Raw genomic sequence first — 282,611 nt, forward strand, 5'->3', positions numbered from 1 at the left:
TGTCTTCTAAAATGTTTGGTGAACCAATTTCTCACTCTGTGTCTCAGATAAAGTGAACATGACTGGCTACTTTATTTGGTACACCTGCATCGGGTACACCTGTGGCCATTTTAGCAAGTAAACCTGTGTATGCATCAGTGGCCACTCTATTAGGTACACCTTTGGACTCTTTCTTAGGTATACTATGTACCTTTTAAAATGGCCATCCACTTTATTAGATACACCTCTGGCCATTTTATTAGGTATATCTGTGGGCATAAAAAAGCAGCACCACTTTATTATGTATACCTATTATGTATACCTGTTGTCACTTCATCAGGTGCACCTATATATGTAGCCACTCTATGCCTTAAAAAAAAGTTGCAGCACTTTAGGTACATCTGTGTGTCTTTTAAAAATGGCTGGACACTTTATTACGTACACCTCTGACCACAATATTAGGCATAAATTAGGCCATTTGATTAGGTACACAATTACCAAAATTTTTAGGGACACCTGTGTACTGAATAAAGTTGCTGGCCATTATATTAAGTACAAATGGCCACTTTATTAGGTACATCTGTGGTCTAGTAAAGTGGCTGAGCACTTTTTCAAATTCCAACCTTTTTATCCAACCTGTTAACCTGCACCTTTTAAGCAGCAAGGCCTAGGCCAGGTCTGTCAGAATAATCCTACCACAGTTTCTTCAGAAATTGTACTGTCTAGTAAGGAGTAAAATCCACAACTATGTAACTCTGTAAATGCAGAAGCACTAAACTGCTTCTGCAGTTGTTTGCATAGTTTCAACTCTGGAAAAGTAACTGTGGAAATCTGTAATTTAGTTCATTGTAAAGTTTCATAGTCACTAACAATCTACAGGTTGCTATTTTCTCCCCGGAGATTTCACAGTTGTTTAAATGCATATTTCTATGTATGTGAGAAAGTAAACACATGTCCATCCAAATGCACTTCTGTATAAGTGTAGGGGAGGGCATTAGTGAAGGCCCTGCTCCAGCTACTTTGGTGCCCCAGGTGGGATTAGGATTTGGTGCCAGTAGTGTGGGCAAACAAACGGCAGAGTCTGAAAGGCTGTAAAAAAAAAGTTTATGTGAAAGTCAGCTCCTCCTAGAGTCTCTATGTATTTTCCTCTCAGTACCAGCTGTTTATTGCACTGTGAGCAGTGTTTTTCGCAATGTATGAACCACACTGGATAATACTGACAGGCTTTTAAAGATCGGATGTAATGAAAAAAATAGATCTTCCTCTTCCTTGGTGATGTTCCAGCTTGTGCCCTGTATGACTTTCTTGAAGTCAGTTGTCTGTTTCTACTCCAAGCTGTACAAGTACTGTTCATAAGTAATATAGCTCAGCAGACCATTTTCATACTCTGCTTTGACAGACGTGTAATCAGATTATGATGTATAATTGTTTGACTTGAGTTCCTTCAATGATGTGCAACAGACAGATTTTATGAACGTTGGTATTATTGTAGGATTATTATGTTAGACTGGTCACTATGTACCGTGTCACAGTGCAGCACCTGTCGATCTCCTACAGCCCAGCAAAATGTGATAAAGCTACTGTAGCTCTGTGAACAGATATTTTCATTGCATGGGTCAGTGCGCTGGTCTCCATGCTGCAGCAGCATGGGTGAATGCGTGTGTGGTCTGTTGGATGGCAGCATGTTTTATAGCCAGCAGAAGGCATGACTCAGTGGTACCGAGGCATTAGATAAAGCAGGACCATAAAATGTATTTAGATTATGCTCTAGTTTTTCACTGACAAAAAGTGAGAAAGTGTTTTTCCTCAATACAGAGAATACATAAATTGTGTTTTGTGAGTAACATTTGGCCAGTGAAACTCTTCCTCAAGCTCTCGGAGGAGGGTCTGTGTTTGTTTTGTGTGTGCAAGTGTGTGTCTGTGTGTGTTTTAAGCAGAGATTATACTGCTGGGATGCCAGTTCTTCACAGTCCCCACATCACCCAGAGTTTCCAAGCTGTGAAAACATACTGGGCGTTTGTTGGTTCTTAGTGGCTAATAAGGTGTCATTGTCCGGTTGAGCTGTCTGATATCCCACAGAGTCATTAGGATCACATGACCAGATTTAAAAGAACATCCATTACACTCAAACTCATGCCTCTACACATCTGCACTTCTTTGTGCACAACATGAGCCTTTCGCTTCACAAAAAATGATATTTTTATTAGATAAGGAATGGGCAGAGATGGGCTCGGCTTTGCTGCATTTCTCAAAGTTAATTTGTATTCTGCTCCGTGAAATCTGGCTTGAGCCACGATTAGAACCTGTAACATCAAAGCGCCGAGGCTTTCAAAGGCTTTCTTTTACAGCTAACTTCAGCAGTCTTGGCTCCTATGTGTCCAGACAGCTTATAAAGGGCTGTTTTCATCATCACTTCCCAATTCAACACCCCAAATCTCGCCATCCCCCGCTATCAGAAAGAACCCTGATTACGATGTCTGGTTTCTCCACAGACTGGGACATTTTGAGAGTATTTCAGAGGAAAAAATGTGGTCATCTAACTCTGCTGCTTGACCTTGTTAGTCCCGAGGGCTGATTAGACGCTATCTGGAGCTGCTCTTTGAAGAGCGGCCTCTGTCTTTCCTCATTCCGTGCAGTTGATCCGTCTTGGCGAGCTGGCATTGGACTCATTGCGGTTACACTTTAATGGAGTGAACATGAATATCACTGTCAATAGCGGGAGACTCATACATGTGGAGGGCTGTGGTTTGTTATTTCAATAGATATGAGAAGGTTGATAGAGAAACACGGCCTTCCAAGACCTGAGCAGAGAAAATAGACAGGTCTCTGTGGATCTTGCTCTCACTCAGTGCTTCGAGAGTGAGAGCTTGAGTTGCGTCTGCCTTGATGTGACCTCAGGGAGGGGTGGTTAATGACGCTCTGGGGTCACACATGACCGGCGTGTCAAGTTGCATGAATCAGTAATATGCATTTGACTTTATCACAACAGCCACTCATTTCTCATTGATAAGGGAAAAGGCTTTCTTCATCTGTCATGTGCCACTACTCCAGGCTGAGCAGAAAGTCACATCAGAAAGCAGTCGGTGCTGCTTATCTCCTCTTCATGCACTTCAAGCCCTGACGGTCTGTAACTGACCGATGAAGGTTTTGTCCTTATTGAAGATCAACACTGGAGGAGTTGTCCTGTGATGACATCATATTCTCGAGAAGCAGCTGTGTTTTCTCAGAGTTACTTCAGCAGCAAAGAGCTGAACTCTGGAGAAAGATCTGCCAAGAAATGTAAATGTAGCGTGGGTCTCAATCCCAGTTTTTGCATTACTGCTTTTTAAAATGAGGAAAGATGTGGACTCCTCGTGAACTAAGGGTGCACTCACTTTGAAATCACAACTCCTCTGCCACAATTGTGGCTGCAGAAGTTACAAAGCTTAGTTCACGTGTGCAGACGCAGGAAGGCGGCCGACTGGCTTCCACAAACTCCTCAGTGATACAATACGGTGTAGTCATAAATATCTGAGATGTAAAAGAAGATAACAAATAGCAACGAAGCACTGCACTACACTTCCTTTGCAAGCTGTAACTTATTTTTAAAGGTGCGATAGTGGAAGTGTTGAGTATCATAATTTATATATTTATCATGGGTTTTATCTAAGAGAGAGATCTGCAGCACTTAATTATTCAAGTAAGTTTTTTTCCAGCACTTGGATAAATGTGCTTTGCAACAGTTTCAATACAAGACACGTGGATTGAAATTAAAAAGATGAACACTTCATTCATTTGAACTCTTTATTTCATTAAAGTTTAAAGGAAACAGCTCAAGAAACTGTAAATATAAAACTGGATTGACTCTTTTTTACAGCAGAGATGATGGTGCAAAGTTTTACACCAGAGATTTATTATACCAGACAGGTACGCTCACCTTGATGAGGCCTTAGCTATTCTAATTTATGGGGTTTTTTTAAGTTGTACAAATCTCTGAAAGTCACAATCTTTAATTAAACATTTCACATGTACTTTTTAAACAAAGGAAAAGGAATGAATGAGCATTCATGTCTTGCAATAACAAATTTCAAACACAGTTTATTGTCTCTTTAGTTAAAATGTAAAAGTTATGATACAAGGAGGAAACCGCTCACTTAAACAAGCCTGTGTTTCCCTCGGAACAATACGTCTACTAAGTCTCAGGCCTCCACGAAGATGTAAATGGATGTTTGGTGGTGTTGTGACCTTCGACCCTGGCTGACCCCCCCCCTGTTTCCTGAACCAGATGCTGCTCCTGTGGACCACAGTCTTCCCAACCTAAACAAAGTAATCCTCCACTAAACAAGATGGATATTGTATCACCAACCTAGTAAATACCAGAGAGCCAAACACACAAAGCTGCCTCTTTTCATCTCTCTGACTGGAAACAACAGGCAAAAAATCATTTCCTTTAGTTTTGTCCAGAGTGAGCAAGCACATAAAAATTTGAATCTAACACTGTTTTACATGAATTTTTTCCCCTATATTACAACTAAAATAGCCCTCTTGGTTCTTAAAAATGAACCTTTACACTATATGGTAAAATGTGAGATGGGATCACTTATTCCCTGCAAATCTATATGGCTCATATCTACAGATGTACCCCCACAGTTTACTATAGTTGATTCTTAAAAAGAGAACAATTAGTGGAGATTATAGCACATACAGTGATGTGAGTTGGATGATGGATGAGCAGTTGGCTTGTTTAAATGATGGATTGGTGAATGGAAAGAAAGACCTCGTCCTGGATCATTATTGCTGTGTTTTCTCATTTTGAAGACCTTTTTAGCACAAACAGTATCAACACCAGGATCTTAGCAAAGTCTTCCTTTTGCACTCCCCAGCCCTGTGGAGGCATGTTATGCTTAAGTGGGTGATTTAAATCTCTTTCGTTAAGGAACTTTTGCCTGATACACACCGATTCTTAGGAATAAACAAGACATGACACCTGCACACATGCCAGTGTTATATCTGTTGTGTGCGCCCGTTTCTACTACTTATTTATTTAGTCTGGGGTTTTTTTTTTATTCCAGTCTCAGTTTGATTTTCTCTTCTGTTCAACTACAAAATTATATGCCTTTGTTTTTACTTCTCATGTCTTGTGTGTCACTTTGCTATGTGAACTTCTTCATGTGTCTTTTTTTCCCGGTTTTGCTTGGAAAGGAAAACGGGGAAAATGCCTTGATCAGCCTTTGACTTTTCGATTCCTCCCTCACTGCTAGGAGCCTAATTAAATTCAGCTCTTCCTTCGTGTTGTGCTTTTCACTTTATATTATATTTTGATGTCTGTTTTGCAATCATAATAATCAGGCAATCACGAGAAATAGCACCTTAAGCTGCCTTTCCCAGCTCTGGCTTTGCATTGAGGGCTTTGCTGATAGTTGCAAGAGATACTCCCGCCCCTCGACTCACGTAATTCATCTTGTTGACCAATCCCGTCGTTCCCCCCAAAAAGTTTACGCCATGCAGCCTATAAGAACTGCTTAAGTATCTCAAGTAACAGAAAAGACTTGTCTTTCCCGTAACCCATTTATGGATTCTTTGGTGCCTTCAAAGCCTGGTAGAGCCACAGGTGGACTAACTCTTTGACTTCATGAGAGGGAAATAATTTTTGGGGGACACTTTCTGGCCGCCATCGACCCAGGTGGAGATGTCTGAGGAAAATCTGGGGGAAGAATCGGGCAGCTCCCCAGTCTCTCCTGTGGACAGCCTGAGCAACAGCGAGGGGGAGCTGGACAGACAGCCGAAGAGATGTGGGAGGAAGAGGAGACCGAGCAGGAAAAATGGGGAGGACTCAGATAGCCCGACCCCTGGGAAAAGAGGGAAGAAGTCCAGCAGCAGCAGCCCCCAGTCTTTCGAGGAGCTCCAATCGCAGCGGGTCATGGCCAACGTCCGGGAGCGACAGAGGACCCAGTCTCTGAACGAGGCTTTCGCGGCTCTTCGGAAAATTATCCCCACTTTACCCTCGGACAAACTCAGCAAAATACAGACCCTAAAACTTGCAGCCAGATACATCGACTTCCTCTGCCAGGTGCTGCAGAGCGACGAGCTGGACTCCAAAATGTCAAGCTGCAGTTATGTGGCTCACGAGAGGCTGAGCTACGCCTTCTCTGTGTGGAGGATGGAGGGCGCTTGGTCCATGTCAACATCTCACTAGCACCTGGAGAAATCATGCCCAAAATGGTACGCTTGGCTTTTTTCAACTAAAACTGCATGACTGGAAAATAAATAAATAAAACACGAGACTGTTTTATGGCTGTACAGTACAGTGGTGTCATTCAACCTAAGCAGCTTTACTTTGTACACTTTTCCTTGTGTCTTTTTGCAGAGTTTAGTGACTTAGCGAATGCCTTATTTTACCTACAGATGACTGCTGAATCTACTACTCACATTCTGAAAAGGGACAATCTGGAGTCCAATGCTGGATACATGGGATCGCCTAACGACATCAGAAGTTTTGTGCAGAGGCCCGAAAGGGACTCACAGCCGTGTGTTAGCTCCATACACCCCAATTCTGGTGTGTTTTCGTGCTGTTGACGACGAATGTTTAAAATATCGCCTTTTTTAAATGCATGCCTTTGGGCTTTATTTCTGTGGAGGTCAAAGTGCATTATTGTCTCAGTTTTTCAGTTTTTTATTTTTCTCGTTTTTGTGTGTGTGCGAGAGAGAGGGAGACTGTCAACTGGTGGTGTAGCTCACATTACAGGCTGACTTTGTGGATCTAACCTGTGCAAAAAAAATATTTTTCAGAATGCATTTATTTATTTATTGATGAAACGTGTTACATTGGAGAATAGATCCTGTGTCTGAAATAAATACGTTCCTATTTTTTATTATCGTTTTTTTCAGTTTTGTAAATGTTTGTATATATATTTTTTTTGCATTAAAGAAAGACGATGAAAGCTGCTTGCATTTGACTCCCCCCCCCCCCCCCCTCCCCCTTCTTTTTACCCAGCGTGCTTGCCAGTGAGGAGGGCGAAACTACTGCCAAGTAAAGCACGCTTACATTTGATAGTCAACATAAATTACATATGAAATAAATTAGCTTTCATACATCACGTGGAGGGTGATTGCATTTGCATATCCATCAATTTAATGGCAAAACCTCCCACTATTGCCAGCTAGGAAAAACAGATGGAGTTATTACTGGCATGGATAGAAGTGTTGGAGATATTTTTTTTTTTTAATTATTATTATTTGTTGCACATCCAAAAAGAAAATATTTTTTTTAAATCATGGTTTGGTACACTTCTCACATATAACTAAAACTTTTTAAGGAAAGGTTGAGGTCAACTCGTGATTTAAAAGACAGAAACGTTTTTATTGCAGCACAAAGTGCGCTGTTAAAAAAGCGCCAGTCAATATAAAATTGCGTTTTAATTAAAACATTTTTTTTTGAAAGCCCCGTGCAGTCTCCAGTTTCTCTCTCACTCTCTCTTTCTCTGGCTTTGTTTACAGTTGGATTAAGGCCTGTGCTTGAAACTCGCCATTATAAGTAAATGAGTTACACTGAGGTCAGATGAGCCCGCTGCTGGACCCATGCTACAGTCTCCTTTCTGCCAGCAGCTGAACTTCAGCAGAAGTTCAGCTACAGTCTCCTTTCTGCCAGCAGCTGAACTTCAGCAGAAGTTCACTTCAGTGGTTATAGGATTTCAGAAATTCTTTAGAAATCGTCGTCAGTTACAAAGGACGTGCCTTATGAGATCATAACTGAGAAAAAAATCGAATCACGTCTGGGATAATTGCACACATTACATCAGCGGTAATTTAGCGACTTCCCCACGTTGTGTAGCCTTGAAATGTATTCCTGCGCATTGTCACTAAATAAATCTTTCACAGTGCTATCGTGCTGTGATTGATCTCGGTGATCTGGGAAAGTCCTTCTCGCTGTCCAAATCAAAGTGCGTGCCCGTTTGAAGGTGTGTAATTGGCTTGGGAGGCATGTATGGAATTCCCAGATGTCTATGAAACTTAAGGAGGCCGTGAAGGTAGGCTGTGGGTCCCCGCGTGGAAGCACTGGACGTTCAGGGGAAATGCCTCCCAACTATGTATCAACAGCATTTCCACCCCCCCGAAATGTTTACTGTGAACCATTTCCACTACAGCATCAGATAAATAATCAGGGCCCACAGCAAATAGAAGCTGTGACCAATCCCCATATTTCAAAAAAGACCACATTCTCCTTTAAAAAAAAATAGTAATAATAATTTCCAATTCAGGCCTTAGAAGCTACCTTAAATAAGTTTCCTCTCCCTTTCTCGGAGGAGAGGAGTTGGCAATTGACACGGTGCAGAGGCACAGAATGAAACCTATTTAGAACAGATGTTAGTATTTTTTAAAAAAAGTCACGTGAAATGAGCAGATGTTCAGACTGTGCAGAGACTCGCCGTGCAGCGCAGTGCAGTGCTGTGCACAGAGAGCTCGGAGCAGCTCCTCTTAGCAGCCTGTGGCACTACATTCAGAACATCTAGTACAGGTTTGATTAACGTGGATCGATTAAAGGGAATAATATGGATGTGACTGACCGTGGAAAGACAAAGGTAGGCTGTCAGAAAGGTCGCTCTGCATTGCTCGTGGTTGTGTTGCCTAACGCGTTCACTTGCTGTTTATGTGTCTGTAAGAAAATGCAGGCAAATAAAACACAGAATGTTTTTTTTTTCAAAGCTTTCACCGCTAACAGGCCTACTGCAGTCAAAGTTTCAGACTTCACTGAAGCGATGTGCGCGTGCGTGTGTGTGTGTGTGTGTGTGTGTGTGGAGAAAGGAGGAGGCTTGAGGGGGGAGGGGGGTATCCGAGGAGAGGGCGAGAATTTATCATCCAGCCATTTTGGGGAAGAAAGAAAAAAAGAAAAGAAAAGAAAAGAAAAGAAAAGAAAAGAAAAGAAAAGAAAAGAAATGCATGGCACATATAAATCCCTGACAGAGGCTGTGGCATTACTGCCGTGGGATCATCGTCTGCCTTCATTGCCGATTCATTTTTGTTCCGGTCCCTCTTTCGCTTATAATTTGTATATAGAAACCTCACCAGTTACCAGTGAAGCTAGTGTAAGCTGTGTCAACGTGAAACGATGAAAACTTTTAATTACCGAAGTTTATGAAGTTATTATTATTATTATTATTATTATTATTATAGCCATAAATCTTTCAAACTTTTTTGTAGGGCTTTGATTGTTTTGTCGTTGTTGTTTAGTTTATTTGATGGCAGTTTGATACATCACGTTACTCATGTTACTCAGGTTACTGTTCTTAAATCAGACTACAATTAATATAATAATTATTTGTATTTATTTATTTATTCGTTTTAGCAAACCCATTTTAGCAAAGACTGATAATTTATTAAATATGAAGCTCAACAATTTGTCCACTTAACAATAATAATAATAATAATAATAATAATAATACTAATGATAACAATAGTTTTGCTTTATTTCGTGCCATACTATAAATATTTCTAATTCTGCCCCTAAAAAGAAGAAGCAGGTGTGGAGTTCACTGCTTCCTCGGCTATTAGGACCAAACCCCTGTTTCCTGAAGCTCGAAGAGCAAACGCTCCTTTCAGACCCACACAGACACCCTCAACAATGCCCCAGAACGCGAACATATTAAAGCCAGGAGTGGGTGAACTGCGTGGAGTCGGGATCAGATGTTAGGGTTGCACTTGAGGAAGGGAAACAGAGGAGAGGCTAAATACAGAAAGACAGCTACAGCGCATAATCCTGCGTCTGGAGTCTGATGATTACTGAATGCATTAACGTCTATAATAACTGAGAGGAGATTTTATGTAATGTTAAGTTGTTCACCACTAAATAAATAAATAAAGCAGCCATATTGTTCGCCGACATCTTCAAGGATACATGTGAGTAAGTTCTTAACATGTGACTACAACAAGATACGTTTTAAAGATGGAAAAACATCGTTTAGTGTCCAAGAAAGAAAGAAAAAAGTGAGAGAGAGAATCTGTATTCTATGGAGAGCTCTCAGCAGATGGCACCTTGCATTACCTGTTGGATCCTTTGACTTTCGCTATTGTAGAAAAAGAGCATTAATATATTTTTGTGAGACGTCATTAAAAATAAACAAACAAAAGAAACTTTTTTGATTTTAATTCTACACATTAAAATATATTCAAAGCTAAAATAGATATACAATAAGACAATTAATTAAATAAAATCATGGTTTGTGCTGGGAGAGTCTGAATTCCTTTGATTTTTGGTGCTGGTACTGAAAATGCGTCACGTGCTAAAAGAAGATGAATTTTTCTGTAGCGATTTTTTAGTTTTTTTAGTCAGTTTAAAATGTGAAAGTACCCTCAGCTCACAAGAATCTCCCCTCATGTAAAACGAATGAATCTGAAAAAAGTAGAAAATGCGCACTGGCACAAGTGGAGGCACACCCAACGTTTGAAAATATATTTACAATTTATGTCAGTGCATGTGAACCCAAACAGAACTATATGTGCCAAAAAATCTCCCTTTCTGGTTGTTGTGTCTGAAAGAAAGTCACGTTTCTGATTTTTGTAATAATCTCCTGAAAATACCTCAGACTGCACTTTAAAAATCTCCTTTTAGTTCTACAGAGATCTTCAGTTACAGTAACAAAGGGATAAGAACTGCTGTAGAACTACATCGAGATGAGGCTTTCAACATATATATTTTTACCCCTGGATTTAAAATAAATCACTTTGATCGAAGACAGGCACTAATGCTGTGTCTCCAACCTGCCAAAGAAACATGTGTTCAGACCATAACACATTGCTCTCCACCATTTGAAGTTTAAATAATGCAGACAGGCACCTGTGGTGCACTGACTTGATTTAAAGATATGAGATGAAAAAGTGAAAGGAAAGATTGTGAAGGGAAAAAAAAATGTTGACAGAAATGTTCTTTTTTAATTTTGCTGATTAATGCCTTTAAAAAATGCAGTCTTGTGATATGACAAATAGATTTTTTGTATGCAATTTTTAAAAAATGAATGTGGGAAAAAGTGGGAAAAGGAAGGTTAAAACTTTTTTGTGGGTTATTTGTTTCTTTTCTTCAAAATAAAAGTTAGTTTTGAATTTTTTAAGATTTCTTTTTCTTACTTTGCAGTCACACACAGTTTAAAAGTTTAAGTATTTTGTCTAAAACCATGACAGAACTTGTTGTGAATGATTTATGTCGTAGTTTGATCAAAATTTCTTGGAATTTTTGTGCACATTAGAAGAAACCATATGTGAGTGCTTCCCGGAAAAAGTTAAACTGATGCTTTTGCATTTGCTTGGACTCTTGTGGACACACACACACACACACACACACACACACACACACACTGTCTGAGCCAATTACAGATTTCAGCTTCAAATCTGAACCACAACAGGTCACCACAACAGGTCACCACTTTATAACAGCAAAAGGCACACTGATCCTGAGGAATGACATCACGATTTTGGCATTTGCCATTTGATTGTTTCCAGGATCAAAACTATCCAGAGGGCACAATGAAAACGTGTGCACCTTGTGTTTAACCTTCATTGCGTGTAATGCGTGCCACCCAGGCTGCAGACAAGACACGGATCAGTGTGTTTTAAGGGTATACACAATGATGTCACAGACAGGAAAAGGCTGGAAAAGGCTTGGCACCTTCAGGAACTGGCCAGATCCCCATTGGCTCAGCAGAATCGCTGTAATAATAAACAGGCAATCAGAAGGCAGCGTGAGCGTACACAAACGCATTGCAAAACTTTGCAGATAATAAAAGCAGATTTTTCACTTGAGGGGGATGATTATTTGTGCTCTTCAGTTGTCCATAAATAGAGGGCCCCTCACAGGAAGTATAAACATACCGATGGAGTGGAGGGCAGTCATAGTCCAGTGCAGTGATTTCAAACATTGCTGTTTATGTTCAATCAGGATGGAGCGTAACTGTAGCCTGAGTTTGTGCATGAAATACAAAGGATTATTCTGTTAGGGGGGGAAAAGCCTCCATGCAGAAGGTAGAGTTTTTGAAGAGTGCTTCACTCAATTAAGGTGCCACATCTAGTAAAAGTGATAAAGCCCTGAGTTTAATTAAATAAACACTGAAATGACTTTACATGATTTTACATAAAACCCTGTGTCATTCTAAATGATCACTGCAAACATACATGTATAAAATAATACAAAAGCTATTAACATCCTTTATCTATTTAAAGTAACCTCTTTCTGGATGTTAATTAGAGGAGAGCACAACTTGTCCCTTATTGACACTCAGAGTAAAACATGCAGTCCTTGTGTATTGCCCAGAGGTCAATAGGCCTCTAATGATGCAGCATCCCTGCTCTCGTCCCTAGGGCGCTCCACTCCCTGGGTATTAATCCCATTGCCTTCATTAACCTGCTGGCCCACCAGTGTCCCCCTCCCCTCAAATACTGAATCCCAGCACCACGCTGTCATGTTGATAATTGATCTGTTGTTACCTATTTACAATGATCTCCTTATTCCTCCCCAACCACCTTCAATACTTTATTCTTATCTGTGCTCTCAGCAGGAAGCAGCATTATGTCGAAGCAGGGAAAATCTAATTGACCATCACCACAAAACCTTGTTGAGCATACAGGACAAAGCAACTCTTCACAATTTATTATATGTTTGATAATAGACTGAAGGTGGAAAAAAGACGTATTTGTATCATCTGTAAAAGTGGAAGTGAAGACAGCCATGTCCAGAGCACCTTTTCTATAACCAAATCTCTCATCATTTTTTTTATTTATAGAAGAGACAGATATAACAAGTTTGCATCTACACATATTTAATCTACAAAAATGACGTAATACTTGAAAGAAATCTGTCTTTTGTTTTAATTCTTTAACATTTGAATGTCTTTAAGGGACTTTGGTTACACAGTGTATTAAGCATTAAAAAAATTTTTTATATAGGTTTCTCAGCTTTCATGTTCTCTTTAAACTATGACTCATAATATATTTCCTGCCATCCCAGCAGGGGTATTGGTGCAAAAGGCTGCCCCTTCAGTCCCACCGCCGGGATCCTTCAGCCTGTCGACAGAGGAGCCAACTGGCCAGAGGATCAAAAAAATGACATCAAGTACAGATAACAACAAAGAAAAGTTGTATGTGTTACTAGAAGTGTGGGATGTCCCTGACTCTCTGCACTGTAATTATGATGTATTACCATGCTGAGCGACTACTCATTAACAAAATGTTAATTTAGGTGTTTTGAAGCTGCTGTCATGCGGTTGTGTTCACTGACATAATTTTAAACACTTTAAAAAGTCTGAACTATAGATTATATAACAGATTATTATACGAATGGAGTGGAAACCCCGTCACAAAGTCACTGATGCTACGAGTGTAAGACAACATAAACCTCATCTTATCTCCTCTATCTCCATGTCATCAGGGGGAGGGGGCTGGGCACGTCCTCCGCAAGAGATGGCCGGCTGTTTTTGACCTTAGTGCTAAATCAAGTTCAAAGAGGACCACTGGTGTTTGGCAGATAGTTTTACATGAGGGCAGAGGGAGGACCATTTGTTTGGTCAACCTCTGGCTCCCCCTTTGATTCGCAGCTATCTTTGACCCCTGCCACAGTGACACCACTTAAGGCTCTTCATTTGGTCACAGTGGCCGGTCTGATGAAACATGGGAAATGACTGACTTTACTTTCTATTCAACTTAAGGAAATTATTTTTCTGAATTATATATATATATGTATATGTATGATTTCATGATTATAGGAAAAACCAGTCCAGTCTATTGCGAAACTAATTTTCATTAGATAAAAGGTGTGAAAGTGTAATGTAAACATTTTTAATGATTTTATGAATAAAAGCCCCAAAACTTGGGGTGTAATTAATATAAAATGATCTAATAACATTGGTTGGCTTAAGATCCATGTTAAGATGGAAAAGTACTGCTTCAAAACTCGTACAATGAATCATACTTGTTTACCAGCGGAAAGATTTTACACTTTTAAAATATATGAACAAGATGTCATAACTACATCTGTCGTGTCAAAGCGGTAGTTCGGTCTGGGTTACGTTCTGCTGTCTTGGTTCCAAAGAGTCTGGTACAAGTGAACGTTATCCAAGAGCAAAGAAATATATGTGGAACACTATTTTTCCACGGACAACGTCTGAACACAACTGGAAACCCATCAGGAAAAACAGTGCTGTGTTTATTTTGCATTACAAGTGTATTATCACATTATAAGAATGAATAATGTATCATGATCGGGCGCCTGTTATTTTAGGAGAAAAATCAGAGCATTAATAAAATGAGATTTTGAAGCAGGAGAATGGCTGATTTTTTGTGTTCTGTGCTCTTATTTTTTTATTAACTAAAGGAAATGTAGCGTTTAAAAGGAAGCGAGTTTTGATGTTTGGTGCAGAGAAGAGAAGAAGTACAAATGCAGCTTTAGTGTGCCGTTCAGAAAACGCAACTTCTCATAGTATGAAGCCTTTCTTTACTTAAACTGTGAAAATGCAATGCAGAAAGCTGGAGTTTCAACTGTCCTTGCAACCATGTGTTTCAGTGAGTAATTCAAGAGATGTTTAACAAAAAGAAATGCCTGCCAAAGTATCTGATGTGTTGCAGTGAGTCACCTTTTCTCACGCACGCACAAGTTTTCTCAGTTGTATTCTTATTTTGGTTCATTTCCCTGACCTTTAACACTTGCCCCAGAGAGATGCAAATGCCCAAAGAACATAATGGCTCCCTTCCTGTGTAAAAACTAGCCCGTAAAGAAAGATAATTAGGGTTGTCATGACAACAGAGTCCAGCGGGCTGATGGAGCAGGGTTCGCTTGCAGAACTTCAAACGGTATCAAAGCTCCGCGGGCTGGTACATGAGCTCTGGTTTGAATTAGGGCCTGACTTCCACATTCTCTCTTCGAATTCAAAATCTATATGAAACAGGGAGAAACGGGAGAAAAAGGGCCCGGCTAGTCCTGGTCCAGACAGACCAAGAGATCTGGATTTCATTAGAGACAATTATCTTATCTGTTTCATCTCAATGCTGCCCCAAGGGTTGGCAGGCAGACCAGTGGGCTCTTTGCAGTTTGAGAAAGCCTGCAGCCAGCCAGAGGCCTGTGGATCAGGTCATTAAAACACTCCTGCCCCTGCTGCTAGTGATAAAATATTTTCATGCTTTTGTAAATAGATTTTCTTCTTTTAACCCCACAGGACACAAGATACACAAAGTTTCTTCTCCGGATAGCTCGGGATAAAAGTGTCCTCAGTTTTAAGAGGAGTCAGCCAAAATGTTAGTTTTGCTCTCAGGTGAAGCTGAACTAGTTTGCCTGCACTTCACTTTCCAGCAAAGCTGCTATTCATCATCACCATGGAGCCTGGCTCCTCCAGTATCCAGTCAACCTGTTAAAGCCTGTGTCACACACCTGTTAACGCAGCATGGTGTTATTCATCACTGATGGTTTGCTCTAAAAATAAAATCCTGTTAGTCAAGTTTAATCAGTTCAAATTTTTTGGCCAGCTGACAATTAGTTAGATTACACCTCCACGTCTCTCTGTTTAATACAAATCTAAAGCCAGGACACAATTAGCTTAGCATAAAAAGTCAATATAAATATAAAAAGGTGCATTGGCTCTGTCAAAATGTAATACAACCACATGTACACCAAACTACTTTTCTGTCCAAATCAACAAAAAAATTTAGACTAGATATGTCATTGTTATGATACAGAAAAATCCAGTGACTTGAGACTCTGAACTTGGGTGGATGTCAAGCTCAGGTGTCTAGCACCCACCATCCACACCAGCTATCAATTTACAGCTTCACTGTCTGCACTGATAATTGTGGTCCCTCCACAACAATTTGCCTGAAAATATAAAACAGACCCATGAAATGAAATTTCTAGGACATATGGCTGGGGAAAAATACACACTTTAAGCTGTTTTAAAGCAATGTATGCAGCATGATTGTTTGTATCATTAAGTGACAATCAGTTTATAGCAGCTAAAGTTTTAAAATCTTTTCCGCTTTTTTTAACTCACTGCAATAGTTTAGGAAAGATTGTGCCTTTTATGGAATACTTAAAATGACTTATGGCATGGGGCACAACATCAGACCACTCACACATGGACTCTGCACTCAGACCAAGTCCAGATTAGATTTTTATTCCATGCACAGTTGGTGTGGAGCACCCACAATTTCTTTGTACATGTACAATAAAAAGGCTATTCTATTCTATTCTATTCTATTCTATTCTAAAACTACTTCAAATGAGACCCCAATCTCTGTAAAATGACACACTGTGGTTTTTGAATATCCTGGATCAACTGTTCATAGAGTTCATCATTTTTTGTGAAAGTTTAATGGTTGAAAAACATTATGTCATTCGTACAGTTTTATAAAGACTAAACAAGCAAACTATAGTAGGTTGATTACTGAATTTTACAAAGACACCATGATGGGTTCATTTGCTTACCTTTGGAAAGAGTAAAGCTAGGTCTTTCATCCTCGATCAGCTAAGCAAACTTGGTTAAATTTAACACAAGTCATGCTGACTTTCTCTAAGTCCAAACTACAAAGTTTCTAAAAGAAAAATAAGACAACTTATGACCTCAGTCAGTTTTTCAAAGAAAATGTCAGGCATGACTCAGGTTCTGGGGACCTGCACTTTTTTGACAAATTTAGGTAATCTTGTACAGTTTGGCTCAGAAAATAGCAGCTTATTTTTGGACAGGATGCCCTTGGTGGGGGCGGGATGGGGGTGGCAAAGGAGCAGAGAGGGATGTGAGGCCCTCGTAGAACCCGGAGCTGTAATTGAGAACCTTCCTCATCAGGGGTTAGGGATCATGGGCAGAGACTTTCCTTCATCACAGCCAAGCCGGGAAATGCAGAGGACAGCATGGGTCAGCTCAACATACCCGCTGTGTGCTGTTACCATGGCAAACATCCCAAGGGCCAAAGAAAATAGATGACAAGTACAATAAAATAAGGTGCAATCACGAAGGTCAGTTGCCTCCAATGCTTCTCAAAGCCCCTACGTTCTCCAAAAGTGAAAGAAAAGCCGGGTACTTAATTGCTCTGTAATGTGGTCATTTTCCCTCCTTCCATCTAGAAATCAGGAAGCCTTGAGGGACGTGCTCTAGAGACTCTCCGTGAGCAGCCACTGAGCAATTCCAGTCCACTTCAATTGCGAGATATTTACTTTCCTGTTCTTTGTACTGGGTGCCCTGCAGATGGAATCTAGCATCCTCTTCAAGGGGAAATTTTATGAGTTATTAACTGTCAACAGTTCATAACCCCCAAGGAGCTATTAAACTTTCTCCTGTGGTCACAGCAGAAATGCCAGTGTTTGATTTGGACTGGAAAGATATTTGAATGTTTTTGCTCTTCTCCACCCTGCGTGCAAGTGCAGCAAAATACTCACATCAGCTTCAACATCAGATCACTGTGTCAAGATAAAGATAATAATGTGTTTGCTTAGTTTTGAAAGTACAGAAGGCATCGTGTGGATTTAGTGTCCATGAGCACAGTTTATCACAACAGTCAAAACACAATATGGAGACAAATCAAGGCACAAAACCATTGGAAACAACACAAGTATTTCCTGGGCTGAATCATCTTTAATAAATAACAAGATACTAATTAGATTTTTAGAATTTCATTAATCGTGCAGCTGCAGGTGAAGTACTCCAGTATTCTCCTAATTTACGAGCCGAGATTGCTTTTCTTTTTCACTTTTTTGTTCTTCTTTTTGTACAATGCGCTATATAACAGTTATATTTGTACTCCAGAAATGGTGTCAGCGGTGTGACTAAATCATTTATCACCAGCCAAAAACAACGAGGATGAATAATTGAGTCCAGATGTAGCTGATTCAAGCGAGATACCAGGGTTCATTTCCTGTCTGTGCTTTGTAAGACAACCTATTACACCTCCCAGGCAGCTGCCGGCTACACTGGCCCAGCCCGAATGTCAACACTCCTCAGGTGTCAGTGTAAGAATCACACAACACGCAAGAATGCTAGTCTCCTCCATTTAGACCTTATTCTCTAACTCTGCCGTACGGTCAGGCAGAGGTGGAATAAATACATGTACTTAAATTTACTTGGGTAGTTCCATTTAATGTTACTTCTCCTTAGGTACATTTGCAGTTACACAATATAGCACAATGCAAAAATGCATAAGGAGCTGATGCTGGATTGATGCAGATTAGAAAAACCAGGAGTGAATATAGCAGGTAAAACTAGTTCCACGATCTAAACTGCTGTTGCTAGATTTACACCATCACACTGTGAGCCATGCTGTTGTGTAATGTTGACACTTCTGCTCTCTTTCTTGTGTAAAAATATGAATGCGGGACTTTTACATGTTACAGTGTTTACCCATTTTTCTCAAGGAACAGATCGCCACCACTGTTCTAAATAAATTCTGCATCAACAGACATAATGAAGATGTGAGCATGCATCTTACCAAACATGTGTAAAGCACTATTCAGACCACAGTATGATTAGGTATGCTGACAATTATTGCAAAGGGAAAATACAAAGGATACAAACAGCAACACACACACACACACACACACACACAAACTTGCCTGCAGTAGCAGTTCCCTTGTTTATTTTATATGCTAAAAGATCTGGGAGGTCATAATTCTCAGTCTGCCTTAAAAGCATTCTCTTCCGGCCCTTTTGGGCCCATGTGGTAATAATTATGCTCTCTGGCTTGGCCATGCAGGTGACTGACACTGAGTGACCACTCCTCAGCACCCATGCATGTGCTAATGAAGCACAGCTTCCTGGTTGTCCTTTTTTTTTTTTTTTTTTTTTTGTAAGGCGTAAGCTGTTCAACTTGCACTTTGTTGCTTCACTCTTCACTCAACCTTAAGCAATTTGAAAACCATTACGTCCTCCTTTTTCACAGAAAACCTGCTTATCCTCAGACGCTCGGTGAACTGAGGCTGCGTTTTGCAGGTGGGACCAAACGTGCTGTCTTTCAAACGGAGCTGTGTTATTCATGTTCTCACTGAAATCTGTATCCATCCATTTCAGCATGAATTGCGTGCCAGTTTCAAAACAAATAAACACCAGCAGAGGAGGTTTCTATGGACAAAATCAATCTGTGGGGGGATGTCAGGATTGTTTGGAAGAAAAGGTAAATAGTGAAGTGGAGTGGCCTACAGACTTTAATGCAGTGTTTACACTGTAATTAGTCTTTGCAGAATGAGATTCCTGACGGAGGGCCTGAGACGGCGTGGCATGATAAAATAAACTCCAAACAGTGCTGTTTCAAGACATCCTCCGTGGACCATAAACCAAGACAGTCTTTACAGGCTGGGCTACAACCACCACTCTCTAATTTGCAAAATGGGTGGTCTGATCTTTTTTTTTTTAACCATCTGACTGTCATCTTCTGTTCTCCTTATTTTAATGCAGCTTTTTCTCCTCATTTCTTTGCATTTTCCCTGAGTTTTTTGCTATTTTGTTTTTTTCTCAGTGTTTACCCCTCAACTTCCTGCTTCCCCCATCCAAAGTGAACTTCGCATGGAGCTTCAACTTCCAGCTTCTCTGCAGGCCCCTCCGGACTCTGAGCTGATGACACAGTCTTCAGCCGTGCATGCAGAAGGGGGTACGACTGGGGCTCATTCAGAACTGTGTCACCGTCCACCTGAGAAAACATACAGAGGGCAGGGGAGGGGGGCTAGTAAGGACACCAGGAACCAATAGTTGAGGGAGGGCTGGCAGAGTGACAGCCAATGTACAATAACATTAGTCTTCCGCTCTAGCCCAAGTGAGCGCTCCTTCTGGACACATCTCTGCCTCCTCTTACTTTTTTCTTTCTTCTGTCTTTTTTTTTCTGTCAAGAAGCTTCTTCCAATGGAAACAAATTCCTGTCATGCCTCAGTGCTGTTCCCTGTTTAGATTTCTCATTACAAACAGCATTACACGCATGGGCTGGAGCTGGCCAGAGCACAAGCAGGGAGAAGCCAGGGACCTTAGTCCTCAAAAGCATCCAGCAGAGAGATGAAGGAGCAAGGTCTGTCAGATGATGGCCAAATATATATACTGTATATATATATACATATACCCAAGAGAGAGAGAGAGAGTGAGGAAAAGAGAAGACATTTGTGATACACCAACATCACCAAAAGTTGTGTTTTTGTAAACACATCTTGTGTGGACATGTAGCTACCTTCCTTTGTACCAAATCTTCAAATAAAAGAAAAACACAAACCTTGGGAAATCTCAAAAAAAATTCTTTTGATATTAAACTGTCATGAGAGATGCCAGGCCATCTTTTGATTTTGAAACTTCCCTGTTATGTGGGGATTCGATGAACGCCCCCCTCCCCAATTTCCATCTAGACAATTTATGATTATGAAGTGAAGCTGCCTCACAGGATACCAGAACTTTATGGAAAGCAGACCTCCTTCTTTCTCCCCATGCTCTCTCATCTTAATCCAAGCACAGCACCAGAGGACTGGAGCTGCCATGATTCCCCGGGCTGTCTGGGAATTGTTGACTGACACCTGACTGTGTCCATTAGTGTGAAAAACCAGAGCTACACCACATACTAAGTACTACCTGTGCAAAAGTTCTGATTGTATCACTGCTGGTTTTTGTAATCATTTATTGATTTTTTGCATTTCTGAAGAGTTCTCTCATGTAGGTTTTTAACTAAACACAATCGGTTTCAGCTAATCTATAACTAAATAACATATAATTAGAAATGTTTATACCGAAAATCCTACACAACAGCCCATCATCTTCATATTATAACGGACGGAGTGAGATTTCTGATTTTTTTTCACCACTTTGTAGAGAAAACAGACAATTTTAGTGTGCCATGACATATCCTCTCATGCTAGAGACAGACTTGCAGACAATCTGCTATCAATTTCTTCAAATCCATGAAATTACACTCAATGCTGCCGCCAAGATTTAAGTGATAACAGTGAACAAGATCTTTTGAAGATATGATGGGCGTTCAAAGCAGACAGCCTGTTTTCTTTCATGTATATATGGCGTAATTTATATACTGTAAAACTTCTATTCTCTTTTGATGCATTACACATGCTATTTACACTATTTACTATTTTATTTACAGAGCTGTTGAAAATCTATTGTAATAGTGCATCTTTCAGTCAGTGCAATAGACGGGTAGCTTGTTTTAATCTCTAAATGCTGCTACATTCTCCCACAAGAGCATAAAGGTTTCAAACTTTAGGAAAGATAGTCTGCTTAACCCAAAGAAAGACTTATTTTTGGAAAGGCACTTATTACAAAATTCTTACAGAAGAACTGTTACTGCTAAATGTGTCCTAGGACTGAATATGCCAACTGCTAATTATGAAGCTTAATGCAAAGACAGGGAGAACAGGGAAGCCTGCTTCTGTCCAAAATTAACAAACTTCACTTAAATGCACATCTACACAGATTTAATTAACATTCCCTTTGCTGAGCTAACTGCCTGTTGCACTGAGGGATGTGTTTGTCTGTTTTTGCCTTTTTGTTCTGCCCTCTAAATGTGCACCTTTATTTAAGGAATAACGTTTAAAAAAATAACCCACAATAAGCGCTCAAAAAATTCTGACGTATTCAAAAGAGAATTCAAAGATAGTGAAAGAAGTATCTAACCTCTGGGGAAAAAAGTTTTTCACTTTAAAAAAAAATTCACAAATTTTATTTGTTTATTTCTATTAATGAGATTGTTCCGTGATTCAGTGCATCGGTTTTCATTGTCTGGTGACCATTTAAATCAAAGTTAGTTAAGATAATGCTTCAAAACTCCATTACTACATAAATCAGTGCCTGGACTCTAATATACAAGTGAAGGTTCTGAACCGGCAGTAAAATCCAGAGTTGGAAAATAAAGTGACAACAATTGCAGTTCCTTTAACAGCAACTTGGGGCTAGTGAGTGAAAGTTAGTAGCCTGCAGTTGAACATGTCCTCTAAATACTGGTCACTACTGGCTCTGAAAATAAATGAATAAATAAAAAACACGCTTTAAAATGTGGAGTATAAAAACCAAAGCATGATACCACAGTGGCTCAGTCCATCTTTTATATACAGTCTATGGTTCTGAGTAGCATGTACACACATCCACACTAACATCAGAGGGGAAACAGCCACTAAACAGTCACTAAATGCACTGCATATAGCAAGCTATATTAAATCAAATTGCACTTTTTATGGATCTGTAAGGCTAAAAAAGCATTCATCCATTTCTACACACGGCTGTTAGTTTGGTCAAATGTAACATGAAAGCTGTCATGATGGATTCAGAGCTTATGGCTGTTTCCCGTATTTTATATCAAAGCAGTAGAAACTTCTAGGTCATTACGGGCCTGCACTAATTGGTTATAAATTTCTGCTACAGTTGTACAGACACATATGAGGCTGTTTTTAATTTTCTCATCGAACTCACAACAAGAGAGCAAATAAACTCATTCCCCAAAATGTCAAACAGCTCCTTTCATCCCAGTGACTGAAAATGAAAATTCATGAATTGCACAAATGCACATATGTAAACACTTGTGTAATATTTGAGGTTTATTTTCACTTACTAATAAAGTGGCTTGGGAGCAATTTCCCTAAAAGACTACAAGCTGTCCAACTTCGTGTCCAGAAGCCTGCCTCAGACCAGGAATGAGAGAAAGCCGAGGCCACCTGTTTCCCACTCACTTCTACTACACTGCTGGCATAATGCAGGCTTGTTCATGGCGGATTAACACCAGACCATATGAGGTGGCAGTGCCAGCTGAGCTTCAAAACATGAGTCGAGCTGCCATTAACTTTACTGTACCATAATTTGTGGCATCCTATGCATCTAAATCACATGATCCCATCATGTCAAAGGCAATTTCCCACTTTGTCAAAAAGAAATGCTCTGTCACGACTCTGACGACCAGCGTGGGCACAGATTCCCGTCTGGTTGGATAACACGTTCTTATATTGCATTAGGAGCGTGTTATGTTCGCTCAACAACATCCCTACGCTGTGGTGTTCTGCTGAAACTGTGATGTAGCACCGCGGATGTGTCACAGTGCTGTTTCACAGTCTGGCTTCTACCCAGACCAGTCACACAACATGAAAATGTGTATTTCATTCCTCATTATGAATTATGTGTATACAGCGACTCTCCGGGGCACATTAAGAGCACGCCGACTTCTAAAACTTTTTAAAGCTCATATATTGTCCAGAAACATTTACTTCAAACTGCTCATGGTCCCCCAGGATACCACAGTGGTTTCACACAGCGAAGACAAACAACTTGTGCCAGACAGAAGCATAATTTAAATACAAGGCGGCCTCAGTTTGATTTTTCTTCGAGAAGAACGGAACCCAAATGAATGCCATGCATCAATCCATGCTTTCAGTAACAGACTCTAAAGCTAAAACAACAATGAGGTCATAAACAACCTAAAGAAGATTGAAAGACTTGTACAGTTTTTTTGTAAACACTACATTCAACTTGCTGTTTCTGCAGTTTTCTCCCACATCGTGTAGCCTTTGAGGATTGGTTATCGCTGGTGAAAGACATTTAAATGTGGCTGAAAACAAGCAAGTCGGATCCCGTGTTAACTTCCATAGCTCACTTCTGTGAGCACGGAATCTGCTATGGCAACGGGTATGGCAACGTGTTGTCATTCATAAACATTTGAAGGAGAACTTTTATTTTAATTGCTTCCACTACATCATTGTTTTTGTTTTAAATGTTATTTTTAAATTTACTAAAAGAAAAATATATATATATATATATAAAACCCATTTATATCTTAAGAAAGTATAACACATCACACCTATAAATCCACGGCACATACCAGGTAACAGGCATGTCTTCTTTTCAGTGTGTTTGAAGGATGACATTATTTGTGCACAGATGAGCGAACATGGCAGCAGGAACATTAATGGAGCTTGGGGCCCTGCTTTTCCCACTTTCTCCAAAGCTCAGTTGCACCAACACGTGCCTCGATTCATGCACAGATGTTTCCCTTGGAGATTAGTCTGTGATATAGTGTGCAGCGTGAAGGACAATCAACTCCCTCACACGCAGATGCCCCGCGGGACCTTTTCTGGGGCCCTCATTTTACTCTTTCAGTATATAGTGATAATGAGAGAGCCCTTAAACCCTGCTTGGAAAAAAAAAATCTTTAGCCAGAGCAGCTCGTGTTTGGCTTTGGAGTATGATGAAGCATAGAAATGAACCACAGGATTGGTCATGCCCTTCATTTGCTGAATGATTTGTTTACTAATTCTATAATTGTTATTTAGAATGTAACATTTTTATGTATTGTTTTCTTGAATCAAGAGCTTTTTTTAAAGTCTGACTTTTCATGTTATGTTTCACCCAGCTCATTATTACTTTGTTTTCCTGATTGTGTCTCTAGTTAATATATGTCCTTGCCATACTGTATGGATCATACGGAAAATCCCATTGCTTCATGGTCACAAGCCACAAATAGCAATATATTAGAAGGTCTGGGCTGGAACTGAAAGGGGTCTCTTGGCATACGCTTAGAGAAGAAATCTCAAGTTTACAAGTCCTCGGGGTGTCATTTTGCCTGGCGGTGCATTCAGGCAACACTTACAAACACGTCCCATCCAACTAGCTGGAGAACGGCAGGCTTGCTTTACAGTCTCTGGATTGTACAATGTGAGGGAGGAAGGCACGTAAAAGTGCCTGGTCGTGGAAATCAAAGAGAAGAGTCGGCATCCCGGGGACACCGAGCCCCACTGATGGGATTCTAAAAGACAGGAGAGCCTAGATTTGCCAGTCCCCCCCATCTCCTCAGTGGAGAGGCCACTTCCTTTGGCCACTGTGGTTCCTCAGTATCACCTATCAGAAAGGTCAATCAGTGGCTGAGATAAAGCAGTTACTAAAGCTGGATGGTCTTTGAACACAGCAGGGGGAAAACTCCCTCAGGTCTCTTATCTCATTAAACTTGAAAAGGATATTAATCCTTGAAAGGCTATGATAACAGTATGGATGACACCAGTCACGGCAACTAGCAATAATATAAATGCTATCTGCGTTGGGATGTCAGTGCTTTAACTCAGCAGACAGGAGAAGAAATTCTGTGGGATGTTTTTGGAAAACTTTTATTTAATGAGAAAACTCACAATTTTATCAAGATAGAATGAACGAATGAAGCTTTATTTTCCACTGAACTGCAGTTTAATATTAAACTGAAAGCTAAATGACAGCGTACATGCCACCAGAAAGAAATGAAGGCCTCACAGACATTACAAACCACAGATGATCCAACAGTAAAAGAGTGTACTGGGCACAAATCTGACATCTTACTTTTTGCGTCCTTTGTTTTTCACACCAGCGCACTTAACAGCCCCTTCATTTGCTGCCAAACTGCGCTGCCCTACACCTCGAACATGGTTAGCAGCACATGGAAAGGAAAACACCACTACTGCATGGCAGACTCGCACAAATCTTGACAGGCACAAAGGAAAGCTGGAAATTTCCCTCTTTGTGTTGTTTTAGCTCCCTTTCATCCTCAACTTTGGTGGGCAAGGCTTAAAGAATTACAAGTTTGTCCCACAAATGACTTCCTCATTTGTCTCAACTTAGGAGGCAAATGTCATGTCAAACTCTAACATAAGCAAAATGGTCACAGTTTAAACTGAATAAATTTGTTAGCATCAAACAAGTCCCTCATTACAGTTTTGTTGTATTTTAAATAGTGTAGCCATGTCTACATGAATCCACACATGGGGGGAAACTAGCCTATTAAATGTCTTATTGCAGGATACAAATACATAAAGAAATAAATTATGTGTGTTCTCTGACATTTGACTCTCAAAGGAGCCTAAAGGAACATATATTGATGCCAAATATCCGTCAGTGTGAGTTAGCTGATCCATACACACTTCAACTAAGAGTAAAATTATTCATTGAATTGTAAGGTGCTAAAAAAAAGTCAAATTTTTGGTCAAAATCAGCCTGTTTAATTCCTTATACCTTCAAGCGACATCACTGGATTTTCACAAAAACCCTGCTGTGGACACAGACTGTGAAGCACTTCATTTTAAGATTTGTGACCTGATGAAAAGGGTCTAGAAAGACTGGCTGGAGAAAACACAAATGCATGTTTCTCTTTCTTACTCTAGCCGAGAAACGCCATGCACAGAATCTGTTCAATCCTGATTGAATGAAGCCACAAAAAGTTTTCCACAGCTGTTCTGTGTTAAATGGGAAACTTTGGGTTTTGCTGGGTCAGAATGACCAGGGCTGGCAGGTGAATTTAGGGTCACTACTGAAGCAGTTTAACTCCATTACCATTAGTGTTTTCCTCTAAAAGTTCTTGTCATTACTCTTTGCATGTGAGGTAACCTAAATCTTCAATGCAGGAAAATCTGACTGTATCTTCAGCAGTACAAAGCAGTTACTTGAGAGCATGAGTGGGATGCCATGTCATCCACTTGGCTTTCTCAACAGCCTCCTGAAATACTGACAGTTATTTTTACTTTATTTTTTTTATCATCAGTACTGCTAAAGCAGACATTCAGTGGGTTCATTATATTCTTTATAATTCCATTATGTGTTTTTCAACCTCAAGCTGACTCCTGATTAGCAAGTCCATCTCTTTGAGTATCCCTTTGAGCACCTCGGCAAGATTACTTACATCCTGAAGTATAGCCATGTTTCTGGGCAACACTGGTTGTTATGTGAGTTTTGATTACACTGTGGAGTATTCTTATATATTCATAACCCTCTTTATAATGCTCCTGGATTGTCATAGAAGTCAAATCGCCCCACTCTCTGTTACATATCAGCTATAGGTGCCCTTATTTCACAGCCTCCCTCTCTCGTTTTATTTCACACACTGACCTTTCTGGTTTACATGATGAAAAGTGAATGTCACAGTCTTTGCATTCTGCGCCACGTCATCGGGTCTGAAAGTCTCACCTCAAAAAATCAGGAGACAGTTTAAATTCTAGAGATGCCTAATAAAAGTTCTCCGCAGGTACAGAGACACTGCGAGGGAACACATGATTACCAATAAGAAATATCTGGTTATTTTCTGGATAAGGCAGCTTTTTGATGAAAATCAGGGTCATTATGCAAGTGATGAATCAGAGGACTAAGAGATGAATCAGAAAATATCAAAGATTTGTCATTTGTAAGTTGTAGACATTTTGTCCTGTGGTGCTTACCACTTCTTTTTTTTTCCAAGCAGACTGTGAAGTGCTCAACACTGCATCTCTGCTGCTATTAAGATCCAAATTCTGCACTATTAAAAATCCTGCTGCTAGTAGACATGAAATATGTCAGATTATAGCATTGCACATTTAAGGGTGGAATGATTGTTCTCCATACATCTTTAATGACTTTGAAAAACAAGAGCTGGGTGCAAAGAATGGATTTTCTCCAATCAACCCCAAATTAGGCTCAAATATACACACACACACTCACTTAAATCTTTTAATAGGTGGTGCTAAAGGTTCGACAAATGTCTTTTAACTCAACAAGTCAACAAAATTTGTTCAACTTAACAGCTAGACGATTGGGTATTCCGACAGGACAATGATCCCAAACGCACATGAAAACTCCTTCTGGAATGGGTAAAGTAGGCTTCTGAAATGGGCTCCTCTAACTGAAAACCCCACTGAAAACCTGTATATTATGCTTAAAAGCTGTGTCTGTGCCAGGAAATGAACTCTACCAATTCTGCCAAGAAGAATAGTCAAACATCCAGCCCGAATTATACTAGAATCTACTGTATCTATCTATCTATCTATCTATCTATCTATCTATCTATCTATCTATCTATCTATCTATCTATCTATCTATCTATTTACAAGACAGCCTTGATGTGTTCAGTAGCTCTCTCAGCTATGAGTCAGAGCGTTACAGTTTCACAGGTTAACCCATCCAAATTCTATTTATGGTTCCGAGTTTTTTGGTTTTCTTCTAGTCTTTCATTTCATTCATTAGTTGTGTCCACTTTGTATTCTTGGTGTTAATCAGAAATCATTTTAACTTCAATATGTTTTACTTGTAAGGAGACACGTTTATTTTCTCAATAAGGAAACTTCTGCACAAAAAACCCCTCTGATTAATGTCGTTCCAGTTATGGCTTGCAGTCCTTGTATATAAACACTGGTTTTTGAGGGTTCTCAGCAGTTGAGTGTTTGGAGTGCTTTTTAGTCTCTGCCATTTTTACTCAAGTGCCTCTGAACAGTATTTCATGATTTGGCTGATTTTGGGGAGCTAAGAATGTGTTTTTCTGTTGCTTTTCTGCCTTAAAATTTATGACTCCACAAAGTCATCATTACCACCACTATCACACATTCTTATATGTATGTGCACACTCGATCCAAATATTTTTTTCTGAAATAGCACAGTCGGTGATAAAATACAGGGCTAACTTAGAGTTTATTCCATTTAGAGAAAATAGGTAGGCTTTTGTCGTTCTTACTTCCTTACACCTTTAAAAATGCTTGTTTGCTTTTACAACTGGCCCTGTGTGCAGCTGGGGAGGGGCAGCGCAGATGGATTTGGGCTTCGTTATTTTTTCTCCCTTTGTAACAGCTCATTTAAAATCACGAGAGCCTGAAGCCCAAGACAGATGGAATCTACTTAAGAAAGAGTCAGTGTCTAATTTAACTCAAATGCTTCCTAATTTGAAGTAACTCTACACCTTTGTGAAAATGCTCCAGGAGCTCTTATTAAAGTTTCATTTTAAAAGAAAAAGAAGAAAAGTTTGGGTAAAATTTGTTGTTTAATGTCATTCATTTTCTTAAATCTGTTATTTAGATGAAACCGCCAAAAACAGGCCTTCCTGCTTGGCCGCCATGAAAGTTCCCAGAGTAGCATTTTTGCAGAGAGCAACATTAGACTGCGAGTGAAGTTTTCTGGTCTCATCATTGCGTGTATAGCATATCAGGTCAGGCCCATGAACTAAGCCTGCTGTGAAATTGCTTAAGCTTGGTTTGAAAAGTATTCACGCAAGTCATATATCACCTGCTCAGAGCTCACCTTATCTTGACTGTTCTAATACCGCAACAAGAAGCCTCGCTTGCTCACATCAAAGAAATGTTTTGAAAGTCCCTTAAGCTCCCTTTAAAAGATCTCCTGGCAATATAAGGCTGGGCTATATGACCATAGTGTGGGAAAAGCAAGCTTGGCTAATGATTTAGGAAACCTGTTTGTGATGTTAATTTCAAAATGATTAAGAACCTTAAGTGTTTGTGGATATGCTTTGGGGGCTTTTTTTATGATGTGTTCTACTTTCACTTCATAATCAGAAAAACTACAAAAAAGTCAGAGGTAAATTAACTTTATTTAAAAAAAAAGAAAGAAAGGTTTATCACGCAAGGCAACAAAGAGAAGAAATGCAAACTGCTATGAACAGACCACAGGACCCCCGCACCTCCCCACCTCCACACCCACTGGCAGCAAAGGAGTTCTCATTACAACCAAATCAAAGGAGCAAGAGAACAAGACTCACATTGTTCTGATTGTGTTTACTTACACTAAAAACATTAAAACTGGACAATCTGAATGTACAGTATAAGACAGACAGTTTTGATTTCACATGAATCCAAACACAGAACCTTACACTACCTCTTTTAGTTTTTATTCATGTTTTTTTTTTTTTTTTACATTTAGCCGACAGTATAAATGAAACAGGAAGGTTCACGGCTATGCAATACAACTGATTGATCACCTTAAGACAGACTATACATGTCGCAATGGGCACTTCGGGGGAAAACGGGTTCACAAAAAATAACGGAGAAGCGAGGTCCCGTCCAGTATTTTTATTTTGTTTTTTTTAATTAGATTTTTTTTTTTTTTTTATTGAAGTAACATCAAACCTGCATGTTGAGGTAAGCATGCCACAGGGGAATACAGAGGAAGCGATTCCCTTTAAAAAGGACTCCCTTAACCATATCCCCACTCACTTTGTAATTCGCTTTGACAGTAAATCAATTCTTAAGCCTGGCCCCTTGGACTCCTCCAACCCTAGGTCCTCCTCTCTCAACATTCCTGCACACATGAATCACTCCAACTCCTGGCTTCTAGAAGGCATTTCCTGCCCGGCCCTCTCTCTTGCTCTCTCTCTCTCGTTCTCTCTGTCTGACTCCTCTGCTGAAAGCTGGGCAGGAACTGGGCCGAGCTTTGATTTGGACCCAGAGGAGAGATGGAGGGAGGAGAGCTCAGCTTAACACAGAACCCCGGCTCTGGGACTGCTAAGAGAGTAAGAGACATGGAGACTCGGGATGTGTCTGCACACCCAATAAGGGATACAGTGCTTTATCCTTCAAATTGCAATGTGAGCAGTGGCAATATCACTCTCAGCACAAAAGCCAACCCAAGGGAGCGTCCTCCTTAGGATTTAAGTGTACATTCTTTCTAAGACAGATGTTTATTATTTCAGGTCTGAGACCATTTAACATGGAACATCATCACAGATTTTCGAGAACAATGCGGTATGCACTGTGAGGACTTACTGACTTACACGATGATGGAGTGGATAGCAGAGAATTCGAATATTTTATCCAAAAAACAACAAAAAAATCAACAAAAAAATACACAATGGGAACAAAAGGTGGCTCTTTAAAGCTGTACACCTGCTCAAACTTCCCTCTAGAAATCATTTTTGATGCCGAATCCACAGGATATGTACACACAACGTTTTGCCGGCCGAGCAGACTCGAAAAGACCAAAGCGGCTCTTAAAAACAACGGTCTAAATTTTTTTTTTTCATATTTACACAAGTGAAACGTACATATTTTACAGAGATCACTGCACAAAAAAATCACAAATGGAGAGTTTTAAGAGTGTAGGACGAGTGAGGCTGCAGCTGAGTGAAAAAGGGGTCATATGTCATGACAGGGAGAGCTGGCCTACTGTGCAATAGCTGCTGTGTGCACGTGCGTGTGTGTGTCTGCGTATGTATGTGTGCATGTGTTGTCTGCAGATGTGCGTCTTTTTAAAGACTTCTTTATTTGCGAATGTTGCAAGTGTGTGATCTCATCCTCTTCCCCTCTCAGATCATGGCTCTTATCACCAGTCTCCCTTTGACCTGGTGGAGATAGGTGCTCTGCTCTGACTCTAAGCTCTGATTGGTCAGAGCCTCATCCTCACTATCAGCTGGCTCCTCTTTGACCTTGATGACCCCGCAGTGAGTGTCTGGGAGCTCGCTGCTCGAGCCACTGCTGCTACTGCTGAGCGTGTGCTTCCGGATAACACCTCCAGGGGGCAGCCTGTCCTCCTGCATGCTCTCTACTTCCTCTCTGTAGTGCTCCTCCTGCTCTTCCTCCGATTCCTGCAGGTGTGCGCTGGGCTGACGTAACTGCTCAATGGACTTGGACAACAGCTGCAAAACACATTGCCTTCATATTAATGATGCTATCCCACAGTCAACGGTGGCCAAAAATCAATCTTCAATGAGAGAAAAGCAAAAATAACTTGAACTCGAGGTTTCTGGATTTATAACCAGAATTGCACCTTTTAAAAACAAAGGTATTGTCCTCATAAGTCTATTTATAGTCATAATAATAATAAGACATGCAAAAAAAACAAACTCAGTCATTATTTGTTAATCAAATAAAGCAAACTCACAGTCCCTGTAACTACATCATTCCCAATTGAAAACTACAATAACTAAAATAAAACATACAATGTTTTTCAAGTATTTCATGGTTCTACATCATGTATTGCAACAAAAAGATGTTTTTCTTACACTGGATGAAAAAAGAAACACTTTAACTGGAAAGGACCCTGACATGTACATTATTTGGGATAATAGAAAACAAAATTCTGTATTTCTATTGACAAGCGCAAGCAAACACCAATATCTGTTTAAGGTAAGGCCACCTATGAATGAAATGTTTTTGACTGGTGCATTTAGGAGGGTTGCGGGTAGATTAGCCATTATTCCTGCCTTTTATGTGCATAAATAAATATTCTGTAACAGTGACTGGACCATTAAAGTGGATTAGTGTCACTTAGTTGCTTTATAAAATAAAGATTAACATGTAAAAAGGTCTTGCCAACTGCAAATAGATTATATTCTGCACAGTTCTGCTGCAGGGAGAAGAGAAAACATAACATTCTCCCTGCAGCATCCTCTCTACTGGCATCTGTGAGCACATCATATTACACTCTCAACCTGGATGATTTATTTAGCATTTCCTTCTTCTTTTTTTTACTTCTTTTTTTTCATACTCCCATTACAAATGTTCTTTCACCAATCGCAGCTACAATTCTCCATACTTGTGTCTTGTAGCTTTGCTCAATGGCAGCTAACAGTGCCATAATATGATTATTTGACCACAGGGGGGCTCCAGAAACAGACAGAAAAGTGTTTCCCTCTAAATGGCTGCTAACGAACAACATTACAGCCTACAGAATCCGTATATAAATACCCTTTCAGCTACAGGAATTAGCCTCCTTAGCTTGGCACTAGTAATCAGAGTTCATACCCCTTCCTAAGATCCCTAAGCGCTTCTAAATTTCCATTAGTGCCCCCTACTGTTGCTGGCACTAAAGGACGTTTCAAAGCAGCTGTAGACAAGCCTCTGCTAGGAAATTAATTAGGGCAATGTTTCAGAGATCCCTCTCAATAAACACTGAGGGCTCATCCCTGATTAGAGGCCATTTATAACCTCCACTTAAAGAGGCTTTATTTGCGATCTCATTGGCCTGAGTGATCAGAGCCAAACCTGTTCACGTGTTTCTACACAATATGTCCCTATTCTTCCAAACCTCCCAATAGAATCAGATTCACAGAATATTTAATAAGATGATAATATGGTTTTAAAACAAATTTTTGGCTTCCAGGCACGTGTTTTGTTACAAAAACTGTTAAAGTTGTGCGTCTGTTCTGTACAACCAAAATCCAGCTTGTGGAGCTTTGTGCTTTTTATTATTTCAAGGTTTAAGCTGTTCTATGGTTCCCATGGCTCTAGCAAGGCTGAGTGTTGGGACACATCAGTATGAGAGCTCACACAATGCAGCCTTTCACAGTGTCTGCCACCTCGCACACGTCCCTCAGCAGCATAATTAGACTCAGTGTATTGGGAGGTCACCTCGGCCAGCTCGCAGAAACACAAATATTGCCACAGAGGAACAAAGTGCATTCTGGGCACTTTTTTTTTCTTCATTTGATCTAAGATGAATTGAATTTCACAGAGTTAGCATGTGAACAGCACTGATGCCTTAAGTTATGATAACAAAATTAGTGCAGGGGAAGGATTTCTTCCCCATTTGAAGTCAGGGAGAAGGTCCTGGCCTTGCAGAAATAACACAAGGACTTCAGGGAAGAACAGACAACAGCCCAGGTCAGTAAACTTGAGCGGCCACGGATGCTTTTACAAAAGGCTAAAAATAGAGGAGCATTTGTGTGCTCAAAATGATTAAATCAGACTCCCTGCAGTAAAACAAGACCCTGTGAGGCCCAAACAGGAATACAAAATGCTGTGAAAAGATATTTGAAAGTCAAAATCCTCCCATGCGTATTAATATTGATGACTAGCACTGTACCTTATTTATATGGACCTGCTGCTGGTATTGTTTCTGTTTCTCCAGGAAGTGCTGGTGTTGCTGCTGGATGACAAGTTGAGCCAGTGTGTTCTGAGGCAGCGGTGCCGACTGGGTTCTGTTCAAGGGCCGGTGTTTTGGTAGTTTTGGCCGAGTGCTGGAGGGACGATCCTTCATGGCCAGGGGGGACTGAGAGTGTGATGACATGGAGCCTTGGCCTTGTCAAAAGAAAAACAAAATCTCTTATTAAGTTTCTCCCAAATTCATGACATATAAATGACGTAATAAAGTTGTACAATGTGTAAAATAATATACTTGGCACAATCTTACCAGAGGAGAGTATCTTCTGCTGCCTCATTTGCTCCTTCTGGAGGAGGTGTTGGAGGAGAGCCTGGTGACTGGGGCTCACCTTAGACTCCAGGCCTGTCTGAAGGGGCACAGGGCCCAGCAGGTGCCCGGGCAGCCCGTGCTTGATTTCTGTTGATCTGTCTTTCAACCCCATAGCAGCCTGATAGAAGAGTAAAGATAAAAAGTTGTAAATCTTAGGGAAACAGAAGTGAATCTCTAAAATCGGGAGTTAAAACCATTTCTTTAACATGTCTACTTCAATAATAGCTTTTTTTTATGAATGAAAATTGCTCTTGTTGCATATATGAGAAAACATAAGGGTTAAATTGGACCATTGATGGTTAGAAGAAGCTGATGCACAGACCGCTGTGGAATGTGCCAGAGAACTAAAAGATGATATATCACGTGTTATGCTATCAGGAGCTGCACTTGAGTGGACTTTTTTAAAAGCTGTGATAAATGAGGTAACAGGGGAGGATAAGAGCACGCCTGACACAAGACACTGCAGAACAATATTTATCTAAGGTCGATAAAATCATTTGGGGCCGCAGGTCAGTGACCTGTGCGCCCAGACGGTCACTGATGGCAGGTTTTACAACCTACAGAGCGAGTTGAAAAGCTGACGCTGACTAAATGGCTACACTGGTGTATGCAGAAAGATTTCCCGTACGAGTATGTGTGCAAAAGTGGTACTCACACTAATTGGCGAGGACGCAGTAGAAAGCCCCAAGGAGATGTTGGGTAAAGAGGGAGATGTGTATAAGCTCAGCATGGGGACAGAGCCCTCTGGTCGGAACAATCTTGGCTGGGAAGGCCATCTCTACATCAAACATGTGGAATAAAGCAAGAGAGAGAAAGAGACAAAATTTAACAGGAGGTTGCACATTTAGGAATCCAACTGAGCACAGTTTCACAAGCCAACATGAGCACAGCCATGACCATAATGACCTATGATAAATAACAGCCCTCCTCACCGCAAACAAAGAGGTATGAGTTTTTATGTTTGGCGTTTAGGAAAATAATGGCACCATTGAGGATGGTATGCTATTATAAAGCAATGCAAACCTCTAAATCTACCGCTTTATCCTCAGCTCCTCAGTCCCCAGCCAGCCCTCTGCTTATTCCTACTCCCCGGTCCCCACCCTCCAGCTACTCTCTCGGAGAACATCAGCAATGGGGCATACTTCCTGTACCCAGCTGAGCAGTGGACCAGCATGTGGTTTTGGAACAGCCATGTTTATCCTTCCAACCCCTACCAGTACTCAGTGACCTGTATGTGGATATCCGGCCCGTATTTGACCCGAGGGACCTGTTCCCTCTGAAAAAGGATACCTAATGTAACGGTGCACAAACACGCCTTGCTTTTGCAACAGGCATGAGGTCCACGAGCAGCCCCGCAGTCCACCGGTGACTTGCATGAGAGCCCCAGCTAGGGCCGATACAATAGCAATCCTGTATGTTTATGTTGTTAGCATCTGGGTGTCTTTGGCTACCAGTGCCTGGGATATCAATTAAAATCCACAGTTTGACTGTCTCCCTAAGCCCCAACCTTCAGCCCGATGTCAGGGCGTCTCTCCCTTCTCTGTGTCACTGGAGGTCCCAGGGAGAGTAAACAGTGATGGTTAAGCAAAACACAGCTGCTCTGTTAAGATTGTTCAGAGATGTGTCATATCTGCCACACTTTATAATGGCCTGCTTTGTGAACTCAGTCTGAGGGGAGCTCCGGTCAGTAACTCAGCCATGAATCTATTGGGAAACGCCTCAGAACAAGTCAGTATAGGAATGCAGCCAGGCCAGTGACAGGAACACAATGACAAGCCAACAGTCAAACTACAGATTTTCTTACTTTGCAAAGCATAAAACTAATTCTAAAGTACATCTGGAAAGAAAAAAAAAATGTTTGATAGAAAAAAAATGTAAATTTCTGCTTTTACACTTAGCATTTCAAGGCAGACTGAATTTATTTTCCTACATAGTGCCATCTTTATAAAAGAAAACATGGGCAATCAGCATGTGGGTCGAGCTGTGCCCATTTAATGTCAGTGTAGGGAGCCATTTTCACTGAAGTGTAACAGACGGAGGGACAACTGGCTGTTTTTATAGCTGCAAGCAGAAGGGCAGAGAGCCGTTTAGTGCCCTGACTTTAAATGATTATTTTTTGCTATTCAAATGATATGCCTGCAGAAAAGCTTAAGAATTTAGACCCTGCTGCTTTATTTTTTTGGCACAACAGTTGCAGTGCGTATGATTTATAAACATACCTCCGTTTTTGTGGTAGTAGGCAGAGAGGAGGGTCCATTTTCAGCCCCCAAGGCACTTGAAGCCCCTATGGGAGAGCTGGGGCCAGAGCCAGGGGCACTGTTAGTGGGCGTAGAATCTACAAAACATCAAGGAGTTAGACGCAGTATGCGCGCTCACACTCTGCACACAACACACATGCACCGAGGCTTATAAAACAGCTGTAAGCCTCACGACAGCTTAATGCGTACGGTCACGGCTGCCTGATTACAATGGTATTTTTTGCATCAAAGTGCAATAGCCGTCATGTAATTATAATACTAAAACATACGCTTGTGTTGCTTTTAGATAATATTTTAAGAACTGGTAATAAGCTATTGAAGACTGTAACAGAAAAAAAGGAATTCAACACGTAGTCGGTTATGTTACACACCCATTAGCTCCAAAGCCCTCTTTTTGTATGGAGCCATGATGTTTCCATCTCTCCTCTTTAGCATGGGACTGCTTCTCCTCTCCGCCACCTTCTGCTTCAGTCTGGATCGTACCTTTAGGTTGGGCTCGGAGGCTAAAAATAAAAGACATTTTTCAGTAAGTCTGGATCGTATGGAGATAAGTTATGCTATCATGTGAGTGTATTCAAACAAGATGTGTTTATACAGCCTAGGTAATGAAATGTATCAATGAAAGCAGTAAATAACAAGACTAACATAAAACAAAATATAAATATGTCCAAAAAAAAAGCATTGTTGTCATGCCCTGACATGTTACAACTTCAGTTTCGTAGAATTTCCGAGCAGGTTTCAGATAAATTAAATGAGTCAGGATTGGGCCCATTTCCACCTCATCTGGACTAAATTAGGTTGAGCAACACGCAGGCTCTAAGTGAAATAGTCCGCTACCTGCCGCCCTGGTGACCACAGTCTGATACAGTAGCAACAGTTAAACTAACACAAAAACATGGCAGATGTTTGAGGCTCTCCCCACACTCCCCTCTTCCTAATGCAAACCAGAGATACCCAAATACACAATCAGAGCACATTACCAAAAAGCCTCACTCGCACACAGCCTGGCCTCAAGTGATCCAGACTTATTATTAATGCACTTCCCCCTCGGCGCTGACCACCAGTATCCTTCATGACAGACAATGCTTTCAAACTTTCCCATTTTTCTTTATTGTGGATTAAATATGTTGATCAAATGTTGAAGTTATGGCTCATTTTATGTTATTTGAACACTTTTTAAGTGGGTCAAATTTACTCAGACTGCTATTCTAATAATGCTTCAATATAATCACCAAACTTTTTTAAGATCCCCTAAATGACTTTTTCTACAAATTTTTGCCAAAAATTGGCAACTGAGAATACATTTTAGCCATGCAAATCAATACCTATAGATAAACACATTGAAGTTAAATGTTAAGAATGGGAAGCAAAAAACAAATAGACCCTTTAATTAAGTACTGATGACATGATCATTAAGGTTGTTGGAAAAACTATATCTTTGACGTATTTGACGATGGGAGAGATAAACAAGGACCAGAGGCTGAATCATAGAAAGGAATTCATTTTGAATCACGTAACCATCACTTATATGGATGCAACACTTTTACGACCGCTGAACCGTGACTCTGTTAGTTATGTCTTGCAAGACTTCCCGTCAACCTTTTAGGAATGAAAAACCGCAGCTACCTTCACACATAAATAAATAAGCAGAATGGATAAGCTGATTTTTTGACTGAAAGCCAGAGCACAAAGCTGTGCTAAAGTTATGTAAACCCTCTGTTACACAATAGCCAACCTGTTTAAATCATTTAGCTGATCAATAATTAAACAGGCCTTCCGCCATGTACAATATACAGCTATACTTTACATAGGGAACACTGCAGGGAGGAGGAGAGGGAGAAGCGATGGGGGCAAAGCTAGGAGAGTGGGCCAAATGCTGCTATTTCTGGCTTTTGTCAAAAGCAGCAAAACCCTCTTCCCTAATACGTGGCACAGACCTCTAATCCTGTGGGTGTGAGGTAGAATGAAAGAGAGCGAGGGAGGAAGAAAGGAGGCAGGAGAGATAAATGGAGAGAAAACGCTGTTGGGAGTCTTATGAATTTGCTTCACGCCCTGCTGCCTTGATTGCTTTCTATTTTTACACGCTGCTGCCACCAAGCTACGCATCCCAATTGGTCGCCACGGGAACGCCAGACAGCAGCTTGTGAACAAACACTTTCTCACTGGTCTCTATGGAAAAAAAAAAAAAAAGCCCCGATGCGCAGTGCAACAGGAGGTAATGATGGCAGCGGAAAAGCATAAACTCTGAGCACCTGGGTCACTTCTGTTCCGACGTCTCAGTTAATGAAAACATACAGTAATGGCGGCAATACTGCGCGGTCGTAAATCAATCTCCTTACGTTATCGCCACTTAATCAGAACTTTAGCTCTGCTGTCACTGTGAGCACTTGTACCCATTAGAGTCTGGACCTGGACAGATGGCTGTGTGGAAAGCTGAGGTGTGTGTTCTCTACATAAGGAGGCCAGCTATGCATTGTTTTGGGCATCCTTGTTTTAATTAACGCCGAACAGAAAAAAAAAGATAATGCTCATTATTTCAGAAACATTTTTTTAGCCAAAGGTGCATTCCTTTTCACCTTAGACATTCAATCTTTTAGGATCAGCACCTTAATTTCTTTTAATAAATCTTTCAGATACAAAAATCCGATTATATTCTTAGCACAGAGAGGCTCCACACAAACCTCACTTTGTTTTACTTTGGGCTTTTTACAGTTTTACCTTTGCAGGATTATTTTTGAAAATCTTTCCTGCACCTGCTGAATGCACACATTTAGTAACTGGGTCAAGACTAGGGAGGGTGTTGCACTTCTTACTGCTAAGCTGCAACTATTCTTGCCACAGACTATCGCGTGCCCTCGGCCTGTTGCAGTACCAGGAATTGAAACAAAGAGGATATATACCGAGTAAACAAGTTAATCATGTAAAATTCTTTAAACTACTTGAGTGAGTAAAATAGCAACAATGACACTAACACTATTGTTTATTTTTAGGGAAGATTTACCAACTATTATCAGGACACCTATTAGCAGAAGTCATAACTAAAGACTAATAATCTAACAGGTTTGTGCTCGTTCACTGTTATTCATTTACTAAATTTCAGTTGGTTTCAAGGTTTTCCTAAAAAACACAACATTTGATTAGGGTAAGCACTTGGTTCCCTTTTTTAAGGTTGAGGAATTAAATGCAAAAAGCTTACTTGAATATGAGAAAAGACAGCTACTGATCACCAAGTTACAAGCTTGTGAAATAAACGCTGCACGTGCATCGCAAACCTCATCGTTAACCTCAGAGTCAAAGAGTAAAAGAGGATGCTGAGCCGCCTGGCTGACTGAAGCAGCGGGGAGTCTAAGGCGGCGCATTCGAGTCTTCTCCACTTTGTTTTGAGAGAGCTATCTTTGCTTAAACAAACAGTCCTGTCGAGGTTCATCCTGCCAGTGCCAGTTCTAAGTCGGCAACACCTGCCAATCAGCTATCAGTGACAGCCGGTGGTTCGGGGAACAACACTACCTTTGTGCATCCACCTCGCGTGCCAAGCTCTCAGAGGGCTTTAATGAAGACAGGCAGGAAGTGGGGGAGGAAGGCCTGAGCAGGAAATGACCACATATAGATCCAGGAATCCAAAGGGTTAGAAGTAGATTTATCAGTGCAAGCGACTGAACCATAAATGGATGCGCGAATGTGTCTGAGAAGCGGGGAGAACGAACTGTTATCCTTTCCCCTTTTATTTGTTTAAATGGGCCTTTCTGTACTCGCACTGAAATGCAAACAATGCCATAAACAGTCTCTCTGTTATGTTAGATAAATGATTTTCCACTTGTTGCACCCCTTACATCGTGTCTTTGTCTAAAGGTACGTCTCAAAAGTGTAAATAGATATTTAGAGGAGATATTCCTCATCCCGTTACACAAAACGGTAACGCACACAGAGATCAAGAAGCAAAATAAATACAATTTCCCACAGCTTTCATTTACCTTTCTAATATTTGCTCTTGACGTGAACTGGCTTTATTTTATAAGGTATAATTCTTCTTCCTGATCTCCAAATTGTGTACACGCACAACACAACAGGCCTGTAGTTAAATAACTCAACAAATAGAACTGTTTTCCAGTGTAATTTAAAGAGACACAGAAGGGAAAAGAAGACAATATAATTTGATGACCTCATTGCCAAATTATGAAGCTTTTAACTTGGCAAGTTTTTATGCTTTTGCAAAGCGAGAGCAGCAGGAACTCCTCAAATTTTAAACCAACAAACCTGAGCTGCTTTTTAGTGACAACCTGTGTTTTTTCAAAATAGTTTTTAAAGCCCATAAGTCAGGAGAAATTAATCTGCCATAATTCTTTCATTTACCGCTAATCAGCTTCAGAGAGGCTTTTGAACTGGGTTTATTATTATAACATAGGGATAAATGTGGGCCTTGTTAAGCTAATATTGGCAAGCTAATATTAGTACAAAAAACAGCAGATCTATGCTTGTGAAAAGAAAAACATGTGAAAATCACAGTGCCCGTGTCTGTCTATCATGTTTTAAAACGATCCAAAAAAAGAATCAAGAAGACAAAAAAGGAAAAAAACAACTTAACTTTCGCATGTTTTGTGTTGAGCCCTGGAGGAAAGATGGGGGTGGGCGCAATGAGCCTAATCTTTAGTAAGTAGTAAAATGACTAGCAGAAGAAAGCACACTCAAATAGTTAAACTAGATGGCTGTATATTTGTGTATGTACAGTATTCATATGTATTTCTATTTCAGTGGTGTCTGCATTTGCAAATTAGCAAACCTGTCTTCCTCAAGGGGAAGTCGTCCTTGCTCTCTACGGGCGATGGCAGAGTATACTGGCAAGTGGGCGATGTGCCGCCCAGAGGCGGAGAGCTTTGGTCCAGTGATGTGTGGTGAGAGGACCTGTTAATACAAGAATAAATCAAATATCTGTAATATATGTTTCTGTGTGACCCAAACATGGCATTTTATCGGGCTCTAAAGCAATGGAAAGCACTTACGTATACCAGAGTTTTGGGTGCTGAATGAAAGAATGATTAGCTCCATTGCTAGCAGAGTCTTTAGCTGATTTGCTCAACAGAAACTCTTGGAGTTTCTGCTTCACTTCCGTACTAGCCACTGCACCTGTGAGACCAACACACAGAACGGAGGGGATTGGTGTTAACCTAAGGCTATGATTAACAACATATAATCGCATACTTGTTGCTTTCAGATATCTGTTTCTATATCAGATTCACCATAAAACCGAGATTCAGATCTGTTCTCTTCTCTATAATCCTTTTTGAATATATTTACCAGACTCTCCTACAAAACTATGTAGGAAGATCTCCCCCTAGTGGTCTAAGAACACTATATTAGTCCTATAGAGTGATCCTGCACAGAGATGTTCTTTCAAATCAAGTGGTTACAGTTGCAGGGTACAGTCTCAAATGACCTGCCCTGACAAAGTCATAAATCTCATCTATTATTAGCTATAAGGTAAAAACAGAAATGAAATACTATATCCGGCTCTATTTTCATTGTGCTGTTCAAAGACATTTTCCCCTAAACACTAAGCTTAAATGTCACTTGCAAACTTTATGTCATTCACTGGTTAAGTACAGCTGCCATCGTTGCTTTATTGTTTTATTGTTTCGTTTTATCTGATGTTTAAAGCACATTTGAGCTGTCTGGTTTACCTTGTTGCCAGACGTCATCCAACAGTTTGAGCAAATACTGAGAAAAGCAATAGCCAGAGGGCAATTTATCCTCTAGTCACGCTCACCTGTGCAGTCTGAAAATTATACTTTCCATGATTTTTTATTTATTTATCTTTTTAAAATCGCCACTTTTATCGCATCTTGTATGACTGAGAACTGATTATCACCAACCTAAGCACAGAAATATCCAAAGCATCTGCCTGACTAAGATTAACAGGTAAAATGTGTTTATATTAACTTATCTTTGTTGTTTTGTATAGTACATCCATTAGTGTAGAGTAGTTATTACAGCAGATATCGGAAAAGATTTTGTGAAAGTGTTTATTACAATAAATATTTAGGTTCAAAGACAAATTATACATGATGCCTACAAAGGCGATGCTTTCCACATTTATAAAAGTTTTATAATAGTGGTGGCAGAAAAGGTTCTTGGTCCAAAGGGAATATTTTAAAGAGTGTAACACCACGCTACAGTAAAGTTTTCCTATCCAGCTGTTGTATGCATATTGTGCTTTAGCCGTTAAGCTAATGTGATGTGTTAAAAAAAGGATTGATGGGTGAAAACGTGTGGCTCCATGCTTGCTTTCATCTGTGTCCTTTAAAAAATATATTAAAAAACTATTGGTAGCGGTGACGGTGTCGAGCTCTTACTCTCTCTGGAGCGTTCCTTGCCCCTGAGGCTCAGGCTGGAAATGTGGTGTTCTCGTCGATGCTTCTCCTGCTCCTTCTCCTGCTGGCTTTGCTGCTGCTGCTGCTGCTCCAAACGGCGCTCCTTCTCTGCAAGTTCCTGCTGTTGTTTCATGGCCTGGAGCTCCTGCTGAAGCTGGGAAGCATGTAGGCATCACATCAGCATGAACACAGCACTTTTTTTTTTAAATCACAATGGCTTTGGCTAAATTTTGCACTTTCTATTTTGCAGTGATGGCTAACTTTGTGTTTAACTGTAAAAAACAAAAGTCATGCTGAGCTGTAATGTATTGCTCAACACTTTGCCCTGCTGCGCTGAGTTGTTTCCCCTTTTCTGCACTTTTTTTGATGTTTTCCTTAGTTATACAGTTTTCTAGTGATCTGCTATATGTCATGCTGTTTTGTGTTGTTTTGTGTTGTGTTGTGCTGTGCTGTGCTGTGTCTCCGTACAACTGTTCTAACCTTGAGGTGCTCCTGGAGCTGAGCCTGGTGCTGACGGGTCAACTTTTCATGCTGCTTCTGGAACTCGCTGATTAGCAGCTGCTTCTGGATTTGCTGCTGTTTCTGAATGAGGAGCAGCTCCTGCTGCAGCTGCCTCTCCCACAGCCCTGGGTCCGAGCCTGGCCCCAGCATCCTCAGATCTGTGCGGAGGTCCAAAGGAGACAAGGGCTCCACAGCCAATGGCACGTCTGGTTTAATATCCACTGTGGCACAGAAACGGCAGAGCAAAAAGAGATTTGTCAGTCCTAATTGTACCCTCGACAACTCAAGTCGTACAACCAGAGGTGGCTTTGTGCAATCCATAAGGAATCTTCAAAGTTACAGATGACAGAAGCAGATCAAAGGGAAGACTAAAGAGGAGAGGAAGACAAGGTTCGGAAAGGAAAAGCAAATCGTTCTATCCCATGATCCTCAGAAACCTGCAATTATAATAGTTTCTATAAACAAACACGGGATCACATCCGTCAGCGCAGAGTCTACTGGGAGTAGCTGCATATGGACATTTGGCACAAAATGTTGAAGTGGTTATTTAGAGTATTTATATAAGCCCTGTCTTCCCAGTTGATAAATAAATAAAGGGATTCTGTCAGGCAGATATCCCTTTTTAACATAAATAATTTAAGGTGAAGTAGATTGGGAATCTGCATGTTTGCAGATCCATGCTTCTGTGATCTCTCTTTTTCTGTTCTCGAGTGCAGATGCTGCAATGTGCGCATCGGTAAGAGCTGCCTCTATTATAAGTAATTGCCAGATACAAAGTGAGAGGGCATCCCTTTGGTCTCCAAGCTCTATATATAGCCTGTTCCACAGAGAAAATCGATTGCTGGTTAAGAACATAGGAGACAGGGCTACTTCATCTCTCTTCTCCATAGAGGATGTTTAGTGATTGTACAATATTTTCCTTATCATTGCTTTGCCTTTGCTTTAATCCACACTACACATCCACAAACTATCCAGTTTAAGTAACATTTTTTTTCTGAAGAATCACATCTCTGAACCAGTTTTAGATATTATAAAAGGTATTCGTGTGTACATTTGGCCAGAGAATAAAATAAAAATGTCCAATCGCTAGAAAAGTAGACATGTTAGTCATGCTGATCATGGTGTGACATTCAAGGGAAGATACGCATTGTCCAGACTGTATAATGCCTCTTCCATTTTTAAACCAGAGAAATATTCAAAGCTACTTAAAATTCCAGTGGAGCTGGAGGGGAGAGTTATTGAGTGCATTCACTGCCTTAATCTTCTCAAGGGTCACATCTGAGAGAACAAATACCACACCACCTGTTCTTTGAAAGCTGAGAGAAAACTGACACTTCATATAATAATAATCTTTTGTTGGGTTCTGTTACGCAATAATACTTTTTACACCAAAATGCCACAAAAAAGAGGTTTAAACCTGCCAAAAAGAGCCAGTAGCCAACAATTAGGAAGCAGAAACCCCCCACCCCGTTCACTGATGCTGTGAAGCTCACTGGCGTCCATTTGTTTTGCCGTGTAGCCTGTTTTTCATTGCCACCATTCCATGTGTATGCGGCGGTGATGATTATAAATAGAAACATAAAAGCAAGTGGCGCAATCCTGGTCTGTGACAAACCCCACACCCTAGTATCCACCACCGTAACTTGCCGCTGCCATGGCAACACTGGCGACGTAATTATGTCTCCCCATTCTGCAGTGATCGAGTCTCACTGCATGTCATCTTCTGCCTACATTGGCAATGTGACATGTTGACTATTATATCAGCTTTTTACCTCTTATATAAGAAAGGAGTCCCCACTAGAGAGAGAGAGAGAGAGCGAGAGACAGAGAGAAAGCATTACAAAACCCACCAACACAAACACTCTCACACACACAAATACACACACGCATATTTGGGAGAGAATCGTTGGTTAGGTGATAAGTTGTCTTAAAACATTTTCAAAAAAGTGAAGACAGCTCGAGGGGACTCCCGTGCTGTAAATTTCCTCTCTGTGTTCTAAAAACAGCTCCAATCAAAGACAGAAGAGGGCAACAGCTCGGCAGGCGCAGAGAACAGGCACCTGTAGAACAAACCCTTCCCGTCTGACAGGGAATATTAATCTTGGCTTGTAAGCACTTTACAAAGGACTCTTTTGTAGCGGACGCTGTTCCAGGAGCAGCCGTGACCCCGTGAACCGTCGAAGGGCTCGGAGAGTCAGACAACATTAGTGCTACTTTTTCCTAACGGACCTAAATATAGCAACAAAAAACACCTGCTGCCTGAGAGAATTCACCACTGTGATACCTAATTAATCTCATATTTCATTCCGTACCCTTACTGCGACTGGCATTAAGGACCTCCACTTTGATCTGCACGTCAAGCTGAGCTTCCATCACAAAATCTCAGACAGTGGTTTAACATGATGGGAAGGGGGAGGGAGGGAGGGAGGAAGGAGAGAGGAGGAGGAGGAGGACCATGAAAGCTTAAGCCACCTTTGATAACCAGGACTGTATGCGATGGCCCTTGAGGAAACCTCAACAGCCTCATGTGCCTGTTCTATTCTTGTCTGGTTTCTGTTGGCAAGAATAAAGCTGAATGGAAAGACAATGTTAAAGGAAAAAAGTAAAGCCCTAAAGCAAGGGTGGCACCGTTCCAACCACACTGAAGCATCTACCTTTATAAAGTACAATTTGCAACTAACAATTTTCATCATCAATATGATCGTCCATGAACAGCCCTGGATATTGTCTCCGCTACTGTAAATTTACAGTTATATAGATGCATTTAAATAAAATGCACCTCGAAACTACCCAAACCGAAATGTGCTGTTTCTGTATCAAAAAAATACGGAACCACCAGTAACTAGGTCTAAATATAAGTGCTTTTCTGAGCAGGGTCTTAATATAGACAACGTGCGAGAGGCTGTCACAGTTGTGAGGCCGCCAGCTCAATTTAACATGGGCAAAAATAAAAGAGCAGTGTCACATTTATGTAACTTTCAGGTCCTTTTTCTAAATGATCACTCACAAGGAAGAGCCTTCCACTTCTGGTTCAGTGGTCCGACTGGAGATCGTGGATAATTTTGATGAGTCTTGATTGGTACAAAGCGCACAGAAGTGTCTCTAGGCGGTGGTAAACATGAGATTTATGAATGACAGGTCCCAAATTTGTTTTTAGCACAAGGGAGCAACAAGCACCCTGCCCCGTGCCCAAATTCCTCCCTGTGGAGGGCCTGCCAAGGGGGGATTGGGTGACTCATGGCCTGTGACCACACTCCCAGTGCAGCGTCGCACCGCCAGTGTCCCCAAAGTGTTTATTTCTATAACCGATCTGCCTCTCATTAGCCTTGGTGGCGGTTAGGGTGACAATCACAGCCTTAATTTGAGATGTTGGATGGCTATCTTTTTTTGCCTCAGGCCACATTAGCAGGCTTCCCATCGTAGAGAGACACATCACCAGTGACACTACTATTACACATGAGGATACCAAAAGACATACGAAGCTGCACACTGCAAAATATTAACACAATAAATCAATAACGCAGGCTTTGTTTGACTTCCAGGCTAAAAGAATGCTTTAGCGTTTTTTGAGAGCTTCTAAACTGACTATTAAAATGAGGATGGAGTTATTAATATGGTAAACGGTGTCTTCTGACTATAAATACTGCAGGTATTCTTAACCAGCTGTTTGCACCTGGAGGTATATTACGGTGCCACTGCATGAGACCAAAGAAAAAGGGACATAAAGCTTCTGCAGACTCTGTTCAGTTTTGAAAAATGTCTGTTGGTAAACCAGTTAACAAGTATTAACATAAATGCTTATTTAGGGCTTATCTGGGGCTTAGTCTAGTTTCAGAGATGTGTTTAAATAACAACAGCACACGTGCGACATGTACTATGGAGTCTATTCAGAACACATTCAGTTATTCATTATAATACATGATATCTGTAAATATTACCACTTGGATTCTGAAAGTTAAGATCAATAAATTAACGTTAAAAAATTTTCAGCAAATAAAAAGTATGAAATTCATGTAAATGCAGCATTAGAGGTTATTGCTCTTATGTAACTCGACTTCCACCAGCTTTCCCAATAACTGCTTTTTTTGCTTGATGAAATTAAAACCCGTACAAGGCCAGAAACATTACTACAAGTGCAGTTGTAGTTGTGTTTTTCCACTGAACCACAGGAGTGTGCACAACAGGAAGGATACCATCTTCACTTTACTGATACTGCTCCTAGACCGTTACGTATAATTTGCATTTTATTAGTTATTTGCCCATTTGAGCATCAAAATAATGAAACACTATGAACTGCACTTTAACCGTGCATGTTGTGAATGTTTCGTGTGAAACAGAGAGGGTTGCTGATCTAAATTCCCTGTCTGACAGTATAAATAGAACCAGATACAGAAGATGTTTGAGGGCAAAAATAAGCTGATGCTTGGGACTGCAATGTGGTGCTGGATCTCTCATTAAGTGCCTTGTTATTTTGAGCAGCTGGCATGTCTAAACCAGGAAACAGGTCTTTATTTTTAAGACTCAGGCTCGTCCTTGCAGCTGAGCCAGAGCTGCGGTCTGCAGGCTATCTACTAACAAAGAGAACTGAGCTGAGCTACCACAGGCCTCTCACTGAGAGGAGCCAGGACTCCAGTTGTCTCCCGTCCTACCATCATATCAAATCGTCTTATAAAACAACATATATACAACACTGTTATCCAAGCACAAGAAAGCCCAGCAAAGGACAAGTAAAAACTGGGAAGTCCTTCTGTAACACGGGCAGCTGATCCTAGAGTCAATTCAATTCCAAATAAATCAATCAGCAAGAGTCAATTACCTTAACTCGCTGCACAACCGCAAACCCTCTAACCATCCATTAGCATAAACAACATGCATATCGAGATAAACAGTGAGAAATATGCATGATGTCCAATGTATTTCTAATTGTTGATGATCAAACTGTTACAACACTTCTACAACATTTCAGAAGCAGAATCAGTTCATTCTCATAACGAGTCATTTTCATGCAGTGAAACAAAATAAAATTCTTTGTATTATTTTGAACCATCTCTTTTGCAGTAAGCACTTCAAACACAGATGAATAGATCAAGGATATGGACAAGGGGACTTGAAATGTAGGCCACTGTTATTGTCTGAAAGGTTCCCATTAATATTTTACATGCAGGGGAAACTAATTATTTTTTTCCCTGTTTGTCAAGAGCCCATCTGAAGACTGTTTTAATCACAACTTTGATGGTGCTGTCACTGAGCAAAACAAAAATGCAATGGAGCCCTCTTTCTTTGCCGATCCGCTCGAAACGGCAGACAAGTACGGTATCGTATAAAAGGTCAAGGAGTTTTCTTTAGAAAACAGTTCACAACAAACCTATTCAGTCAGTGCAAGGATCGCGTCATCAACAATAATCCGCACAGATAGAGTGTCATGAAAATTAAACAGCCAATGATTGAGCTCTCCCCGTGTCTAAAGGCACTGTACCTGCTATGTCTACAACTCTGTCACGACACGCAGTAAACTCACGGAAAGACACCTCTGAGCAGCTTCTTTAGACAAATAATGTTAGTCACTGTGGACTGATTTGCTGTAAAGTGGAAAGAACAAATTAAACAGACAAATGACAGAATCCTCTATAAATATCTGTTCCAAACCGTAGTTATATCAGGACCTTGCTGAGATGGAATGATAACGCACAGACGCCTAATCTTAGCAGGCTAATGCCATAAGCTGAAAATAACTCACCTAAGAATAGCTGACCCACAGAATAAGCAAGGAGCCCGATTTCAGGCGCTCTGTATAGCTGTTGTTTGGCTCGTAAGCCGCTAAAGTCAAAGGAAGAAAGCTCTGCTCCTGTAGCCTGATAGTCAAATAACCTGCTCTATTGACAGACGTGGAATGTGTCATCTCTGTGTCATCCCCGGGACTTATTTTTAAATCTTTTCACGTTTACCCCACTGCCTCTTCGTGTTTTCAGTTTGCTTGCCTGAATCTTTTTGGTATTTTTAAAAGGTACATTTCACTCTGGGTTTTTGGTGGGTTTTGGGTTTTTTTGGATATGCTTAAAAAAATCTTACTGTACATGAAACTAAAATTATTCAACATCCTGTTCCTCACATCGTGGGCTTATTTCAGAAGTAGTAACAACTCAGTGGTCATAGCACATTAAATTAAGCGCTGGTATGACTTTGCCATTACTCATGCTTCCCAGCGATTCACACAAGTATGGAGTTTTTTTTAACTCTAAACTAATTTCGCCAAACATGTTTTGAATTTTATCAATAGCCGCTTTGAGAAAAAAAACAAAAACCCAATGCAAAAAAGGTGTGACTCATCTTTCGACAATACAGAGAATAGAGCTTACTCATACTGATGTCATGTACTCAATTCAATTCTCAGGTCAGAAATAGAAACAGTCGAGAGAGAAACCTTTCACATGTCCCCTCAGTATTTCTATCACAGTTCTTCCTGTTCCCTGAAAAGTGCATGCTGACATGGAAGCTTGAAAAACACAGCATCCCTGTCATGTTCACACTGACTCGTTTCAGACAAGCAGAGCATGGGAACAGCGTTAACACATTCTCTCATTTTAGCAGAGCACTTTTTAACTCAAAGCGTCCTCTGCGTCTAAATAGAGAAGCACAATATTTAAAGCGGCGCATGTTATCACAAGCTTAAATACCTCGATTCAGGAAGAAGTGCCTGGTCGTACCACGCTGCTGTGCTGAGAAGCTTTGAGTTCTCTTCTCGCACAGAAAGAGAGAGATCGGGCGAGCGCAAAGAGTTGAGAGTACGGGAGAGTGAGAGAGAGGGACAGAGCGAATGTGTGCACGAGAGGCACAGTGGATGTAAGACAGCAGGGAAGTAGGAAGAGATTTAAAGACAGAGGGGAGACAGAGATTGGGATGCAAAGACGGTGGAAAAAGAAGGATAAGGCATTCCTCAAGGGGAGTGGAAACGCCAGGCTGTGTGATCACCTGAGTTGTTCACGTTGTGCATCTTGCTCGGGTTGGGGAACTGCTGGTGTCCAACGCGCCCTTCTGTTGTGGAGAAACTTGACTCGCCCTCGTAAATCGTCTGCAGCATACTCCACTCAGCACTCAAGTCTCATTGCAAGCCTTGTGTTTCCTGACACCAAGAGCCAACCCTCAGCCACTCCAGGGGAGAGACCACGACAACAGGCAACTCTCTCCCTTCCTCTGTCTCCTCCTCTGAGAAACTACTCTCACTGAAGCGCAATAACACAAGCAGCATACACTCTCTCTGCAGGGCTGGTACTCTCCCGGGTGCCCTGCTTTAGTCTGTTCCAAACACTAACACTGTGTTTGGAGAAGAATCCAGCTTCTTTTCCTATTTGCCTCTCTCTCTCTCTCTCTCTCTCTCTGTGTCTCTCTGTGTGATTTTTCTTCTTCCTCTCTCTTCAGCAAACTGACTGATCAGAGACTGAGAAAAAATGTAAAGCTGAGTTGCTAGGAAAGCCGTGTAGTGTGTACTGAGCACCTCGCAGAGGCAGTAATGCAAGCCGGGGAGGGAGCAAGCTTCATTTGCATGTGAATCAACAACTGCGTGGCCCACAGGTGACAGAAATAGAACAATGGCCAGCCCTGGCTAAAAATAGGTCAGGCGAGGCGCAGGGATTGGAGCAGCATTGATGCGTTTAAAAATACCACACCAAACACAGCTGTCTTCTTCAGCTCCTGCCAGAAGGCATGTCTCCTGACTCCCTCTCTGCAGATGGAGGCTTGAATCCTCTCTCTCTCTCTCTTTTCTGATTTGTTGAACCTGTCTCTCTCTCTCTCTCTGACTCTATTTATGTCTTAATTTTGTCTTCTCAGGTATATGGATGGAATGATGCATTTTTGTTCTGATGTACCCGTGAGAGGGAAAGAAACTTTACATGTGCACTTGATAGCGGGGGTTTTGCAAAGCGACTGATTGCCTGTTATTATGAATCAAAAAACCAGTGAAATGGTGTATAAAATTTTTTTGCGATGGGGTATTTCGACAAATGCAACCAAACACCGGTGCTTTCAGGCGTAATCTGCATGTGTGACAAAAACGCAACAGGACGTGTTAAGACAAGCGAGACACCCAATGAACAGAGTGTTCATTTAAGATGATTTAACATGTGGAGTGTTACCTCATTGCATTAGCTCGGTATATGTGTGGGGTTCAGTGTGTATTCAGGGCAGTGATGCTACTCAGGAAGCATGCTTTCAGCTAACCAAGGAAGCCAACTGTAAGATGCCATAACAGCATGATCGTAATTACATAAACCTCTCAAACTGTGTCAAGAGCACTTTTCCAGGATTGCAAATCCCATTCCCTTGAAACACTCTTGATACTGTTTAATGGTGGATTTAAGAACAAACAAAACACTACACTCCCCATTTACAATCAATAGAACCTAAATTCTAAATTCAAGCACTAAGTGGCTATATATACTTGGATGTTTTTCATTAATATTACAAGACAAAGATCTATATATTCCCACTGTAGCCCATAAAAGCCAAGTCACATGTTTTAGCTGACCACTGATGCAGGGCTGGGTTTGTGGCCAAGCAGCCTGTGCCTTTAAATTTTTCATCTTCCTTCATAATTTGACCTGTCCCCCAGCCAGGGGCGTGGAGCCAGCATGGCTATTTTTAGGTCCCGAGCTCTGACGACTGGGCTACAGAGACACAGAGAAGGAGTTTTACTGTGTTGTTTCAGCTGGACAAACATTTAACCCCTCAATCCTTTTTATCAAAGCACAAACCAAGAAGCCAAGAAGGAAATGCACAGCTTGCAGGCTCACCCCAGACACAAAACACAACTCTGGGGCTAATGTTTGGGCATGTTGGCTGATTTGATTATTTATACACAGAGCCATCAGGAACTGTGTTTACAGTTTTTTTGGGGGGGGTTATTTTTTATAGAAAACATATAATGGAACTCAGATTCAAAGAAAAACATATCTTCATATAATTTGTACAATAGTAAGAAAATTGCTTCTACAAAAACAATACCAACAGCACAAAACAATCAACGAATGACTGGGTGAAAGTTTATAACGCGAGTGATACTTTACAGAATAAGTAAACTCCAGACTGTGGTGGAATTTATGTTGGATATGTGAGCGATAACAAGCCTTCAAGTTCAAGGTAAGGATGGCTAAAGACCCAGAGCTCCATCTGTCACAGTATCCGTCACACCGGGCAAGCTCTGACCCCGTAGGCTGGCCTTAGTCATAGGCTAAAGCATAATTAATCAAGAGAGGAAGTAAAGCTGTCACGTGAATGACACTTATTATGACAAAGGGATTTCTATTTTAATGTCCTATTTTATCATATCCTATTTCTTCATCAAATCCTAAAATTAAAAGGCCTCTGTGCATTTTGCAACGTTCGTGTCTGTTTTCCACTATTACGCAACAAAATACTATATTTAATATTTTTGCCATTGAGACGAATCATGTCTGGCTTAGTGTTATTTTTTGATTTAGTTCATTTTTTTATAGAAAGGACTACAAAAAAGTATACCCAGCTTTATGCTTCAGTTGTCCTACAAATGTAGGAAATACAAGCACATTTCTCTGCTCTATTACAGGGAGCAGACACACGTGATTAATTCCCGGTATCTTTTTGAAAAAAGTTCAGGTCAACCTGCCCTGGTGCACGTCAGAAAAACAAAACAGAAACGTTTCACTGGGACATGTTAGCGGAGATTAACCTACACTTTTTATTTATAACTAGCTTCCTGAGGCTGATGAGGGATTGTGGGATTGGAAATAGCTGTCCAATAGGCAGGGTCCAGTAAACCTGCAATGTGGCAAGCCCATTATAGCTCCTACTGCGTCACTGGCGGCCTTTGTCTACTTTAGTCCTATTAAAGCATTTAAGTGTGAACGTCAGCGTCCCTGCTGGAGAGCCACTCTACTCTGCTCTCGGGTGCCTGGGCTCGACTGTCTGTCACCTCCCTCATATCAAACACAAACTCTGTGTCTCTCTCCGTGTGTGTGTGTGTGTGTGTGTGCATGTTTTGTCACCAGAGCACTAATGTGGAGTGGGGAATTATTAGTGATGAGGGAACAAGTGGGCTAGATCAGTGAAGGGCTCATAGCGCTTTCCAAAATTAAATGAACGGCCATTATAAGCTGTTTTAAAGAACACCCTATACAAACATATAGCACCCATACACATTATCATTATGCTGTTGCCGTTTTTAGATTGACTCTAACTTTGTCAATTAAAGTGCAGCTTTCATGCTATGTGAAAAAAATAGAAATAACATGCTCTTAACCCGGTGATTTGTTTATTTCAAATGAGTCTACTCACATTACTACAATCACTGTGGCAGCTTCAAATCACCTCTTGAAGTTCTCTGGCATAATCACTATAGCACTGATGCCTTGTGACACACTGTGCATGATGAAACCCAGCAGGGAGGCAGAGTGAAGAAAGAAGGGAGCAGAAGTAAAGTGTTGCAACAGACATGGGAGGTGGACGAGGCTCACTCGTTCTAATTTGATCTGGCTAGGAAATGTCTTATTCTCCTTAACAGAGGATGACCTGCGTGTGGGAAGGAATGAGTCAGGTTTGCTTTGTTGTTCTCTGTTCTTTGAACTTCAAAGGCAACCATGCAGCTCAGTGGGGGTGGTAGCGGTGGGGGCGGGGGTCATCTACTGTTAAATAATCTGATTACACAGTGGATATCCAAGCACTCTTCCATGATCTTAATCGATAAACTCTAAAATTCATTTTACCCACCTCCCTGGCTTCCTGCCTGCAATGGTTCAGATTTCATCATGTCACCTTGGGAGGACTGTGGCGGATGTTATCATTGTCGAGTGCTTATTTCTCCATTCAGAGGGGGATGCTCCTCCCCAGAGAGGAGTTGCATAATAACAGCAACTTCTCATAAGTTACCATGCACCTCAATGGCACCACCCTCTCCCCTGAGCTTCGTCTCTCTAGTGGCCACCACGCAGCTCCAAGGGCACCCCTGGTATATGAGGGAAATTACCTCTCCACACCAATTACTTCACCACCCTCCATACGTCAGTCCCTGATGAGTCACCATTGCTAACTGTGGAAGAAATCCTAGATCAATTTATAGACTCATGCCAGTCTCCACATGAGCAGCGCAGCATACTCAGACCTCAGAAAATGTCCCAGCTGAAAGCCAGGGTTGAAGTTTTGTCACTTCAAAACAGCCCATTTTCCCTTTACCCTGTAGCCAGTCTCATAAAAGCACAAAGGCAATACAACTGCTGATTTGAAGGTAAAATCCAATTAGCCTGTACATCTGGGTGAGTTATGCGAGCATGTTTCCCCACTAATGATTCTGGGTGCTCTTGCTTTTATTGGGTTATTTTGTCTGGCTTCCTGTGGAATTTCCTGTTGGACTTTTCAGGGTGATATAGGTTGCACTTAACAGGTTGGATCGAATAACATGAAAAGCATTGAAAGGCGGTTATGTTTAGCAGTTAATGTTGAAACACTGCCGACAAAGTTTGGCAGTGCTGCTCCAAACACAAAAACAGACATGCAGTTTTTGCATTTCATGTGAAGACTCTGTACGATCCAGACAACTAAACTGCATTTTCAACTAGATTTTGAAGTAAACTTGTCTTCATCTGCACTGTGTTTGTAAAAAACATATTTTTTTGCAATCAGCATTTATGTTTATTGATTTTTCAAGCAGCCAATCATATATTAGACACGGTGGAATCCATCGCCAAACAACTATTTTCTTGATCTAACCAAACACAAAGCTAAAGCAAAACTCTTAACTCAAATATAATATAAATAATATAAACATATATGCAATATATATATATAGATAGATAGATAGATATAGATATATAGATATATATGTATAGTGTCAAAAAATCCTGCATATTATGCCTCCATCACTTCATCTACCTCCTTATGTGGACATAGTCGATCGTCTAAAATGTAAGTTGGGGGGTTTTTTTGACGAGAACACAGTTTAGATATATTGGAAGGTACTTCTGTGATGGAAGTGTAAGAAAACAGAGAGAAGTAAAAAAAAAAAAAAAGAGAGAAGAAGAAAGTCTGAGAAATGCGAACCCTCTATCTGAGATGTAAGAGCAGACTGAACGATAAAAGGCAAAAACACAATTTCAAAGCATCCGTTTATTGTGAGCTGACATTGAGGTCAGTTTACTTTCAAACTTTGAATAGGTCCTTGATGCCATGCCTTCATCTGCTGCCACAGGCTTTCTAAAAATAGACGTGTACCACAAAGGCACACTGGAAACAGAGGGCTGCTCTCAGTACTTTTACTGATCAATGTGCTCATCTCTGCTGGAAACCATTGATCCACTGTTTGTATCAAATTGACTATGTTGTTGTTGTACAGCTTCCATCCTACATGTACTCATGACAAGCCCGCTTTATGTTCTCCTTTGTTTCTTTTGCCAAGCACCATCCCTCATATTAACACAAACCATTGATCCTTTAAGAAAATTGTTACATCAACAGGCTTAGCATTGATTAGACCTTCTGAAAGACAACTCTTAATGTCAGCTGGCATTTTAGTGCACTGTTAACTAATAAATATGAAAGGGCACTTTTTTGCCTGGAACCATACTGGGTAGAATCATTGCATCAGAGGCTTTCAGACCTACATCACTGAAAAGCCTGCAGAAGTCAAATGTGGCATCTGTATCACACAAACACAAGGCCCAAGTGCACACATGTGACTCTGATGGAATACAGCCAAGTTTAGCTGACCTTAGAAAATCCCTCAGGGATTAATAAAAACAAAGGTTGTCTGTTCAGAGGCATCCTTCTAATCCACATCCTGCTAGTCAAGCCCATTTATGAGTGGATAATCATAGCATCATCCCCCAAGTTGCCTTGGAGCTATTATTCTTAATATGATAACAAAATATATATTTTTTTGCTATCGCCACTGCTTTTGAGAAAACACATTTTATCGGGCCTGCTTGTCCTTTGGCAAATTATCAGCAGAGTTATTTCAGTCACAGAAAAAGTACAGACGGTTTTCACTCGCAATTTTATTTTTAAGGGACAAATCTCACTTCTGAGACACGAGCATTATAAAAACACGCACATCGAGGAATATCTTGATAACACAGTAAAATGGATGTTGTTAAATAAAGCGCTCTGCGTGACTGGATTTGTCGATGACATTTAAAAGAATCCAACTAAACCTCATTCATGCATTTTAAAAGGTCCACCTGAAAAAAGTGCAACAGGAAATCCACTTTACTATGGGGAAGGGAGGGCTGACGCTTATTGTCCAAGCCACTTCCACCTACGCCATCACTTCTTTACTTGACCGCAGAACAGCTCCAGTACTCTCCTCCTGTGGTGTCTCAAAGGTCTCAGACACAACAATACCTCTGAAAAATAGCTCTTCCTCTGATTATAAAGGTAGAGCTCTGCATACCAGGAAATGCCCCACGGTGCATAAACCACCTCTGTTGCAATGTTAATGTCCGGGCTGCTTTATATGCATAAAGCTAGAGGGGCTCCACATGTATTTTTAAATGCTTTTGCTCAGGTGACCCTGCATTTCTGTGTTTGTGTATAACACATCATGTTGTACATCATATCATAGCGGTTTACACATTCGCATAACAAGCAAAAGATCTCTTGTTCGATCCCAGGGGAAGACACAAATCCCTTTGGGGTTGCTTCAGGAAGGGCGTCCGGCATTTGAAAACGCTCTGCTAAATCAAACATGCGGAGCTACCCGCTGTGGCGACCCCTTGTGAATAAGGGAGCAGTCGAAAGTAGCTTCTTCCTCTACTACAACATCATATTCATATACATTTATTTCACCATGGCAAAGTGCAATATTTGCATCCATTTATTTATGTATTTGCTCATTTCATGCAGCTAAAGATAAAGACTCATGTTCATAAGTACACTGTAAGAACAGTATTATACCTTGTGCTTCCTATGAGAATGTCCAAACGAGTCACACGGGTTTCTATTTCCTCTCTCCCCTGGGAGGCAAAGAAATAGTTCAGGGGTCATCTCACTTGTTTGTGCTACATTGGTGTGCATGTGTGTGTTGTGTAATATGAGTATTTACTCTCATTCTGTTTTAAATCTCCTCTCTATATTTTTTCGATTGTTTTTTTTTATCTTCGTGTATAACACAACGTGTTGTAGTCTGTGTAATTACATGGTTTGTAATAAAGATGATATTACAAATTTCTTATCCTTTCCTCTCTAAATCAGTTCTTCATATTTCATTGTTCTTTTGGGCTCATCAGTTTGGTTGTGACTGGAAAATCAAGCCGTAACTAAGGCTTGTGATTGTGGGACATTGTCCAAGTGGGGTAAAAACCTCCCGGTGGATCCTTCAGCAACAGTGCACCCTGCAGGTTGATTGAGAACAGAGACAAGAAATGTAGAAAGCAAGAATAGTCAGAGATGCTAGGTATATAACTGTGAACTTCCCAAAGCAATTTTCAAGGACAACAAAGACAAATACGCCAACACACAACCGAGAAAACAGGCAGAGTCACCACAGAGGTCCTCTACATACATACAAGTCAAGATCCAGTGCAAACAAACACTCATCTGCAGACAAACAGACAGCCCTGCATACCTGCATACACTCATCCACACTTCTCCACACTTCTCCATAGTGTTGCCATCCTGCTGGGAGTGACCGCATCACTCCCGACCTTTTCCTTTCATCTCAGATCCAATGACCAAAATGACTTTTCAACCCAGCCGCTTCAATAACACAGAGCCTAACAAGCTTTGGCTGCCTCTTTCATAAAATATGTTAAAAAAAAAAATCCCAGCACAAAACAAAAGCTGTTACAGCTATGCGACCTCTTTGAAGCTGTGTGTGTAACAAAAAAAAAAATTTAAATAAAAGATATAATGAAGTGAACATTGATGTTTTCTTCTGAACTACAAAGTGTGGAGATTCCTGCTATTAAAAGAGCAAAACAGACCCGGTAGAAAGAAAAAACTCCAGGCATTCATAGCATCATTTTGCTTTTTTTTGCTCCCCGTTCTAGTGCAATATGCTATTCATTGATGTTACTCTGTTCTTTTAAATGCATCTAAAGGGTGTGAATAAAACTCCCTTTTTCTGTTGCCTTTAAGCCTCCCTTTTTAGAGCAACTCTTCTGAGATAATACTACTTGATGCTAAAAGGGATCATTTAGAGGATGCTCTAAGGTTGTCAACTCAAAGGGGGTAAGAATTTTCTGTTTTGGAAACAGATGGGCTCTTAACCCTTTCACACCTATGTGACTACCAAGACCTTTATGTGGGCTTTACTTAGATATACAGCCAGTGTGTCCAATCTCTGTGTAATTCCTGGCTCCGTTTGTTCAGCACATTTCATGGGGAGGGGGTTGTGGCTATGAACTCTTGTAGACCTGTCACTAGCAGGATGGGTACCCGCACATGAAAGGAAACAACAAAGAGATGTTTAAATATGAGATATGGTAGGCCATTTTCACCTGCATAAGTTGATGCAATGGCAAGGATTGACAACTACCAGGCTTGTGAACTCTTGGTTTTGCCATCAAGGTAAACATCCTCACCCCTGTGACAGATTAGTGACAATCTGTCCGTGAGGCCGGGCACACATTGCATTCATCACATTTACTGATTTCACCTCAAAGCTCTCAAAGTCCTGTATCGTGTTAGGGCAGGGACACTGTCTATAGCACCTGTCATTGGCTGTACTGAGACGCAGACAAGTAAAGAGCAACAAAACAAGACCGGCAAAAGCCCTACTTAACGGACTTCAACCAAAGAATTAAAATGTCTGTAAGGAGAAAAAAGCAGGACACTGACAGAAAGCGCTGCATATTAATCTATCTTAAATACTCGAGGCAGGAGCCTTAAATTTCCCAATTTTTCATCCACACAAGAGGCCTCTCAGAGACATGAATGATTCATATCTCCAACTCCTTTTAGACAAGAAGTGAAAATAAATGGAAGTAGGATCCCCCAGAGAGCCTAGGGGTCTACAGTGGGGCTGGATGAACAACACTGAGAACAGCAGGCTAAACCCACCAAAGCTCTGTATCTCTGCTACAACAGGAGCTGTACTCTCCCTCTGGGTTAGAGCTCTCTTACTATAAAGAGAGAAAAATATTCCTCACACATACTCCACTACTTATTCAGTCCTGGCCCTAGATCGGCACTGTGAGACTTTTCCACACATATAAGAGAATCGGTATGTTTCTTTTGACTGAACAAGAGTTATATTTATAATTCTGTGTATGCAGATTAGGCTTTTGACTTGAAAGTGATTTAAATGTTTCCTGGGAATGTCATGCATTGACTGGAGTTGTTGTTAATGACCTGAAACAGCAAATTAAATAAATAATAGAAACAAGACCCTAAGAGTGCGAGTGAGGAAAAACGCACTTTGGAGATGGATTTTGTGGGCTACATTCAGTTTGTCTGCACAGCGTCCGGTCTTCTCAGGCACACACTGGAACAGCAGCCAAGAGCAGCAAAATAAATAAAGGTGTGAATAAGACTCTCCATTTCATTTTCATGACAACACACTAAGATAAAGCCCAGGACTGTCCTCCACATTATTCTGTTTAACCTCAAAACACATACAGCACAAAGCACAAAGAGAAGAGGCTAATGAAAAACAGAACTTTCGGCCAATAAAAACTATAATGTCACATCACTTGGGTTGTCGGGGGTGGGGGGGGGTCTGTTAGGTTTGTTCAATATTCAGATGATGAGACTCTTTACAGGCTTCAAGTAGGCTATAAAAACAATCTCATAAGGTGCGGCCACAGCTGCTCATTGTGATTCCTTGGCAGATCTTTTCTGACTGTCTTCTAACATTGCGAGCATTGTTCCTAATATAATGAGGCACAACTCCTGAGCAGCTGAAGGATATGCCTTGTACACTGACACCTTCCATTCATGATGCAATCTGTCTTAATCTTTTCAATAACCAAGAGAAATAGTCCTGTTTCAAGTGAAAATGTAAGAAAGAAGCTAATAAGCTATTGACCTTGATGCTCTTGTTCTTATATGTACCTTATGTAGATTCAAGCAATACTAATCCTCTGGCAAGCCCTCACAACCTTTTGTTTAATAAAGACTGTGCTGATTTTAACAATGAGCCGCTGCAGAACAGAGAGCGGCACCTTCCTCTGGGCATCAACAACACCCCTCCTCCCACGAAAACTCACTGACCCAAACCCATTTTTTCCAGTCTAAGAGAAATGTCAAGTCCAGGCCTAGAACTCGTCTCTTTGAAGGGAACATAGCAGCCAAATATAGCCCGCTCGCCTCTATGCCTCCTGACATACATCAGGCTCTACGGGTTCTGCTACCAGTGGTTAAATTTGGCACACTGTCATGTAGTCACTTACTATTAAACATCCTAACTATACAAAGAAAATTATAAGCGAGCAGTCGAGTGTACACTGTTGCCTGGTAACCTAATGCCATGTTGGGGATTCATCTTGTTATGGAACAGAAAGCACTTACAGCCAAAGCCAATAATAGATCCTGGACCACACAAAAATAGTTTAAGGGTGTCAACAGGCATGGCCATCATGAAGCTGAGAAACATATCATGAGAGGTGTATGGTTAAGAAACACATGTCACTTGGTGTGTGTTTTTAGGAATTGCTTAAGTGTTTCTGTAACTGCAGTCATTGGCGAAATTACATAATTATGGTTCATCTGTCATTATGAGTGGAATGATGGATGAAATGAGAGCTTATTTCCAAGTGTGAAATGCTGCTAAAGAAGACATTATGCTGACTGCCACTGGCGACTGGGTAAAAATTACTAATGCTGTTTTTAAGGCTTTTTGGATCCAGCAGAATTACATAAATGTCCCCCGACTTCTGAAATATGTAAATCATGACAAACTTGTGAGGCATGATTTACAGATTTTTTACACGTGACAGCCTCAAACAGACCTACAACAGTGCCTGTTTTTGATGTAGCTTTTAAGCATTCAACATAGGCTCATGACAATTAGACTACAAATCCTGCCTATCTTAAAAGAAAAACAGACACATATACATATATATATATGTCACTACACTCACTGGCCACTTTATTAGGTATGCCGACTCTAACGCTCATGAATGCAAACCTCTAATCAGCCTGTCACGTGCATTTAGGCACGCAGATATGTGATTAAAGGGAAGATGAGTATTTCAAAAAATGGCTTGTTCATGCCAAAGGTAATAAAAGAATGGACAGAATAGGATGTGAACAGTAACTCAAATAACCACCCATTACAACCAAAGGTATGCAGAAGAGCATCTCTAAAGCACTACACATTGCTGTAGCACTGTTTAAACATGACATCTTAACTGAGTGCTGTTGCTGACCGTGTCCATCCCTTTATGACCACAGTGTCCTCATCTTCTGACGGCTGCTTACAGCAGGATAATGCACCATATCACGAAGCTCAAATCATCTCAAACTGGTTTCCTGAACATGACAATGTGTTTGCTGTACTGGCCTCCACAGTCGCCAGAGCTCAAACCAACAAAGCACCATTGGGATGTTACTGGAACAGAAGATATGCATCATGTATGTGCAGCTGACAAATATGCAGAAACTGTCTGATGCTATCATGTCAACATGGACCAAAATCTCAGGGGAATGTTTCCAGCACCACAAGGAATCTATGACACAAAGAACTGAGGTAGTTCAAAAGGCAAAAAGAGGTCCAACCTGGTACTAGCCATTTTTTCTTTAGCTTGGCTTAGGAATTAAATATTTAACAGTTCTTAGGTTACACAAATATGTCAACATACTGTTTATAAATATTTATACTCTTACAAATGTTGAATATTGTAGCTCAGCAGCCTTTAACATTTCCAATCAATAAAATAAGTCTTATAAAACAAAAGATCCTGGCACTGATTAACATCCATGTGCTGTAGAGCTAAAGAGGACACATTGGTAACGCATACACATCCTCCTCATAATGATTGCTGCATTATTCCATACATTAAACTCTGTGTTTTCTAGTATCATCTTCTGAGGTAGTCATTTCTTGCTCTATGAAACTCAATGCTATCTGTACAGGAAGACCCTCCTTGTTTTATGTTTATGTGTTGTGGATGTTGGATTAAGTGTCTAAGGACCCTGGGAAGAATAGCTAAGGCCGACGCTGATGCTAATGGGGATCCTGATTAAACAAACAAACCTGTAATGACCATAATCTGGTCACAGAATACGAATGATATAGTGGCTAATATAATGAACGCGTTAAGGGCTTTTAATGTGTACTAAACAAATCAACATAAAATGCTCCCACTTTAATATTAAATTGGCAGCACCTGATTTGGAGGCCATTGTGGGCTATTAATGTATTCTGACATATGTGGACAAGAACGTTTGTTTTGGAGGAAATTGTTTCACATGACAGAGGTACAAAGAACGTACACCTGAATTTTATTTAACTGAGTGAATGTAAATGAGAAGCAAAACTCAAAAACTGTGACCTGAGTTTTGCTGGTGAGATAATCAGGTGCCTCCAACAGGCCATTTACCATAGACGTCATAAATAAATAGCTGTTTCACAAAGCAAATGGCTTACCTGAATTTCTTCCAACTCTTGCTATGCTCGAGATATTTTAAATGTATTGCTAGACTGGCACGACGGCACACACATACCCATGCACAAAGGTGCCCAATTGTGTTTTTCCTACAATGTCTTTGTGCGCAATTGAGGCAGAAGATTAGCTCTATCATTCTGTCATGTCATACTTTCATCCAGCACAAAACACCACCGCATTCTTTTTCTCTATTAGAACTGCAATTTATGCTGCGTGACATGAAGGCTGCCTTCACGCTGTCACGGTCAGTCGAGGATGGCACACAAACACAGGAAATAAATCCACGGTGACAAAGCGTAATTCATCACTTTCATCACTTCAGTTGTGGGAGAAAAAAAAAAAAACGGGAGAAAAAAAGGAAAAGGCATTGTATTCGCTCCACTTTGACAAACAAGCTCACTCCCACTTCTTATGTCATCGCTGGTAGCAGCTGACAGATTACTCTGCAGCATCAACAGAATATTTTTACTGATACAAATCTGGCAGACGTCAGCTATAGGACAATGATAATATTCTGCTATAGTTAACATGCATCGCACAGCGGGGAACTCGTGCAACACGCTGCTTCTGTGAATAGTTCTTGCCAAGAGAATAGCTGAACATGGTAACTTATCAAGTCCAGTGAATAATTCACAGATGCCTGCCAAAATTTGTTCTATCAAAAACATTTTGTCTCATTAACACATTCACTGGTACTATGAAATTATGTGTTAGGCTAAGTGTAAGGTGCTGTTAAAATGACTTTCTCTCCCTGACACAGCTCAGATGGTACCTGCCCCCTCAAGCCATCTGAGCAGTGTAGACATCTGTGAGCATTAACCTGCCAAGAACAAGTCTAATGTAAAAATATCATAAATATTCTGAGATGGAAAGACAGCTGAAGGGTCATTTTGACTGGCTGTGAAAGGCTTTTATGTCAACTTTGAGCCAAGTTTTTCTTGTCTAAGTGAAAATGTCATGTGTACACTGGAGGCTCTGTGCTTCTTGTGTTTTCCCTTTTACCTCGCTCTGAGAAGACTGAAACGCTGCTGTCAACACATGACACCTGGGGAAAGAGCACTGCTTACCAAAGCCATCTGCTCAAAGTTTCTGTTGGAGTGACAGGGTGTCCAGCAAAACAACTGAGAACCAAACAAACTTCATACACAGCACTGTCAGTTAACTTTCATTTAGTTACTGGCAGCTATTAAAATAAAATAGACTTTTGAGCCATCATGGTTGTTGCCATGTTTTTATCTGCCTGTCTTGCGGTTTTGGTTCTTCATTATCTGTAAAGACAATATGCAAAAAATAAGCTGTAGATTCATATCGGCATTTATCACATATGAAGTGCAGCAAGCTGAGAAATGTTTATCTTTGCAATCTTTTACTACTACACACTTTATTAGCTACACCTTACTAGTTCTAGGTTAGATTCCCTTTATGCCTTCTGAACTGCCTTAATTCTGCGTCGCATAGATTCAACAAAGTGCAATTTTGGTCCATATTGACATGACTGCATAACACGGTTGCTGCAGATTTATCAGCTGCACATCCAATAATGTGACTCTCACCTTCAACCACATCCCAAAGGTGCTCTGTTGGATTGAGATCTGGCGACTGTGGAGACTATTTGACTACAGTGAATTTTTTGTAATGTTCAAATATGGGATGATCTGAAATTTTGGACGATACATTATCCGCCTGTAAGGAGCCATCAGAAGATGGGTAAACTGTGTTTAATAAAGGGATTAACATGGTCAGCAACAACACTAAGGTTGGCTGTGGTGTTTAAACGATATTCAGGTCATCCTAAGAGGTTCACAAGGTGCCGACAAAATACTCCCCACACCATTACACCAACAGCAACAGTCTGAATTGTTGATTCAAACCAAGATGGATCCATGCTTTTATGTTGTTTACCCCAAATTCTAATTGTACCATCCAGCAAAAATCAAGACTCAGACCAGGCGACTTTTTTCTTCCAATTTTCTGTTGTTCTGTTTTGAGATTCAACGTGTGTATCCAGAGATGCTTTTCTCCACACTTTGTAACAAGTGGTTATTTAGGTTACAGTTGAGCGGTCTGGCCAGACTTCTCACTTAGGGAACTGCTGCTCACTGGATAATTTCTCTTTTTCAGACATTCCCTGTAGAGGTTGTTATGCAGCAAAATTTCAGTAGATCAGGAGTTTCTGAGATACTCAGACCAGCCTGTCTGGCACCAACAAACTCGGTACTTAAAAGACACTTAAGCCGCCATTCTGATGATCGGTTCAAACTTCAGTAGGTCATCTTGACCATGTCTACGTCCCTAAATGGAATGAGATGCTGCCATGTGATTGGCTGATTAGGTTTTCACATTAATGAGCAACTGAACCAGTGCAACTAATTAAATGGACAGCAAGTCTACACTCGGGTTTAGTGTATGCTAAAACTGAGAATACACAAGATTTTAATTGGAATTAAACTTTGTATAAAGACCCTTTTTGCAAAATATATAAAGAAAACCAAAGACGCAAACAAAGTGCAGTTCGACATGAACCTATGACGGCAATAAACGATATGAAATATTTAAAAATACTGCTTTCAATTTTGAACAAAATGTCCATATATAAAACACAAAAATTGAAGTGCTCAGATACACCATAAGATACTTTACTTGGCTATCTGATTTCTACCTATGAATCTATCTTACCAATTATATTATTAAAACACTGTTCACATGTTGAAGAACCAATAATACTGTTCTGATAATATTATAACAGTGTAATGAATCATTCTGCCTTGTGAGCATGTTCTGGGTAGACCTATGTACATTTTTTACGTCTTTTACTTGCAGTGGAGTATTTATTAGTGTCATTCGCTTGCTCCCTGCTCTGAATGCTTCTTTCACCTCTAATGTAAAGCAGCTCTGAGAATTAACCGGAGTTCTGTGTTGAGATTTTTCTTTTCACAAACAGACTACTTAAAGTTCTAATTACACTCATAGTTTCTGCTCTTAACCCCGTGAGTGTGTCATTCCGCTCCTTAGGTAAAAGCTATACATATATTAGCCCGTCTAAGTAATGAGTAGTCTACTTTGTGACAAGGAGTGATGCAGTCTGGTTGGCTGACGAGTTCTTTAATAATGACTTTAACGCTTCAACCGACTTCGATGAGATCATACATTCGTAAGCGAGTCTATTTATAGACGCCAGCCTGCACTACAATACCCCACATCTTGGAACTAATAACAGTCTGCGAAACCAGGGATGATGAGGTCACTTAGTAATTCAGGGGAAAAAAAAAAACATTTCCAGTATTGTGGTTGTGTGAAGAATGTCACGAATTGCTCTTACACTCACAGTTCCGGTCCAGTTTTACTGGCGGACTCACAATCGATTAGAGGACAACCACCTGTGACCGCAGAACAACGGTTAACCGTTCAAATATTAATGCGCTGACCTCGCTGTCTAGCATACTGTACAGCTCATTGCCGTTAACATACAGCGTATCATTCTTACACAGCTGGCCGCTAAAACCTAAATATTAGTTAATACTTTGTTTGTATCCGCTAAGCTATCTTATGAAAGCTCTCACATACTTTAAATATTTCACAGCAGCACTTGTATGAAACACACTACTTTTATACGTTTATTTTTTTGTCACTTAGAAAGGCTGAATGAACTCTTTCACTACCTCGGGCGCACGGTTGAGGGTTTGATGTGCAGGATGTGAAGATAGCTGTCTGTAGGGGGATGAGGATGCAACGGGATGAAGCTATAAATAGCCTTAGCTACTTCGTCGAAACAGGGCATAAAAATCCCAGCCAGGGTAGTGGCAGACTGAGCAGTCTGTCTGCTCCACTGTCCTCTGATAATCGCAGTTGACGGAGAAACGAGGGCAGCTCCGGTCGCTGACTGTCCTCAGCAGGTGCACCGCTAACTTCATAAATCAACTTCCTTTGTGGAAAAAAGATCTTTTAACTGATGTTATAATTTGAGCTTCACAGCTAGTGTGCTAATAATCTGTGTAACTTTTACTCTTTTATTATCATTAGTATTATTATTATTATCATCATTATTATTATTATGTTATCAGTGACTCTAATTAGAAATCAGAGCACTAGTAATGATAATAGGGCTTTGGGACACTAGCGCCTGTTGTGAAGGGGCTATTATTTTCTTGTTATAGCATAACATAAAATTCCAAATGTGAGTGTTTTGACAGCTGCATACACTTTGCAGTGATGCACCATCTAAAAATAGCACATACAGCGGCCAATAACAAGATCATTAAAATGGAAACAGCGCCATCTACTGGTAATTGCACTGGTTTAGTCCCAGTATCGTATATAACTTTGATAGGAATGCATTCAGCTATAAATTAAGAACATGTTGACAAATGTTGAGATGCCTGGTTGTCAGACAGGTTTGTATTGGCATTTATTTAAAAAAAAACACACACACACTCTCAGTCACTGTTACTGTGCTCCGTCTCTTGCTTCAAAGTCATGAAGGAACAATGAAGCTGCACTGGCTTTGCATTTCCCTCCCCTCTTCTGGTTATATGATTACCATTTGGTAAAAAGGAGATGCTTTTATCTCAGGCAGGAACAATGCCTCACTGATTATGTGATTAGCAGAAATTATATGCAGATTTGTCACCGTCATAAATCTGCAGCTGTCCGTGGACTCACATTTTTATTTGTCACTTCAAAGCATTCTTCAGTAGCTTGCCTTATTTTACTGTTCAGACCCATGGATAAATGTCCTCCTTTTAAGAGAAGAACAAAGCCCAGATCATCTGTTTTCACCTTTCTTCCCACATAACTGCTCAGATGTTTTTATATGTCTCCAGTTTGGTCTTGTTCATCAAATCAATGCTACTTTAATTAATTTGAGGTCTTGCTGAGCTCTCTTCTCTACAAACATTAAGGAGACGATGTATAACTTGTTGAAAATCTAATCTTTGGGTCTATATCAGCACTCCAAGAACAGTGGTGGGAAACAGAGAGATGAAATCTCTTCCGATCTTGTCACTGTCCTCAAGCAGCTGGGACTGGCCCAGTGGGTGACACCACTTTCATCCCAGAATCCCTACTGTCCAGCTGTGTGCTATCTCTCATCCTGACATCTGGAGAGGCAGGGGCACAGCCAAATATCAGTGCATCTGAGGCATGATCCTGCAGCCTGCCTGTGTCTCTGCACGGGACCCCAGAGCTCGCATCTGGCCTCTAAAGACCACGTCATTCGTCAGCAATAATATGTGAGCTTTGTCTTCACAGATATGTATATATTCAACCAATCAGAATTTCTGCATTTGAACTGCTTGGGGAAAAATGCAGTGCTGTGAAAAACTATTTGCACCTCTCCTAATTTATTTATTCATTTATTTTTGATATGTACACAATATGAACGTGTACGTGTACATGTTTCTGATATCCTGAGAAAATGCATTTTTAAAATGATGCTTTCAATTATTGAGGGAAAGAACCTATCCAAACCTACCTGGCCCTGTGTGAAAAAGGAATTGCCCACACTTGTTAAATCAGAAAGGAGCTGTGATTAACCAGATTTTTTGCAAAGCCCAATTACTGCCAGACATATTGAATCAAGAAAACACTTAAATAGGACCTGTCTGACAAAGTACCGATCAAAAAGATCTTAAAATGCAACACATCATGCCACAATCTAAAGAAACTGAAGAACAAATTAGAAACAAAGATACTGATATCTACCAGTCTGAAAAAACCAAGAGAGATATGTATACTTAAAAAGAATTTTTATAACAGTCTCATCTGACATAAGTGCTGAGAGGACTTATTCTACTGGTTCTCTCATATTACAGTTTTTCTCAGTTGCTTTGGTGCATTTCTCACAACAGAATTAAACTTTGCACAATAGTTAGTTCAACCTCCACAACATGTAGTCGTTTTGGCACAACCTTGTGGCGGTTTCATGTTCATTTCGTCCAAAGGCAAATGCCTTTGGACATGAAGCAGTTGAGTAAGTACAAATATCTAAAGAATGGTCACTTTTGACTTGCTATTCATCACTATCTCCTTGCTTTTATCATGAATGTCACAATTATTTATACTTGTACCGCCTGAATAGTCATTGTCCATACAACTAATAGTCTTCATTTCATTGCTTGTGTCAGTGCACTCAAAATTGTTGAACATCTTGTCAAACAATTTGTACACCCATTTTGAAAACCCTATTTTTAAGGAGTTTCCATGAAAATCTCCATAAATTACTTTTCTCAGGTGAACCTTATCTCACACTAATGAAAATTGGTGTGTGTTACTCTTACTTGCAACCAATGAAAAGCCTCTTCTACCCAGTCACAGGTGAATCGCGTTACAGTATCCCCTACTCTACAAGTATATATATATAATGTAAACCAACAGACAGGATTGGCATGAGGTGCATACTGAATCTACAAAACTGCAGAACATGGAACGTCAGCCTTGTGGAAGAGGGTGGAGGACGAGGACAAAACCGGGTAAGAAGAGGCCAACCACATAGACACGTTCCTGACGAAATCAGGGCAACACTTGTGGATCATGTGATAAACCATGGCCTCACAATGGCCGAGGCTGGTCGAAGGGTGCAGCCAAATGTTGGGAGAACTACTGTAAGTTCTATTATTCAGACATTTCGTCGGGAAAACAGGTGAGCATACTGTAATGTAGTTATTCAGCACAAACTAATTTGCTCTGCACTTTCATAGTCATACAGGAGACTTGCATTCGGACATGACCTTATAGATCTTTACATATAGACGTACTGTAACTGAAGCGCAGACTTGGCCCAGGTGTGCCATAGTGTGCTGTGGTACAATACAGTAATGCTGTAAAGAAAGGAGTTTTGAATGATAGTCCTGTAACAATTACTGTAAGCATGTTTGCGCTTATTTATGTTTGTGTTTTTTCATCTGCATCTCAAAAAGGACTGCCAGACAACCTAGAAGAGGTGGAAGAGGTCCACTTTTGACTCCGCAGCAAGAGGAAAGAATTTGTGCAATGGTGGCTGCAAACAACGCTTTGAGACTGAGAGAAATGCAAAGAACTGTCGTAGAAGATGACACCATCTTCGGAAATATTCAGTCAATATCAGTTTCCACCATAGACAGAGTCCTCAGACGGAATGAAATGTCCATGAAGCAAGTGTACAAAGTACCATTTGAACGGAACAGTGATCGAGTGAAGGAGCTCCGTCACCAGTATGTACAGGTAAAACATGTTTGCATATGTACATATGCAAACATGTTTTACCTGTTTACTGTAAAAGTTTAGGCCATGTACAGCACTTACATTTATGCATGTTACTGTAATCCCATTTACAATTCACACTGTACAATCTGTTGTGCCAAATACACCATTACAGACTTTTTTTATTCTCATCCTTCGTATAGCGTATCCTGGAATTGGAGGCCAGGGAACCCCTGCACACGTTTGTATATCTTGACGAAGCGGGATTCAATCTCGCAAAAGGCAGACGGCGTGGACGAAATCACATTGGAGAAAGAGCCACCATTGATGTCCCAGGCCAACGAGGAGGAAATATTACAATGTGTGCCGCAATCTCAGGAAATGGCGTTCACACCCATATTCCTCGTATTGGTGCATACAATACACAACACCTGTTGGCTTTTCTGGACGCTCTTTATAGGGACCTAATCCCACAAAATGAAAGGGATGATCCTGGTGACAATCGGACAATGTATGTAGTGGTTTGGGATAATGTTAGCTTCCATCACTCTGCTGTAGTCAGGCAGTGGTTTGCAGCACACGACAGGATGCTTATGGAGTTTCTTCCTCCTTACACTCATTCCTAAATCCAATTGAGGAGTTTTTCTCTTCCTGGAGGTGGAAGGTATATGACAGGCATCCACATACCCAAATGACCCTGCTAGCAGCTATGGATGCAGCTTGTGATGACATCACAGCAGAGTCCTGCAGAGGGTGGATTCGACACTCCAGAAGATACTTTCCCCGATGCATTGATAGAGCTGACATTCGCTGTGATGTTGATGCAAATATGTGGGCAGACAGACGGGAGCGTCTAGATATCAATGATTGATATGCAGCAGTGTCTGTTTTTTCAGTTGTTGTTTTGTTTTTGTTTCATAACTACTGCAGTAAGGTTTACTGTCTAAGTGAGTTTATGTTTGCTGTAAAATGTTTGATTTACTGTATTTCCCCAGTTGCACAATGCTGTGCACAGTTTCAATTGAATATTATCAAGAGTGCATATGAAGTGTCTTGAGTTTCCTTTACAATTTATGGTTTTCAACATGCCATGCATGCTGTCCAGACTTGACATGTCATTGGGAAGCACCTACAAAGAAATCAGTCACAATAAGAACATGTTCAAACCATTTGATTTTGTGACCAAAGGTGCTGGTGTACTGACTTGTAATTGTGACAGCCCAGACACTTTGATATAAGTACTGACTTTTGATGAATATATAATCTGTTTTGATTAAGGGACTTGCTTTGGAAGCATTGACTACTTATTTTGAGCAACTGACTTGCTTTTGAACAACTGACTTTTCTTTTTGATGAAGTGACTCACTTTTGCAAGTTATCCACCATGTTTTGCAGTTTGCACTAATTGTTTTGTGAAGAGCCTTAGTAGTGGTGCAGAGATCAATTCTGTTGTGAGAAATGCACCAAAGCAACTGAGAAAAACTGTAAATCAGAAAGGAGCTGTGATTAACCAGATTTTTTTGCAAAGCCCAATTACTGCCAGACATATTGAATCAAGAAAACACTTAAATAGGACCTGTCTGACAAAGCACCGATCAAAAAGATCTTAAAATGCAACACATGCCACAATCTAAAGAAACTGAAGAACAAATTAGAAACAAAGATACTGATATCTACCAGTCTGAAAAAACCAAGAGAGATATGTATACTTAAAAAGAATTTTTATAACAGTCTCATCTGACATAAGTGCTGAGAGGACTTATTCTACTGGTTCTTTCATATTAATGACAAAAAGGTATATGATGATATACGTTCGGTGGGTTTTAGTGAATAGAGTCATTTTGTAAAAATGGAAATCTAGCTCACAAAAAGAAACGTCTTCCTCAAAAATCTTAATTGAACCTTGAAAAAATTTACATTATACATATTGTCTCAAGCTATGGTTTAAAATATTCCTTCCAACCCTCAATGTTTCTACTGTTTATGTTGTGCATTTACTTTAATATAAGAACATAGTCAAGTTTTTTTTATTCCATATCAAAAGCTTCAGGTTATTAGGTTATTTTATATTTTTTGTAGTATATATTCTTCGTTCTCTGGCTGTCTCTTTTACAAGCACGTCCCCCACAAGGGGTCCTGTAAACAAGAAGAATGTAAATACAAGGTCAGGGGGCAGTTTTTAAAGCATGGTGGAAATTGGGGAGGTATGTGTGTAAGCATCTGTTTTCTTCATTTATGCTTTTACTGTGTTTCTTCTCCTAATTGAATTGGTGGGAACCTCCCCTCTGTCACAGCCCTGCCAGTGAGAAAGCACTCCTGCTGGGGTTACTTTGGCCTTTGGGAGGGCTTAGAGATAGATCCAGGAGGATTACCCCCAGCAAAGGTGACCAGTCTATATCCAAAATCATCCACATAGCTGCAACAGTTTTTTTCCATCTCCTCCAACCTGTAAATCCACTGCACTGAAATGTGAAACTACCCCCAAAAGTCAGTGAACATAGCCTCCATTCTTTCACCAAAGCCCTGCTACCTTCATCACTTACTGGCTGTGCCATGCTGCTTTTTTTTTTTTTTTTTTGAAGTCCTAATGGATTGGTTGGATAGTAAACACTATGAGCTCTCACACCTCTAGGAAAATGCCTGAATAGTGAAAGAGTTGCACTAAAAGCATATTAATGACACGATTTTCTCATGAAGAACAATTGCGCTTCATAATCAATACAAGTGTTTTTAATCTTTTACTGTTGTAGAATACTATGAATTAGAATGAGTATTTATTGTTATTATAAATACATGAAATATAATTAGATTAGGTGCCTTACTTGCAGTGACAGTCATTCACACAATACAACATTGCATGTAACACATAACACTATTGTATGAGAACACCACCACACGTGTTGCATTATTGCACATCATAACGACTATTACATATGGTGCCATCAGGGCATTTGATGCCCTGCTGGCTAGCAGATAGAAACTTCTCTTTATGCTGCTATTCTTGAAGTGTTATGTACTCTGTGAACTATTGACTCTACCAGAAATGCCTAGAGCCTAAAGCTATCCCCACCTCTATGACAGAACCACAGAGTCAGTAAGAACACCATAAAGAGACAACTTCTGCGTCCCTGCCCTTTTGCTTTGTGCTTCCTGTCATTCCTGTTAGTCCTGTCTGTGGAGTCCTCCCGGAAAAGAGGAAATGACTGCTCCACATCATCAGCTGTTGTAAACGTTGCATTCCACAAATGATTAAAATGTAAAAAACAAAAAAAGACAGCCTTGTCTACAGGATTAATGATGCAGAGACTTGTTTTGTGTAAAAGGATTTTGTTTTCTAATCCTGTCAAAGCTCTAGGATCAGTAACACTTGTACATGAATACAAGTGCTCTGAATAGTTTTAACTAATGCAAAAGAGGGGCAGCCGACAAAAAAATATTTAAATCACAAATCACTCCCCACCACCAAAACACATACATAAAATAAAATATTGTTTTAAATTGATTGCCATAAGCTAAAAGAGTTCCACTCCTTGTAGTTAAAAGGGAAGTCACTAGGTGGCCGTATTTCATCAAATTTCGGTGTTAGATCAGTAGACCTGAAACACATTTCGCATTTAAAGCCCGCCAGTAATTCAAAGTTTTAATATGTCCGCATTTCAGATCTAATTTACTGTTGACGGCGTAAAATAAATAGATAGTACTGTTTTGTGTGTGTTTTTTTTGTTTGTTTGTTTTATGTGTATGCTTACCCTTTTTTTAAATTTCCAGGAGACCCCGTCAGCCCGGAGAATTCATATTACTGCTGTCAGCACTTGACTCCCAGTGGCATCCATGGAGTTGCTCCAGCGGTTGCATGGTTGTCGCATTTGTGCAACTTCAGGATGAGTCACAGTTAATAAATAGAAAAACATTCAGCTGTTCTCAAAACCACGTTATTCAGAGCAGTGCACCATGGGTACACTACAATGTTAATAAATTTCACGTGGAATATAGAGTTTAAAATTGCTCTTTATAGAAAATATCTACACTTATAAGCGCTGAGGGCAGTGCAATATTCAACAAAGTGCGTCTGTGCTGTTACACAGAGTGCAGCTGGCAACAACCAATCAGCGATTCCCTTACTGACCTCTAGAGCGCTCTTAGCCTATCGGATTGCGTCTTTTCGGGGGGGTGAAATATGGTGGCGGCAATGTTATGGAGTTTCCGCTACTCCTCTCGCTTTCATGCCATCAGGTTAGGAAGCTAGCGAGCGAGCTAAGCTAGAGTGACGCTAGGCCTCCAGCAGAACCAGCGGCAGAAGCAACCGAGATCACACGCTGCTGTTCGGAAGGAGACAAGTATTCCTTTATGAACCTGCATGAGAGCTGTTAAAATACCACAAATATGGTGGTTCTCAAAATTCGAGACCAGGTAAGTAATGGCTGGTGTTAGAGGTTTGCCGTAAGTTTGAGCAAGTGGCCGGCTAATGTTAGCCTCGATTTCAGCGCTCGCCAGCGCAATGTAATTCGAGTCTTTCGAGCCCGACTCTGAAACGGAAGCATTTCCTTAATCTAGAATTTGAATTGTCCTCGATGAGGTGAAAGCTGGCTGAAGTACTGCGTGTAACATTCGGAGCCCCGTTGTTGTTCCTATCACGTTTGCACTCCGACACGCACATAAACGGCTGTTGAGTTGAAAAGCAGCTAATGATGTTGTGTTTATTTCCAGCAATTAGCCAGAGCCTGCGTGAAATGCATCCAGCTAGTCACTTGTGAAGTGACTAGTTAGCATAATGTGAGACAACAATGCTAAATTGTGTTCGTGCAGTCGCTTACGAGCAATTCTAGCCTTATTGATAAACAATAATTTCCTCTCTGTTGCTGTTACAGTGAGATTATTGCCATGACAGCCAAAGTGATCTGTTGATTGTGACATTACTGTGACAGCTAAACGTTTGTGGTTATAATTATGTTAGCAAAACCAACTAGTGATGTTTGTGGCAGCTGTAGGGTTTAGAAAACACTTAAATAACGATATAGTTTTTGTTCACTGATTCACCAAACTATGTTATTTGGTGTCACAGTGGGGCAGGATAATGGAGTGATTGGATTTGAGCAAAGCTTTGTGCTAGTTTGGTGACTTTATTGTTTTTAAGAGGATTTATAACACTGTTATAGTTAAGCTATGTCTATAATCAGACCTCTTTAGTGTGTGCCCTTATATAAAAACTCAAAAAAATATAAAACAAGACAGTTTCTATGAGCTATTATTCGCTTACGCTATACCCATGCGTACCGCGTTAATGGTATAAATGCAGGTAAACTGCTGTGTAATGCTTATATTTAATATATGAGGGCAATGGCAGTGTGACAGTATTAGACGTGTCATTTTAAACTCTGCAAAAAAAAACACTTGACACCTACTTCGTCAAAACCAGAATAGCTCAGTGTTATCATTTTAAGGGCTTTGTTTTGCACATGCCTGCTATTCTGTCACATATGTACGCGCATGTGTCTTTTATGGTCTCTGTGTGCTTGAATGATCTGGGCTCCTGTGAGCCGGTGGAAGTTGCCAAAGAGCTGTCTCCATGGTGATGGTATTAACTAGCTTGGCTTGTATGAGGAGAGGAGGCACACAGTCCAGCAGTGAGAGAGGAGCATAGAAAATCTCCTACACCACCACCACTCATGCAGGACACGGAGAACTGAAAACAACAAAATGCAGATCTGTCCTTCCTTTTTGTTTTTAACATGGCACAAATAGTGTTCGAACCACAAGAGTCTGCTTGTTGGCTGAATTTGTCCCCAGTAACTCTAACCTTCTTTGTGCCCTGCAGACATTCATGGGCATTATAATAACTAAACGAGTTCATTGTCCTTGTGTTTGAAAAAAAAAAAGCCACTGTATGCTGCTTGCTTGCTCGTTTTTGAGATTGCAGTGGTGGTTGTACAAGTTTGTAATGTCGTGATGGCTTCAATATATGTCGCAGGGAATAATCAACCCATGGCACCGCATATGTCTTGAATAGCTGTTGAGGGCTTATCCATAGCAGGGTGACCTTGATAGATTTTTAAAAAATTAAATAACAACAATGACCCTTACAATGTTTGACTTTTGGCTTATATGAAGTAAACTCAGCATGTTCCCTTACTTATTGCATATCCTTTCTGTCAGGTAAAGGTATAAATTCTTGGTTCCGTATTTAACTTCATGAAGCACTGAGTCACTAAAAGGCATCAGGAAGTAGTATACTGCAAAACCAGATGATTGCAAGTATATCTAGTTGTGCTTGATTCATTTTGTAAAGCAGGTTGCTGAAGATGCATTTTTATAAACCAAGTGTCTTTTGCACATGCAAACTGCATGCATGCACATTAGCTTAATTGACTAGCTGGGCAGCCAGCTAAGTTGAATGATTGAATACTAATGAATGCATGTACCCTGCATATTGCACCATTTTAACTGTACAATGGAAAAGATGTCATGGAAAGCAAAGAGAGGAGTCATTAAGTTCAGTGTTTTTGTTTTCTCTCAACTATTAGACTTATTTAATATGTTTTGAGTTATTTTAAGCCAAAATCTATTTCAGGCATGTAAAGGTCATGAGTAGATAATAGTGGTGTGAGGATCGATACTAAAGTATTGATTCTGTCAATACCAGATATTTATGTTCTAAAATCGATGCTCATATTAAAATATCAATATTTTATTAATTTGGGGTAAATTAGTAGTTTATGATTAACGGGAACACAGTGGAAAGTAGCTATATTATTAGGATTTTCTAAATGATTTGTAGGAACTACTCCTTCCGCTTTTCATAGTGATGCGAAATACAGCTGTATAAATGCATCGCTCGCTCAGGTGATGATCGTAAGCAGAGTCATGTGTGGAGCTGTTTCAGCTCCACAAACAGCCAAGACATGGTTTGTGACACATTTGGCAAGGCCGCAGACCTTGTCGAATATAAACAAAAGTAAATCATTACACAGAATATGATGATGAGTTTATGATGAGGCTAACTGAAGAGGAGGAAAGGGACAGGTGCTGCCTAAGAAGTCCTTTGGTGCTACAGGCAGATACTATCCGGGTACAAAGAGGGAAAATGTGGAGCTGTTGGTGATGTGTAACACTAAAAATACAACTCAAACATACATAAGATAGATAATAACATGTATCTAGGAAATGTTTCTCAGCTTTATTATTATTTTCAGTCACATTTGTTTTTAATTGGTAATTGGATGTTTTTAAAATGTAGATATTGAATTTTCAGGCTTTTTATTTTTTGTATGATAATTCTTCATAATTGAACGATAAGAACAAGAAGTCTGATGTCTTGTATCCATTATGAAGGTACAGTTTGAAAGACAATACTTTTGATTTTCTAAACACATGAAGTTTTTGTACAAAGTATCTGTATCAGATCACAATCACTGATACCAGTCTGAACCAGTCTTCTACTTGGTAGCTGATCAGAAAGGAAATCAGAGGCATCGCACATCACTAGTAGATAACGCAATGTTTCATCACGCAGGCAGCAGATTATTTTAAAAGCAGTTTCCTTCTGTCAGCCACTTTTCGTTCATGCATTTTGTTTTGGATATATGCTCTCTTACTCATTCAGGTTAAGATTTCTCACTTACAGTGTATTTCTTAGGAATATAGTTTGTAATAGTGGTTTCAGCTGTAACACTTTAAAATGTAAGGAATGCTCTGCCTGGAAGGGATCTCCTCCTCTCCACTGTTGTCCCTGTCCAACCCAGCCTGTTGCTACAGGGCATGCAGATGAAAACATCCTGATCAAAGACTCCAGTGTTTCCCAAATCTTTGCCCTGGTTTTAAAGTGATCCAGTGTTGCTATATATAAATGATATATTTTAATCACATTACTTACCTAGGATTTGTTTTTGTTTTTTGGGTTGTTGTTTTGTTTTGTTTTTTCAATTATTTCAGTTGAGCATTGCAAGCATTTCCTCTGTCTAAAATGACAGGAGGGGCTGACTCTTTCAAAAAAACAAAACAAAAACATAAAAAGACTGAAGCCAGCAGGGAAAAGTGTTATCCAACATGAAGGGAATATTGTAACGCTGCATTCAAGACGCAGTTCTGTCATTTATGGTGTGGCAAACTATAAATGCTGACCAACAAATGGCTTGCACTGAAGTCATAGAGAAATACACAACACTGCCAGTTCTTCAAGTCAAAGTCAACTTTCTTATTCATAACTTTATGATGTAGAAGACATAAAATATATTAAAGTATAAATTATATTAAAGCTTTTGTGCAATTATTAATATGTATAAAATGTGAAGGGTATAGCAGTTTTTTAAGTATAAGCATAAATGTTTTTTAAAGGCTATGTACATATAGCAACTGTTTATACATAACTGGACAAGTGAGGAGTCATCAGTATGAAACTGAGAAAATGAGCATAGCAGCAGTTTGTTTTTGTAGGGTGTTGCCAATTCAATGGCCAACATGTCTGTTAGGTTGAAGTTTACCTTGTTCACATGTTTTGTCACTTTTTAGAAACATCGCAAGTGTTATGATGGAGTCATTTAAAAAATGCCATTGTACACTCACATTGAAAAACACACTGCTGGCACTCTGTCTACACGATGATCAACAAGAGAGATTTCTCAAAGAACTTTGGTTCATTTTTATGCCAAAACTTGACCTTGTGATCATGTTGGATGTGGTGAGTAAGAGCAGCTGTGTACTTTTATTTTTTTCCTGTTTTTGATTCCTGGCAGTGTGAAAGTAAGCAGCACAGTTCTCATTTTGAATACAAGGTTCGGGTCTGTCTTTTTTAATGTCTTCATTCAAAAACTGCGTTGTTTATCTCTGCTAACATGGCATGTTTACTTACCAACAGACAGAAAGTGCAGAACGGTGTTTGAAAAGTGGCCTTGACAGTCTGTGAAATGCGGAGTCATCATTTCATTGTTTGTTCTCTTCCTCTCAAAGAATAATGCTCTTTTACATTGCTTTCATTTGTGCTTTGTTGAATGCCAATATTTGATCTTCAAATGAGTGTTGTGTATGTCCTGTGTTGCAAGCATGCTGAAGTTCTAAAGTTTCAGTTTGACTGATTACTGGTTTTCTCAGATTTCAACAATACCCATAAGACAGACAATATTGTTACTCGCAGTTCTTTGGGTTTGCTCTGTATGCAAATTGTAGTAATAGAAGCTGAGATGGTGTTACATGTCAACAAAGAAAAGTATCAAAATCGTGATAATTTTGACTTTTTTATTTATTTATTCTGTGCTTTCTTTCTTTTTTTTCTTTTACAGCCTCCTTTGCTGAAAGCTATTTTCAATGTAGATCCTGATGAAGTACGTTCCCTCATATTCAAAAAAGAAGATGTGAATGCACAGGTAAGCCCAACAGTTATAAACATCTGCATCTGTTTCCTCATATTATTGTTATATTTTGGGAATAAAAAAACGACAAATGCTGAATGTGCAGTTGTCCTTGAAAGGCCTTGTGCAGCTCTGCATTCCTCTCAATATTACATATTCAAGTGGTGGTGTTTGTTTCAAAATAAGGCTGTACTTGCTCATGCTTCACTGCAAGGCTTTTGTTTTCTTTTTTTTTCTTAATTTGTTAAAACCACAATGTGGTGTTTGTGTAAACATTTGTTCCTCTTAACACTTAAATGTTGCACATGTTAAGGAAAATGTGTTTTTGTATTGCTACAACAGACCACTGCACGTGTAATGAAGAGACAGATTGCAGTGTTTACTGCAAGTTGTTTTGTTTCTCTGTAATCTCAGCAGTGTCTTCCTGTTCACTTAATACAGGACAATGAGAAGCGAACTCCATTGCATGCCGCTGCCTATCTCGGAGATGCAGAAATTATAGAGCTGTTGATTCTATCTGGTATGTTTTCTTCTTGGTATTAATGCAATGATCACAAGAAAGTGCTTAAAGCCACGAATACTGGGTGAATTTTGGATTGTAGAAATGAGTGTTTCACAAATGCCTGGAGAGATTATCTATCAGTTTTTAATCAGAGAAAATAAATAAGTCATGCTCTTAAAATGTGAAATGTTAAAAATATTACAGATGTGCCTATAATTATCTTCCTAATGCTGGGAGCACATGACATACTGCTTTTTCTTTCTTTTCTTTTCTAAACTCAAGGTAGTGGTGAATGATTAATGCAAGTGTGTGTGTGTGTGTGTATAAGTACGTAATGGCACCTTTTAAAAGCAAAGTGGAATACAAGATGTCATGCCTCTGCATACAGTATGGTGAAATATTTGAAATGTCTCTACACCCCTTTCTGCCTTTTCTGAACTTTTCTAATTTAGTCTCTCCAAAAACTGTTGAATACCTTCTTGTCGAACCGTTGCACCATATGCAGCAAAACCATACGAGTTTAAATAGCCTTTGCTTCTTCACTTCTAGGTGCAAGAGTAAATGCCAAAGATAACAAGTGGCTCACTCCCCTGCACCGAGCTGTGGCCTCCTGCAGTGAGGTATGCGAATTTTCCCCTGGTTCTGTCATACACACTACAAGACACAGGTTTGCATATCCAAACAATGTAAACCTACATGCTGTTTTTTCCTCATAGGACGCTGTCCAGGTGTTGCTGAAACACTCGGCTGATGTAAATGCCCGAGACAAAAACTGGCAGACGCCACTTCACATCGCCGCCGCCAATAAGGCGGTCCGCTGCGCCGAAGCCCTCGTGCCACTACTCAGCAATGTGAATGTGTCAGACAGAGCAGGCCGCACCGCGCTGCACCATGCAGCCTTCAGCGGTCATCTGGAGGTAAATTTAAACCCCAAGGCATTGTTAGATTAAGCTGTGCTTAAGGAGGCACTTTAACATCTTTGGAATCGATGTGGTTGCACGTTAATGAATTGAAATGGCAGCTGAACGTTTGGTATCAGCTTTCTTAAGGAGCAGACTGTTAGTGTAGAGGGTTGGTGAGGTTTTGTGGTGGTACAGTGTCTTTGAGTATAACCTCTTCAGTAATCCTCATATTGATTGATTTGAATTGATAGTGGTAAATATGCTGTGTGCTACATAGATCGCTTTTGCTGGCAAACTGTCAGAGTATGCTAGCAGTGCTGGGTGTGTTTACCTGGCTGTTATTAGACGTTCCCGACCTTTTTCTAAGAAGAAGTGTTTCTGCTTGCCTCAAGAATGATTAAACACAGGTGGGCACTCTGCCATGCAGTGCAGAATAATGGCCACATTATTTGCCCATTTAACAAGTGTTAGTTGAGACAAGCAACATCCACATATAGGTCTGCTGAATTTTAGTAGCGCATGACTAACCGACCGTTTGATCCCGGATTCAGTTGCGCAAAATCTGGTCCAGTCATCCAAATGCTTCCTGACATCAGGGCACCCTCTTAAGTTAAAGAGGGCAGCTTTTCAATGTTTAATGAGCCAGCTACATTGAATTAAAGAACACAAACTACATTTTCAGACATGGCTTAAGACTGAGTGGGCTCTCTGCATGCAGTCATAAATTGTGGTCACATACTTAAGGGTGTTGGATGCACAGATAGTGCTTGACCAATCACGAGTCTGGATGCAAATTACCCATTGTAATCTTGGACTTGCATGCAAATTAGCTATCTGAAAAGTGGATTATCACAAATTCATGCAAATGAATGCAAGTGCATACAAACTATTTGGAGCACCTTTTAGGTATACAGTGGTATTCAAGTTAAGCATATAAATATGAAAAAGGTGAATCTGTGGAGGTCTGCTCCAAGAGAACAATGCCACACTACTGACTGTACAAGACAGGATATTTGGAAATGGATGTTTTCTTGTTTAATCTTAATTATATTTGTTCTGTTGGCATACCTGCACAGAATCTGTGCAAAAGGGTGACAAGGTTTCACCACTCATGTTTGCTCAGCAAGTTAAAAAATAACTTTAGAAACCCCTGCAGGTTCACCTAATTTCTATTATATTAAACTAAAGATATGCATGCATTGACAAGACAATTGATCCAAGAGCGCTAAGATAAAGTCACTGAACTCGTATATCTATTATTATTATTATTATTATTATTATTATCATTATTATTATTATTATTATTCGTTTTTTCTCATCCCCTGTTTGTTTGTTTGTTGTTGTTTTTTTTGGTTGTTTTTTTTTTTTGTTTGGGGTTTTTGCTACTTTTAGATGGTGAGACTCTTGCTCTCCAGAGGGGCCAACATCAATGCTTTTGACAAGAAGGACCGCCGTGCGATACACTGGGCCGCCTACATGGGTAAAAAATATGCAGCCATAGAGATTTTTACATTTTTGTATTTGTTCATTTTTATGCAACATTCCTTTCTTCTTGTGGTCAATATAAGCTTAAATGGCAGAACTTTATTTGAATAAAAACCATCTGTTAAGATGTTTTTAAATGTTTACATTAGAGTAGATGCCATATGAACAAAAACATGTCTAATATCTTTGTGTAAGCATTATGTAATTAAATCTCTTTTTATCTTCAGGACACATAGAAGTGGTGAAGCTGCTGGCGTCACATGGAGCTGAGGTGGCCTGCAAAGATAAGAAATCTTACACCCCCCTACATGCGGCAGCCTCTAGTGGAATGATCAGCGTTGTCAAATACCTCCTGGACTTGGGGGTGGATGTAGGTTCCACCCACAAGCTTTTTGCCATTGCACTGTAGACACTGCTATGCTGTATGAGCTCAACAGGAAAGATATTTTTCAGTGGTGGCTCTAAATTGTGTGTTACAACTGTTCTAACTGTAACTGTTCTTTTATTCTTTATTCTTCTTTATTCTAATTGTCTTAATTGCCCGTTGTTTTCCTGACTTTCTAGATCAATGAGCCCAATGCATATGGCAACACACCCCTCCATGTGGCCTGCTACAACGGGCAAGATGTGGTTGTGAACGAGCTCATAGACTGTGGAGCCAACGTCAACCAGGTGAACGAGAAGGGCTTTGCCCCTCTGCATTTCACCGCCGCCTCGCGTCACGGAGCGCTCTGCCTGGAGCTTCTGGTTTGCAATGGGGCAGATGTCAACATTAAAGTGAGTGAAAACAGGAAAAGCTTGTTATTAAACAACTAAGTATTTACCTGTTGTAGGGCTACATTATGTCAGTCTCGGGTGTTTTCAGCTGGTTGTCGTGTACCTGGAGTCGAGTGTTTTGACCGATTCATGAAACTATATATTTTTAGATATAAATTGTAACGTCCGCCATTTTCTTTGTGAGTATTTATTACATGGCATGCTGCGGGGAAAAGCCTGTTCTAACCTTTGAGTCTAAGGTTTGAGTACCTGACGGCTCTTTTTTGCTTCTCATCCATAAACTCTCTCCATACTCTTTCACGTGATTCTTGCGTAGGTGGTAGAAGAGGTTTGTCATGTGTGAGTCTGTGATGGGGACCAGTTTGCAGCATAATTTGCATAGTACAGTTTTCTGGTCTGTGCCAGTCTTTTCATAACCAAACCATTTCCATGGTACAGAGGTAGCCACTGGTTTAGGAATAAGGTCCTCGACTTGTTTTGACTGGTATTTCTGTTTGGAGCTACCTGGTTCTGCCTCATCTTCACTGACCATGCTGGTATTTTCTGTGCCTGCATTCACATGGTCAGTCATCCAAACGATGAAAAAAATATTGCATTTTGCGACACCACGAAATAAACGATCGGGTATAATATCACACAGCCCTCTTGCTTCCTTGTGTGTAAAAGTGTATTATTGTGCCTTCTTCCTACATGTGATAGATCTTCTCATTGTTTTAGGGAAGCTGATTGACTTGGGATTAAACTTTACTGTAAAAAGGCATAACTTGTCAGATAATAAGTTTTTGTTTCAATTCAGAGTAAAGATGGGAAGACTCCACTCCACATGACAGCGATCCATGGGAGGTTCTCAAGGTCTCAAGCAATCATTGAGAAAGGTGAGCTGTTTCTCATGCTGGACCCAGAAGCAGAAACTGCTTTTTAGTGTAACAGCGGCTAAATGCTTGCTTTGATTTTTTTATTTTTTTTTTCCCTAAAGGTGCAGAGATTGACTGTGAAGACAAGAACGGAAATACACCACTACACATTGCAGCTCGATATGGCCATGAACTCCTCATTAACACTCTCATCTCCAACAGAGCTGACACAGCTAAGTACGTGAGCCTTTCTGCTGATTTTTCAGTTAAGTCTTAGAACATATATTGAAGAGCCTTCCAAAAGCACACGTGTATTATCTGTTACGTTAGCAACATTGTTGTGTACTGTTTGTATGATACAAAGTTTTTTGTTTTGTTTTTTTCATTCAGACGAGGAATCCATGGCATGTTCCCACTGCATTTAGCTGCTCTCAGTGGCTTCTCTGACTGCTGCAGAAAGCTCCTGTCTTCAGGTGAACAGCACTCAACTTTACTCATGCCCTGTCACAGTCTTCAGTGCAACATGACACAAAGCTCAGGTTTAAGTAGTTTAGAAATTCCTGACAGGAAAAAAAGTTAAAAAAAAAAAAAAAAAAATCATCTGCAATGTAAAACATTTTATAATATATCCTTAATGTGTCTCCTTCATAATCTTTTACCCTGTGCAGGCTTTGATATTGATACTCCTGATGACTTTGGGAGGACCTGTTTACATGCTGCAGCAGCTGGAGGGTCAGTACAGGATGGCTGAATATCGCCTTTAGTATTAACTCTAATTGTGTAATTTTTAATCAAGTGATTTTCTGTCTGTCTAACCCCTCAGAAACCTGGAATGTCTCAATCTTCTCCTCAACACTGGGGCTGACTTCAACAGAAAGGACAGCTTTGGCAGGTTTGTAGTATTTATTGGTGGATTTGGATCAAGAGTCAAATTTGAACAGGGAACTGAGCTGTGTTTGCTTTTCCAGGACCCCTCTGCACTACGCTGCTGCCAATTGTAACTACCAGTGCCTGTTTGCTCTGGTGGGGTCTGGGGCCAGCGTCAATGACCTAGACGAGCGGGGCTGCACTCCTCTCCACTACGCCGCTGCGTCTGACACAGATGGAAAGTCAGTAAATTCTCTCTATTAAAAATGGTGGATGTTGTGTGGGAGGTGGTTCATGTTTGTAGGTTTTCACAGATAAAAGTAAAAATAACCACCTGCATTATCCATTATGCTGAGTAGTGGTTTAGGACTAGAAGCCAGCATGTTGTTTCCTTGACTACAGCGCTTTTGTTGTGTCTGCAGGTGCCTGGAATATTTACTGAGAAATGATGCAAATCCGGGGATCCGGGACAATCAGGGCTACAATGCTGTGCACTACGCCTCAGCGTATGGACATCGCCTTTGTCTGGAGCTGGTAAGAACTTCAATCCAGAGTACATGACACTTAACAGCCACCATGTCCCTGTTTACATGTTTGTGTTTTGTGGAATTCTGCTTAAAGCATTGCCTGTTTTGTTTTTTTTCCTGTGTTCTTTACCAGATTGCAAGTGAAACACCCCTAGATGTGGTAAGTTTATTTTTAGTTTTCTGTTCTGGACTTCTTTTCACCTCTCGTCCGAGAGGATTCTTCAGTTGTAAAAGTAAAGAATCCTCTCATGGGGAGTATGAGCTATTCAGCCCCTAGTGGTGCTTTCACCTTGGACTTAGTCCAGAGAGTTGTTGACCCAGTTCTTGTCATCATTATTACGTTATTGGGGTTGCACATTTCAAGATGTGAGTGAGTGAATCACCTGGGAGGGGATCTCAAGACTGTGTTATAGTTGGTGTTTTAGGCCACCACCTGTTCTGAAATGGTTGTTCCGTTTGGGCATAGATGGCTTCCTTTACTCATCCTTGAATCGTCTGTGTTCTCTGGATGACGTCTTGGTTCTCCCCTGGTGAATGTCTGACGTTCTGTCTCATGCCTCTTTGCTGATAACTAGAAGTTCTCTATTAATGTGTGTGTTCCTTTTCTTTTGCCTTGGAGGGAACGTTTTCTGTATGTTTGTGTAAGCTTCTGATAACCACAAGTCTGTGTTCCACTGGGTGGTGGGACTCAGAGTTGGTGGTGGGTTTCTGGTCATTTTCGGTGTTCAGGCTACTATCTCCCTCAGTTGAATGGCAACCTGTTTTTCTTGGTATCCTTGATGTTTTTATCCCTTTAGTTGATTTGCTTATTGTAAAAATAAATGGTAAATGGCCTGTATTTATATAGCGCTTTCTAGTCCCTAAGGACCCCAAAGCGCTTTACATATCCAGTCATCCACCCATTCACGCACACATTCACACACTGGTGATGGCAAGCTACGTTGTAGCCACAGCCACCCTGGGGCGCACTGACAGAGGCGAGGCTGCCGGACACTGGCGCCACCGGGCCCTCTGACCACCACCAGTAGGCAACTGGTGAAGTGTCTTGCCCAGGGACACAACGACCGAGACTGTCCGAGCCGGGGCTCGAACCGGTAACCTTCCGATTACAAGGCGAACTCCCAACTCTTGAGCCACGATCGCTATTATTGTAGACGAGAAGAAGCCTCTCAAATGAGGAGTCAAATCTCTTCATGAACCTAAAAAGAAGTACCATGAACTCTGAGGCCTTGATTATATTTTCTGGACCTGTGGGTCTGTTTAAGTTCAAGTGATGAAGATTTTTCATTTTTTTCATTAGTCAGTGAGCACAAGGGTCCCTACAGATGTTCATTTGTGGTCGCACAAACTCATCTGCAGAAACATTTTACTACAATACAAAAGCCGTATAACAGGAATGACTTTTCTGCTGTGATGTCTCCAACTACACTGACAGAGTCATGCAGTAAGAAAGTGCAAGTAGGAAAGGAAACATCTCAATCAGGTTGTAATGTGTGTCTTGGTTTATTCAGCTAATGGAAACCTCAGGGACAGACATCCTGAACGACGCCGATGTCAGAGCCCCCGTCAGTCCCCTGCATCTTGCTGTGAGTAATTTGAAACACTTGGTTTTATCCTTCTGGTGAGCACTACATGTCACCAGCGTCAGCGATAACTTTATAATGGGGGGATCCACCTTTCAGGCATACCATGGTCACCATCAAGCTATGGAGGTTCTGGTGCAGTCTCTGCTGGATCTGGATGTGAGAAACAGCCAAGGGCGCACACCCCTGGACCTGGCTGCCTTCAAAGGGCATGTGGAGTGTGTGGATGTCCTAATCAACCAGGGAGCCTCCATCTTGGTGAAAGATTACACCTTGAAGCGAACCCCTATACATGCTGCAGGTATGTTGGACACGGAGTTACAAATAAAATTTCCAAAATCTGAAAATTCAGACCCGAATACAACATGATAAGTAATAAGTTAATCTTTCCCGCAGCTACCAATGGTCACTCAGAATGTTTACGTTTGCTCATTGGAAATGCTGATCTTCAAAGTGCAGTAGACATTCAAGATGGGAATGGACAGTAAGTTCAATTAAAATCTTTTTATGTCTTTTTATTTTATTTCCATTCTTATTCTAAAGTCATTGCTAACATTATTGTCTCATATCTCCTAGAACCCCTCTCATGCTAGCGGTCCTGAGTGGACACACAGATTGTGTGTATTCTCTGCTGAATAAAGGAGCCAATGTAGAAGCCAAAGACAAATGGGGCAGGACAGCCCTGCACAGAGGGGTAAGTAAATGTCATTATTTTTACACATAGTGTCCTTTGCTGCGCATAACTTTATTCACAGTTTTCAGTATGGATACCTAAATCTTGCTACCACTATCAGACTTTACATGTATATTTCTTAGCCTTTGTGGAATGCAATAGTATGAGTGTGTCTCTTCAAATATCGCAACAACACAATAATCACAATTGTTTTTGTTTTGTTTTTTACTGTGTTGCAAGGCACATTTAACTTATTGCCAATCAACCAGCATGTCTCGCTTTTAGAAATTTTGTTTGTCAACATCCTCATTTTCTCCTGATTAGATAGTTGCAAGTCATTGCATACATGCCTAAATGATGCAGCAGTATCTACAGTTGGTACAAAACAGCAGTGGTGTATTCACACTAAACACAGGGAACACATCACTCACAGAATGACAGTAACTTCCCATTTGCCTCAGAATCCCATGATTTTGCTTTTAAATCACTACATGGCATGGTTCCACTTTATACGTTAGAGCTCCTAATACCTCATACCACCCCAGACCCTTCAGAATCAGTTGCTGTTACATATTCTACGGTTCAGACTTAAAACAAACAGCGAACTGTGTTTAGCCCAGTTCTGTGGAACAAACTTCCTCTCGCCATTCTATCAGCACAATCATTTCCCCATTTAGAAATTAATAAACGAACTTCAGGAAACTATGGATTGGCTTTTACATATTGTTTTCTTAAATGTTTACTTTTGCTTTCTTTGTCTATTGCTTGTATATCTTCTTTATTCATTAATTTTATGCTTTTTGGAATGTTTTTAGTACTAATATTTTTTTGTTATATAAAGGACCTTGTGTGTTTTTCCATAATGTATGGGTTTACACATTTAGTTGGCAAGCGAAAGGTCGATAGTTGAATTCCAGTCTGAGACGCACATTCCATGTCGGGTAGCATATAAAAGGGCATCTGACGTAAAACTCTCAAGACAAACATGCGGATCTACCCAGTATGACTTTACAACACTCCTACTGTACCAGCTTTCTGCACAAATATTCTCTATTTGGACAACAGACATGTCAGCATATATTGAAAAGAAAACATAGGCATCGTGTTAGGAATCGATGTGGAAATATTCTGCTTTGGGATGCCCAAAAGGCAGTAAAGATACTGAAAGTAAAAAGAGGCTGACTTCTGCTATAGTGCAGTGATCCAACGTAGACCCTCAAAATGTACCATGAACAACTTAAAGAAACAGAAGCAACACTAATGGAGGAAATATTGTGAAACTGGGTAGTGCTGCCAGTGTCTGAGAGGTTTCTCTGAAACCTTGTTATTTTTATACATAATGTATGTTGTCATTCCGGATGTAAGCCAGTCATTGGTAAAACCTGTTTTCTGTTCTCAGGCGGTGACTGGCCATGAGGAATGTGTGGAAGCTTTGCTTCAGCACAGCGCCAGCTTCCTGGTGCGAGACTGTAAAGGGCGCACACCGATCCACCTGGCAGCGGCGTGTGGACACATAGGGGTACTGGGAGGCCTTCTGCATGCTGCCCAATCAGTGGAAACACTCCCTGTCTTAACAGACAACCAAGGCTACACCCCACTGCACTGGGCCTGCTACAATGGTACAGAGAAGAGGGCTTTGATGACCCTCAGTGTAGATAAAGACATTTACATGTGATGGTTAGAACATGCAAGCCTGCCACTAAGTACAGTAGATTAGTATAATGAAGCACCCAAGTAAATGTGGTTGGAATATAGCCAAGCACATCTTTTCCATGTTTATTGCTTGTTCATCATACAGACGGCGACAGAATTATTTGTCCCTTCTTTAAAAATTAATTTTGTGTTTTCCAAGTGCTGTTAAACAAAGAAAGGAATTTTTCTTTTACAGTTTTTTCAAGCATCCAAGTTTTTTTTTGGGATGCCTACATTATTTTACTTTGCACACAGAGACAAAATTATTTCACCAAAACTAAGAGGGTTAAAATTATTAGCCTCCACAGTGCTTCTTTCCCCAAACATAAACAGTGTCTCTGTGGACAGAGAACTCTAGTTTAGTCTCATCTGACCAAAGTACACACTTCCAGTATGTATACTCTTTCTCCAAGTTGTCCTTAGCATACTTCAGTCTGGCTTTTCTTGGTGTGCAATCTCACAGTCCATTCCTTTGCATGGTTCTAGTGATTCTCTTCTGAGCGCATAATTCCCAACTTAGCTAAAACATTCACTCATGTTTTGGCAGTTGCTAAGGGGTCTTTAGACACATCTCTCACTAGTTTCCTTTCCAGAGATTTTGAAATCTTTTGCTTCCTACCTCTGCCAGACTTTTTCTGTCCTGTGTGGCTCTCTTTGAATTTCTTGATGATGCTTCTCACTCCAGTTCTCAGTACTTGGAAATGCTGTGATAACTTTGTATATCCTTCTCCTGCTTTGTGAGCATCAACAATTCTTTTCCTCAAGTCTAAACTGATTTGTTTTGTTTTTGGTGTTATGCTTTCTAAAGTGACAGCTCCAACTCTTGCTGAAGTTTTTTTTTTGTACTGTGCTCAAAGCTGCTCAAAGCTTGTAAATTAAAGGACATTATTCCATGGCAGTGATTCGTGCTATGACTCAGTTAAAAAAATTGTGAAATAATTATGGAGCACAAATAGAAATAATGTATGCTTTCTAAAGAAAACTAGTATGTTTAGAAATGCTATGTTGAAAATTCTGGCACTTGGGAAGCTTTTGACCCAAACTTTGCATTTCATAGGGAGGTTAATACAGTTCTCTTATGCACATCCTTAGGCTAGTTTTGACACATCCTGGTAATTATTGCTGTGTTAATGCTGTAACTAGCTAATGTTTTCATTCTTGCAGGTCACGATACGTGTGTGGAGGTTTTGCTGGAGCAAGAGGTTTTCCACAAGGCCGATGGCAATTCTTTCAGCCCCCTCCACTGTGCTGTGTAAGACCTAGAGCTGCCTTCTCTTGTTCAATGTGTGTAAGGACAGAGCATCTACCAGATTAAATAGTGCTGTTTTTTATTCCTTAGGATCCATGACAACGAAGGTGCTGCTGAGATGCTGATAGACACACTGGGCCCTGCAATTGTCAATTCCAAAGACAGTAAAAACAGGCATGTATGATGTTACAAGATAAATATTAATTCAAGCCTGAATAGAATTGTAAAGCACCTGATTCTGGGAACGAGCGTAAGGAAGTGAAGGTTCATATCACTGAATAAATACTGAGCCTTGCTTTGATGTTGCACGTGCAGGACCCCGCTGCACGCAGCAGCCTTCACTGACCATGTGGAGTGTCTCCAGCTGCTGCTGAGCCACAACGCTCAGGTCAACAGTGTCGACGCCGTGGGGAAGACACCGCTCATGATGGCTGCTGAGAACGGCCAGACCAACGCTGTCGGTACGAAGGCTTTAACTATTAGCCTGGCAAATATCACAGCGGGACATAATAATCAAGTGCAGGATTGAATTAATAAACTGTGCTTTATTGAATTAACTTCATTTTGTTTTTCCTGTGTTTAATCATGTCACCATTAGAGGTGCTGGTGAGCAGTGCAAAAGCAGATCTCACTCTACAAGATGCTGCAAAGAACACTGCACTACACCTGGCCTGCAGTAAGGTGTGTAGTACCATATGGTGGCACTGTGCTCTTAATCTGCACAGTGTCTTGCTAAAGTGTTTAAATATGAGAAAGGATGAGCATTTACCACTGTGTGGCTCTTTTTTATACCCATCCATAGGGACATGAAACCAGTGCCTTGTTGATATTGGAGAAGATTACAGACAGAAACCTCATAAATGCTACTAATGCCGCCTTACAGACGTACGTATCACTTATATTAGTACCTCGCCTGTTAGGCATTATTGTGGATAACTGAATTCTTAATGTCAAAATGCACAAAACAAATCAGTAAATATCAACTTGCTCGCCAGCACATCCAAAGATTTATCTTGTCCTTTAAGGCCTCTACACGTGGCTGCAAGAAATGGCCTGACTGTGGTGGTGCAAGAGCTGCTTGCAAAGGGAGCCAGTGTCCTTGCAGTTGATGAAAATGGTAATTTCACTGTATTGTTTCATTTTTTTACTTATGGGTTTTGGTGCGCATCCTTGGGCACGAGAAAAGCTGACTGTAAATGTTTTCTTTGCATTAATTTTATGGGGCATAAAATATCGTTGTGTTGTTATTTCCTCAGGTTACACGCCCGCCTTGGCTTGTGCCCCCAACAAAGATGTGGCAGACTGCCTAGCCCTCATCCTGGCCACCATGATGCCTGTGTCTCCCTGCACCCCGGCACCAACCCTCCCATTCAGTGCCATTAACCATTACACTACCAGCCCCTCCAAGAGCGTCACGTTCGACAGCCTGCCCGTGCTGCGTGGCGAGCACAGCTCATACTGCAGCTTCAACAACATCAGCCACCACGACGGCTTCTACAAAGACGAGGAGCTCAACGACTCTGATTCAGAGACGTACTGAAGGAAGGGAGAAAGTGATAAATGCATAAACACACACTGTGTCTTAAAAATCACCCACCATGACTTCGGGAAGGCAGAATGAGACACAAGCCCCCACAGGAGCCTTAAGAGTCCCCCCTACCCCTTCATCACCACCACCACCAGAGAGCGAGCAAGTGAGGGAGGAGGTGCAGCAGGCTGGCCAACGCTCATCACCACCTCATCCAGCACTAGGTGTCCTTTCAACTAATACTGGACCTCAGTGACCACTGCTTTACCCACACGGACTTCTTGAGTGCTAAAACCTGGACTTGTTGGGTAGACGGCAACCTTTCTAAGGCAATAACATGCTGTAGACGGGTGGTTGCACATCACAGAGAGCTAAACCAACAGGGACCAAGAGACATGGATACATTTTAACCCAGTTTTAACTGTGCAAATGAGACTGAGAAGGTTTGGGTTCATCAGCGGTTCGCTGTTTCTGTTAGTGTGTGTGTGTGCGTGCGTTTGTTTGGAGGGTTGGGGGTGGGGGGGTTCATGGGTTTATATCCGCACACTACACCCTTCAGAATGCACTTGTCCTTCAAGTCTGTAAAAGTCATACTGGGGGAAAAATCATTTATTTTTTGAGATCAAATTTTTATTAAACCCATTTTTCATGTCTTAAATTCCTTATCCTCTAGAGGAAAACAAAAAAAAAGTCAGGTTTTAATGATCTGAGTAATTTCAAAAAATTTGATATGTGCACCAGTTAATTATTAGGTCGAGCAACCTTAATTTTGTACATTGACTTGTCCATTGCGGTTTAGTCTTTGAAGAATAAATTATTTGTGTACTTCTGGTCCCTTTTTATGTGTTCATTTTGTGCCTTCATTAGTTACTGAGAAAGGATGGGTTTGTAGAGGCAGCTGTGAAAGTACAGTGGTGCACACTAGGTAAGTATTTAAACATTTGTAAGAAGCACTGATCCCTTACTGAGGTATTTAGGCTGAGCTTTGCGAGGAGAAACACTGTAAACCAATGATAGGACGGCATTTGATTTTTCTTCTGTCTGAATGATATTTTTGCTCTTATCTTAGTCAATGTATTGACTTTTGCTTGCTTTAACTTCAAAAAAAGAGAGAGAGAGAAACCACTCGATTGTACCCTGATTCAAGAATTTACAGTTTTGTTTGTTGAAAAATGCTTTTAACTGGAATTATGTAAAATACATTCGCTAGCTTCATTAGTATGGAAAAGTGTTTTTTTCTTTTCCTTGCTTTTTTTTCTTGAAGAGGAATGAAACTAGCATGTATATAGGGAAAATGACTGTGAATTCAAGTTCCAATGAATTCTTTCAGTACTGAGATTGCTGTATATTTTATGAGTAATAAAGAAATGAGTTATTTAATGATGAATTTGATTTATTTATTTTTTTGTTAAATGCTGTCTTTATTTCTAATGGCGACAATCTTGAGCCGCCCCTCATTTCTTTGTTTTGCTGGGAAAATGGGTGCAAGTGTACAAAAACATATGGAAATACAGTATATAAGGTAAAAACAGAGTTTGCATAATTCTAATGAGCTTGAAAGTCACTTTTCTGTGTTCATAATGTCATCAGTTTTGACAAGATCCCAAACACCGCTGTCAGAAATGCAGGACCAATCCATGACAGAGACACTGTGTTTTACAGGTGGCTGTAGACACTGTTGTACCATTCTCCTGACCTCTGTAAATACTGATGACGATTCATCACTCTATAAGACTTTTGCTACTGATTTACAGTCCAGTTCTTGTGTAATTTGGCATACTGCAGCCTATTCTAACTGTTTCTCTCTTTTAAGGATGACTTTTTGACAGCCACCTTTCCACTGAGACCATTTCTGATGAGGCAGTGAGCAGTTCAGGGGCCTGTTGGTGTACCATCATTCAGTTATTATTAGTTATACTTTTGTTTTTATTCTGTCATACAAATATATAAATCATGCAACTGCTGTTTTTATGGTGTAGAAATGTTACTGGCAAAAGAGCTGCACGATTATGTTCCGTCCATATTTATTAATTTATTTAAAATGTTGCATTAAACCAAAGACCGGCTACAAGGTCTATGTTTAAACTCTAGATTCTAATATTTATTAGAAATGACTAAATAAAAGAAAGTATCTAGTCTACACAACTGAATTTCTTTTTGCACCTCTCGGTAGGACGTGAGGTCACACGCATTGGCTCTCGTGATTGGCTCGTAACTCGGAAGTGGAAGTAAGGGGGCGGATGCAGTTCCAAAAACAAACCAAGCAGAGACCTTTGCTCAAGGGCTCTGATGCAAACTTGTTCAAGTTGCAGTCCAGCAGTAGCTTGTGGTTTGTGACAGTGCGGTTTGACATTGCGCTGCGTGCTGTCTCCTCACGGTCATGGACGAAGTGACAGGAGCTCAGCTCATCGCTGAGTCTCTAAAGGCTCAGGTAGGAATGACGTCGTCTGCAAACATGTAGCACTCCAACAGAAATATTCTCCCTGACAAGCGTTTGTGTCTTTGCTCAGATGTAACTGTTGAGCAGTGTGTCAAAGTCCAAGTGCGGTGTGGTCAAGATCACTAAACTTTTCATGAATGCATTTCCCCCCTCCAATTAATAATGCTACGTTTTTACAAAACTTGTTCAATCAATCTCCCTGCAGAAAGTGGACTACATGTTTGGGATAGTTGGAGTTCCGATAATCGAAGTGGCCATGGCTGCTCAGGCTGCAGGAATCAGATACGTAGGAATGCGCAACGAGCAAGCGGTAATTCGTTGTTTTGTACAACCTTTGTGATCCCTAACAAAAGCATTGCATTGCCAGGCTGACATCAAATAATTTCTGTCGCATAACAGGCGTGCTATGCAGCGTCTGCCATCGGATACATTACTGGGAGGTAAAATCTAATTCTGTACCGAATAAGGTGAACAGCTGGTGCCCAGCACTGTTATTCACATGTTGCTGTTTCCTGTGGTTATCTGAATCCAGACCAGGGGCCTGTCTTGTGGTTTCTGGACCTGGGCTCATCCATGCCCTGGGTGGAATGGCCAATGCCAACATGAACTGCTGGTATGACTCCATAACCACTGCTGTGTACTGTACAACTTGCAAGGTTTTTATGAAGTGATGCTGGCTTTGCACAGGCCGGTGGTTGTTATCGGAGGGTCTTCGGATCGAAATCAGGAAACTGCAGGAGCCTTTCAGGAGTTTCCTCAGGTAACACGTGTCTCGATGGGGATTTTTGCCTGACACCGCTTCTCTACGCTGATTCTGTTTCTCCATGTTGCCAGGTGGAAGCATGCCGCCTGTACAGCAAGTTTTCAGCGAGACCCAGCAGTCTAGAAGCCATCCCCTCAGTGATAGAGAAGGTTGTATAACAATGCCCTCACACTGTCTGTTTTGTTCTTTTGTTCTTGTAATGTATCAAATAGATCTGGATGAACTACTAATTATTATTTTTATTATGTCTGTGTAAAGTTTTCTGGTATTTGGTTGCTCACAGGCGGTCCGCACAAGCATCTATGGGCGTCCAGGTGCTTGTTATGTGGATATTGCAGGCGACATGGTTAATGCTAAAGTGGAGAGGAGCAAAGTTAGGTTTGTTGTCATTCTTGGATTAAAAAAAAAACATTTTTATGCACAGTGTCACTCGTTAAACATCAGGTGCACAGACTCTCAGAGAAGTGTGTCTCTCCCTCAGAGAAGTGTCCTGCTGTCCGCCTCCACCAGTGAGTTTGGCTGACCAGGGTTCAGTCACAGAAGCCATATCTGTCTTCAAAGCAGCCAAGACACCCTTGGTCATCATCGGCAAGGGTAACTGAAACAAAAGAAGCAATTGCCACCTCTTTTCAAATTAACTAAGCCTAACCAACCTGTGTTTTTCCACCCAATAGGAGCAGCCTATGGTAGAGCAGAGACTGTGCTGAGGGAGTTTATTGAAACGAGTGGCCTTCCCTTCCTGCCCACCCCGATGGGGAAAGGGGTTCTTCCTGATGACCATGCCAACTGTGTGGCTGCTGCACGCTCAAGGTAAGCCTCACACTGCACAATCACACCTGGTAGTAACCAGACAAAGTTGTAACAATCTGTAGAGCTCTCTTTAATAGAGAAGTCCAGCAGAACTCTGTAACTTTGGTGTGTTTTAATCTTCCTGAAGTAGAAGGCATAGACATGGTCAGCAATACTCATGCAGGCTTAGGGGTTTAATCAATGCTCAGCTGATATTACCAGGTGCCAAGAAAAAAAACAAACATCCACTATACCTTTACACCATCACCAGCAGCCTGAACCGTTGAAACAAGGCCGGATGGATCAATGGCTTTGTGCTGCATGTGCCAAAATCTGACCCTGCCATCTGAATGTTGCAGCAGAAATCCAGACTCATGAGACTGGGCAAAATATTTACAACTTTGGTGAATGTATTGATGTATTGAGCTGCTGCCAACTGACTGGCTGATTAGATATTAACGTGCAGTTGAACTGGTGTACCTAATGAACTGTTAGGTAAGTGTATAATAATACACTTATAAAAGTACTTATTTTTTTTTAAAAGCGATGGTCAGATTTTCCAAAAAAGAAAACAGTCTAACATCCAGACAGACGGATGTGTTCTGAGTGCAGCTCCTATTTTGATGTGTTTTTAGCTAGAAGACAAAATTCACTTTCTATATGCATTACAGGATTGAAAAAAAAAACGTTCTGCCTAAGGGAGAAGAAGTGGCATGAAGTTTTGTCCCCTTCTGTCTGACATATCAATGCTTCTTCTATTATTCCTCATTTATTTAGCTGATTGGATCGCCAGATTTCTATTTCTATATTTTTTAGGCCAAGAATAGTTGACAGTACATGTTTAGATGGCAAACAAACATTTGTGCCATGGTCATCTATCTGGCTCCTAAATTCTGCATCTTCTAACCAGTCAGGATCTAAAATTTTTAGTCTTGTTTAATGAGAATCCATTGTTTGACCTCTTCCGCTGTTTGTTTTTTATGTATTTTTTTCCTTGTTACCCAGAGCTCTTCTCCTGGCTGATGTCATACTTCTGTTTGGAGCCAGGCTCAATTGGATGCTCCATTTTGGTCTTCCACCTAGATTTAACCCTAATGTGAAGATCATTCAGGTATGTAAATGACCGAGTCTATGGTTTGAGAAAAATCAGCATTTAAAGATATGGTATAAAGCTATTAGTCTGTTTGGTTGTTAATCTTTTGCCTTGTCATGAGACAGTTAGTTCTGCCAAATCTGGTGCTGCAAAAGCTGTAATGATATAACCTCACTGTGATCTGTTTGCAGGTTGACCTTTGTGCTGAGGAGATGGGCAATAATGTGAGGCCAGCTGTTGCTCTCCTTGGAGATATCAGTGCTGTTGCCACTCAGGTACATTTTCAGCAACTCAGCCCATTGGCTCATCTTTGTCTTTGATGTCTTTCCCATAACGTTAATTTAGGAATCAAAAGCTTCATGTTTCATCAACATTTGCGCTAATGGTAAGAACCTGTGTAGAACTATGCTTTTCTCTCATAGATAATTCACCATAGCATAATATCTGGTTATACTTGTGCAGCTCTTAATGGATTCTTTAATCATTGGTTTTAAGCCTTGCATGCATGACAGTGAGATCCGAACACTTTTGTTCGGAGTTTTTTGTTTGTTTTTGTATTTTCTTTGCTCCTCTCACTGAATTTTCAGACTAATGCGACAAAAATATGTCTGAAAAACGCAAAACGGATCCCTTTCATAAATATACAGTTATGGTAAAAACAAAGCAGGTTTCTAGGTCATAAGATTACTTAAAAGCTACCTCAGATGAAGAACGACATAACTTATTACACCCTTAAGGTCAAGCTACAGCATTTCAATCAGGTTGAGGTCTGGAGTTTTCTTTTATTTTTCAGGCATTATGTTGTTGATTTGTTGCTGTGTTTGGGATCATTGTTCTGTTCCCAGTGTTAGCCAAGCATCAGCTGTTGGACAGTTGCTCTCACATTCACATAGAGTACTTTCATATACTCATATATTTGAATTTTAATATGTAATATGTTAATTGAGGCCTGAGATGTACTTCTTGGGGGTTTTGCAGTTTCTCTGAGCGCTGTATGGTCTGACCTTGGGGTGAATTTGTTAATAAGATTTCCACTTGTGAAGAATTTTCCTCACAGTAGGATGATGGACTTGAAATTGTTTGCAAATGGCCTTATAACCTTATAATGATTATATCATTCCCAGATTAATGGACAGCAACATTTGCTAAGATCGGTGTTAACGTCTTTCCTCCTTGGCATTGTGTTCACACACGACCGATTGCTTCAGACCAGCAAACTGTCAAAACCACTGGTTTTACAGAGATGCTCACACTTGCTGATGATCAGTTAATCAAATGCATTTGATTAGCAGCACCTGGCTGCTACGTTCCCTCTCAGTTCCTATGGAAACAGTAAGGACATTCACAAGACTGCTTTTGCATTTTATTATGATTACATTGTGTTAAATGTCATGGGGTTGTTCTTCCTCTGAGGTTGCATCTACCAAATTTTAAGACCAGGCAAGGACCAGATGATTTCTTTGTTACGTCCTCGTGCTGTCGTTTTACCTTGACTTTATTCTCTATATCAGTGACACCAGTGCAGTAACATTCAACTGTAATAGCAGTCTCTTTTTTTTTTCTTCAGCTGTTAATGTGTGTCCGTAGAGATGGTTGGAAATACCCCTCTAACACTGAGTGGTGGAGCACGTTAAAGAGCAAGATTGCTGCTAATGCAAAAATATCAAAGGTGGGTTTCACCGAAGTTCTTCTAATCCTTCCTTAGAATTTGGACCACCAATGGAAAGCTTACATTGTTGTTCTGTGCATGGTTACACTGTATCAGCCTGCCGATGACATTAAATTATATATTTAATCCATTTAGATGTTGTCTCTGTTTTATGTGTTTTTTGCCAATAGGCACTTGCTCTACAGTCTACAGTGCCCTTGAACTACTACACAGTGTTTCATCACATCTCCCAGCTGCTGCCACATGACTGCATCATTGTCAGCGAGGGTGCAAACACAATGGACATCGGACGCACCATGTTAAATAACTACCTACCTCGACACAGGTAAGCCAGTCAAGCGCGCTGACTGTTTTTTTTGTTGTTGTTTTTTTTATGCTAACAAATCAATTTAGACTAAACTATGAGTTAATGTATGTCTATTAGATTGCTGTAAACTAATCTTGATGATGTTCAGACTGGATGCAGGCACCTTTGGAACAATGGGAGTAGGCCTCGGGTTTGCTATCGCAGCAGCTGCTGTGGAGGCGAGCCAGAACACCGGCCGAAGGGTCGTCTGTGTGGAGGGAGACAGTGCCTTTGGGTTTTCTGGTATGGAGGTTGAGACCATGTGCAGGTGAATTGATTCCAGTGTTTCTATTCAGTATTTGCAGTTTAACCGTCTATTGACTTCGCATTCTTCTCTTTGTGTTTTGCAAATCAGGTATAGCCTACCTGTGGTCGTTATTGTGGTCAATAATAACGGCATATACAGTGGAGTAGATTCTGAAACATGGAAAGCAATGAAACAAATGGGAGAGCTGACCTCTGTGTGAGTGAGATACTTTTGAGAAAATTATCATAAAGTGAATTCACTGATAGTTTTTATTGAAGTCTTATGGTATGACATAGCAAAAGTTGTCTTACATCGTCACATTTTAGGGCCCCTCCCGTGTCCCTTCTACCTGAGGCTCGCTATGATGAGGTGATGAAGGCGTTCGGAGGTCGAGGGTTGCTGGTGAGGACGGTGGAGGAGCTGCGCAGTGCCTTACAGCTTAGCCTGAGTGACTGGGAGAGACCAAGTCTCATCAATGTGCTCATTGACCCTTCCTCAGACAGGAAGCAGCAGGTAACTACAACTGTTAGGAACACATGTTTATAGAGTTTGCATGTTTATAAAGTATGCACAAAAGAAACAGAAAAACCTCCTTAAATTGACTTATTGATAACGAGCCCAAACATGTGATTAACACTGACCGTGCAGTCCTAGTTGCTAGTAAGGTTTTGTACTTGAAAGCTTTTCTTTCGTATTATTTTCCAGTTCTTGCCACGTTGTGGTGAGAAGTACACAACGAACTTATGTGGGCACATTTATGTCTGGGTTTAAATGCATTTTGCAACAACATTAACCACGTCTTGCCTGCCAGACAGACTTGAGGGTGAGCTTCTCCCAGGTGCACCTGGTGTAAAATTCTCTACATGCACAGGCAACTCTAGAAAAATAATGCTCCACCTTGTGGTCAGGGTTGTAATAACAACTCCTACCATAGTCAGAGCACCTCCGTGGCTCTATGAAATATCTGGACTTTTGCGTTGTCGAGCGTTTGCCGTACAATGGAGAAACATGGAGGGTCTAAGGCGGTCCGAACATGTTAACACAGTCTGGAATAAAGACTTGACATATATCACTCATATCATAGCATGTTTTACACCCTTGTAGCCTTGTGTCCTTGCAGACTATAAACGGTACTATATGACAAAAGGCCGCAAATCAGATCACAGAATGTTTTTAGTATTTGGTCCTGGTGCTCCACAGAAGGCAATAAAGAGACTGAGTGACACCGGCAGTCACAGCAGTAAAGCCAAGCCTGATTTAATCCAGTGTTTCTTTGGTTTCTGCTTTGCATACAATAAACAGCTTCATGTTTACTTGACTCTTCCTCATCCTTTGAGGGCTATGTTACTGACATGCCTTGCTGAGCCGTAATCCTCCTGCTCCAGGTGCACCAGAACTGTTGTATTCCACTCACAATCCCTCCACCTAACACCAACCTGACCTTTCTATTTCAGGGCTCCCATAATTAGAAAGCATGGCCCTCCGTGTTTATGTTGAACGTATCCACGCAACCTTTTGCAGACACGGTTGAAGGTTGTATTGAGTAATGTATCCACAGCGCTGAGCTCCACGGATGTGCCAGCAGAAAGACTTGTCCCCGACTTTTAAAGTGTTCCGCCTTCACCTTTCGACGCCCGACTTTAATTCATTCCTGTCAGACTTGAAGCTGACAAGATTTAGTTTTGAAAATTTGAAGAAAACTTATAGTTCATTTTTATTACCTGGAAAACCTCTGTTTTACTGCTTAGATCTCCATTACAGGACAATATTCATCTAGATCTTATTACACTGTGTAGCTCTTTCATTTAAAGACTAATATAAACACTGTCTTGTCTGTTTGCAGGAGTTTCCTTGGCTCACACGTTCCAACCTGTAGATTTTCTGTGTCCAGAGTGTTTCAGCACAGCAGTGACGGTTTTCTCCTGGAAAATATCAAACTGCTTTTGTTTTTCTGGTTGTTTCCATTAATTCATCTAATATTTTGCTATTACTATACTGTGAATTAATATGAAAAATATGACTACAATAAAACATTTCACACAGAGTGCATGCTGTTTCTTTATGTCATTTTTTCCCTCTTAATCTGGACTGCAACTGGGAGTTTCCCTGTTGAGTATTGCCTACATTAATGAAATGTAATAAAATTAAATGTAAAGGGGAAAAAAGTGTCTGAAAAGACCAAAATCCGGAGAAAAGGAGAAAAATAAACGCATTTGACAAACTTTTTTTTTTCTTTTTGCAAATGAACCAGCTAATGTTTACAGTCGAAGGTAGAGATTTGTCAGTAAAGGGGAAACTTTAGATGAAATCAACAGGATTTTTCTAATTTCCATAAGTTTTGTATCCTTTTCCACACCTTGTCTGAAAAATCCTAAATGTGCAACAAAAAAGCAATGCAAGCTAAAATTATTTGGCAGAAAATTGCATTGGTTTTGTATCTGTTAAGTTGCAAGCTTGACATGATTGCTTTTGTAAATTATATGAAGAATAAAGCATAATTTATCTTAAAGTGCTGCTGAGACGTGATGGAGTCTTTTTTTCTAGGTCCTTTGGAAATGCAGACACTTGACATTGTGTAAAAGACTTGCCACAGCAGTATAGTGTGTACTAAATAACTTGATGCACAGTGTACTTCATCACAAAAAAACCTGTTAATCCAAACATAATTAGACTAGACTGATACATCTAAGAAAGTTGTAACATCTTCATTCAGAACGCTCTCAGCATGTCTTGCAGAAAAGCACACAGGGAGTCTCACAACTTTCCCTGAAGAGAGACAATAACAAAAGCCCCCCCACTGCAGTAGTAGAGATCTAATATTGGCACCAGGAGCAGCTGGCAGGCTGTCTCCTGTAATTTTAGTGCACACTGATGCAGAGGAAAGATTTAATGGGTATTGGTCAGCGTACCCTCTTCTGAGGGCGTAAAGGAGACACAGCAGAGTGAACGCAGAGGGAGGGGAGCAGAGAGAGAGGACAGTGAGAAGAGAGGGAGTGGAAAAAGACAGCGTGAGAGCTGCCGTGGATCAGAAATAAAGTCAGGCAACTATCCGGAGCAGCATGACTCTTCTAACACTTGGACTGTATCTGCCATTGTGGTTTTGTTATGGCCTGGCTCAGCCTTCTTTTCTGGACAACTTTGATTCATTCCCAGCAGGTAAGACCGTTTTAATCCTGAGCTTGAATACTGTATACTGTACTGTACAGTACTGTGCATGCACAGGAGCTGGTGGATTTGAGCTGCAAAAGCACGGATTCTGAAAGTCTCAATTTGAGATTCACGTGGCGCTCATGATAATACCCTTGTTTTTATTTTCTTGTTGTCCATGAGGTAGGTTGGAAATGCCTCTATAAATAGCGAGACCAGCTCCGGCTCTTCGGTGAGAGGCACAGGGGCTTCATATCCGTCCAGCGCTAGGAATTCTGCTGGATGGGTGTCATGATTTGATAGTTTGCACCTGTTTCTCTGTTGCTTGTGCTGCTCCTGCATGCTGTAATCACTTCAGTTTGTCTAATTTTTAATCTGTCCCACCTTAATTTGTCGTAAATGAAGTTTTTCTCATCTCACATTCATTACCGTGGGTGCAGAAGTTAAAACAACACAAAAAAAACTGCCTGGCTTCATATACCTTTGACACCCTGTTTAATTTGTGACTGCATGCCCACCTTGCGCAGCTCTCAGATCCCAGGATCAGCAGAAGAGGTTCAGCCCATGCTGTTTAGTGAGTCCGCCTCCACCACCGCTGTTTCCTCCACCCCCTTCACTTTGGCGCCTCTACCCTCATGTGAGTCAAAGTCATGTGACTTTCTATTGTGAATATCTAACTGTTGACATGTCCTTGATTTATATCCAAAAACACCACACTTCTTAGAGCCTTTTGACACCTGGTCAAGAGTCTCTCGAATTTTATGTCAACAACTGAATGAATATCAGAAAACCTGCTCTTACAAATGTTGTCAAGACCGAAGAAGTCATCGAACTGCATCTTTATTTATATTTTACAGAGTGATGGAAATTCCCGTGATGGTCGCGAGTCTGATGTGGACAATAACAATAAAGTTTCTTCTTGCCCCGCAGGCCCTCCGGGGCCTCCTGGCCCCCCAGGACCTCAGGTGGGAAACCAGGCTATTCCTAAAACATCATGGCTATCCTTTTGTATCTGGAAGCATGCCACTGTTATTGGACTCTTCCAATAAATCCCTCATAATGTAACAGGATTAATTACCACTATGACTAAAGCGTCAGTCTCTGTTTTATGTTGGAGTCTACGTAGTTTTAAGGTGTTAAAAATTAGTCCCCCAACTATATATTAACCGCATGTCTTCTCCAACTTGATAGTTCCTGTATAGCAGGAGATGGGGATTTCTCTGGCCCATGCAACACAGCAACCCATTAACGCTCCACTTTTAGCTGAGACACAAATAGCCTTTTTCCACTGGCTGCCAGTGTCCCACACATCATTCTCAGAAACCGTCTGAAGAGCTGTCTGCTTGGAAACGAGTACTGGGTCGCGTAAATTCCAGGGCTCACCAAAACATGCTTGTGTCCAGGTGTTTGTGTTCTCCAGTGATTGAAAGATACAAAGACCTTTTGGTTCAAAAGGCCCTCATAACCCAACCTGCTCCACTGTTCTCCACTGTGCTCCAGCATTTCATAAGTGAAAGCAGATTTACCAACTGATTGTTAAAGCTTTTGCTGCGGTTGCTCATCAGAGACCGAACCGCAGCAGCATTTCTCTTTATCAAAGGAGGCCCACAAGGCAGCTTTTAAATCAATAGTGGCCACTCAGCCTTTAGCTAATTGAAACTGCGGCTTCCAGAAACAGAACAGCTCTGTGGTGGGATGCTGTGGACAATAAAATGAATTTAGATGGCTATCTCTGTGATTTAGGAGCGTATAGCACAAATCTAATGTTTTCTTTTTATGTTCATTAGGGTCCCCCTGGATTACCTGGGATAGCAGGGCCTAAAGGAGAAAAGGTAAGGAGTGTACTTATTGAAATTAGATAAAACTAGACTATCTGCTTATTATTCTAATAAGCTAAAGTGCAATTGACCTTTTGCACACAAATGCTTTCTGGAAGTGCATTAAATGACTGCCGTCCTTGTCCCCTCCTCCACATCCTGTTGTCAGGGAGAAATAGGAAGACCTGGTCAAAAGGTGAGAGTCTCCATTAATCACTCCATGTTCTTTGCTAAGTGGATTTACTCAAAAAATGAGATACAATGCCTCCGCCTGCTCGCTCGCTGTAAGTCACAGTGCTGCCAGTGCCTGCTTGTGTACATCCCGAAATTGTGAGGATATACAACCTTGACAGGAGGCAGAACAGACACACTGACAGGAGGCAAATGGGTGCAGGGCTGCTGAGACAGGCTGTTTTTGTGGCTGAGGGACTTTACATGCTCTCAGTCTGTTTCTCTCACCGAAGCGGAGCATATTGCTTCCCTATCAACATTCCGCATCAGGCTAGCCTGTCAGACGGTCCTCCTTCTCCTAACGTAAAGCTTTATTGAAAGCTCAGGACACAGTATTTGATGAGCACAGGTAGATGAGTAGCGTCCTCCTAAATGAATCAAAGCTGTCCAATGGGGGAGCTTCACTTTGCAAGCGGCCTGACTGAGCAGCTTTGCAGCACCGCAGAGCAATTTAGCTTAGTGTTTCAGCCAGGTTATTAATCATTTTATTTCCCTCAAGCACAGACTCCTGTTCTATATACAGCCCATCATTTAATTAAAGAGAGCAAAGTGACAGGGCTCGTTAAAGCCATTCTCCCCCTACATGTACAGCAGTGTCTGAAAAATGCTGTAGTGAGCTGGCCGTCAGCTAATGCAGCAAATACCTCATTCAGATTTATATATCTATATATATATAGATATATATATATATCTTCAAACAGGCATAAAAGGCTCTGATTTCATTAACTTAAAAAACAGTTATGTCTCCTGTCAGGGTCGGACAGGGCCTCCTGGACTTCCTGGGAAAAGAGGACCAACAGGGTGGTCAGGACCAAGTGGGGCCAAAGTGAGTAAGTCATAATGTAGATCCTATAAAATATGTCATTATATGAGACCAGTAAGAACCAGAATGGTTTATTACACGAGTCTGATTTGCAGTCCATTAAAATAAAACCCTGGATTACCAGTTATGTAACATGCAAACAGCCTTTCCTTTGGCGAATGCTTGACTGTAAACGTAATAAAAGAACCTTTAACGTTCAATGTCCGTGTATGACATTTCTTATTTTATGTTGCGTTCAAAGACAAAAGCGCATTCACGTCGTTCATGTTCACCTTTGTGTCAGGGTGAGAAAGGTGACCCGGGGCTGATGGGTTTGCCTGGATCCAGAGGACCAATTGGGCCGAAGGTAACATTTTACATATGCTCTTTAGTGATCTGGAAATAGAGCAACTTTACACTATTTTGTTTCATCTTGTTTCATTTTTGTTTTAAAACTTTAATCCTAGGGCTTACCTGGGTATAAAGGGGAAAAGGTAAGTGGCACCATTCAGCTGCAAATACCGTAGGATTTATTGATTAACAACTTTGACAGTAAACTACATGAATGTAATCTGCTCTGTCAGGGTTCCCGAGGTGACCGTGGCGAGAATGGGATGAAAGGAGACAAGGTGGGGAGAGTGTGTCAGGAAAATTGTACATACACTTTGTAAGAAGTCTGAATTCATGTTACGTACTCTTCCTCACTGGCAGGGTGCAATGGGTTTCCCAGGAATGCTTGGACAAAAAGTAAGTAATCCTCATTCAAGCCAGTAAGGGTTCTGCCTTACAATGTTAACCAGCTAACCAATTAAATTCATGCATTTGAATTCAGAATTTTTCTGACATATATATATATATTTCTGTTATTGAGGGTGAAATGGGTCCAAAAGGAGAACCTGGAACCTCAGGAAACAGAGGACCCACTGGCCGACCGGGGAAGAGAGGCAAGCAGGTAAGGAGTTTGTGGGCATGTGGTTGCACTGTTTTACGGTGGTGTTAGCAAGACAGTTGTACTTTTTGACATGTGGTGTAAGGAAATGACCCTGCACTGTTTTGAATTTAAGGGACTGAAAGGAGACACAGGAAGCGTTGGTCCTATAGGGCCAGTGGGCCCACAGGGACCTCCAGGCCACCCTGGCCCTCCTGGTCCACCTGCAACAGGTGAAATCCCAAAGCAGATTTAAAACTCTTGAGAATTCTGGTCATAATTAAGTGTTTGCTGGAGAGATTTAGTTTGTGGATGGTCCTGTGTTTTTTCCGTTGTGAGCGTGTGAAAACTTGTGCTGAAAGTGAGAAGGGAAAGCTCGCAGCCCGGTGAGTAAAGGAAGCCCACTTTAAAACTGTGTACGAGGTAACACCAGTAGTCTTATTTAGCACCGGAGAAATCTAATCCCCCCGAGCTGAAACAGGATTCTCTCAGCATGACATCATGTGGCTAAAATGGATTGACAGATGGCAAGCCCACAGTTTTACAAATATTATGTCAGCACATCATCAAGATGACATTTATTATCTTGATCAAGTTCCTGTATGAATTATCCTGATTGTGTTTGCTTCTTGATTGATAAATCAAAGACGTTAGACTGACATGTGGTATTTATATCAGCTTGTGTAGGCTGTACAACACTTCTCCTTCAGCTCATTAATGCTGCTATATTCTGTCATTTGGACTAAATATAGACCCACTGTTTGTTTATCCTTCCTTTTTTTCTCCCCCTCTTCCTGTATATGCAGGAGTCTACATGGTTGGAGCAAAGGGTGCGCGCGGTCCACCAGGGCCTCCTGGAAAGTGTAGCTGCAGCTCTTGGAGTAGTCCTCCATTTGAAAATTATGCCTCTACAGGAAATTATCTCAAAGTGCCAGCGGTGAGAGATGAATGGTTTACAGTCAAATATAGAATCATCTGAGAAATCACTGAAAAATCCACCAAATTAAAATGTAAAGAGTTTCAAAGGGTAATACAGTTGTGGTCAGAAGTTTACATCAGCTCATCATAGGCATCAATGCCATAGTAATTCTGGCCTGTTAATAACCGACCTTTTGCAAAAGAATGCTTTCTGGAAGTCCTCTTTTTCCAGGGTGGAGTGATTGTACAACATAGACATTTAATGGCTTTAGGGAGGCCATTCCAGAAGCTTAACATTAGCCTGCTTTATCCATTCCAGAAATCAGTTTTGTGTATTTGGGATCATTGTCCTGCTGGAAGACCCAGCTGTGTCCACGTTTCAGTCATTCAGATCTTGATTTGAGCAAAACATTTTCATCCACTTTGTGCAATTTACCAGTACCACTGGCAGTAAAACAGCCCTGCAGCATGATGCTACCACCACCATGCTTGACAGCCTGTATTTTTAGTTTTGAAAGAACTAAAAATACAGTTCTTTTATTTATTTTTAGTATTTTTAGTTTTGAAAGCCTCACCTTTACTCCTCCAAACATACCTCTTGGTAATCTTGCCAAATACCTCAATCTTTATCTGATCTGACCATAAAACTGTTTTGCAGATGGCATTTGGTTTCTTCTTGGACAAAGCAGTGAGACATCCATATAAGTTGTGCCTATGTACAGTTGTTTGAACTGATAATCTTAAAATCTGCAGTGGTTTAAAAATGGCTTCAAGAGATCTTCCTAATTTGTATAAATCTAAAAGTCTCCTTCTGAGATCTTTACGGAGTTCCTTTCCTATTGTTCCAAGTATTGGTCAATCCAATGATTGCTATCAAACAAAGACAGTGAAGAGAAACTGCTTTTTGAGGTCAATCATAATAACTAACGAGACATTAGGGAGCAAGTTAGAAGTATATATTTGACCTTTATTTATACTTTTGGCTCTGAGTGGATTAGAGAAAATACAAAAAAAAAAAAAAGAAAAAAAAGATTTTGTACAGTCATTCCAATCTGGAAAAAGAACAGTTAAAGATATCATTAAAAGCATCATGCCTGTGATAATTCTATGTAAACTTTAGACCACAACTGGAAATAAATAAGATTAAAAAAAAGATAAAAGGAAGGTTAAAGTACACTTACAGGCGCGATAGATAATGCTTGCATACAAATGTTACCAGCTGGGATGACAAATGATGATCTTCAATATTATTTCATGAAGTGCTAAAATGCACCGAATCCTATTATTTTGTCTTCTTTTAGATATTTGTGGTGAGCAATGAGGAGGAACTGGAGCGCCTCCGCACAGATAATGCTCTTGCATTCCGTAAAGACCAGAAATCTCTCTATTTCAAAGACATTGATGGCTGGCTGCCAATCCAGGTATAAATGCATGTAGCAACAATGCAATGTGTCCTTAAAAAAAAAGATGGTGACTTTCAAACAGCCTTTTCCTTTTATGTTTACATTTTTTAAATTCTGCAAAAGACCTTTCCATTCCAGATGACGCCCTACCAGTCCATGGAAAATGCCCCCGATGATGAAGGTTACTGTGGGGACGGCATAGTGCAGATCTCCACCGGGGAGGAGTGTGATGACAAAAACAGAGTCGTCACCGATGGCTGCGTCAGTAAGTCATGCATCTATGTTACCGGTCCTTTTATAGTTCATTAGCTGTACTTTGCTGTGCACATATAACATGACCCCCCTGCGCCCCTGCTGTCTCATGTTACCATAGAGTGTAAACATGCCTACTGTGGGGACGGATACCGCTATGAAGGGGCTGAGGAGTGTGATGGAAAAGACTTTGGATACCAGACGTGTAATTCATATCTTCCAGGGTAAGCATACAGCATTTGGGTACACAACCTTGTACTGCATGAAAAGATGTAGGTGTGACCTGAAAACGTTTTTCTTACTATTTGTAGGTCATATGGTCACCTCAAGTGCACAAGATACTGTACTATTGACTCAACAAACTGCAAGTATTTTACTTGAGGAGGTGTCTGGACAGTGCTGTGGCTCCTCTGTGTGTTATTTGCTTGGGACTTAACATGTTAAAAAACAAAAAAACAAAAGAAAAAACCCCGAAAAGACAACAATGCTCCAAGCAAAAACTCTGAAGGAGGCTGCCAGTGATTCTGTTATGAAAGAAAGAACAAAACCTAGAAATATACAAACATACATAAAACTCATCTGTATTGCTGCTGAGATGCCACATATCTCCCCGGAGGTTATAGCTTCAGTCTTTGAAGGTGAAAATCCGCACACTGGAAATGCAAAGGAAGACTGCACGCTGTCTTAACGAGAAGGATTTGGACTGGCCTCCTCAACATGCCCGACTGGACCCGAACCAGCCTTTCAACGCAACAGTTGAGAGTCTTAATCGCGTACCGGTGGAAGATGTTGCAGAGAAGCAGTAGCTGGGACAGAGGCATATTAATCTTGACCCAGTTACTGTTGAGAATAACAAGCAGTAGGACATCCAGAGCGATGGCCCGAGGTATTCTACTGCAGTGTGAATGACAGTGCACAGCATTTGCATGTATCTGGGATTACTAAAACCACGACAGCAGCTGTCACTATCAAAGCATGTAACCTATCAGTTTACTTATTACTGTCAAAACAACTTTCGTACTGTGTCCTCTCACTACCACGTCGAGGTACAAAGGTGGGGATGGAGATAGAGGTGGTTATAGTGCACTATATACTGTATGTATAGCGAGTTATGCACTTGTAATCTTTGAGTGAGACTGTTACTCCAGGAGGCTTGAAGCCTAGAAGTTGACCCAGCTTTGTTAGCTTGTGGTGGTACTGTACTGACAGGGACATTCAGTCTGGACAAGGTTTCAATAAATCCCCAAATCTTCTCAGGAACTAGCTAACAGGTAATGTAGCTCAACAAACAAAGCACCTTTTACAGGTATCCTCTACTGCTCTTTATAAATTACACGGCAGTGACTGTACACTGAGGCGCACAGGCAACTCAAGCAAAAGCTTTAACGCATCAACAATGCGCAGTACTGCAGGATTCAGTTTCTCCTCCTGTGCTGCAGTGAGAAATGAAATATACTGTACACGAAGGCTTGAAACTGTTATGTCCTTAATTTTCTCGGTGCACGGGAAGGGCTGGACTAGTCTGTAGCTGCTAAAGGGGGGAGGGAGAGGAACTCAAATCGCAGTCTGTTTTATGATCATTACTGTACATACTCTGATACCTCTTTATCCAGTCTTTCTGTCTTACAGTATATACAGCAACAGTAAACTTAACAGTGTAGGTGTAGTCCGCTGTGTGTTGGGCACAAATGCTGAAAATGACTGTGCTGATATAAGCTGACATTATCCATAAGCTACTCTTTGAGTCGCGGTGCCAAGGGAGACCTTTTCTCAGACATACCTAGATGTAGTCAGGTCTATAAAGCCTACAAAAGCAATCAAAAGATGAAGACTGTTAATATATTGTGTCCGCATGCTTGTGAAACTCTTCTAATGCTTCACCTTTGTCAAATACCGTTTTGTAAATCATCATTGCATTCATCAGCATAGCAGGTGTCTTAAGAACTGTCAGTCTTGCTCTGATCAGAGAGTAGCAAAGCACTGTATGAATGACAAACCTTAAAGTTATGAACTGTGCCATGCACAAAGCTCGAGTACCGTTCTGGAAACTATGTTGAATGTCGTGTCTGTGGCCTGCGCTGCTGTGTTCTATCTTAGACTGCCTATGTACAGCAATGCTGAAATGTGCATGTGGTGACGTACTGTAAGGCTTTATGAAGTGTAGCAAGCATTGTGACTGGGGTAGTTCATTTTGTTTTAATACTCTGATATGATTTTTACAGTAGTTGTGGACAATTTAAAAAAATGATCAAATAAAAGTGATATTTAAGTCACTCTCTTTATTTAAACTTAAACCTTGGTCAGCGGTTTATCATGTCTGCTGTTATTGGAAACTGCAAAACAAAAACCTAACTGGCATTGATGGAGAGGCTATTGATGTTCTCTTAGGATACTACACTCAGACAAAAAAGTCAGAGGGACATCTATCAGGGGATTAGGAAAAAAAAGTATCGCAGCAGTCAGCCGTTTGCTGAGTGCTGCGTTAGTCTAAATGCAAAGCAGACCACACAGTGAACTCTTGCTGTTTCTCAGACGTGGCAATGGGTTTTTCGGCTTTTCATTCCATCTTAATGAAGCCTTTCAGAGCTGAATCTGTGCCTGGAGATGAGGCACAGTGATACAGGTTGGGGACAGACCAGCCGACCACTGTTGCAACCAAGATGTTTGAAGCAGGATGAGACCATATAACTGTATTAGCATGCTGTATTCCTCTTCTAAATCACATCAGGGCAATTTGTCTACCGAGATGCCCGAGTAAAAGCTTACCTTGGTGTATTTATGCCATCATGTGCAGTGCCCTGACCGGGGCAATCACATTTGTCAAACAAATGTCCCAGTGTGGCACTAAATGTCACTGAAATTCAGGGGCTGACCTGATTTTACTGGCTCTGTAATGAAAAGATGAGCTGTGGTCACAGAAGAATCCCTCAAGTGAAGTTTACCATTTGTGAAGTAAGGTCAAATTAACTTATGAGCTGTATCCAATGCATTTTATTAACTTATTTATGTAGTGTAACTTATAGCAAGCTTGGTCTATGTTCAGCTTACATAGGTATTAAAATGATTAGATGAAATGACACTCTTTTTCCACTAAAAGGTTATTTTAGTGCAGATTGGCTGGTGTAGCATTACAGCTGTGGTACATGGGGCGATGCAAAGGAAACCACAGGACAGGAAGCTGGCAGAGACCCAGCTGCTTCACCTAAGCCAAGTGAAAATCCCTGACGTATAGACAAGAACTGCTGGTATCCTGGGTGCAGTGGTGCTAATTAATGCACATGCAAAATAATCATTTGACACAGAAAATGATATACAGAGGTATTATTTAAGATTGGTACCACAGTTGTTAAGACAAACTATTTACTATCTATTTCTTATTTGCACTCAACAGTGTTAGGTACATATTGAAAACACTGGGTTGGAATTTATTTTGCCTTCAAAAAATTTGGACCAAAGATCTTGGTCCATATTGTTAATAGCATCACTGAGTTTCTGCAGATTTACAAACTGTACATCAGTGATGAGAGTCTCCTTTTATACCAAACAACCCAAAAGATTTTTTTAAATTAACCTTTATTTATAAAGCTAGTCCAATTGAGACCCAGTGTCTCATTTCCAAGAGAGACCTGCTCCAGACAAACATATTAAAATTACAATAACAAAAAATCCAATAAAATAGCTAAATATGTCTAATGTACACAGTCATATTAAAACATGAACAAGTTCCCAGAGATGATTTCATAAAAACACTTGTATGTCTTTTAAAGTCTGCAAGTGAAATCAATTGAGAGAGCTTCTGTATTCCATGAAGACAGGGCAGAAAAGGACAATGCCTTCTTCCCAAGCTCTGTACGAACTGATGTTGCTGAAGATGCTCTACTGCGTTGAGATTTGGTTATTGTGAAGGCCATTTGAGTACAGTGTACTCACTGTTGTGTTCAAGAAACCAGTTTGAGATCATTTAAGCTTTGTAGCATGGGACATTATTCTGCCAGAAGTAGCCATCAGATGTTAGGTACACTGTGGTTATAAAGGGATGTACATGGTCAGAAACAATACTGAGGTAGGCTGTGGGGTTTAAACAAAGCTCAGTTGGTGCTAACATGCCCAAAGTGTACCAAATAAACATTCAAGTGACTCTACCATGTGAATTTCACAAAAGAATTGGCATTCATCAGACCAAGCAACATTTTTCCAATCTTCTATCGTCTTTGCCTTTTTCAGACCATTCCCTGTAAACCCCAGAAATGGTCACGCAAAATAGGAAATTCATTGGAAGTCATAGTAGATCAGCAGTTTCTGATCTGGTACAAACAGCCATGCCACGCTCAAAGTCACTTAAATCACCTTTCTTCCCCATTCTGATGCTCAGTTTGAACTTCAGCAGGTCTTCTGCACCAACAGGTGCACCTAACAAAGCGGACAGTGAGTGTATAGTTGGCACAGTAAGTAAAGAGCCTTTACCTCTAAAGTAAACCATATGGTAGCATATTTAACTTCAGCATGACAGAAAACAAACTGCAACTTAATTATGTTTATTTTGCAAAAATCAAATAGCATCTTATTTACATCCATAGAAAAAAACAATTATTTGTTGTAATATTACAACAGCATATCTTAAGGATTAACATTAAAACGCATCAGAAATCAGCCTATTGCACATCTGTGATGTAAACCTCCTGCAAATGACTTATTTACTGTACAGGAGTTTTTAGTGTATGCATTCTTAAAATAAAAATAACAATAATAAAGTTGAAAATACTATCTGGTAAGCTTTTTTTAAGCCCTAAGATAATTTTCCTGCTTTTTGTTTTTGTTTTCTTTAAATGGCTCAGTGAATTTGCAGTCAAATGTTAGCCCAGCCTGGAAGAGCAGTCTTACCAATCATTTCCACTAATTCGACATCAATAAAATATTAAGTACATCTGGTAACAACACTTAACAATGGTATGTACAATAGCATGAATGATATGCTGAAAATGGTTACTGTTCTGTAACTACCACTTTTAGGATTACTCATTTACTCACTTCAAGCCCTTGGCCTGGCACCTGTTGCTAAATACACCAAACATGCAGTAAAAAGCATGCCTTATGAATACAAATGTCCATACATTCACACAAAAGTCGGACAGAAACGATCCATGTCATTAATGTGAACTGTATAACTTATAGTATAATAAATAGACATAGTAAAAATGCATAGGTTTGTGCCGATGTCCACATGAACAGCAGTTGTCAGTACTTTTAACAGCTATGCGGTTTTCTTTCTTGTTTTCAGTTACTGTAGGCAGCAGAGGCTAAAGCCGTTCACATGACAGTTTCTTTTTGGTCCACTTGGAAACTTTGAGCAACAGCTCACAATGACATTATGTAAAACACAACAAATCCATTGTCAAACTGCACAATCTGAATTCCTTGTCAGGGAAAAATATATATTCATAGTAATGTTTACTAAGCTTTTATAATAAGTACAGGAAAATATTTACATAACTGACTAAAAGTTAACTTAGTATGTAATTCAATCACATACTTAAGACACATTTTGGGAATCGTTTTTGCTAAAAAAAAATAGTCCTTTGTGCTAGTTGGAAGCATTATCGTATCTCACTGAAGCCAAGGAGAAAAAAAACAACATTGATAATAGATAATAATTCATACTGATCAATTCAAAGGGAATCAAACAATCTTACAAAGAACTGACCAGAACCAAATACCCTGTGCTTAAATACCTTAAAGCATGTAGAGTACGCCATAAGCCACAATACAACAACAACCAGAAACAAAGTCACCATGAATAATTACGGTTGGAGTCTGCATAATAAGATTAGAAACACCTTCGCTGTCAGCGGTCTCTGGAACTAGACCTGGAATTTAAATCTCCTCAAACCAACCTTAATTGTACTGCTCAGTTAAACCCTTCTCGGGTCGTAAGTACACACATGAACACCCTCTTCATACCAAAACCTCTCCTGTTGTAGAGTTTAAACTACTGAAACGTCTCAAAATGGCACGAGACAGTCTCACACTACTTTGTACACCTTTGTTCCAGGAGTAAGCCACTACTCTGCCCATTCAGAGGGGCTCTGTTCTTCTCTGAACCGTGAGCATCTCTTGCTATTGTTTCATACCACCTCGTCAGACTCAAGGTTGTATTCTTCATATAGTGCATCGAGAATGGCCAGCTGCTTCTCCATGGCAGGCAGATACACTCCCAGATCCCTGTGCATGCCGTTGATAAAGTCGCTCTTCAGCTCGTCACCTTCTCTTGACACTAAAGCAGCTGTGAAACTTTGATAAGACGGGGAAGCTCTGAGCGCCAACTGGGGGAAAAAAAAAAGTCAAGTACTTGGCACACATAAAGAATAAATATCCTCAGAAGATATTAATACTGGACTGTGCAACAAAAAAATAAATACCTACAGCAAATACACCACGCACAACCCATCCGTGGTACTGCCGAAGAGTCTTCCCGTAAGCGTTGTCTGGGTGAAAGAAAAGAAAGAACATGACAATTCAACACTTTTACATGTTTGAACTTATGTTAAGCTGTGCATTGTAAAACAGAAATGCATTACTTAGTGCTCCCTGGATGTCTTGCTCTCCAGCGTTGACTTCTGACAGAAACTCCTTGAGGAACTTCAGCCCTCGTCTGAGCCACAGCAGAGCCTCGGTTGCAGAATTGCGCACCTGGGCAACATCTGTCTCTACTTCATGCAGCACAATAGACTGTAGTGTGGAAAAGCTCTCAGGGTCTGACCTCAGCTTCTGGTGAATTTTCTACAACAGAACACGAGACACTGTGACACAGTACTCTCTACTCTGGTAGACTAAACATTACTCTTGTTCTGACTTTCAATAACTAACTGCAATTAATGAATATTTAATACACACTATATAGTTATACATGCTTGTTGACAAAACAAGATTAACAAGAAATGTACAGAACACTAAAGCTAAACAAAAAAGGGGAATGAAATAAATGCCTCTTTATTGACAAAGTGTATGACTGATTGGACTCTACTCTTTAATGCAGTTTTGAAAATGTTATTTAATAATTTAGAGTAACCTTTAAAGACCGACTTCACTGTTATTCCCTTGATTAACCAAAAACATGTGCTCTTACCTTTATGTTTCCAACAAAATCCATTTTAACTGGTGCAAACACTGTGGATCCCAGTTTGTCTGAGAAGAGAGAATCTATGATAACTTTTTTTTGCTGGTTCTGAAGCACAGATTCTCAACTTGTGTCCTATTTTGAGTGCACAATGTTTTGATGTTTTTAAGTAATAACAGGCAGCTTAGATGTCATTCAGATTTAAACTAAATATAACACTGAAATGAGGGATTATGGCGCACTCTAAGACCTACTGGACTGTATTAAGTATAGGCTACACAGAGACAAAAATAGGATACCATCACTGTGGGCTGTAAACTTTCAAACAAAGCTGGGAATAGGCTTTAGCTAAGAGGTCATTTTAGTTCAGATACAAATTTAAGCTTATTGAGATGTTTTATGTGTTTATCTATAGACGACCATTATATGCATCAAGTTTCTCTCTTATAGGTAATTTAACTTTAGAAAACAGCTCACTGTAAGTAACCTTTACTGGTGTCAGTTCATGTGAAAGACCGTCTAAAATTCCCTTTGACCTCTTACATGTGTGCTAATTGAAAGCAGTTGTTCCCAGATAATTCCTGATAACCCATAATCCTACTTCAGCCTTGGTATTTGTTAACACGGGGCTAACTCTGACAAACAAGGCAGACCCTTTTTAGAAGACAAAACAAAAAAACAATGTTTTTTGGCTCCATGTTACTCAGGTCTTGCACTTCTTTACTTTGTAATTCTGTGAATGCCCACTTTTTATTATAATGTAATACACTGTGAGCAATAAAGTGTGCACATAGGACAAAAATGTGCATGACCTAATTCTTATGATTTAGCTTGTCATATGATATTATTTTGGGCTACAAAGAACAACTAAAGCCAATGACAGACATACATGTGCAGAAAGAAAGTAACAGAGGCATGAAGGAAAAGTGTGATGAAGAAGCTGTGATAGAAAGCTGCCACCTCATTAATTGCAGACATTATGAAGGACAGAACATATACATAAAAGAGGGGGAAAAAAGAGCCAATGAAAGTGGTTGGTTTTTTTCTTTATCAGAGTTAAAAATGCTGAAATTACCAGAGATGCAAACGGGAACCATGAGAATTAGGAGCAGGGTAGCAGATAAAGATGAAGAGAGGCTTAAAGTAACCGGCCTACCTAATACAGGTACTATTGCATAGCATGAGTCCAAAAACTCTTGTGTAGGGATACCATTGTCGTCATCCAGTCTTATATCACTAAATCTAAAAAACAAAAAACAAGAAATAGAATAGATTCAAACAGCAGAATATATTAGAGGGAAGTTATCCCGTATCAGTTTTTATTTGACCAAAAGCAAACAGAAAAAAAAATTAGAGGAGCATACATTTCAAAACCAAGCCAGAGACACAAGTCACACAAAACATCATGCAACTCTGAGCCTGATAAAAGTACCCAAGACTACTTTATCTAAAATGTAACAGAGCTGTAGTTTTCACTAATCTTTCCCTTTGTTTGATTCCTGCATTACAATAACATTCACCTCAAACAGTACAGATGTAAATCACACTCTAGCCACATGTTCGATTACACTCTCAGATTTAAAAAAAAAAAAAAAAAAAAAAAGCAACAAAAAAAGGGTTTGAAAAAGAAAGAAATGTAAACAAAACAGTTTTACAAACCCAAATATCAGACGAGGGCCTCTCTGTGTCATGTGATCAAGAGAGAACACACTGATATAAAACACTTTACTGTAAAATCTTAAAAACTGACTTTTTCAAACTTGTTATTAAACTACCGATATTCTGTGTGACACTGCAGCACTATTATTATTAACAAACTAAGCCACTGTGCAGTCTACTCAGAAGATACAACACAAGCGCAGCGCCTTAGTTACAAATATACTACACATAAATTAAATGAGTTTAATACTGCAACAGTGAAATATCACAGACAATTGTATAGTTAAATTCCCACAGTAACTAAAGTGTCCTAAGGGATGTGAGCTTCCTGAGTGGTATTTTCATACCTGTGACTCATTGTGCTGAAGAACGTTTCCACGTGCTCTGTGTCTTCTGACTCTGTTGACTTTCTGGGAATCTCGTCTTCTTCTTCGCCCTCTTCTTGGTGCTGAAGTCGAAAATCACTCACGTCCCCGTTGTTGTTGTCATGCGCCTGACTTTGGTCCACTTTGTCCATCTGCTCTTGTCTTATCTGCTTTTGTTCATCATCTTCTCTCTCGTCATCCCCCTCTGCTGGCTGGTCATAGTGTTCAATCTCAGGGGTGGTCTGGGTAGTAGGTAAGCTAGGATTAACTTGATCCTTGTGGACTTCTGAGCTGCTGGCTGTTTCAGTGTCTGCATGAAACAACGATGCATGAGTCTTTTTGCAAATTAGACTGTCAAAAATCAGTCTACATTTTACACATTTTTTATTAAACATGACCTATGACCCTGAGAAAGCTACTCCAGTAGCATCACAAATTCACAGTTGGTACAGCAACTCAAGCCATTTTAGCCTCCTCATCTCTCCCTATAAGACAACTTTCTTCTTATTGGCTGCTGCTTGCAAACAGAAGATTTGAATAGCAGGTGGGGGAAGCAGCTGCACCCAGAGCCAGAGCTGTACAGCTGAGATGACAATATGAAGAAATACGAGCACTCACAAAGAGACAGCTATCTTTTTAAATGGCTATATTGCATATATTTATTTATTTTTTTATGCTACATTAAAATACAATATAAGAAAATAAACATTAAAAACCTCTGCATCTACACTGACTTACTATACATATCCCAAACAAAATAATAAACTATGAAAAGACTAGTCTTATTTCTCAGCAATGGCCCCTTTGTGTAAAGGCTTTGTCATAATGTAATAATGGAACAAGTCATCCATCACTGTGCTCACTAAAAGGCAATAATCTATCCACTTCAGTTCATAGAATACACAAACAACAACCAGGGCCCTTGAGTGCTGTGTGGTCTTTCCATTGTGGAATGCGGTAATGGTTTTTAGTTCAGGAACTTCCCCAGCAAGAAAAGCGAGCGGCTGGCAACCTGACCTACCTGATGGAGAAGAATGGTTTTCTGGTCTGTCTGGCTCATCTGGTCCCTCTGCCCCAGAGTCAGGGGTCTGGCTGTCATGTGCAATTGTTTCTCCTGAGGTTTCGGACAAATCTTTCCACCTGTAATATGTTTCAGGACAATGTGTCAATTCTAAAAAGCTGGGAGAGAAATTATGCCCTTGACAAAATGCAACAACAATGGCAGAATATCAACAGAAACGCTTTGAAACTGTATCTTTGTTTGAGCATCTCTTTACTCTGTGCTACTTTGAGCACCTACGTGGCACTTCACGAGAGACAACATCATTCATTATAGTAAGAGAAGCTACCTACTTTTCTCCAAGGTTCTGATTTAAATGGTGGCTGTGTTTAATCTGTGGAGACAGCACAACACAGACAAACACTGGATGACTACACATATTTTGATTTTTGGAAAACAATCCCAGAGCGATTATACTAACTTTCCCACACAGAGCTGGTGAGAGAAGTATACCTTCTGAGGTTTGATGGGTGCTACAGGAGGAGTTCCTGGTGGACTCTGTGGTGCCAAATCTGTAGTGAAAGTACGATTTGCTATCTGCATGCATTCCTCTAGAGTCTTAAGGAAAGTCGTGCATGTAGACTTCACCATATTCCCAGTGTCTAGACCCATCTGAGAAGGAAACATAAACATACATGTTGGGTGTGGATTGCTAACAAAATCTGCTAAAATCATATGTAGCCAAAGGATTCAAGACGTATATGAAAACTTTTTCTTGTCTATTAATATGTACACAGCAACTGCAAACTAGCTACTCTATACTGCAGTTTCACACCAACAGCAGCATATCACATTTCATGCGCTCATCCAAACTTTAACCTTACCTCTGCCGTGTCTCCTAGGTCATCATTCTCCTTGATCTTGTTTACTTGTTGGAGGAGAAGGTCACAGTACAATCTGAGTTCTGACATCTTAGTTTTCAGCGCCTCTGTGTTCTCCTGAAGCTCTGTATTCATTGTGCACACAGACAGCAGATCAGAGTTTGAGAAGTGATGCAAATGCCTTACAACACTTGTATGTATGGTCTGTACTATTCCAGGTCTAAAAGCTTTTACCCTGTTTTTACTTGCAACAGTATCTTGTAAAGTATCCAAATACCTTTTTCTCTCTTGGTTCGGTTGTCTGTAAGGCAAGCTTTGGCTGTTCCCAGCGCCACCAGCCATTTCTGCCTTTCTGCTGCATTGATGGCTCTGAGGTAAAAGTACTGCTCTCCTGGTATGGTCAGGTCAACTCGTGTAGAGTCAGAGGAATGAACTAAAAAAAAAAAAACAGCAGCAAGCAAGGGGACATGCCTGTCAATACTGCATGCAAAGGATACTTGCTCTGGTTAAACCGTGCACAGAGTAAAGTGGAGCACACCGACCTTGGATTTCACAAACGGAAATTTTAATGCTGCCCTTGCACCCTTTCCAGGCATCTTCTTGAGAGTCATAGTAAGACAAAGTTCCTCCATGAAGCACAAACCAGCGAGGCTGCCAACCTGCATGGAAAAATAAGTGAATCAGTGCTGTGGCGTTACTGTAAACTGCACTTAGTTTTTAGCATTAGAAAAGTCAACAACATACAGCGTTACCCAGCTTCGTGAACTTGACGAGACTTAAGTTATGTTAGCAACAACTAATTGGTTGTGAAGTCAGATTATAACGACAGGTGGTGGACAGGACCGAGCGCTGCTAGCTAAGACTGACGTAACGGCTCACCTCTAATTCACTGAACAGCTAATTTAACAAAGATAGGAATGCTAGTGGTCAATACGCTGCCAAAGCTGGCGGCAGCTAACGTTAGCTCGTCCGTTTTAACGTCACAAACTCGCTGTCATGCTAGCTAGCAGCCTCAAAACGAGCTCTACAACCGAAAGCACACAAAGACTTTAGTGTTAACCTACCACTTATGTAATTGGTCCACTTATACAGCATTCCTTCCATTGTTTAATTGCGTGTTTTCCCCGTTCATTACTTGTTTATCACAACAGGACGTGATGCCCAGCTGACTGTAGCGACTCCATTGGGCCCCGAGTGTGATTTGCGGAGTAACGTCCACCGCTTTACATTTCAACTACGTCGATAAAAGTGCGTAAACTTTTTTGTGAATTCCCCACTAGCCGATCCTGAGCGTTACTATCGCCTTTCTTCCCCCCTACGTCATATGGGTTTAAGTAGCGTAGGTGTGGATTGTAGTGATTGGCACATGGAAGCATCGATGAAAGAAGAGATTCTAAAGAAAGGGCGGGACTTAGGAATGACGCTATCCAATTGCAGATGGAGGAGGGCAGACAGCTGAACAGTGGGTGCGTTCGTCGCAGAAGTTGGGTGCCACGTATGGCATTCTTTACATGTCTTTATTTTAAATTCTGTAAAAAGAGAGAGTGAAATTGAAGTTATCTCATCCACTTCTCATGAGTAAGTGCTGTTATCTATAAGTATGATCTTATTTTCTCTCTGCTCGCTATTGGCATCACTGTTTGTGTTGGTCACTGGGGGAAAACTGCCCGAGCCCGAAGTGAAAATTGAGGTGATACACAAACCCTTCATGTGCCACCGCAAGTCAAAAAACGGAGACATGCTTCTTGTTCATTACGAGGGATTTCTGGAGAGTAATGGCACCATGTTTCATTCCAGGTAATAAATGTAACAGTGATGCATGTCTTGCATATACTTTAGTCTCAATCCTTGAGTGTAGTCACTGCTTATTAAAACTGTACTCCGCTGAATATATGCAGACATACGCAGCATCTCATATTTCTGCATTTGTGCAGCTGGACAGTCAAACTCAACACTTAGCCACTTATATCCTCACATAGTTGGCTGGCACTCACTTAACCCTCATTCCACTTACATTTGGCATATCAGTCCTCTGTATGGCATCCAGATATTGACTGCATGTCTCTTTTTGACTCCTGATAGCCGCAAACATGGGGATAAAAACCCTGTGTGGCTTACCCTGGGGATCCGAGAGGTGCTCAAGGGTTGGGATAAGGGTCTGCAGAACATGTGCACAGGGGAGCGCAGGAAGCTGACTGTACCTCCATCGCTGGCATATGGCAAGGAAGGAAAAGGTAACACAAACTATGTGCAACACGTACAGAAAAAAACAAAACGTTCCACTGTAACATCTCTGTCACTTGGACATTTTTATTGGTTTACAGGGAAAATTCCTCCAAGCAGCACCCTCATTTTTGACATTGAGCTCATGGAGATTCGAAATGGTCCCAGGTCACACGAATCTTTCCGGGATATGGATCTGAATGATGACTGGAAGCTCTCCAGACAGGAGGTATCTAGCTAGCTAGCTTGCGATCCATCTGTCTGTCTATCTGGCTATCTATTTTGTCATCACTATTTTCTCTCCACACCTTTCAGGTAAAAGAGTACTTGAAGAAGGAATTTGAGAAACATGGCTACTCACCCAACGACACACATCATGAAGTTATGGTGGATGACATCTTCAATAACGAGGATGAAGATAAAGATGGGTTTATATCTGCCAGGGAGTTCACCTACCAGCATGATGAACTGTAAAAGACTGTTTTTTAGAATAATATTTTCACACTATTTGAACTCCGCTCTCATAATTTTTGACTGAACTTGAAAATATCAGCTCGATGTCGTGTTATTTTATATTAAAAGGACTTTTTAATTTATATTTCTATTGTACATGCACTGAAAGTGCCACCAAAAATGCATTTAGGTCACTGTTCTGGATTCATTAAACTATTGTTTTGGAAATTAAAAAATCTTTGTCAATTTATCTTTACTACGTTTATAATTAATGCCCCCAAAAAGTAAATTGTGACATAGCTGGAAGCAGCCATCAGGAGAATGGCACATTCTAGTCATAAAACCATGATAATGGTCAGTAACAATATTGAGGTAGGCTGTGGTGTTTAAACAAGGCTTTATTGTATTATTAAGAAAATATCACCACATCAACAGCCTGAACTGTTGATGCAAGGTAGCCTATAATGTCTGAATGCCACAGCAAAACAGTCAACACTCATCAGACCAGGCAATGTTTTTCCAATCTTCTATTGTCCAATTTTTGTGAACCTATGCAAATTATAACCTCAACTTCCTGTTTTTAGCTAACAGGAGTGGCACCAGGTGCAGTTTTCTGCTTCTGTAGACCATCTGCAATGAGGTTCAACTCGTTTTGTATTCAGTATTGGATTCATTTTGTATCTTGCACGTACCTGGGTTGTATTAAGGGGTTATTTGAATTGTTCCTGGATTTCTATGAGCTCAAAGCAGCCTGTCCATTCTCACTCTGACTTCTGTCATCAAGACATTTTCATCCAGGAAACTGCCGCTCACTGGATATTTTTATTTATTTATTTTTTCAAGAATTCCCTGTGAACCCTAGAGATGGCTCTGCAGGAAAATCTCAGTAAATCAGCAGTTCCTGAAATACTCAGGCCAGGCCATCTGGCACCAAACCATGCTGTGTTAGAAGTAACTTAAATCACTTTTCTTCCCCCTTCTGATGCTCAGTTTGAAGTTCAGCAGGTCATGTTGAACATGTTCAAACTCCACAATGTGACTGGCCAATTAGATATTTGTGTTAATGAGTAGGTGAACTGGTTTATCTGATGTAGAGGCCCGTGAGTATATGTCTGTAATTTCTTCTGTGTTTGTTCAGCAGTCAATAGAGGGCACTCTTGTCCTTCTTTTGTTTTCTTGAACTACTTGCAACTCTTTAATCTCTCCAGATAACAAAGCCAGTATTCTCCCTGAGTTTCTAGTTGCTATATTGGCTGCCCAATTACCCAAATGAGAATGCAGCAGTACAGTCCCATATAGCATTGCTTACTGTCAAGAGAAAATCATCAGATAGTTGCAATGCAGTTCAAGCCACTTATAATGATGGATATAAATATTTCATGTGGTGAGGCTAAAATCATTTTATCTCTTCATATTTTTCAGTTCATTTATATTTACTAAGCTTTCAGTAACTATCATGTTATATTAGTGGCATCCACAGAACCGATTTTCTTTCAGTGCCGAGGCCTAAAAATGTGTTTTAGTGAAAAGATTTTTCTTCAATCCTAAGTATAGACAGCACTTATGAGTGTATATTTAATCATATATACACAAAATCCGGCTGTCATTAAGAAGCAGACAGTAAGTGTGGCCACCGTTACTAAACTGGTTAACTTGACAGTGTGGCCTGGATATGATGGTGGTTATGGAGTGTCACAGTATGGAACACGGCATTTGCTGGATATTTAAGCCATACAGGATGTTGAGCAGAAGTTTAGTTTAGGGATGATTCAGCAGGCTGGTAATATTAAGTTGCAATCTGTTATGCAGCAGCCACAAGGAGAACAATGCTTCACAGATCAAAGAAGTCACTAATTACTGTCAGTGCTGTCATTTCGGCTTAGCACTGATCAAATCGGCATATATCTTGACAGTAAATCTACGTTTCAACGGCTCCAGAAGTTATCTGATGATACTGTGGAGAAAGCTTTCCAGGATGCATGAATAAAGCACAAGTAATTTCCACCACAATTTTTTAGATGTTTATAACTAATCGCTTAATAATCTTACAAATAATGACCTAGATAAACTGACTGTTAAGGATTAACAGTATATTTTTATAGCAATCATTTCCTGCTAAAATGTAGTTCCAGTTAAATAAAACGCTGCCATGAACCAGTGATATGCTCTGGAGCCAGAGAGAGAATTTAAGCAACCAAACAGGAAGTGAACACTGTGGTGCAACTATGTCCTTTCTCACAAAGAGGACGACTGTTTTTTTTCCCCCCCTCACTGCAGAAAAATTCCACCATGCTGAACACACCTACAGGTAAAAGTGGATCAGTGGGAGGGTTATGTAGCAAGAATTAGGTTAAATGTTAAGACACTGAAGTGTTACTGGGTAACCGAGATTTTAAAAAAAGCTCTTCCAATCACTGCGCTTCAGGCAATCATCATTAGTAACAGGGCTGGGCCTTCACTCTGCCCGAACCACTTCTACTGCAACTTACTGAATTGCAGACTATCCCTATAAAACACACAAAGCTGCAGCAGCTCACCCCATTTCAAACTCAGGCTGTAAAACCTTTAATAAATCATCATCATTTCATAAATTACATTTTCAACTGTCACAAAAATACAATTTGATAAAATGGATTTGTAGAAAGGATTCAATCGAACCAAGTGTGAAAGAAACACGCCCGGTACAGCTTTAGTATGGCAGTTAAGCAAACTGCAACTGAAGCTGCACCGAGCAATGTTACTGGCAATAAAAAACAGAAGAAGAAGAAAAAAAGAACAGATCAATATTGAAAATATTCCAAATTACAGCATGAAATACTGAAACACTGCAACATGAGCAACCGGCATGTATACAGAGGAGCTCTGCTCATCTGTTGCAGTCTTCAATAGGACATGAATAAATGACCAGTGTTTAATCCACATGTGTATTCCTCACATAACACTGAATACACTGAAAGTCGAAATGGTGCACCCACGCACGTTTGATTTTTCTGACAGTACTCTTCTTTTGGAGGACCGTTTTTGCATCGACACAAACAAGTCCACAAACAACCGGCCCCGACAGCATATATTAATTGTGACAAAGAACAATGCAGAAAAACAAAAATAAACATCTTTACAAAATAAATCTATACACACGTTGCAAAAAAGTGCTTTATGAGCGCCCAATTGTCTCATTTCTTATATTTGTTTGTACACAGAGTCAAAATATCGATCATTGGATGATCTGATTTCATGTACAATGACAGGATCCGCATTGTTTTATCCCATTTTTAAACCAGCATTCTCTCAAACAATACAACATATGCACACGTCATGTTAGAAACATTAACTTGGTTGATCTGTGAGGCTTAGTTTACACAGCACCAAGCCTTCACCGATTGACAATGTGCCCATGCAGATTTCACACAGCACTGTCATTATGACTGAGTCTACACCAGGTAGTGACAGTCTTCAAATTAAACAGAGGAGGGAACTGCACTGTGGGTAGTTAGAAACACAGGATCCTTTCCTAATATCTAAATGATGGTCTTGGCTGAGCGTGGAGACCCCAAACTTACAGTAACAAGACGATGTCAACACTAAAACCGACAAAGTGAAACTGTCATGCGACAATGAATTCAGACTCTTCACTAGAATTAAGGTGGCTTGAATTTCCTCTGATAGAATAAATAGTTGTCCTTCTCTTCTTTTGTAAGGGGCGTACGCCTCGCTCCTTAGAATAATACATCTTCATGCTCTATTATAAGCTGCACCACTAGCTTCTGCTGCCTCATGTCATTCAGGGTTGTCAAGGCGTTCTGCTCCGGCGGCTGCATAAGAGTTGGACCGAAGACAATCCCCAGGTTTTCGGCATTCATTAAGTTGTACTTTTCAAACATTGTCACCCTGTAAAATAGGAAAAAAAAATCAAGTTTGCACAGGGAACAGAATGATGAAGCATCCAGAGCAGTGATGTTTTGACATGTTTTTCTTTTGAGCCATGTGTTCATTCAATGTCTCGAAGCCAGGGGCACATGAACCTAATGGGGGGAGGGGTTCCTGCAGTAGCTAGGAAGCTAGTGGACAGATTAGCTTGACGAAAAAACAGGAAAAACAAACAAACAAACAGATTGTAGAGAGTTTGAGAACTGTGGGCTTCTAAGCAAGTCTGAATCTTAGGCAGAGACTGTAGTTTTTAACAAATCTTTCTTAAACTTATGTAAATAGTGCATTTACTGGGGACTATTTTCAGTTGCAGGTTAATACACAGTTTGTTCTGTGGAGCATCTTCACAGCGTGCGTAGGATTGACTCAAAACGAAGAAAGCCAGTGTCATCCAATCACAGCTTGTCTTTTTGTCAGTTTTACAACAGCATAACTGATTAGTGGGCGAAGTTACCTCTTGAGGTGAGCCATCAGGTAGCGTAAGGTCTCATAGTGGGCTGGAGGGAGCTGCAGCAAACCTTCGTGGATGGCTTCCAGTCGGGATTCAGCATTTGGAAGTTCTGCATCACATTAGTAAAATTCTTAGTATCAGAGCCCTGCAGAGAAGTACTAACACAGTAATGGTGTGGAATAGCAAAAGCGAAGCACTCATACTTGCAGCTTGAATAAATTTGGAGTACAAGTCAAATGTAATGACTGGAATGGGGAGGTCTCTAAAGTAGAGCTTCAAAGCACCAGCAATTATGTTAATGTCTGCATAGGCACTGGCACTGATGTCAGCCTTCTCGCCATCTGTTGACACAAAACAGAAAATATGACTAAGATGCCGTTTTGTATTTGTTCAAAATACAAAATCATCGCCGTAGGTTTCCTTATCTCCAAAATAAGATACAGCACCGTTTCACGCTCCTCTGCAGCTGAAACACTTTATTCAAAGTTTTGAACCTCTGAACTAAAACCTAGATCCTGGAGCAAAGGAATTCACTGTCAACAAACCTCGATCAAAAGCAAGCCTCACATCCTCAATGTGCTCGGAGAAGCCAGACACCCTGTAGAGACCTTCGGATTTCATACCTGCAAGAGAAAATTGGAAGGTTTGTGTCGGTTTCTTTGTCACAAAAACATAAAAACGAATCAAAGAAAATGCAGGCGTCTTTTGTACAAAAAGGGATCAATGACATTTCTAAACATTACAAACGAGTAAAGGAATAGAAATAACTGCGTATTCTACTTTCTTTTACCAGTAATAAGTGATGGATCTACCTCTGAGTTCTATTTCTCGAATACACATGTCCACCACCATGGGCCGCGTTGTGTTGTGAGCTTTGACAAGTGTCGTGAGGTCACAGCTAAACACTTTCTTTATCCTGCGCAGGTCCGGCTGGCAGTCGCTGGGAACAAGCTTGGAGCACTGTTTGTGTACATTCAGCCCACAGTCTAGCAGAGCAAAAGTGAGATAACAAGAGAGAGAGAGAGAGAGAGAGACGATAACACAACCATCATCCCAGGCTTAAGACAGCAGTTTGAAAAGGTTTCCCAGAGTCAGTGATAAACTGCACTGTCAGACAGCGCAGCTGCTGTTAAGCTGTCTCGGTGTACTGCGCCAACGGTAGATATCAGAGGACAAGGCAGCACTGGCGGGGGGCTCTTGTTGTAGTTTCGGTCACGTGGATTGTGCTGGACAGCTGGCAAAAGCAGAGTGTGTGTAAAAAGTAATGCCTGCTTGTGTGGCAGCACAGCTTGAAATAAAGGTTTTTTAAGGAGTGGTACTCGTAGACCAGGCGGCGTGGGGGCGTGGGGGATGCTACTCTGAAATCGTTCATCACAAACTTGTTTGTAACCGCCCAAGCGGCGTTAACGCCGGTCTGCTGATTGGGTCCTCGTTCTCAGTCAGTGTTGGAGGAGATAAGCATAAACTGAGGGACAGAGAGAGAGAGGGAGAGAGGACGAAGAAGTCTCTCCTGTTTCCCATAGCACATGAGGTGTCTGATGATACCGGCGCTTGCCTCTGGCTTATCAGCATGGCAAATGTCTAAACAACAAACTCTCTGTTTAGGGAGAGAGCAGCCGAGTCCACAAGAGCACACATCAGCCCCAGGATTGCGTCTGTGCAAGAAAACAACCCCGTGGAGGCCCTGAAAACCTGTAGTTATGCTGCTATATTTGGACAACAGCGACACCGCATTTGGCCTGTGTTTGACCCGAGTTTTATATGTCATAGCTTATCTGTAGCATTTACTGTTGACATAACCTACAGTTGGATATAAATTCTATCAGCATGCTGCACCACACTGAATTAGTTTGGACAGTGGGAGTTATTAAGCAGCTACGGAGTGCTGTGTAATAACATTTATTGGAATTATTTGGTGTGAGTGGTATAAAATATTAGTGAGTGGAGTGATAACAGTTATAGCTGTGATTATATAAAGATGTCTGTTCCTCACTGTGTTTAAATGTCTTTTGATGAGTCAGCAACAGGACGATATCATCTTGTTTGCCACAGATGTAACAGGGAAAATAAATAACACCACCACCACGCTAAATAACTGAAACATCCGTGACAAGACGCAGATCTTATAATCCCTCGTGTAATCCGACTTATGGGACAGGATATTTTCAAACAGCCCAACACATGCAACATTTTATGTTGAAGTGCGTAGAGTACCTGAGCAGCGGACTCCCTGTGCAATGAGGCCCCACATGAAGTTAGCACAGTATTCGCACCAGTGCGGCCCTCGAAAGGTATGTACCTGGGAAGACAAACCACATGTTTACACACACACACACACACACCGTCAACTGCAAGTCAATGACCAGTTCACACAGGAGACCCCTCCACCTTTGATGCGCTGGATAGTGATTACACTGTGATCCCAAGCCATACTGGATGGAACCCTGCACCAAATGAGCGCATTTGTATACACGAGGCAGATTAAAGGATTTACTACAGCGTGTCTGGCATCTGTCCTGGGCAATCGGATACATGCGGGGAAGCACAGAGGCAAGCCTGAAAGTCAAAATAACAGATGTACGCCTACGGTAAGAACAAGGATAAGGTGACAAATGGAGTTACACTGATGTGCACTTGAACACACCTTCATTGTTACTCTGAATAGGTAGGAGTGGATTAATGAGTGCAGAGGGCACATGGCAGGTGGTGAGTGGATAGTTTTTGTTCTGTTTTCAAAGACAAAGCAAACAAAAAGCTGGGGATCACTGTAGCTCACCTCTTAACTGAAACCCAAGACACCACTGCAAGAATTTTAAGGTGGCCAGAGGCAAGTATGTCCAAGTTCTCCTTTGTGCATTAAGAGAGCCATAACTCTTGCACAAAACTCTCTAACACTTTTTTTTTTTTGAAAATCAGAAGCTTAAAACAAAACAGATCTAAGAGCTTTTAAATCAATGCTAATCAATGTGTTCTGTTGTTAATGGGTTGTGGTATCCATTAGTTCCCCTCAATGCATATGGGTGTCAGCTGCATGTGTTCTCATCAAAACAGCAACACACACACTGTGGTCTGTGATCCAAACACATCTGCGGATCTGTAGATGCATCTCGCTAAAGAGTTTCTTAACCAAAGGAAAAACAAAAGTGAGCTACTACAAAATAAATTAATAGTCATTTAGGAGAAATGTTAACAATGTTGTCGGCAGCTGACACTTTGACTCATTTCATTCCTTGTGTCTAAGAAGAATTGCTCACCTTGAAGTTGTGGATCTTTTCATAGGAGCACTGCTTCTCCGGTGTATCTTTCAAGGCACTCCGTCGCACCAGAGGTGAAGAGATCTGAGGACAAGAGGCCAACAGTTTAATAGGCTTCCACAGGAGAGTCCCCTTGCTCCCCAGCTTGACTCCCAGAGCCAAAGCCAGCAGCTCCTGGCGCTTCCTCTCCTGTCTCTTAGCCTTGTGGGTAATCAGCTCGGCTGCTAAACCTCCTATGTTTTCTTCAGCTTCCATGCTTGACTGATCGGGCTCCCAGAGACTCTCTAATTCCTCTGGGGGAAGGTGTGAAGGGGATCCGTGAGTGCTGTGCAGCAGACGCTGTCGGCAACTGTCCAAAGCAGAGGCAGCAGCTACACTCCACTCCCCTGTGACCCAGGAGGGCGACTGATGACAGCCAGCGCAGCCTCGACTCTGCATCTGATCTGAATCCAGTGGCAGCAGTAAGCAAGAGAAGCAGTGGGAACAGGACTGGTAGTGGGCGGCCTCAGGGCAGGAGTGTGCCTCACACAATGGTTCTCTTTCACACACCCAGAAAGAGGGAGAGAAAGAGAGAGGGAGGAAAAGAGAGAGAGAGCGAGAGAGAGAGCAGGGTCCTAGATGTGCAGGGGCTAGAAGGTTGAGAGTGAGGGCAGCCGGGTGCTGTCAGGACCACTTCACACAGCTCAACAGCTCTCTAAAGCAGGATCAATAGTGCAGACGCCCTCTTTATAGCACTGAGCACACTCCCATTAGCACAGTGCCTTCCGGACACACTCCACTTCACTTAACTGCAGATAATACTTCACTGCCAGCAGCTCTCAGTCAGCACTGGGTCCTCTAAACAGGTCACTCGCCTGCTCAGAGACAGACCCAAGATTGTCAGCCTTGTCAGAGCTGAGGCTGTGTTGTCATAACTCAAACAGATCTTGACCTCTAGCTGTGTCTGTCAGCTGGTGGAATTCCCCACACAGCAATCCAAACTAGATCTTCCAGACACCCTGACTGCACTGCCCTGACTACTCCAGTCTGTGACAATCACTTGTGTCAGAAGACCAGCAGAGCTAGACCATTAACTGGTATTCACAGGGATTACTGTAATAGTCTTTACACAGGGAATAATCCAGGAGTGCCCAAATCCAAGCAAAATCCCATAGGAAGCTCATTTGCAGGTCTGCAGCAGCGTCTTTTTTGCCGGCGGGGGGTTGTTGCCATGTTCATGCTGAATTTGTCCCCATTAGCTGTGCTCGTTATTAGCCAGTAAACAGCACCACGAGACTTGCTTCCAATTGTCACAATTTCTAAAACGAGGTATTGCACACAAACGACGCATCACATGACATTCCAAATAAACATCAGCAAGATTTCATGTCCAGCAGCTCCCATGTTACAAAACAGATCAGTCCATCTATTGGATGACATCATAAAAAAAACGAGGTTGAAGTGATTTATTAAGCTACTGCAAAGGTCGGAAAGCCTGCAAGCACTGGATTTGTGATGATAAAGAGCTGGTGCAAAAGCGGAGTGGTGAGGCAGAGAGCAAAAGACCCAAAGGGTAACTGCAAAACTGAGATAAAATGAAGGGGTAGGAAGCTAGGCTGACAGACAGAGAAGCACAAGGGAGGGGGAATGCAGTGGACATGTTGTGTACCAGCTTTTTCTTTTATGTCTCTGATATCTGTTGGGTAAACTAGGCCTTAGCTGTAAGAAGGACAAGACAGGTGAAGAAATTTGTCACTGTGACGGGAATTCTTTCAAAGACCTACGCATACCATACGGTACAATTTAACTCTGCAGCTAAGTCTGTAGAGACAGATGAGGAATAGACCACTCCGTGATATTTTAGCCGCACAGAGGGGAGGGAGGAGAGGGAGGGGAGGGGGAGACAAGGGTTGTGCTCTTTGTGTGCAGGCAGATGGCTTCTTGTCTCTTAAAGAAGAGCTTGGAAGAAAGGACACAAAAGGTGGTCCCACAACAAGCTCTGCTTTCTTTTCAGCAGTTTGGCTCTTTTATTCCCCTCAGGACTTTTGTGAGAATGCAGCTGAGTGAACTCAGTTATGATTGGAGTTGTAGGAAAACAGCACAGTGGACACTGGCACAGTGAGACAAAGGGGACTAAAACAAAACTGCTCTGACAAATGGAAAAATAGGCATACTGTGAAGCACACAGCATTGAAAGACACTAAAAATGGAGGAAACTGTCACTTTTGTCTGGGCTAGGACCACCGAACATGCATCTATCACACTCTGGAAAAGAACCACATAAAATCTGTTTAAGTAGCGTTTAGATTTTGCAACTAAAGAGACATAAATTGTTGTTTTTGCATTTTCTATAGCACAGCAAACAGGTAATTATCCTTAAAAATAAACAAACAAACAAACAAAAAAAAACATGCCAAAACCTTTGAAAATCTTTCTAGGGCACGCACGCAGGGCAGCTTGTTGAGAGCGCCACTGAGATTAAACCAGTGTGGTGAGCATCAGGAGCAATGTGGCTTTAGAGAGGCTTTAGTCACTGAGTAAATTCCTGCACACGCAAAGAAACTCAGGAGGCTGATGGCTGACTCAAGTACCCCCTTTCACCTTCTGAGAGGGTTTTAATTACACAAGCATTCACAGTTATGGTATTACATAGGTGTCAACCCGACACCAAGTAAACACGCGTGAATTTTGAGTGTACAGTGAAGCTTCTGTGGCTGTTAAAGGCCTCGGGGTGGAGCTGTGTAATTGGTAAACACAAAGTTTAAAAGCGACCACAGATTCAAGCCATCGGGTCAGGTCTCGGCTTCTCAGACGCGGAATATTTGAGCAGACAGAAGACAGTCTCTGTGAGAAGAGACTGGCAGGTGGTTTTCAAACGGTGCCTGACAAAGTCTGCCATTATCACAGCTGTCACCGGCTAAGATACTTGGCAGGAGGAATGCACAGTCAGTTTTTCAAAGACACACAGATAGCTGAAAATCTGACATTTAGCTAGAGACATGCTCCACTTTTACTTGCCAAATGGGATGCTTATTACAGACTGCAGTCCACAGTCATTCAAACCTAAAAATCAGGCTGCGGATCGAACACACGAGGGACACTTTTCAATAAAGCGCTGCCTTTCAGGCAGATGCAGGCTTGTCTGCACGTCTTAGAGGAGTTCTCGGTGTAGCCGTATCTGTCCAAGTTTATTTAAAACAGCAATAAGTCAATGGACTACTGGCTGACCAGCAGCCAATGCTTGCATTAATGCTCTCACGTTACAGAAATCGAACTCAAGACTGATGATGTTAACACAGCAATGATGGTCCTCCTGACAGGCTGCCATCTGCCTGTCGCTGAGTGATGAACTAGAAGCTGACATTTTGAAGACAAAATATCCCAGAATAAATCAAAGCTGAGAGACACATTAACGATACAGCTCACGCGCTCACAGCAAAACACCAAGAAATATAAAAATAGTAAATAAATGTAAAAATTAAAGCTTGGCTGTGACTCTGACTGCCATCACCTCTTAAAAAAGGCATAAGGAACTAAGTTCAGATCGCCACCTAGTGGAAGGACACTTAAAGAAAAGAAAAAAAACATGAAGAAAGCAGGCATTCCTCACCCTGAGTGAGAAATCATTTACAGACCTTAATCTGACATCGGCTTGCGAGTGCCAACGAATACAATGTGAAACCTGTCTCACCCAAGATCAACGTGTCTGATATGGATGGCAGGCCGAGCAAAGTCCCAGTCCCCTTGGTCATCATTACCTTTCAGTGAAGGCAATGAAGCATGGCAGCAGTGAACACACCCAGAGGCAGCAAGGACAATGTACGTCTCACTCACAGGACAAAGTGTCCTCTCAGGAATGCTCTCGTTCTACAGGAAATGTACTGGAAATGTTAAGTAGTATGGAACTGGATCAAAACCCCAGTATTTACACAGCGCTGGTGATAAATACCAGCTACTGTAATCTGCAACCCGCTAAATCTTTGCAATAATGCTGGCTTGTTGTGGATGTTTTGAAAGATTATGGGCAGCCAAATAATTTGGATGAAAAAAATAAAAACTGAAAACAGAGCTAGTTTCTGATCAAGTCTTTTTGTTATATACTATACTTCTTTAGTATTTTATACCATTTGGATGCAGAATTGTGAACAATATAATGGAGAAGTTTTCTTTTGCACCGCTCCCTTCCTGTTGGAATATTACCCAAGCCAAGAGTCAATAATTAGCTTGTTTAGGTCAATCCACAGAAGCAAAATTCAAAGAAAATCTAATTACAGTTACCGCATGTACCACATCCACAAGAGGCAAAAATTTGCAGTACAAAACAAAGAAATATTTGGCAGGACCACCCTCAGCACAAATTCCCCCAGTTAAACATTGTTTTTGAAGGTATTTTGTAGAGCTCAATTCAGCTTTGGGGAACTTCTAAGAAGTTTCTGACTCTTCGTGTAATTCCAGATGTTTTGATTAAGGGATGCGGAGCTACACCGTTTGTTTTAGGATTTCTTATTCTTCTTGTCACTTAAGATACTTTCCGAGTCTGAATGCCCACAGTTTCTGAATTACTGAGAGACCCTGATAGTGTTTTAGGATCAGAATCACACATACACACTTCTATTTACTCTACATGGTATACACTTGTTACAAACTGGATGGCCCCGGAGCGCAGTACAACATCCAGTCATGAAACCCACCTTTTCATCTCTCTGGAAGGTGACCCTGCGTGGTTCTGTGCGTCCACGGCTCAGTCTGTGCACCATTTTGTCCTTGAGCAGCGACGTGTAACCAAGATGCTCGTAGATGGGGTTAGTGGTCATTTTGGCGATGTACTCTGCTGCCTTGGTCTCGATGTAAAGAGTGATGAGGGCGTCCGTCACAAGGTCGTGGACCGACTCAAACCGCTTCTCCCCGACAAAGTGCTTCCCATCGTAAAACAATCGGTAGTTGAGGGTCTGGTGTCCAAACCTGGATGGAGAATGAGGATGTAGTTGGGAGATAAGTTTTAGAGGTTTGCCCGGGTGAGTAAAAGCGATCAAAGCGGAGACTCGGTGAGTGTTGGGATGCTGGTAGAGCCGACCTCTCAGGGATTCGGTGCTGCATATTGATGGTGTTGTTACCTTAAGGCCAAGGTGTATGTCCCTGGCTGTCTTTGGCTCTCCCTGATGAGGTAAGCACCCTCTGTTCCCGCCAGCAGCTCGTCAGCATAATCTCGAGAGATCATGCCATGAAATCTATTTAAAAAAAAAAAAAAAACATATATAAGTTCTCCAATGTGATTTCCTCCTCAGTCATGAAGTTTTACATATTGAACGCTGATCAAAAGACAAACAGAAAGACACACATTCACACCCACTTATAATCTAACCACCATAGGATACAAGGCAGTAACGACAACTGAAAACCATTCGCTGTGCATCGCGGGGGGAAAAAAACAACATAGAAATGATGAAAGAAATTCAGTTGCACTCACTCTCTGCCATAGTATTTGGGTCTGCTCTCCATCTGTAAACCAGAAGAAGAAATATTGGCTGCAGCAATATAACATGAAAGCTCAATCAAATAGCTTTGCAAATTGTTCTTACAGCCTGTGTGAAAGATAAAAGGCCCAACACCACAGCACAGATTATCTCCATCTGTACCCCCGTGTCTATTCGCAGCTACCAAAGCCATAAAGCCAGCTCACACACTGTGGAGATGAATTGGAGGCAAAGCACTAAAACAGCTGGTAATAGATGGCCAGCTGCAAAAATTTATATTGAGCCTGTTAGTGTCTATGTATTACAAGTCTCCCAAGAGATATGGCTAAACCTATTTTTAATCTTGAATGTAAATATAACCGCAGATATCGCTATAGTGATCGCCTGCAATAACACAAGAGGGGTTTTTTTTATGTCATAGATTTGAGCTTTTATAGCACTGCCAGGGTGAATCAATCTGAAGCAAAGCATAATGAATCATGACTTCTTTTTTCTTCCTCTTTCCTGGCCTTCTTTCTATAATCTTTTATAGATAACAGCTATGACGATATTGGATTTGGTAATATGTCAAACATCATTTTGTAGTGAATTACTGGACAACTACTTATCTCGTAATAGCAGCCCACAGGCTTCTTTTAGCTCATCAAAGTGTGGCAAGACTCAAAATAGGATGAGACACGCATCATTTCTGGACGCTTATACAATAGAAAATTCACAGATCTTTCTGCCAGGGAAGTAAAAAGTAGAGTAACTTGTTCCATGAGCTTTCTTAACATAACTGAAGGGATCGAATCTGCAGTCTCCTTTGAAAGTGCCCCTGATCTTGAATTTCTCTTTTACGCTTGTAACACATCTTGATGTTTCTTATAGGATAAAATGTGCTATTGTAGCTGCACTATAGGTGATGGCAGCACTTCAGACGGCCCTTTCATTCACAGGATTGAGAGAACAATCAAACCCTGTGCAAGCTAAGACGACATAGTAAGTGATTTGGAAATATCATTAAATTTTGCCTTAAAAAGTCCCTGAAAAAATGCTCCTAAATAAACTTTAAGGAAAGGAGCATCACTTATTTGATTTTTATTTTTCACTGAGTTTAAATGGTTACACTTTGGGTGTGGGAGGTTCAAGAAGCAGCTCCCCGCAGGTTACTGAGTGGTCTGGCTCCCAGCTGCCAGACTCAATCACTTGTCAGCGAATGTGTTCCACGGGAAAAACCTGAGCGTGAAAATTGAGCAGTGGTGTACATGTAGGGTGGTAGACATGAAGGGAAAGACACTCAGATATAATAAATAAAAATTTGATGGTGTCGATAACTGGGTCAGTTAGCTCCAGCGCCTGACCATATGGTGAACTGTGATATCGGACACTTGGCAACAATAAACAAACAATGAATACAATCACAGATGGGATTCATGCTTTGCTTGTATTCTGGCTTAGATTCGCTTTAGAACGTTTATTGTTGCTTCGCTGCTGCTGTGCGTTTGAAATTTTAAACCATACACATGCAAGCCTGCGTGAATTATCTGAGCAATCAAGCAGTTTCAGAAATTTGGACTTTTTCTTAATTTAAATGCATCGAATTTGTTTATCATTTATCACTGAGGTAAGAAAGCTCACACTAATGTTTGCTATTATTTTCCTCACATTTACAGTGACAAAAATATGATTATGATCCTTTCAGCATCTATGCAGTTGTTTACAAAGCTGCACATACCTCCTGAGGACATGTGATCCTCTTTGGTCTTGGGGCTTCCTGCTGTAGCTGGTACACTGTTAGAGAAACATGCATATTGATGAAGGCTCCATGTTTTCCACCAAATATAAGCGTGGTTAATACACAGTTACGAGGAAGGAAATAAAGTGTGCTGTGCAGCATTTACACAAAGGACAACAGCTATGAGTAAAGCAATATTTCCACTTAATAGGCTGCAGCCTGTGGAAGAAGCTTCTAACCGCTGCTCAGAGAGCAGAAGCAACAGGTACATAAGGAGCCATTAGCTTTTGTGTGCAGTGCTTAGCAGTGAGTGTTTTACAGGGCCATATATCTGAAATCCATTTGCGTGAATTAAGACCTGTTTACCTAATGTGCACTTATAACTCCATAGATGGCTTTCAACTTTGAAACACAAAGACACTTTTACACACGTGGTGCAAGTGCAAGCCTATTATTAGTGTTAGTAGTGAATCAGAGGGGAAAAAAGGGGGGAAAAGTGGAAATGAGAGATTTGTGGCGGGGGATTTAACGAGCACAAACATCTCAGCTGCCTCCCAGAAATAGCACGTTCAATTAGCTGTTAAAAAAGAAAAAAAAAGTGAGCAGCCGAAACAGTGCCGGTGTCTCTGCTTTCTCCCCAGAGCTGGGCGTCTGTCAGGACAGGAGAATCAGTAGCTAACCATGATTTTTTATGAGTCTAGAAGTGCACTTTCTCTTTTACCAAAGCAAACTTCATAAAATCGCCAACAAACAAACAAACGAAACAAAAAAAAGTGTTTCCTGTTTCAGTGCTCTCAGTCCCATTGTTTGGCAGCCTTGCGTGTGGATGACGGCTCCACTCCAGTGTCCTCACTACTGGCAAGCAGTGCTAAAGAAAGTGCTGCGTGAGGCTGAGTCTTCACCGCAGCAGATTCTCCGGGCAGGGGGAAGGAACTCCTGACTGTGAAATTTCATGTTTTGTCAGGCTGACTTAAGCCAACCAGCAAGATCTGGACTTCATCCATTCCCAAGACAGAGAGAATCCAAAAATACTTCAACATAGGACCAGGGGAGTCAGATGGGAGCAGCATTAATGTAAAATTACGCAGACTAGACATTTAATTACAGGGGAAGTTATTTTAAAAAGCTATAAATTGTAATTAGTTAAGCAAAATGTAGGACAGACATTTTCCCCAGCAGAGACGATTTCGCCTCAGCTTCAATGAATGCGTTTACCTCTGTTCTGAGGAGCCAACCCGTTTCCTCCCACATGGTAAAAACACTGCATAATGAGGTGGGCGTTCTGAGGACCCCGTTTTAAATGAGGCTCTTTTGCAGGTAGAAAATCCTATTTTCCTAGCTGCTGGTAACCTATTTTACTCAAAGATCAGGAATTGGCTGCTTTGCATTTGCGCTTGTGTGAATGAATTCAGTGGGCGAGTGTGTTCTCAGCGTGTGCCTTTAAAGCGTGTGTGCGTGGCCTTTTGGAACCTGCAGTGCATCTAATTTTGTTATGCTAAACCAAACCTAATTCTTCAAAGGACAGAAAACATTTCTGTGTGAAATGTGGAGCAGGGGGGAAAAAAGTGAAGCACACCAAAGGCAAAGTTAGGTGAAGGCACTGCTAATCAGTGTATAAAGTGAATTAATTACTCACAATAAGACTTCCATATGGGTGGCTGATAATCCTCAGGGTCTGCAAAACACAAAAATAAAAAAAACAGACTTTTGTCACAAACTCATGATTGTGTTAATAAACTGTCCTGTTTTCTCTCATTACAAAAACTCCACTTCTAGCTTTTTCCCAGTGGGATGAGTGTGCGCCCTTTACCACGGTTATGTCACTGTTGTTTATCTCTCCGCTATAATTATGCATATGGATTCATGCTGCGCAGCTGCCTCTTGAGACGCACCAGTGAATACAATTCTAATCAGCGTCTGCGCTTCAAGGACAGTCGGTACGCGCCGATGTCCGCTTGCTAAACATTGTGTCGGCACGCACCTGATCTATATTAACAACCACCGAGGTCCCCGACAGCATTACCCATCTGCCCTGCGGTGAGACTACAAACACGCCAATCAAAATTAGCAGAAGTAAATACAATTTGAATCTTGCTACACACGGCAAGACATCCCCGTGGGAAATGTGGTGGCTGAGATATGATTATGTGATTATGGAGCACGATGTTATATTAGCTCAGGAAACGTTTCAGAGAAGGTGGAGTAAATTCTCTGCAGCAAGTCAGAGTTTACTGCAACTCCTACTGAGAAAAGAAATGACTTGTAATACTCTGAGAAAACGCCACCAAATGAGTTAAAATGTGGCCAAATCTAAGTCATAAAAAACACTAAAAAAAAAAAACACGTTGACACCCGTAATAATAAGAATAAGTAATCTACATCGTTAGGTAGATTTTCTTTTACTGTACAGCAAAAAGAGAAATCACACTACAGCACTGTAGGCGTTCCAATATAGTACTGAATATACTTTCAGTTTTCCTGATATAGTCTCCATAAACAGTTTGTTACATTAAAACTTAATACATTTGTGCAAAGTCAATTTTTTGAGTGTTTGGTTTTCTATTTGTTTTTTGCACAGCAACTTGTTACTGTGCATATCAGTTTCATGATGTAGAAACTGATTTGTCAATATTAATATCCCTTGGTTGTTTTTGACTATGTTTGCAGAGCAGTCTGGCAAAATGCCAAACAAATCAGCCCTCGTGGCGAGGACTTTTAGGTCTTGTCAAGCTTCAACCTTCAAACTCAAACGTTTGTTTGCTTTTTTAATCGTGTTACAAGGTTGTAATTAGAAAAACCTGAATACTTTTACAGTCTATTAAATTGCAGTCAGTTAAAACGTGCTAATTTGACACCAGTTACAGCTAAAAAACTCATTCTTATGAGATTTTCTCCCCCCTTAGAAGAAAGAATTAATTGCATGTTTGAAAGTTACTGAATGCCCGGTATGCTCAGCATGCCGGCATGCACACTGTGACACTGACTCAGTCATACAATATCAATCCTGGTGGCCTATAGCTATCACATAGGCAGATTAGACTTTATGCCAAATGCAGAAAATAGCCAGCAATGTCACTCCCAGTGCCAGAGAGAGAGATTTACCCGACTGTTCCCAGATGATACATGTAAAGCATTCCTTTGTACTCATCAGCAAATCCGCACCACACCCCTCTGGCAAGGAAGGAAAGTAATAAAACACACCTCATATGGGGATGGGAATCAGATAATGAAAACCAGTGAGCACTTGCTGGATATGGGCACCGAGGTCCAGGCAGCTAAACTGAAAATCATTAGTCATATGAAGTGCATCAGTGTTAAAACTGTTCCATTAACATCTGTATGTTCCTCTTCGATTTTTTGTGTCTGACAGAGCTTGAAGAGCAGACAGTCAGGGCGCTTCCTTCCCGCTGGTTTCTCTGCGAGCGGCGGCAGCAGTTTGACTGGAGGCTGGGTGCAGCATTTTCAAATAAAATAAAAAGCTCATCATTGCACCTCATCATTACAGCACAGTCACTGTGCAAAGAGCTCTGTTTATTACAGGGCACAAACAAGACAGGTGCACACAATTAACAGCTGAATAAATATGTAAATGACAAAAAGAAAAAGCAAACAAACCCGACCCCGATAAATTTTGTTGCTGAAGCCCTTCACAGAGCGTCTGCCTTCCAACACTACCAAATAGCCTTCGGGCTCCATTTGCCGATGCGCGGCTAAGCTGCCTTGGAAAATGTATTGTTCCAACACTGACGCTTTGTCACTGTGTAGTGCACTGGCAACAGCCTGAAAGATTTATTCCACTGCAGCTTATTTAAAGAATGTGATTTCATCTGGTGGGCTGCCAAATATTCTCTTTTCAATCTAATTCTTAATAATGACGAATGGCATTTCGGCCTGGAATTCAGCAGCAGCTTTGGCTACAAAAGAGGGAGCGCGTAAGTGCTGGTTCAGATGCAAACACTGGCAGACACTTGCCCAAATATACACATATGTGCAAATACCTACCCACCCACTCACACACACACACACACACACACACACACACACACACACACACACACACACAAGTATACGTATACGCAAGCTCGCACATGCACATAAACACCCAAAGAACATCAAAAAGAATTTCCAAGTGGCTCAGAGTTTGTGTGGCGTCTCTCTGACGATGATCAGGGAGAATTTTAAAATTCTGAAGCAGCCAGAGGGCTCTTCCCCCCCGAAGAAACAGCTATTAATTGCGTTGCCCTCCATTACTCACCAAGTCAGAAGCATTCAATAAAATAATTACCAGCGGGTGTTTGCTTCGATGACAAAGAGAATTTGTGATGAATAAAGATCAAGCTAAGAGTTTTATCCCCTGAGATACCGTCCGCTCTACTGTCTGTGCAAAATGCAAAAGAAATATTCCGCTTCAGCACCTAAAACAATGACTTGTGTTGAAGTATACTGAATGCATGGCTGACAACAGCAACTTTGGAGTATTTTAAGACAGGATTTCTGTGCAGAATCCTCACTGCTGTTGTCAACAGTGAAGGTGACACAGAAACAACAATTACAAGGAGAAATGAGACTAATACCTGACCATCTGATGGGATGTTTCACAACATGCAATGCAATGCTGCATATCTGGGGGCGTATCTGCAGAGGTAATATGGAGCCAGTAATTTCACTGGAAACTGGGACCCACTGTCACCGTATCGTACGTGCAGATGTCTTTAAATCTGATTTGTGCAGTCCTCTTTACAGCTTATAGTCAGCTCCCAAAATTTGTGGGACACCACTATGGTGGATTTTAAATGAAGCAATTAATATGTGACTGGAGTGCAGACTTTCAGTTTTAATTCAAGGTTGTTTTTTTCCTTCATTAACTGTTTAAGAATTACAGTCATTTTTTTATTCACAGTCCCCCATTTTTCAGAGGCTCAAGTGAAACTGGACAAATTAAAACAATTTTAAATATAAGGATTATTTTAATCACTTGAATGAAAATCCTTTGCAGTCACTGATTGCCTGAAGTCTGGAACCGATAGACATCACCAAATGCTGTCTTTCCTCCCTTGAGATGCTCCACCAGGCCTTTACTGCATCATCTCCAGCTGCTGCTTGTTTGCAAATCTGAAAGTCTTTCTACTTTCAGATTTGTCTTCAGCAATTGAAATGCATGCTCTATCAGGTTGAGATCAGGTGATCGACTAGGTCATTGAAGAATATCCCATTTGTCTACCATAAGAAACTCTACTGCTTTTGCACTATGCTTTGGGTCATTATCCATTTGCACTATGCTTTGGGTCATTATCCATTTGCACTGTGAAGATCCGTCAGTTATGCAGCATTTGTCTGAATCTGAGCAGAGAGTACAGCCCTGTACGCTTCATAATTCATCCTGCTGCTTCTGTTAGCAGTCATATCATCAATAAACACTAGTGACCCACTTCCACTGGCAGCCATACATGCCCATAACCATAACACTCCCTCCACCATGTTTGACAGATGATGTGGTATAGTTTGGATCTTGAGCCGTTTCTTTCCTTCATATCTTTTTTATTACCATCATTATGCTAAAAAATTCAGCTTTGTTCTGTTTGTCTAAAGATATTTTTGCATTGTTCAGGCTCTGTTAGGTGTTTTCTGGCCTCTGAAAATCGGGCACTGTGTATAAAAACGTCTGTAATTCCAAAATAGTTATTCACCGCACTTCAATCACATGCTGATTGTACCGACTAGAAAAATTGTGGGGGGTTTTAAGCAAATTATGGACCAACAGTACATGATTGCTTTTAGTTTATTTTTTTAAACCTTTCAAGGTCTTGTTCTGGCAGGAGGAGTCCTTAATTTCAAATCCTTTGAATATCTTCTACATTTTCAAATACCATCTGATTTTCCCTCATTTTAACCATCTAAAGATGAAGAGAACAGAAATTCATTGCACGCCATTATTGCTTTGTGAAGACTGTAAATATGGGTACGTATGATCTGAAAAGGCCGTTTCATAAACATGACAAAAGGTGACTGTGAAAAATAATTTTACTGTTGACCACTTGTGGGGGGAAAAAAAAAAAACACTTTGAAGTTTTAGTTACAGGTTTGAGGTTTATCCACACGCATAAGGAGGATTAAGAAACGACACATTCTGGAGAAGATCTCCAAGTGTGCGTACCTCACACAAATACTTGCACACACAAGCATGTCAGTGGGATACATCAGAGCTGCAGCAGGGAGACCATCTGTGTGTTACAGTGATCCAAAACAAGTATCTCAACACAGTCTTAGCTGACCAAATAACATGTGACAGGTAGGAGAGTGTCCCTCTCTCTCTCTCTCTTTCTCTCTATGGAGTGTGTTTGTGTGCTGCTGGCATAGACACCCTTAGGGAAAGCAGGCTGTTAAAAAGAACTGTAGGCGAGTTTAAACAAGGAAAAATATCATTTGGTAACCTGATTTTGACATTTCTTTGAGTCTGCTGTGGAGAATGTGAATGCTAGCGGGACAAACATGCAAATAAAACATGACACAAATCTAGTCCTGAAAGATTAACAAAAAAAAAAAAAAAAAAAGGAGGAAAAATAAAGAAGTAACGGAAATATGTTGAGATATGTTGTAAGAAACGTGCAGGATCGCACCTAACAGACAGCCTGTCTGTAATGCATGGGGACATGTCTGCCTCCCTGACCAACTTTATCATTTAAGGCTGGATCTGCAGGCATACTTTCATGCTGTAGCCCTCACAAAACATTTTCAAAGCTTTATTTCCTGAAGCCGTCTGCCAAATGGTGTGCTGCTGGTACAGTTACATGCTTCCATGCCTAACCACGCCAAGAATGTGTAGGAATCTCCCCGATTTAGACAGAAAGCCAGAGGATATGTTTCCAGGGAAAAGATGAGATTGCAACATTTATGTTGCAATCTTGCTGCAATCATTTTGGTTGTCTATTGCTATAATCAACTTAAAAGAATAGAGGCTATAGCTATTATCTTTCAGCTGTATATTAAAGATTCAGTTCAAAAATGTCTACAACATGCTTTTTGGTGATTTGCATACAATCTAATACCCCATTGTATTGGGTTTTGTAGATATTTTGCAGAAAGCAAAGAAACAAATCAATCCAGTTACCTATTTTTGTTACTTAAAAACATCATTGTACAAAAATCTGCCATCAGTTACATTTCGATTGTGCAGATTTACAAATATGATGGATTTTGCCAAATATGCCAGATCACTTTGTTCGCATCAAGAACAGAAGACCTAATATGGAGCTGGAATTTCACAGAGATTCATTTTTCAGTCATATGCCTCATAGACAAGATTATTCAAATGTTGCATCTGGCTGCCAAAGAGCTCTGCACGAAAATAATAATACCCTTGCGACAACCACTCCATCCCTGGCAACAGTGCAGCTTGTAACCTCTGATAATTATATTGAGAGCCCAACAGTAATGACAACCCTCCAATGCCACAGAAAGAAGAGACTTTCCTCTTAAAGCAGCAGCGGTCAAACAGTAAATCCACTTCTTCTGAAACGCACACATGAGATAATGCTTTGTGAAGCCTGTGGTCACCGCGGGCTATATCAGCTTGACTGTCTGTCCCTCCCACTGGGCAGTACCTTGGGAAATGTGACGCTGCTGTGTGGTCAGGATGCAGAGACAGTGAGAAAGTAAAACAAACACTTTATGGAATGTCCTCGTCCTGCCATAAATTAAATGAAAATCCACCAAAGCAATGCTGAATTTGACTTTTTGCTGCTGCTTTTTTCTTTTTTGCACATTTTCTTGATGTGATTTTATAGTCCAAACATAAACCACGCGTGCGGAGGCTCAGTGTTACAAACAGCCTCATCCCTCTGTCACACACGCTCGCCTCTGGTTGTTTGGTGGGGCTTCCACATCAAGCAGTGCTGCGATAGTGGAGGTTGTACTTTATACCCTGGCAAATACGAGCTACACTCTTTATCAACACACAACGGGCTATGCGCAGAGAAAGCATTCTGCTGCTCCCACTGCATTTTCAGGGTTTATTTGAACAGCTGCTGACAAACATTCTGCTTTTCCTTCTGTGAAAAGCAAAGCACACAAAAATGACAAATATATAATATGCGCTAATCACTGAGCTATATCATTGTTTATGCAAAGGCTGGAGTTTTCTGCAAACTGAAGCAGTCTGAGCTGTATTATATCACTCAACTGGAGCATATTAGATTAAAAAAAATGTCAGAAAACACCTCAGCCTGGTTGCTGTTGCATTTTTGGAAAATGGTAGACTAAGGAGGCCAAAGATAATCACAGAAGACAGCCAAGTGGAAAGTCAATAGTGGAATTGTGGAAATGATTGGCAACGTTAAGGACAACATCCAAAACCAAGCGTCACACTGACTGCATCTCACGACCTTATAATCCTTGTGCACATGAAGGGCTTTCCTTTCACCCCAGTACATCCACAGCTGCATCCACTTAGAGGGGTTTTTTCTATATTATCACAGCTGCCACCTCGAGATAGTTTAATGAAAGGCATCTGTGAGACAGATTAATAGAGATGAAGATAATGCGTGGGTTTACTATGTTGATTTTATACAAGACAACAGGAGGGAAAAGTTTGATTCAAGCTAAACGAAGGCATTAGAAACTTCTCAAGAGGAAATGCCATCCTATTATTATTTTTATTATTTAGTGCAAAGCTTCTGTGTCTGTTCGTTTGGGGGAATTTGAACTCTTACCAGAGGATAAAGATGAACCTGAGAGGCTTGAGTTGCTGGATGCTGCCATCCCAATCACTTTCACGACTCGGTTAGTCCTGTTTGGCCAAGGTGGGCTTACAGCAGCTCGTCCCTGGCGGTGCCTCCATTTCCCTCACGCCCCAGTGTGCTTCACCTTTGACGGCTGACTGGTGATCATTTCATGTCTTGTTTGATCCTGAGCCCACAAACACCACCCCCGTCCGTCCGTTTGAATCTGCTGATCCTTTCCTTCGCCTCGCTGTGCGCTTCGGCGAGGAGTTCACGCTGCCGCATACGCCGTGGGCGCCGCGGATTCAAAAATAAATGGGGGGGAAAAAAACAGACTACAGGAACATGCTCCGTGGGTCGGTTTCGTCAAAGCGCTTCCTTCCCACACTGGACCGAACCTGTAGGTGCAAAGTGTCGTGCCATGCAGAGCCCAGCCACGGCGTCCATGTGCCACTTTAAGGATCGCAATAAACACACCACACCGCAGCCTAGACGCGCCTTCTTAAAGTGAAAGTTTTGTGGAGCAGGGTTTTCCAGATGTAAGCAGTCCTGACAGGCAAAAACAAGCCCAAAACAGCAGAGCTCAGCTCCGCTTGCAGAATGTCAAACAGACGGAACTTTCTTCCTCAAACCACACTCGTTTGATTCATGAAAAGGCCCAAATGGGCAAATTGTATTATTCCAGAGCTGGCAGTGCATATTTTCATTTTTGATGAAACAGCTGTGGCGAGCCCGGTGTCTGTGCGCCATCTGGTGGTGCAAAAAATATATATCGCTCGAAGAAATGAACGTTTTTATCACTTAAAAAAAGAGCAATGGAGAAAAAAATCAACTGGATTGCATTTTTGTATTATTTTGACAGCTTCTGCACATCCACCAGTGACATGCTCACGACTTCACCCTGACCCCTGCCAAACAGCTGGGTGTGTGCAGTGTGGCTGCACTTGCAGACAGGATTCTGTACTGTAAGCAAAAAAGAAAATAAAAATACACTGGAAATTGATAGAAAGGAAATTGTTAATGACGTTACAACTGCCTCAGAAAAAATCTCACCATCAGCTCTTTCCAAATACTTTTGCAAGCAGCTCCTTGTACCTGTTCACCCATGTTCACATTTTTCTTCCCATCTGTGCTGCTTCTTTACTTCTTTTTTTCACACAGGCAGAAGGATCAGTCATTCTCACACACACACACACACACACACACACACACACACACACAAAAGAGATTTCCATCAATGTTTCAGAGTTGTGTGTTTGAATACTTGTCCTTGGCACGATGCATGCCAGGCTCAATGTCGTGCCATTGCTTGAACAACAGAGACCAGCCATCACTTTATTAATAATAGTTTCCCCCCTTCATAGTGGGAAACAGGACAATAATAACACAACCATCAATCAATGTTAAAGATTGAGTGATTTTAGTTTACAGGTTATTGACACACTGATTGTATCATCTAGAATAGCCACATCCCGATGAGTCTAAGCACCATATTCAAATCTTTTAGCTCTGGTTTGGTCCCCTCCACAGAAATGATTGCCAACTGAGTGAGTCTCAATTCAGCAAAAGCCAAAATATCACTATATTTAAAACAATGCTCAGTCCCTCAGCTGTGGAATAGGTGAGAACCGTTTGAGAGCTGATGGACAGCTATCTCAACCTATCACATCAGCCATGGTGCCTGCCACTTTCACTTTACATCAGCTCCAAGCATTTTCCAGATGTCAGTGAGAAACAAACCCAAAGGATTCCTGTTTCATGATACCAAATAATATAGAGTGCATAGTGGCAAGCTATTTGTTGATGCATTAAAGAAGATAAACTAAAAATGTTCTGAAGAACAGAGTTCTTATTACTCCTATTTTAAATGTTGCCCAAGTTTGCAGTACTGTTAGGCTCATTCAAAGATTTATTACTTCCACCTGTGTTCACCAGCAACACCAGATAATTAGTTTCCACTTCACCTTTTTCCAGCTGGCCAGTGCATTGCTATTTTTCTATGTGAAGATTAAAACACCCCCTTGACAAAGGCTAAATATACAGTGCTCAAAAAAATTAAGTATCACAGTATAAAATAAATTCATTTAAACTTTAGGTATACCAATAACTTAGTAAACATAAACCATTGTGAATATATTTCATCTGCTCTTATCCAAGTAAAAGTGACAGCAGATATCCTGGAGAGTGCCCGGTTTTTCTTTTTGTCAGTGTCCTTGTCAGCATGAAACGTTGCCTGCAGCACATTCAGGTTGCACTGGTAGCCCAGCGCCTCCAGGATGACACATCCATATGTGCCATCACCAGAAGGTTTGCTGTGTCTCTCAGCGCAGTCTTGAAAGTCTGGAGAGCTGTTACACGAGTGCTGTGCAGAACCATCAGCTTCAACAGCAGGACTGTTAACTGCTCCTTTGTGTGAGGAGGACCAGGAGGAGATCTGCCAGAGCTTGACAGAAAAAGAAAGAAAAAAATCAGGAGGGATGAGAACACTACCTACAAAACCATTCCCTTTCTGGGAGTTGTTGCTTCTCCAGCGCACCTGTTGTCACTGAACCACAGTGGTTTATGCTATGTGTACTGGACAGAGTAAAATCCCTGAAGTTTTACTGACTTTGTGTTATTGGATCTACTCATGCAGTCACTTAAAGAACTAATTACATTTTATTTTGAGCAATGGATAAAGTATTACCAAAACAGCTACTGAAAATTGTCTTACTTTGAAACTTTGTGAACAAATTATTTTCTTATATGTTTAAAAGTGTCAGTTAATGCTCTTTTTTTTTTAAAGTTAGGGACTGCTGCCCGCAATTTACAACCAGGAGACTAACAGAAAATATGCCAGCATTGGTGCTGTATTGTGTATTTAGTATTATACTGTTAAGGTCTGTCTAGGGTCTGTGATTAAGACTCACAGATTTGACATTAGTCTAATGACACGTGTGGCCATTAAAACAACAGTCGAATGGCGTCTCCTGCTAGGCACGACCGAGGGCTGATTAAACAACAATGACCACGTGATCCCGTATCTCATGTGACCGGCACAGAGCTGATCATGTGACTAAAATCACAGTGAGAGCGGATTTGTTAGTCCACCTACCCTCGCCTGTGTTAGAAGGTGAAGTCTGTGCTGTTGCCGGTGTTTGCGATCATGAGGTGAGGTTTAAAAGAATGACGATGACTTCATGCTCGCAGTCAGGGGCGTGCAGCCTCGCTGTGGTTGCACTGTTTTGAAATCTGAGTGTCTTGGGGGTGCTTGAGGTTCACACATCGTTGGCCAGGCCCGCATTGTGATATCTATGTTACAAATATTGACAGGCTGCCGAGAGAAACTCTGGGTGTCCTCTTACTGTGGGCCTGTCTGCACTCCGCCGCCTCCGGGGGCTGTTCGTCGTTTTTCTGCCGAAAATCTCTCCGCGTCAGCGGCCTGAGCGGAGTCGACCCCGGTGCCCCTCTCTTTCTCACTCCTTATCTGGAGAAAGGCGCCATAGATGAAGGTAATCTTGTATTTGGGTTACTGTGAAGTAACGTACTATAGATTGGCTTCGTGCTTGTTGTGTTGCACATCCACAATGTGGCGATATCTCGTTCTTCCAGCCAGGAAACTGAGTCTGGTGGGAGACCTGCCGGGAGGCAATAAGTCAGTCAAGAGTTATGCTGGATACCTCACAGTCAACAAAAAATACAACAGCAACCTCTTCTTTTGGTTCTTCCCTGCTTCCATGGTAGGCCTAACTTCTTTTTTTACCACAGGGGCTTCCCAAATTTACAGTACTCTTATTTGTTCAGTGTGACAGGAAATCACTGAGAGGATCAAATCTGTGTGGGGTTTTTCAGAAGTCAACTTTGTCTTTAGTTCCTCAGTGAAGTTGTGATATTTAGTCAGCTGCAGCCAGGAATACCCAGGTTTTCTTTTGCTGATTATTAAAGCAAAAATCCTTACAGGAAGAGAGCTTGTATTACTTTTCAACTTACACTTGACCCTTTTATTTATTATGTCTTTTAATCATTAACTGAGTGTTTTTTTTTGTTTGTTTTTTTTATTTATGAAAATGCTCCAGAGCAGTGGAGATGGACGCGTTTAATGACAGCAAGTAAAGTTTGAATCTTACTGAATGTCTTTTACTAAAAAGCCTCCAGGAAAAAAAGAAACTGAAAGGGTTCTAAACAACTTCCTTTTACCCCTGTTGGACCAGAATACATATACAACTGTGATCAGGAGTTTAAATCAAATTAAAAAGGAGCATGAATGTCAGGGTTATTGTGGACATGATTTCTTTGCACTGTTTTTTCTCTAGGGTGGAATGATTGTGCAATAAACATCTTTAATTGCGTAAAAAACAGGAATTGGGTCAAAAGTATACATAGAGGTTCAAATCTATTCATTCACTTAAATCATTTAAAAAGTAGCACTGAAGGTTCTGCAATGTTTTTTAACTTGATGAGGCCTATTAACTTCTCGTTAGTGATCATGATTGATGACAAGTGGTAGGTTCACTGTCTCAACATAAATGGGTAGTGTCAAACTTTTTCCTATCAGACCAATGCTCAGAACAATGTGAAAGTCCAAGCAACTCGGTGGAAGACAAATTATAGATTTAAACAAGTTAGGAAGGTCTCTTGGGGCCATTTCTAAACCACTGCAGATTCCAAAATCCTAATTTTATACAACTGTATGGTGGTAAAAGTCCACTAGGTGGCGCCAGGGTCTTAAACTTTGTGCTTGCACTGATGTGACTGATAGGCAAACCAGGAGAAAGCTCCAGTCCTGCTCTGGCTGCAAGGTGGGCCTGGTGGCACGTCCATGTTCGGTCTCTTTGTGGAACATGGGCCATATGTGGTGTACAAGAACATGACGGGTAAGAACTGATTTGCAGCAGCAAGACTCCCGGGTTGTTTAAGCCTTCTTATTTAGTTTATATTCTGTCTTTGCAGTCGGTCCGAGGGATTATGCCTGGACAGCCAGATATTCAGTTTTGTACATTGATAATCCAGTATGTATTTCTGATTTATCACCACATTTAAAAAAAAAAAAAAAAAAAAAAAAAAGCAGTATTACTTAAAATGTCATTTTCACTTTGTGCATTGGAAAGATTGAGGAAGTTTTTTTTTTTTCTCCCCTCTCTCTAGGTTGGAACAGGTTTCAGCTTCACTGAAGATGACGGAGGTTTCGCTCAGAACCAGGATGATGTTGGCAGAGATCTGTACAGGTCAAATATGACCATCTAATTTGCATATAGTCAGCTCATTTATCCTCACAGTAATGATTGTTACTAACTCTTTTTCTTATTCTCCTCTTTTCTTTTATAAGTGCTTTGACACAGTTCTTCCAGATCTTTCCTGAATATCAATCCAATGAGTTCTACGCAACTGGAGAGGTCAGCGTTTACTTTTAAACTTTGCGCAGAAAATGATTTTTCCACACTTCACAGAGCAATATGACACAAGTGGCTATTTAAACAGAGCAAAACGATTACAGGGCTAGATATATGCTTACCATGCTAACCAATTATTACTTTTTGCCAAATATGATGAAATTTTAATGTCTTATTTTGTTAACATACATTCTCTTTGCAGTCATATGCAGGGAAGTATGTTCCTGCCATTTCTTACTACATTCATAAAAACAACCCTACTGCCAAGGTGAAAATCAACTTCAAGGGGATGGCTATTGGCGATGGACTCTGTGATCCAGAGCTGGTGCGTAGAAGAATTTCATATATTTAGACGTAAACTCTGTCCTAAGATCGTTCCTGAAAGTGCTAATGTTTGATTCATAAGACGTGCTTAATCATAAAACTTGCTGAGGCAGGAATGACATTTAGAACTTAAGCAGCTGTGTTGCAATTTTGTAGTTGCACAATGCCAGCACAACTCATGGTGCAGTCGGAAAACAGCCTACAGAAAAGCAAACTCTTTAGAAGACCTGATCGTGATGATGGTAGAGAAGGTTTGGTGCTGCTGCGGTGAGCGAGGTGTGGCAGAAGAAAAGAGTTTTCTAAAGGCTTGGACTTATACGTGACCTAAACTGCAATATCCCTACGTAACCGCAGGAAAATCTCTTGGATAATGTCTAGAGTTGGCTTAGAAAGAGTTTAATAAAGCATCTGTTTCATGAACAAGACTCATTGACTTACACATTTTTTCCCTCATATGGTCTAAATGTGTGTCTTCATTGAAACACAGGCTGCTGTGTCTTTTGCTTTCATTGTCCACACTGTACGTTTGTCTTCCACTTCTCATGTTTGATGCCGTCTGCTGTGACAGTACGGTGATATTTTACTGCTCTTCCACATCAGATGCTGGGTGGCTATGGTGAGTTCATGTACCAAACGGGAATGATAGACGAACTCCAAAAACAGTACGTCGACCAGCAGACAGATCTTGGAGTTAAGCTCATCCAGCAGGAGAAGTGGGTGGAGGCTTTTGAGGTAATGAGTTGATGTTGTTCGTCATCTACGTTTGCAGTATTTTCTAATTGTTCAAGGCACACAGGTCATGGATGCCTTTTTCATTTTAATTTCAATCCCCTGACTTCAGGTCTTTGATCGTTTGCTGAATGGCGACGTAGATCCGTATCCCTCCTTCTTCCAAAATGCAACAGGATGTACCAACTACTTCAACTACTTGACATGTCAGGTACTCTGAGTTCCTTGAAGTTCTTTTTCTTTTCTTTTTTTTCTTTTTTTGTAAAATAAACTAAACCAGGTGTTGCTTTTTAACAGCTTAAAGAATTCACAAATTTCCCTTATATGTACCCCAGGAGCCTGAGGATCAGGACTACTACTCCCAGTTTCTGACCCTGCCGGAAGTGCGACGTGCCATCCACGTGGGCAACCTGACATTCCACGATGGCTCCGAGGTGGAGAAGCACCTCCTGCAGGATGTCATGAAGACCATCAAACCATGGCTGGGGGTGCTGATGGACAACTACAGGGTAAAAAGTGCAGGGTCATCCATTTTTATGTGAAATGCACAAGATGAAAATGTGAAGGGGAAGAAAAAAATCTGGATTTTGTTCATGATGATTTATATTTAGAGTGTGAAACAAATGTTTTACTTTTATTACTTGCTTTATTTATTTATTGACAAGTAAACTGGGCATCGTTCTCAAGTATTAACAGGAAACAATCTTAAAAAAAAAAAAAAGCCCAACTCAGACACTGTCAAACATTTCGTTACATCATCTTCTATGGATGGGGTCCAAAAGGAAAAACTTTACAGATGGCCTGTATTTGTATAGCGCTTTACTAGTCCCTAAGGACCCCAAAGCGCTTTACACAACCAGTCATCCACCCATTCACACACACACACATACATTCACACACTGGTGATGGCAAGCTACATTGTAGCCACAGCCACCCTGGGGCGCACTGACAGAGGCGAGGCAGCCGGACACTGGCGCCACCGGGCCCTCTGACCACCACCAGTAGGCAACGGGTGAAGTGTCTTGCCCAAGGACACAATGACCGAGACTTTCCAAGCCGGGGCTCGAACCGGCAACCTTCCAATTACAAGGCGAACTCCCAACTCTTGAGCCACGATCCCCCCAGGACATGGCTCATGCCTACAGAGGACTGTAGGAACACGAAAAGAAGCCTGATGAAAACTGGAAGCACATTCTTTGGTAAAATGAGATCAGGATAAATTTGTTCATCCCCTGGTTGGTGTGAAGCACAGAGGTGTCAGCGCTGCGTGAGTGCAAAAAGTGCTTAGGGGGATGACTTCTACAGATGACACCAGGCGTGACTGTCGATGGAGCACAATACTGGATGACGAGATGACTCGCAGTCTCCAGAACTGAGTCAGGAAAGCTTGATGAAGATTCGAAGCGCAGTGAAAGGGAGGGGGAGAGAAAAGAGAAGTGAAAACTCTGGGGTATTTTAAAGAGAAAGGTGGAGGAATGCAACACTTCCAGGAAAGAGCAGCTGAGAGGTTGTTTCTGAAGAAGAGCGGAGCGCGTCTCCAGGCGGCGGGACAGCCCTTTTGGGGTGACGAGGATTCAGTCTGATATCAAAAACAACAGTTGCCGTGTGTGTGTGTGTGTGTGTGTGTGTGTGTGTGTGTGTGTGGACGTGTGTGAATCTATGGAGTCAGTTAACTGATACAAATTGAATGCATTTATCCAGGTCTTGATGTATAGTGGTCAGCTAGATGTGATTGTGGCTGCTCCACTGACCGAGAGGTTCCTGCCCACTGTGAACTGGACCGGGGCCGCCGAGTACAAAAAAGCCCCTCGCTTCCACTGGAAGGTTCAGCCCACTGACACAGAGGTGGCGGGTTATGTTCGGCAAGTTGGAGAGTTTTATCAGGTGAGCGCATTGTGAAATAAAAGGCCAAATGCATGATCTTAAATCTCTCATTGAGGTTTACTGTTATCTGCTATTGGTCTCTTCATGCAGGTCATCATACGAGGAGGAGGGCACATTCTGCCTTACGACCAACCGCAGAGGTCCTTTGACATGATTGACAGATTCTTGTCAACTCAGGGCTGGAAATGAGAAGTGCAACTGTTCAAGCACCTTCACTTTAGAGAGCGCATCGAGCACAGACTGTTGATTTAAGACTGATTGTCACAGCTAACTTAAATCAGGTTTTTGTTTTCAACATTTTTTTGCAGAACTTTTTAAAAACCAGAGGATGCATTTCTTCTAAGCGTGTGATCTCTGATGCACACTCTTAGCTTGGATGCAATATCTGGATTGTTGCAAACAGAAATAGTAAAACTGATAAAGTGATAAATCAGATTAACATCTTAAATTTTGGGGGTTCATGTTTGTTTTTTCTTGGGTCAGTATGAGTTAATGTATGTTGTGTGAAATCAGTGCACACTCCAGAGACAAAATTCAATGCAGCCAAAACAAATTTCACTCACCTCCAGATTTCTTTTAAACTTGTGCATATTTCACATTGAACTGTTAAATCTTTGTAAAGGCAACCTGAGAAAACGGTTCATACAAGTTTTAAATGATTTCATGTATTGAAGCAAAAGGTTCTAAGCGGTTCTCTGTACCTTCCTGTGCCACTTATAATAACCTTTATCCTAGTGTATGCAAAGTGATTGAATAAAGCTTGGAGGTGTTTTTGGTCCAACTGCTGCCAGTTATGAATGCATGCTTTGTTTTCATTCACTAAAGGTGGAATAATTTTTTTCTAACACAAGTTTGGTTTGTATTAAAGAACCTTTTTCTTCAATATATCCAATTCTTTTTAAAGTTTGTGTTTTGTGAGGTTGCCTTGGTTTTGAGTCCGATTGTTTGAATGTCTGTAACAGTCCGAAGGGACTCTGTGACTTTTTGGCAGCACTGTAAAGCCTTAAGTGTTCAAATTACTTGAAATAAAGATTTTTCTTTTTTAAAACATCACATTGTGTTACTTACAACCTTTTGCTTGATGCCATTAAGTGTTTTTATCATTGTGTTATATTGTGGTCTACCTCCCAGTACATGAGAGACTGGGAAAAACCAAAATGATGCTGGTGCACACTTTATCTTGGAGAGGAAGTGGAGTCAGATCTGGTTAGTGTTGCTGTTTGTGGAACAGTGGTTTGTACTTTCACCTCGCAGGAAGAAGGACCTGGGTTCAAATCCACCAGCCAGTTGTTCTCTCCGGTACCAGTCCAAAAACCAAGATCATGTTAACTGGTGATTCTGAATTGGCTGTAGGTGTGAGTGGTACTCTCATCTCTGCGTGATGACCCTGCGATAGAGTGGAAACTTGTCCAAGGTGTGACTGGTCACTGGGATAGCTTCCAGTCCCTGAAAACTAAAATGAAACTATGGAAAAGAAATATAACTTTAGTAGATGAAATGAGCAAGCAAAACCCCGTGGGTCTGAAACTAAACTGAGAAGTAAACCAATTGAGGTGGGATTTGAAAACATTGCTAGATGTGAAAGTATTGTTTGGGAAAGTGAACAAGTTGTACACCAGGGGTCATGATAATCCAAAGACAAGTCCCTGCTTGGCTGCTAACTCGCATAGATCATTGCCTCCCCAAACTGCTGTCAGTCATTAAATGCACTTTGAAAATGAAATCACTGGAGCTCTTGATCATCCGAAGTAAGATCCTGAAAAAGTCCTCTTCATTACTTAAAGAGGTCCCTCCGCATGTGTCCACAGTAGCAGCCGGAAATGAATTTCTTACACAACGATGTTTATTTTTATTGCTTATTTGTTTCATTGTTGTGGCTAAGATTTAATTGTCTCTCTGCATCGGCAGTGATTTGGCATTTTGACAGGATTCAACAAAGATGTTTGTGTACTGAAGTTAACTGCCATGCTATTTCATCGGGCATCTATCAAGCTGTCTAGACAGTTCAATAATTAATGAGTATTCTAAACCTTTAAAGCATCTTACTATTTAATGAGCAGTCATTTTTCAAGGACAAGCATCAGCAAATGCTGTTGATCCTTTGATTGAAATATTACTTTCCTGGGTTTCAGAAACAATGACATCATGTCGCGCGAATGAATGTTACAGAACAAGTGCTTTATTTTCATACCGTAATGTAACTGCAGTGATACTTTAACATCTGTACAAATGCAAAATAAAATGGAGACAATGTAATTACGGACCAAAAAACCAAAAAAAAAAATGTACAAGGATATGCAGGCAGGAATGGATCCCATCCGTTCGTTACATATCAACAATGTACTTAAGCGCTGGGGTGAGCCTCGACGTACAGCGAAAGGCAACAAGTGCAAACATTATTTACAAACGTACCACACGTTTATTCTCCCTTCTAAAAGAAAGGTGGTTGCATTACATGTACAGGGTTATAGAAATTAATATTATGTACAATATTTATACTTTTAGACTTAAAATAATACAATTACAACATCATTAATATGCAGGAATTGTTCTCCACCGCTCACACACAGACACACTCACACTGTACTTCCATAGCTCCTTTTTTTTGTATGCCTATATAGTAACAAATGCATTTTTATTATGAACATGGATCCACTATCAAAAATGAAAACTCCTAATAATTCCAGTTGAAAGCGCAATGAGGTCATAAACATACTTTCACATGCATGAGGTTAATTTGGAATGGTCTGATCTAAACAGGGTTTTAAAAACAGCCAAAATTAAGGCAAGCTTCAGTTCAGAGGGTCGGTGCAACAAAGCCCTTTTACAAAGGATTTTCTAAGACTCATCACTCAATATTCGTCTCTCACACACACTAAACAGCACACAAAAATTTTAAGGGTAAGAAACAACATGAATACATCAAATGCCTTCACAAAAACCACCTTGTGGTCCGTTATGGGAAAAGATATTTTTCAATTAAACGGGAAAGAACAAATTCAACGCTATCAGGTCCTTAATCGTGCCCCGCAATGCAGCAGGTTCCATTATTCTTTTTATGGGCATGTGAAACAAGCCAGGCACACTTTCTCTATAAAGCCAAACATAGTTACAGGTTCTCGCTGGTGTGTGAAGACAGGGAGGAAGGCTTTTGGGGGGGGGATCACTGAGAATTACCTCTGACCTTAATATGGCTATTCTACCCTCCGTCATAACAGAGGACAAAGTGCATAGACAGCTCTGCGATCGCTCCACCTGTGCGTGGAAAGTATTTCATCCATCCTACTGTAAAAACACAGTGCATTATGGTCATCATGCTCATGAACTGACATTCCTGGTCATATGGAAGTGGAAATAAAGAGGCGCTGCGGCCTAAAGGAGATGGATGTAGAAAAGTTCGCCTGTAAGAAACTCAGGAGATTTGGCCTTAGGTGTAACAGACATCTGTAAGAAAGCCCATAACAAAGATTCATAGAAAAACAAAAGAAAAAGCAGAGATAATTACGGTGATTAAAAAGAAGCTATTAAATATAATAAGCCAGCAAAGCTTTTTAAGGAAGATTCAGGCACATTGTGATATCTTGGAAAGCACAAACACGAGCTGCTCTTCTTCAGGAATTGCAAGTTGTGGTGGTGAAAAGAAAAAGAAAAAAAGATAAACAGATTTATATTTTCTCACATACTTTTCTTTCTTAATACAAGTCGAACTTTGTTCTGCAGCAGGAAAGAGGGACAAAACACAAATATATATATAACAATATTCACATACTCAATCAAATGTTATTTCATTTTGGTCTGAATGCACAACACACACACACAACAAGAGGCCTCAACGATTAAAAAGCTTCAGTTGGTCCTGGAGAGCGGAGGACGCTGGTCTCCGCTGCTGAGCTGCCTCACTGGTATCACAGTGTACAGTTCTGTTGCTGCAACAGCATCAAATGTCCTTGGCCATTCTGATCATTAATGTGGGCGTACAGTAGAAAAAAGATGATCAACACTGTGATATATTGCTTCCGTCTGAGCATATGGTATTTTCACTGTCACGCTGTATATTATAAAGCTTTTTTTGTTGGTTTGCTTGTTTTTAAAGAATACTGCCGACAGGGAAGATTGTTAACAGTCATATATGTTTCTTGGAAAAAAGAAAAAGGGTCATTACACCGGCTTGCATATTCCTGTCTTCAAGACATCCGTGTCCAAAGTCTGACTTTAAACAACAAATAAAACGCAGCGACGTCCCCTCAGATTTTTCAGTGTCTTCCACATTGCTGCAAGCTTACGCAGCTTATGGTCACTTTTTATTCAGTCCACTGGGCACATAGAGATGTAAGACCTGTATTTTTGTTTTTTAAGAGATGACAGTCTGAGGCATGTATCTCTGTCCTCTAGTTTCATGAGCATCGTGATCAATTTTGTACCAATACAAAACAGAAAAAGTCACTGAAATGGTGCATGAGATTAACAGAAATGTCTTTCCACTAAGCACAAAAAAGCAGAATTAAAAAAAACGCGCCAAAAAAACCATAAAAGTTTTATGCGTTAATAGGATTGGTCTATAAAAATAGATACTGTAGCTACTGTATAAAGAACAGCCTCACAGGCCTTTGAGGTTTTTCTTGATGGAGAATGAGGAGCAGCACGTGCAGCTGGCGACCCTCAGAAAGCATGGGTGGTGGTAGGGGGAATTTGTGGCTGCAGCCGAGGTTACAGTCTCCTTTGTCCCTAGTGGATGGGGTTAATGTCTGTGCAGTGGTTGGTCTGCCCGTGCACACTGCTGCCCCCTACAGTCGTAGTGGAGGTGGTGATGGTGTTGTGCTGGATGACCTGCTGCTGGGAACACACTGGGGCTGGACTGCCTGCAGGACTGCTCTCTGGACCTGAGGGGAAAGCAGAGACATCACTGAAGATAGAAGCGATGCGTAGAGCACGCATGTGTGAGTGCAAGTACAAAAGATAGAACCAAGGAGCTGCACACAGGGATACATAAAGTATGCATAATGGTAAAATCTAGCAAAATAAACACAGGATCTCTTATTATATTACAAAAAAAATCTTTATTAGCAGAAGAGCATTTATTTCAAACATGTGACAACCTAAGGTTACACCAAATGTCTCATCCTCCATCTCAAAATAGACGATAATGGATAATACAAAAATGGAAACGTAAATCATTCCACTCCGTAAATACGCCTGATGGATTTTGGACACATTGTAGGTGACATCTTTACACCAGTTAGACTCATCGATGAAAGTCATTCCAGCCCAGGCTGGGAGTTGGCTTTCTCTTGTACAAAAGAGCCATTCAGCCAAGGGGGGACGTGAGCCTTATTTTCCTAAAGCTGCACAGGGAGGTGACTTATCCTTATTACATGGAAATGTCACTCGAATCCGTATCAAAGGGTGGGGCTCTGATGTCATGTACGGCTGAGCCGAAGCACAGTCCAAAAATCAGTGAGATCCCAGGCATCCGTTAGGGCTGTGATGTCAACGTGCAGACTGTGATGTCTTTCTCACGTTGAGGCTCGGCTGCTTCTGTGCACAGAGCTGCTGTGAGATGGAAAAAATAAGTCTCAAAAGGGATTCAGACAGCCAGCTACCAGAGTGTGCAACACCCATATGTCAAAGGAAGAGTCCTGCAGCGAGCGTGGGAGCTGGATACCAGCGCACTGGAACGAAAAGCCTTGCCAGTTACTGTGTGTCCGTCAGACTTGTGTCTGTAGGGTTTATTCCTTTCCACCGCAGAGCTAAGGCACACAGTTAAAGGTGTGTGAGTGTGTTTATGTTTAAGCTACTCACTGAGGTAACCTTGGGACTCTTTCTGCATAGTGGTGATGGGACAGTCCTTGTGTGTGAGGAGAAGCTGCTTGAGCTGTGTCACCTCGTTCTTTAGCATTGTGACTTCATTCTGAGAAAAAGAAAAATATTTTTAAGATTTCAGCGAATCGACATTTCTTGGCAAGTCCATCCTTAACTACCTAAAAACAAACAGTAAAATTCCCAGGTCATATTACCCAATATAAACAAATCAAAATCCATGGTGGTGGCCCTGAGTTGCAGTCATTACTGTACATAGAAGCTCTAAAGGTGTTTTTTGGTTTTTTTGGTTTTTACCTGAAGCTGCATGTTGGTCTGTGTGAGCTCCTCTGCCTTCTTCTCTAATGACATCACCCAAACTTTTCGCTTCTGTCTGCATCTTGTTGCAGCCGCTCTGTTTCGCTCCAGAAACTTTCGCCGACGTTCATCCGGATCCTCGTCCACTACTCGTCTGCGCCGTCCACCACTGGGTGGCGGAGACTGCAACGTCTGCGTGGGCTGCATCTGCTGGGTTGCAGGTGACATCTGAATCACGGGAAAATGGCATTAACATTACTGGTGTCCCCGATGGGGCAGCGCCTGCCTGCCACGATCCGACCACATATGTAACCATCCTGACACAGCTGGAAAGCAGCCAGTCAGCTGTCTGCTGTAGCCGCTATGCTGCCCTCAGAGCCTCCCGCCTCTAAACAACAATCTATACATTACTTCCTGCAGGTATTTAATGTCTGGCAACTTCGCCAAAAACAACATCTGCTTGTACCACGTGCCTTAAGAAGCTGGGCTGTGGGCGTCAGGAGTGAATGACTGACTGACTGACTGGGCTGATTCACTAGCTTGCCCACCTTGTTAAAGAGGTGTCGGGAGGCAGTTTTCCAACGCCCACTTCCACTCAGACTAACACCACCAGACGCAGTCAAAAGGCCCATTTCTATCCACTGACAAATCTTGACATATACTTGGCTAGGTCAAGTGTTTTCAGTCTTCAAAACATTACATTTTTATGAGAAGCATGGAAAATGCACGCCACTTTAATGGTGGCTGCGCACACAGACAATGTTGTTTTAAAGCTTTAATGGTACATTTAAAACATATAGTGAATTGCACTTCATGATGTAGCACTCTGTGCTGCAAAAAGGCTTCAAAGAATGCAAGGACAAAATGCCTCTTTTTTTTAATGCTGTGAGCAATACTGTCAATTAATACTGAAACAGGTATATTCACAGCTAAAACGTCTTCTGCACTTGAAGCATGCCGTGACTACTTAATTGCAAATGGTTGGTGCAGTGGAGCAAAGTTTTCAAAAGACAGTCCTGAATATCCTTTTGTAACTGTTCACTTTCTGAACTCTTCGTGACCCCTTCTCTCCATGGCAGGCATCCAACACTGACCTGTAGCTGACCAAACGAAAAGGAAAAAATACTTTTGCGCCGGGTGCCAGGAAACTCGCTATTAAGGATGCAGCAAGGGAAAATGCGTTCATCCACTCACTTGCTGTGAATTCTAAGCATCATTTTAGCCATGCTTCTATACTAAACCACTAATAGCTGACTTCAAAACTACTCAAAAGCCTTCCAAAGCACTGGCTCGTTTTAGTCACGCTGCATACACGCTGACTTCTAGCTGTGTGAGTGATTTTAATGTGCAGTGTAGTTAATGTGTTATTGAACTTGTGGCTTTGCCTTTGGGCTGCCTAAAAGCTTCTCAGCTCTCTCGGGGAGCCGATTTGCTTACCTGTGAAGCAGAGTGCATCGGAGGGTGCGGTGATGTCTGATGTGGGTGCCCAGGATGAAGATGGGGGTTGTGGGAGTTGTGATGGGGATTGTGTCCCTGCGGGTGATGGTGTCCACCCTGAGCGTGGCCCTGGTTGTGGTGGTGGTGTCCGTGGTGCTGGTATGCGTGCGGAGGGGCTTGCAGGTGCTGGTGCGGGTGCGAGTGCATGTGATGGTGAGCGCCTTGGTCCTGCCGTGATGACATCATCTCCATCATGTGGCCCATGGAGTTCATGTTGCCGTTTGCGATGGCACCGGGGTGGTGTGAAAGTGCAGCCTTTAGCCTCTAAAGGACACAAAGTGGACACCAAAGACAACATTTAATATAAATCTCTGGGAGTATTTCGTCATTATGTTTGTACATATTCGCCTCCATCAGTGTGATGATTAAGAGCAGACTATGACATGACAAATGGCTTCATAAATCCACATGTCAGCAGGACAAGTCAAAGCCACTTAGGCTGTCCTTCATCTCTCCTTCAGTCCTGTCATTCTTGCTCTTTGCCTTTCATGACTGCATCCCACCGGTTCCTGCTCTTCATATTTACAACAGCCCCACTCTCCCTCTCTCTCTTATAGAGTGCATGTGTTTGTTTGTGCATTTCTGCTGGTGAGATGAGATCGCTGGTAAGGTGTGAGACCTCAGAACGCTCCCTACTATTGACCCAGCAACAGGTTTGTTGCTTTAACTGTGTGGTCTACTTAGCACTGACTGAGACGGTGTCTCTGAGCAGTCTGGGATGAGAACCAGAGAGAAGCGCACTAAAAGTGCACTTGTGTTCCTCATGTTTACCAAATGCACCTCTCCACTAGAGTGTGTTTTTCTGGGCACCGCATAAAGACGACCGCAAGCACAGAAACCCAGCACAAACCTAGACATAAATAAAAAATGCATGACATATTTACGGTTTAATAGCTTTTAACAGGTTGCAAAACCTTATTTAATGAAGATCCTTTTTACCAGAAGCACACTGCTGATGTTAATAAACACTAAAATACTTGGAAATTAATTATTCCTTTTACAGTTGATCTCCTGAGACATGTTTAGTAAAAAGTTAGCAGCAAAAATGAAACGAAAGACATTGTGTCTAAGGCTACTGTTGTGAATTCCACAACGTTTTCTTTTCCCTTTCCCAGTATTCTCTTTTTTCCTCTCTGCTCCCTTCCCCCTTCTCCCAGCTGCTGTCAGTAAGTCCAAGGCTCCATATCTTTTAACAACCTTCACATTCATGATTCCCATAGGGAATGGCATCCAGCTGGTCTGGATCACAATGCTAGGACATAAGCAGAGCGCAACATCATCCCTTCACTTCCCGCTCACACTGTCTATGAGTGGAAAGCTTTTTACAAGTAGGAAGGCGGCACAGTCCAATAAATCATTTTAGAAGATTGAGAACAAAAAAAGTGACTGTGTTTTACCATATTTACACATTATATATGTGTGTGTGTGTTTGGAGTTAGTTGTCTTTACTTCTTCCACGGACAGTGTGGGATGCAGAAAAATGCACATGAAACCGGCACAGTGAATTTATGACCTTGTCGAGCCAGTTTTAGTTGACTATAGTTTCTGTTTATCACAGAAAGGTATGCTTGACACATTGAAGCAGGTACTTTTCTGGAAGCGCGTGATTTTATCTGTTGGACCTCACTATGAATGTTATTTTAAACTTCCACACTTCTAATGTCATAGATAACACATCCTAAACCAATATAATCACACCCTAACCCCACTAACTGCCTTCACCAAAACCTCTAAGAATTGTTCTCAGGGGCCACAACCCTTCCTTTTTGTGACCAGAGAGACATGGGTTAAAATACCACAGAGTCTACACACAGCGAGTGTCTTCAAGCCTGCAGCTGTCAGCGGCATCATAGCCACACTGAGTCTTACTGATGAAAACAAAAAAGCAGCACTGAGAAGTCTCTGACTTTCTTTAACACACTACAAACAGTTGCAATCTGCAAAGTTTTCACACTGGGTAGCTATCTGGAAATAACATCTTAAAACACGACAGCTAATTGACATGCAGCTGAAGCAGAAAAGGGATATGAAATGCTTACAGATCAATCATAGTCACCAGCGTTGACAAGGACATCTTCTGTACATCACAGGATGAATTCTGAGTTTGACAGCTCTCACTGAGCACCTTCCCTGCAGCCTGCAGTCGATCAGTATGAACCAGAGAGGTGAGACCCACGCCTTTTGTGCAAGAGAAAACCAATCAGGGTCTGGCAAGCTCCTGCCACTCAAGCAGGGAATCACCTGAATGAATAGAAGCCAGAGGAGTTTGCTGGCAGCATGTCTATCTTTGTAGTCTCTATAAGACGTTTAGTAAGCTGATGGCCGGTAAGATGCTCTTTTGGTGTCACTGAAACTCCCTTCTAGAAAGGGAGGACGCCAGGTGGAAGACAGAGAGCATAAATGGTGAAGGGGAGTATTGAGAGAGACAAAGACTAGAGGTGGGAAGAGATTAGATGGATTCCAGTGTTTCTTCCCCACACACCATTAGCCTGAAACGGCAATTGGTCATTTGTCAGCGTCTCAGCGAGCTGTCCAGCTGGCACTATCTGTATATTAATTCAGTTAGCCTGCATTCAAAGAGGCCTGCGAGTGTCAAAGTACAGAGGGACTGCAGGTCAAAGAGCCAAGGGGCCGATGCACAAGCCTTAGTGGTGATGATTATATACACAACAAAGTACAAAGGTAACTGAATGTAATGCAACACAGGTTAATATAATACAGTTCAACAGAGACAGCATAGCTATTACACATAACAAAATCAATCAAAGAACTACAGAAACATCTTGACAACACACAACTTAAATTTTTAGTACACGCATAGAAATTAAACCACTCTCTTTGACTGGATTAGCTGGCAGGACCTTCACACTTACATGATCAATAATGGAAAATCCAGCTCTTTAAATAGGCAGTATGAATATATAAATGCACCACCTTAAACTGACAGGTTTAAAGAAAAGGCCACAGTTAAAAGAGAAAACCCTTACCGTGATATAAGCCTATTCCTGAAGCTAGCTCTGTACAAGTGTCTACCTCTCCTGCATCTGAAGTCGAGACACAGCTCAGTTAAACCCAGCTCAGCCAAAACTTAAGTCTTTGTATCCAGAACCACAGTGACGCAACTAAGGGACGTTAGCAGAGTGATGATGAGCAGGCTGTGATTCTCAAACACCTTCATCAGCCCCTTAATGACTCTTTAACACATGGTTGTATTTCCCCAGACTGTGCTAAGCACAAGAACTTAACCACCATGTGCATTTTACTCTAATGACACACACACAAACATATACATTTCTCCTGCAGCAACATGGCTGCCACAGAAAACAGTCATTAAATCAGTGCAGGTGTTAGCTTGCGGCTGTGCAGAGCACTCAAAGATGGGACGGTATGCACCCTGTTCTACCACTGTCTGCCCTGCTGCCAAGTTGCAACAGGAAAATGAAGTCGCTGTGACACCATTAGAAAGTGGTCAGCTTCCTTCACAATAATTTTTATATAGTAGCAGCATAAATACATGCATTCTGACAGTATACTGAAAGTAGCAGTGCTATTGATTTTCCACCATCCCTGATTCAGCCATCTTTTGCCCAGAGGGGAGCCATCTCCTCTCAGACCTTTGCCCCCTGACCTCTCCACTCCCTCTCCTTTTTTTAGGCCTCTCTCATTTATGTGGTTTCAGGGATACCAGGTGATCATCCATTAATGATATTTATTAATGGCTGTGTCCTCTCTGACACAGGGGCTTTGAGTGATGTCCCTGTGAGTGCTCTGGGCACATCCTGAGAACACACTCAGGTTTCTGCTCACCAGATGACTTCATGTCTATTAACCCTGGGAGGAGAAACCAAGATCATGAAGCAGGTACAAAGGGAGGAGACCACGCCTGCCTAAGGATGGGTAAATCAAACCTAGCGAGGTCAGGGTGAGCACTTTTATTCCCCTTAAAAGTGGAGCATTGTACTATCAGGGGACCTGTGGCCCGCTGGCGCCTCACAGTAGGTTTGAAAGATTTGATCAGTCTGCGGAGTCATAGTTCAACTGCAAAAAGATCAAAGATTCAAATGGAGCTCTTTCGCATTTAAGGGTCCGCAGAGAAACATTAAAGCTTCTGTCTCTCACTGTCAGCTTTTTTGTTAACATCAGACAAGCACAGTGATCGTGAGTAAGCACACAGCATTTCTAATTGCATAATATATCAAAGCTGTAACTTTCCTGGGAGTATTTTATATATGCCTCGGCCCCCCTACCTTGCACTCTAAACCCGACCCGGGTTCACCATCTGCAGCTGAAAGCAGGAGTTTGGCTCTGCTGCTTCGCCAAGCACTCCACGGATCCTGTTCCATCCTCCTCATCTCCACCACCAGCACTACCCACCAGTGCCTGCCTACAAACCCACTCTCTGTCCCCTAAAAAGCCCATACCCCCATTAGTTCAATTTTATTAGATTTCCCTCTCACCCAGAGAGGCAGTAACATCCACCACCCCCCCTCTCTCTCCTCTCTCTCTCCTCTCTCTCTCTCTCTCTCACACACACACACTACACGCACCTCTTGCCTTTTCCTCCACCCCCTCTCCCTCTGCTTGCCAAGAGCTGGGGACTGTTAAACTGATTTCCTCAGGGAACAGTGAGGCAGACAGTCTGATGGGAGTGCTGGGCTGTAATATCGCCCCCTCTCTCCTCTCTCAGGTTCTGGGCCAAGCTGATCAGAGCTTCCCTGTGGTTCCAGACACAGGGAGATGGACATAGACTGACTGTTCTGCCAGGGCCAGACGTTCCGGTGGTGCTCGGAGGAACCGTGGCGGTATGGGTGCAGCAAGACACACGCCCACTGAGAAGTGTGCTCCAAAGCATGCGCTCATACTCTTGGCAGCTTCTGCAGCCTGTCAAGTTAATGGATGGGCCTCTGACTCCAGTCTGCATATCCCCACTGTTCCCTCTCTTGTAAAGCCCTGCTCGAGTGCAGCCTACATGGTTATCACTACACCCACTGTCACAATCTTGAATACAGACAATGCCCCTGAGTGAGAGAGACAGACAGAGCATGAATACAATGCTAAACACTTACATACTCTTAAGTTGTGGGATTAAAAGAGGCATCATGAGTCATTGTGTCGATAAACGTAAGTGGAATCAAATGTAGTTTGAAAGATGATTAAAATATCAGATCTCTAATGTTAGTGTATTTTGGCCGTTACTCACAAATTTTTCACAATAGTTTTTTTGTTTAATAATGGTTTGAGTTTTGGTTCTTGTTCTCTGATAATAAATAGCCCCTCTTTACACGCACTGTCAATACACCCACAGGCGTGAGAAGCCACTTGTGTTACGACATGTCAAAATTTCCAAGAAGTAATCGTTGAAAACATGAAGCATGAACTTGTCTGATTCAGATCACCTCCTCAGTATTGTTAAAGTTATTTTGGTGTGAGTGTCTTGTTTGTTTTGCTCAGGCTCCAGGAGGGGTAATGGTGGCTGGACCAGTCCGGTCTGGATCGTGCAGTGATGATGGCAGCTGGTTTACCCAAGCTTGGCTCTGCTTGTGTCCCTTCCCATTCATAGGCCCTGAACCATAACCAAATGGCCTTCACATACACCACCCATCAGCACACCTAAAAAAAACAAGCAGTCATCCAAAGACAAACAGATGCGACACTCTGTGCCACCAACGCCGCTCTTGTCCCAAAAACTCAACCCAACAGAGAAGCGCGCGCACACACACACACACACACACACACATGAAACTACTCAGAAGCATCCTCCTCTTCTATAAGGCTTGCTGATCTTGCTTCAGAGTGTATAATGAGCCAGGAACATGTTGTACTCCTGCTAGGCCCCCTACATCCCCTCAGTCATACTAGTAGTACCTTGCACTAGCTTTCACACCATCACTTTGCCCAGGCAAGCACTTTAGCACCTTTTCAACAATACTTTCCATTTACAGTTACACATATATCACCATTCACATACACTGGGCACATGAGCGCTGGAGTAAAAATGTAGCAAAAGGTCGGCTATTTCTAGAAAACACAACAACACAAAAACAGACAAACAGAAATGAAAAAAGTATAAAAATAGATTATTTTTTTTTAATTTATTTATTTAATTTGATTGGCCCGACAATGAAGTGGAACTGAAGCTAAATATAACACATTAGTATAAAACAGCCATGGCAGCAGAAATCATAGATCAGCTGTTGTCTCAAAGCAAGTGATGCTGTGAGGACTATCCATCATCAGAGAAAACCATGGTGATGACAAATGTGAACCGACACAAAGGTAGATGAGCAGAACCATAATGTGGTTTTTTTTTCCATTTTAATGACAGTCAGAAAACAAACTCTCTATTACTGTTTTGAGAGTTTTTAACCTAAAAGTTGATCAGCTGTATTTCCAAAAGTATCTGTTAATGGTTATAAAGTGGTAGAAGTGTGGATGCATGCATGTCGTAAGATGAATATGCGTTAGTATGGCTGTACCTTGAAAACAGAAAGGATCCCAAACTGTGGATCTGTCCCCTAAGAATCAGGTCAGCAAATTTTGGGGGTTGTGTTTTATATCAAAGCTCAAACCCTTCATATTTACAAAGTGGATTTGTGCTTGAATTATCAGGTAAAATCTTTTATTTCAAAGTTTTGTTTTGTTGTATGTTTAACTGTGCGAGTGCTTCTTCTGTAATATTTTTGTCTTTATTCTTATAGTCACGCTCTCTGATTTTAAAAAGTGCTATTTAATAAAAAAATAAAATTAATACACTCACACGTACCACTGTGTACAGTCCTTAAAAGACTGATAAACTAATAGACATGAAATGTAAATTTCATGAACTTGTCCTTTAAATCGTTTTCTACCTAACCGGATGGTACAGAATGGGAAGGAAATCTCATCAACTAACACATTACTCATTCCTCCTGCCACACTTACTCACTATTCAAATGTGAATATGTGTTTTCTAAATATAATATTACAAGATTCGCACGCGCACACACACACACACACACACACACACACACACACACACACACACACACACACACACACACACACAAGTATATATAAACAGACAGTTGTTTTGTTGAGTTCTCACTCATAGCGTAGTATCCCGATATTTTCCATGGCGATTTTACAGGGACATTAAAACACTATCAAAATACTATTAACATGAGGGCTCATCTCATTCACCACCAATCTGAGATAATGTTGGCCAAGCAAACTTTCGTTAAATCGGCTCAGCTGAAAGTACATCCAACAGAGAATCCTGGGAACCAAACTTCTGGCTGGGTTTATTCAGTGGCATGGAAATCAATTTATAACTTTTATCTAACATGTTTTTTTCTGGATTTTCTGTAAACACATGTTGACAGGCATACTTTATAGCTGAAAAAGGTGATAAATTGTGGTGTCGTGAGGTTTCTGATGATTCATCTATCTATCTAACTAGTACAATTTTAGTCGCACCAAAGCAGAAGTTCCTCTCTGGTTTATGTGGCAGTTGCACTGATCCAGCAGCTCTTGCGTTACACTCTACGCTGCTAAAAGGACTCATCCCCCACCACCACCACCACCACTAATCATATAAACTTTTGCTGCATCCAAAATATTTAACCTTCTCTCTATGTGTCCTTTGTACCCTGTCACTATTTGACTGCACGTCTTCCACGTTTACTTAACTAACCACACATATGCATATAACTGATCTGTATCACAAACCATATGCAAACTCTGACTTCATGGTTTGTTTTAGCCCACTTTGTCCACAGATGTGTTTTGGCTCCAAGGACAATGAGTACCAGACGGGGTGCCAGTGCAGTGAAAAAAGAGGCATTTACACACACAATCATGAGCATGCATACAAACACACACAATGTACATACAAGCTAGAGTTAACGCAAGCAGCCTGCAGATTCAGCTGTGCTCTTAGCTCAGCGTCTCTGCTCAGTGACATCATACCCCGACAATGCCACCATTCATACAGATGTTGCTTACAAAACCTGTAGTTAGACTCTCATTGTGTGTACTGCTCCTCCTCCTCACAACAAGAGATTTTGCCAGAGGTGCTCCCCTACTATGGTGAAAGAAAATGAATGGAACACATAATAGGGTTACAGTGTATGCTAATGGTTTAACTGCTTACAAACGATTTTATACTAAGGTAATCATTTCATCAATCATGACATGGCAGAGATGAAAACTGTAACATCTGCAGCTGCCTCACTTTTTTGGCATTTGTGAGCAAAATAGGTGCAGTTCAGTGCAGTTACTGAATTGCAACTAGTATTTGGATTATCAGGATTAAAGATCAAGCGTTTAGCTAAACAGTGAACATGTACGAAAGAGTTACCCTAAAGAATTAACTGCAAGGTTTGTGCAAGTGAAATGAAAACTCAACATCAGTGCACGAGGAATACTTTGATTATTGGTCCTCCTGTGTGCTATGAAATGTTTCTTTAAGAGAAGCACTGCTTGCCCCCCCACTCCCCCCCTTCAAGTAAAAAGGAGCATATTTAGAGCATGCCAGGAATTATGTCATCCACCAATCTAGTGCCAGCTCCACAGCCAAGCAGGCTGCAGTGAAAGAACATATAGTATTGTTTACCACATAAAAATCTCAGCACCTAGCCCGATGCTTAGTGACAAATTTATTGTCCTTAGTAACAATATAAACAATAGATAATTGGGAGATAATAAATAACACATTTTCATACACCAGCACAAAGAGCTTTCAAGGCCTCTCTTTCTGAAATTAGCAAGCAGTCAGGATGTGTGGAAAGCATGGGACTCAGTTAAAAGACACAATAAAACAATGCCAAAGTGCACCACGTTGAAAACAGTGCCACTGACATGAGCCATGCGCCACAGCGGGCATTCATAGACTCGAGTTTGTTTTTAGGGGAAATTTGATAAGGGCTTGTTTGGGTTTTTCTTGTTACAGATGAAAAATGATAGCAATTACCTTTCATTGCATGAACAAAGATATCAAAATTTAAGCATAGGGGGTCTGTGGTGTGTGAGGGTTGGGGTGGGGTGGGTTGGGGGTGTGGGTGTGGGACGTAGAAAACAGTGCAAGTATTCAGAACTTTTGCTTTACAGGCATGCATGTATTCTGTGTGTGCATCTCATCTGTCAGTCGTTTTTCAAGTATTTTTGGCTGCGTGTGCATGCATGTGTGGGTGCACGTGTGTGCATGATTTTGCGGCTATTTGTACAAGCAAAATGACACAGTGCTTGTCCACGCGCCGTCCATATATGTGTGTGTGTGTGTGCTTGTAAGGAGTGGTGATGTAATGCTTTGGCCGGCATGCTGTGGAACTTGGCCTCCTCTGTACTGCGTTTCCTCCACGCTGCGAGGGTCAACTATCCCACAACCTCCAGCACACAACACTCACTATTCAATTCCCCAGACCACAACAGAGCAGAATTCAACCACACCCGGCACCAAGAGCACCCAGTCCCTCACAACAAGAAGGGAAAAAAAAAACACTTGAGCTAAAACTAATAAAACATTCCAATCCCAGAAACCCTCCCAGGCAGCAAACTAAAAGCATTAAGAAAAAAAAAACATATCAATTATTCCACCATCAAGCTTTGCTATACCACTTAAATGATGGCACTTAAGGAGAAAATCAGAAGAACAAAGATGGGCACTGATGCAGATACAGTCTTTAGCCCAGAGAGCACAAACAGAGAGCTTAGAGCAAGATATGAGTCCCCAAGGGGCCACAGCAGTCCTTTGGCTCATTAACTATTTACACCAGAGACAGGCCTCCCTACTGCTCTGGCCCACCACAAAATCAATTAGCCTTCATTAGCCCAGGCTCAGGGCATGCTTTCTCTGACAGGGGAGGGATAATCCTGCAACCGATGCCTCCAGTTACCACAAAATATCAAACAACAGCAAGCTCACCCATATGGCCATACATATATGCACAAACATGGAAAGACAAAGGAAACCGGTTCTTCTTTTCACTAAGAAGTCTTCTATTTTCTCCCTCTTATTCATTGTTTGATCATGCAGTATATCAATATTGCTTCTCGCTTTTTAATTCTCTTGCCTATTCTGCCTGTCTGTTTCCTTCATGTCTATCAAAGTCCCACTCAATCCCCTCTTCTGCTCTCACAATGTAAACGTTGAGCACAAAGAGTGCATCCAGATTCGTTCCTCCGAGGTGTGGGGTTACAGTGCGAAGATTTCCCATTGGCGGAAAGTCAACATGGTCGGGGTAATGCGATTAGAGCCGGATTGAGATCGTCGCAGGGGACACATGGGCCTGATCATGGCCCAGTTATCCGATAGCGAGGCCGTATTTATCGACCAAGCCCGGGCGAGGATATTGCAGACATTAGAGACCCCGTCTATGCTTATGAAACCCACGCTGGAGATCGCACCCGGATAACACAATTAGTCTCTCACTTTCTGTCCACAATCACAAAATTCCATCAGTTGTGTTCAGACATCAGGGAGCAGAATCTCAATTGATACACATTGGATTGCTGTGCCTCGTGCCCGAATGGCCAACTAACCAGAAAGTTGCATGGTTAGGGGGCCTGCAGCCATTTAGTGACTGCATATGTTTATGGGAGGCCTAACAGAGCATTTACAATTCAATTACACAGATAGGAGGAGAAAAAAAGAGTAAGACGTGTCTGGATGATGGCCAGGGGAGAGATAAGCCTAATACACTAATATTGTGTTACCCTAGTGTGTTACCATAGGAACAGTTGAAGAGATTCAAAAGACTACAAAGGCGATCAATCTTGAGAGAACGGGAGGAAGAGGGAGAATTAAATGCCCTGGGACTGCTCCCGCTCTCCTCTATCAGACCAATAACTCTTCTAATGACCTCTGCTACCCCTCTCTCTCTCTCTCTCTCTGTCTCTCTGTGTGTCTTTGCCTCTCCAGGATGTTTCTCTCCAGCAAACCCAGCTATCTATGAACCTTTCCAAACACAAAGCGCAGCCAACTCTTTTCATTATGGTTTATAATTTCTTTTTTCTCGATATCCATGTCATGACACTCCAGTTATTTATTTTTAAAACAAAGGTTGGCAGTTGGTCACGTTGCTACAGCATTAATCAATTCATATCACCTTAAATGTAACTTTTTAGCTATTTTTCATTAATCAGCGGTGCGCTGTCATAAACCAGCACAAGTGTTGCAGCAGTTACTGGCATGCAAAATCAAGAACAGTGCAAAGACTCATTTCTTTTTGAGCTTTTTCTTCTGCCAGTCTTTCTTTATCCTTCTTTAACTCTCAAAACCTGTGCCTACATCTCATTCCCACTTCTACAACTAAATGCTTTGTGAAAGGATGAGGTCATTTGATTTTTTCCCTGCTGTGTTAAACTAGTGCTAACAAGTTGCAGGACCTACAGAACATGTTCTGTACATTAAGATATATATCAGGCAGTTGGTGGGCAGCCGAGCCACAACCACATAAAGGGCCCTTTATTCCAGCCAGAGTCTCCGGTGCTGCACTGGCAGGTTCAGACACAGCTTTGATTACACACCAAATGATGAAATCCACACAGGCCTAAGAGTGCAGCCTTGCTGGCAGAGCCCAGTGGAAAAGAAGGTTGCAACACTTTCAGCTTGTGTGTGTGTGTGTGTGTGTGTGTGTGTGTGTGTGTGTGTGTGTGTGTGTGTGTGTGCAGGCATAAAAGTGTATGTATGCATGTGAATGCTTGCATATACTCACCAGTTTGGCCTCCGAGTGCATGGAGGGAATGTGAGTGGAGGAGCAAGAGCTGCTGTGGGCGGGGCTTTGCATGCCCATCATATTGGAGCCCATGGACATTTGTCTCTCCATCTGAAGATTACAACAATACCATAACAATCATGCAAGTGTAAACAGGGCTTTATTTAAACACATATCAATCATGCTGTACTATTTATGCTAAGAGTGGTGATTTTTCAGAGATGTAATCACTGCTTTCTCACAGGTACGCACCAAAAAACTTTAAGCATTTTAAGTGTGAGACCTATCCTTTGAGGTTGTGGAGCATGAGATGAGAACGCATGAGAGCCTGATTTCACATGACAGGCTGCCCTGTGCACAGCTCTGTGTGATGATAACTGGAGCTGACCCAAAACAGGAAGCCAGCACGCAGGGACTTAACACAGGAAGCTGGGCAACTGGGGTGTGTGTGTGAGAGAGAGTTTCTAACAGCAGTTTGGTGAGTATCTGTCAGACTAACATCAAAGTCATCTAGTTGCAGGATGTTTCAATAAGGACGTAGGTTAGTTAGCTCTACAAATTTATAACCAACTGTCTTTGTGTGTATGCGCTCACTACCTGTCTCTGATTGATTCTAGTCTGGTCGTTATGTGTCATAGCTGAGACCTGAAGAATTCACATGACATGTGATGAAAGGTGAGCGGTGCTCACTGTGTGGTGCAAGCAGGAAAGAAGATATGTCTGCTTGAACATCCACATGCATGTGTGCGTGTAAGGTGTTGCGGCCTCTTAGCTGCTGAAGTTTTGGTGAGGTTTGTGGTGCTCTCCATGAGGCATGGCCCCTCTCACCCCCACCCCTGCCTGGACCCCTCTTTCCTTGCCCTCCCCTTTCCCTGGTCCATAGAGATTTGGGTCTAGAACCTGACACACAATCTTAATTGCAGTAAGTGTGTTTTGTGTAAAAATATCACCCAAACGTGCACCCCTTTCCTGAACCGTCAATCTTCCCAAAAATCGCTTAGCCCTTAATTTAATAAACATGGGAAGGATTTTTCCACACCATAAATATGAGGCGTCTTATGTTACAAACGGAACATGTGTTGTATCATTGCAATCCTGATATGAGGGCCTTTCGCTATGTTGTTATCATTTCCTGTTACACAACGTGATTGTTCTAAATTTAGTTGGCTTAATTGTAGTGAAAATTTACATTTTGAACTCACAGGACAAACCACTCATTTCTGCAGGAAGTGTCTTTCTTGATGTCTTGGTAAGCAACTTTAATGGTGACATGAAGCATTCGAAACTGCACAGCAACACCAACACAGCTTATGTTCAGTCTGAATGTACAGTGCACTGTCATCATAGGAGTAAACGAGTCTACTTCTGCATGTGTGAGTGCCGCTGTAAGTGAATATGCTCTGTAATCTGTTGTGGTACTCACAGGCATCAACACAGCAGAGGAGCCAGGCATGGTCGGGTCTGGCAGAGTTCCAGGCATGGAGGCTGGCAGAGGCTGCCTCTGTCTGTTTCGTAGGTGCAGTAGTGAGGACAGCGAGCCGGGTACGGGCCTAAAAGGACACACATGAGGAACTTAAGGGTTCGTCCTGCTACACACAATCTAAGAATATTATTCTTTCTTGCACCAAATCCAGCATCAAATGTAGCGCTAGTTTTTGACGTGTCCTAATAAGCACTCAATTAATGTATAAGCATATAATAAAGAAAGAAGTGATAATGTAGTATAAAATCCCTTTTTAGTATATTAATCGCCATTTACTAACTTCTTCTTTTTTTTACACACAAAAAAGTTTAATTCTCAGTTAATTTTATCTTTCTGTACTTTTAGTGTATGAATAATTGTATTATACATTATAGTGTGATATAAAGGACTCACTGTTTATATATTTCCTAGAAATTAAGTGCTGAAATAAATTATTACTATAATATACAAAGGCAGGAAAGACGGCAAGTGAAAACATGCACGACAAGAGGAAAAAAAACCTGTAAGTGCTCAGTAGCTTAAGTCACCTTTGCGAGTTTAAAAACTGTATGTTTAAAAACTACAGCTGGTAAAGGGAATTTGATTACCCACTGATACGGTTGGTGATCATGTCTAACTTTTATACTCAATTCCTCTGGTTTGAAGCTCATTCACTCTGAGGACAGGAACATCAAAAACAGTGCACGAATATTCACTTCCATTACTACATAATATAATAATAGTATAAAAAATACGGGGGACTTCTGTCAATCGCAATTTAGAGGATTAGGTATTTTGCTGTCACCTGATGTGACTCACTAATGTGCTTATAAAAACTAAGGGTCTGTGGCTCCGTTGACAATAATAAAGAAAAAACTTCACCAAGTTTCTCCTTTAGACTAAAGAGCTGATTTTGTCATAGATACTGAGAGAAATGTTGGTGCTTATATCAAAACATTCAGAGTCTCTGAATGCAATGAATTGCTTTCATTTTTCGTATTTCTGGTTAAAAGTGTAATCACTTTCCAAACATGCAAGTTGGCTGCTGCCCCATGTTCTCGGAAAGTCCTGAGCCGAAAGCACGCTAAAAGAAAACTATTGTATTATCGTAATTCTACAAAGTGGGATGACTTAGGAAATCTATTCATACACGTTAAAGTAAATGTAACATTTTACGTGTGTGTTATTTCAGAGGAAATGCTTTCCGCAAGCTCGTTCTTTTTTTAGTTCGCTCTTCTTCTACAGCCACAATCTCAGAACAGAACCACCCCCCAAAAAACATTAGTGAGCCTGTGCGCATGCTGCACTTCAATCATCTCATGAGTTTTTTGGATGTACTTTACTTTTGTAAAGTATATCCAAAAACAATGGATGAATAATGATTTTGGTGATGATAAATGACTAATATTTGTCATAACAACCACATGAGATGAGCATGATGAGAATCATATTTAGAAACTGCTAAAGCAATGGAAGCCCTGTGGGGAAAATCTCTTTCAGTGACCACAAGAGCGGGCGGACCAACGGGCTTATCCACACTCTCGGCCACATCAATAAATCACATGTACAGAGGCCCAGGCTAAGCTTAAACTATTGACAGCAGTCCTGTCTCAGTCACTGGCTCAAGGCCTTGGCCATACAAATACCCAGACCAATACATCTGCGCTCGGTGACATCATTTATACAACTGTCACCAAATCCCTGCTTCTAAGAACAACAATTCCCAGCTGCAAGGTGCTGCTACACCCGCATGAATGCAGTAATTATTCAGTTCTTACATCTAAAAGCAGCATTCACCGCACGATTCTTCAACAACTTGCATCAGAAGAATCAATAAATCTCCAGTTATCTGCGCTGCCACTCACCAGCTATTTAAGCTCCATTTCCTCCAAGCGTTAAGAAATTACAGCAAACAAGAAGCATTTAGGTTAGCTGTGTTCAACGGGTTAACATAATCAATTCACCACATCACAGCCTGGATTACGGTAATAGTGAGTGGTGAAGGAGTGATGGCCTAATGGAGGGGGGGGGGTAACAGGGCAAACGTTCCACCACCTGAATAAATACCTGTATTTTTCCAGACCTAAATATGTGCATTTATGCTCCAGACATTTTAGATTGCTGCACACACACACAGGACTATTACCATCCTGACGACGTGTCATGCCAGCATAACATCCCAATTTATCACAATCACACTCATTTAACAGCGCGTATGACATTTGAGCAACACAGCGAATTCAAACATTTCCACATGGGAAAACTCATGAAAGTACAATGAGGTATGCAGTGTAGCTGCATCAACAGTTTCCCTCAGTGTTTAGACTCTGCCAGCATTCAGAAGGATGAACAGTCGCATGCTGGTACATGCTGTTGGTTATGTAGATGAAGACTACATCATTTTTTCATAACTACGTGATGACTCCATTTTTCATTCAGACGCAGAGTGAAGTTTTCTCAACAGATTTTTGCAACACACTGAAGTAAAAACGAATGTTAACTTGAAGCACGTCTGTATCTCATTACGATGTGTCAATTAGCTAAACAAAACTGGCTCATTTAAAGTATTTTTGTTCTAAAACTGTCACATTATTTGCTTTCGTTTCCCACGTGTATCATGTGTGCTATTCTACTAATTTAAACAAACAGTATTTTGTAAGAAGAATAAGCTTTATATGTTTATTTTTTATTAATTAGCCCTATTTCAGTCATACTTCATCCTTAATCCTGGCAGCCACATAATAAACAACAACATTAAAAACACACACAAACACACAGGCTCTGTGACACAGAGAATAAAGGCTCCTTTTGAAGGCCGTAACTTCTGCGCCTGTCTGTTAGACGAACGCTCTGTCCATCACGACCACACTCACCAAAACACAACCTGCTTGTCCACCGGGAAGAAAAAACAACACTAACATCTGACAGCACTTCCTCAAGGGATTAACCCGAGCTTTGTGCTGACTCTGCTGATAAATAAAGACATTTCAGACAGCCAGCAAAAAGCCACTAACGGTGAATCCAAGAATCTAGAAGAAACAAATATAACTTACTTGTTGAAGTGAACACGATGGCTACTTTTGTTATGCATTACAGTGTTGGTACCATTGAAATGTAGATTGATTGGTTGACTGACAGAAAGCGCCTCAGCAATAGTTCTGAAAAAAGGCTGAACTTGTTTTTCTAGCTTTTTCCAGCAACTTAAAATGAAAGATTTCCTGCTTCTGATGAACTCTTAATATGTAGTATTATGTCACTCTTTCCTTTTCCCGTGCATTTTACAGACTAAACCATTTCTTCTTTTTTTCACTCTGATAAATACTATACTCTACAAAATAATGCATTTTAATATAGCACTATCGTACACTGTCAGTAAGGCACTAATCACATACAGTATAAAGAGTTAAATAAGAAACTTTCTTTATTTCATGCTCCCTCCTGCTTTGTGTATTTACATCCTCCTGCTCAAAGTGTTTATATGTGAATAAGTGCATATGTGAGTGTGCGACTGTTCATTAAGCTGCGTGTGAACATATGCGTGTGTCTGTGTGTGTGTGTGTGTGTGTGTGTGTGTGTGTGTGTGTGTGTGTGTGAGTGAATAATGACAGGCTCGGCTCCACTGAGGGGACTGATAATAGCCTGGGCTGTGGGCCCCAGGGGAGAGCAGGTAGACACTCTGCAGTTCTGACCCTGCGCTCTCACATTACTGAGTGCTTCGCTCTCAGCCCAGCTCTCCTCCACAATCCCCGCCCAAGAACCGCCGCCGCCGCCCAAACCCACCCATCTTCACTCCACCATGACATCATTAGTAGAGTTTCATCCCTCTTTATGCCAATTTTACTTTTTCTTTTGCTCTCTTATTTCTAATTGTCCACATCATTATGATATTTTTTTTTACACCACAGACCCCTCATGGTGTCCACGCCTAAACCCGAGTCCCCCTGATCTACTTGGTGTAATCTACAAATTTTGTAGACACACTGTGCTTTACTGTCCCAATCCCAACAGTCCCAACTCCAACTCAAGTACTGGGGACTTATACACAAGGGGGTTGGCTGCCATCCAACAGAGAGAGGGAGAGAGAGAGTCCACTGACTCATATCCTTCCCTTTCTGACTCGGCTCCAGCAATGATGTAATGCTCTTGGTTTTTCACCCTCCCCCCACCCTGTGCCTGCCTACCCCCAGATTTTGTCCCTCCCTCCCATCCTCCTCTCACTTTTCCCTCTCTTTCCCTCCTCAACTCAGTCCAGCATCACTGCACTCACTCCTCGCTGGGTGAAGTCACTGCAAGCTCTGGGTAGACACAGCAGCTAAAAACTTTTGAACGTAACCAAAACAGCCCAGGGCCAAGTTCCAGACGTTTGGGAGATGGTGGTGCAGTCACCATGGGAACAGAGGTAAATACCGGGAGAAACAAGGGCCTCAAACAGCTTGCAGCTGCCTGGCTCTCTGAGTAAACACTACACAGGACCTGCCCCTGATTTACTGCCTTTAATCACTGGTGGGAGGAGAGTGCCATGGGGTTTGGACTGAGGAAATAATACGAATCTGATCAAATAAATCAGCTATAATGGGTTACGACACAGGCTGACTTTTATTAGCGCTCTAGAGCAGGGATGGATGCTGGGAGGGTGCTTCACTGGAATGGATCTGGGCTGGGGTGTCCTCACATTAGGGTGCCTCAAGCCGAGTTAAGGCATGCCAAAGCACAGTTTAGGAATGGTGGGGAATGACACTCTGGAGCAAATTAGTGTAAGTGTTGCGGTATTTATTCACCAAATATGATACTGTTTTGAATCATCAGATGCTCTTGGCTGAGGAAAGCAAAGATGGGTTGGCTTTCATTTTAAACGAAAGCATGTCAGTGCATTCATATCGGCGGTGAATCGGAAAAACTCTTCAGCAGCTAATATGTCATCTTGTTACAAGCTACCCCGGGATCTGTCAGCAGCACCTGACTGGTGCTGTAACATTTGGCATAAACAGCCCCTTTCACTTTCAGAGATAGTTCATCTTTCTCCCTTTTCATCTACTAAAACTTCACTATTTATTAACATGTTTATGCCTTTGCTGTGAAGCCAACTTAGGCTCCTGTCACCCTGCCACCTGATTCCTGTCTTCTGTCAGTCTCATCTCTCATTCAGCTTTCCATCTTCCCTTCTCTTTCAGAATCTCCATACATTTTTCCCACACCCACGTTCTTCTGATGCCATGTTCTTCATGCTTCTATCTTTTCCTCTCATTCTGTATACACATCTTCTCCACTACCTGTTTAGCCACCATCCAGCAACATCCTCACCATCTGATGCCACTCTTCACTCTCTCTCCTTTACCCCCATGATCTGTCGTTTCCTCTCCACCAGCTATACCTCCTAATACCTTCTTCCGCTCCTCCATCCACCTCTGATCCCATTCTTCCTCTACTCTGTCCACCTCTGATCCCTCTTTTCCACACTTCCCTACATTGTGATCCCTGTGCTCCCCAGAGCTCTGAGGCACATCCCTGTGTGTGAGTTGCTTGTGCAGGAGCCTGCATGTGTGGTGGCCCCAGGGCAGGGATGACACAGACCCGCTGGAATGAGAGGGAACAGAGTCTGGGCGTTCCTCTAAAAACGCACTATTAAACCCAGTGCAGTACACAATGAGCTCATCTTAATTCAGGTCAGATGTACATCCTGCTTTCTCTCTCTTTCTTTTTGTCTTTTCACTATTTTTTTAATTGATTACATAGTTTGAGCTTTATTCGTCTGTACCGTTGCTTACCAGTTTTCTCTTCTGTCTACCTCCTTCCTTTTCTATTTGGATTAGCTCTACAATTTATTCAGAGCCAATAGCCACATTTTTTTGTGGAGAACTAACATTTGTCAAGTTCGAGCACGGGGGCAACTTAAGCTTTCTGTAGAGGTCACACACTCGTACACTCAGGATGGACCTCCCTCCTTATCACAACTTTGTGAATGCAATCTAATCATAAACAATAATAAAAGACATCTTGTTTAAATTGTAAAGTTCATGAGGTCAAACTTTATCCATAAACAGCCCATAACATCCTTTCTCTCTATGCTCATGCACCAGTGCAGTGCACTTAGAAGGCAGCACCACTGGGTTATTACAGGCATGGAAAGAGGTATTATGCAATCTATACAATATGCAGCGTGTATCATGAACCACCTATCGACACCACTGTATCAATATTAATTCAGTATAGTAGGACAGCGGTGCTATTTTAAACAACTCGATGAAGTAGTGAGTATCAGATTACACGTAATGTAAAAGAGCATGTACACATTGTGTTTAGACGTGAACATCTGTTCTTAATAAGTGATCACTAGCTATAATATCTGACAATGATCGTGGATTAATAGGATGATCGCAAGCTTTTGCAATTAAATAGAAATGCAAATGTACTTTGTCACAGACACTCATAGAATTTAATACATCGAATTGCTACAATTCAATCTATTAAAAGCAAATCTTCTACCCAGTGGTCCTTCATGATCAATCAGCACACTAGCAAATCTCTTTGCAAAAACACAGGAAGTTAATATCACTCTACACTTTGCATGAAACCTTGCTGTTAAGAAGGCATGAAGACCAACATCTATTTCTGCTACTTCCCTTAAAGGCAAAAACAAGGACCACAAGTAGAAGGGTGCTGAAGGTGTGAAAAATATTGTGCATTTAAAGCAGCATGGGAAACACAACCACAAATTGACTTCCTTCAAACCTGTGCACAATGTGACAGCCAAACTTACAAGTTGCACACAGTACGCCCAGGGTGGGACACCGCAAATGATAGATGTATAGGTTTAAAGATAAATCCACAATCTATAAAAGCGAATAGACTCTCCGCATAGAAAGAGCTGCTTTAAAGTGAATGTGGTTAATCTCACATTTGTACAAAAACAAAATGAGACAAAGTTCTATTTTTGTTATTGAAGATAAATTGAAAAACTTTTTGGTTAAATGGTGAAAAACCAACACTGCCTGACATCAGCAGTTAGTGGTTTTGAGGGTTGCATCTCATAAGTTCAAATAGTCTTTAACACTTTAGTAGGTTTAGACATCTGCACTGTACATTTAACAAAAAAATAATAGTTGAAAGCGGTACTTAACTATCAAATTATCATCAACTGATGATGAAATCTGCCACATCTGTACTGTATTCCCGTAGCCCAGATGCATTCAGGTTGATTGTGCTATGTAATGGAAACAATCGGGCTGAATTCCTTTGTGAAGCCAAAATAGAAGAATGTCATTTTTTAATGCCTTGTGCCCACACCCATCCACCCAGCGAGCTCCACTTACAAGTGAAAAGGCTGAGGTTTTCACAGAATGTTGTATCTCACATGGTTGACTAGTAATGTCCAACGCATTTAACTCTGACATAACTCAGCACCAGATGTTTATAATTGAAAAGCAGAGAGCATTCAGAACAGTTGGACACCGCTTCACTTTGTATGATAATGATAGCCGTGACATTAAGATCTGCTGGCTGTTTCTTATGCCTGGTTTTAACACTGGTTTGTGTCAGTGCAGCTCCCCCAAGACCTCTTTTAAGGACTCAGAGCTGAGGGAGGGAGAGAAAAAGCGAGAGCGAGAGAGGTCCTCAGGTTTCACAGCTGCAGGCCCAGCTCAATCCTAAAGTAAATGGACTTGAGGAAAGCCAATCCTAATTGATTCCAAGCCTCAAAGCTCTTTAGTAAACATTGTGGAGCAATGAAAATGACTTGTTATCCTAATTCATTGGATGCTCATGCTGTGCACTCAGCAGAGCAGAGGAACAAAATGAAGAAGCAGATGGAAGTGAGATTAAACTGATTTTGTTTGGTGATTTTGTCTCATTTAGAGACATATTTACCACAGAGCCCCATAAAGTGTGTTGATACTAAAAGATTTATAGACCTGCAATGATCAGATACACAACCTTTACCAGTCTTGACAAGGATAACCGTTTTTTAATAGTCTCTTAGGTTATTATGGTTAAATTTAAACACAAAGATTTACATAGCGGGAACCTAACTGTGCTCCTAGTTTCACAAAAGCACAGTTAACAAAACATATTGAAGCCTACAATTCACATGAATAAATATGGCTAATATCAGGACTGTATTGGACTGAGTACACCAGTCTGTGAAGTGTCCAGTATGGTCTCTATGTAGGAAGTTCCTGTGGAGAGACCCTGTGCACAGAGGCTTTGGTGAGCCCTAATGGCTTCCTGTGGAAGTTCTGCTTTTCAGTGGAGGGGTTTCCTCAGCCCATTTTCCTGCTGATGTGAACATTTCCAGATCAGTTTTCTCCTGTGTGAATATTCCCATCCTATTCGTGTTTCAGGATTCCGCCATCCTAGTAAACAAGTGACGCATCTGCAATTTTAGACCATACAACTGCTGCTCAGAGGTTGCCTCAGATAATGTGTGACAGATCACTGCAGCTGGCACTTTGGTGCATTTCTGTGGCTGGCAACCACCACCACATCGCATACCGTCTCTGAATTTTGAGTGATGCGATTTTACGGCAATAAACAGTAACACAGCTCTCTCAACAAACCGGTAAGGGCTCTGTGGTCAGAAAGGGCTGCTAAGTGAAGTGGTGAGTCAGGTAAAGAGTTTACAATGACAGGTAAAGTCAGGTGAAGCGGGCCTGACAACGTCTCTGTTACTGGCAGTGATTGCTGCTCCTCCAAGGGGTTGAAATTCCATCCCTGTCCTCAACAAAGAGCCTGATGGGGTGTCAGTCAGACTTAGTGATGGGCCTCCCATCCAATATTCACTAGCTCCCGAAGCTGTAAATCTACACAAGACAGCCTCAACACAGGGCTGGCCTAACTCTGAGCCATCTCAATGTCTAACAAGTTTGCCACAGGCCTGGTTTACAGTAACAAAGCCCTGGCGCAGGTTTGAAGGTGGCTGAAGTTAAAGCACAAGGAATGAATGAGGTCACTGGAGAGTCCTCATATGGGAAAAAAGGTGCACAAATGTTTGTGTGTGTTTCCTATAACAGTTATGTCACTGACATATTAAGACAGAACTGCAGCAGAGGGAAAGACGTTTCACTCAAAGAGATGACAGCCCTGCAAGAGTTGGCAAAATTTATACAATCAATACCCAATGCAATACCCCAATTATTACGTACAGTGTGCATATACGAGTAATAAGCACAAAGAAGCAACCCACACACATTGTAATTAATATGTTTTCTCTATCTGCAAAGGTACCAGAGAAGCAGAGCTCTAAGGCAACTGCCATTCCCATACTGTGAAAAGAACTATTTTAGAACATGAAATGCTAAACCTGCGTAAAAGCGGTCACGGCTTAGGCTTCAACAATGACTTCATCTTATCCTCCGGGACCCTCTTTGGCATGCTCTGCTATGGGACAACAGTGAATGAACAGCAAAACACGAATCGCAAGTCCCACACACACTGCTCCAAATGTAATGAAACACTGACATTGCCTCAGAGACAATGGGGGGGATGACAGCCGGCACAGAAACAGAGGGACCAGGATGAGACTGAGGCTGTCAGTATAACAGGGGCACACTTGAGGTGAGAGAATCCCCAAAGATCACTGCGCTTGTCAGGCGCTTTTCAGTCTGTCATCAATTCTCAGCAGTGCTCAACAACCGCTGTTTCATGTCATATAGAAAAGAGAAAATGCCTCTCTCTGTTGCAAGTTTCATAAAACCTGTTTGTACCTGTTACTTGTATTTACGCTGCTGATGTTTCACGACATCTTTCTGCCACTGCGGTCTGCTTACCCTATCTGTCTATTTGTTGATGGAGCCTGAGTTATGACAGAGCTGGATTGAGGAGAGGGCAGGGCCTGCTGGATCACTATGCTGGTATCATGATTGCCCATCCGTGAGTGGGACTGCTGGTGCTGGCCTTGGCCTGCTTGGCCATGCAGTGAAATGTTCTGTAAAGAGAAGAGAGGAGGAGAGTGAGCACAGTATAGAGGTTTAGGACTCTATAAAGAGCATCTTCAAGTGCAACACAACATAAGCATTTCAACCGTTTGGCCTTGAACTTCACACATTCAGTGGGTGGGAATGGGTAATGAGGAACTATGTAAGGTATCATCTACAAGCTTTTCTTTGCTGAGCTGAGAGTTTATTGATGACCATATTTCCTTTATTTTTATTTTATCAACAGTTTTTAATTGTCACATTATGAATATGCATACTAAAATAGCTGCAAGTGATAGAATACTCACACTCGCGTATCTCTCACACACTTACAGTGCCATAAAGCATTTTGCATTGCAGCACAATTACTTAATCTTCACCATTATGATAGTATATTGCAGGATATGGAAATAAGACTATTTCACACTGTCTTTTTGGTGTTTTCTTAAAGTTTCGAATTTTTAACTCCTTATCTTGTTGTGCTTTACACTCCCAGCGAGTCTTGCTCTGACTCGCCTCCTGCTGACTTGGCAAAGCGTCCCACCATAAACCACACAGGCTGGGCAGCCTAGACATGGCTGACCTGAGCACACACGATCTCCAGAGCCAAACCACAGAGACAGCAGCTTTGCTGCAGCATGGACTGCATATACTCCCAGACCTTAGATAAGCAGTCTGTCTTGTGGTGATTTGACTATTACCCGTGTTTCAGGTCAAGGTGCTTCAGGGCAGATGTATAATGCATAAATGATCATGTTCTTTGTCAAACGTCAGTGTTTGTGACTCTGCTCACATACAAGACTGTCTGGTGAGGGTTTTTTTTCCTGATTACTGCTGAAAAAGATGTCTCAGGGGTCTGTCTGTCTGGGAGAAATAGGACTCCTCTAAGAGATGAAGATCTGTTTGAAGCTGCAGGTGGAGAACCTGATATCTATTGTCCTCATCTGTGATGGGTGACAAATCTCCACCTGCTAGCCCTGTCTGTCACTGTTGACAAGACAGATGAGGTTAAAGCAGCGTGGCACTGGCAGCATTACGAGAACTAGACAGGGAACAATCAAAGTATAGTTTGGATAAAAGAGAGAAAATATAGCAGAAATATATTAGTGGTGAATAAAGACTTGTGGCTATCCATTTTTGAACAAAGGGGCAGAATGTGGTTGCATGAGGTCTACGTGTTTCCAGTCTATAAAAAAATGTGTTATCAGCTCATGCAGTTTGAGCCGCTGTTAGTGACATTACTCATGTGATTGCTCCAGATAAGAGCTCTTAACCACCTAACCTCTGTGGCTTTGGTCTCATCTGTTTTTGTTTTGTTTTTTTTAGTCTGAGGTTTTTTTTGCTTTTTGCTCCAGTACCTGTTTACTGTCCTCTTCTTCCTGGGCTTTGCAAAATTCCTGCTCAATTGAGCAGTCCAGGTCACTGAACAAGCCCACCTCCTCACAGTTCTTTAAAAAACGTGTTGGCGTGGGTGTCTGGTCTGTAAACGAAGAAAAAAAATGTTTTTCAGGTTTAAAAGCAGAAATGTCATTAAATGAGAAACATGGACCTTTAAAAGTTAGAGGGAAAAGAGTGTTAGAGGGTTCCAACTGGCAAAATACATCCGTTTTCGTAAAAAAGCTGTTTTCATATTTGTCTTTTTCCTTTACATTTTGTGATATTCTGTGATGCTTTTGTAAAAGATGTATGCCTAATTTTCATGTGCATACCTGAAACATATATACAGTGTAAAAACTAACACAGGCAAACAGAACCAAAATGCAAATATGCGCACAACAGTATTTAAAACAGGAGCCATGTCTGCAAGAAGTGAAGTGAGACACGAGAAAGCATTTAAATCTGTTTTGACAGCGCAGCATGTTTCATTCTGATCATCTGGATTTGCATCAGTTTTACTGCTAACTTTTAATTTGATTCCGTGACTCTTCTTGTCCGATTTTTATGTCTTGTATTTCTTGTATTTTCTGCCTCATTGTTCCTTCCTCTAAAAAAATGATGTCCAATTATGTGAACCAAAGTTTTTACCAGCATGCACTTTAAGCAAGCTAATGGAGACCCATCCAAAAAGAAGAATGAACGTACACTGTTGTTACGCATTGTGTTTTTAAGTAAGCATTACTTGTATTTAGCCGATGAGAGACACTACTTTTGACAGCCCAGTTTTTTGCTGACAAAGTACAGATCCCACCTACGGAGTGGGGTCTCATTTGTCGAGCTCAGTCAAGCTGTGGTATTCAACTTGACGTTGTGGGGGGTGCACGCGGATCGGGTTTCAGACTGTTGAAGGTGATTTTGGGATCACAGTTGTTTCAAAGGCTAAAAGCATACTTCATGGTGTGTTTATCCATTCTGGCTAGACTGAGGATTGACTCAAACTTTCGTCATGACGTGTGTACTCAAAACACAGTTTTACTCTGCAAATATACAGCGCCTTTTCGATCTGCAGAAACTGACAATATTACTCAAGCTCTATTAAGAAACCGAGTAATGTCAGTTTTTAGTCGAGTCAATGCAAAACAAATAGAGCAGGTCAACTTTAGGTCATGAATTATAGTGCTAAAAGTTAAGCGTAGACAATTTTGCAGGTGACAGTGTGTGTCTGAGGTGTGACTTTGTGTACTGCGTAACCACTGATTATTTTATCCTGAGTTCAGTGTATCAGTAAAAAAGTAGTCATAGTTGTAACTCAGACGAAAAGCGATAAAGACGGCTGGCCTAGAAAATCTGATCCTACTGACTACTGAGTGTAAATAATAAAGAAGAAACTACTTGAATAGTCTGGCTGTAGCAATTTTTACTAGACGATGGCTGATGCATTAGGAATGTTATAAGGAGTAGAGATCTACACTATTGGATTGACCGCTACTATTGGGTTGACTCTTACTGGACTTTTGAAAATCTAGATTAATGTCCAGATTGGCGGCTCAACTGGGCTTGTGCACCCTGCCATCTGTAAAACTTCCTTTCTTTCAACGTGACATATAGAATGATGACGCACCGAGTGACAGAAAAGCGCAAATCACATGAAGTAACAGGAAAGACAAGCTCACACATAAAATGCTCATTTGTCCAGTTTTTGTCAGGCAGCTTCTTTATATGTTACTGAAGTGTTCAGTGTGAATGAAACTAAGCTGTAGCGTAGCATGCCTCATTTGATTTACATTATTGCAAACAACTTCTGGAGGCACTGTAAAGCATACTGATGATAGACGAGTGTGTCTGTGCATGAGTCACAAAGACACACAGCAACAAACAAACTCCAAGTTTCTTTCAAACCCTGCTCAAACAGTGAGTTAGTCTGTATTGAAGGAGCATAACTCACCTGATAACATGTTGTCGTTCTTTATGGAGGGGAACTTAAGGGTCATCTCATGTTTGTGTCGATGTATCATTAGATGGTCCTCTGTGGGGAATCGCTGTCAAAAAAAAAGAATTGTACATATGTAAAGAGACAAGTATGAGCAACTGATAGGAAATGAAACACTACCCTAAAATAACATTCACTGTTATTTTAGTCATTCTTGACTACATACTAAAAGAACCTTTTTTTTCTTTAGGTATTTTAACACTAGACTTGATCACAGTTTGTGTTTCTAGCACTTCCATAGTATTGCGTTTCTCCCTCATGCACGAGAGATAAATCTACTCCGAATCCCTCCTTGGTCTATTGATATTACAGGCAGACATACATATACACATGCAGATGTACGCATTGAGTTTTATCACGACATTCTCACCTGAGAACAGCCAGGAGCGTTGCACACGAACGGCCTTTCCTGGTCCGAGTTCATCACTCTGGCCAACTTCTCATAAAACTACAGAAAAAGACAAAGAAGAAAGCAGGGAGGAGAGCTGATTAATTTTGCTTTCCTTAGATGAGGGAAAATACGCTCATGTCATGCTAGACATGAAACTGCTACTGCACCTGCACTAGTTTTCTCACACTACAGTAATCTGGGCTCCACTAAAATGACATCAAGGCTGAGGTTGTGGAAACACTGACTCCAATAACTTCAGCAAAACTCAACCACTGGGAAAACTTTTAAATATTTCGATAGATGGATTTTCTTTATATCCACGTTTTTATTGCACATTACCACATAGATTGTAACACACTTTAAAGCTGGTAATAAACAAAATGAACAAATGTATCTATATAGACACTGCTTCTCAGTACTTATGTATTTTTTATTAAGGTAGCTATGTAGTAAGACAAAATTGACTTTAAATGAAAGGCACTTACATCTGGTAAAATAGCTCCACATTTAAGTTTCAGCCATACAGTCATCGGTTTCTTAATGAATTGATTCGCTGGTTATGCATCTTTTAGTGAGAACAAGAAAAGGAAGCAGCGGCTGTGCAGCCGTGCACAGTCAGAAAGTGCAGCTTATTTGATAGAAAGAAGAAAAGGAACTTTAGCCGGTGTTAGTTTTAAAGCTTAAAAGTAAGAGGGCCTCGGGTTTTTAACGTGCACTTTAGGTACTGCTCAGTGCACCCATATCATTTTAACTTTCGGAATTCAAAGCAAAATGGGACAAGCAATGGTAAAAGACAAAAACACTAAAAATAAACCTCTAAATTTTTTCAAATTTTATCCTTTTCTTCTTTTAACTTTCAAAAACCCAATCAGGCAAAACCAGTTAAATAAGTCAAAATTTTCAACTGTATTTTTTCATACATTTCAAATAAATTACGGAAACAACAGGTGGATTTTAAAATATATCGATCAACATCAAACACATTAAACAACACCTAAGTGAAATATGATATCCACATGATGGAGCGCACACATTCAAAAATTTATATCGCAACGGTTTACAGCATCTTACTTTATTGTTCCTTCCAAGAATTTTTTTTATTATTTTAGGCAGGAATAAGAAGGAAAATATATTTTTAATTATTATTACTACATTTTTATTTTGACGTTTGACTTTCTTTAAAGTGATATTCAGGATGCCAACCACTTGTAAGCCTACCAAGGCAACACACACACAGTATACTTGAAGTTTGGTCATTGGCTAAATTTTTGCTTGCATTTGAATTTTTACTGAAACAATTTTTGTTAAGATTTTTGTGTTTAGACAACATTAAACAGAGAAATTTATCTCACTTGTGTAAAAGAGAAAAACGGTTTTCGTCACAGTCTGCAAACTACTGAGCAGAAAATATTATTTGTGCAATCCTTGTACTTTTTTTTGCGACATCATACTTGGTTCGCAGCTTATTTAGTATTTCAAGATCTTATTATTGTTACAGTGCAAAAGTATAAACTATTCTTCTAATAAACACTAACAAAGAGCCTCTGAGCAGTCATCGCATTCCAACAACACAGATGCCAAGCACTTTCAGACAGATGTCGTACCAGATGTTAAGTAACTATGATTATTTGTCTTTTAGGGTGAAGGTAACATGAACATGCAAAACATGCAATACAGGGATGCAATACAATTCTTGCATCCCTATTTCAAACCCCACAAATGGAAACCACACTTGGCCAATGTGTGGTTTCAATGCAAATCCCACAAAGCGCATGCGGGCCATCAGGGTGTCTAGCTATATAAGAAATGGATCTTGTATTTAATTAAGCCTTATGAGTCTTGGGTGCATGGTAGTTGCACAGAAACCTATTTCTTCTATGTTATGATAACTTAGGATTGCAGTTAAATAAAGAAAATTTGGCATTATGACGTTAACAGAGTGACAGAACTTTTTCTGCTTAGTTTTCTCTGCTTTTTATTGCACAACTTCAATCTCATTGGAGAAGGGGGTTTGATAAGACACTAAGAGTTTGATGATCATCAAATAGGTCTGTGGTTTATCATGTGTCCTCTCAGTACAAGTAAAACATCTGCAGTATTTACAACACTGATACTGGACCACATCATTTTCATTTAATGGCACATAAAACATTTCCTTTTATCGCTTGCATTATTATCACCTCTGCCTGCTACCAGTTCACAAGAACCGCAGCGCATCTGTAATTCTGTAATAAGCCTGTAATAAGTCAGTACGGCATGTCAAGTGTCAGCCATGAATACTTTCATACGCTATGTGCATGTGTGTCTCTTTCATAGGTACAGGCTATTTCCTTAAGCGCAGTCAAAACAGTCAAATATTGTGTTATGCTAAGCAGTCCTGTTTTCCTAACAAGTTGTACTTCATGAGCAAGCCCGCTTGAACAGGGTCTGGAAAGGGTCTCTCTGTCAGGGAGCAATGAGACCTGGTCTGTCTTTCTATCACCAGTTCAGTTCTTTAAAACAGGGCCCCTAAAAACTCACCTGGTCTCTTTTGACACAACAAACACAACCAACACTGCTGATCATTAAATAAAACTAAGCTCGAGATGACAAAAACAGTGCCTGTAGAAATGGCGCTACTCATTCGTGTATTAAATAAAGGCCCATTTCTTTTTTATCGGAAATGTTCATGAAACAGCATGAATCAGCTGTTTGCACAACTCTTGTTGGAACTGTTGTTTACTAGCTCTCCTCTTGATTGCCAGTATGAATTTGAAACAGTTCTTGAAACATAAAAACTTTAAAGCAAGCCATTAAAAAAAAAATAAGAGAAAAATTGTTTCCATAACTGTAAAAAACAGAAACGTTTACCTTCCTGTTCCTGTTTCTAAAACGGGACTCGATCATTCCCTCACATTTACTAGGAAATTCAAACCATATGATGCATAAAACTTCCAGCCATTAATTCTGCGAATGCCTCTGTGAATTATCCAATAGCTTTCACACTTCAAATTATCAGCATTCAACGCCCTTTCCTTGGACAGGGCACTTGGCTCTCATTTAATATAGATGTTTTCGTTTAGCAGAGGAAATTTGGTTACACTTTACATTAACTGTATCCTGATGTAAGTGAGGGGAAGGATTAGGGTCCGGCATTCGATTTCAAGAGGAACTTGGGAAGAACTCTGCAGGTAGACCGCATATTAGAATTTAAACAATATGGTGAGGAAAAGAAGGGTTGGGGTGCAAAGGCATATGGGGTTAAAGCAAGCACAAACATGCACAGCAATTCAAATCTGCAGCTCCAGTGCCATAGCCTGGGCTTTTGAGAGTACAAGTTGAAGGAAGGATTACGGCGATCCCTGAGGCAACGTACGGGGGACCTCTCTGACAATGTCTGCACTGAACTTCTGCTCTTAAACTCAATGCATGACTAGAAGACTGGTCTGACTGAAATATAAACTTCAAAAGCTTTCAATTACTGGTCTCTGACTCAACATAAACTCATAAATCAAAAAATGAATGCTCTGAGGTCTAGCATGGGATTAGCACTGCTCACATTATTCTAACTGTATTATTCTTAGCGTTCACTTTGCAGAACTTTGCAGGTAAAGGCGAAAAGAAAGCTCTAGTATTAAAATAAAATGCTCTAACGTCTGTGGTGTACTTGTTGATCAGACCTGAGACTGCCTTTATGCTTCCTACCTTTTCACACCTTCTATATTAGTACAGACATTACCAGGGGTACCTCAAGCACATAAAACAATCATCACGAAATGCAGCTCACAGTTTACTGCTGCAATCCAACTTAACATGTAAAAAACATATATCCATGAAGGTTAGTAAATAACACTATTATAGAATAAACAAGTGAGTTTAAATGCATTAACTATAGCTTATGCTACTTGGTCTAAGTTTATGTAAATCCTAATAATTATTATGAACTATTTTTGGATTATGTATTTTTGCTTTAAAAATGCTTTTTTTGTCCAGCAAGTTAACTTTTCTCAATCTGATACATATTTTTTAAAGAGAAAAATTATTGTAAAAGCTTTCATACAAAGAAACTCCATCCCAGTCTATATTAAATGCTGAAAAAACGTCGCAACAGACATAAATAACACTTTAACCGGCGTTATTACCACACCGAATAAAAACTCGGGCACAATAAGTGGAATCGTGTACGAGAAACATGTGTTATTGATAGTGCTGTCACATAAACATAATGACAGCGGCCGGAGAGCAATCAAATAATTAAAGCATCTTTCTCTTTTTTTAAAAAGCCGTTCCGTCACAAAGCGCGCACCGTCAGCACAACCTTACTCAAAGTAACCCTCAACATCTTAGCGCTTAATCAAATATCGACTGGCCTGCAGAATGACGTAATCTTGATGAACATTGCTGTTCAAGAGAAAAAGGGGGACATAAATTTAACGTAAACAGGGGTATTAGTGCCCCCCCTTTTTTTTTTTTGTAAACTGGGGTAACAGCATAACCACCGGCCCATTATCTTCCAGACAGTCATTGGTGAACCGCAGCACGCACGAGTCCCGGAGATTAGCCTGCTCTGCGTATCCCTGGATGGGACAGGCATGACAATGATGCAGAGGTCCAGCTTCGGAGATTTAGAGCTAAATGAAAACTTAGAAGACGTGCCAAATTGGTGTGAAGTGCAACGAAAAGCGTCTGTTGCATTAAAAATGTTCGCGTTTTTCCGTCATTTCAGATAATTTTCTGCAGACTTGCCTCCGCTGCTACCTGACAGACCGAGCTGCAGCGGCACTTGACTCCGCGAGACAGGCCAAACACACGGAGCGCGAAGTGACATGACAATGCACTCACTCAAACAAAACTTGGACGACACAAACCTGCGGAGACGAAGGAGTTTTGGACGAGGAGGTGAAAAAAAATGAACCAAAATCACATCTTTAGAAAGACTGCTGAAGCGAACGAGAAAACAAGCTGTTGCATGAAAAAGGGAGAAGAACAAGTGAGAAGAATCGCTTTTTAAAAAAATAAAAATAAAAAGATAACAAACCTGCAGAGGCGCGTGCACGGTCCTCTGCATGGTGGCAAGGCTTTCAACTTACCAAACAAGTGCAGAAAATGTGAAGCAGTCTCTCAGAAGAAACCACGTTGGACTGAGAAAAGATTACAATACGATCTATTTAGAGAAGCATAACGTCACCCTGGGTGACGTCACGTGGGATTCCTGAACTTCTAAATCATTGTGGTCCGCTGGTAGGTGGAGCCAGCGGGGCGGAGTTTGCAAATGCACGCCCCGGGGCATGTATGAACGCCGCTGGCCCTTGGTGGGTGTGGTCCAAAGCTGGAGCGCCAGTACAGAGCAATGAGCGCAAATAAACGTGCGGTGCTGCAGCTTCTATCTGACAACAGCGAGAGCGATAAACGGGAAAACCCACTAAACAGTACCACGCGTGAAATATAATCAAGACCCTGCAAACTTTATCCAACAAAATCGAAACTTTATAATAAGAAGCTTCTGCCTTACAAGTAAATAAAAATAATTCTAATATTTGCTGATTCTAGGCTCCATATCTTTATTCTTGGACTCAGTAGCTTTGAACATTAGCCACAGCCTCTCAGCAAATCCACTGCTGAACCAAGCTGTTTTAGCTCCTCTACCAAAAGCCACACTTCTTTTACACCAGCTTTATATTGATTGACTCCCCCTTGCAAACAGAAGGTTTGAACATCAGGCTAGATGACTGGGATGACTTTATTAGGGCTGTTTCCTCTCACAGGAGCTTTGATAATTGTAATATTATATATTTATGTACATGAGAGAAAATAAGGAAACACAGTAAATGTCCCCCTTAAAAAGGAACCAAGCAGAAACTGACCTTTACAATGTACCTTGTGTATGCTTGTGTAACATGATGAGTGAAGTGTTTTTCATGCAAGAATACAAATGTTCTCAGACTAGCAGTGCTCGAATTTGCTAATTCAAAAATTCAAGTAGAATTTGGGAAAACTCTATGTAGAAAACTAAAGTAATTATGAAACTTGGAATCTCTTCAAAATAAATTATAATAAACATACATGACCAAGTCTAATGATTCCAGAAACAGGAAAGTTCCTTTTTGCCAGAATTACGATTCAGCCTCGGTGACAATCTGCATACTGTATTACTCCGTGATGTTACTGTCAGGGCCTTAGAAACTTGTTTTCGTTAAACTGGTTTCATATTTTGCTTATGTTTCACAGTGAGGCTATAACCTGGCAGGACTCAATGTATCATCAACAGCTTGACTGGCAAATGAACTGAATGTGCAAAACACAGAGCGTTGCCTGTTGCCTTTTCTAGAGTGTGCCTTAGCTACAGCACATAGAAGAGATTTAAACAGCTCTGAAGTACAAAGCATTTATGTTGGAGCTCTGCACGACCTGCTGGTGCCAACTGGCTGTGATTTCTTGGGCCACAGACACTGGTAGTGAAGCCATCCTCGGTTCCAGGGATTAATGACTCCTCACACATTGAGAAATGTTTACCACTCGCCACTCCACTAGACACACTAAGAGCTCTGTCACTGAAACAATAACGCAGTCTGAAAAGCCCTCATAACTCAGAGCCTCTCTGCCTCTGTCTTTTAACCAGAGCTTTAATCAACATTTATGACATCCTTTTGTCTCTTTATTGCCAATATATTTCCCAACCAATCCAAACATTATGCTCCCAGAGGAGCAGACTATTAAGGCTGGAAAGAGCCGATACAGTTTGGGTCAGTGACCCACACTAAAGTGGACTTGATCTATATTATACTAAACCTTTTATTATTATGCCTTTGTGCAATGCTTCTAGCTAAGATCACCTTGGGAAGATAAGGACCAGTGATGATGCTTTGTTGTAGCAGGTGCAAAAGGTGAAGGAGGCTAATAACGAAAGCGTCTCATAGGTTTTCAATTTTAACAAAATATAAAGCACTTTAATGAATATTCCACTTTGCAAAGCAGTCAGCTATAGGAAATAGATGTCCACATTAATGCTGCTCTTCATACCTTAAACAGAGATGACTACACCCAAAGAGATATTAGTATAAAGCTCTTAGTAACTGTGCAACAACAGAAATATAAGATATTTAGTTATCTGTTATCGCTCATATAAGCAAATACTTCTCCAAAATTTGGGGTAGAAAAAGCAAAAATAGAAAAAAGAAATGTAAAACTAATAAATGATTGTGGGTCTTTGTCAACTGGTGTTTTTCTTGTTTTCACGCACTACTGGTGCATCTTCATCTTACATTTTGGTTTAAAAACAACTTCTAAAACTCTGATTTTAACCAACAATATATCAAAGCAGACACTTTGGGGAATTCTGCACTTTAGTTTGTAGATGAGATCATCCGTAGTTGCGTGTTTGTTTTAAAATCCCTACGTTTCAATCAGAGGCTTCACCATCTAGCTCTTATCACATATTTGAGACCAAGCAAGCCATGACTGTTGTAGCAGAGGGAAAGATGTAAGATAAGACCTAAGCAGCCAAGTAAACCTTACTCACATCCGAAAGAAGATAGTCTGGGCTTTTGGCTAATGCAGGGCTGCCTGATAACTCCAACAGCAGTAGTTATATTGACAGATTCAAACTTTCTTCAGAAAATGTTCAATTTTTTTTTAATTATTTAACAGAATAAATTGTTATATAGTCTGAATGTCAAAAATAAATAAATAATGTAGAGTTACTTATCTGTCTGATTTGAAAACATAATCATATCTTTACAAAGCCAGGAGAATATACCAGCCTAGCTGACTATAAATATTGAAAGATTTTTCTTCTGAACTGGTGGGAATGTCGTTCCAAGTGTTTGCTGTTCAGTGGTTAAAGATCAGGAACTACTGTGTGGTGAGGGAAACCTCAGGACATACTGAATATCACAGTGTTGACACTCTGTCAATGTCAAGGTCTGTGGGTTGTAAAGGAAAAAAAGTGCATATATTTGTGTGATTTGAAAAATGAGAATGTTCAGTAATTATAGTTCACTGCATTGCAAAACAACAATGCAGTAATAAAAATTCAATACTGGGTTGTGGGGATGTTTTGAAATTAAACTCCAAAATAAGGATAGAAAACCCTTTACTCTACAGGCAATTGTTTAACCAGTAAATTTACTTTTGTCCACTGCAACATCTGAGTTACTCATACATCTTATAAATTTCAGCATTCAGATTAAATATTGAAATACTGAAATGAATAGTCAGCTAGCTGGTGGTTTGAAACTGTCAAGACTCAGTAATTTCTGTCCTGGTATGCAAACTATCTCTGCTGAGCTTTCTAATGGCCCTGGGAGTCTCGGCCAGCAAAACATATACTCTGGAGGGTCCTCAGTAGATAACCTCAGTGGCTTTTTCTCGCTCAAACACTTGACCCTATAATATTTACATTAGGTGGACGATAAATGGTGGTGCCTGAGTGAAACCTATGGAGATTTGTAATGGTGTAGGATGATCTTTTTGCACAGCACTTGTGAGAAGGTTTATCGGTCTAATGATTAATGAACTTGGCTTCTGTGTTACTTAAAGGGGATTATTAATAACATTTTTAACAATAACATTTTTTAAATGTTATATGGCGAGGCTAACAATAACACTATCATAACACCTTTAGATTACATTACAACACTGCATGGATAATATTTTGTGAGTGGTATTTCCATTGTGTTAGTCATTCCTATATGATTTATATTGGCCTGCAGGACCCGCTGTCCTATTACAAATCACTTAAATAAACACACTGATGATTTGAGTTAGAAATAAAGTCCCTAGGGAGGTGCTTTCACTTTCAGCTGTTTGAAATAAGTTTCCACTCCATGCAAAAATGAAGCCAGAAGGACTGAGGTGCCCTTTCTTTACTGTAGTGTGTAGGAGTGAGGAAATTATCTTATTGGTTGGCTCAAACTTGCTGGGCAGTTCCCTGAGAACAGAAGGGTTTGGTCACTTACGAGCAGCTGTTAAACGTGACTTTGCCTGCATGTGTTTCCACAGTGAGGTTGAACAGTCTATTCAGTACATCCTAAGCCCAAAGAATCCCAAACATATCTATTACCTCATCTCTAAACTTAAGAGTAATGATCAGGTGAAGCCTTACCCATCAAGCAAAAACGTCAATAAATAACAGAGGATAAGCCATGCCAGGATTTTTAAAAGAAATCCATCAGTTTCCTCAAACAAGAAGCTGTGAGTGATGTAATGCTTTCATAGTAATATCCCACAGTGTTCTCATGCATAACTGGAAAAGAAAAAAGTTTTACCATTACTGGTCTGAAGTTTGGATGAGCCCAGTTATGACCCATTACACATCCATCAGGCACGGACTCAAAGTTACCACACAGTCCATGGATGCAAAAAAAGTAACTAAAGAATTCTTCCACTTACTTTTTTGCCTCTTTAAAAAGGAACATTTGTTACATATTGTCACATATACATTGTAGAGACCCGTGTTTCTCTCTTACAAGTTGTTGCATCAGTCACTCTGTTCTCCTGAAAACAGTCAGATGGGGGGGAAAAAAGAAAAGAAAAGAAAGAAAGAAAAAAACAGCTCCAGATTAGATTAATGACAAGGCACAAAATGTTTCAGATCTGTTACTCTGACAAGTAATTTAATTAAACGTAGCGCACACACGCTGTAGTTGTTCAGAACCTGTGCACATTTTCAAATTGATTTTATGCATTAATGAACGATGAAAAATGGCAGCATGCACTTAATTCCAGCCTGTCTCTACCTCAGACTACCTTAGAGAATAAAATCACTTTGCAGAACAAGGCATGTGAAGTGCTGTTGATAGTAGGAAAAATAACATATAAAAATAAATCCTTAGGAAGGATGAAACCTCTTGTAGGACTATACTGTTGGCTGAGTTAGTGATAGTCCTGGGAGACCTTTAATTCACTGAACATGACTTACCTCTTATTCACTGGCCAATACTGCCGCTCTGTGGCCATTAGATGCTCTTAAGCTACTTGTTGCTTCAAAGTGGAATTCACGGCACGACTTATTAATTAACCACATTTACTACAAAATATTTCAAATGCAATGAGCATCAGTTAGTTCTAGAATAGAATCCGGTGAAGGCAGACACTTACTTAGTTTGTTGAAGTGACGCACATCCTACCCGGCACTTAATTAAAGGTAATCTGAAAACTGAAAGAAAAGGCACATAAATAAGTCAATATTAAGAAAATAATTTGCAGTGACGATGTCTATTAATTAGCGATAGTCCCATATTTTGCATCCTGTCAAGTGTGCAAACTCCATGCGTTAAATTAGGCAAACTGTTCGAAAAGCAACTTCCTATAAAAGCATTACAAGAAATATATACTCAACTACCGTACTACACAGTTTCTGGGAATGGAGTTTCTTTGTTTGTTTGTGTGTGTGTGTGTGTGTGTGTGTGTGTGTGTGTGTGTGTGTGTGTGTGTGCAAAATCGCACTTTTGTTATTAAATAATATAACTGCAGTGATTAATGTAGCTAGACAGACCAAAAGATGGCGTTTTGAAATCTATATTTAGGCTCTTGGCATAACAATGGCAACAACATTGTGTGTTTTATATAAAATAATCAAAATTATCTTTTAAAATAAAAATGATTACGTCTTTTAAAAGGAATACGAAAATGTTTGTTAACTTTAAGATGAGGTCTATTTCAATTCTCATTTAATATCCTGTACGACCTTAAACTCTAACAATGTATTCTAGTTTGCCAAAAGTTTATATATTGCCATCCCTTCACTGTAGATGTACCATAACGACTCACTTCAGATACGAAATGTATAACTAGAGGCAATTTAGTAAAATTGTTTTGGCTTTTTTAATGAAAGTCAAACAGCCTCACTTCCGGTGTCATTAACTGTCTCCAGCTGGTTTGACGCAGCTGAGAGAAGTCAGCCTGCTGCCAGTGCGAGCTCCAGCTGTTTCCACCGCTGTCCGCCCCGCTGTTTCACCGCCGCTTGCCCTCATTTCTAATGCAGCAGCGACCATGACAGGCATCGCCGCTGCTTCCTTCTTTTCCAACGCTTGCAGGTTCGGGGGCTGCGGACTTCACTTCGACTCGCTGGCCGAGCTCATCGTCCACATCGAGGATAACCACATCGGTAAGAACTGATAAGTACCGAGCCCCAGCCTGCAATGGCCATGGCTCCGGTTTGCAGCTTAGCATACGTGGCTAATTAGCAACCTAGCAAGTTACTTCCTGCGTCCTGACAACCCTGTTGCTAGGTGTGGTGCAGTTGATGTTTCCCCTCTTCATTTCTCTTTCAAAGCTGTGTCACTGTGTTATTTTACTGCTGCAACATCGAAGAAACACACACTGGAAGTTACTATATGCGCCCGGGTCGCGCGTGCAACATTAGTTAATGCAGCGCCAGGCCCGCGCGCGTAGCTGGAAACGTCGTGAGTCAACTTAAAGTCAGCAGCTTGTTTCAGTCCGCCTGCCAACGTAGTTAACTGGGCTATATAAAATTATGCATTGCATATCATTTCGCCAGCTGACATTGAAAAAATAAATACTACGTCTGGGTATTGGCCCTTCAAAAGAGAACAATAGTATGAAAAACACACACACACATGGAAATGTATTATCTAACCAATATTGTTCATCAATTCAGATATTATCCAACCTACCAGCGTTTTTATTATATGTCTTAGTTCAATGCACCTTGGAGTCATCTATTATTTAATGTGTGGGTTTTTTGTTTGTTTGTTTGTTTGTTTGTTTGTTTTTATAAGTTGTATTCTTTGTTTTGTAGATATACAATGCCCCAAATCTAAAATTTGGGAAAATTGGCTGGAAACTGAGAACTGTATTGCTTGGTAAATTTCCATAATTTGGCTTCATAAGACAAGTGCAAGAAAAAGTTAGAAAACCAGTATTATCCTACAATGTCCAAATCTAAAACTATGCAATTCCACATGGGTGTTTGTCTACTGCAGGCTAGCAACACAGATGCTGCCTCCCACCCCAAAAGATTATCATTTAATGGCGCCTCCTCTAGTTCATGCTGGGAAAGACAACAATAACCACTGCCTGTGGGGGGAGATTGGGAAGCAATTATAGATGGGGCTGTGGAAATATTTATTTTATTAGCCTGTTCATCATTTTTTTTCTGATTGCTGTTTTATAGCCTCTCGGGGAGTTTATCTAAATGAGTTCGGCTGGCACACAGTTAATCTTAATATAAGTTGCTTTTATTAATGAATTGAAATTAACTGATTACATTTTTTTCTGCAGAGGGATACTTCATTAGTTATCTTAAGTTAGTGCAGAGTAATGCATTTGAATTTAAGTAGGTAAAGATTGTAAACCAATTTAAATTAACCTCTATATGCAAATGAAGTGAAAAAAATCCCCCTTTTAGAATAAAAGGGAAACAACTATAGACTGAATATGCAGCTATGGTCTAAAGTTTACATACACTCATCATGAACATGAGTTCTGAGTGATTTCTTTAATCTGTTCTTTTTCAGGGTGGAATACTTGTGCAGTGTGCAATGTCTAATAATTTTACAAAACAAGAATTGGGTGCACAGGTTTGAATTTAAGTTGGATTTTCTCAAATCCACACAGGTTCAAATATATCCATACACTTGACTAATATTTGGTTAAATTTCACTTAGCAAGTTACACCTCAACCAGATGCTTTTAGTTGCCATCAACAAGCTTCTGGCATAATTCTGGTTGGATATTTGGCCACTCTTCCTGGCAGAATTTGTAGAGTTCAGTTACATTGATTGGGACCCAGCTAAGCACAGTCTCCAAATATTCAATTGGGTTGAGGTTGGGACTTTCCAGAAGCTTAATGTTAGCCTGCTTTTTCCATTTCAAAACTATGTTTTGATGTGCGTTTGGGATCACTGTCATGTTGGAAAACCCAGTTTTGTCCAAGTTTCGCCCGTCTAGCTGTTGATGTGAGGTGGAGGTGAAGGTGAAAAACTTGAAGGTACTCTTCCTGCTTCATTATTCCATTGACTTTTTGCAATGTACCTGTGCCACTGGCAGCAAAACAGCCCCAAAGCATGATGCTACCATCACCATGCTTGACAGTTTTCTTAGGTTTGAAAGCCTCACCCTTTACTCCTATAAATACATCATGAAAACATACCTCTTGACATGGTGGTTAAATAGCTCAACGTTTTTGTCATCCAATCATCAAACTTTTCTCTAGAATTTGGTTTGCCTATGTGGGCAGTTGTAATCTCAGTTGAACTTGAAAGTGTCTATTTTGGACTAGAGGCTTCTTTCTTGGTCGGCATCCTGTCAGTCCATGGCGATGCAAAAATTGCTTCACTGTCATCTGTTGGTGACAGTTTGGGTCTTCTTCCAGACCTTAGCAAAGTGATGTCACATCTGAATAACTTGTAGTTGCATGTGGTGGGAGGTGGGAAGTAACAAGTAAAGTACTTTGTTAAAGTACTTTGTTAGTGTACTTAAGTACAATTTTCAGGTATCTCTGCTTTGCTTGAGTAGTGTTTTTCTGAAAACATTTTACTTTAACTCACCACAATTTGTAAACGAATATCTGCACTTTCTTCTTACATTTTCATAACAGGCTTGTTACTTTTGCTTTAACACATTTGGGGGAAGTTATTGTTTCGTCACTGCAAGCCTGCGTTTATTAATCATCAGAGGATGTGACTTAAAAAGAGATGACGTGTGCCAAAGGTTAAACATGGGACAGTGGATTCTTTGTTTGTTTGTTTGTTTTTGTTTTTGCCACGACATCGAATTGCTGCAGGTGTCCATAAGTTGAGGTACTTCTGCATCTAGCTAGTGCTACAGAAGGGGAGCGAGCATAAAGGGAGTTACTTTTTTTTAAGTGTCAGGTCATTTCAAATACAACATTTCTATCAGCTCTGCAAACATCAGCAAACACACAAACTGTTTTTGTGCAGTTTGTCTTACAGTGTGTTGCTAGCTAAAGGTCCAGCTTCTGTATTTCACAGGGACAGAAAAGAAAGAGAGCTGGAGATGGAGAAAGATAAGAAAGACAGGACATGAGAGGAAGAAGAGAGGTTAGATTTAAAGGTAAGGACTGCTCAGTGGGATTTGATAAACTGGAAAAGTCTTCATGTTTTTAAATCAGATATTGGGTCTGTACATCTGACATTATGTTGTTTTTTTTTTCATATTGTGAAATTTGCAGCTAAACACACTGAGGTAGACCGTGTTATTTAAAGTTTGCATGAGAACACTCTGCAGGTTATTGCAGGATAAACAGGTTAGTTTGCTGTACTGTGATTGATTCAAAGTAAAGAACAGTGTGTGACTGGTGCACAGTGGCTGTGGTTTCATGGTCAGAGTTAGGCTACATCAAGTGTAGCAGAGATGAATTTGAAGTTAAGCTGATGATGCTTAGATTCATTCGCTGAATTCCACCCTTATATCAACTTTATACTGTCTAATATAAAGACAGCATAAACAGTGTAGTGTCAGCTGTGAAACATCTGCTGACTTCTTGTTGAATTCAGTTGTGTAAATCCACAGAGGGCAGCAGGTCAGCTGATCACAGCACGTACACTAAGAAAATCTACTGGAGCTTTCAATAGAAATTATTGTGTCACCCTCTACAATGTAGGCAACAGAAATCAGAGATTTTTTTTTTTTTTTACTTTCCTTCTTTTTCTTCAGGTTCAAGCTGAGCATAATTACAATAAAAAAAAAAATTCAGTTATCTTTGCACAAAACCAGAAACATCCTCCAAAGAGTTACTTTTTGCTTTCTTATTTTGAGTCTCTACTTTTTGACTTTTACCTGAGTAAAGAAGTTGAATCAGTACTTCAACTTTTACTAGAGTATTTTTTGACAGTAGTGTTTGTACTTCTACTGAAGTACAGAATGTCTGTAACTTTGCCAACTCTGCATGAAGTTGTTTGAACTTATGATGGGCAGTTGTTTAGAAATGGCTCCAAGAGACATTCCCGACTTGTGTAACCCTCCAACGCTTCTTCTTAGATCACTGGACTCCTTGGACTTCCCCATTGCTCAGATTATTGCTTAATCAGTGAGTGGTGTCAAACTAATCATTTTTACATTGTTAAAGAGAAACTGGCAGTTGTCAATCACAATCACTAACGAGACGTTATTAAGCATCAGTCTTGATGAGCGTATCCAGACTTCTGACCTCGGCTGTAAATTATGTAGCTTCTGGATCCAAAAAGTGAACCCAATGCAGTAGTTCATGGCCTCCATGTCTATGGCCTCCATGTGTATACCCTAAGTAAACATTTTCCTAATTAGTTTTTGATCTCAGTCACTAGTTTCACATCTTATCTAATACAATATGACACTCATTTTGTAAACTATGGTCCCCATTAAAATCAAAAAGGAGGACAAAGCATGGAAAGCCCACCCTGTGAAGAGTGCCCTGTGGTTTTTCATTTCGATCTAATCCTTGCTTGTCACGTTTTTATATTAAAATGTTATGAATACTGCATTTTTTGATAAGTGCTAAAGCATTTATGTCTTTTTAACAAAAGCTAGTCAAGAAAGTGAATTCCAATCCTCACGATGTGAACGTGTGATCGTCAAACTGTGGGGAACTGCATCTGTTCCCTAATGTAATATTTCAGACTCTTGCTATTGAAGCTGACAGGGCTCAGCTGTCTCTGTTGTTCTTGTTTGTTGCCTGACTGGCTTTAATATCCTCCGCTCTCTGACTGTGTGCTGTGCATGTGTTCAAGGTGTTAGCCTTAGAAAAAAAAAGTCTTCCAAATGACTTATTGGGGAATAATGAAGCAATTAGTTGGCTCAAAGTGGAAAAACTTTGCTGCCCCCCCTCCTTTGTCTGCTGGCCTGTGCTCACTCTGAGAAGTGAGAAATCTTGCGCGTTGTGCCAAGTGCCTGTGAAGCATAATTACAGAGCGAGTGCTTGATTTGGCATGTCTTCCTCCTCATCTGGTGGCCTGCTGCTTAAAGAACATTCTCCATTATAATTAGGCGCCTGGAAAACAAGAACACATTCTTGTCCCCTGCTAGCCAGCCTGCTGGTTGGGTGTGTGAACAAAAGATGGCGCTCCTTTGCTGTTGGTTGCTGTCTTTTTAGATGGGTATTATAGGCCAGAAGTTAGTCAGTTCATTTTAACAACTCTACATATTTCTCACATTCTAGCCTGATCGAAGAGCCTAGCTAGGGTCATTTATCAAGAGAATATTGAATATTTAAACTTATTGCTTTTTTGTTAGCTGCAATGAAAATATAGATTATCAGCCCAGATGAAGTATAAACTCAAGGTAGTGGGGTTATTTTTTTAACCCCATTGTGGATTAAACTACATTTTGAGTTTTAAGTTAATAATGAGAGTCAGGCTGTCCTCTTGGGCCTTTGTGAGCAAAATCGGCACATGCTAATCAGGACGAGGAAAGTTTGAATTCTGACCGTAATGCGTGCTGGCTTAAGCCTGAAAGAGTTCCTGTGAACTTGATATTCTTGTGTGGTATAAAAACTGCACCCACCTATTTGCTGAAATGTTTACTTTCTCACTGAGCAACCAGGCCACTGTACACCAAAAGAAAACGGCGATCGTGTTATTTAAACCTTTTAGTGTGTGCGTATGTGCTGCTGGGTAGATGGCCTGTAGTGTCCATACACGATAACAATGAGTCTGCTTGTTGCCAGTCCTCACTGGAGGCTCGTTTGGTAGATTTTGCTCTGCACCCTCATAATCTGCGCGGAAGTAATAAATTTGGGAAACAGCAACTAGTTCCCTGATCTGTGCACCTGGTGAGCCTAATTACATTTCCCCAACCCCCGACACTGCTGCTCCTGTTCCTGTGCGGTGACTGCAACATACTTCATAAAAAGGTTTCACACAGGAGATAATGTACAGCCTATGTTGACATTACACAACATGCGTACTCAACGTGATATTTTTGCTGGAGTCTACTATTTTAGTAATTTTGTCTGTAACACCCAAGTTTGACCTAAAGTTGTTTCCTGGTTACTTGTCGCACATTGCTTCGCTATGCACAGGACCTCTTTAGCCTTCTAAAAACATACGTTTATAAATGAAACAGCTGCAAAGTTAAATTCAGAATCAAATTTAACAATAGTTATTCCTGGCACACTGTGCTGGAATGGTTTATTTATTATCAGAGTAACAGAAAATCAGTCTGAAGTCATTTTTTAAACAAAAACTAAAAATATTCGTAATTTTTAACAATTTGTTGCTTTGCCATGTTTTACCTAGCTGTAAGCTCAGTATTTTTGGGATTGGGAATGTTTGTCAGAAAACATTAAGAAACTCAAATTTTTATTATTTGATACACCAGGGAAATAATTAATTCATTAAGAATATATTCTCCAGATAGATCCAAATTCATAAATGGCCATAAGAAATAATTATTGTATGTTTTGGTATGTATTTGTGAAAACACATCTTTGTGAAAGCACATGAGGTTCTGTCTGAATTAAACACATCGATAATGGATTATTTTAACCCTGCCATGTTTTTTCAGTAAGCCACAAAGGCAGCTTATACACATGGAGCTCGACTCTGTTTCATTTCCTCCTTCGAGGTCACATTGTAATGAATTACCTGTGCCACCACTCCTGGTAATGTTCCCTGCTGCTCAGAGCCACCATAAACATGTCACCATAATGCTCACCACTCTGCACAACCCTGCAGTGCATTTGGCCATGAGGGTGGAGAGCTAGACATTGGTGGAAATGAGAGAGAGCTGTGTGTCTGGTGTGTGTGTGAGAGTGTGTGAGGGAGCTTGTTGTGAAGGGTGTTAGGGGAGAATAGCAGGCGTCACTTCCCCTTGCCCCAGGAAGGTTTGTTGTGTGATCGTCCCTAGGTTTCCTTTCACAGCATGTCATAGTGGTCCTAAAATACACTGAAACCACTAATTCAGTCAGGATTCACTCCCATACACAAGTGTCACATAAATTCATTACGTGATTTATACCAAAACTTAAATGATTGTGCATCATCATGTCAAGGCTAGACCTCTTAATTGAATTACTTTAAAGTCTTAAGAAACGCTTAAAAAAACCGCCAAGACAAACTCCTAGATGAAAGTTCAGTGCTCTTTTGGAAAAAGTTTAGGTCCAATAAATGTTTTTTTTAAAATAACATTACTACAAAAATTAACAGCGTTCTTCATTGTATCCAGATTTTTTTCTTGCATGTTGCTAAATGAAAACTTTTCTGTGTGAACTGTGTGTTGTTTGGGGGGAAAAGGGAATTTGCTGAAAACCACAACTTGTGTGGGAATGTTTTGGATTGCAGAGCAGAAAGTGGTTTAAACTAATACATATTTTGAAATAATTTGATAAAATGTCAGTGGAAATCAGAAATCAAATTACATATTAAATGTTTTAAGTTTGATTTGTCTTCATTTCTACCTGTCCTACCTATCTTTATTTTCCACTTGACCATGTAGGAGCTTGTGCTTCTTTGCCTCTAGAAGTAGCGATGGTGAATAAATACTCCTTTTTTGTTTCCCAGAAGGCTTCTAATAGCTGGCCACCAAAGTGGACCACCTGTGTAGTCTGATTAGAGGGGTTCCCATCTCTATTTGAGGCGCCTTCGTCCTGGTGCTTGACTGCTGGTGGCCCCAAAAGAATAGCGGAGGCTGTGGGGAGCTGGCCCCTGCTGGCCTCCTCTCTGGTCCTACCTGAGGTGTGTGTGATTTACAGCGTGCAGGGACAGACTGATCCACTGCTGCATGAGCAGACTGCCATTCCTTTGCTTGAAACTCATTAGGGATTTTAGTAGGGATTTCTTGTGCACTCTCTCACACACACATGCCATTACCCACAGCTCAGAAAAGTCCCTACGGTAGTATATGCACAGCCCTTTGCTTTTGGCATGGGAATAGTGTCATAATGAATGTGTCTTTCCTACTCTGTGTTTCCATGACTTTGGCTGGAGAGTAAAGAGAGGTGTGCTGTCCTTCTCACTGGGGATAAATCCACTGTTAATGAAACACTTGCTTATGACTGAGGCCTTGAAAGAAACCTTCTGCCTTAGGTGCTGAGATTTGACCTGCTCTATCTATCATAACACTCTGCCACAATTTACAAGATATTTGGCTGTACAAACTAAATGTACAAAGCTCTTTGCCTTCTGACGCCTATGCTGACCTAAAGTAAGACTGAATGACTGATGCCTTGTTGATTATATTTTAGACATCTTAATTGTGTGCTTTTCCACAGATGCTTAAATGTGGTTTGGGTTTCACTGATAAAAATCTAGAGTGTTGTGTGGGGTGTCCATTTCCTTTTTGAACAATTGTGTCTGCACAATTTAAATCTCTCTCATTTGGAATTTTTCTACATTCAGCTTAACCTATATTTCTCTTATACATCAAAAGATAGGCTCTAGAGATAGAACTTCTAATCAGTGTGTTTGAACAAAAGTTAGAATATGACCAATTTGCAAACATGTGGTATCAGCATCCACTACTTTAAAGTGGTGATGTGTGGTATTCAGCTCCAGCCTTGCAGCTATATAAATAGCAGGTATATTTACAAGAAAAAAAATAAATAGTCACCTAAAAGGGAAAGAGAGCCCCTAAACCTAACAAGGTTTAGGGTCTTCTCTGACCTTCTACGTCTTTCTGACCAGGAGAATTTTAATCGAACTCAGGGAAAAAACTAAACAAAGAAAGATGCAAACGGGAGTAAAATCCCAAGGCAGTGGAAGCAATAAATGAGCATGACTCAAGATTTTTATTACAGCATGAAAAAGGTGTTGCTTACTCCTTTAACCAAGAACTTTAATTGCATCTTTACCATGTGTTTCGTATCAATGCCTTAGTATTTTTTTATATTGTATCAAATAGAAATTGGCGATTATTAGTATGATTAGCATTAATTTTTGTTACTCAATACACATAGCTTGTTAAAGCAGCACTTTAGTATTTGTACCTTACAAAACCATAATTTAAAATTCAGTGTTGGAAATGGCCTTAGGTGTAAGTGTTTAAGTGTAAGTGTATAAATGTATAAATGTGTTTAAGTGTATAAATAAGCACATAGGCAAAATGAGTAATAGTTTTAACCACATGGGGGTAGCAGTCTTTCACAGAGGTGGACATGGAGGTTTAGCTGGTAAGTGGAAGAAACTGTTGTTTTATGGGGCATCTCTCTTTGCCCACATGGACAGCAGTGGGAAGAGTGTTTGAAGTCAGCCCTGCTTCACCTCAGGGTGTGGAGATTGGCTATTGTTGTACATTTAGCACCACTGAGCAAGATGAATGTCTGGAGCACAGCATGGGAAAACACAGTATGTGTCAAGTGTGGTCATGTGTAAGCAATGTGGTGTCTGCAGAGCAGCTTTTTAAAAAACTGCAATGGAAATTTAAAACAGAAGGCTCCTGAGCAGTCTTGTTCTATATTTTATATAAAACAGTGTTGTAGAACAGAACAGAACAAAAATTTAACCATTACAGAAAAAATATTCAGTCGCCCCACAGATGTGCCATTAAGTGTAGCCACTTTCAAAACTGCTAACATTTATTTAGTCTTTCTCTTCAATTGATCTTTCTAAATTAACTTCAATAATGTTTTCCTCTAAACCATCAAAATGCCTTTTAGACCCCTCAAGACTACTCAAAAACGTATCCCATTAGTGCATGCTCCAATTTTAAATATGATGAATAAATAAAACTTTACGTGAAAGCCCTTATTTGATTCAGCTGTCTTAGCTATATAGACCAATTTCTAACCTTCCTTTTTATTTCTAAAATTCTTGAAAAAGTAGTTGTCACAAAGTCAAATGATCACTTGCAAAGAAATGTTTTGGTTTTTTATTTTTGAAGATTTTAAGTCAGGATTTAGAGTGCATCATAGCACAGAAATGGAAATAGTGAATGTTACAAATGATCTTCTTACTGCCTCTGACTGGGCTCATCTCTGTGATTGTCTGGTTATATTTCAGTGCAGTGTGTGATCCTCTTAACCGCAAAATCTTACTACAGAGATTAGAGCACAAAATTGTCATTAAAAAAACTACAGTGCATTGGTTTAAATTATATCTATCTGATAGATTTGAATTTTTGCAGGGTAATAGGGAGTCCTCACACACAAAGGTTAGTCATGGAGTTCCGCAGGGTTCTGTGCTGGGACCAATACTTTTTACATTGTCCATGCTTCCCTTAGACAATAGTATTAGAAAACACTGCATATATTTTCATTGCTATGCAGATGACACCTAGCTTTAATTATCTATGAAGCCAGACGATACAAATTAAGTAAAACTATAGCTTTAATCACACAAAGGCCTGGATTATCTCTTAAATTCCTACTTTTAAATTCAGAAACAACTTAATTTAGTGTACCTGATCCTAAAACTCTTTGAAACTTGGTGGGATTGCTTTGACCTCCACTACTGTGAGAAATAGTTAATGATTACATTAAACAAAAATGCAGGACAGCCTCCATTCATTTTTGCAATATTGCTGATGCTTCATACATTTATTCATGAATTTGTTACTTCTAGGCTGCACTGTTGTAATTCATTATTAATGTCCCAGTTTTGATTTGATCAGCCTCATTAATTTTCAGATTAGGCTTAAAACTTTGCTTTTTGATAAAGGGTATAGTTGGGTGATGGATCAGGTGACCCTAAGCCAGCCTTTGGTTATGATCCAATAGGTTCGGACTGCTTGGGGGCTTCCAGTGATACACGTATGAGTGTTTGTTTTAATCATTTAATCATCAGTAACTATTAAACTCTGGTTCTTTCTCCCATACTCCCATACTTGTCTTGTCTCTTTTTGCTCTGGCTTCTCCTGTCTAAACCTGGTTCTGTCTGAGGTTTTTCCTTCCCACTGTTCCCAAGTGTTTGCTCCTAGGGGTTGTGCGATTGTTGGGGTTTCTTTCTAATATTGTAGGATCTTTACCTTACAATATAGAGCACCTTGATTGTTGTTGTGAATCGGTGCTGTACAGATAAAACTGAATTGACAGTCTGGACATTGTTTTTTTTCTAGCGTTAAGCAGATATAACATGAATTCTGTAGAGGTCTTTCAAAGGAAAAGAGAAGTTGGTTTCAAAACTGACATCAGCTTATGGATCTTCTCCAGCATCAGTTTTATTGATATACATTACATCATCTTTAAAACAATAATGATGTGCATTGCACAATACCTTGCTTTTGAGTAGTTCTACAAAATATTTTCAGAGCTGAGCCCACATCCTTTTCTTGACAACACATCCTATCATATTCTTCCACACAAATTAAAACCTGGAACTCGGGATCAAAGCGCACTGCCAAGGTGCACACTGACTAACCTTTTTCAAGGCAGCAAAGACCATTAATTTATTCATATATGTGTTAGTATGACACAGAGTAGATTACAGATGAATTACTTAGCCGTTTATCATGTTAAAGTTATCTTGTGCCAAAGTTTTGAAAAGGATATTTTTCCAAATCTAAAGCCCTCCGTATTTACTTACTTGCTGCTTTATTTTTTCCTTTTCTTGTTTTTTTGTTTGTTTTTGTTTTTTTGCCAAAACTCTGCCTGATTATATTTCCACTGTGTCAACATGCGCAATAAAGCTGGCTTCTAATAACACCCCTTTTTAAAATCACTAAAGTCAGCATAAGTTACCACATAGCCGCACCTTTCCTCTGTGCCTGCCTGTCTGGGTAGAAAAAGTACTTTGCCACAAACATGGAACACAACAGTGCATCCAACACAGCCTGGCACATCACTGAAAATAATTGGGATAGTTTTCAGGTGGTAAGACGTTGTTGGGTTTGTTTGTTTTTTGTTTTGTTTTTTTTGCAAAAAGTCTACTTCTGGGTGGATAATGCATACTTTTGTGTGCTTCATCCTCCCTGTGACACCAAGTGCATTGAACTGGCTATCCTTATTTAGGTCAAAAACACCATTCTGCCTTATGACACACATTGACACAAATTCATTTTTGTTTTAAAATGTGAAATGTTTATTACTTTAAAGCCATACTGGGTTGGTTGTATGAATCACAAAAGCTCATATGAAGCTTGATGATGCTAGCCTCGCATGTCATTTGTCATTCATTCTTCTTGTATTCTGTCGAGAGATAATGTAATGCTCTGATGCTGTCTTCTCTTTGGAATACCTACCAACATACTTTTGTCACCATGATCATACAGCAGCTGTTCTGTAAAATGATGTAATGGATTACATTTAAAACAGCTTAAAGATGTCTTTAGTTTTTGACTGTATAGCTTAAAACTTTTTCTATTGTATTTAGTTTATGTATTGGGTATAGATATGAATATTTGAATGTAGTTTGTTTGCTGTAGTACTTCTGATGTTATTATATGGCAATTTGCTTTATTTAATTTCATATAATAGTTATTATATAACCAGATATATTATCTATTAGTTATAAATATTTTATTTTCATTTCATTCTTTTTTTTTTCTTCTTTTTTTTTTAATATGAAACTGTTTTGGAGTATAGGGACCCTGAAAAGTAAATAAGGACCAAAATGTATAAGTAATTCAGTTCAGTTCAACAGTTGTCTTAGGGCAATAACTGGATAACAAAAAATAAAAATAACATTGGCATGAAAATATGACAAACTTTAATGTAAAATTGAAGAATTGTGCCATTCACTGGTATATTTTGTGGCTAAATTTCTGCCTTTATGTCTATCTTGTCTTCCCAGATACAGACCCATGTCTCCTGGAGAAGCAGGAGCAGCAGCAGCCCACATATGTTGCTCTTAGTTATATCAACAGGTAAAGAAACAAGTTTCCTTTTGAAATAACCCCACTGAAGGTTAACTTAGTAATGCAGTAACTCAGTTTTCAGTAAAGTGACTTTAATTGACTAAAATCTGACAAAATCATAAGATGAATAGTATTAGTGGTTTGCCTGAAAAGATTTAACTAGAAAGGTTTGTGCTGTACTCCTTTGAGGTTCTACCAACAATCTAAAAAACGTCATCTGGTGGATTGCTTAAATGAATTGCTACAGTATTTGGCAGTTGGGTGTTTTATTGCACTGTGTTCATCCTGGTTGTCTTTGATATGCTGCTTGTGCAGTCGTTTTAAGAGCCTTATGCAACAAACCATTGTACAAGAAGGTCTGCCTCTGTCTCCCTGCTCACACAAACACATCTTGATGTGGCTATCACCTAATTTGTTAATTCCACATTTGCTTTAACAGTGTCTATATTAACATTTTGGTTTTATGGTGCACATTTGCTGACGACTTTACTGTCAAATCATAAAGCCCAAAGGGAAATGCAGCCACTGATTTTTTTTTTCTTAAGCAGTAGCAAACCTACAGTACACTACAGTGTAGTCTGAATGAGATGATGCTCTTTTTTTTCCATCCAAAAAGTTTGTGAACCCTTACAAGTTTTATACCTCACAACGCCAGGTTCATGACAGATGCTGCAAGGCGAGAACACGAGGCCCTGAAGAAGAAGGTGCAGCCCAAGTTGTCTCTGTCTCTTACAGGCAATCTGTCACGCAGCAATGTTTCCACACCACCCCGCCACACCAGTGGAAACCTCACCCCTCCAGTCACCCCACCCATCACCCCTTCTTCTTCCTTCCGCAGCAGCACACCTACAGGTAACCATCATCAACACACTAGTTCATCTAATTAGGTTTCCAGTATCTAGCCATAGTAGTTGTGCAGCACATGTTGAATTGTTTTTGTTTTATAATTGTATTTCATAACTTTAATTCTTGTGGTCTGAGATTCAGCAGTTTCCAGTCCTGCCACCTTTGAATTTTCTGTGATCATATTTACTAAAGTAAAACTCCAAATTAAGGCTGTTTGAACATTTTCCTTCTCTAATTGTTTCTGTTTGATGGGGCTCTGGATTCCTTTTGTGTTATTAATAGAAGAGATGATACAGATGAAATCCCCATCAATGTATTTTTTTTTTTCATTAAAATACAGAAAAATGGGTGAAAATGTAAAACAAGCATGTAAGAATTAATAGTTATGTAGTGTTAGCTAAGCAAGCAGCAGAGTGATGTAGTAGTAAGCTTATTTGTTTTTGTTTTTTCATGTGAGGGCAAATATCCACTCCAGACGAAATTCTGAATATCTTCCAGCTTATTTGATTATATTTTTAATTTCTTCACTTTCCAAAGGATAGGATGTGTATTTCCAGATGATTAACATTAATGTATTTTTCTAACTGAAGCTACAGTTAAATGATTGGTTACTACAGTTTGTCATTCCTGGTGTTGATCCTTGTGCTGAGTCTTTATTATAAGGAAACCTAATAGTTTACTGTTAACACCTAATATTCATTATATGTATCTCTTTGTTTAATATCCATGTTAAAGCCAAAGTTTCTGTTTTTAGTATCATCTGAATGAATTATCCTGTAAGTAAATCAGCTAAAAAAAACACAGGTTGAATAACCAAAATATTTTTTTGTGATTGACAGTTTTTGTTTTTGTTGAATTAAATTATCCACATGCAACACTACCAAGAACAAACCCCACACAGTCTGAGCCTTGTCTTTTTTGCTACATCCTGCTGCAAGAATTATTCTACTAAAAGATCGGGAAGTCCCACGATCAGAGAGTTTTGCTGACTTTGATCAATTCCCTGGGAGAAATGTTCCCTGACTCGGGCTGAGTTGGTGCTGGTAATTCCAGTCTCCAGTGTGGCCTCCGCAGCAGTCTTCCTCATTGAGCTTAATTACAAGCAAGCAGCCACTTTGAGTCTGTTTAGTTTGTATTTGCCTGTTCAGGCACTATAGCTGCAGTGTTTTATTGCCTCAGCTGTCACTATATAAAAAAATCTTTCATGTGTCTGGTGTTGACATGAAAAGTGACCGCATGGTGTCTCTGTTCATCTTTTCTTTCCATGTCCTCCATAAATGCATAATCTATTCTTTAGATTAATTATGTGACTGAATTATTGCTATTACATGTTTTTTTAATACCATTAAAAAATTAAAAGGAAAAACATCATAATAGATTATGATGCTTTTTTTTTTGTTGTTGTTTTTTTTCGGACAGTGAGAGAGTTCTGGTTGCTGGGCTTGACTTGACATCCATAAAGAAGCTCACTGTAAGGCTGCAAAAAATCAGGGACAGCCCTTAAAGTCCAGCTAATTAGGTTTCTTTATTTAGCTTTATAAATAACAGGACCCCACTTTTATTTTTTTGCAGTGTTTTCCCACGTACTTCTGTCTTCTTTTTGTGATGTATGCGTTTTTCTGGAATGGCATCTTTAATGAATTAATAAAACAATAGCAGCGTGTTGACCTAAGACCTCAATGAAATGCCTAAATTCTTTCCCACAATTTGCATATTTCAGTCTTTCCAAAAACTTGCAACAAATGAAGTCAAGATTGTGGGAATGCTATCCTTGAACACATGCTGTGAAGGGTCCATAATGGTCAGGCTGAAAGCTCAGAGGCCAGGGTTTCATCGTCATAGAAAATGTGCATAAAACAAAGCTTTTTGGAAGCAAGTTTGTGTAATATAATCCTGGTGAAGATCCCTAAGGCATTTGCTATTTGACTTTAAATCTTTCACCCTCTAACAGGAAGTGAGTGTGACGAAGAGGATGTAGAGTTTGAGGAGTCTGACAGTGATGAGTCGTGGACCACAGAAAGCGCCATCAGCTCTGAGTCCATCCTCAGTTCCATGTACATGAACGGAGGAGATGAAAAGCCTTTTGCATGCCCAGTTCCAGGATGTAAAAAGAGATATAAGGTAAGTTTCATTCGTGGTCTCTTAAATCTTATTAGGATGCCTGTTGTAAACATAATAAAACAGTGTGAAATATCTCTATCATGACCAGAGAGACCAAATGAAAACCGGACATATTTGCATTGTATTAAGTGTGAGAGATGCAATTTTATTTACTTTCAAAATAAATCCAACCAATTCCCTGCTGTTGACAATGGAAAATTGGTTCTTAGTTGAGCATTACAACAACAGAAATGCATACATCTAGTCCACTTCAGAGATGTGGAGTTTTTATAGCATTTTCCATCCACATCTGGTGTGTGTGGTTGGAATAAATTATGTGCAGCCTGAGAAAATTGCATTGCTGACGTGAATGACAGGGTTATAGGCGATGACTTAGTCTGAGGTAGCAGGCAGCCTTAGGCATCTGTTTAGCAGTAAAACAAGATAGATTTGAAACAAGAAAACATTTTATGTCTTGTCCTACATTCAGATGTTGACTGGTAAATGTCATAGATATACCCAAGTCTGTGAATCCCTTTAATGCTACACTATAGCTATATTTTAGATCAATCATAATATTCCTTGCCTTTTTCATTTTGGTATGACCATGATTTTAAAGTACCTGTCTCTAAGAATGAAGATGGGTATATAACTATATCTGTAGGTGCCTATAATTTTCAGAATTTGTGATTTTGCGGGGGAGGAAGGACTGTGATGGAGGCCACAGTTCTGGGAAACAATCTGTTCCTCAGCCTTAAGACCTTTGGATAAAAGGAATGAAGGTTTAGAGCCAAGCCAGCTAATTTCTGCAGCGATGTTCTGAAATTTGACGTTCTAACAATTCTGACGATTGGAACCTAATATAGCTATACTTTTATGCGCATACTTTTGGACTGTCTCATCAGACGCACATGCGTATAGTTTTATGTGTAAATATTCTTTTCTCCAAGCAGTGCACACCAGAATTTGAAAATCAATAGCTCTCCTTCTCCAGCTCTCCCCTTTCTGTTCTGAGCGTCTCTTATCAAATGATCACAAGCATAATCATCTGTTTTATATGCACCAGAAATGTGTCAGTGAAGAGTTTTGGCTTAACATGCGACTATTTCCAGGTAAAAACACTTTGCATTGCTTTGGTTTTACAATTTATGCAAAGTGTTTTGCATAGAACACAACCAGTTTCCTCTATAAGTCACAGACTACTAGAAATAAACTAATCACCTTTTGAAAAAAGGAACGTGTATCTGCACTAAATAACAGTCTTTCCACTAATAAGGACAACTCTATAATATTAATTGTAATATTTTAAAATACATCAACTAACCCAGAGTCAGAGTCCTTGAGAGTCAATGCAGATGTGAAGTAACTCTACACATCTTCCATTTGCAGAGAGAGAATCCTGGTCCTCTGACTGGTTGAATTACAATTTTTTTCAAGGTTATTTTTGTTGTGTCTTTGGTTGGTGCGTGTCTAAAGTGGTGGCTCTTTCATTTCCTTGTTCCATTACAGAATGTAAACGGAATTAAGTATCATGCCAAGAACGGCCACCGAACTCAGATAAGGGTGCGCAAACCCTTTAAGTGTCGCTGTGGGAAGAGCTACAAAACATCTCAGGGTCTCCGCCACCACACAATCAACTTCCACCCACCCATCTCTACTGACATGATCCGCAAGTTGCAGCAGTAGAGCCTGAGTGAGGTACCAGCACTTGCCTTCAGGCTATGTCAGCAACCATCAACAGACCACCATCACCAGCAGCAGCTGTCTCCCTTTCCAACCTCCCCCTTTTCTTCCCCTCTCACTGTATTTTGCTACACTACACACTATTGCATGGTAAAAACATATTATTGTTCTTTCATATCTTTTATTCAGAATGTTGAATCTTTATTTCGTTCACATTTTTGCATTTTGCACATTTAAACTATCATTTATTTATTTATCATTTGACAGATGATGAAGGCATGTGTTAGCCCAGGTCACAAGTAGCCTTACATGTACGGTAGGGTGTTCTGGTTTAAGGGAAGAAGAGAAAAGATTGGGATCATTGTTGAGAAAGCAAGCATCGATACCATGCATTTGTCACATTGAACAGTTTCTTTTTTGAGGATTAAATGTGACAGAGGCAAATTCAATGTTTTATATAATGTTTTATAGCATTAAATCCAGCATAAAAGCATTAGTATTTGGCAATCTCAAATGGGCTTAATGTTATTGATCATTTGTTGGACTTATTGTAGTTACTGTTCCTTTCATGTCACAAGAATTCAAAACATTTTTGATACGTTTTACTTTAAACATATGTGTGAGCACCAAAAGAATGTTCTCAGGTGATTTTTTTTTTTCTTTGCTAACATTTCAGCATCATAATCCTGCCCAAGTGTTCTGATAGTATTTAAGCTGTCATTGTTCCTCATGTTCCTGACAGCTTCCCTGAAGACGTAAGCAGTTTTCCATGCTTATTTACAGTAAGGGATTGAAGCACTTTTATAAAAGTTGCCAAATAAATTAGCATTTTTACCAACATCTTGTTTCTAGTGTATATACAGTGTACAGTTGCACGTTCTACATTGCTCCAAGGAAAGATGTACATCAATCATTTCATCTTTTCAGTATTGTAAGATTTCTGTAATAACAGCAGTTGCCTTGAAATGTAAACCATTCCAAAAAGTCTTTGTATAACTTTATTTTCAAAGCTGCTGAACACAGGCAGTCAGCCCACACTGTTTACTATTCACTGACTGCCTGAGGCCTGAGTTATGAAGCAAGTTCACCATACCCACAATATCTATGCCATAAGTGAACCCAGATAAGGTAATGAGGCAGAGGTGGCTTTCAGCTTAGTAGCTGTGGGATGGCATTGGCAGCATCTGACCAATCAGAAACATAGACAGGTCTTGTGGCAACAGATTGATATTAAAAAGGAAGCTTTTTATATTTTTCTAAAATTAAAGACAATACATACTGAAAAGCAGCACAGCTGTGAGTATGTGTAGTAACAAAAAGCACTATAGTATATAAGTGCTGTATGAATGTGTGTGAGCTTTAAGTACTTTGTTGAAAATGACTGAAAAAGCACTTTTATTGAAGCTATGAAAGAAAACTAACAAGAAAGCTGACCCTGCAAGTTGGCAAACTTATCAGTATCAGCTTTATACTTAACACACAGGACAATCTAATAGTTTACCATAAATTCAAATAAAGGCTTAGCCTATATGCAAAGTACAAATGGGTGCCAACTTTTAGGATTATATATTAACGTTTCTTTAAAAGAATAACAGGAATATAAGAAAAGTGCTTCTATGAATTTGCATTTATTGACGTGATCAAGAAAAACCTCAAATCTTCCAAGAATGGGAACGCCATTTTCCACAGAACTGACTGGTTAGATTTTGTACCCGTTGGATTATTATCTCAAATACAGGTTAGGTGTATGTGATGAGTCAACATGGCGATGTACGTTGCTAAGAAGCGAACCTCCTTATTAAGTTGATAACCCAGGTTTAGCAGAAGTTTCCTGGATAAGCCCGAATCCTGTTTCATAGTACAGGTCTCAGGTCTCACAAAACTAGCTGTCTGTCATGGATAATGGGAAAAGAGGAACTAGTGTCAGTATATTCAGCACATTTGCATTCTCATAGTCCTGCTCTTAGGCTGCGAGAGAACACATGCAGCTCTTAGTTTGTGCCATAAAAATGTGTTAGCCATTTGTAAAGACTTAATAATTAAAGTAACTGAAAACCGAGCGTGAAATTCCCAAATCTGAGCCACTAGGTTATTTTCACAGCTTGGTGTTGGTGTCAAGGAACTAAAGTCCAAATAGGAATCACGGCAAAACTGAACTGCCAGTATGGAGAAATCTCTTTGATATAGTGTACAGTGAATGTATTGTCCAGTGTCAAGTGCATTAAATTATATTTTCATATAATTCTGAAGTTTAAAAAAAGATGTATGGAAGTATATATCTGAAACGGTAAAACCAGAGGTGGTGACGTACTGTATTTCTTCATAAAGCTGCTTCATGTAAACGTTTGTTACTTTACAATAAAGGTTTCTCTGCTCTTCTGATGTTTGCATTATTAATTCTTTGGACACAATTCAGTTTTAGACAGATTTTATTAATTCATTTTAGATACATGGAACTCACTAAACTAATGAAACATTTCTATGAATGAAATAAGTTATTACTGTAAAAGAAAAGAACAAAAGGAAGGTCAACAGAAGCTCGGCATGCAGCAATTAGCTGATGATATGAAAGTTCTTAAAGATTCAGACACAATTAAATAATTCAAACCCAAAGAAAAGGAAACCTAAAAGTCGTACATAAATGATCAAGGCTGTCACAATATTGTTGGCTTTAATTATTCTAAAATAGATGATCTGAGCATATACTGTATAATCATGTATGGATATAATCACTGAAGAGTTCTCCCTGACTGCATATAGTGCACCAAGGTTGCTGTCTATAAAGACTGACTAAATGACTTGTACAGTGTAAGGGGGAAGATTTGGCTGCATGTTTGAAATGTAAGTTTGGTAAACACTTATCTCTTTCCCTGATTCATTACATCGTGTGGACTAACAGATCTGTCCATTTAAAGTCCATATATATGCGCACAACAGTCTTATCCCCCAAAAGTATCCTTAAAATCCAAATTAAATGAAACTTTCCACCTTAACAGAAAAGAATGGTGTGAAAACAAATTTGGTAGCCCTGCCATGTCATTGAATCATCTCACTTTTAAATGTTAAATCAGCTCCAAGTATTTCTCTAAGGTGAAGTAAAAAAGCAGAAGTCAGTATAGTCCTAAAGAGAGGATCTTCACACCATTACATGCAAAAAAAAAGAAAAAAGAAAAAAAAGAAAAGTGTTGTGAGTAGTTGACAGGAAGTAAGCAGACTGGATGTGCTGATTTTCTGTTTATCTAGTCGAAGTTTAGCGGGTGGCTGTCGAAGTGAGTGAGCACGTGATTCTCAAACACTTTCTGGTCGCAGTCCAGCGGGAACTGCTCGCTGCACATGGGGCAGATTTTCCAGTGGCTCTCCACGTGCTCCTCAAACTTACTCTGGTCGTAGTTGGGTGGGAAGATGACCTCACAGAGGGGACATCGTTTCATGTCCATGCTGCGCGTGGGAAGTGGATGGCAGAAGAGAAAGAGGGGGAGAGAAAGCTCACGTTAATAAGCAGTCAAGCAAAGATGTGGGCAAAACAGGAGCATGGCTAATAAAGAGCATCCGTCTGATGCAACGTGGGTGGCCTGCTCTTCATCTAATGGGGTTGGGGGTGCTGCAGACGTCTTTACACACGTTAATACACAAGTTTAACACACTTGGAGAGTTTGGTTATTATCAAGGTGTGTTACCTGGGATCAAAGCAGAAGGCATTTTGTCCGTCATTCACAAACGTGCTGTGAGTTTCAGTTACTGTGGGCTGTTCGCTGGTATTACCCTGAGAGAGCAGCAGAGACGCAAAATGGCATTAAAATAATCAAACACACATGATATAAATTAGAAGTACTGCATACTGCACATGGGAGAGAGAATATTACATTATTGTTTTGCTTTTCCTCTGACTCCTCATGGCCCTCTGGCCGGCTGTGGTTGCGGGTAGGCTGGATACAGACCACATTGCTGTCCCAGGATGGCGGGCCTACAGGGGGCAGCCTAAGTGGCTGGTCATCTGAGAACTCATCCGCATCATCTGCAGGAGGATTTTCAGAGACACGGCTACTGTAAATAAAAAGTCAATCATGTCTCCAATGTTTAGTGAAGACTTCTCAAAAGAAAACGAACCTTTTGAGTCCGAGATGGAGTAAGGGTTCCCAAAATGCAGCTTGCTGGGGCTCTGAGAAACCAACAGAGGGGTAGGGGTATCCTGTGCATACGGGACAGGGTACTGCAGGAATAAAGGCACACTGGACTGGAGGTTCTCCAGACTGGTTTTCTCACTGGTCCCCTGATCTCCCTTCCTGCTGCTGCCCTGGAGCTCCTGACGCAAAAGTGGAATAGAAACAATTTCTTCACAACAGCAAAAACCACTGACAAAATGAAGTCCCATCATGTGCATTAACATATATAGTGAGGACACTTTGTTTTAACATGTCTTTAAGATATAATCTTAATTTCCAGAAAAAAACTGATTGCATTCACAGCCCAGTACAACCACACACTAACCTGCTGCTGACCATGGAGCAACTCCACTGGAGCCTAAAGCACTGCTTTTTCACTTGTTCCACTCAGATTCTATCCCGCTGGTCTCGGCATGAAACCGGCAGCCTTCCAGACAGAGAAGCTGCTTTTCTAACCTTTAGGCCATCGCTGCCCCATATCTGATTCTATCTCGGTGTGGCTCTCAAGCTAAAGAGGCAAAGCCGTACCATCCCAATGCAGAGCTGTGACTTCTTTTTTTTTTTGGCTTCTTGTTGTGCTCACAAAAGCAGTTTAATTAACACCTTCATTAAAAAGAATTTTCTCACTTTCAAAGGTAACGGGATTCTGTGTTTTTATGTCAGTAAGAGACGCCAAGTTAATTTACAGTCTAAACCTCAAATTGGGTCATTCTCCTCCTCTTAACTATAGCAGCATTACCTCAAAGCAACATTTTAGGTCAGTGAGGACCTTGCTGTGGCCTAAAGTAATGGAATGGAAAATAAGAAGTCATTTACTCTGCATCTACAATTAGAGGCATATTAAACACAGACCAGATTGGGAGAGGGGAAAATGGCAGGGGAATGGCACATTTCAGGCAATTTTTAAAATGGAAGAAGTCTATAAAAGAGAAAATGAAAGCTGTCACTAACCCCCTCCAGTTTTTCCTTCTCCTTCATAACAAGCGCAAGTGTGTCCTTAAGCTCCTTTAGCTCCCGTCCCTTCTCAGCTACCTGGCTCTGTAGAAAGTAAAGGGCACAAAAGCAGAAGAATGAAGAAACACTTTATATACTTAAACTCTTGATGTGCTGCTGATTAAAAAATGTGTGAGTGAAATACAGTCAGACCATAGTGCGTGACGTTAATTGATCACAGCCATAAAAGGCTTCTCTTTGCTGAGGACTGATTTATGCACAATACTGCTCAGAGCAAAACAACCTGCTTGAATTCCTGTGAGACACTAAGCAAATATCCGCCTGACCTGAGCCAAGCACAGCATTAGCCAAGCAACCAGAGATGACTCCTGTGAGCCAAGACTTGCTTGTCTCCAGAGCCTGACATAAACAGCAGTAAAATGTCGTCTCACAGATCGTCCCGCTCATAAACAACACTGTCAGAGAAACTCTGTTCAAGGGGAGAGATAGCATCAAAGGCTTGATCCTTGAGCTATACCAGCCATACACAGCGGTAAAAACACAGAAGAGTCCAAAACAGGTCTGCTATGAAGGAGAGCATCACCGGCAGCTGACAGCTTGGGCCGTTCTAAGTGTCTGCACTCTGCCTACACTAACCTTATAACGATCTTCCTCTACTGCCAGCTGCAGCTTCAGGTTCTCGTTGGTCTTCAGTTGCTCTTTAAATTTCACTTCCATCTTGGCCAGCTCATCAGCAAACATGCAGCTACGCTCCTTCTCCTCCTAAAGGGCAACACATGATTCAGTTTTCATCACACCACAATATACACAGAGGAGAAAAATAAAAGATAAAAACACTGCTCACAAGGTATCAGAGTGAGGTGCAGGACCTATAAACAGTAAATAAAAGATTCGTCTGCACCAGCTGAGATTTTTCCACGTACTTCAGTGTGCAATGTTTCTTTTACTCATACCACTGAACTACAAAAGTCTCTCACACGTTTGAACATCTTACTATGGGACAAAATACGGCAACAAAATAAAACAAAATAAACAAAAAAAAAAAGTTTCTTACCATCAGCATCTGCTTGCATTTTCTGTATTTGTCGTTCCTGTCCGACGCCTCTCTGCTGATGCCTTTCAGCTTCTCCTGGATGATGGCTTCCAACATTGGATCAGCAGAACCTGGACTTCCTATAGAGTTATGTTTTTATTAGTTTGTTATTCTTAAAAAAAATAAAAAAATAAAAAAAAATAAAAAATCTACATACATATCACCAAACTGCTAATGAACATAATTTAAAGAAACCAAGAGTTCAAAATAAAGCTAATGAAAAATAGAAGTTAACTGTCTAAGGAACTACACAACTGGGAAGCTCAAGATTTTGTTTTCTAAAGATAATTTTTCACTTCATAACTTGACTTGGGTACCTGGCACAGAAGTGTCTGGACTCCCCGATGGAGGAACTGCCATCATTTCTTGGACAGAGCTTCTCTTCAGCTCCTAAAGACGAGAAAAATGTGGTGAAGACATAATAACAACAACAACAAATGCAGAAAAAAATAAAATAATAATAATATTTCACAAATTTTTTTTACAATGTATTTTACAATGACATTTAAAGATGAAAATACATCTTATCTGTATAAAATATTGTGTTGTGTGTTTTTTATATACATATATATATATATATATATATATATATATATGTGAAAGAATTAACACAGGCTTGAGCTACTTTTACTCAAAAGAATTTGTAAAAATCCAAAATAACAAAAGACAAAAACTGGGAACAATTATACCAAGATTGAATTTTCCAGTTTCCATTTTTGATGTATTTACAGTGAAATTAAAATAAACTTTATTTATTTTATACAGTCAGACTGAATGATAATGAAAATGAATTTGTCTGATGTGTTAATTTTCATTTGCAGCTTGCACTTCTTTCCAGTCAAGACTGGCAAAATGACTGAAGGCATCAACTAGTACAAGTGAGGCAGGCGTAGTGTTACAAAGATAAAAATGGAAATTCTGTTCTTTCACTTGTTAGGACATGAATGCAGTATGTTGGCTGGTATCCGTGGGGACCTACCCCTTGCTGTTCAGAGAGTTTTAGCACTTGTTTTTGCAGTCGCTGACATTCCTTATATTTTTCCTTGTAGTGTTCTGCAGCCATGTGCAGCCGCAGCTTTAGATCCTCCACCTCTCTCTGCAGCTCTGCTACAACAGCTGGGTCTGTAGCAGCTTCGTCCTCTGCTTTGGCCTGTTCATGTAAAACATTACAGCAGAACAGATCAGACCTCCGGCCAACTGCAAGGGCCACTGTAACAGTGCAGCGATAGAAAGGAAGTAACTTCCTGTGAGTCATCAACTATAATCACTATCACTGTTTATATTAAAGTGATTCTTTAGCATGAGACTAGTGGTCAATAAAAACAGCAAGTATGAGAAGATTTACAGCATCTTTCAAATGCAGAAGCAGTTTAAAAAAAACAAACAAAAAAACTGTGTGGGAGAAAAGTTTTCTGTTTCCATTATTTTCATACCGTTAACTTTCTCACACAGTGCTCAACCAAACAGCGTACCTACACACAGCTGGACAATTATATACAATATGATTTATTATCTTTTATTTCTTTATGGTGACAAAATATTAAAAGCTATTGTGATCTAAATATATGACACAAAGGCATCACCCTCTTACATCAATTTTTGATGAAAGTTGATGTATAATTTTGAAAAGTGTTACACTTTTGCATATTTATTATTTAATGTGTTATTTTAGACGTCACCAGACATTCATCCTTGTTCTTGATCTGCCTGTTTACCATGATATTAAATACGCTTAACTTCAAATGAAGCTCTTTTAAACACGAAAGGCTGTCCGGGTATTTGAATTTCACTCTTACTGCTTCCTGCGTGGCCTCTGCCTTCATCTGCTCCACCAGGCATTCCAGGCGGACGCACTGGGCCTGAGCTTCGGCCTTGGCTTGGCGGAGGTTGTCAGCCTCAAGTTTAATGCGGTACAGTTCAGACATGGTACGATCGCGTGCACTGGAGGCGTCTCTCAGCTCGGCAGCCAGCAAAGAGGACTGCTGCTGGTTAGCCTGGAGCTGTTCCTCCTTCTGCCGCAGCTGCTCCTTCAGGGCTTTCACATCTCCCTGCAAGAAGTAAACATATTTAAGGCGACTGGTTCTCATTTCTCTTTAAAGATTAGTTATTACATCTCAGTTCTCCTCTTCCTATTCTTTCTACTGGAAATCTTTAAACTCCATATGATATAATAATGAATTATAATAAATATGGTTTATTATCTACTTCTGACCTCAAACCAAAAATCTTTTTTTTTCTTACCAAGGTGGAAACTTTGGCCAGGATCTCTTTGTACTGTTTGTCCTTCTCAGTGAGGCAAGCCTGGAGGCGCCCCACCTCCTCTTTAAACTGGGCAATGGTGTTTTCCTTGTTTACGTCGACAGACTTCAACATCTGCAGCTCCGCACTCAACTTAGTGTTCTCCAGCTCCCGGTTTTTCAGGTGAATCTGGCGCGCGCACACACACACACACACACACACACACACACAAAACAAGTTATAAAACACAAACGGAGTGGGGTTTCTTACCTCATTTATACAACACCGATCACAATCAAAGACCATATTAAAATAAATGTTGCATGACCTCAATTACAAAACAGAGATTGAGATAGGCCCATAAAGTCGTCCTTTTGAAACAGACGCAGTGTGATGGTGCAAGTTAAATTAGGTAGAGGTTTTCTGTGGGAGCACAACAGTATGTGGCACTCCCAGTTCCTGTGCAGTACACACCACAACAAAGACACAGAAACACCAGTTGCACCAGAAAACGGAACAAGGCATGTCCTGTTTACAATAAAATACCAGGCAATCGTGTGCCAAAAAAAAAGATTTGAATATTTATTTAAAGATTATATTGAAAAGTTTGAAGATTTGGTATTGATATTAACAAAAATAGAGTATTACCTTGTAGAGTTCCTTCTCATCTTTTTCATTCTTAAGATGAGATTCAAGAACCTCCTTCTCTGCTGTAAGTTTCTTAAGTCTGTCCTTAAGACTGGAGAAACAGAAACAAAAACAATATATAACTAAATAGTGTATATGTTTGCATTAATAACTCTCTGTACATCTAAACAAACAAATCTAGAAAATCTAGTGAATCTGCCACAGTCCTTTCACTGAGAATTCACCTGTCTAGCTCTGTTTCCTTTTGAATGCCTTTCTGTGTCACTCCAATCAGATCTTCCTCCAACTGTATGATTCTGGCTGTGGCCTCTTCCAGTCTCCTCTTTACCTCCTCTTTCTCTTCCAGCAGGGCCTGGGAAGAATGCTGCACTTCCTGTGAGACAGAAGACAGAAGTAAAGTTCAGCTGAAATAAAAAGAAAACCTCATCATTCATAAAATAAATACAACACTTCTTGCAGTACCTAGCTTCCTAACATACAACTTTCCATCTCTGACTCAAAGCTTGAGGAAAAATGTGTGCAAAACATTAAAATTTTATTGTCTTTGAAATACAAGTCTAATTCAAAATGAACATTATGGCTTGATAGAGAGTTTTAAATGTTCAAGAAAAACTGAAATGAATATTTTACAATTTGTTTACAGGCAGAATTTTGGAATCTTTATATTCACACACCATAAAAAAAAATCATATAAAAGTCTAGTCATAAAATTAACAGCCACAAAATCTGTAATCATGTTTTCATCTGAAAGCCGTTTTAAAACCAGCAGATTTATGGCAGAAAATGGCAAAGTGAATTATGACTGACAATGCTTTTAAGACCTAATGTTATACTATAAAATGCAGAATTACAACTTTGATAATACAGACATCCATATCCGTCAGCGTGTGATTTATTTTTTCAGTACATCATGAGTTTGGATACGTCTGCATGTTAGGACCCCTTCACTAGGGGGTGCTAAGAGACTGCTGGGCCAAATGTAAAAAGCTCCACGCAAGAGCCATTGCATTAATACTATAAATCAATGATTTCCACATGTGCTGCTAATTTTAATGACTATTAAAATATATAGCATGGCCTGACAAAGGCATTTTGTGTTATTTACAAGTTTTAGAACAGCTACAAATACTGCATTTCTCAGCTTACTTGGTTCTCTCTTCTCAGCTGAGCACAGTTCTCCTTCTCTTGATCACACTCCTTCTGCAGGCTCTCTTTCTCAGCCTCCAGTTGCTCCTTTTCCTGCTGCAGGAGGGCCATGTTTTTAAGCAACTCATCTTTCTCTCGTTGCACTTCTTCCACCTTTTGCTGCCAAGAAAAAACAAAAACACTTTTCAGTATGTTTAAAAGCTTAATTTACTGGTAATATACGACTGAAATCATAATTTTGAACTGTGCACGCTAGAAATTGATATTGAAGCAAAATAAAACCCAATGAAAATCGATGTGTACTGAGCGCTGCTGCTGCTCAGGCAAATTGTACCTCGAGAATGCCAGCCTTCGTGGTGACCACCAGGATGTCAGAGTTGCATTCATCTTCCACAGTCAGCAGCTCATCCTCTGTGGGGCTGCTGGCGCGGAACTGAAATGGTGTGCTGGCCCCTCGGATCTCCCCTTTGTGGGTCACATAACAAAACTGGTAGAACTCGCCATCATCATTGGGAACATAGTACCCTGGGGGAAGTAAATCGCTCAGTCAGTGACCTCAATGTTAGACAACAGAGCAACACGAATCATATTCCTCCACGGGTCTAAACATATCTCAGTCATTAGCAAATCTTAACCTGAACACTTAACCCAAAGTTACAATAAAATGAGAGAAAAAAATGCACAAAATCTGCTGTGCTATGGATAAGTTTTATGTTAAGTAATCTAGAGCACAAATACTACGTAAGTGTTAAGTCCTGGTCTGGCAAATCATTTTAATTGTGTCAGTTTATGAAGGGTGGTATAAAAGACAAAAACAGAACATTAACTAAAATGTCATTAACACCAGAATGGAGATGTCTGGGAAAAGTTTCTCCTCTATCCACCACGTCCACAACTGCACACTTAACAATTCACTCACCAACCCTCTTGATATTCAGTTATTAAAAGGTGTCAAAGTTATAGAAAACTATGTATGTTCTTACCCTGAAAGACCACTGTTCTGTTCACTGCAGTGCCTTCCACGTAGTTCTCAGGGAGAGGCGACCACAAGAATGTGTAATAGTCCCTCGCTGTGCTCCAACCAACCTGTGAGACATTGTGGGGAATTCATTCAACAAGACACTCTCACCACATCAGTGCAGCATAATAACAATGGATGGATTAACAGGGGAACTTTCCCAAATCCGCACGCTGTCACTTCCAAAATATCTCAAACTAGTTTATTGCAGTAATCACAGGGCTTTAAATCTATCTTCGGATGATAGTGTAAGGACATGCCTACTGTAATATTTTTTCATTTAGAAAAGTTATCATCTGGAAACCACTCCTGCTAACCATGTGCATGTGGTCTGGCCCTTATCATGAACAAGCCTAGCTGTGGAAATGTAGCTACAACTCACTTCAAACAGGAAAGTGGAAATAGGTGAAAATTTTATACATAGGCAACTTGAAAATGAAAACCAAAATTTAATTATACGTATTTTATGTGTTGTTAACTGATGACTGATGAGGGGGAAGTGCAGAAAATACATCCATAACTTCAGACCGGTGCCATAAAACTGTCAAACAAAATCAGTGTCACATTGAGCTTGCTGGTTTTCGGTGTGCACTCCCAGACGCAAGCATGCATCTACAACAAGCCCAGTTAAACCCCATTACACCAACCTCTGCCACTAAGTTGGTTAAGTTGTGGTGTGACTTTCAAAACTCTGCTCTTAAAGAAAAAGAAAAGAAAAATCATACAAGCAAATCACACTGCAGATACACTGTGTTTCTAGAAAGTTGCACCAGATATCGCTTTTGGTGTAGGAAGCCTTTTTGCAACGTCTGGGCAGTTTATTTTCTCACCTGTGTGCAAACAGCCTACAGCCACAATACTGTGAGTGTTCATCAGAGCCAGAGATAGAAGGCCCTGGTGCTCCAAAACCCCCAGTGCAGTTCCAGCCTCCAGCAGTAAAAAACAGGAAGCAATTAAAACATGCACCTAGTTAGTGAGTATCATTACTGAAGGCTAGCCCTCACCAGTCCACTCATTAGAGCTGCAGAGGTGGTGGTGGGTGAAACCTCTGTAGGGAACTTACAACAGACGGCTTTGCAATGTTGTAAATTCCTGTTTTTCCTCATAGATATTAGACAAAAAGCAGAGAAAGTGTAAGGCTACCATAACAACACCAAAACACTGGTTTCAGATCAGTGACTAAGACAACAGCACAGATAACACTGTAAGAGTAAACTTTCCAAAACCTAAAAGAAGTCTGAACGTCTACCTATGCAACATGCTCTTCAGCTTTAACACGATTTTTCATCAGCACTTCAGCGAGAATGCTGACAGAAGTGAGTGGCAATATTCCCCCAGGAAGTACTGTAGCATCTATGTGCCAATTAGCCTATATAAATTCAAGAGTTATTCATGAATCACACAGACAGGTTGTGGTCAGACAGGTTAATTATAACGTTGGGTTAGCGTTCTCCTGGGCCAATGCTGACAACCTGCCTCAACACTCCTTCATAAAGCTGAAAACAGCTATCACCAGCTCCATACTTGCAGTTATGGAACAACAACATCAAACCAACAGGGACCCATACTAAAACAAACATTTGCTTAATCCATTTACCATCAAGACCTTAATTACTTTATCTAATTATTAATATGATTATTATTATTAATTTGACCAAACTAGTCTGAAGGTTGCTGTGCTTTTCCATTTCCTCTTAATTAATCATAAGCCAGGTTACCGAGTCTTTTAGCGGGAACAATGAAAGGAAGAATATTCTCTGAATGAGCCTGTGCCAAAAGCAGCTATAACTACTCTTTGGAGCTCACGCGAATGTGTGTAAAGCTCTATCATTTGCCTGAATAGGTAAATGATAGAGCTTTGGCACCAAGCATTACCTCTGTCAACAGTGTCAATGATTTACACAATTTATAATCCTGCACTCAGCCTTTTCTGCTGACGCTCTATTGTTTGGAAGCTCAAGAAATTTGTAATTTTAAGATTTATGCTGCCAGTTGGTGCCTACCTTCAGGCTAAACACAATGTGATGAGGTATCACAATGCAGTACCCAATTTGGTATGTAAACAGCCTCCAGATAATACCCGATCCACCTTCAATAAGAAGGCATGACCTCATTTCTCAGTGAGGCTAGGGAAAGTGTCTCTGCATATACCCACAATAATATCACACGTAAAGCAAAATACACACATGAATAGTTGACATAACAACAAATTTAAGAGCTTAAATGAATATTACAAAGTAAAGAACAATTGAAACTTTTTTGGGGCCGTATTACTTGAACTATAGCATGACATTAGAATGACTGCATGCTGCAAATAACCTTATAACTTCTAAAGTTTTCATTTTCACTCATCTTTTCCTTTCCACTAAATGCCAGTAACACATTTGTTGCAGTCTCAATGTGAGTAAAAAAATCTGAGTTTATGAGTCACAGACTGTCTAGTTTAATCCTATATAACAATCCCGCAATTACCTATTAATGAGCGACACTGTAGTTAACATTACAATATTGTTACATTACAACCTGTCCAAATTGTAAAAGAAAGGTAACATACTCTTTAACTAAAAGATGAGTAGTTACATTTGCAAATTATTTCAAGAGAATTTGGGGGTTTTGATAATTCTATTAGGAAAGAAGCCACTGTTTGCACATGTTTTAAAACTTTAGACGCAACTGTGTGCACTTGTGGCACTGTTACAGTATAATTTATCAGTTCTGTCTTTTCGTATATGCTTCAGCTACAACATCTGAGGAAATACACTGTTACAACTAATTTGGCTGTGGATTTGGTTTTAACTTATTATTTAGCCATTGTTTAATTCTATAAGCAGAAGACAACTAGCACAATCAGCACAAGCAGATCGAGAGAGAGAGAGAGACATAAGGCTGAGTTCTTTAATGTGATGTGTTTAATCTCAGCTTCCATCTCATCTTTAGTAGATAAAAAGCATGCTGGTCTTAACAATAATCCTAAAGTCACGATTCAGTGCAGATGAGGCTAATGTAAAGCCACTGTGTTGGATTTAATGCACTTCTATAACAAGGCCCATATGGGACACCCAAGCTCATGGTGGAGGTTAAAATGCTCCACTTCCTCTGTCAAGTTTCAAGTGGATAAACTTGAAATCCCTCTTTTATTCCGTAGATATAATAGTTTATACACATACAGTCTAGATGTAAGCTACAGGCTGTTCACAATACAAATTAAATTATCAGACAGTATTTTTACTTTCCATTATATCACACATAAAGTGCTCTAGTGGTCTAGTTATGAAAATACACATTGGACTAGTTCTGTTAATACCATCATGGATTCATAGTCATCATTGATCATAATTATATATCGTGCTTTATTATTCTGCTCGTTCACCTTGAAAATGCCAACCCAGTCCTTTGGATGTGGTTTGATGAACTGTGTCAGGGTATAGTGACACTCCAACGCAGCATGGGGCAGGTAGCTCTTCCCCACATTCTGGAAGATGACGTGGGCAAAATTTGATGTGTCCATGTTGTTACTTAACAATGTCCTGTCCAGGAACAGTGCCATAAAAACCACTCAGCAGCAGCTACAAAGGAAGACAAAAGCAATAAAATATATAAAATGCCCACAGAAACAGGTACAACAAATGACTGGAGTAGTGAAAAGACAAACTAGTCAACTTCAAAGAAGGTTTAATCATTAGAATCCTACATTTTGGCCATAGAATGTAATTTATGATAAATAGACTGGTTTTTATATAGCGCTTTTCCACTCTACTTGAGCATACTATCTAACACACACACATTCACATTCCAATGAACATATTAGGAACAACTCAGGATTTTGTCCAAATATTTGAGGACTACGGAGGTCAGACATCGACCCACCAAACCCCTGATTAGTACATGACCTGTTCTACCTCTTCAGACACTACTACCCCTAAATATTTATTCCATGAACTGTTTAGTTTACATTAAAACATTAAACGTATTCCAATGTAAATGGTGGTTTTTAACCAGTTTAGCATTCAGGTAAGCTACAGTCAGTTTGACACAGCAAATACAATCACTATTATCTGCAGAAGTTTCTCAGTGAGCCTTTAAGATATGTTAGCAAGTGTGTGGACAAATCTATCTTGAACTTTAAGTCCCATTTCATTTTGGTAAGCAGTATGGATTCCTATTTTCAAACCTCCATAAAACCAAAGCATTGGGAAGTCCTTGCAAAAGTGTTAAGTCAAAAAAAGAATAACTTCAACACTGTCATCAAGAATTTGCCCTCAAATGGCTGGCAAGCTTGTAATTTGCCAGCAGGAAACTCAGCCACGGTTCATGACAACCAAATTTTATTCAAGTCTCGACATTTTAGTTCCAGAACATGTCGGGCAAAAAATTAAAAAGAATTACAACAGGAAACCACACTGTAGCTATACACACAGTTTAGGTCAGCTTTAAAGCCCTTGGAGTGTGTCCTGAGCTGATTATACGTTTCAGTTGATCTCAGGATGTTAATCTCAAGAAAAAGCACTGACACCGTAGAGTAAATATTGAAAGCTGAAACAAAGTTACCCTGATAACAAAGACAGGCATATAAAAGACTATTAGAATATGAGAGTATCTTTGAGATTTAGTTAACTGTTTATTTTCTTGAAAGCAAAACAAAGAAAGCTGTTCAAAACAAGAAAACAGCCACAGTACCCAGCAGACTTTTAATTTGTACTTTGTATATACTTCTGATCACTTTACCTGCACTTGAAAGTAATTTTCAAACTAATACAGTTTGTAATAAACGATCTAATAAAAACAAACAAAGAGAAAAAACACTTGTTTTATTTGTTTGTTTGTTTTTACTGCAAACAATCCGGGAGATCGGGTCTTCTCGTAAGTGTAAAGTAACAGGGAATCTACTTTATAAGCCTGGATGAAGCATGGCTCCGTTTTAATTTACACTCAGCCACATTTTAGATACTGAATACATTCTTTTAATTCATACACGAGCTACTCTTTTAGTACGCGAGGGGTTACCACTGAATTCTAAATTGTACCTCTTAATGACGTTATATTCGGGTACGTGAGCTGACGCAGTGCCAACTCATACGAAAAACAAAGAAAGGAGCTTATTGGCCTACTACCACCAAGTTAAACAACTTAAAAACACGGCCACGTGAGTAACTCTAAAGGAGGGGGAGGGATTTTCCATTTGGGCCTCAGCCGAAATAATTTTCTTCGACGTAATTAGGCCTTTGACTCAAAACATTTCCCCAGCTGATGATCGGAAACTGAACCAATACAGCCGTAATCCACATCAATCGAAAAAGTTATCAACCTTAAGTATAACATCGAATAAAAAAAAATGGCAAATGGAAATGGCTGAATTCGTGGCGAGGCCTAACTTGAAAACATTGACCACATCTGGCTAAGTTAGCTATACAGCTAACTGGCTAATGCTAGCAACATACTTCTTAGGAGACTAATAACCACAAAACAATGGAAGTAAACTAAAAAAAAACCGTTAACCACTCAGTAAAATATCCATTTCTACTCTCTTAATACATGACGTTAGATTAAACACGACAAAACAGCGGAGAGAGCTGTGCTATTGGGGACAAGGTTAAAGCTAACGTAAACAGCTCACGACGGTGTGTCGCGAGAAAACCTCTAAAAACAAACGCAGATCAGATTGAAATACCAAGAGTAGTATACTTAATCTAAATTATCAAATAAACCTTGAACATACCTAGTTGTCATGTTCAGCAACAGCTGAAATCCCAACGTATCACAGAAACAATTGTTGACGCAGTTCAGTGCTTTCCCCGTGCCCCCTTCCTGGAATAACAACAACATTACGTCATTTCCGTAAAGGGCCCCTGAGAGGAGAAACAAAGTACTGAAAATACCAGGAGTAACATGGCATTTTTTTCTTCAACTAAAAAATACTAATATTAGTTATTTACTGACATATTACTACTTTTTTCTAAAGTACAGGATCTGAATAATTCTTCCAACATCGTGGAGCTGTGGCTTTGGTCATCTGCAAGAAAACACATAAGCATCATCGGGCACACGTCTAGATATATATTCATAAAGAGAGAGGAGATGTGTGTATATAGAAGGTTAGTTTCTTTTTAATCAGAATGCATAGGTGACTGCCCACAGGCACAGTGAATAGAATGGAATTTATAATGAATAGAATAAATAAAATACAATATGTAATATAGTATGTGATGTCTACTGTTGTATATACTGTTATTTTTATTTATTATTTATTCATTTATTTTTAGTAACCGTGCTAAGCATAAGCGGAAGAGAATGGATGGATTTTTTTCAGTCTTGACCCTCCCCTGTAGCTCAGTGGCCAAAACCGGTAGGCGGTACTGTGCAGATCTCTAAATTGATTGGAGGGCTCAGTCGTCATCATTGCACGTACTACTACGTAACACGTAAGGTCAAGAGGAAAGAAGCATGGCTGCTGTGTTGAGAGGGTCTCGGTATTTAGTGGGAAGGTGTTGCAAGCATGTTGACTTTGCGTTTGGTAAGTACAGTAAACTGAGAGCGTGTGCGCACTACGTAGGGCGCCTCGCGTACTTTGCAACCCAAAGTTATTCTTTGAAGGATCTTCGTGGTGTGAAAACAGCATTTTGGCTTGAAATGTGGAGAGAGAAGTTTGAGTAGATTTTTCGCTGGACTGAGTTTAGCTGCTGCTGCAGGGCATTCTGTTCACGATTAACTGCTTAAGGATCTTTTTTTGTTAAAGATTACACCCTCCTTGACGGCGAGGTGTCTACCAGAGCTACACACTACTCATTATTTCAAAACGGTCCAGGACGAAAATTGTCATCGTTTGGTCTCAAGTCTTACCGTGTCCTGCCTTTTTATCCAAGGCACATTATGTAATATTACAACAACACACTGTAGACATAAACATGGTCTGGATCTTTATAACATCTCACAGTTGTTTAGAGAAACTGATGAGGGGAAAAAATGTAAATGTTTGAAAAAAAAATGCTGTCTTTTGGATAGCATAGAGATATATTATTAAGAAAATGAATAAACAAAGCGCAGTGATTAAAATTCCCCCAGACAGGCATTTGTTGCATCTGTTTTTAATGTTAATACCAAGGCAAAACAATGGTATTTATTCAACACATAACTTTCAACACTGAAATAAGTTTGTGTGTTATGAATGATGCCCTTTTACTTAAGTAAACATTAAAAATTGTGGGATATCAGAGGACTTTGATACTGCAGGACAAATGCACTAGGTCAAAAATGGACTGAATATATTTTATTGTGTTTTAGGGAAGATTTCCATCTCAATATATATTTAAATCAATGTAATGAATTTCATAATTTGAAGTTAAGATAACTATTAAAATTAAATTACTTCTCTGCATAAATAACAGGGACAATGTGTCTTATAATCTTCAATTTGGTGGTTGTTTTACAGTATCCACGAGGTCTATGGCCTCAAAGACGCAGGTGGGGTTTGTTGGTCTGGGAAATATGGGAAACCCAATGGCGAAGAACTTGCTGAAGCATGGATACCCAGTCATCGCTACCGATGTGTTCCCAGAGTCCTGCAAGGAAGTGCAAGAGCTAGGTGCTCAGGTAGTTATGCTGAATGTACATACATCTTTCTGTTTAAAAAAAAAATGTATGTAACACGTTTTTTTGTTTTGTGTATGTGCCCGTTTGTTTTTGGGGTCTTTATTCCTCAGATTGTGGATAATCCGGCTGAGGTAGCAGAGAAGGCTGATCGTATTATAACAATGCTCCCCTCTAGTCCCAATGTCATCGACGTGTACACCGGACCCAATGGCATTCTTAAGTACTATTTTTTGCTTCTCTTTGAATATGTGCTCCCTTTCGTGCTCGTACCCTTATCTCAGATTTAAGTAAACTAATTGAACCTTTATCAACAGAAAGGTAAAGAAAGGCTCCCTGCTCATTGACTCCAGCACTATTGACCCAGCTGTGTCAAAAGAAATGGCTGCTGATGCTGAGAAGATGGGAGCAGTTTTTATGGATGCACCTGTATCAGGAGGTAAGTTTAATATGTTATTTATTAGTTTTTTAAACATATTACAGGGCAGTTAAGTAGTTTATTTGATAAACAATTTTTATATGATTTGAATAGATTTTTGTTTCTCTGGATGGAAGTATTTTGGTTCAGCTTTATGGTATTTGTGAAATTCCTGGCTTCCCTACCCTTAAATTACTGTGTAGAACAAAGTCATTTAACGGTGTTAATAACCTGTCCTTATATCTTAATACTCCTGAGGACATTCTTTTGATAGCCATGAGAGATTGATGCATTGCAGCTTTTCTTTCATGTAGGCTAGCAATGGTAGATGGTTAACAAACATGGACAAGGTCAAATGGTGTGAAAAGGTATTTGCCCTTCCTGGTTGTTCTTTTTTTTTTTCCACAGTGGTTTCATGCTGCAGATCATCAAAGAAATTTAAATATTAGATAGAGATAACTGCATTAAAATAATTAAAAACAAAATGCAGTTATGTTTATTTTTTTTTTAAATAATGATTTTTTTTATGAAGGGGGAAGAAAGGTATTTAAACTTACCATTGGCGCGATCTAAAAAACTCAAGGACAGCTGAGAAACAAAGTTAATGACATCAATCAGTCTGGAAAGGGTTACAAAGCCATGTGTAATGCTTTGGGACTCCAGTGAACCATGGTGTGAGCCATTATCCACAAATGGAAAAATCGTCGAACAGTAGGGAACCTTGCCAGGAGTGGCCGGCCTACCAAAATGACTCTAAAAGAACCCAGAACATTATCTAAAGAACTGGAGGAGTCGGAGTTAATGATTCAGCAATAAGAAAGAGAGTGAACAAAAATGGCATCCATCGGAGAGTTCCAAGGAGAAAACCACAGCTGACCATAAAGGACACAAAGGCTCATCTCACATTTGCCGTAAAATATCTTGATGGTATTCTGTGGATTGATGAAACAAAAACTAAACTTTCTGGAGTGCTTGTGTCCCATTACATCTAGAGTAAAACTAACACAACATTTCATAAAAATAACATCTTGCCAGTCAAACATGGTGGTGGTAGTATGATGGTGTGGAGCTCCTTTACTACTTCAGGACCTGGACGACTTGCCATGATTGATGGAATGATAGATTCTGCTCTCTACCAGAAAATCCTGAAGAAAAATGGTTGGCCTTTAGTTTGTGTGTGGCCTGAAGGATGCAGGATGTTGATCCAAAACATGCCAGCACACCAAATCCACCTCTGAATGGCTCAAAAAAAATAAAGAAGGAGGTTTTGAAGTGACCTAACAAGTTTGGACTTAAAACCATTGTTTCCCCTTAATAAATGAATAATTTAAAAACTGCATTTTGCATTTACTAAGGTTATCTTTGTCTGATATTAATTTTTTTTTGTCACGCTGACATGTTTCAGATCCATGTATAAAAACCAAAGAAATCAGGACGTGGTCATGAACAGCACTGTATATGCAAGTAACTCCTCCAAGCCAAAAGCTGAGACTTCTGACTACTCCAGTATTCAGTTACTGCGTCAGTGACAGGGGATGTGTCCCACCCCTCTACTGTTCAACCTCTTTTTGCAAGGGCAGCTAATTAGTACAAAGCTGGTTTAAAAGATGGGTGGTCTTAAAGAGACCATATAAATTGCTTTTTTCCATAAACTGGGGGTCTACATCAAGATGAATATTAATTTCTTGCAAAGTAACTTTAGCATAGCACAAGAATCTAAACATGGAAATGGATCCACTTTAACGCCCCGAGGTTTATGTAGGTCTAACCTGTACCATCACAAAATGTGATAAGCTTTTGAAAAACTGAATTTTAGATTATTAAAACGGCAATTCTAATGAACACTGGCTTTACCAATACAGCCAGATTAACTTTGCAAGTTCAGTGTCATTTGTGCAGATTTTTTTTTTTAGCGTTAGTTAATAAGAAATACCACCATCGTGCTAAAGGAGGAGAAACGGCTTTGCCTTCAAATATGCTTTATAGCTGTGTGTGTGCGTGTGTGTGCTCATCCTCTGGTTTTCTTGAGATGCACAAAGAAGCACAGCTTGTTTGAACTTGACCTCATCGCTGTCAAGACAGCCACTTTCTTTGAGTTGAAGTTGGTCCATTGTTTTTATGGACTGGCTCTAAAGATTACTAATGATTTATATGCGTCCACCCCATTGTAGTGCACATGGATTAAAGTTGTCCTGCTTTCTGGCTCAAACGTCTTTGTGTGGTGGCGGCAGTTTAAGTAATGCAATCTGAACCGTATGTCATGCTCTGACAGCACGTCAGTCACCAGGCTTTAGCCCCGAAATGAAGTGAACATCTCTCTTTCTGTCAGGCAGAAATCAAAAGGAGTACAGTGGCAGTGTGGTTAAAGCTTAAACTTAAAAGCACACACGGAGAGAACATAACTGAGTCAGCATGTGTTTTAAAAGTTGTTTCTTTGGGTGAATAAATGTTAGGACCAATTGAGAAACCAGACTGAAATCTTTACTGTACCAAAGGCCACAGTCAGAAATAAGAGTAATAGAGGGATACTGAAAAGGAAAATCAATGTCCAGAACTGTTCATCTCACAAGAAAGGATTCATTTTGAATGTCTATGACATGGAATTGGATGGCAGAATTCCTATAGACAACTCTGAATTACATTTGACAAAAAAACATTAGTTTTGGAATTGATCATCATCCCAGCCTTGCAAGCTGTTGGTTAGTGTACAACACACAGGGTGGGAAAAAATGGATTACACACACATTCCAAATGCAACATACACATGCTTCCAAAACCTAGATGATGACAACAAATCCCACATCTTAATCGAAAGAAGCAGTTTTAACCTAAATCTAGACTCTTTGAATGTTCTTATAAAATAAATACATTTGTGTCTAGTTTAAATTTATAAGTTAGATTTGCTCAGATTTTCATCTTTTTAGATGTGCCTTTGAGTACATTTTGGCAATATTTAAATGATTCAAATAATAAATTATATCCAATATTACCAGAAGTTAAAAAAAAAAAAAAAAAAATCCAAATACTTGTCTCCATTACGTCACTACTCTTCAATATCAAATAAATTTTCCGTCTATACTTTGTACTGTAATCCAGGCAGTTCTCAGTGTTGTGCAGATGACACAGCTGTGGATCTCGTTAACTGCTTTCTGCGTGTCTATGAAGTGAATCAGAAGTGGTGGTTATCTCTTTCATCACAGCTACTTGTTATATTGTTAAATGCCTCGGCCAAGTGTCCATGCTGTTCCTTTGAACAACACAGAGGCACTACATTGATATGCCAGCGTAGTTGTTAAAGCTTTTTTTACAACGTAACACGCAGGTTTTTTTGCTTTTGTTTTGTTTTTTAAATGTACCTCCTTTCAGGATGACTTTCAAAGCCATTACTCATGCTTTTTGTGCTCAGCTTGCCTGTTGTAACTCCCAGCACAGTGTCTTTCTAATTTCCCATTAATACAAAAGGCTTCAGGCAGACTGCGCAGAAGGATTAGGGAGTCACATATTCCGCCCATCCTGGTCCTCCTCTGCTGGGTTCCTGTAAACTTTAGGATTAATTATAAGACACTGTTGGTTAATTTCTTGGCACCCATGTGGCTTGCACCTGGTTATTATATTTGCCAAGGTTTTAACCCCATATGAACCTGAATGCATGGTTAATGCACAGAAGAATTCAGCAACAGCTGTTTTTATATCAGGGCAAATCCTGACCAACAGTGGGAGAAAAGACTGCATTTATCTACAACTTATTTGCTTTTAGCTCTTCCATTTGTTGTTGATCATCTTAATTTTTCAATCAAGTCTTTTTGGGGGGATTTTAATTATATTTTATATTTATATTTTTATTCATTTATTTTATTTTTTTTTGTGTTTAACCTCGCATACAGTCTCATTTTGTCATTTCCATGACTTACAAGATTTGATTTGACAGAATATCCCCTTTTCCTTTTTTTTTTTTTTTTTTCTTCGTAGTGGGTCTCTTGTTTGCATTTGAATCACAGCACTTACCTTTATTTTAAGGAAGGCAGGAAACTGGGGGTGCAGAACACTAATAAAAAAAATGCAATAAGATCTTTTTTTATTTATTTTTTTTAAATGTCATATTTCACTAAAAATATTCCACTGGCCCTGGATGTACTAATGAAATCTTTCTGAGTGTCCTTCTACACTATGCTGAATGTGTAAAGCATAGAACAGTGGCTGTTAATAAGGCTGCATGGTTATGGATACTATATATTTTTTTTTTAAATTGGTTACAACTTAGATAATTTGCCTTCTTTTTAAATTTTGATCAAACAAATGACACTTTTAAAAAATGGAGCACTGTATACCAGATGTTGTATGTAACCATGGTTTCCCTTTCCCAGGTGTGGGTGCCGCCAGCTCGGGTAAACTGACTTTCATGGTTGGAGGAGCAGAGGAGGAATTTACTGCTGCTAAAGAACTCCTGAGCTGCATGGGAGCTAATGTGATCTATTGCGGTCAAGTTGGAACTGGACAGGTGTGAGCCGTTATCTGGCCTTTGTGATTCTGAGAAACACTGATCATGTGTCCACGGGTTCATTCGTAACCATTTCACAAAATCAGAAATGTTCATGTAACCTAACGTATTACCATTTTGTTGTAGGCTGCTAAAATTTGCAACAACATGCTTTTAGCTATTGGAATGATTGGGACTTCAGAGGCAATGAACTTGGGAATCAGGTGAAAACGCTTACTTGGTTAGCATTACAGAAAGTGGATGACAAATAACAACATGTGGCTACAATATAACATTGGTTTCAATTCACAGACTTGGTCTTGATCCCAAACTTTTGGCCCAAATCCTGAACATGAGTTCAGGCCGGTGTTGGTCTAGTGATACCTACAACCCTGTACCAGGAGTCATGGAAGGAGTCCCCTCTGGGAATAACTACCAGGGAGGCTTTGGCACTCAGCTAATGGCTAAGGTTAGTTTATAAACCTCACCGTCACACATATGAGGGAGGAATTTTATTTTATAGTCATAACATTTCCTCTCAGTGTTGTAGACGGCTTATTGCCAGCAGCACCACTATTATTTTTAAATAAGTTTTTTGTCATTCATAAAGTATTTGTTTATGGTGTATTTATTTCTGTGCCTTACTTTAATGACAGCGACTTACAAAACGTAAAATAATCCAGTGAACTTTTGTTTATGTCTTTTCTTTTTAAAGGGATCAAGCTTATATTAATACAACGCAGAGAAAACGTGTCTGTGGTCTTCTAACTTGTGGTTTCAGAATGACATTTTCAGCTTTGGTTGTGTTTCTAATGTATGTGGGGCTTTTTTTGTTTTCTTTTTTTTTTTCAGGACTTGGGCCTCGCTCAGAACACAGCAACCAACACAAAGACGCCTGTCCCTCTCGGCTCCTTAGCCCATCAGATGTATCGTATGATGTGCGCACGTGGTTATGCCAATAAAGATTTCTCCTCGGTGTTCCAATTTTTGCGTGAGGAGGAGGGCCAGTAATGTCAGCCTCCACGCCGTCCACAGCCTTGCAATGCCCAGCTCTGCACAGGACTAACATAGGGGTAGTTAGGGTGCATTTCACCACAAGGACCTTTTTTTTTTTTGTTCTTGAAGGTCTCAGAGCTCCAACAAAGTGTGACAAATCAAATGAGAACTTCATTCCTGTCAGGAAATCATGTATCCTGTGTGATCTAGCCTTTTTATAGTAAAAACACTCATTTCATTTTTTATTTACAAGATGTTGAATTATCATCTATGCATCTAAAATTTTAGCAGAAATCCTTCTTGTTAAGAGTGAACAACTACAAATGCAGTTTGCTCTCTGCATATTTATCTATTTTTTGCAATGGTTTCTTTATGTTGCTGTTCTGTTTTTTGTTCATAGGGGAGTTGATGCTTGAGTGTCATGTGGTATCCTGTTTAAAAAAACAAAATAAAGAACAATGTTGGCGTCTTTAACGGATTTATTTATTTGGATTTTAGCTTCAAATTGACTTCAGTTTTAATACTTATTTTTTACTCTTGCGCTTTCATTGTGACTTTGTACAATGGCAATACGTTGTGCCCAGGAAGCACCTCAAATAACCAAATGCACGCAGTCCACAAACTCGCAATTAAATGCAGTCAAACTTCACACACTCAGAAAGAAGGATGCTAATTCTCGCGAAAGAGATGGCAATTTAAGATTTAAATACATTGTGCAGCTCCTATTTGGACTCGCACTGCGTAATTTTCACCCCATGCTTCAGAGCACTAGTAAGTTAAATAGCTCCCAAATGTTACTTGGTATCGTGTGTCTTACTGAATTAGTAGTCACGGTAAAATGCTGAACAAACAGCTGCCACGGGAAACTTTGCTGCAGAGGGGATGCAGTGATGGGATGCGACGTGATAGAGAAACGCATGCAGGGGCAGAACTTGTAGAACAACTTATTCTTCGACGCTCTGTAAGATTTTCATATTTTTTGCGCTTTGACTCGTCGGGCTAAGAAACAAAGCTGTGGTAAACTGTTACACCAGGTTGTCCGCCTCATTAGTTTTGGAATCTTCCCCTCTCCTCTATCCCCACTTCATACACCAGACAGGAGGACGGCATGTTTCTGATCTAGTTTGCCAAGAACCACTGAGAGGCCAAGGTGCCATAGGTCATGCGATCACAAGACAAACCCATAAAAAGTCCATTAAGCACTGTAGGCTAAGAGCTGTGTTGTCATCTACTTGATAGGTACTGCAAACAGAGCTGCACTTTGGTCTCCGCAGACAGTAACACACGAACATCAGCGCGCATGACACGCCGAAGCTCAAGTTATGGTATCTTTACTTTTTAAAATAAATTATACATCCAGCCGTGGGTTTGGTTTCCTCTCTCTCTCTTCAAAAATAAATAAATAATATGTGTATTTGATCATGGCCTAAAACTTCTTTCAATGTTTGCAAAAAGTTGATGTATTCTAATGTTGATTATGTTAAAAACACAAAACAAAAAAAACACATCCTCGGTATTTTTTAGTTCCAAATGTCATCAATGGTGGCTTATCTTTTCTGTCTTTAATTTACAAATATCTATCTATCTATCTATCTATCTATCTATCTATCTATCTATCTATCTATCTATCTATCTCCCTCCTTTTATATATATATTAGGAGGTGAAAAACAAGCCCTGCAAACTTAATGGAATTATAAGCATCAGTAAATCTGTGTTAGGTCTTTTGTCTTCTTCTATATTTAATTTATACATTTCTAGGTTCTTTGTCTTCTTTTTGTTGTGTATGTGATAATTAGTCCAGTATTTAGAATCTGCAATCACAGTTTCATGGTCAGTATTGGCATCAGTTAATCACTGAATTTTCAGACAAAATTACGCAAAGTACTTTAATGCTGAATCTTTAGTTTAGATGTGTAATTACAGATTCAGCATGATGTGTCAGCGTGTATGTGTGTTCGTGTGTGTGTGTATGAACACACTGAAATCATCTTAACTGATTTTCACTAATTTTCAGTCAGTGATCGACGTTCAGTTGAGTAAACTGCTCAAAACCTTGAGCTATAACTTGCTGTTATATTCAGTTTAGAAAGGCATCCGCTTTTTAATGTGTGAACAACTTGGCTCAGATTCCTTTCGAGCCAGCGCTCATTTATTGTAGCTCAGCCACTTTTGAAATGCGGGGTTTTTTTTAGATGGGAAAAAAAAATGCGACGTAGCATAATGTTTAACAAAAAGCAGATTCAGGGTAGTTTATCGTGACAATGCAATAAAAAACAAAAAGCGATAAAAACAATAAGCATTATGAGTTTTTTCCTGAAATCCAGCCTAGACTCACTCTTGCCTATTAGCTATGAACTTGGGCCATAAAGATTTACGGCCTCAAAAGGTGGGAAAACGCTATTAAAAACATATATATATTTAAAAAAAAAAAAAGGTGCTCAAATTTAGTTGGGTATACATTCCTCTGCGTTTGTGGTCGCAAACTTAAAATAACCACGTAAATCTTAAATGAAAATAGTATGTAAATTCCCTCCAGTCCGTATTCACCTTTTAAGTCTGGCAGACTCACTTGCACAGACTTCCACACGGGCTAAAATGTAAACATTGGATTTGTTGCTGGTTGCACTGCAGGCCAATGAGCATATAGCACCTGTTTATGGTAATATCTGCCCCAATGCTCCGAGTTTTTTAAAGGTTTGAGTTCTACTCAGGAAAATAGCAACCCACGTGACCCTACAACGATATAGGTTTAGCATATTTTCCAGAAAGTCCTTCATTATTCTTATTCTTATTATTTACGATACAGGGATGTAGAAACACTTAACCTTTAGTTTTGATTTGGATCATTTCAAATCAAATAGATTTTATTCTTACTTAATTGCAAAGTCTTATCATAGGAAGGGAATAGTGCAAATTCAAGTTACTCGTTACTCGGAACCGATGCAGTCCGCCCAAGCAGTCCGCGGAATTTAGCGCTTCTTTGTCTTTGTGCTTTAAGTGTCATTTTGGCAACAATGCAACTTCAACTTGACCTTGGCCTCCAGCCGCGTCTCACTCGCATGAGGGAGAGTGCAACCAAATGCGCAATGTTTGTTGTATTTTGTGGACCCCAAATTTGTGTTTGCTATACGTGAGAACGGTTTGATTTTTGATTTCTTTCATAAAATGGATTCAAATATATCTTTAAGAGATGTGTTTACAGCTTTGTTGTTTGTGTGGGGGAAAAAAGTCATCGTAGATTTAGTAAAAATCTGCACGTTTTACTTAAAGCGCAATAAAAAGATGTAATGTTTGCAAATCTGGTTTAAACCCCACCAAACACTGGGAGTGTGGAAATATTATTTTCTTTATCAATCAAGTTAAACCATGTTTGATTGTACGGGCGCGTGTGCATACAAATTCGCAGGGGAGAGAAAAAAAATCAATAATCACTTACTGCTTATTTCAAACAGTGCGTTACACACTAATAAAATATGACTGCCTCCACACGAGGTTCATTCGGTGTGAGACTCCAAAATCGTTTCCGATAGAAAAAAAAATGCCTGCGGGTCTTGTTGGCAAATACTGGATGCACTGGCGTGCGGTGTCTTCTCAAACTCAGAGCCTGATCTGCATTATCTCGTGTCAAGACGTTTATCGTCTCCTTTGCATATCACGTGCTTGGCCCTGGCCAATAACCTTACGATCTTTACGTACTCAGGCGTGTTGGTATCGTTACTCTGCCCGAGTCCCTGTCTGGGCTCAGTCGAGGGGATTTTGAAAAAGAGTTGGTCGTCTCAATGTAGGGAATGCTATGACCGCCTCATTACTCCTCCACTCGCACTGGATTGACCCGGTGATGTTTCTGTACGAGAACGGTTTGGATGAAAGAAGCAAGAACATGGAAGGATTTACTGGAGGCAATTTTGCTGCAAATCAGTGCAGGAATCTGTTAGCGCATCCAACCTCACTGGCGCCCAGCACCACCTACACTGCGAGTGAGGTGCCAGTGTCTGGCATGGGGGAACCTGGCAAACAGTGCAGCCCCTGTTCTGCCACTCAGAGCTCGCCCAATGCATCTTTGCCCTATGGATATTTTGGCAGCAGTTATTACCCCTGTAGGATGTCACACGGCAGTGTTAAAGCGTGCGCACAGCCTTCTGGTTATGGCGATAAGTACATAGACTCATCGGTCTCTGGTGAGGAGTTCTCTTCTAGAGCGAAAGAATTTGCGTTTTATCAGGGGTATTCCTCTGGCCCTTACCAACCCAGCTACTTGGACGTCCCTGTCGTACCTGCGCTGAGCGCCCCATCTGAGCCAAGACACGAGTCTCTGTTGCCCATGGAACCTTACCAGCCATGGGCCATCACCAACGGTTGGAGTGGTCAAGTTTACTGCACCAAGGAGCAACCACAGTCAAATCCTCTGTGGAAATCCACTTTACAAGGTATTTAAGTTTGTTTTTTTATTTATTCATACAGAAATATGCAGTCTTTGCCGGCGTGTGTAATTAAACTTGCAAAAACACGTGCTTGCAGGGCTTATATATGAGGTTGTTTTTTCCCCACTTCATTTTGCGGTCGGACTTTTTAAAAATATATTTGTTGATGTATTTTTTTTAAATCAATCCAGCAGATTAACGAACTAATATGCTTTATTTCCCAGAAACTATCTCTGGTGGAGACAACTCTGTGCGTCGTGGGAGAAAGAAGCGTGTGCCATACACCAAGGTGCAGCTCAAGGAACTGGAAAGAGAATATGCCACCAATAAATTCATCACCAAAGACAAAAGGAGAAGGATATCTGCGCAGACAAACCTGACAGAGAGACAAGTGACAATCTGGTTTCAAAACAGGCGCGTAAAGGAGAAAAAAATCGTTAATAAATTCAAGAGCTCCAGTTAGCTCCGAGGATGGTGAAAGGTGGACATGGATGCCCTTTAATCCGAAAAAAGAAAGAAAAACAAAAAGAAAGAAAAGAAAAAAGCAAAAAAAATACCCGTGCTATAATTTATTACTTTATGAACGCTTTTGTTGTCGCCAGAGAGGCTCTGTTTTGTCCTGCACATTTCCTTCTCCTGTTTTAATTGGAACCAGCCTATACGGCCTGTTGACAGAAGATCGGAAATGCTTTGGAACACGTTGACCAAGGCAATTGTGCGTGGGATGCTTTAATATTATTAACCAAAGACATTCTGCTTTGAAAAAAAAAAAAAAAAAAAACTAAAAGAAGAGAAGAAGAAGATACACGCTGTCCACTCACGGGCCGGTATTAAGTAGAAGAAAGCTTCTACTTAATACAACACTGAAATCAAGGCTGAAGCGCATGGAATCACTAACAGTGAAAACATTTATAGACAGTGTAATGCTAAATAAAAATGTCACTGCATATAAACAGGCCAGGCTCAGGTAATCACGGTCAAATTCACATACTAATTACAGGATTCAATTCTTCACACAAGTTCTTGGCGGCTCGAAAAAAACAAGCTTAAAAAGCCAACTAGTTACTGAACTTATTGAAATAAACTTTATCCTTTAGTATCAACCAGTAGTTAGGTAAATGTCAAACTGGCTTGTGTACTTCAGTACTGGCCTCCAGTTTATCCGCAATTCTCTTTTTTTTTCAAAGTTTTTCTTCTTTTGTTCAAAAGAATTCTCCTGCGAACGAGCTGATAACCTACATTAATTTCCTGGCTTTCAAGAAAATATAGGCATATTTAAACATGTAAATACTATGACTGCAACATCTATCCTCCCATTTTTGAAGCAAAAGCCAACTTTTTTTTTTAATAATAAATGTTTGAGAGTGTAATCGTGTCTTTCATTGCTCGTTTTTATTCCTGTCCGGTTGGAATAAAAAACAGAAGAAGAAGAAGATGGCTTTCCAAAATCCTTCTCCTGGTAGAATATCATTTTCAACAATCAGTGCAGTATATTTCCTGTATGTAGGCCAACAGGCCTCTAAGGAGAGTCTTGTCGTTGAGGCTGGAGCCTTTTTACCATTTGGAGATTTTATGTCGCCATCTAGTGGCGATGTTCCGTCAGCACAGCGCGTCTGCTCATCGGCTGCAGACATTTGTCTTCATATCTGTCTCCACTCTGACACAAGTAATGAGTAAGTGTGTGTGTGTGTGTGTGTGTGTGTGTGTGTGTGTGAGAGAGAGAGAGAGAGAGAAAAAGTAAGAATGAGAAAAAGAGAAAATCCCTGTTGCTTTAAACCTGGCAAACAAGTCTATTATTAAAATGTGTCGTGTGCAGCTAAGGTAAGAGTTCAACCCAATTGTTTATCTCATTAGCAATAGCATGTAATCAATAGCTTTAGCATAACGTTCAAATATCGCAGTACTATGGAAGTATATTTTTAAAGACATATCTGACAAATATTAAGTCGTGGCAAAGTTAAATAAGGATGTTAATAATTATAATCATGCACACACAGACACACACACACACACACACACATACATATATATAATTATTACTTCGTATTCCCATTGTTATTAAAACATCCAACGAAAGAGCTTGGTATGAATAAATATATACATATATAGAAAATATATATCATAAAACCTTTGAGTTTCAATACATTTTTCAATTTTTTATTCCTGGGCATTTTTTCTATAGTCATTTAAAATGTATTTTCTTTTCATCTATGTTATAAAAGAAACAATCCAATCAACCCTTTTTCCTCTAAATTATATTTTTAAAGATTTTTTGAAGCAAAAAGTACATTTGTTGAGTCGTCAGTAAATAATAATGAGAAATCCCGTCATTTAAAAAAGTGGCCTGAAACTGCTGTAATAGGCTGCTGGTTTATTAATCATCATCAGATTTAATAATCGGCAGCATACCGAAGATACCGTACACACAAGCTGACTGCAACCCAGAAATATTTCTATGTTGAATTCATAAAGTAAGAGCGCGTAACCAATCAGCTCCTTAACAGCTCTTCACCTCTCGCTCAAAGTATTGCTCCTCAGTAATCCAATATCACAATTAGCTCAAAATATCTCATTTCCAAATGAGATCAATTAACATTCTGGAACAGCAAACTGCAGGTTAAAAAGCTTATTTAATAACTGGAGGACAAAAAAAAATGTGTTGTGTAAAATAAGACTGCGTGACTGGAGTCATGTAAGTCATGCTATTAACTTAACCGTGCTGAAGGCCTGTGAGGCCGGTTGCTCTTTTTTCCTGTCCGGTTATATTTGAAGGATGGACCTGTGCCATAAAAAGGAGCATTTTTAACGCTAACCAGGCAGCACCCTCTGGTGAGTGTGACCCTCTCTTCTCAGTCACATTGTGCCGTCCAGGGTAACAAACAACACCGACTTTATCGTCTATTTCGAGGCCGGGGTTTCGTTAGGATACTTTCTAATACCGCTCATTACTTCGAAATCTAGAAATTGCATCGTACGCATTTTGCTGTCTGGCTTCTTGGCAATAAATGAGGTTGTTTTAAATATTCTCCCACCATGAGATGGATTCAAAATCTTCCCAATGTGTGGATTGTCTACAAGTGCGGGGCTTCTTCTTGTGGGTTGTGCCATTGCTCCCCCTAACAGCCACACAGGTAAATGCATCTCACTCCAAAACGTCCTGCATTGTGCAGACCTGAAGGTTGCTGCTGTATTAATCAGTAAAAGAGTGAAAATAGGCCTGCTGTTTAGTTTGATTTGAACCTTTAAACTTTATCTTTAAATGTAAATTATAGCGTTTGACAAGGAGGAAACTGGAGCCAAGAACATTTACAAGATAGCCTAACGAATGTGTGGCCTACAGCCTAAATGGCTAAAAATAAGAAGACGGGGGAAAAGACGCAAAGTGAGGCTTAACTCATCATGCTCCACAAAATGACTCTGGGTTTAATGCTGGACGTTAGCACTCTTCTATGTTCTTGTGTATTTGCATAGCTGGATGTTGGCGTTGAAGGTTGTGCAATGAACTTCAGACAAGAGCAAAGATCTTTATTTGTTGCAGCTGAAGGCAGACTCCTGGCACCCACGAGCAAACAGGAATGTTTGAAAGAAGCTGCCTTTCTCCAGCTTTGGATATTTTTGCTTTTCTTGATCAGAGATACGGAGTCATGCCTAAACACGCTCAACACTGGATCAAATCCACTGCTCGCATGCATTTGTCTGTCCGGATAATAGGGGCTGAAATCCACACGTATCTAATCATCCACGTGGGATTGATTTTAGCCCAACTGCTGTCTTCATTTGCTAAACTTTCAAAGATGAACACGAGGCTGAATTTTCGAATCCAGAAAGTTTTATTAAGGCATTTAATTAGACTTTTTTTTAAAACATATATTTTATTTTACTTTATTTGCTCCTACAGATGCACCCAGACTCCAGTTTTCTGTCCATTTTTAAACTTCATTACAGATTTTCATTAAACTGAAATAAATATCGTCGTATGATTCCTTTGCTGGTCAAAGCGACCTCATGAATTACTTTAAAACGAGCGCATGACAACTCCTTAGGGGTTGCCGACATAGTTTTAACTCCTTAAAAAAGACAGAGAGACACGTTTCTAGTAATATTTGGCTATCTTGAAAATCTTTCTGTCCTCCAAATCATTCCCATTTTTTCCTCCCGAGTCATCGTTCATGCTCCAGGCTCATAGACGCAGAGCTGTTGCAAAGTGAGCAGTCTGTATGCTTTATTCATAAATCCTCGTACATATTAAGAAGTGCAGGAAAATAAAACCATTTCGTTGTTTGCTTCCACTTGAACATTTGTCTTTGAAGGTGAGTGCTGTGTTTCACATGTAAACAAAAGAGACCCACTCCGAAAAAAATAAATCAAAAATAAATCGAAACACTTTTTTGGATTTTGTTTTAAACTTGCAATGCTCGGTACATAATATTTTAATTTCTGACATGTTGCTTGAGATACACACAAAATGTCATTATTCCCCATCTACTGTTAAAATACCTGTAATATAATCACAAATGCGTCATGAATCGTCCATAATATGCAGGTTAAATGTTACTTTACTTACACTTGAGATAATTCCCTCTTTTGAAATCTAATTAGGGAACAGGAAAAGTTGGGAGTCCAGGAGTTAAACAAAACATATGTCGACCGAAAGTTCTCGCCAATCGAGGAAACGTTTTCTTTTTAAAATCACCCATCATCGCCATATAGCTGCCAATCTAAATGTGTGTTTTTAATACATTTTCAGCTTTTGCTACATTGAATATCTGCATTCCTTAAAAAAATCCTTTTACACTTTGCATCTGTGCCAACCTTCGCTTTCTTATGATTATCTGAACAACGTAAAATCAATCAATCATTAAATATTTTATTTAAAATTTACAACCCACTCGTTATGCTGACATAATACATAATTTTAGTTGTCTAAATGAATATTTTCTGTCATTTTTGTAATGAAATTGTCATTATAGAAAAAATAAAGTGTCCATCTTCCTATATTTATTTTCTTTTATTATGGGAAACACCTAGAAATCTACTCTCGCCGCCAGCATGCTTGTAAACGATTACAGCCTCCGGTGAAGCCTTCTCGTATCAATTAGTGTATCAATTTATATTTTAATGTACGGCTTTAACATTGCATGTCCTTTTTTTTTCCTGCATTGAATATCTTTTTAAAAATAACAGGATATAAGGATGTGACAGACCGATTCACACCTGCAGGCTCGGTTTAATACAGATGCTGCTATAAATACGACGGGACGAATAATTAACAAAAGAATTTAAACTGGGTGAAAATGTTCGAGACGATTTTAACAATGAAATTAATATTAGTGCCATAACAATAAGCACACGCAGTCCGTTCAAATCAACGAGCCAGCAACGTGGGTGAAATATTAGAGTCTCTTAATGCTTCCGTGCAGATGACAAATTCACAGGCTTTGATATATTTGGACGAAATTCTAAAATTGGCTGCACAACGGGTTTAGTGATATGTGACACATGTGCCCACTTAGTCAGCAGTGATGACAAATGAAAATGGGTTGGAGTGTGGGAAATCGCCCGTGTCCAAAGGTTTATATTGGGCGTTGCAATGAGAGAACAAGCGATCCAAAGACTGGAACTCCTTCGACAAATACCTCTATTATCCATAGTACATGAACACGTAAATGCCAACATTAAACATCAAACACGCTGGGTATATATATACCCAGCGTCTTTAATGTTTATATATATATATGATCACCTTATTACAAACAAACTGCAGTTCAATATATTTTGGGGGAAATGTGGTATTAAATAGAAAAGTATGTTTTAACGATCATGGAAATGCTGGTCTGAACAAAAAACTTTGCAAATATAAAAGTATAATGAAAAAAAAAGCCTCACAGTCTGTTATCTGTTTGCTCCTGGGTGTGAATCTGTGCTGATGCCTGAAAAACAAAAGTACACAATGTCTCGCATCGCCCCACACTTGTGGACTTGATTGGTCGCCATATAACCAGAGGAGCTATATTAAATCCGCAGACAAGGAATAATCCCATTTTACAGGCTTCTAACTTCTTAATAAATTGACGCATGTGTGACTGAGCACCATTTTTTTTTATTTTAAAAACTGGAATCTGTCAAACTATCAAACTCAACAGATCATATCTAAATGTTGTCATCTGTGTCTCAAAGTTTAACCCTTACGTGCGTAACCGGGTGTGTATCTTTGCTGCTGACGCGGCCGAAAACCTGATCTTCATCTTCAAAATCACTCAGGCGTCTGTGCTGAGGTCGGGGTTAAGGCGAATGTTAGGTTTAAAAACAATAAAAAAAAAAAAAACCCCAGCAAAATAAAAAAATAAAAATAAAATAAATGCAGGTATGCTTGGCCTGCGTAAAAATTGATATAATTTAGGGGTTTTCCCACCCTCTATCTTGGCACTAATAGGCCTTTAGCCAGATAACCCCACTGGAACAATGAAAATCAGTGTATAAGAGGCTCAGCTCTTCCAGCGTATCCAAAATAGTTCTGAGCAAAATTCCGTTTCAGTATTTTTCCTTTTCCACACGGCCAAAGATCGACTTCATAAACTCTTTCACTCATATAACCTACACGTTGAGACGTAGGCTATCTGTCATTTTGTGCCAGTGGTCACATGGCTTTGGCCCTCAGGAATGGATAGAGATGGATCCCCACGTCAGCTTGTACGTCTAAGGATTTCTGCTCCACCAGTCTGCCTCAAAGTGACTGGAGCGCAGCGTCGCGGAGGAACTATGCAGGGATTATTATAGGACGTTTTCAGCCACAGAATATGGATTTTGATGAACGGATCTCTGGCTCCAATATGTATTTACCGAGTTGCACTTACTACGTCTCCGGAGCAGAGTTCTCGGGTCTCCCTCATTATTTAACCCAGAGCCAGTCCTCTTGCCCCATGACATACTCCTACCAGTCCTCAGCTCTGCCACAGGTCCCATCCGTGAGAGATGTGGCTTTCAGAGACTATGGCATTGATACTTCAAGTAAATGGCACCACAGCAGGGGGAGCCTATCGCACTGCTTCGCTGAGGACATCGTGCACAGGGAAAGCTGGACGAGCCCGACCTCTCGGGGGGGAGAGATCCTGGTGAAAGGCAGCCCCAGCGTCAGCCACTGCAGCTCCTCCAACCCGACGCCCAGCTTCTATGGCAGCGTTGGCAGGAACGGGGTCCTGCCACAGGCGTTCGATCAGTTTTTCGACACTGCCTACGGGAGCGCAGAGAACGGCGCAACGCCGACGGCACACGCGACAGACACGGAGAGACACGCCAAAGCAAGCCCAGCTCCTGCGCACCCGGGCTCCGACACGGCGGAGAGCTGCAGCCCCAAGTCGTCCTCCGGCCACAGCGAGGAGAAGCAGAGCAAAAGCAGCAGTGAGTGAACCTGCTTAATGCACGGAGAAAAATCTTACGCGTTGCTCTTAAAGCTTTTTATATGCAGTTTTATAAGCACGTAAGGTTTATGGAGGGCCTGCAGATTTACCCTACAACAAAACTATGTTATAAACGACAAGATCACGTGCTTGGGATTGAAATTGGCCGTGAAGACTTTGGCGTTAAGCTTGTCTTCAAGATTTCCAACATGGCCTCTGCTTTTTTCCCCTTCATTTGTGCGCTTGTATGGACTTTTATAATTACCTTGTAAAACATTTATATGCGAAATGTTAATTTTAAAAAAAATAAAATACTACTGACATAACAGCCTGACAGCAACCTAGATATTTTAAACACACCACAGAGCCTCTGCATTGATTATAAGCCATTTTTGGATAATTTTATTCTTGTTTATTCCGCGCAGTGTAAAGTGGAGTGTGTGTTGGGCGTTTAAATCTGACTCAGGACAAGAGTTTAGGCTTAACCCTGCTTCTTTGGATAAATATTTACAAATTCACTGGATTTGCAAGGCTTTAATGCACCAGCTGCTTTCCATGACGGCATTTACAGTGCTAAAGCTAAAATAACAGCTCTCTACCCACAGCGAGATCAATAGCGAACAGTAAAAGAATATCAGATACATGATACTCCCATGTGTCGTTTAGGCCTACGCCCTCAATCCCCAAAACAGCCAAGATGATTTTTCCCCCCTCACTTTACAGATTTCAATACACTTTCACAACTTCCGACAGGCAATCTTTCATGCCCAACGTGTTTTACTATCAATCCCAGCCTTTGTTTACAAGTCTTGATCCTGTAGGCCTGAGTGTAGGGGGAAAACACTTGAACTCCAAAGCTGGGGCACAGACCGCCAAGTGCTGCTTATCAGCGAGAAATACACTGGCGATCTCACGCGTGTGCATAGGGCTCCATGTTAATCTTAAGAGACGATCTTTTGCCTTTTGTTGTCTTCCAGGTGGCCAGAGGACGCGCAAGAAGAGATGTCCATACTCCAAATATCAGATCAGGGAACTGGAGAGGGAGTTCTTCTTCAGTGTTTACATCAACAAAGAGAAGCGTCTGCAGCTTTCGCGGATGCTCAACCTGACAGATCGCCAGGTCAAGATTTGGTTCCAAAACAGAAGGATGAAGGAGAAGAAACTGAACAGAGACCGTTTACAGTACTACACCACGAACCCCCTGCTATAAAAAAAACTGAACAAAGACAGCGGACAGGCACCCCTCTCTTTTACACACACATCTATATCATTACCTGGACAAGAGGACGAGATTTTAAAGTGCCACTCTCCATAAATAATTATTTATACACCTTCAACACAATTTGCTCTATTATTATTATTATTATTATTATTATTATTATTATTATTATTATTATTATTATTATTAAGCTCGACAGATGTTAAAGTTTAATGGTTGCATGGGGGTGCTTATACGCAGAAAACCACATCTGTCTGATTTCCCTTCATTTTATTTAATAATATACATCAAGATGCATTAAAAAAAATCCTGATTTTTTTTTTTCCACTATATGATTAAAGTTTACTTGCGCACGCACGTGTATCTTTCTGTCCCCTTTAATGGATCTTGATTTGGCCCAATTTTAGCGCGAACACACATCTTTTGCGGACCGAAACTTTTGACTCCCCCCCCCTCGCCATCTTTTCAGTGTTCCTAATACAACAAGTCTGGGGATTTAAAAGCGTTTTTTTCTAGGTTTTGGAGTTACTAACAGACCCCCCTCTTGCTTTTTGACACCACTGATAGTGATCAGCTGGTCCAAAAACGCTTGCCACGGCATTGCATAGTTGTGGAATGAGTAAAGTCATAATCTGATACAAATTTGTTCGTCTCATGCACTTAAGTCTGAGATTCACTGATATTTAACATCTGCGCCTGACCCTACTGCATGCGCTTTGTTGAGCCCTTGCTCGTAAAAGTTGGATTACTTTCCAAATTCATCCAAAGGGCAAACCTCTGATAAAAGAGCAAAGCCTCCAAAAGAAACATAATCCAATATTTTGTTTTATACGCCAGCACGTGGGTCGTATCAGATGCATGATATGTAGGTCTGACGCTTTTTATTCCCTCATGGCTGGAAATCAGATCCTCTGCAGTTATTATTTGATATCCGTTACAAGGCTTTCATTCATTTCTGGTAGGGGGGATGTGGAAAAGCTTATTTTTGACCTTACATTCCTATTAGGTCAATCTGAAACGATCTTGACACTTTAAAAAAAAATCGCGTAGATCTAATTAAAAAACAAATTTATTTGTTATCTCATGTGGCTCCACGAAGTGTTGTAGCTGTTACTGGACGCTAAAGTCAGCCTGTGTCAGCCTGAACCAGCAGTAGCACATTGGGTAAATAAAGACACGGAGAAACCCCAGACTGTGAGTACAGTCACCACCAACTGTATCATTTATTTATTATGTGGAGTGATTTAATCCAAAGACCTTACATTAGTATGTTAGTACATAAACAAGCTGGGAATTTAACCTGCAAATGGAGGTAACTGCACATGGAAAGATGTTAAAAAAAAGAAAAAGTGTTCAATGTGATTTTATAATCAGCACTAGGGCCCTGAAAACAACTTGAATAGCCTGTCATAAGCTAATAAGGGCCCTGTAGCCTTCCTTATACCGTGCATCCTGTGAGGCTCCCAGGAATGCCGCTTTGATTGCTGCACATCCTCCCAGTTGCTCCAGTAACTTGGCCATAAAACGCGGATTCGTCTGGAGCGTTTGGAGTGCAGTGCAATAAAGCGTCTGAGACCAAGGTTATTAACTGTGACTAAGGGCCTGAAAAACAACGGCTGGGAGCACTGAAACTTGTGTCCACGGACCTTTCCGGCCTCATTTGTATCAGCATCTTGCCGTGGTAGGAATATTCCGTTTGTGTTGCGTTCCAGTGTGGGCCTGTTGTGTTTGCCCACTGGGTGGCGCTCCTCAGATCAATGTCATTGCCGTGAATTGAGATATGAAGGAAGTTTGACTCGACGCTCAGCCGCTTTAAAATATGTAACCACCTCAGGATTTTATTGTTAAGGTAGGCACAGACATACTGTCATATTCATTTCACAGTGACAGGGATGTATTTTTCTTTTTTCCCTTCTCTTCTTGTGATTTAAGAAAGTCTATTTTCCACAACATCCAGAATCATTTCTGTCTGCATATAACTGACCTGAAGATGTTTTATTGTATGTTATCATATAATAATAAGATTGCTGGAAAAGTTCCGCAAGAAAACTCTGCAGAAAATTTATTTCTGTGTATATTCAATTCAGCAGTTCTCAGGTTGAAATTGTGCAAAGTAATGGGCATGTCTAATGCGCACGAAGAAATAAAATCTCAAAGGTTTATATTCCAAACAGTTTGTGGCTCACTAATTTTTACAACACCATATAGTTTAAAAAAATGTAGATCATACTTCATTTAGTGAGACTGAATTTGATCCTCCTTGGATAAACGCGATGGGATCAAAACAAATCTTTTAAAAAGTGGAAGCCATGGTTCGTTTGGTTACTTTTGTTGCCTGTGTCCCTTTGTGCATGCGTGCGTGACTGTGCGAGCTTTTCACTTGATTTCTAACATTTCTTTAATAAAGTCAGATAAATAAAAAGCCCCCTTTTTACACCTAAGTTTATGTTTTATGTGAATAATAATATGAGGGAATGATAATAATCAGCAGACGCGCGGCACACACTTAGAGCTGACGGGGAAATAATCCAGAGGGGTTAATGGATATTCTTATTCATTCCAGCGAGACTGCTGCACGTTTGCCGCCATATAAAATGGCTGTATATAAACTGCAGCTCTGATTTCTAGACTTTATGGCTCCAGGCTTAAAGGGAGATAGAAGTAACCGGTGTTGTATTTTAGGATAAACCCCACCATAAGCGACATTTTAGGCTGACCTAAATCTGTAGGCCTGTGTCACAAACCCTGCTCCTACTTTTATTTAAAGGCGTGTTTCAATGTATTATTATCAATATATATATATATATATATATATATATATATATATATATATATATATATATATATATATATATTTTGCTTTTAAACCAACGCTTTTTGTTAACTACCTTTAACTGACTTTGTGTTATTTAAGTAATGATATAAAAATGGAAAATAAAAATACACTAAGAATCTCGATTTACTTGATTTACTTGCTTGGCCGGTGAGGTTACTGGAGTACTTTTGCTTAAAAAGAAGTAAAAAAAAATGTAGTACTCGTTGTTTCCTGAGAACTGGAATGCCTTCATACATTTTGTTTATTTAGTCTTTTATTTTATATACATAATACTTAATAACAGTATCTATCTATCTATCTATCTATCTATCTATATATCTATATATATCTATATATCTATATATATCTATATATATATATATATATATATATATATATATATATATATATATATATATATATGCGCCTGGGGCATTTGTTCGTGGTGTTGAATTGTGACTAAGCTTAAAATTAGGCTAATAAAAAGTGGAGTATGTGCATATGGGCCTTGGAGTAAATATGTATTTATAAGTATTTCTAAAGGAGCAAGGACTAAATACGTGAGAAAATACGCCCTCCCAGCGGTTCGCTTGCGAACATAATAGTAGAATTAACAAGTTCCAATCTGTTAAATAAGAAACTAGCTTCCTTGCAGTATTGCCACTATTAGGCGACAATTACGCAAATGCAGCTCTAGGGCATTGTTCAACTGTGGCGCGTTTACTTCAGTGTTCCTGCTCGCTGCCCTTATAAATGCTCAGCAGAGCATCTGCAATAAAAGTTGCCTTGTCGTGGCATTTTAATCCATAATATTCACACCAAAACGTGACCTGAAGTTTTGGCATGAATGCGACAAAGTTAAGCAGCTGTCCACTCTGCTATTGGACAGTCCATGGGGAATTTTAAAAGGTTCTGGCCAATAATATTAACAATCAGATGAGCACAAGAAAGCTTAAGAGTCCCTGGACCAAAGAGTCACACACATTTTGGATCCTCAGGATGCAAATACATTTGCATCCTGAGATTCTCAGAGGCACCTCTAGAACCCCTCATTTTTACAGTGCTGTAAAACTGGCCATAAAGCTATGCATTGTACATAATGGTTAAGGACAGCTTTCAACAACTGAGTTGTCAAATAGTAGTTGTTGTGCTAAAATTAAAGCAGGCACCTTGAGGCTTAGAGGTGCAAGAGTTTAAGGAGATTTAAAGATTTTACTTAAACCCATCTGATACACCACTTTTCCCCCCTCAAAGTTTCTCTTTACTTAGCCTAAAACAAAATATATGACACAGTGGAGATGCCTGGTCGGGACTGGGAGGAGTCTGTAGTCGCCTGGTGTTTTAATTGGCTGCAGGCTACAGTGAGAAGCGTGAGTATCAGTAATTATTCAGCAATGTTTTGCACAAGAAATGTCAGCCAGAAAGGGCTATCTTCATCCACCGTCAAATTATACCACAGCGATGTCATGCCCCAACAACCAAGCTGGAAATTCCTTTTTTGTGGACTCCTTAATCAACGTGAGAACCGACAGCGGTTCGTATTACCAAAGTAACAGCGTGTATTTGCCACCAGCGTCGGAATATTCATATGGACTCTCCGGTGGCTCTTGTTTCACGGGGATCGGTAAGCGCAACGAGCCAACGACCCAAAGCGTGATCCCCTCTGCTGCTTCGTATGTTCAAGGAATGGAAACGTGGCTGGAAACGTCGAGATCCTGTCGGGTGGATCAGCCCAGCGGCCAGCATATGGCTCAGTGTTCATTCTCGCCGAGTATAAAAGAGGAGAACGCTTATTGCCTTTATGAGTCTGATAAATGTCCTAAAGGAGCGACAGTAGATGACATATCCTACTCGAGCGCATCCTGCCCGGGTAGCGGCAACACGGTGCCAGTCCCCGGCTACTTCCGCCTGTCTCAGACATACACGTCCTCCAGGCTTTATCATGATGTCCAGCCAAACATGAATCACTTCACTCTGCAACGACCTGCCCGTTTGGACAGCCAAGCCTCCCAGCCGCCGGCTGCCTCTGCGGAGTCGGAGCATGGAGAGGGCCACGAGGAGGCGCCTGTCCCTGCGCCCTGCGCCCCGGCCAGAGGAGAGGACAGCCGCCTCTCCTCGGAAGGCTCATCCTCCCCCGAACCAACTGAGACATGCAGTACGGAGTGTCCAGAAAAGCTCGTAAAAGGTGAAGAGCTGGCATTAGCTGCAGAAATATGATTTTTTTTTAAAAAACCCAAAAACAAAATAGGAGATGCGTCCATTGCTTTAAAGCGTAAGATTTTTGAGCACAAAAATACGCGAGGAAGATTGGTGCTTTTGGGGAACTGTCAGGCACTTAGAAGTTAATCAGACAGGAAACAAAATTAAACTTGGCTTATTTAGAGCAGAGATGCAGAGCTATTGTCTCTCTCAAAGAAAAAAAAAAAACTAAACAAAAATCCCCCAACCAATCAAACATACAAAAAAACAGTGATACGATGTTCTAGCTGTGAATATTTAAACAGGTCTGGTGGATTTATTTCAGCTGGTAATAATATAATTAACTGTTATTTAAGACACACCTTACATATATATATATATATATATATATATATATATATATATATATATATATATATATATATATATATATATGATACAATACAGGGATTCTTTGCTTTTTTAGGCTAAAGCAAAAACAAGGTCAGTCTAGTCAATTTATCCTTCGCACAGGTCGCATTTCATTTGTCCCTCTTCAACGGGACATAGGCCTTGTTATAATTTCAGCAGACTTTACAGTTTGTGTTTTATGTCTTAATAAAGATTTAAGTGACTGCTACTTAGCGAGGTAAATATCAGTTTCTGGTAAGATGCTGATCTGCAGCTTTACAGTCACTCTGATATTTGTGCGTAAAATCCAAGTTCCGATAATTTAGATCTCAAAAATCTGACATTGTACACGGACATACATACTTTTACTAACAGTTGCAAGTGCAACCATTTGCACTAAATACGTATAGTTGATAAATTATTTGAGTGAACATTTTCATATGAGGGCACTGGCATGTTTTGTTTATATGGTATTCTGAATGTTATCCGTTCATGATTTCTAAAAAATATGGCGTTTGTCACACCTGTTGCCTAATATTTGGCTAATTTTCATTGTAGGGGATGGGAAGATGGAAAGTACGGCTAATTGGCTCACAGCTAAGAGTGGTCGAAAGAAGCGTTGCCCCTACACCAAGCACCAGACTCTGGAGCTGGAAAAGGAGTTTCTCTTCAACATGTACTTGACTAGAGAGCGCCGTCTGGAGATCAGCCGTAGCGTGCACCTCACTGACAGGCAAGTCAAAATCTGGTTCCAAAACAGGAGGATGAAACTGAAAAAAATGAGCCGGGAAAACAGGATCCGAGAGCTTTCCAGCAGCTTCAGTTTCTCATGAGACTGTGCGTCTTTGGCGCCCTCCTCCATCCATGGCAAGGACGCCTGTGCAGAGCCCACACCCAACTGTGAGAATGAAAATAGGACCCTACTGCTAACTTATTGATTCTTGGTCTTTTTTGAATTATTTTTGTTTTCACGTCTGGTTTATTTTGTCGTGTTTGTATTTATAAATAGTTACATTTGTAACGCTGATCAGCTGAAAATGCTCCGAATGTGACCACAGTGTTTCAGAGCTTCAGGCTTGTACATATTCTTTATTCAACCGGAGTGAACCATTGGAATTTGCATGCTGGACTAACCCTTGGGGAAACTTGTGTTCCAGTTACATGTAGGTCTTTGTGTGACTGCTAAAGAAGCGCAGAGATTTGATGAATATTTGCACTTTTTGCTGGTCAAATGAATAAAACCCATCCATGCAACTGCAGCCTTCTTATTTCATTCACAAAGTCAGAGCAGGAGCTGCGGGTTGTTTAAATCTTAAAGCTGGCACCGGTACAGCGCAAACGCATTTGTGCTCTTTGTACTGTAAATTGTTTTTTACACTTTTACTGCGTGACGTTCTTCACAGTTTAGGCCTTCAGCAGATGCCTGTGACGTCGTTGTTTTTTTTGTCCTTGACATCACATTTGAATGTACCACACAACGCGTGGAGGAACAGTGATTCCTTTTGATTGTGATTTTCTGAACTATCTGAAATTGTTATTGCATTAGTTTTTGTTGCATTCAACTTTTTAAATGGTATAATCCATAATCTAGACGCCTAAGCAATAACGGAATCGGACTAATTCGACGGAAAGCAGCTCCAAATGGGAGGCTGTAAAGCCGCTTTAGTGCGTGATATCAGCTTGTGGTTCTGCGCCTTTGGAAATTTCTAAAATTGTTACCAGTAATAAAACAGGCTACACGTAAGCAAAATTTCACACTTAAAAAAAAAGAAAAGAAAAAAAAAAAAAACAGAAGAGGAGAGCGGGCTGTGGAGTGGTTTAGGTAGTCTCATGTTGTTGGGCTATATTATTTCTCCCACAACACGAAACTGCCTTGATTACCTCAGTAAAACTCGTCGCATCATGAAAAGTGAATCACTCTTAATTACTGATTGCATTTATTAATTGCTCGGGGCACACTGCTTCAGAGGCATAAAAGGTATTATTGCAAAAAGTGCAATAATGTGTTTTATGGCTTTGCGCAAAAGGGATAGACCACTATTTTTCTTCTTTCTGGTTATAAAGCCAAGTCCACATGACTACACTTTGGGATTTAAAAAAAAGAAAAAGAAACAACACGTTTTAACCGCGTCCATAATTTTAAGGTCACCCCTGTATATGATTGTGAGTACATGTGTGTAAAAGGAGCCGTGCTGGAAGCTGGGATATGAAAGAATTCGCAGTGGTATGCGTCCTGGAGAGGGGGAAAGGACAGACAAGGCCTCGGTTATGATCATTGCAGTCTGCCAGTTGCCTCGAAATGCCGGATGCGTCTGCCTGAGCCAGAGAAAGGACACAAAGGCTGAGCTTTATTGGTGATATTTAGCTTAGACAGCCAGGTTGTAACCTTAAGAAAAACAACTCAATTGCCCGTGATAAAAGGGGCCTGGTATATTGCACCCAAATAACCTCATCCCACTTTCCGTTTTAGATTGCCTTCAAAGTGGACCCACAGACACGCAGACGCAACTATGTGCGTTTTGGAAACTGTCCCAGAATGTTTAAATCTTCCAAAGCCTGGTGATTCTTTAATGACGTGTTTGCTGCTTTTGTATATATAAAAAAGTAAAATCTTGACATATTTTATCTGCCGCTACCACGAGCCTCATTTTTGTACATATTAGGAGTTTTATAGAGGTCATTAAATGATTGCAGTCTTTTTTTTGATGGGGGTAAATAACGCTATGATGCTTTTTTTATGAATATATATATATCTATATATATAGATATAGATATATAGCTTAAGACCTTGTTTGATGATTTTACAAATGGATACTTTAAAGGATTATTACCCCCGTCCCTATTTACAGCTAGATTTGATTACACTAACATAAGCTCTCTTGACAAAAATCATAACGTTTATTGCTTATAAACGAAATAGTTCCCAATAAAAGCGCGGGGATTTGCTATTAAAATATGGTGGGGGAAAATGGTGGCCATTTAGCCGAGCGCTAGGCTGATTTATTATTTATTGTTCTGTCCCACGGTCACGTGTTTGGGGCGCCCTATCCAGTCTTGGGCAAGGTTCAACTTACTGGACGCATTGAGTTTCTTGCTGGCGCACGACAGCAGCAGCTTATCATGCAATGAAACGTTTTTTTCTAAACGCTGCAGGACTGTAGAGTGCCGTCTTCTTACTTTGCGTCTTTGCAATGTCGACGTTGGGGACCAGTTATTACATTGACTCGCGCATTCTTCCCGAGCAGGAAGATATGGCACCGAGGTATTCCTCGTCAGCTGCAGGGGTGGAGCAGGCGGTGGTCACCGAATATGGCGGACAGGAGTCTTGCCCATTGCAGGCGAAATCTTCTATTTTTGGTGGCTCTTGGAGTGCCATCTCGGCCCACCCTCCAAACACGGCCGCTCCGACATATATACATCACCCTTACGCAAGTGGGGACAGCGATGGCATGTTTACGCGCTCTTGGGCGCTGGATCCGGTTTCTGCGTCCCTGTGTTTGACGGGATTACCATCGACAGGCATGCACTATGAGATAAAACCGGAACCCCTGATTGGGAGTGCGGAATGCACGACTTTGGAGACGCACACGCATCTTTTGTCTGACATTGAAAACGGTGCGTCTCTTGTGGAGATTCCCTGCGAAACTGCGTCTAAAGCCACTGAAGAGAATCCGTCAGTAGAGGAAAAAAGGGAGGTGGATCCAAGTAAGCAATGCAGGGTTTGGATTTTTATTATTGTCACTCGATGTAAACATTTAGATAGCATAAGCAAAAGGGTTTAATTTATCGCGAATGTGGAGGAATTGTTTTGAATGCCATTGGCTTGAATCATCTTGAAAACGCGTATAACGCTATCATAGGAGTGCATTGTTTCAAAGGTACTGCGTGGTCTCCTAGCTGATTAACATCATATCCAAAATAAATAAATAAATAAAATAATAAATAAGGTGACTATGACCCTAATATTCACGTCAGATTCTGCGCATTTTTCCAAATTTGGCAGAAATGTTACCAGAGAAAAACCTCAAAATTGCCTCTGTGCAGACAAAAAGAATGTCTCTAAAGAAAAAAGTCATAGTGTGCGTAAAAATGAATAAGCAGGACTTGTTTCATTTTTGTTTTTTTGTTTTATTTTACCCTCAGCTCGATAGCGTTAACTGTCTTGTTTCATGGTTTCCAGATAACCCGTCATCCAACTGGCTTCACGCAAAGCCCACCAGAAAAAAACGTTGCCCGTATACAAAGCATCAAATCCTCGAACTGGAAAAGGAGTTTCTGTTTAACATGTACCTTCCCCGGGATCGTAGATACGAGATAGCGAGACTGTTGAATTTGACCGAGAGACAGGTAAAAATCTGGTTTCAGAACCGCAGGATGAAGATGAAGAAAGAAAACAAAGATCGGCGAAGAGACAGTTAACTGTTTTCATTTTTTCTTTTTCTTTTTTTTCTTGGACAGACCTGGGATTAGAGCCTGTTTGGGAGGGGAGGGGTGAGGGGTTGAAAGGGAAAACTGGTGTCTGTCCTTAATGTTCCTGTAACACATGTTGTTGTAAAGTTAGTGCTGTTGAAACAATGCTGGGTGTTTTTTTTTCTTATAATATCGAGAGGAACAAGTGTTTTATGAGAACTTAGATGTGTTGTACTGCCGCACACAGATAGCTACCTTAGGCCATTTGTTATTTGCATGAATCTGTTGACTACCTGAATGTCTTTCAGCTACCTGTTTGCATTATTTAAGTTATTGTTTTGGTAACTTGATATTGTTTTTTTAATATTAAGATTTTGATGCATTTGTGAACATACTGCGCACACGGAAAATACCTCATCGTTCTTGATTTCACCTAAAATAAAGTGTAGTTTGTGTAGCATTTAAGAAAAGTAGTAATGTGGTGTTATTTTTTTTATTTAATTTCTCCCAACAATAATACACAAATATAAATCAACATTTAAATTCCTAAATGGTGATAGAGGATTTTTTTTTTTTTAAAAATGCTCCTTTGTTTCGAGCGTAAAATGTTTTCAAATCCTTTTTTATCTTTTCTTTTCTTTTCTTTTCTTTTCTTTTTTGAAGTTAAAGCTTTTGCTTCTGTTATATACAAATCAAATGAAGTGGGGAAAATGTTTTATTACAGGAAGAAAACGATAAAAATAGACTTTTACTACAAGTTCTGGGCTGTAACCATCGAGCTTTATGGCGCAAACAACCCAAATGAACCACCGAAACTTCCCAAGCTAAGGTTTGCCAAGTTAGCCATTCTCTCTCTCTCTCTCTCTCTCTCTCTCTCTCCCTCTCTCTCTCTCTCTCTCACTTTAACTCAAAAAAGTCTTCTGTCAAAGCCTGCTGGTATAAATTTGTATTTTAATAATTATCTATGTATTGCAATAAAAAAAGCTACTCTTAAGGACGAGCGAGGAATCTTTAAAATATGGCCAGCATTTGATAATAGTCCTTCTCTGCTTATTAAACTGAATATTTATTACAAAGCTGTAAAACGGTCACAATTACGTAAATTGTCCTTATTCCTTAAATCCTTAAAAAAGAAAGAAAGAAAAAGGAAAAACAAAATAAAAGCGTTAGACTGCAAACAGCAGAGGCCTACCTGTATCTAAGGGAAAGTTAAAAACGATTATTGTTCCACTTTATTATTGTACATGATTTTATTTTTCTTATTTGTTTGCAGGGCCTTTGATCGTCTCGCGGTATGCCCCCCCGCCCCCCGCAATAAACCACAGCCAACCTCAGCTGTTTATAAGGTGCGAAAACAGCAAAGCATGCTGAGGCTGTGTGACAGCAGCAAAGCAGTATTTCTCATGAGACTATAGGCAAATAGTCAGATATGTAATATTTGTCCACTTGCACACACACACCGCACACACACACAGAGGGGTGGGGGATGGGGGTGGGTGCAAATGGGTCTGTTTTAAAACGTCTAATTACTTTACAGCCGCCCACCAACAATTAGACCGTCTCAGTCAAAAAAGCATCCGCTTGTTGTTTTGTCACTACCAGACACACTATTGCAGCATGTCTGACACACTGAGTAATCTGCCAATAAAAATGACCGTCTATAAAAATAACAGTGAGTGACCAAACAGATTTTTTTTTTCTGGTAAAGCTGACTATTTTAATTTACACTTAAACAAATAAACGGGGTCGAACACTGTGCTGGTGATGGTGTTGAAGCTCCATGCTTTGGTGAATGCTGCTGCTCTCTGACCACCAGCAGGTGGAGGCAGCGGCTAATCTGAAGAGCAGTGCTCAAACAGGATGATGCGTTCATGATGGTGCGACTAAACACCACTCCCCACCGATTTCAGACCTCTACTTCATATCGTGTACATAAATATAAATATCTAACCCATGTTTCAGCTTCATTTATGATTATTTTACTCATATCATGCTTTTATTTTTATGTTTATATAGTTAATTTTGACGTGTTTTGTCAGGTTTGAGAAAAATATAGCAAATATGAAGAGGTTATCTCATGAATCCAGCCCATGTACAGTTTAAAAGATTATTTACACATGCGCCTTTATCTCATGCAACAAAAAAGAGAGTAAAAGGCTGGTCACACTCAAAATCAAGCCTACATATTTTTATTTTGTCACTCAGCAGTGGTACTAGGATGCTTTAGATAATATATGTAAGAAAAATCTCGATCATCTGTAAGGTATCATGATCAGCCTGGATCATGTGTAGATCATGCCATTTAGTTGTATAGAGAAGCAGTTAGCCCCAAGATCTAATTTGCATATTATTTCCTCAACTGTGCCAGCTTGTGTTGGTGTGGGATGCTCTTGAATGCAATGGAACTAAATGCCATTTGCCCTGCAGTGTTCAAAATCATTCAATCATGCAAATCAACCTTATGAATGTGGAGCTAATTGGCATTAAAGCTCAGGTTTAGAGCCTGTGGCACCATCCGCACCACAAACCTCTGTTCAGGATCAATCCCTGGAGATGTCTGTGAGTAGCATTTAGTTCCATTATGTTCAAAAGAAGGCAGGCGTCTCTGTAGCTCACACCAAAATAATCTAGATGGATAAATAGCACTGCTGGGCAGGGGGAAACTCACATTTGATTTTTGCTGTGACCTCCCCCTTTATTCCTGCACTCACATGCCTACAGATAATTTACACCAAAATGCTCCACTGATCATGATTACTGCCACATGATTAAGTTTGTCCTCACACTCACAGTCTCAGGAGCATAGCCGTTAGCTTATGTCTCATGATAGACTTGAGGTCCTGAAAAACCGAGAGTAGGCTCCTCTTCTTTCACTACAGTTCCTCCATTTCTACCTCTGTCACCTGAAACGGTCATCCATGTGTAGATCAGTATGTGTCTTTATCCCTTTGTGAGGAGGAAGAAGGGATACTTTGAGGACAAATTCAAATTCAAAAACATAAACATTATACATATGCCGTTTTACTGTGTTGTTATGGCATCTGCGAAGTCTCCTTCAGACACAAGAAAACACTGTTGTGTGTAAATGGCCGAAGGTTCCGGTCTGATCCTCACAAATGTTAGGCTGGATAGCTTCAGTGCAAACAGCCATGCCGGGAGTCCTGCTGCAGAAAAACAAAGTTCCTTGGACGTTGTTTGCCGTGACCTTTGGTGACCCCTATACATCAAACCTCATGACACCAGCAGTGGCAGAGGAGGCTATAAGTCAAATCTGGAATAGAAGTTCAGAGGAGTAAAGTCGTGAGCACATGGGAATCTGTTCCATCCACTTATCCTCAGTGCCAGTAGCCTGTTGTTTTGGACAAATCCCAAAGAGAATGCGGAAAGTGAGGTTAACTCTGTAATATGTGTCTGGGTTAGCAGAGGCCTAAACATTTTGCAGATATAATGGATTGACCTCTGAGGCGAACCATAGAAAAAACCTCAGATTAATCCAGTCTTCAGGGGGAAAGAGTCTTTCACTTAAAGCTTATGCTTATCGGCCATTTGTTCTCAGCAGTCTCACATCAGTTTGCATCAAAACCTCCCTCATGTACATTTTTCCTTTCACGTGGGGTGTGATTAAGCAGAGATAGCCCACTTGAGTCAGGCTGGCTGTCTCCTAAAAGTGGGTTATAGGTGGGAGAGGTGTCATCTTACTGGGGAGCACAGGAAATGCTTCAAACCTTCAAACCTCGTGGTGATATACACACATATATATATATATATATATGTATATCACCACGACCAGCTTTATTCGTGGACGCCATTTATTCATCTGCTTTCATCACCAAAAATTGAATTTTATGAGATTTCATTTATTTATTTATTTTCACATGTTGTCTTAGAGGGGAAAAATAATGTTTGATTTGCAGGCCTATAGTGCGCCTGGAGTATCTGTCAAATCTTCCCATGAATCCAGGCGGCTCAATAAATAAAAGCGTAATATGAAAATCCTGTCGTCGTGAACGCTGCTTTGTTTCCAGGACACACACACACACACACACACACACACACACACACACACACACACACACAGGCTCGACCCTAAATGTGTTTTCCAGAGTATTATAGCTACCGTGCGCCTTGAATGTACCCATGCATTTTTTCTAAGTGTCCTCTCGCAGGGAGAGCACGCTGTGATATGATGCAGTGCAAACGACAAAAAGATGCAGCAAACACTCAAGCCTCTCCACCATTCCAAATCACCTTTATTTTACACGCATGATTATACCATTATTATAATTATTAAATATATTTTTCACGCTTAAAAACAAACAAATAATAAAATAAAAGCAAAAACAAAAGCACATGGACACGCTGTAATTTTCCAGCTACTAAAAATTTCTATTTTTTAATACATTTAATATCACGGTATCTGTCTGAAAACAGAATATGTGCTGGGAAATACTGAATGAAATATAGCCCCTTTAAAACAACGCATTAGGTTTCGCCCCCTTGCCTTCCAGATGTCTCTCGTTGTTCCAGAACAGACGGGAAACGTGCCACTCCAGTTCACGTCCACGGCTCACCCAGACACCCTCTTCTCGTCTGCCTTCGTTCAGGACAAGCAACATAAAGTAAAATACATTTAAAAAACCGACTTCAAGTCGTCAAAGATCTGTACATGGATAACAGCATCGATTCAAATTTTGTAGCAGTACGAAATGTGAAATATATTCACGTTTTCAGCTCTCAGTATTTATAATATGATCAAATATTGCTGGGGGTTATATTTTGAACAGGGCTCTGTTCTTTCGTTTCCAAAAAATGTGTCAGGATAAGTAAACAGCGTCTTTAAGTGCTTTAAAATTATGATGTGCAAATTAGAAAAGAAAAAAATGGCAGAATGACGTGATTTATTCAGACAGGTATTACTAGGCAGCTATTTTCAGAAAGAGAATTAACCGCCATCGAATTCGTTTAATTTTTGTAACTTCTTACATTTATTTCTAAGTCACCAAGGTTTAATTTAGTTTTCTTTTAATAAAGACATGTTAAACTATATTTTATGATTTTATTAGATCTCATGTCTCATATTCAGGACGCATTTTTACAAACAATAATAAACCGTTTTACGCTATGAGGATATATAAAATCACTTCTATGCGTAAAAGCAGAATTATTCCAGAAAGCAGGCCACACAAAGACTTTGTCTACAGGGTTCCTGCCAGAGAGATAGGTATGGCAGTGAATGGGATTTCTGCTGAATGCCAACACCCACTCACCTCAGCAAACAATTGATCCTATGCAAAAAAAAAAGAAAAAAAAAAAGAAAAAAAAAAAGAAGCTGCTCCGTTTTCGTTTCTCTACCATCCACCCAGTCAAGTCCTCTCTTCTTTCTTTCTGTGCCAGAAATGTCCTTTCTGTGATCGAAAAAAAAGTGAGAGGGTCAGAGTTTCGTCTGGATTTATCGTTTATTATCAAATAACAGAGCAAAAAGCTTTGTGCGCAAAGCCCATGCGTCTCATCCCTGCTTTTAAAGAAATCCCGACCTTTCTAAATTGAAAACTCATCCTGCAGCCCACAGAGAGGTCGTCCTCTTCCTGGCCACATATGATCTAAGGGAGTGTTAGGTGGTTTAAATGTGTTCTTAGGGCAGGGAGCTGTCAGACCTTTTGGCGAGAAAGATTGATCACGCACGGGCTACCAGGGCTCTTTGTTTAGAGCCTGAGCAATAAACAGCCACCAGATCCCCACCTTTCCTAAGCTTCACAGTGCAGTGGCAAATCATTTCTGCTCTCCCCTATGTTATAACCAATAATGCTGAAATGTATGGATGCCGGCTTAGGTCAACATTATCCCAATAGGTGATATAAAATGAACGAAATTGGACGAGGAGAAGGGAGCAATAAACTTTAAAACGGTGACAAATGCACGTTAAATTACCAAGCTGCTTTCTTACCTTGACACAGACACACAAACACACCTAAAATAATTTATACACCACATTTTTATTTAGACTTTAAATCTAACGCTACCAATCAAAGGTTAAATAATTCGGGGATTAAAATGTTATCGATGCAAAATAAGACTGAAATATGAAAATTAATCTGTCTCTTTTCTCTCTCTCTCTGTGTAGTCTGGGCGGTGGGGGAGGGGAGGACATGTTGCTGTGTCTTGTGCTGCCTTTTCTTTTCTTTTCTTTTCTTTTCTTTTCTAGCCAATCTTCAAGAAACTCTCAAGATTAACGTCTCGGCCAGAGATAACGACTGTGGGCGTCTTCGTATTATGAGGCACAAATGTGACTGCTGCAATGATTTGCGGCGCGCCATGCTGGAAATAAATGCTCGTAAACACTCGTGAACAGCAGGCTCGCACGGGTGCGCGCTCCCGTGGCAGACGTGCACGGCTTTGGGGTGCATTTTCGGGGTGCTGTAAGGTGGGAGTGGGGGGGTTTAGGCAGTGGTGGACAAACTGAGGAGAGGAGGGAAAAAATGTGTAAATAAAGCAACCCCTACCCCCGGAATGAGGCGTTACCTCTCAGACTTTCTCGATCAATCATTGGGGACAGTGGCTTCTTTTGATAAAAACCCCAAATTGTCATTGGGCAGATGCAATCATGTGACAAGCAGCACGGTCTAATTCCGACCATGTCCTCCTGAAAGCAATAGTTTATGGCAGAGGTCTCCCTACGACTATAACCAGTTAAGTAGTTTATCAAAATAAACCTCGCCATCATATATTTATATATAGAGAGAGATATTTTGTCTTTATAATTCTTCCCTCCTCTGAATACCCGTGAGCTTTCCGAGACAAGCAGGAGGAGATGAATTACGAATTTGGGCGAGAAAGTGGTTTTATCAACAGCCAGCCGTCGCTCGCTGAGTGCCTGACATCTTTCACTAACCCTGTCGGTGATGCATTTCAAAGTTCATCAATCAAGATCTCAGCGCTTTCACAGTCGACACTGATTCCTCCTCCTTTTGAGCAGACCATCCCCGGCCTGAACCCGAGCGTCCACCCACGCCACAGCCGCTCCAAGCAGGCTCAGAAGGGCTTCAGCCCGCTACAGGCTGTGTCCCTACCCCCGGAGTACCCGTGGATGAAGGAGAAAAAAAGCATCAAGAGGAACCAGGCTGCTTCTGCTTCTTCATCTTCTTCTGCTCCTGCTGCTGCTACTGCTGCGACGACGGATGACTCCTCGCCACTCTACTTCTCCCCCCAAGGCAAGACATGATGATTAATAACCTCCATGTAAAAAAGGCTCCTTATTGTCTGAGGATTCCCCCTCTGCAAGTAGCTCCATCCTGGGGCCTTGTGCAGCGTGGGCGTCCCTTCTGAGCCAGTCTAGGATTTTGATTTAAGTATTCTTAATCTCATCAAGTAACGCACTGACTTGTGATGCAGTGTAAGAGTGCTAATGTTTGACAGTAATGGAGAGTGATAGATTATTCTTACACGGGCCAGCAGCTGGCATGTTCATTAATCTTCACCCTCCGTCCTGTCCTGTCCACGCAGACCCATCATATTCTGCCTGGGGCCCATAAATCTTCCCAGTCCTGGTGTTTGCTTGCCACAAGTTTCACCCCATAGCGCTTTTTTCTCCCCTCCAAACACACCCGTGTTACGAATTAAATTATTATATTTGCAGTGGATTTTCTACTAATAATTTCTTTAAATTGTTTATTTATTTTAGGTTCACCTGATACACCAGAGAGTGGTGCTGGCGATGGAGGGTCATCAAGGAGGCTGAGGACTGCGTACACCAACACCCAACTTCTGGAGCTGGAGAAGGAGTTTCATTTTAACAAATACCTGTGCAGACCGAGGCGAGTGGAAATAGCTGCTTTGCTGGATTTAACGGAGAAGCAGGTGAAAGTGTGGTTTCAGAACAGGCGGATGAAGCACAAGAGGCAGACTCATAGCAAGGAGAACAGGGACAGCGAGGGGAAATACGCCTGCCTGGACGACGGGCCGGAGGACGAGTTGGAGCAGGCTACAGAGGGCAGCGCCGCCGGGACTCTCTTTGAGAGGGAGAGGTATTTCCACCAGAATACCTTGACTTCACAACACTGTCAGAACGCACACAATGGGGAGAGCCAAAGCCCAACTGTTACCCCTCTGAGCAGCAATGAGAAAAATCTGAAACATTTTCCAAACCCGTCAGCCATTGTGCCCATCTGCGTGTCCACAATAGGCCCGAACAATGACGATTCCCCGGACCTGGACGCCTCATTGCGGGATTTCCAAGTTTTCTCATCCTCGCCCTCTTTCTCACCGAGTTTGTCAGAATCAGCTCAAAGTCCCCTGCCTTTACCCTGCGAGACTTTCGACCTCTTCTCAGAAACACTCACAACAATCGACCTGCAAAACCTGAGTTATTGAAATGTTTCGACTTTGGTATTTGTAACTCAGAAGGTTGTGCTCTAGTTTAGGACGTCAGGGTGGAAATTTTTAATAGATGAGGTAAGTTAAAGCGAAATAAGCAAAGCTTTTTTCTTTTTTTGTTGCCTGTATGGACTGTTAGGCTGGTAGAAGACACAGTGCACATTTATTTTTATATGGATTTGGACTATAATTGAGCACAATATTTTTATTGAAATAAAATTTTACATTGATTGGACTCAGATGCGTTTTGGTCTTTTTTCCCCCTATATGCCCACAATAAGCAACTCTACAGAGCTTATTGATTTTACCTCAATAAATGAAAATGATTAAGAGCATCAGCCATAAAATGAAATGAATTAGATTCTCAAAAATAAGAAAAAACAATATAAGCTGTTAATATAAAAGGATTATTTTACCATTAAATTCATTAGCCTATGAACGCACTGAATACACATAAACTAAAATTAAAATAGAAGCGGTATAAAAGTGTAATTGTTGTTGCTGTATTATATTTTTATTTTCATAGATTGTGCCGAGAGAATTTCTCCAGCGTGGCCGTGGGTCTGGTAGCATATAGTCACCAAAAAGACACACACAAAAAGGAACACTGCGAGAGATTCATTGCCTCTCCATACTTAAACGCAGAAAAAGAAAATTTGCTGTGTGAATTGCCTGCTAGGAGTCCCAGGCCAAAAGCTATGACTTTTCCTGGCTTTCTAATTACGTTTTATTGCCTATAAAACTCACAGGACTGAGGGTGCTTGTTTATAGCCCGAGCCGCAATGTAATACAATCTCTTTGAATTAAGACGTGCGCCTTGCCCCATTGTGGTTTTCAAAACTTTTTATGATGTAAAATTAAGTAGGACTCATTCAAAGCAGCAGACGTAAGGCATTTTCTCCAAATTGATATATAAATTTATGCAACTGAGCCTATAAATTAATTGGATGATGTAACTATAAAACGGATTCGACTGCGAACAATGGTCACATATCAGTCAAACGGCTGAAGGTATTTATGTATATGAACCGTTTATTATTATTTTTTTAGTAAATCATCATGAAATTGAGGTAAATTTATGTTGGTCTGGATCAGAGGCAGTTCGACCCCGTTTAATGCTAAAGGAATTTCTCACACCGACCAGTTGATCCTCTGCTCGACTTAAAGACGCTTTTTCCACAAGGGACCCCCCCCCCCTTTATCCACTCCCCCATTTTATATATACATTATTTACTGTTTAGAATAAAAAAAAAATGTTTGGTGAAAAACAAAGTCATTCTTCAGTGCTATATAAAATTAACCACCACACTGATTAATTATTCTGAAAACAGTCCCCAGGCGGCAGATATTCATTTATATGCTCAGCGTATCTGCACACACACACACACACACACACACACACACACACACACACACACACACACACATATGTATACACACCCTCTGCGTTTTCGAGAGCGCACTGCCGGGCTAAGCGCCTCATAGCATTAATACAATGAACTGCTCGTCCTCCTGAAAATGGTTCAAAGTGATGCTGATTATGCATGTTTTGAGAACAAGGACAAAATCGTGAAAGCCTAATATTAAACCCAGGAGGCCCAGAAGCAGTCGGATGTGGACTCATAACTGTAGATCCAGTGTTAACCAAGCAACACCTCCTTTTCTAAAAGCACAACAATGGTCCACATGGTCATCTCCCACCTTTTATTTTACACTCACCAAATAAAGTATCTTATTATTCAAAAACGATAAACTAAATTATGAATTAATCCGTGTTTTGCATGTTAAACAGCTAGAGTGCAGTGTGCACTCGGTGGATTGCGACCCCTGTAATGAGTGTGATAAAAGGGGAAGGAACCAATGGCGTTGGGCTGTTTTTGAGACGACAGGCAAGTAAGATGGAGCTTTTTGGGAAACTAGATACATGGCTTTGCCTGTAAGAGCCCTCCCCTGCTCACACACATGCGCTGGCACACAGAGGCACACAGAGGTCAGAGGTCAAACCGGCTCTCCTCTCCAAAGCTGGGAGGAACTACCGGCAGGTCAGGAGGGGGTCAGGTTTTGAATGGCCGCAGAGCATTTGAGGCTCATAAACAACGTGCTGGCTGCTCGGATGAAGAGAAACAGGACGTGACGTCAGAAAACGTGGAAACGGTTTAATTTTGCGTTATGAATTGTAACAACTCTAATACTTAGAAATGTCCGGTGATCGTATTTAATCGTGATTCTGAACAAAAATCCTTGTTTAACGTTTAATGATCATATGATCTGTTTACAGAGTCTGACTGGCTGTGGCAGCACAACTGCCTGACACCTGCAGCCAAGCCAACACCTGAGACTAAAGCTGTGCCACAAACGCCTCGACATTTCTGTCTCCTTCCTCCAAAACATCAGAGTATACAGTTCAAAGGCTCAGTCTTTTAACCCAGATTGGGTGATACCGCCTGTCAAAAAAGACGAATAAATGACTGACATCTTTATAAACAATGTGACAACACAAAAAGAAAAGGCCATTTTCCGCAAATGCACCAGAGGCGCTGACTTAACTTGATGTAAGAAGTCATTCTTTTCTGGTTCTATCGTTTTCTTTTAAAATAACCTGCATATTTTTTGTTTCTTCTTCTTTTTTAAAATGTCAAATATAGTCAGAGTACAAAGCAGTGCAGCAGAAGTAGCACAGACCCGTGAAACATCTGAAGAAGCTGGCACAGAAGCATTCAGCATTATATGATTGACTTTTTAATCTATTAATGATCCCTGGTTTGGATTACAGCCCTGACATATTCATAGACTCAAAGCTTGCATCGCTGTAAAACAAAAGACGCCCCTAATGTGTTCAGCGAGTCAGCCGTAGAGAGCAGACTTAAGTGCCAAAAAATATGATCTGGAATCAATCAACAATATGATCGCGGCGTTATGCTCGGACTTTATTATTCCGTAAAGACCCGTTGCTCCATTAAAGCATCAATTTCCTGTCTACGGTGGCAGTCAAAAAATAAATAAAGACCAATAAACGTCAACGTCAGTGAACGCCGAACACCGAGCAGGCGGCTCTGAGTGTTTGTCCTGCAGCGGAACTGTGTGGTCACTGATAAATAATTAGCAGATTAACTTCCGTATATCTTCGAGCCCGAGCTGCTGCTTCCGTGTCGCGCAGGCTAGAGTTTCCCTTCCTCAGGCTGGACGCTCAGTCGCTTCAGGCTAGAAACTGCGGTAAGAATGCGTGCGATCCCCGAGGAGTTAACGACGCTCATTTCAGGTAAAACTGTCGATTCATAGTTGCCTTTGGAGTAGAGGAGAGTTTATTTCCGTGTTTTATAAAGACTTGTTTTACTTTAAGTCTGGTATATAACAGACTGCTTTTCTTTTAAAAAAGAGGAAGCACAGTTTTCCCCCTTTTTTCTGCTATATTCACTCAAATCGACGGTTGTGCTGGCATTTCATTAAAAAAAAACTCTCTTCAAGTCTCAAACTTGAGGCATGAGCTGGACGTCAAAGTTGCAAACTTTATGAAGGAGGATGTCCACTCAACTGCTATCAGCCATCAGAACATGTTAATGTTTTACCTCTTGTGCTGTTCAGATCTCGAAAATTACCTCATTGATGGGTTGAAGGCAGAAAATCTAAGCAAGAAGGCGAAAGAGAAGAGGGAAGCCTTCATCAAGAGGATAAAGGAGGTCAAGCAAGGGTATGACTCATGACTGGAACCAGCATACATCAAAATACTCCAGTTTTGATTTGCTTTGCAGGTGCATAAGTTGTTGTGATTAACTTTATTGGCCGTTCCTTTCTCCCAAACAGTTTTCCACAAGATTTTAAGGACAAAGGTAAGTTGTCTGTTTGCTGAATAATCCTGTAGGTGTGTTTTTTAAAACTGGTACCCAATGGGGGTCATGACTGACCACAAGAGGTCATGACATTAATGCGAGGGCCCACAAGTCGATTAAAACCCTATCCCACAAATTTGAAAAAGCAAGGACAACAAAAAGTCACACTTCATAATAAACTGGCCACATAACACCTTTAACACCACACAATGGCAACTTCTGTGTTACTCTGTGTGCAGTTACTTCACAGCCCTCTGTGTTTACTGCAGTAGGTGGAAATGACTCAGATGACGAGGAGGAAGTTGACAGCAACAACGACGGGGGGTCGCTGCAGTCAGAGCGCACGGACAAGGATGATGATGCCTTCGAAGGTGAGCCACAAACACTTAGCAGACAAACAGAGTTGACTTGCTAACTGCTCGCAAGCTGCGGATTAGAGCACCGAAAGCTCCGTGTTGGCAGGAAAGTATACAGATCTTTGCTCTGGCTCCTTGGAGAAAGTGACTTTGAGTGGCACAATGAGGGAGACATTCCAACTGTAACTTGGCAACATACTTGGGAAGCAATTTGGGTGCACAACTGCTACTCCTACCACCTCCCTCACCCCACCCCTTTGATGGCTAAAGCACACTTTATTGCTCTCTCAGCCACAGTCTAGGGGCTTAAAATTACTGCTGTGGCTGCAGGTTATGACACAAAAACATTCCCCGATAAACACTTGCTTTAATCCTGTTTATTCCATTATCCAAACCGTGACAGATTTTTACATTTGCAGTTTTGTTTTTGCCCCCTTTTTTTTCCCACCACAGAGTATCAGGGAAATCCTTATGAAATGGTGATTGGGGGACTGGGGTTTATGGCCTATAAGCAGCTGCCAGTTTTATGGCTGCTCTTTCACACAAAGCAACTTTGACACGGCATTTGAATATTTGAAGTTAGACAGGGCAAGGGAAACCTTCTCCAGTGAGAGTAAAATATTACTCAGAGTAGCTTTGCTATTCAATTTAATATCGGTTAAACAAATGCATGATAGATAATAGTAACTCATAAACCTTCTGGTCATGTTTAACTTTAAAACCCCCGCCACAAAAAACAACAGTCAGTTATTGTTTCACTTTTGAAAGGATTCAGCAGCAATGATGATGGGTCACATATTTGGATTTCCTTAATTCTTTTTCCAGGTTCCCAGCAGTCCCCACCTGTGGCGGCCCAGGACCTGCCATCTGTCTTTAAAGCAGGATATCTTGAGAAGCGCAGAAAGGGTTGGTGCTCTGCTTATAAGATATGCATGCACAGGGCAGCTTTTCCAAGGGGGAAAAAGCTGTAAAGGAAAAGGAGGATGCCTGGTTACTGAAATATGCAAGCTCTCAAATATCCTTGGGCCAGGGTTTTTTGGGGTTTTTTTTTTTTTGAATTGGCTTTTTAACAGATGTGAACAAAAAGAAGGCTTTTTTGTTTTTTAACCTTTACAAAGGATCTTACATATTGCAAAACACCAAAAATCTGCAAAAAGTTAGTTGACTCTACTGTGTTGCACACAATACCCTAAATAAGGACTGTAATCTAATTCACATTTTCTTTACAGTTCAGGTATTTTTGCCCGTTCTATATATAAAAATCACAACGCTTACAGCCATCAAAACACACTGGAAAATTCTCTGTGCATTTGGTTCTCTCCCTCCACAGATCACAGCTTTTTCGGTACTGAGTGGCAGAAGAGATGGTGTGCTTTGAGCCATCACACCTTCTACTATTACGGCAGTGAGAAAGGTACTTTCTTCATTTTTAAGTAGGGGAATAATTTTTCCCTTTTTTTTTCCTTCTCTTTTTAACAGTATCAGTGCAGTTATTGCATCTGCACCAATAATGATGATGCTTTAATTTTCTAAACCAGACAAGCAGCAGAAGGGTGAGTTCAGTATCGATGGGTACGGTGTCAAAATGAACAGCACCTTACGCAGAGACTCGAAGAAAGACTGCTGCTTTGAAATTTCGGCCCCAGACAAGCGCGTCTATCAGGTACGCTCATCTCTCGATGGCTGCTCGAGTTTCTTTCAGTCGTTGCCTTTTTTAAATGCTGTTAAACTGTATTTGGTTTTGGTTATTTCAAACTTGAGATGTGACATGTTTAAAACTTGGCACAGTGTGTCTATCCATGCACTTCAGTAAATCTTTATTTTAATGCTTTTCCATTTGACACTACTGCCTTTGCAGTAGCTCAGCCTGACACGTACTGAATAAGGCTAAATGAGTGTTTCTAACATTCAGACTCTTCCATGTGGAACATTTTACTATGCATAAATGCAGTATTATTTGCTTATGTTAATTAATATATGTAGAACTCCTCCTTATTGCACATTCACATTCATTTCTCTTCCCCCTTTCATGACAGTTTTGTGCGTCATCACCGAAGGAGGCGGAGGAGTGGGTGAAACAGATAGACTTTGTTTTGAAAGGTTTGAACTTTGCCATTCATAAAAAACATTTATTATGCTCTTTAATGTCAGTAGCACCTACTAAGGAAGTAAAATCTGCATTTATCATGCCTAGCAATAAAACTAACTTTGCTCTCCTGTTTGTAGATATGTCGGGCATCATCCCAGAAGACGACGAGGAACAGGAAATGTACGATGACGTAGGGAATATAGGTGAACCAATCGATGAAGACATCTACGAAGAGCTTCCAGGTCTGACCACATGTTACATTACAACGATAACCTCTATCATGTTAGAGAACGGGAACAAAGTGCGTGGATCTTGTTTGATTTGATCTGATTTTATTTTTTTATATCGTTTGGTTTCTCCAGAAGAAGAAGTTCCAGCTGTAGCAAAGCCTCGTCCTCCAAAAATTGAGCCGGCAAGCAAACCTACTCCTCCTCCTCCTGCTGCAGGTACACAAAGCACTGACATTTGTGCTTAGTCTGAATCCTAAGTGGTATATTTAGTGAATTAGAATGTAGTAAGTTTCTTAATAGACAGAAGAAACTTTAAAAAATGCCTTTTTGTGACATGCACACACAGCAAATTAAACCTAACAGTTATGAAGAAGTGACATACGCAGAGGAAGTTCTCGTGAAGGAGTGCAACTGAAAGTTAGCACAACACTGGAAATAACTTCAGCCTAGTTGGCCAACTTCCTTTTACAATAAATAGCATGTTATAGTTCTGTAAATAGCTGATACCTTTCCTCCAAAAACGATCTGCCTCTGTCTGCTCTGCACATTTGAGCAAACTTACAGTTACTAACCACCAAGTCTCACCACAAAACTCAGAATGGCCAGCTTTATAGACTTTAAAAACAGACTTGCTCAGAAGTCGAAACCCCAGCTGCTAAAACACTAGCTGTGTCTTGGTTTCAAACTACAAACCAGTTGAATTCAGCATACTGATGCGCTGCACTACATAGTAGTTAGTTGTCATTGTACATTTTACTACTAAACACCACTATTTTCTTCTTAATTCTTAAAGCAGTGCCCAGCTTTTACATTTCTCTTTGTGCTTTACCTCGTGATTAAAAAATAATGCACAAACAGTACACCCCAAAACCTGTTTTTTAAAATGAGAATTTATTATGTAACTGGGACACTGCTGACCTTCTTGATTTGGTTTTTGAGCCAACCAAATTCTGCCGTAGGCTCTTGGCTGCCCCCTGTAGGTTCGGTTCAAACTAACAAGTAATTGCTGTGTGAAATCTGGACATCTAGAAGGATTACTCTGGCTAGAAAATAAAGCGCCGATCTGTCATCACCTTGCTTTTTTCTTTTTCAGTTGATAAGAGCACAGACTATCAGAACTACTACCAAGGCTTGTGGGACTGTTCAGGGGACCACCCAGACGAGCTGTCCTTCAAACGTGGAGACGCCATCTACGTCCTGAGTAAGGTATGGTGAGGCTAAACCCTAGATGTCAGAGATAAACTGTGGCGATTCTTGTCTTGACGCACGATAAAGTTGGTATTACCTTAAATCCAACCACACTGCAAAAGTTTGAGAGGTTTGTAGACCGAGTGGTCCGGCTGGTTGCAGACCACCTAAAGTGAGTTATTTCTAAGCTCTTAGAGGAACTGACTATTCAGATCCTTTACTGGCAGCACCTGGCCCACCGCCTAGAGGTGGAAGGCTGATGGTAAGAGGCAGACTGGGCTTGGTTCCTTCTCTGGCGCTCTGATGGGGATTAGTTGTGTCACAACGGAAACTGTTTTAGTGCTGTTGGCGGAGGCCGAGCTTAGCTGGCACACGGCGTAATTCCATCACTTCCATCTGGACTGTTTCAGCACGCTGTCGCTACTGCCATGCCAGGCAGTGAGCAGCCTTCAGCCCACACACACCTCTCAGAAATTTCTCTCACCTCGCCAAATAGGAATGTGTGTTTTCAGGAAAACCAGGCTGGTCAGCCACTCTATTCAGAGCAGGTGAGGACGTGTAATGGACGCACAATTTCCGAGGCTTGTCAGCTAGTCATGAGCCAGAGAACTGAGAGGCAGTTCTTTACTTTTATTATGTAACTAAACAGGAGCCCCTTTGTACTTAACCGGTTCGTATGAACGCTGAATTGGATTTTGTTGTGATACATTTAACAAGATTTGTTTTGGACGCTGGACAGAAAATGAGCAGTGGAATTTTATACTCGTCGAGATGTGTGGTTTGTCTTTAAAATATATATAAATAATGTGTGAAATGTGCTCCATCCAGACAGGCTATATTTCCTGTCTGGTTTGGTTTCTATGGAGCATGGAGTCAATTGAGACATACTGTTGTCAACGGGCCAGGTTGCTTTTCAAATTCAAGTCTGCCATCTACTGGCTCTTTAAGGCAAAGAAGACTTTGGGAAAATTTGAGAGGCATGTGCTGTACATTAAACAGAGATGCACCAATAAATAAATACAATTGTAATATGCTACATAGTCATATTATTAACTCCATGTATAGGTGGAAGCACTAGAAATGTATTTTTCACCTTTGAAATGTCTAAATAATTTTTAAAGCCCTTCTCAATTTTACATTGAACATGATGTCAATATAAATTTCAAGACAAATTCACCTTATTATCACGTTTAGGACACTGGGACCAGAAAATTGCTTTCTCTCTCTCTCTCTTTTTTAAATACACTACAATAAAACTAAATAATGAATTATCAGGACTGTTGGTTTTCTTTTCACCAAATCAATTGATTGTTCCTTCAACACTAATGGAGGGACACAAATGCACAAAGCAGACAGACTGTCCAATCCTCATTGACCAAATGCCTGTTTATGACTTCTCCTTGGTGTGTAGAAAAGGCCCAAGAATCAAGTTGCCCTTTCACTTAGACTGGGAGCGCCATTAGCTAAAACCTTGGTGTTGGGGGTTGTGGCCTGCTGCGAGGGCAATGACCATAAAACCTGTCTGGACTGCAGCAGCCAGCTGCAGCTAAATGGACAGCCGACTCCTCCCCCCCCCCGCCATTCCCTCTTCCACTGTTCTCCTTTCTCCCTCCTCCAATGTGTCCCTCCCCCATTCTGCAGACCAGAAATAGCTGTAGTGTTACAGCTGGGAGACCCCCCAGTCAGGACCTGGGAGCTGATTATAAGGCCCGACTAAGGGCGATTGTGTTGACCGGATATGCTGCACACCTCGTCGCCCCCAACACACACCCAGCCTCCCATTAGTAACAAACTGACTGAGAGATGTAAGGTCTCTCTGCTTAAAACGTTACAATGTCAATTTGCTCTCCCTGCACATTGTTTTATCCTATCACTGTTTTACACTTTGTGTTTTAACTAATGCACCGGGACTCTTTCATTTGGTGAAAGTAATCAAATTACAGGACTGTTGTTTTAACTAGCCGAGGGTATTTGTGTTGATGTGTGTTGTCGCAGTGTGTGGTGTCATTAGTCATCCACAGCTCTACATATTTGTTCTCATGTTGCGTCCAGCACTTACTAAAGCATGACTTATTTGTCAGCCGGCCAACGACACAATGAGGTGTTGCCGTTTTCAAAGGCTGGTGGCAGGAAGTCGTAATGTGGACGCACACCCCTTTACACACACCTCATGTCAAGCTGCTATATTAG

At 40.5% G+C, this 282,611-nt stretch overlaps 20 protein-coding genes and 3 long non-coding RNA genes across 40 annotated transcripts in view; 16 read left to right on the forward strand and 7 right to left on the reverse strand.

The window, feature by feature from the left end:
* The first annotated feature begins 5,485 nt into the window (after positions 1–5,485).
* On the forward strand, positions 5,486–6,902 carry twist1b (twist family bHLH transcription factor 1b). Of its 2 annotated transcripts, none has more exons than XM_005472459.3 (2): positions 5,486–6,180; positions 6,326–6,902. In XM_005472459.3, the coding sequence occupies exon 1, from the start codon at positions 5,648–5,650 to the stop codon at positions 6,152–6,154; it is 507 nt and encodes a 168-aa protein (XP_005472516.1). In that variant the 5' UTR covers positions 5,486–5,647; the 3' UTR covers positions 6,155–6,180; positions 6,326–6,902. The 2 variants fall into 2 exon arrangements, with proteins under 2 accessions (XP_005472516.1, XP_003454419.1); XM_003454371.4 differs by having other exon boundaries at positions 5,487–6,180; positions 6,364–6,902.
* A 22,314-nt stretch (positions 6,903–29,216) lies between these two features.
* hdac9b (histone deacetylase 9b) lies at positions 29,217–73,714 on the reverse strand. Of its 3 annotated transcripts, none has more exons than XM_005472456.3 (11): positions 73,451–73,714; positions 42,934–43,175; positions 42,436–42,607; positions 41,086–41,218; positions 40,866–40,987; positions 36,460–36,591; positions 36,050–36,165; positions 34,486–34,608; positions 33,771–33,948; positions 33,444–33,658; positions 29,217–31,275 (listed from the first exon to the last, which is right to left on the reverse strand). In XM_005472456.3, the coding sequence occupies exons 2-11, from the start codon at positions 43,102–43,104 to the stop codon at positions 30,946–30,948; spliced, it is 1,692 nt and encodes a 563-aa protein (XP_005472513.1). In that variant the 5' UTR covers positions 43,105–43,175; positions 73,451–73,714; the 3' UTR covers positions 29,217–30,945. The 3 variants fall into 3 exon arrangements, with proteins under 3 accessions (XP_005472513.1, XP_005472510.1, XP_005472509.1); XM_005472453.4 differs by lacking the exon at positions 73,451–73,714 and adding an exon at positions 49,924–50,522 and having other exon boundaries at positions 41,086–41,209; XM_005472452.4 differs by lacking the exon at positions 73,451–73,714 and adding an exon at positions 49,924–50,506.
* Positions 68,336–71,186, forward strand: LOC109204212 (uncharacterized). Of its 3 annotated transcripts, none has more exons than XM_019364754.2 (3): positions 68,336–69,162; positions 69,440–69,722; positions 69,905–71,186. In XM_019364754.2, the coding sequence occupies exons 1-3, from the start codon at positions 68,909–68,911 to the stop codon at positions 70,325–70,327; spliced, it is 960 nt and encodes a 319-aa protein (XP_019220299.1). In that variant the 5' UTR covers positions 68,336–68,908; the 3' UTR covers positions 70,328–71,186. The 3 variants fall into 3 exon arrangements, with proteins under 3 accessions (XP_019220299.1, XP_019220302.1, XP_019220300.1); XM_019364757.2 differs by having other exon boundaries at positions 70,409–71,186; XM_019364755.2 differs by having other exon boundaries at positions 68,336–69,124.
* A 192-nt stretch (positions 73,715–73,906) lies between the features above and the next one.
* Positions 73,907–93,068, forward strand: ankrd28b (ankyrin repeat domain 28b). Its single transcript, XM_003454373.4, has 28 exons — positions 73,907–74,111; positions 78,974–79,057; positions 79,484–79,562; positions 80,094–80,164; positions 80,261–80,461; positions 81,839–81,926; positions 82,159–82,301; positions 82,496–82,708; positions 83,505–83,583; positions 83,685–83,799; positions 83,953–84,035; positions 84,231–84,294; positions 84,386–84,454; positions 84,531–84,671; positions 84,852–84,963; positions 85,090–85,116; positions 86,468–86,542; positions 86,639–86,840; positions 86,936–87,023; positions 87,116–87,233; positions 88,612–88,831; positions 90,069–90,156; positions 90,244–90,327; positions 90,469–90,614; positions 90,752–90,834; positions 90,956–91,038; positions 91,179–91,270; positions 91,410–93,068. Exons 1-28 carry the CDS (start codon positions 74,085–74,087, stop codon positions 91,691–91,693), a joined length of 3,159 nt encoding a protein of 1,052 aa, XP_003454421.1. The 5' UTR covers positions 73,907–74,084; the 3' UTR covers positions 91,694–93,068.
* Positions 93,069–94,061: 993 nt separating this feature from the next.
* Positions 94,062–101,342, forward strand: hacl1 (2-hydroxyacyl-CoA lyase 1). The gene is made up of 17 exons (XM_003454374.5): positions 94,062–94,112; positions 94,327–94,431; positions 94,521–94,561; positions 94,654–94,734; positions 94,809–94,881; positions 94,956–95,033; positions 95,168–95,262; positions 95,366–95,478; positions 95,559–95,694; positions 96,679–96,784; positions 96,958–97,041; positions 98,334–98,435; positions 98,606–98,760; positions 98,891–99,049; positions 99,137–99,244; positions 99,355–99,541; positions 100,872–101,342. The coding sequence occupies exons 1-17, from the start codon at positions 94,062–94,064 to the stop codon at positions 100,902–100,904; spliced, it is 1,707 nt and encodes a 568-aa protein (XP_003454422.1). The 3' UTR covers positions 100,905–101,342.
* Positions 101,343–101,976: 634 nt separating this feature from the next.
* colq (collagen-like tail subunit (single strand of homotrimer) of asymmetric acetylcholinesterase) lies at positions 101,977–110,811 on the forward strand. Of its 4 annotated transcripts, none has more exons than XM_003454434.5 (17): positions 101,977–102,184; positions 102,703–102,812; positions 103,033–103,140; positions 103,963–104,007; positions 104,162–104,188; positions 104,978–105,049; positions 105,330–105,392; positions 105,493–105,519; positions 105,610–105,654; positions 105,737–105,772; positions 105,897–105,977; positions 106,090–106,186; positions 106,760–106,890; positions 108,173–108,292; positions 108,413–108,539; positions 108,648–108,750; positions 108,838–110,811. In XM_003454434.5, exons 1-17 carry the CDS (start codon positions 102,088–102,090, stop codon positions 108,905–108,907), a joined length of 1,359 nt encoding a protein of 452 aa, XP_003454482.1. In that variant the 5' UTR covers positions 101,977–102,087; the 3' UTR covers positions 108,908–110,811. The 4 variants fall into 4 exon arrangements, with proteins under 4 accessions (XP_003454482.1, XP_005472508.1, XP_013132435.1 ...); XM_013276981.3 differs by having other exon boundaries at positions 101,978–102,184; positions 108,398–108,539; XM_005472451.4 differs by lacking the exon at positions 104,162–104,188.
* Positions 110,812–113,045: 2,234 nt separating this feature from the next.
* plekha8 (pleckstrin homology domain containing, family A (phosphoinositide binding specific) member 8) lies at positions 113,046–120,839 on the reverse strand. Its single transcript, XM_003454435.5, has 13 exons — positions 120,610–120,839; positions 120,088–120,204; positions 119,823–119,978; positions 119,549–119,670; positions 119,178–119,336; positions 119,018–119,058; positions 118,686–118,804; positions 117,647–117,974; positions 116,797–116,882; positions 115,650–115,708; positions 115,102–115,303; positions 114,947–115,008; positions 113,046–114,846 (listed from the first exon to the last, which is right to left on the reverse strand). The coding sequence occupies exons 1-13, from the start codon at positions 120,647–120,649 to the stop codon at positions 114,649–114,651; spliced, it is 1,689 nt and encodes a 562-aa protein (XP_003454483.1). The 5' UTR covers positions 120,650–120,839; the 3' UTR covers positions 113,046–114,648.
* Positions 120,840–120,989: 150 nt separating this feature from the next.
* fkbp14 (FKBP prolyl isomerase 14) lies at positions 120,990–122,449 on the forward strand. The gene is made up of 4 exons (XM_003454375.5): positions 120,990–121,342; positions 121,628–121,779; positions 121,870–121,997; positions 122,084–122,449. The coding sequence occupies exons 1-4, from the start codon at positions 121,146–121,148 to the stop codon at positions 122,240–122,242; spliced, it is 636 nt and encodes a 211-aa protein (XP_003454423.1). The 5' UTR covers positions 120,990–121,145; the 3' UTR covers positions 122,243–122,449.
* Positions 122,450–124,770: 2,321 nt separating this feature from the next.
* Positions 124,771–146,641, reverse strand: chn2 (chimerin 2). 2 transcript variants are annotated; one of them, XM_005472449.4, is made up of 13 exons: positions 145,732–146,641; positions 138,660–138,698; positions 137,024–137,079; positions 135,300–135,331; positions 134,947–135,060; positions 134,524–134,794; positions 129,854–129,937; positions 128,814–128,898; positions 127,412–127,585; positions 127,145–127,222; positions 126,803–126,940; positions 126,603–126,708; positions 124,771–126,109 (listed from the first exon to the last, which is right to left on the reverse strand). In XM_005472449.4, exons 1-13 carry the CDS (start codon positions 145,778–145,780, stop codon positions 125,938–125,940), a joined length of 1,398 nt encoding a protein of 465 aa, XP_005472506.1. In that variant the 5' UTR covers positions 145,781–146,641; the 3' UTR covers positions 124,771–125,937. The 2 variants fall into 2 exon arrangements, with proteins under 2 accessions (XP_005472506.1, XP_013132492.1); XM_013277038.3 differs by lacking the exons at positions 129,854–129,937; positions 134,524–134,794; positions 134,947–135,060; ... (2 more) ...; positions 138,660–138,698; positions 145,732–146,641 and adding an exon at positions 130,000–131,619 and having other exon boundaries at positions 128,814–128,900.
* An 847-nt stretch (positions 146,642–147,488) lies between these two features.
* LOC112848259 (uncharacterized) lies at positions 147,489–148,752 on the reverse strand. The gene is made up of 2 exons (XR_003222280.1): positions 148,650–148,752; positions 147,489–148,183 (listed from the first exon to the last, which is right to left on the reverse strand). It is a non-coding gene; the product is annotated as an uncharacterized LOC112848259 (long non-coding RNA).
* On the forward strand, positions 148,735–155,099 carry cpvl (carboxypeptidase vitellogenic like). Its single transcript, XM_003454376.5, has 13 exons — positions 148,735–148,890; positions 149,053–149,231; positions 149,332–149,459; positions 150,479–150,593; positions 150,670–150,728; positions 150,865–150,944; positions 151,046–151,112; positions 151,312–151,434; positions 152,034–152,165; positions 152,275–152,373; positions 152,498–152,671; positions 153,864–154,046; positions 154,137–155,099. Exons 1-13 carry the CDS (start codon positions 148,886–148,888, stop codon positions 154,233–154,235), a joined length of 1,443 nt encoding a protein of 480 aa, XP_003454424.1. The 5' UTR covers positions 148,735–148,885; the 3' UTR covers positions 154,236–155,099.
* A 1,104-nt stretch (positions 155,100–156,203) lies between these two features.
* creb5b (cAMP responsive element binding protein 5b) lies at positions 156,204–199,441 on the reverse strand. Of its 8 annotated transcripts, XM_019364749.2 has the most exons (12): positions 199,306–199,441; positions 198,556–198,613; positions 188,458–188,535; positions 188,043–188,136; positions 186,079–186,200; positions 184,574–184,731; positions 174,774–174,900; positions 173,351–173,461; positions 161,598–161,921; positions 160,161–160,388; positions 159,846–159,954; positions 158,772–158,926 (listed from the first exon to the last, which is right to left on the reverse strand). In XM_019364749.2, the coding sequence occupies exons 3-12, from the start codon at positions 188,509–188,511 to the stop codon at positions 158,772–158,774; spliced, it is 1,482 nt and encodes a 493-aa protein (XP_019220294.1). In that variant the 5' UTR covers positions 188,512–188,535; positions 198,556–198,613; positions 199,306–199,441. The 8 variants fall into 8 exon arrangements, with proteins under 8 accessions (XP_005472503.1, XP_005472502.1, XP_003454425.2 ...); XM_005472446.4 differs by lacking the exons at positions 198,556–198,613; positions 199,306–199,441 and adding an exon at positions 193,496–193,612 and having other exon boundaries at positions 156,204–158,926; positions 160,161–160,367; XM_005472445.4 differs by lacking the exons at positions 198,556–198,613; positions 199,306–199,441 and adding an exon at positions 193,496–193,612 and having other exon boundaries at positions 156,204–158,926; positions 160,161–160,370.
* Positions 199,422–220,115, forward strand: jazf1b (JAZF zinc finger 1b). 2 transcript variants are annotated; one of them, XM_003454378.5, is made up of 5 exons: positions 199,422–199,564; positions 212,082–212,154; positions 212,801–212,997; positions 214,943–215,112; positions 216,601–220,027. In XM_003454378.5, exons 1-5 carry the CDS (start codon positions 199,450–199,452, stop codon positions 216,775–216,777), a joined length of 732 nt encoding a protein of 243 aa, XP_003454426.1. In that variant the 5' UTR covers positions 199,422–199,449; the 3' UTR covers positions 216,778–220,027. The 2 variants fall into 2 exon arrangements, with proteins under 2 accessions (XP_003454426.1, XP_013132451.1); XM_013276997.3 differs by lacking the exon at positions 199,422–199,564 and adding an exon at positions 202,439–202,494 and having other exon boundaries at positions 216,601–220,115.
* On the reverse strand, positions 219,186–233,899 carry tax1bp1b (Tax1 (human T-cell leukemia virus type I) binding protein 1b). The gene is made up of 18 exons (XM_003454379.4): positions 233,751–233,899; positions 231,405–231,600; positions 228,000–228,102; positions 227,351–227,541; positions 227,017–227,175; positions 226,095–226,243; positions 225,871–225,961; positions 225,226–225,411; positions 224,781–225,032; positions 223,964–224,134; positions 223,302–223,374; positions 222,946–223,064; positions 222,528–222,653; positions 221,889–221,975; positions 220,882–221,077; positions 220,638–220,789; positions 220,452–220,537; positions 219,186–220,212 (listed from the first exon to the last, which is right to left on the reverse strand). The coding sequence occupies exons 2-18, from the start codon at positions 231,579–231,581 to the stop codon at positions 220,014–220,016; spliced, it is 2,517 nt and encodes an 838-aa protein (XP_003454427.1). The 5' UTR covers positions 231,582–231,600; positions 233,751–233,899; the 3' UTR covers positions 219,186–220,013.
* Positions 233,900–234,468: 569 nt separating this feature from the next.
* On the forward strand, positions 234,469–241,983 carry hibadhb (3-hydroxyisobutyrate dehydrogenase b). The gene is made up of 8 exons (XM_003454380.5): positions 234,469–234,545; positions 235,461–235,621; positions 235,732–235,841; positions 235,936–236,057; positions 240,401–240,534; positions 240,661–240,737; positions 240,826–240,982; positions 241,366–241,983. Exons 1-8 carry the CDS (start codon positions 234,476–234,478, stop codon positions 241,522–241,524), a joined length of 990 nt encoding a protein of 329 aa, XP_003454428.1. The 5' UTR covers positions 234,469–234,475; the 3' UTR covers positions 241,525–241,983.
* Positions 236,067–239,568, forward strand: LOC102081354 (uncharacterized). Its single transcript, XR_269555.4, has 2 exons — positions 236,067–236,404; positions 236,569–239,568. It is a non-coding gene; the product is annotated as an uncharacterized LOC102081354 (long non-coding RNA).
* A 3,282-nt stretch (positions 241,984–245,265) lies between the features above and the next one.
* On the forward strand, positions 245,266–246,718 carry hoxa13b (homeobox A13b). Its single transcript, XM_003454381.5, has 2 exons — positions 245,266–245,937; positions 246,156–246,718. Exons 1-2 carry the CDS (start codon positions 245,304–245,306, stop codon positions 246,392–246,394), a joined length of 873 nt encoding a protein of 290 aa, XP_003454429.1. The 5' UTR covers positions 245,266–245,303; the 3' UTR covers positions 246,395–246,718.
* A 5,380-nt stretch (positions 246,719–252,098) lies between these two features.
* Positions 252,099–256,718, forward strand: hoxa11b (homeobox A11b). Its single transcript, XM_013277030.3, has 2 exons — positions 252,099–253,329; positions 254,306–256,718. The coding sequence occupies exons 1-2, from the start codon at positions 252,729–252,731 to the stop codon at positions 254,536–254,538; spliced, it is 834 nt and encodes a 277-aa protein (XP_013132484.1). The 5' UTR covers positions 252,099–252,728; the 3' UTR covers positions 254,539–256,718.
* Positions 256,719–258,755: 2,037 nt separating this feature from the next.
* hoxa10b (homeobox A10b) lies at positions 258,756–261,205 on the forward strand. The gene is made up of 2 exons (XM_003454384.5): positions 258,756–259,547; positions 260,510–261,205. Exons 1-2 carry the CDS (start codon positions 258,773–258,775, stop codon positions 260,782–260,784), a joined length of 1,050 nt encoding a protein of 349 aa, XP_003454432.1. The 5' UTR covers positions 258,756–258,772; the 3' UTR covers positions 260,785–261,205.
* Positions 261,206–262,857: 1,652 nt separating this feature from the next.
* On the forward strand, positions 262,858–264,814 carry hoxa9b (homeobox A9b). Its single transcript, XM_003454385.5, has 2 exons — positions 262,858–263,656; positions 264,132–264,814. The coding sequence occupies exons 1-2, from the start codon at positions 263,143–263,145 to the stop codon at positions 264,368–264,370; spliced, it is 753 nt and encodes a 250-aa protein (XP_003454433.1). The 5' UTR covers positions 262,858–263,142; the 3' UTR covers positions 264,371–264,814.
* Positions 264,815–268,621: 3,807 nt separating this feature from the next.
* Positions 268,622–270,035, reverse strand: LOC112848145 (uncharacterized). The gene is made up of 3 exons (XR_003222093.1): positions 269,896–270,035; positions 269,629–269,766; positions 268,622–268,955 (listed from the first exon to the last, which is right to left on the reverse strand). It is a non-coding gene; the product is annotated as an uncharacterized LOC112848145 (long non-coding RNA).
* A 972-nt stretch (positions 270,036–271,007) lies between these two features.
* Positions 271,008–272,958, forward strand: hoxa2b (homeobox A2b). The gene is made up of 2 exons (XM_003454387.5): positions 271,008–271,569; positions 272,040–272,958. Exons 1-2 carry the CDS (start codon positions 271,170–271,172, stop codon positions 272,726–272,728), a joined length of 1,089 nt encoding a protein of 362 aa, XP_003454435.1. The 5' UTR covers positions 271,008–271,169; the 3' UTR covers positions 272,729–272,958.
* Positions 272,959–275,828: 2,870 nt separating this feature from the next.
* skap2 (src kinase associated phosphoprotein 2) overlaps positions 275,829–282,611 on the forward strand; it is an 8,147-nt gene continuing 1,364 nt past the window's right edge. The window contains exons 1-11 of the mRNA XM_003454390.5: positions 275,829–275,990; positions 276,314–276,419; positions 276,533–276,558; positions 276,828–276,929; positions 277,740–277,820; positions 278,245–278,328; positions 278,453–278,577; positions 278,951–279,014; positions 279,141–279,245; positions 279,366–279,449; positions 280,327–280,439. Coding sequence (XP_003454438.1) covers positions 275,951–275,990; positions 276,314–276,419; positions 276,533–276,558; positions 276,828–276,929; positions 277,740–277,820; positions 278,245–278,328; positions 278,453–278,577; positions 278,951–279,014; positions 279,141–279,245; positions 279,366–279,449; positions 280,327–280,439 — 930 coding nt within the window. The 5' untranslated portion in view covers positions 275,829–275,950. The remainder of the gene's footprint in view (positions 275,991–276,313; positions 276,420–276,532; positions 276,559–276,827; positions 276,930–277,739; positions 277,821–278,244; positions 278,329–278,452; positions 278,578–278,950; positions 279,015–279,140; positions 279,246–279,365; positions 279,450–280,326; positions 280,440–282,611) is intronic.

Source organism: Oreochromis niloticus, linkage group LG11, assembly GCF_001858045.2.
Source record: "Oreochromis niloticus isolate F11D_XX linkage group LG11, O_niloticus_UMD_NMBU, whole genome shotgun sequence".
Lineage (NCBI taxonomy): Eukaryota > Metazoa > Chordata > Actinopteri > Cichliformes > Cichlidae > Oreochromis > Oreochromis niloticus.

What these genes read in the sequence shown, in the direction of transcription:
- hdac9b (XM_005472452.4), bottom strand. Translation starts at nt 50,032, where the DNA reads ATGCTGCAGACGATTTACGAGGGCGAGTCAAGTTTCTCCACAACAGAA. An exon ending in CAAGGAACGCTCCAGAGAGA is followed by an intron (nt 41,219 to 42,435) that starts GTAAGAGCTCGA and finishes TTCTGTGTGTTG; the next exon opens with GTCTCACAGGTGCAGTGGCT. An exon ending in CTACTACCACAAAAACGGAG is followed by an intron (nt 34,609 to 36,049) that starts GTATGTTTATAA and finishes TGTTTGATGTAG; the next exon opens with AGATGGCCTTCCCAGCCAAG.
- colq (XM_013276981.3), top strand. Translation starts at nt 102,088, where the DNA reads ATGACTCTTCTAACACTTGGACTGTATCTGCCATTGTGGTTTTGTTAT. An exon ending in CTTTGATTCATTCCCAGCAG is followed by an intron (nt 102,185 to 102,702) that starts GTAAGACCGTTT and finishes CACCTTGCGCAG; the next exon opens with CTCTCAGATCCCAGGATCAG. An exon ending in CGGGGAAGAGAGGCAAGCAG is followed by an intron (nt 105,978 to 106,089) that starts GTAAGGAGTTTG and finishes TTTGAATTTAAG; the next exon opens with GGACTGAAAGGAGACACAGG.
- LOC109204212 (XM_019364754.2), top strand. Translation starts at nt 68,909, where the DNA reads ATGAGGTGCATACTGAATCTACAAAACTGCAGAACATGGAACGTCAGC. An exon ending in ACATTTCGTCGGGAAAACAG is followed by an intron (nt 69,163 to 69,439) that starts GTGAGCATACTG and finishes CATCTCAAAAAG; the next exon opens with GACTGCCAGACAACCTAGAA. An exon ending in TCCGTCACCAGTATGTACAG is followed by an intron (nt 69,723 to 69,904) that starts GTAAAACATGTT and finishes TCCTTCGTATAG; the next exon opens with CGTATCCTGGAATTGGAGGC.
- plekha8 (XM_003454435.5), bottom strand. Translation starts at nt 120,649, where the DNA reads ATGGAAGGAATGCTGTATAAGTGGACCAATTACATAAGTG. An exon ending in CCGAACCAAGAGAGAAAAAG is followed by an intron (nt 119,671 to 119,822) that starts GTATTTGGATAC and finishes CAATGAATACAG; the next exon opens with AGCTTCAGGAGAACACAGAG. An exon ending in CACCCATCAAACCTCAGAAG is followed by an intron (nt 119,059 to 119,177) that starts GTATACTTCTCT and finishes CTGTCTCCACAG; the next exon opens with ATTAAACACAGCCACCATTT.
- hoxa11b (XM_013277030.3), top strand. Translation starts at nt 252,729, where the DNA reads ATGGATTTTGATGAACGGATCTCTGGCTCCAATATGTATTTACCGAGT. An exon ending in GAAGCAGAGCAAAAGCAGCA is followed by an intron (nt 253,330 to 254,305) that starts GTGAGTGAACCT and finishes GTTGTCTTCCAG; the next exon opens with GTGGCCAGAGGACGCGCAAG.
- twist1b (XM_005472459.3), top strand. Translation starts at nt 5,648, where the DNA reads ATGTCTGAGGAAAATCTGGGGGAAGAATCGGGCAGCTCCCCAGTCTCT.
- fkbp14 (XM_003454375.5), top strand. Translation starts at nt 121,146, where the DNA reads ATGATCTTATTTTCTCTCTGCTCGCTATTGGCATCACTGTTTGTGTTG. An exon ending in GGCACCATGTTTCATTCCAG is followed by an intron (nt 121,343 to 121,627) that starts GTAATAAATGTA and finishes GACTCCTGATAG; the next exon opens with CCGCAAACATGGGGATAAAA. An exon ending in GGAAGCTCTCCAGACAGGAG is followed by an intron (nt 121,998 to 122,083) that starts GTATCTAGCTAG and finishes CACACCTTTCAG; the next exon opens with GTAAAAGAGTACTTGAAGAA.
- hoxa10b (XM_003454384.5), top strand. Translation starts at nt 258,773, where the DNA reads ATGTCAGCCAGAAAGGGCTATCTTCATCCACCGTCAAATTATACCACA. An exon ending in TCCAGAAAAGCTCGTAAAAG is followed by an intron (nt 259,548 to 260,509) that starts GTGAAGAGCTGG and finishes TTTTCATTGTAG; the next exon opens with GGGATGGGAAGATGGAAAGT.
- creb5b (XM_003454377.5), bottom strand. Translation starts at nt 193,525, where the DNA reads ATGCAGAGGACCGTGCACGCGCCTCTGCAG. An exon ending in TCAACAAATAGACAGATAGG is followed by an intron (nt 174,901 to 184,573) that starts GTAAGCAGACCG and finishes GTGTCCTTTTAG; the next exon opens with GCCCGTACCCGGCTCGCTGT. An exon ending in CCTCTGCTGTGTTGATGCCT is followed by an intron (nt 173,462 to 174,773) that starts GTGAGTACCACA and finishes TGTAATCTTCAG; the next exon opens with ATGGAGAGACAAATGTCCAT.
- hibadhb (XM_003454380.5), top strand. Translation starts at nt 234,476, where the DNA reads ATGGCTGCTGTGTTGAGAGGGTCTCGGTATTTAGTGGGAAGGTGTTGC. An exon ending in TGCAAGAGCTAGGTGCTCAG is followed by an intron (nt 235,622 to 235,731) that starts GTAGTTATGCTG and finishes TTTATTCCTCAG; the next exon opens with ATTGTGGATAATCCGGCTGA. An exon ending in GTCAAGTTGGAACTGGACAG is followed by an intron (nt 240,535 to 240,660) that starts GTGTGAGCCGTT and finishes ATTTTGTTGTAG; the next exon opens with GCTGCTAAAATTTGCAACAA.
- hoxa2b (XM_003454387.5), top strand. Translation starts at nt 271,170, where the DNA reads ATGAATTACGAATTTGGGCGAGAAAGTGGTTTTATCAACAGCCAGCCG. An exon ending in ACTCTACTTCTCCCCCCAAG is followed by an intron (nt 271,570 to 272,039) that starts GCAAGACATGAT and finishes TATTTATTTTAG; the next exon opens with GTTCACCTGATACACCAGAG.
- hoxa9b (XM_003454385.5), top strand. Translation starts at nt 263,143, where the DNA reads ATGTCGACGTTGGGGACCAGTTATTACATTGACTCGCGCATTCTTCCC. An exon ending in AAAAAGGGAGGTGGATCCAA is followed by an intron (nt 263,657 to 264,131) that starts GTAAGCAATGCA and finishes CATGGTTTCCAG; the next exon opens with ATAACCCGTCATCCAACTGG.
- hoxa13b (XM_003454381.5), top strand. Translation starts at nt 245,304, where the DNA reads ATGACCGCCTCATTACTCCTCCACTCGCACTGGATTGACCCGGTGATG. An exon ending in GTGGAAATCCACTTTACAAG is followed by an intron (nt 245,938 to 246,155) that starts GTATTTAAGTTT and finishes TTTATTTCCCAG; the next exon opens with AAACTATCTCTGGTGGAGAC.
- hacl1 (XM_003454374.5), top strand. Translation starts at nt 94,062, where the DNA reads ATGGACGAAGTGACAGGAGCTCAGCTCATCGCTGAGTCTCTAAAGGCT. An exon ending in CTAATGTGAAGATCATTCAG is followed by an intron (nt 96,785 to 96,957) that starts GTATGTAAATGA and finishes ATCTGTTTGCAG; the next exon opens with GTTGACCTTTGTGCTGAGGA. An exon ending in TCAGTGCTGTTGCCACTCAG is followed by an intron (nt 97,042 to 98,333) that starts GTACATTTTCAG and finishes TTTTTTCTTCAG; the next exon opens with CTGTTAATGTGTGTCCGTAG.
- ankrd28b (XM_003454373.4), top strand. Translation starts at nt 74,085, where the DNA reads ATGGTGGTTCTCAAAATTCGAGACCAG. An exon ending in AGAGCTGTTGATTCTATCTG is followed by an intron (nt 79,563 to 80,093) that starts GTATGTTTTCTT and finishes CTTCACTTCTAG; the next exon opens with GTGCAAGAGTAAATGCCAAA. An exon ending in AACCCCTATACATGCTGCAG is followed by an intron (nt 86,841 to 86,935) that starts GTATGTTGGACA and finishes TCTTTCCCGCAG; the next exon opens with CTACCAATGGTCACTCAGAA.
- chn2 (XM_005472449.4), bottom strand. Translation starts at nt 145,780, where the DNA reads ATGGCAGCATCCAGCAACTCAAGCCTCTCAGGTTCATCTTTATCCTCT. An exon ending in ACATACACCTTGGCCTTAAG is followed by an intron (nt 134,795 to 134,946) that starts GTAACAACACCA and finishes TTCTCCATCCAG; the next exon opens with GTTTGGACACCAGACCCTCA. An exon ending in CCTTCCAGAGAGATGAAAAG is followed by an intron (nt 129,938 to 134,523) that starts GTGGGTTTCATG and finishes TCTTGTCCTCAG; the next exon opens with ATCTCTTCACCTCTGGTGCG.
- tax1bp1b (XM_003454379.4), bottom strand. Translation starts at nt 231,581, where the DNA reads ATGGCACTGTTCCTGGACAGGACATTGTTAAGTAACAACATGGACACA. An exon ending in TAGAGGAAGATCGTTATAAG is followed by an intron (nt 221,976 to 222,527) that starts GTTAGTGTAGGC and finishes TACTTTCTACAG; the next exon opens with AGCCAGGTAGCTGAGAAGGG. An exon ending in AGGAAAAGCAAAACAATAAT is followed by an intron (nt 220,538 to 220,637) that starts GTAATATTCTCT and finishes CTGCTCTCTCAG; the next exon opens with GGTAATACCAGCGAACAGCC.
- cpvl (XM_003454376.5), top strand. An exon ending in GAAAGGCGCCATAGATGAAG is followed by an intron (nt 149,232 to 149,331) that starts GTAATCTTGTAT and finishes TCGTTCTTCCAG; the next exon opens with CCAGGAAACTGAGTCTGGTG. An exon ending in AGTTCTACGCAACTGGAGAG is followed by an intron (nt 151,113 to 151,311) that starts GTCAGCGTTTAC and finishes TTCTCTTTGCAG; the next exon opens with TCATATGCAGGGAAGTATGT.
- jazf1b (XM_003454378.5), top strand. Translation starts at nt 199,450, where the DNA reads ATGACAGGCATCGCCGCTGCTTCCTTCTTTTCCAACGCTTGCAGGTTC. An exon ending in CATCGAGGATAACCACATCG is followed by an intron (nt 199,565 to 212,081) that starts GTAAGAACTGAT and finishes TTGTCTTCCCAG; the next exon opens with ATACAGACCCATGTCTCCTG. An exon ending in GCTCTTAGTTATATCAACAG is followed by an intron (nt 212,155 to 212,800) that starts GTAAAGAAACAA and finishes TCACAACGCCAG; the next exon opens with GTTCATGACAGATGCTGCAA.